Here is a 288358-nt window from a genome sequence, read left to right on the forward strand (position 1 = left end):
AGGTCTGGTTAGCACGTCTCTGTGCACTATCCGAGTAAAAAAAACAGCAGCACCAGTCCAAAAAATGAGAGGGTGAACATGCAAAAGGAGGCCTATCCTTACAGCGTCCCCCTAGGGGGAGGCAGGGAACTACAGCCCTACATGTCAATTCAATGGAGAAAAATATGAAGATGACTTTTGGGTCTACAGTACTAGTAAGCCAATGTTCCATGAAGAGCTCAACAGTTGTGACCTCCGCTTTTTTAGTAGTCACACTTTTATTATGTCATAGCTCCTGGATACATTTTCAGCTTCTTCAGACATGTATATGAGGACATTTATGTCCTTTAGCTGTTTGCCCATCATTGTTACTTACGGTGCAAGTGTTGCAACCAATGCTTGTTTCCCTGTTGTAAAGTTCACACTGCTCTGGCCTCGGAATATTGAACGTCCACAGACACAGCATCTATTTTATTTTCCATTGCCATTTTAGTGTCTTATATGACCTGAAAAGTTTAATGAAACTTGCTGTTATCTACGTCAGAGGGCTGCGATGACAGGTATATAGGTATAATGAGCCTCCCCTTTGGAACACAGTGTGTGGAAACAAGGCAGTTTCAATATTGACAAAGTAGTGTGGGTCTTGACGGTTCTTGGCTAACCCATTTTTATGCAGGAAGCTGTTTGTGTCCCTGCCAGTGAGCAGGGTCACAACAATATTCGGATGTACTGCAGAATTAAGTGAGGATCACTGTTCAATAACGAATCACAGAGGATGAAGTAAAGAAGAGGTGCTCTCTCCAATAGTAACTCACGTCTTACCAGTTTTTTCTGGAAGCCTTTGTTCTCACCCAATCGCTCGCCAGGTACTCATGCACCATCCCACTTTTTGGAAGAGACCAGTGGGAAGCTCTTCTTAGTTCATCTGGGAAGCTCTTCTTAGTTCCTCAGTCTCTCTTTATTCTATTCACCAAGAAACTCATGGCCTCTGTATATGAAGGGAAAGGTTGGGGGGCGAAGTGGAGACGGGCCCTCTGACTCTACACAGTGTTCATTTGAAATATCGCTGAGATTGTTTACGTTAGCGGACTAGTGTCAGTGTAATCCTTTGTGTAATTCAGGATTGCTTGAAAGTGTGTCCTCTTTTACACACGAGATTATTACATCACATCTCAATTCACTTTTATCCCACCCCCGGCAGGGTACATAGAAGCAAAGGACGGTTCAAGTACAGGCTGTAATACAGGGCTTGCTATCAATCGGGCTGCTTCCTGCAGTCACATCTTGTTGTCAGCACTCACTACCAAAGACTCATGGATGGGAGTGATGATGTGATCCCATCCCTGTCTCATTGTAGTACCGCAGGATCCTGCTCAGTAGGGTCTATCCTACTGGTGTGGTCCAGCTCACACAGGAGCCACTGACATCGCTAATGAATCCATGATCAAGTCACTGGTGTCAGCAGGTAGGCCTCCATTCATGCCCTTGATTTATGTCGGCTGAGGAATGCAATTCCAAAGTCCATGGTTTATCTCCAGCCGCTGTTTGCACTGGTCTAGACATGCCCCTTCAAGATAGCCACTGGACATTTCACGCTTTAAACATATTCAGCTCAGGAGTTCTATGGTTAGTTGTGCTTTTTGCTGAGCATATCGCCTAACCCATACCTCACCCTATGGGTTCAGGAGCATGTACCCGACCTTTAGGGTTAGATCTGGATATATCTCTAGGGTAATGCAGGTTCCCCTGGTACCACCAATTGAACTCTTCACTCCAGGCTGGCAAGTTCCATCTTCTCACTTAACTGCTGTTTTACAAGCTTCTGTTGTCATGTTCAGGAAGTGCTACCCATAAACCCATTTGAGGCATACCAGGACCTGCAGCCTGGCAGCTAGATCCATTTGAAATCCCCCCCCCCAAAAAAAGTTGTCACTTCAGCCAGGGTGGTGAGGCCCCTAACATATATTGTTGTACATCAGTACAGTCGTAAAGTGCACAGGACAGACCCCTTGGATCCACGCTTCTCATTGCAAGTGAACTAGAGAACCAGAAGAAAACAGAGCATCTGTCTGCAGAACTCCTATCTTCTCAAGCACGCTGCAGAAAAGCTGTGAAGATGCAGCCTCTCCTTTTTTCCATGACTACAGACTGTGACACTGGTAGAGGAATATATCTCAGCAACTTCACTCTCAACGTGTTTGGCTGATCTTCTTTGCAGTAAGCTTGTTTGGGTGCTCCATTATGTGGTCATGTCATCTGTTTCTCAAGTGACATACATCAGAGCAGATGCATGAGTTTATCTGGCAAGGGAGGCGAGTACAACTGAGCCATAACTAATGTGCTTTGAAGCATCATGAGAATAGAGTGGACATCCTAGACTTTGGAATTTATCATTCTGTGCTACCTGTATGGATGGAAATGCTGAGAGATAGACAACAAATGATGTATGATAGACTGCACACTGAAAGGAAGACTCTACGGGAGGTATGATGGACTGGTGACCTGCAGAACAGTCCTCCAGGCTGGTCTCACCAAAGTTCAGTCCACAACTACCTCATTGCTTCCTAGTCACCATTGGTCATGTGGGATTCCTGCATGTTGTGTGCGCATCTCGACTCCACCCCTACCAGTGCCTTTGCTGACACCTCAAGTCCTAAAATGCCACATCTTCTCGAAGGGACTTCACCATTTTAGGATGATCCCAAATAGTTTTCCCACCTGTATCTAGTTCTTTGCTAAAAGTGTCATTAGAGATAAGTCTTGGAGTATTTGCACATCAAAGCCACTCTTTAAAAAACGAGTTGCTGTGAACAGTTTGCATAATTTATTCTTTGTCTTCAAAACGTTAGAGACACCAAGATGCCAGGTACAGCTGGCTCTTTAGTGCATTTCAAAGACATTTGGTGGACCCTGTCTTTTTGCATCTGGGACCCCCCTGATCTTTCCAGCTGAGCATAAAAGATGTTCTGCACAAACATTTTGATGAGTTTGCCTTCACTTCTTGAGGCACCTCGCGGATTCACAAGCTGTTATGCTGTGAGCGTCTCTCTAGGTCTTCCTGCTTTTATTGCCCTTAGACAATTTGCTCTTCTAATAATAGTAGTCAGGCCCTCCCACTCCTGGTCAAGCGTTCACTCATCAAGTGTGTCTTTTGGAGAATGGACTCTGTTGCACAGGTCAGCAATGTCTTTGTTAACATCGTTCAGGCTTTGTTTCAACTCCTCTTTCATTGCTCCCATTCCTATCTTAATGTCCAAGAGGAGTTTTTTCATGAACCTCTTCGTAACTCACTTATCATCATCAGGTGGCCTATCTTCTTGCTGTATGTTTTCTTCATCTTGTAAGTCTTTCATGCTAGTTTATTTTTTCCTGTAAACCACCACTCGGATTCCAGGAACGATTTCACATTAGTGGTCCTTCCAGGCATGAGATAAACTCACTAGAGCATTGACATCTTATCAGTGCACTCTCTTTGTTCCTTGGAACTTAGCATTTGCTTATTGCTTTACAAGATGTGTATGCCCTGTTCTATATATCACTGTTATTGAATGCAAGAGGGGTAGTCCTGAGAGTCTAGCAGTTCCTAAGTGTGCAAACTTCTTCACGATTATGGTGGAGATCTCCAGTTAAAATATGAGAGGCGGAGGTCACTGCAAGTAGGCTTGGGAGTACCATTTTGTAGTACGAGTAATACTACTTGACGTACTACAAAATACAGTTTGTGAATGGGCCCCATGAAGTACAATTTCATCAGAACAAACAGAGGCTTTACTTTGATTAGCCATATATATATATATTTGAATTACTGATATTATCATTTTCTCTTAAATTTTATTAAGAAAGAGATGTAATTATAAAATATGTCAAAAGGGATGTAAGGGGTATCAGTGGCTTTTGCTCCTATCAACTGTAAAATAAGAGAAGTGGTACTCTTATCAGAAATTTGGAACAAGTATAGAGAAAAAAAATTAATTTAAAAATTTGGGTCCCAAGTCATGCTATTTCAAAGACTTTATAATAATGTACTAATGTAGCCAGATCTCCACATTCTAGATCTGCTCCAGAACCTCAAGTCAATGGTACTTTTCTCAGCATGAGAGCATGGGGGAAAGAGAAATAGTTAGCGAGTCACTCATTCCAATTTCGATATGATAGGACCCTTAAGAATCACAGACTACTAAATGGAGTTAGTTGATTTATTACAAAGCCAACAATAACTGAACGTACAGGCACCTCAAGATGAGGGTGTAGAAATACATTGGGACTAATACAAAGCAAAACCTATGAATGAAATGAAGGCGGTGTAACATGCACAAGATAAATAATTCAAGAATCAGAATACAAAAGAGCAGAGCACAAGAATCCAAGTTCCCCTGTATCGCAGATTTCATGGAAAAAATACAATCTATCCCAACACTAACACTAGCATGGCATCTCTAGTTAAGCTTATTGTGGGGCAGGATCGGTTAAGGTGTCAGCATGTGGAATCTTCCTCAGAAATCTCCCCACATCAGTTTGGTCAAGCAACATGAAGCTACTAAGACAGGGCTCATTCTAAGATGCTCTCGCTCTCTCGAGGCAGAGAAGAAGTGTTGGGGCTCTTTCCCTAGTTACCATACATCAATATTACAGGTGACTTCCCAAAATCCTCTTCGAGTCAAGACATCTAGTCAGGCCACATCCTCATAGGCAATTTTCCACTGGACAGCAATGCTCCAGAGCGGTGGCGAGGTGACCTTGATTCCCAGATTCTCTCCGGTGAGAAAGTACAACAGTTCTCCATATCAGTATCAACGTTCTATGTATCCCCTTCTCTCCTTGCCTAACTCCTTAAACATCGACATTATTCTAGCTAACAAGGATGCTTTTTCCACCTGCAACATAAGTGTGAGAAAGAATAAGCCCAGCGTACACATGATATTCAATTAGTCATTCTAATGCGAGAGCTTCCAGGGAAAATGCAATTCAGGCCTACAAAATTCAGCTAACATAAGAGAAATGGAACATGAACTTTACAAAGTTATATAGAAATTGAGTCATATACAGTTAATAATTTCACCTACATATAAAATGACACGATTAATAAGGATATTCAATAGTGAAATATTTGTCAGTTGTGCAAATCGAGCATTTCAGTTAATGGTTTCAGCTAGTTACATTCATTTTCCGTTATCTCCGCACGTATTCTACATTGTGGCCTAAACACATCTCGTTTATGTTATCACATTACAAGATCCTAACACTTAGGTTAACATGACAAAAGATTATATGTAGATGCAGTCTACAAGTGTGATTATAATGCACCTCTACAATGAAAAATTGATTTTGCATCAGTGCCAACTGAATTTATTTTATATATCTAATGTTATAATGGATAGTGGAAATATTTTTCGGACCTTTGCTTAAAATATTGAAAAGGTTTTTAGTTTTTGTCCATGCTATGTACCTTTTGTAATGCTCGTTCTGGTGTATAATCTAACGGCAGATACCTGATAATGTGAAAAGTCCCAAGGCATCAGACTGCATCCAGAAACTATTAAGAAGTACTCCTGCACACTGGTAGATGGGATCCTGTGTGTCCATGCTAACATCCTTCCATCACAGAAGTGACAAACGGAGCTGCATATAAGAACCACACATGCCTGCTAACGCCAGTGCCTGTTTTAGGCTGTCTGCGCTCACAGACGCACAGCCCAACTGCAGATTGGCAGAACCTGTGTACAGATCTCTAGACTGGGACCTTTTTAGACGGAAAAGAGTGCTACCGGAGGTAAGTAACTTATTCTTATGATGGATACTTCCAAATGTCAATTCCTCACCTTTTAAAAAGATACCATAACAAAACCTCCATAAGTGGTGGGTCTGTAAACTTTCTCAAATCAAAATGATTGCAGGACTAAGCAGGCAAAATACCCCTCTCGAAGGGGCCTGGCTGTGGAAGCAGTAGTGCCCACTTAGCTGCCTGACAAATACCCAATACAGGCACTCCACATCTCAATGTAGTGGAAGTAAGCTTTTGGTCTGGTTGAATGAGACCTGTAGACCTTGTGGAGGTTGCTTTTTAGCTAATGCATAGCAGATTTTGTTGCAGAGAAAAATTAATTTAGACTTGGTAAGTTTTTGCAGTGCCTTGCCCTTCTTTGTGTCAGAAAAACCCACAAAGATCTGATCATCAACCCGATGTTCTTTGGGGCGATCAATATTAAAACTGAGTGCTCTCTTGGTGTGCAGTCGATGGACTAACTCTTCCACCTTGGAGGGGTGAGGCAAGGCAAAGAATGCCGAAAGGGGGATAACACCCCAGACGTGGGAAGGTATGACCATTTTAGGTAGAAAGGCAGCTTGGGTCCTTTAGACCAGGTTATCTGATTTAAGTAAAGAAGGCTGATTGGGCAACCGCAAAAACATAAAAAGAGCTGACAAATATCCTTTAAACTGTCCCAAAATGAAACCTTGCTTGACCAGGGACAAAACAATCAGCAACACTGCAGACAATTTGGGTAGTAGTGGGTCACTGTGGGCGGTGCTGCACCAAGCCACAGACTTGTCCGAATGACTGGCACACACCAATTTTGTAGAGGGCTGCTTAGCCATCAAGATGATATTAATAACCTCAGGAGGACTGTCAAATGCAATCAAATGTTGTCTCTCAATCTCCACACACGGAGATGAAGATTGTGCAGGCCCGGGTGCAGGACCCTGCTCATCTACTGCAATAGAAGATCCTCCTGGAGCAGCAGCTTGATCGGAGGACATATATTAATGTACAGGAGTTCTGGGTACCACAGTCTCCTAGCCTCATCTGCTGCAACTAAAAGGACTTGGGCCCATCAGATAGGAGAGATAGCAGCAGGAAAGTATTCAGAAGCAATAACCTTCACTTTAAAATGGAATGCATCCCCGAGAGAGAGACTTCTTTGTAACTCCAAAGTGCAAAAGAGCTGACATTGTGCATTCTCTGTGGTGGCAAAAGATCAAGTCAGGGTTCTCCCCATTCTTGGAAGATGCCCTTGCCACATCTGGGTGTAAATACCATTTGTGGTCTGCTGGGCATCAGTGCTGAGTTTCTCTGGTCTTCAATTTAGAGACTCCACCAGAGAATCCCCTGACAGTCCTGCCACTTCTAGAGTCCTAGAGCCTTCTGGCACAAACCAAAGACCCCACCCTACCCTGCTTGTTGCAGTACCACATGACGTTGGCATTGTCTGTGAGCCCCATCACCAGCCTTCCTCTGATTATGGGCAGGAAGGCCTTCAGCGCCAAGTGAACCACCTGCAACTCTAACAGATTGATAAGGAGCGGAGTCTCTGCAGGAGACGAAAGTTCTCTCACCACCACCTCTCCCAGATGGCCTTCCCAACCTAGGAATGATGCATCCTTCACCACTGTCAAGTCTGGGTTGAAGAAGAGGGGTCTGACACTGATCCCTTTGCAGTCCAGCGGCCACCACTGAAATCCGTTTGCAGTCTCCTCCAAAGTCTGGACACAATCTGACAGGTTCCCCAGGTGCTGTGCCCAATGGGAGTTTAGATCTCATTGTACGATTAGGTGTGGAAAACAAATGACTAGACTCACCAAACACTTTTTTGACATGCAACATGGAGCTGACTCACTCAATTGGACAGTTCTGGATAAACCGAATCTCAATTCAGCTACCCCAGTTTTGACGACAAAACTTCTCCGACTCGAGCAGAGGTGGGTGTACAGGTCGGGTACTGCCAATGTTGGTCTCAACGACGACATCCCCTGGTTGGCCCTCTCCTAAGCTCCACGTAGCCTGGGCACGCTGCTTGCCATTGCAACTGCAATCCTACCTCTTACCCAGTTTATACACTGGGAGTTAGGATTGTATACTGCCCTAGAGCATATTTACTTACTTGTCTGGGCCATCACAATCTTCCATAGGGCCCCTTTGGCAACCCTATAGGTGGTCCGCTTCGACCACACCCCCGAGTATACTCTGTTTCACGTTATCCTGGATCACCCTTTATCTCCTCCACATGTCTCCATTGGTAACCCTATAGGTGGTCCACTGAGACCACACCGCCGATTACATGGATCCTTGGCGCTGGGCCGCTTTACATTTTTGTCTGAAAGGGCACCCACGTGTGTACCCCCTTCTTTTGTTTAGGCTGTCCCTTCCTGTCTCATAGTTTAAGATTGGCTCCATGCTCACTGATGGTTCGTCTCCGAACCAATCACAGTCCCCCTTCGGCCGCATGGACTACATTTCCCATGCACACACCACTTCTGGTGGACTTCCGGTCGCCGACAACTCCACATCCGCTTTCAATTTATCTGGCATTATTTAACATGGTCCGTTCCAGAGGCAAGTCCTCCAGTCCTACGGATGCGCGCCTTCCCGGACCAGGTGCCGCACACTCGCGGTATGTACCTGGCACATTGCCAGTCACCAGCTCTTCCTGTAGCCAATCTTCAGTGCCAGGCGTGCCTCGCACTCCCCCTGCGCGTCTGACTCCCTTGTGCAGGCCGATTGCCCTGCTGTCTTGTCATCGCTTAGGATCAGCAGCTTTTGCTATCCTACCACATGTGTTAGCGGACCCGCTACTGTGCTCAGTTCACACTTTGACCCCCTGCACATCTTCCTCCCTCGAGGATGCCATCCGTCCCCCAGCTTTACCCGACTTAGGATCAGCAACCCATGCTATCTGCAAACCTTTGCAGCAGGCACTTGCCCAACCATTTTACCAGCGCCGCCTTTGACCCCATGCATATCCCTGTTAATTACACCGGCTCGGGACCGCACACCACGCCCCCCCAGCATCCATTTTAGACTGGAGGCGGTATTCCAGCATTTCCACTCCCACCTCTCACCACTAGTGCGTGACCCTAGCTGTCCACCCTCACTGTTCGGTTGGGAGGCTAGTAGCCACACTGGAATCATTGAGACGGTTTATCCATCAGGCACCCAGACTTACAGCCAGAACACTAACTTCCCTGTATCCCGAGCTTTGCCATTGCATTCTACCTAGTATTTAATTTCTTCCTCTTTCTTGATCCCATTTTAAACGTAATGAACCTTCTCTGATAGGGTTGGCGCACATACCAATTGGCTAGTATGCCAGGACTGATGTAGAGCACTGTAACCAACAGCGGTGAGTCATACATCAATACATTTTAACTAAATGTTTAAATGTTGTCTTTTATTTTTCTGAATGAGAGGATCAACTACACCCCTAGTCCACTAAACCTGTTTGCATGGAATACGTATGCACATATTATATGTTGTTTCTTGTTTCCACCACAGGTTATGCAGTGAACATACTGAACAGCTACACTACTGGTTCAGTATAACACTTTTACATTATTGCAAATTTTTTCTTCACATGTGTGTGCACAACACACTTTATTTAAATCTCAGTAGCTGAACAACCGACCCTGAAGAAGGCTGCGACACTTGAACAGGTCCCTAGGCCGAAACATGTTGGTCTTATACTAACACAGTCGCTCCTAATAGCAGCACGTGTGTTACAAGCTATTTGATTTGTTTTTAATCCTGACAGTGGGTAGCGGAATAAAGTTGCTGCATAGCTAACCCGTAGCCAGTTTTAAATCACACACACATCAGCACTGCACCTTTTTACCACACCAAGCTCACTTAGGGTTTTAGTACACCCGCCATACTACAATTAAATCATCCCTGTGCTCCTCCCTCATAGAGAGGGGGTTATAGCCCACATAGAGACTAGGGGACCCATTAGGATGGCGGGCGGATCGCCCCCGCAAGGCTGGTAGTAGCCACCGCCGGCCTGGCGGTGGCGATCCGCCCGCCATCCTACCCTGAATGACCCCCCGCCATATTAGCATGGCGGGGGGTACCGCGGCGGACGGAAAGACCGTCCAACGCTTTTCAGCCCCGGTCACCTTGCGGCCGGGCGGAAAAGGGTTTATATGGTGGCGGTGTCTATTAGACACCGCCAGCCATATTAGGATAGGCATTTGTGAATGCCTTTCCGTGGCGGCAATGCCACCACCGAAAGGCATGCGGAGTCCCCCTGCGGGGGCCCATTGCGGGCCCCACGGACTCCGGGGGGTGCACATTTCAATGCAAAACATGACATGTCATGTTGTGCATTTTTAACATTTTTAACATTGCGGTGGGCGGTGCTTTTAGCACCGCTCACCGCAATGCTAAAAATGCGGGAAGCGCCCGCCACTGTGGCGGGCGCATCCTAATATGTACAACGGGACCCCCGCCCTTATGGCGGGTGGTCCTATTCACCGGTAGGATGACGGGCGGTCAAAGTCCGCCCGTCATCCTAATGGGGGCCTAGGTCTCTCACACAAGGAGGCATCCCTAGGCACCTTTGGTGTGTGAGGGTACCCGGCCTGAAAAGGGATCCCCCTATGCTTGGTTAAGTGGACGAAGCTATAATTCTGACCTCTCAGAGCATTTACGACCTGTGGCTTTTTTCAGTGATATGATTTAAGAATGGGGAGGTAGCTCACGCTGGTCCTTAAAACTCCCTTAGCCCCCTTGTGTGAATTCAACCTACTTAAGTAGCCTTTTTAAACATGTCTCAGGCCTGTCATTGCAGCCTGTTAGTGCAGTTTTAAATTGCCATTTCGTCCAGGCAAAATTAACCTTTTTTTTTTTTTTTTTTTTATCACCGGAGATCCATGGCAGCAGCAACAAGTTGACGGGAGGGTCATGGACACAATTGCACCAGTACCCCTGCCAGGATACTCATTGGGCTCTAACAACAAATCGTTTGTTATTGTCCTGAGAGGGAAATCCCCTCTTACATATAATGCACCTTAGCGCGTGCAACACATAGTTTATGCTCTGTGTCACTAATTGTAGCATACCTCACCTTACCACCATTCACATAGGTCCTGAGGAAAGCCAGTCACAATTCAAGATTTGGCTGAAACATGTAGACCACACAACGGATGTAGGAGTACTATAAATACAACTCCACCCACATCCAACGCCTTGCTTTTAACGCTGCCAGAGGCCCAAATAATAAAGTAGCCTTTCTTGAGATCACTGGACAGCTTTTAACCTTTCACTTTTCACGTCACTCACACTGCACACTCAGCAATATACCTGCTCCGCTGTAATCAAGCGTAGAAGCACACCCAGGACACACTTGGTGTCATTGGGTGGGCCCGATGATGAAGCATGCCACCAACTAGGTTGATGGGTGAGGGCTTTCAAAAATGGTAAACCCTACCCCTTTACATACATCATACTACATACACCCTTGTGACTTCCCCACATATCTAGATAGACTAGTTCTTGCCGATTAATAAGATTACCCTAGGGGATCTGGACTAGTCCTCCATTCCTCTCGCTCTTCTTGATATATAATAAAAAATAAAAATAAAAAAAGAACCTTTTGCCAGGCCTAAACCTTTCTTTTTAATACATGTCACCCCTATGGTAAGCCCTAAGCAGCCCACTAGGGTAAATTTAGGTTTTACATGTCCTGGTAGCAACAAAATCCAAAATGTGTTTCTCACTACTGCAAAACATACCTCTTCCATAGGATAACATTGGGTTACCTTATCACAGTTAATAATGATAACTTTTGATTGGGAGCATATAGGAAAGTCATGTTTGGTAACTGACGAATAGTACGTTAAAATCCTCTTTACTGGTAAAGTCGGATTTTAAGGGCCTGATTTAGATCATGGTGGATGAATTACTCCGACACAATGGCGATAGATATCCCGTCCGCCGAAATATAAATCCCATTATATCCTATGGGATTTATATTTCGGCGGACGGGATTTCCATCACTATTGTGATGGAGTAATCGGTCCGCCGGGATCTAAATTAGGCCGTAAGTCATAATTCTGAAAAAGCCACTTTTAAACAGTTGGTATTTTCTTACCCCAACTATTTAGTGCCTGCAGCCTGTTACATGACTATGTGTAGTTGGCAGTTGGCCTTTGTGTATTCCTCCCAGACAGCACCACAATAGATGGCCTGGAAGCTGGCAGGATGGGATGGGGCCGAGCTGTCACCTACCACACTTATACTTTAAAGGCAATGGCTCAGGTCACACGCAAAGGACTTCACACTAGCTTATTGTGCCCCCAGACAGAATGGGACCATGACAGGGAGCCAGGAAATACTAGACACATCTGTAGGGAGGAAACTCCAGAAGCTTCTCCCACATCAAAGTGGGTACCAAGTATAAAAGGGGACCTGCAGACCCACGCTTCAGTGCACTGTGAATACTACAGTAGAAAGATACCCTGCTGCACTCCTGCTTTAGGTCTGCCCTGCTTGCTGATAAAGAAGACTGGATCTGCACCCTTCATCTCAGGCTGAAGTGATTCCAAGGTTCAGCTGACTGACCTCCTGTTCTGAGCTACAGGGACATAAACTCCAGAGGCCTCTCTACATCTACTCAATTGACCTCATGCCTGGACCTGCAAATGAATGTACCTTCAGCTAGAACATTCTGAGTCCTGCTTGCTTCAGCTGGAGCGAGCTCCTGATCACCAAAAGGTACCCCTCATGTAATGGACTCTTGGTGTGCATCAATTGAGCTCCTCCTTGAAGAAAGGAAGTAATGCTGAAGTTTCGGGCTTTTTGCAACAGCAAACAGGCCCATTCACAACAAGATCTTGCCACCTACGCCGACCATCAACGTGAAGGACCACATAGGCATGAGTGGCGTTTTATGCTTTTAGACATTGTACTTATCTTAAATCTTTAAAACTGCATATCTCCAGTTATACTGATTTGATTTTTGTTGTCTTGATGTCAAATAATGTATTACATTTAATTATTTTGTTCTAAATTGGTGTGAGAGGTGCTTGTGTTGTGTTTTCACTTTATTACTGTTTGTGTGCAGCATAAACACTTTACATATTGCCTCTAAGTTAAGCGAGAGTGCTTTTGTGCCAAGCTATCAGAGGGCTAAGGTTAATTTAGTGACTTTTTGTGGTTCACCCTGACAAGGATAGTGGCTGCTGGTTGAAAAGGGTTTCACCCCCTCACACAACTCAATTTCTCACTACATTGTTTTGTGAGCAGTGTTCTCAGACGGAAGATATCTTCTGCTGTGTATTTTTTGCTGCCGAACAGATTAGAAAATATTTATTAATTTATAATAGATTCTTTTTTATTGTCAGCAAAAGCATTCCTTTACTCAAATGGTGATGGAGAAAGTTTCAATGAACTGTATTGCTTGATATTCTGTGCATTTTTGGTTAATGACTGGCACTTGTTGAAGGGCAAATATGGTTAAAGCCTTTTAGTCCTTTGTTTGTATGAACCAGATAACATAGTTCACCATATTTGAAAGTGGTAATATTTAAATGCATGCCATCCTTATTGTGTGACTTTTTTTAATTACATTTAGCATGCAATACCCAAACCCACATCTTATTTATCTAGTAATGCATACGGCCTTATTCACAAAGGTTGAGTTGCATGTGTACATTTACTTATGTGCAAAGTGGCCTTTACTACTTTTGGGTGCTTACCATTTCTGAGTGCATAGTTACTAAAACCGGGGTGGAGCCAAATTTATAAGTGTAAAGTTACTAGTAACTTTTTACATGTTAGCAGAAGTCTCCACCACCGGAACAGAGATTTCCCTTTGGTAATGTGTAGGGAAAAGTTAAAAGGTTCTTAAACTTTGAAATCATTTAATAACACTATTTTAATGCTAAATATCAATGTGGATTAATGGTATATATTTTTTAAGGCCTAGAACAAATAAATAAATAGTGACAGCCCTAGTATCTCCAAAGTATTTTTTCAAAAATGTCACCTACAGAAAAATGTTTACTTTTATTTAATATATATTAAGAATTACTACAAGTTTTGTTTAGAGTTCATTTTAAAATGGAATTAAAATTTCTTTTTTTTAAATATTTTTATTGATAAATTGCATGACAGACAAATAGGCAGAAATTACATACAATACTTGCAAGTTACATTTAGCACCGCACTTGGGACAAAGGCCGGAAAAACATATGTATTAAACAGTTGCTGCCCTGTCTCTACTTCTCTGCATTTCCAATTCCACCACAGGTGATACACATATCTCCCCCCTATAGGAATTCCACTTTGACCATTTCCTATCCCACTTCTTCGAGCACCCCCTAGCTATAAACACTTCTTTCTCAGCTACCATACATCTGTCGAATTCTTTCAGCCATATTGCCACTGTCGGCGGTGCCACTCCGCCCCACCCTCTCGCTATCTCCCTCTTGATTAGCGTAAAGCCCAGCATCACCAACTGCTGCTCCGTCTCAGGTAGGTCTGTATCTTCCCATACATTAAGCAGGACATCAGGCTGAGCGTCTTCCCCAATGCAGATTGCACATGAGTTGTGGCCCTGTCCCATCATTTCCGCACTAACGGGCAGTCCCACACCATATGATAAAAGGTAGCCGGCTGTCGGCAACCCTTAAAACACAGGTCATCTTGTTGAGACCCAATTTGTACTAGTGTTATTCCCGACAAATAGGAGCGGTGTAGGATACGAAGCTGGATTAGCCTAAATCTGAGCATGATAGCAGCCTCTCTAGTCGACAATCTTCCTCATCAATCAGCCCAAGGTCTCCCTCCCAGCGCTCCTTAAGCTTTCCAAAGGAATCAGGAAAATTATTACTAAGTTTTTTATAGGTCAAGGAGATTGCCTTGGACTGCAACTGCCCATCCAACAGGGGATCTTCAAGGGGTGATGATTCCGGTATGTCCTGGCAACTGGGGAGGGCCGCCTGCAAAGCATGCCTGATTTGTAGATACCTAAAAACCTCTCCCGGGGCCAATTGGTAGGCCTTTTGTAACACCTCAAATCTGAGAATCACTTCTCTTTTTACCAGGTCCTTAACTGTCAAAATACCAATGACAAACCCCGGGTGATAGCAAATCATGCAGAGTTTCTGTGAAGACCACAATGGTGTTGCCTTGGTGAGCACACCTGCCCAGCCCAGACGTGAGTTAGCTAACCACCAGATCTGTACCGTATGCAGAGTGGGGCCAATATATTGTTGCTTCTTAGTGCGGGAATACAGTGCCCCGAGATAGCCCGAACGATCCATCTGATACCTTTCAAGGGCACATGCCGGGTCATCCGGTGGGGCGTATCGCCATCTATTCACAGCCACCAATTGCGAGGCCCAGTAATACAACCTTACATCGGGCAGCGCAATGCCCCCATCATACCATCCTTTCATCAATTTCTGAAGCGCAATCCTCAGGGCTTTACCATCCCATAGCAATGTGCGTATCTCCCCCTCCACCGCCACAAAAAATGTATCTGGAATCCTGTGCGGGTAGTTCTGGAGAATGTACAAAAATCGTGGGAGGGCCAGCATTTTAAAAAGAGCAGTGCTGCCAACCAGCGACAGAGGCAGCGACCTCCAATGCTTAACATCCGAGCGCAGCCTGGCCAAAGAGAGCCGGATCCGGTGTGATGAAGACTCCAAGGTACTTAAATCCATCCGTTGAGACCACCAGCGCACAGTCTTTAGGGAGATGGGTGGTCTGCCCATGTAGCACATACAACACAGACTTACTCCAGTAAATTGCGTGCCCCGAACACTTCCCGACGTTCGTGAAGATGTTAAGAACAGTATGGATTGATTTGTATGGAGAAGCAAGATAGAGTAATATGTCATCGGCATAGAGAGATATTCTATCTTCACACTCTGGTGACCATCTAAAACCCCGTACCATTACGTCATGACGAATCTAGGCTGCCAAGGGCTCCAGCATGAGGGAAAACAACAACGGTGACAGAGGGCACCCCTGCCTGGTGCCTCTCCTTAGGGTGAACTTTTGGGACGTATAGTTGTTGACTCTAACCTGCGCCTGGATGTCAGTATACAGCAGCCTAACCCACTGTATAAACTTAGGGCCCAACCCAGCTCTCACCAGATCCTCAAAAATTCGATTGAATCGAAGGCCATGGATGCATCAAGTGACAATATGACTGCATCCTCCTCCAGATACTCCCGACGTGCCATCACATTATGGAGCCGCCGGATGTTAAGAGCAGTGTTTCTCCCAGGCATGAAGCCGGACTGGTCCGGGTGCACCAGAGAGGAGATCACCATTCCCAGCCGCGTGGCGAGGTCTTTTGCCAAGACCTTTGCCTCAACGTTGATCAGTGAGATCGGCCTATATGAGCGACAGTCGTCCACCGGCTTTCCGGCCTTATGGATAACAACTATACTGGCTAGACGCTGGTCAGGCGGCAGAACTCCCTTCTCCCAGCTTTCCTGATACATTGCAGGTGCGGGACCACTTGAGAGGCTACAGCCTTAAGGAACTCCACCGGGGTACAGTTTGGCCCCATCGCCTTCCCAGACTTAATTTGGCCAATAGCCTTTAGGATCTCCTAATTTGATAGATCCGCATCTAACATACCCCTATCCATATCCAAAAGAGGCACGTTACTATCCGCCAGCAGCTAACGCGAGTCTTCCACTGTATACGTCGTAGAGGGTGAATACACCTTCTCAAAGTAATCTGCAAACGCCTCCGCTATATCACCGGGGCGTTGCAGAACCTCACCACTGGGCAGCGTTAATCCGGGCACCCACCGCGCACCCTGTTCCTTCCTCTCCAGCCATGCTAACGTCCTTCCTGCCCTGTCTCCAAGCTCATAGAGCCTGTGTTGGGTAGTGCCTGTTTAGCCAACATGTGTTCACGTGCTTTGAGCTTATACTCCTCCTGCTTTAATGTCAAGCAATGCAGTGGCTCCTCTGAAGGATTTAACACGTGAGCCGCCTCAAGCCCTCGAAGGGCTTCCTCCAGCTGTACCAGGATCTCACGCCTTTTAGCAATATATTTCACTTTCAACAACAGGGCATACCCCTTCAGAACCACTTTATATGCCTCCCATAGCTTTTGCACCGATTCCACCGACCCTAAACTTTCTTCCAGGAAGTACCGAGTTTGCACCCCAAGCTCCTCCTTGATATCCGGAATTTTTAACAGCCACGGGTTGCTGACAATGGTGCAACGCTGCTGCCTTTCCTCATGAGTGAACTCCACTCCCACTGGGGAGTGATCTGAAATGCCTCGGGGATACATCCAGGGATGTCTAAAATTACCCACTGAGGCCGTGTACGTTAAAAAGTAGTCTATTCGGGAGAGACTGCCATGCACACTAGAAAAATACGTAAAGTTAGAGTCTACGGTCTGCAGCTCCCGTCCCACATCCGATATGCCCAATGCCGTGGTAAATTCCGCCACAAGCTCATTCGGCCTGGCCCCCTGCCTCTGTGGGTACCTATCAACTGTATCGTCTATTGTCGTGTTATAGTCCCCGCCCATTAGCAAAGTACCATCAGGAAGTTTGGTCAATACCCGGCCTAGTTCTATTAAGGCATCGCTACCCAACGCTGGTGGCAGATAAACAGAAACTACATTCAGTGCCCTCCCCTCCCACTGGGCCTCAGCTACCGCAAACCGCCCCCGGATCTGCCCACGTCTTATGTACAATCAATGGTATGTTTTTCCTAACCAGGCTACACATGCCTCTAGATCCGGTGGTATAGTCAGCATGCACTAGGAGCCTGTACCCCCCTCTATTAAGAGCCCTACTTTTATTGCCAACCAAGTGGGTTTCCTGCAGTAGGACAAGATCTGGGGACTGTCTCTTCAGGTACTGCTGTGGTGTAGTTCCTATATTCCCAATAGGCTCTGCGCATTGGAATAATATATATCCTATAGATTTGACGTAGGACTGAGGTCTACTAGGTTTCTATCGAATATATTAGACTTAATTGTGAGAGCCAGCTAGCTTTGAGGTCACTAGAAACTTTCTCGAATGAACAAGAAGGAATTAGTTTCTGACAACCGCATAAACATGACAACTTTGTTTCCCAAGAATAAGAAATGTATCTCTAGAGTCGCGGAAACAATAGATAGATATTTCACTCAGTTAATCGTGCATGCTTCGTTTCACCAGAGGTGCAGAGAAATAGAGAGACGGGCGTTTTCAGTAAAAAATATTTATTGAACAGTCTTCTTTCTCATGCAGAGGAAATGAACTCCTACAATCGTAATACTGGTTGCAAAGTACAATGTGTACAGTAGGAAGAGTATTATAAAATAATACTGTAAAAGCATGATATGGTTTCTAAGCCATAAAATACATGGAATACATACAATAATAAATAAAGACAAAAAGTACTCAACTGGTGCTTCTAAATTACTCTTACCCCGGTGTACCTAACCTAGGTCTAGTACAAGGGAAGAAGTAAGTGAGGTGTAGCTTAGTTTCAGTATTCTTTTGCCAAGAACCTATCCAATAATTCTATAAGGGTCTAATCAGCTCCGTACCTTGGCTTAGAATGAAGGAGGTCTGGTATCTCTCTCTCAGGACTCGATTTCCCAACAACCCGCAAGGGTAGCTTGGGCACACTGGAGCTGGATTTCTCAGCAAGAGAAAAGACAGCGGCTCTCTCAGTGCGTCTGCTGGAGGGTCGGCTTCCTTCGGCACTTGCTTCGGCGAGCTGTGTCGTGTAGGTAGATAGTCGAACTGCTCCAAACCACCGTGTATTTGCCTGGGCAAGTGTGGGCATATTTATACCTTGAAGGTGCCGAGTTTGACGTAAGGTTGGACATAATAACGTCATTAAAGACTCAGGGCCATATTATCAAGGAAGCTGCGTTAGTTTATCGCCGCTTTACCGGCAGGAAACTGCCGATAAAGCGGCGATAATGGGCTTGATAATATGTGATTCGAAATGTGTGAACATCTAACCTGGGCTTCGATTGAAATTCGAATCGCATATTATCAAGCCCATTATCGCCGCTTTATCAGCAGTTTCCTGCCGGTAAAGCGGCGATAAACTACCGCAGCTTCCTTGATAATATGGCCCTCAGTTCTTTGAAAACTCCATGAGTTCTTGGTTAAATCAATATTCAAGCAAGGGGAAGTCCCTGACTGCTGAAGGTGGGTTTTTCCAAGAAATCGTTGGGGATTTTCGAAACTAGTGGAAGTAGCCATGCCGTATTTGGACTAAGTCTAAATATGGTTGTGATTTCCATGCCTATATAAGGATAGGGTGATTTATACCTATATATGGGCATGAATCTGGAAAATTACACTAGTGTCCTAAATTCATATACAACACCCACTCCACTTTATTATGTTTAACACTACTAAATTATAAGCACTAAAACATATCTAAAGCATGTGTTTACAATCCCACCCACAATACACAAAAATGCATTTCAACATGGTTGCACACGAAAAATGAGCATTTGTACATATGAAAGGAATGACTTCATCCTAAGCATATAGTATGATATTGGCAATGCTAACTGAATGAATCATGAGTTGTTTTTTTTTTAAGGACAAGGTAAAATAGTGTCTCTAGGAAGTGTTCGAAAAGAATTTCCTGTTCTCGAAGAATAGTTCTACTCTAAGCAGATTACTTTGTGCCAAAAATAAAAAATGCAATTTTGGAAAAAGTCAAATCAAAATAGTAGAAAAAATAGAGTTCCAAAGTTAGAAGCTTTGTTTTTGAAAAACGAAGGCCGAATTCAGAGTTCATAAAACGCTGTGTGCAGATTTCAAAAGTTATTCTCGGTGTCAGGAGAAAACATCAAATCGTCTAGGCTGGCAAAGAAATCGTCTACCACAGTAGGTGAAAGTGGAACTACTTCATTAAGTAGATCAATTGTGCACAGATGAGAAGCATCGCCGTCAGCGTCATTCGCATTAGCAATGTTCGCAGCAGATGGTACCTGTGTGCCAGTTGTTCCACGTACCTCACCATTAGCTGTAGTTGCTGGTGAGATCTCCACGGATGCCGTCATCAGGATTGGCAGCCGTTGGAGGCAACACGATGCAAGAACCGTTACCGGACCTAGCAAAGCATCAACATCCGTTGGCAGTGGTGATGGAAGTGTAAGACAAACGTCCAACACGCATTCTTCTCCGCAAAGCAGGCATCGTAGAACAAGTAAGATGCAATCTTGCCAGATTGGTCTGAACGAAAGAAACCATGTGGTATTCAGATCTCTTAAACGAGCCAAGCCAAGAATCTGTGTAATTCTGTCACGGAACCTTATGGCTAGGAGAGCATTCTCCATGGTAGTCTGGGTAACGTTGGCGACTGGACTTGCCATATCGGAGCAGAAGAAACAAAAATAGAATTCCTGCTATGAGTCCCAAAATAAGAGGCAGGCCGCCGAACACAGAGTGCACAACATTTTAGAAAAATCCCTAGGACTGCTTCAAATGGTGCTAACAGTCCCGATAAAACTGCCTTAAATACATGTACAATACCACTGGTATCAGACATGTTTGAGATACGACCTAACATTTCTGCGAAATGTATTGGACAGTTCGTTGATAATAGGGTATGAATCTCCGCAGAAGTCCTTGCGACTTGCAGATCATACGTTTCTCTGGACGAGGTCAGTGGCACAGTTTTTTGCAAAAGAATGGCTTTCATTCTGCTTAAAGTATCTATTCGTATAGAAGAGATATTCAGTGAAGGCCATAACAGCGACTCCCCGTCTGTCTTGCTTTTAGGAAACAATACTTGCATACAACAAGTGACCCTGGCTGACACACTAACTAGATAGGCCATGCCTGGCATCATTCCACAACAGCTGTGATCACTCAACATTATGTAGCTACCATTGGATAGCTGCCTAAAAACTGGGTCTATCACTGCTGCTGGAGAACCGTGCAGGTGGCAAGAAAGGTTATTAGAAGAACCCTCGCAGGCTCCCTGTAAATTAATACCTTGACACAAAAGTGTACTGCTTAGCGAGTTCTTACAATTTTTTCCACTAAGAAATACCTCCTTTCCCCCACTCCAACATTTGTGTGTGTATGGTAAATTCCAGGTCGACTTAATGTATTCTTTACCCAACCTTTCATACAGGCCCGCTGGTATGTGTTTTAAGCAATACTGAAACTGAAAAATTGTTACTGGTATCATGATGGTGCCATGTATTATCCATTCCACAACTGGTTTCTCAGAAACAGTTAATGGTAATCTTTCCAGATTTTCTATGCTCAGCACCGTATAATCTGCTCCTCTTTGTGCCAAAGAGATTTGTTTATCTGTAAGGTTAAATACAGAAAACAACGAAGTGGTGTTGATTAGACGCCATGGCACGTAGCCTGAACGGAGATTTTGTAATGTCCAGCCTAGCAGCATTATAGAACGTAATTGAGACTGGCCATGTTGTAACATTAACAAGTCCTGCTCTATTATGTCGATGGCAGAGGATACAATGCTGTCCAAAGAATATATTCTGGAGGACAGAGTCGTTAACCCATTGTCCACTACAGAGAGAGCTTTCTCTAAATTAATACGATCAATTTCTCGTATTCTTTCTGCAGTTTCCATTTGCGTGACTTTCCATGCTTCATGTTAAGCAGAGTATATACCGGCGTATATGAAACGTTTTTGACGTGGTTTACGAGGTCCAAGTAGGAAGTCTCGTAAATACACGCCTTCTTTAAGTAAAGTTAAGTGTTGTTTAATTTCTGGAAGTGTGGATTTCTGTAGCCACTCAAGGCATAGTTTTCCTACACTGTATGTTGTAACTATCCCTGGATGTTGTCTCTGTGAATATCTTGGATCTGACCTAGTTACTGTGAACCCTTGTGTTATGTTCAGGAATTTATCTTGACAGTTATTCGTGTCTGTGGGCCAGATTAACCATTTTTTCCAATCAGGATTAGGTCTGTTCTGTTGTAAAATCTGTTTTACGTCTACCTCCTCATCTGCATTGCTATTACTGTCAGTTGTGGACTTAGGTATGGACTGTTTGTTTAACTCTTTTATCTTAGCCAAGCCAAGACAAGATGTTTGTTGAAAAGTATCATTTAAAAACATTATTTGTTCTGGGATATTGCAGGCTCTGAATAAGGCTTCTAAACCTTGTACCTGCCAGTCTTTTGTGCCCCAGACAGTTTTTGTCTCAATGTTGTCTTTCCAAAAGTTAAACCCTAATGTAGACAGTTGAGCATAAAAGTTCGCAGAATAAATTTGTTTAGTATTGGTCAACATGTTTTTCATTCCTGTCTTATTCATATTTTTGAAATACAACGTTTCTGGGTTTGTGACATTAAAACCTGAGAAGTATGGAAACTTTTCCTAAAATGTTTTAGAGCTGCCCTTTGGCGGTATTGGACAATGTTCCCATTGATTATAAGTAAAAAAAATTCTAGGGTTTGCAGATTTGTGCAAATAATGGTGACCATAATGATTAAAAAAATACATTTGTTCATAATCTGACGAACCTTCTAAGTATTCATGTTTAGTGAATTTAGCTGACATTTCTAAATCTGTCATATTATTAACAGTGGAATCTTTAACAGTTCCACTGGGCCATATATGTCATAATCAGTTGTGTCCCATGCTATACCACCAGGTATTGGAACGGCTGTGATGTTCACTGATGACAGGCCTCTTCACCCACGATGAGATGACTTGTGAGGTTTCAGGAGCAAGTTGATGTTCTTACTTGCTGTGTCCATTGTACTGTATTTTCCCTCTATCATCTTTCCCAAACTTAAAACAAGAATGAGCCAAAGTAGGAGAAAAGGTACACCTAACACAATCCAAAATTCAACCCATGGTGAAACCATATATGTATTTTCAAGCTGATGAATGAGCTCTGTGATTTTTTCTTTGAAAGTTTTATTTGCTGGCATAGTTTCAGGTTCACTGGGATCCTCAGAAAATGTATCAAAGTTGATGAAATAAATAGCCAGAGTCAGTTCTGTCAATTGTTGGAATTGCTTCAGGATTCTTTGGAATCGTTGGAGCTGCTTCTTCCTTTGTCATATTTGTATAGTCAGAGGCTATATCATTGTAGACGGGATTTTCTTGACGAAATGTTATTTGGGTCTCAAGAGGCACAAGTTCCATGGATTTGTTGCAGAGCCCTTCTTTTCTTACTGCAGGCTTATCAAAGGTGATGAGTCTTTCAGTTTAAACCTCTTGTATTGTAGCAAGATTTGGTCGTCTGCTACATCTCAGGAGTCCACTGGGCCTACTACTTATTATTGGCCACATGATGTGGTTTTCCCAGGTCAATGGATACTGACCTGTTCTCCTTTCTTCCAGCAAGGGGCGGCAGTAACACTGTTCTTGATCCGTGGATTGCTAATACAGGTACTGATTTTCTGTAAGAAGGGCCAAATTCCTTCTTATCCACGATCTTTTCTCTGACTAGATCCCCAAACTTTGGAATCCAGACAGGCCTTGCTGGGACAGGTGGTTTTTCTTCAGTGGTCGTTGGCCTTCGTGCTGTGTTGCTCAGACTTCTTCTTGTTTCATTTAAGTCCTGTAAAACAGTCAAACGGTCTTTGATATCAAAGGGTTCTTGTTCCACCACTGAAGTTTGACGATCAAGATCCTGGATGATCATTCTAGTACCAAATAGTAATTCATATGGAGTGATTCCTCCCAGAGAATTTCTTGGCAGATTATTAAGACTTATTAGATGTTTGACCCACCCGTCACCCGAACCTAATACCCTAGCTGTTATAGGTTGCTTTGTGTCACGGTTTTTTCTTTCCACTACCGCATTTCCCTCAGGATGGAATGGACTTGAGTACCGCAATGCAACGCCCAAACTAGCCATGGCCTCTTTGTAAGCTCTAGAGTTAAACGCAGGACCCTGGTCAGAATGTAGCATGCCGATTGCGTATGTGCCGATAAAGACTCGCAAATCTTTTATACCAGTTCGGGCATCAGCCGAGCGCTGAGCCACATCCAAATGAATCTTGTCCTAATAGTTGTGGGACCGCATTCGTCCATGGTGACGTTTGCGTGTAAATAGTCTAATGCTGTCTAACAATGGTGTCTGAACTGGGCTGGCTACACTGTAGTCAGGTATATGGTGGTTTTCAAAGCTATGAAATCTGTAACAGACATCGCAATTAATTCCGAATTCGTAAACTTGGACGCTCATTCACGGCCACCAGTACATCTCTTCTAACTCTATTAGAGATTTTAAGATTCTTTGATGTGTCAGACCCTCTCCCAAATGTGCTTTGTGAACCAAAGCACCTCTCCGGTTCCTGTTTGGAATTACTCTATCCCCCACTCCAGGGATTTGAGCAAAAGGAATGGAGTTTGCATCAATTATATATGTATATCCGAGTGGATAATTTAGAGGTAACGCTGTATAGCTGCCTGTGAGAAAGTGCCATCTTTCTTGCATTGGTATACCCCCACGTTTTTCTGAATTGCTAATGTGCTTTGACTGAGTGTACCCTGGGCTCCTGCCAACCAGGTACCCAGGCATGGGTTCCTTCCCTAAAACTGTACTGAAACCAAAGACCCAATTGGCATCTCTAGCCACCTGTCAGCCCCTAGTAAATGGTACCCTAGGTACCCAGGGCATGGTGACCAGAGAAGACCCCTGAGGGCTGCAGCACTTATTGTGCCACCCACAGGGCCCCTGTACCCTGGCAGCCTTTGCAGGCTGAGTGCCTAAGTACAGAACTAAAACAAGAGTCGACATGGCACACATCCCTGTGTGCCATGCCCACAGAACCCACTGCCCTGGCATACTTCAGGCACCCCTCTAGCTGGGAGCCCTATGCCAGAGGTGAGGGCACAGGTGCATGAGCCCTATGCCCCTACAGTACCCAGGGCCATTCCTGGGCACTGTAAGTGCAGTGATGCCATTAAGAGTATATGGTGCTGGGAGGTTGTCATTACGAACTCCACAGCACCATAATGGCTACACTGAAGACTGACAAGTTTGGTACCAAACTTCTCAGCACATTAAACCCGCACTGATGCCAGTGTGGGATTTAATATAAAATGCACCAGAGGGCATCTTAGAGATGCCCTCCAAAACCCGAACCTACAATCCACGTCTGGGCTGAGTGGCTGCAGAGGCTGCCATACAGCAGACATGTTGCTGGGCCCCTGGGTGGAGAGCCCCCCACTCTCCTGGGCCTGCAACAATGCACATCCTGGGTGAGGTGCTACATCTCCTCCCCCAGGATGGACAGGGGGAAGCTTCAAAGGCATGTCGCCTCTGAGAGCTTCTCCAGACCATTTGCTGTACCCAGCAACTGGCCCCCACCAGTTCTACCCCCACACTGGCAGGAAGACTGGTGGGAAAAACTACGACAGGAAGGGGGGGTGCCAACCGTTGCCAACTCCACCCCTCAGGTGGAGGAGACGAGGTGAAGCACGACCCTGGGCTCCGGCCATCCTGTTATGGGGAGCCCTGACCAATTCCAGCTAGGCTCCTGCCCCCTTCCCACAGGAGAGGAGCAGGCTAGGGGGTGTACTCACCCTAGGACAGGGACCCATTGGTCCGTGCCCCTGCCCTACCTGTAACGCCCCTAAATTTAGTATTTAGGGCCTCCCTGAACCTTCCTTCCTCAGATCCCGATACCAAAAAGAAGAAAGAAGATCAAGAAGAAGGAGACCCGCCGTGCAGCTGCTAACAACAGGACAACAACAACTGACTTGTCCCCAGCCCTATCGACCTGTTGACCCTGGAACCTGCTCCTGCCTAAACCCGGCGACCCCCGCGGACAGCAACCTTGGGACACCCAGAGGACCTGCCTGCCTTGACCCTCTTGAAGATTGGGACTCCCATCAGCAGAGGCTCTGCTACAACAACCCACCTGGTGCCCACCAGGAAGCTCCGGACCAGCCCACTCTGCACCAGCTGGGCCCGAGCCGGGTCAACCTGCACCAAGACCACGGGGACATACCCCCGGCGACTGGGACCCGAAGTCCAGTGCCCAAAGACCCTCCTCGACGAACCAGCCGACGCCTGCAGACTCAAAACCAGGGGCCACCCCAACCACGATCAGCAGAGGGTAAGCTTTTCCGACACCCAAAGACACCCCTGCACCCGGCGCCCTACAGCCCCCTGTGCCTCCTTTTGGGGTACCTACCTGTGCTCCAAGATCCCAACTTACCTCTCGAAGTGCTGGTCGCCCCTGGAGAGTCTCTGTCCCCGAGCCTGCAGCCTTTGTTCCTTTTTGACCTTTCCCATTGGATAATATTGAGCGCCCGATGGCTCAAAAGCACCCTGCACCCAGCCGCCCGAGTGTCACTGGCTGTGATCCCTGTGTCCTATCCTACTTCCCCCCTTGCCCTGAGCAAGTGACCAGGAGCCCAACTCCCACAGCCGCGTGGCCTGCTAGCCAGCAGCCACCAACCGAAGGCCCCCCTTCCCTCATTGGATATCATTGGGCCTACCTACCTCTGCGCCCGGCCGCCCCTGTGTTGCTGGGATTGAACTATCTGTACTTACCTGACCCTGGGGGACCCCTGAGTCTCTGCCCAGAACCTTAACTTCACCAACCAAGTACTCACCTGGAAACCGGTAATTTACTTACCTGCCATTGGATAACATTGACCCATTTTGACTCGAAAATTTTCTAAGTGTGAAGTTTTGAAAACTGAAAATATTCACATAAAATCAGCCAAAGTCCGAATTCCGAAGTACTCACCTGTGATCAGGGGAGAAGCCAGTACTGTACCTTTCAGCCCAGTACTGAACCGCAAAAGTAATCCCTAGCAGGGTTACTAGTAAATAGTAATCTGTATTTTCTCCATAGGAACCCATTGTCTGCTTTTCTATGAAATTTCTTCTGTCTACTTTTGAAAACGTGAAATATTTTTTAAAAATCACACGAAATACTGAAACGCAATTACCTACCTGTTTTGAGTTAAGACCCCAGTGTTGGCCCTAGGAGACAAGTACTGGATTACAAAAGTAACGCGATCGTACTTTACCTGCAACCTGAATTTTCTCCAATTGAACAACATTGTCAGATTTCCATTGAAAAGTTTCTCAGTGTGAACTTTTAAAACAGCTTTATATTCATGAAAATTCACTACAGTAACTAAAACGTTTTTGCTAATCTGGTTTCAGCTTAGACCCTAGGACTGAATCTAAGATCTAGTCCTGGGACTACTAAAGTAATCTATATAGTAATCAACTGTACTTACATGTGGAAAACCCATTGAGCTCAATGCTATAGTGTGTTTTAGGTTTGTGTTGCTTACTGTCAATATTGTATTCATTGTGTACCCAAACTTTATTGCTCCTTTGCAAAGAAATTACATGAGATAACTCATAACAAGAAGAGTCCATTTTTATAACTGTTGGTTCTAAAAATAAAACACCTATATCTGTGGATATAAAAACAATTGGCCTGGAGTTCAGTCCTTGAGTGTGTGAAACCTTTTGCTGACTGAGTGTGTACAACAAATGCTTTACACTGTCCTCTGGTACTGCCTTACTGCTCGACCAAGCTACCAACTTTGGAGAGTAAGGTCAGTTCTGACTTTAACCTCTGTTATACCTCTGGGGTTGGTGGACTATACACACTGTACTTCATTCTCATCCAGTATATATAGAGCCACTTTCTCACACTGCCTTTCATTGAGGCATTGACCGCTAGCATTGTTTCACCGTCTATTTTTGTTTTTGAACGAGTGATTGCAGCTACGAAGCCGTCTGCACAGCTGCCTTCGCGGCTTCATCAGCCAATGAATTCCGTGCAACGTGAACGCCATCACGCTGATGACTCAGTGTATGGATCACATGAGTCTTTTGTAGTTCTTTCTGTAATAGAACTACCTGTTCCCACAGCATTTTATGCTTGATTGTGCCACCTCTTGCGTCTTTGAAACCGTTTTGAACCCAGTTCTGCAGACATTCATTGTAAGACTGGACGCAGTAATACGAATCGCACACTATATGTGCGTGGAGAATTCGCGATCGGTATTTTCAAGCGCCATCTTAAAAGCCTGTAGTTCAGCTCGCTGAGCTGTACAGTCTCCGAGTGATTGAGTTTTAGTGACCATTGGTCTAAATTTACCTCCGCGCCAGCGAACTTTAACAATCGCACGCAGCACTATAAGCTTGTTTACCCCCAATTGCGGGCTGTGCTGATCCGTCTGTATAAATTATACAACCGTAATGTTCTAGAGGCAGAATCTCGGTTGGCAGAGGACATTCGTGTTCGTATTGTAGAAATTCTTGTGTCTTTAAGTAGGGGTCAAAAACGTATTCAACGTCTTTTGCAGCAAGAGAATTAACCCATTATATCCATCTCGGATGTAGAGCCTTAGCATTTGGAATGCTCGCTTTTGTTACTGCCTCTAAGGCAGGTACAGGTGTAACTATCATTATGCATTTACCCTGCGCAAGAGCTCTCTCTTTTGCTACAGCAGTTTGAACCGCTGTCAGAATCTTTTCTGTTGAAGTGAATTTCATTTCAGCCTGTGTGTACAAGTGTGATTTGTAAGCTATTGGCACCTTTTCACCTTTATTAAAGGTTAGGTATGTGAATCCGCATATCCCTGGGATGATCCGAAACACAAGGTTACGTACGTTGTCGCGTGTCTGTAATTGTGTTTTTGCTAACATGTCTGTTTGCACTGAACACAAAATGTCTGTGTGTTTTTGAGTCCAATTAGTTGATTTGAAATCAGGTTTTATTAGTTTGTAGAGAGGTTTAACCCTTTCTGCGTAATTTAGAACATAAGTTCTTCCAAATTTCAGGAAACCTAGAATGGACTGTAAGTTTTTCAGCGTTTTTGGAGGATGGAGCAGTGCACATTTCTCTAGAAAGTTGGCAGCCAGGCTTTTGCCTTCACTTGATAACTCATAGCCTAAGAATAGGTGGGCAATTCGTGATTTCTTGAAATTGGATTTATACCCTTCAGAAGCAAACCCAAGTATTATGGTGTTCACTCTTTTCAAGTGTATGTCCAAATAATCATCTGTAAGATAGATGTCGTCGACATAAGATATTGCCTCATCATCATACGTTTGTAGTAACTCTGTTACTCTGGCTGAAAATAAACCTGGACTATTCTTGAATCCCTGGGGGAGACGGCAAAATTCTCGCTGTGTCCCCATTATTGAGAAAGCGGTCAAGTACCTACTTTCTGGTGCAATGTTCTGACAGAAGAAACCGTTAGAAATATCTAATGTGGTTTTATATTTTTTCCGCACAATGTTATTCATCAGTGCTGCACTGTGCGCATTTTGTACTGCAAAAGTTTTGCAACAAGTATTTAAATGTCTATAGTCCAAAACTAGATGATATGAATTGTCTGGTTTGGAGACAGGAAACAAAGAATTGCTCATAGATGAGGTGCATGTTTCAATCACCCCTTGGTATTCAAGTTGATCTAAGATCTCCCTGACCTGTTTTTTAGCTTCTTGCTTAACAGGATACTGCCTCTGTGCAGTAGGTTGATTTTTAACTGGATTTTATGGTGAGGAGAGTCCTCATCCAATCCTATGTGATTTTTGTATAATGCTGGAGCCTGGGCTACAGCCCATTTTCTGGCATAAGTGTATTTTTTATGAATTGGAATGTGATTAGAGAAGGCTGGCATAATTATCTCTTCACCATGTGGGCACTCCCTGACAAATTCAGGTGGCCAGTCTTGCTCAGCTAGAAGAATGTCATAACTCTTAGATAGCTTCTCCCAAAAGAGTGCTTTTATTTTACTCGTTATGTCCCCCTCCATCCGGAGTTTTACTTCATATCACTTATGGGGTACACTAACCCTGGTGTCGGCAGTTTCAACTTGAATGCATTCATTCAAGTAAATGTAAATGTCGGAATTTGTAAAGCGCACAGCTACCTCCACCGGAGGTGTCCCGGCGCTGTCCGTATACCGCTTAGGAACCCTTCCTGGCTTTCCTGGGAAATGTCCACTCCTGGGCACCCCCCAGGTGCAGCCAGGCATCCCAGCGCTTTTGGGGCCGTTGTGGAGACTAAGCAAGCTATTGCCCAGAGTTGCAGCGTGGGACCCATGATCAGAACAGGCACTGAGGCGAGAATATCCAGTCAGGGGAATTAATGAGCCGGAGACCCGCCGAGGCGGGAATCGGACCCTGGTCCCTGGCCAGAGCTCTGCATCAAGGTCTGCCTGCTCTAACCATTGAGCCACACTTCTCCACTCCACTTTCTCCAGATGATCCTTCAAGATCTTGTGAGCTATGGTGACTTCTGCTGCGCTGTCTAGCATTGTCTGGGCCCACTCCCCATTCTTGAGTTGTGTCCTCAAGATCCTCGGCATGTCTAATCTTTAGACTTGCTACCTTCTTTTTGGTGAATTGGGTCTTCTTATTTTTCAGAACGTGCTGTTCGTCTTTGGACTTCACACGTTCTTCCTTTTGTTCTGATCGTCCTCTTCTTTCGGATTTCTGCGAGAAAGTCTGAAAGGTACGAGAGGAATGTGTATCAATATCTTCATATCTATCAGGTTTTCTCAAATTATCCCTATTTCTGAGGTTATACCTCTTTTCAGAGGGCTCCTTTTGAGGAGACCTGCCTCTGGACTGGGAGCGCTTCTCTTTAGGAAGCGTCTGTTTACTATTTTCCCACTTCTTTTTAGGAGTAGTGGGATTATTTTTAATAAAAACCTTTTCAGGATTTTCTGTTAGTGTGGGTTTTACTGGTTTCCCCCCCAAAACTATCTCTTCCTAGTTCTTCATAGGATTTTTCAATAATTCTTGCAAGTTCATATGGTTGTTCTGTTATATCAGGTCCTTTTCGTTTTTGGTGGATTGCCACGGATGCTGCTTCACCTTTGATGTTAGCTAATAGTATAGCCGAGACCTGTTTGAAATCTTTTAGTAACTTCACACCAAGATTTAAGGTCGGTTCTGGTCCGTATTCATTTTGAATCTGTCTTAGGACGTCTGGTATTACTGCCATAGACGGAACACCATGTGTTTTTGTGTAGATTGAAGCAAAGACTCTACCCCAAGTGTCGCAGTCCTCTACGTGTGGTGCAATCCTCATTGGTAAACAGATTGTTAGAATCCTGTGTTTCTCATGAGGTGTACTGTCGGGAAATACTTCCTCTATTTGAGTGATTTTTTAGCTAACCAAAACGGAATTTTTTCCCTTTTTGCGGGCAATATACCAATGACTGATTGTATAGTCTGCGGTGCAATTTTGTTTGTGTTCCCCTGATGAGGGGTGTGCTGTGGAATCCTTATAGCAGGTTTGACTGTTAAAGTCCGCATGACATATTGAACCAACTGTCTATGTATTTTAATTAATTGTTTTAGCTGAGCTAATAGTTCTGGACCAATGGCAGGATGTGGTGTATAGCTGGTTAATACCGGCCATGTTGCTCCTGGTCTACCTAGTGGACCGAGCCTGGTAATGTGATTTTGATGTTGTAGGGCGCCTTTAAACCAGAGCTGATGCTCTTGGTAAGTTAGTCGAATTTCAATGTCCTCGAAAGGAACATATTCCACTGGAGGTTCCTCTACTTTGTAGTAGTGGAGCTCGTGTGTTACTGGATTTGCTGCAGGAAACAGAATCCATGAATAGAATACCTCTGTCTGCCGATATTCATGTGCCTCTATAACAAATATTACTTTACCACCTCTCGATGATACTCCATTATTTATAAGCTTTATAGTGATTGTTTTCCTTATATTTACCGGGATGAGTATAGTATCCGGGTCATTTTGTTGGAGTTGAGTATAGCATCCGGGTCATTTTGTTGGAGACTTGTGTCGTCTAAAACTGCCTGAGCTGCTGCTGCAGCTCTCTCCCTTTTGTCGTCACTCTCTGACATTTTGTTGACCGAAAGTTTGCAGAGCAAGTTTCAAGGAAACAAAGATAAGGTGCACAATATTTTTGGAACACTGTATCCTTTAACGTTGAACAAACCAAAAAACTAATACATAGGATTTTCGTCCTACTCAGTTATGGTGGATATTATATCCTTTTACCCACTCCAGACGTCTAGTGGAGTATTTTACGGGGAAAAAGGGGTCTGTGTGAAAAGCATGACTGATTAAATCTATAGTATCTAGCATTAAATTATCGCCTTACCAAACGTTGGGCGCCATGTAGTGTAGTTCCTATTCCCAATAGGCTCTGCGCATTGGAATAATATATACTATAGATTTGATTTAGGACTGAGGTCTACTAGGTCGCTATCGAATATATCAGACTAAATTGTGAGTGCCAGTTAGCTCAGATGCCACTAGAAACTTTCTCGAATGAACAAGAAGGGATTCGTTTCTGACAACCGCATAAACATGACAACTTTGTTTCCCAAGAATAAGAAATGTATCACTAGAGTCGCGGAAACAAAAGATAGATATTTCACTCAGTCAATCGTGCATGCTTCATTTCACCAGAGGTGCAGAGAAATAGAGAGACGGGCGTTTTCAATAAAAATTATTTATTGAACAGTCTTCTTTCTCATGCGGAGGAAATGAACTGCTACAATCGTAATATTGGTTGCAAAGTACAATGCGTACAGTACGAAGAGTATTATAAAATAATACTGTAAAAGCATGATATGTTTTCTAAGCCATTAAATACATGGAATACATACATTAATAAATAAAGACTAAAAGTACTCAACTGGTGCTTCTAAAATATACGCCTACCCCGGTGTACCTAACCTAGGTCTAGTACAAGGAAAGAAGTAAGTGAGGTGTAGCTTAGTTTCAATATTATTTTGCCAAGAACCTATCCAAGAATTCTCTACGGGTCTAATCTGCTCCGTTCCCAGCAACCCGCAAGGGTAGCTTGGAAACACTGGAGCTGGATTTCTCGGCAAGAGAAAAGACAGAGTTTCTCTCAGTGCGTCTGCTTGAGGGTCGGCTTCCTTCGGCACTTGCTTCGGCGAGCTGTGTCGTGTAGATAGTCGAACTGCTCCAAACCACCGTGTGTTTGCCTGGGCAAGTGTGCGCATATTTATACCTTGAAGGTGCCGAGTTTGACGTAAGGTTGGACATAATAACGTCATCAAAGACTCCGTTTTTTGAAATCTCCATGAGTTCTTGGTTTAATCAATATTCATGCAAGGGGAAGTCCCTGACTGCTGAAGGCGCGTTTTTCCAAGAAATTGTTGTGGATTTTCGGAACTAGTGGAAGTAGCCATGCCGTATTTGGACTGCATAGGCTAAGTCTAAATATGGTTATGATTTCTATGCCTATAAGGAAAGGGTGATTTATACCTATATATGGGCATGGATCAGGAAAATTACACGAGTGTCCTAAATTCATATACAACACTGCTGGACGACACCTCTCTTTATTTTATCACCTAAGCCATTGACATTCCAAGAAAAGACAGAGAGCACTGAGTCCCGTTCAGCCCCCATCCCCCAGTACGGTGATATTCATAGCCCAATAGGTCAATAATACAGCAATCACTTCTGTACGCAACTCGCAAATAAAGGCAGCACTATCACATCTAAGTCTGTCGCATTGAATAAGAACAAAAAAAACAGAACATTGCAACACAGTACAGTCACACCTTTGAAAACAGCAAAAAGCTACAAAACAACTCCCTCCACCCCTTACCCTCATTTCCACCCCCCTCCCTTCCTGTGGATTTAGAACTACCCACCCCCAAACACGGCAGAGTGCCTCTCAGCCCCCTGAAATGCTGAAAATGCAGAGGGAACCAAACCCCCCTCCCCCAGATACACATCACAGTTATCGTATTTCGCAGCCATCCTCTAGTAACAGTAACAAAGCAATCTTTTACTCTTACTTACAAAACCCTGCCAGGACTGTGCCCGACCTCATGAAGACTTCTGGAATTTTCTCGGACCATGGTTCCCCCCGCACTATTCTGACATTCCCCTGAGTACACTTGACCCCTACCCGGACAGCGGAGTTTGAGCATTTTGTCCGATGCCCAGTGGAGCTGCTCTGTTCAGCTAATTGAGGAGATCGGCCTGACCGTCACCTGCCCAGCCGGACACTGGACACAGTTTCTCCCCTTCTCCCCCCTGCCGTTCTGCCTTTTGCTTGTCTCCTTTCTTTCCACTTTTCTGACTGATGCCCATGGGAGCTTACCAGATAGCTATAGGTGAGACTGGCTTTGGCTTTCCTCCCTGGCCATCACTTACCCTTCCGGTCTTTGGGCTGACTTTCCCTTTATCTCTTATTCCATCTTCCCCCTCGTCAAACCCCTTCTCACTCCCCTCTCTCTTTACCCTCTCTACTTGTCTTGCCCGGAGTACACATGATCTCTACCCTGACAGCTGTATCTGAGCATTTTGTCGACGTCCGGTGGAGCTGCTCTGTTCAGCTAATGAGATCAGCCTTGGCTCATCTCCTGACAGTCACCTGCCCAGCCAGACCTTGGGACAGTTTCTCCCCTTCTCCCTGTCTCGCCCACCCCCCATCGTATTTCTGGCACTCTGCTTTCTCCTCCTCACCTTTCTTTCCAGCTTTTGGTCCGATGCCCGTTGGAGCTTCCTAGAGAGCTATAGAGAGTGGCTTTGGATTATCTCCTTGGCCGTTACCTACCCACTCGGTCCTTGGGTTGACTTTCCCTTTATCTTTTTTCCGTCCTCCCCCTCATCCTCTCCCTTCTCACTCCACCTCTCCCCTTTCCCTCTCTATTTGTCTCTCTGGACATTGGACACAGTTCCTCCTCGTCTTTCTGCTATGGCTCCTTCCTCCCCTCCTTTCCTATAAATTCTCTCAACCTCGTTGTTTGTTTACTGTACCTTACTACGCTATTGTAACTGATCTAATTTGTAACGCAATGTTCCTCTGTTATAGCGCTCTGATACCTACGGGTCTAGCCAGCGCTCTATAATCCGTTTGATGTACCTTCTAAAACAACGTTCCCCTGGTTATGCGCTCTGATACCTCCTGGCCCAGATAGCGCTATATAACCTTCGCAAATCAAGTAAACTAAAAACTGATTTTTCCTGAACGTTGAGACCTGAACATCATGGCCGATGACCGGCGGAGCTGCTTGACAGCTAATGAGGAGATTGGCCCTGGTTTTCCCCCTTGACCGTCACCTACCCAGCCGGACATTGGGCATTGTTCCTCCTCGTCTCCCTGCTACTTGTCCTTCCTCCCCTCCCTCCTACGAATTATTGAAACATTGTTTATGTGTACTGTACCTCACTATGCTCTTGTATCTGATGTAACTTGTAACGCTCCGATCCTACATGTAAAGCGCTCTGATATCCTCTTGGGTCAGGTTTGCGCTATATAAAACTTTATAAATAAAAAATACAAAAAAAAATCAATATATCCAGCAAATAAGCACCATGTCATAGATCACCGAGTACATAAACAGTCTCGCATCAGTGAGTTTTTCCACCTCCCCACACATGCCCCTCTACTTGCGCATACTGCCAGTTCCCGACTCCTCAGACCCAACGCTAGAGTTATCAGTCCTGCTCCTCCAGCCGACTAGTCTCCGCAGTGGGATCAGTGCTCGCCGTCTCCATCCGGAATCCTCTTTGTGTGCCAGATCTACTAGGGTGGTCCCTCCTGCGGCCCCCCACTATGCTCCAGCCCTCCATCCAGTCTCAGACCGCCTCTGGTGAGTCAAAGTACCACGACTTGCCATCCAACTCTACTCGCAGCCGTGCCAGGAAGAACAGCGCATATTTCACCTCTCGATCTCTCAGCTCCTTCTTCTCCGCTTGAAAGCTTCTGCGTTGCGCCTGAACCATGGCCGTGAAATCCGGGAAGAACGCCACCTCATAGTTATCTATCTTCAAGGGCGGGCTGGACCGTGAAGTCTGTATTATTATGTCCCTATCATGATAGTTGAACACCCAGGCAATCAGGGGTCTCGGACGTGCACCCGGCTTAGGCCTACCACCCGGTACCATGTGGGCTCTTTCTATAGAGAAGTAGCTGGACAACGTCTTGGGCTTTAGGTGTTTCGTAATTAGCTCCTCCACGTACAGATCCGCAGCCGGCCCTTCTGTCCGTTCCGGAACCCCCTAAAATTCTAATGTTATTGTGGCGGGCTCGACCTTCATAGTCATCCAGCTGTTGCGACATTCTTGCCTGCTTTTGCTGCAAGTCGAGCATCTGTCTCTGGAGTTCCGATGTGTCCATCTGCAGGGCGCTCGTCACTATCTTAAGTTCCTTAACCTTCTCATCCATTTTCCTAAAGTCCGCTCTAAGCAGCGAGACCTCAACAGTGACCGAGTCCACTGAGGTACGTACTCCACCAATTGCCGCCATAACATCATGAAGAGTCGGCTGCGGTCCCGGTGCAGGGGCCACTGCCGCCCCATCTCTCTCTGATCGTGGTTAATCACTTTTTCCCCTCGTTTTAGTCCATGCGAACTTCGCCTCCTGTTTCTGGGCGTTAGCCTTTGGACCCTTCCCTCCTGTAGCCATGATTGCAGAGCCCTGAATCTTCAGACAAATGCAGAGGGCAGCCCAGTGGACACAGTCGCAGCCAAGTGAAGGAAACAACCAAGACAGAACTCAGCACTGTGAAGTGCCTCTTTCCGGGGTCCGACACTCCAAGAAGGCCTTCGCTCACAATGGTTGACCCCAGGAGTCAGGGGCTAGCTGCCCCCGCGACCAGGTAAGGACTCCTTCGCCTCCTTGTCACAGTCCACAGGCAAACACTCTCTGCAGTGCTCGTCAGTACCAGTGCTCCCGCTCCTCAGGGCGCATCAGGGAGGCCCGACACCCACTATGGCAGTTCAGGCACGAGGACAGGGGCCCTCAAGAGCAATGTCACAATCTCAGAGCACCGCTCACATCAGAGATCCGCACGCCTGGTCTCCCCTGCATTCACCAACAGGATAGCTAAGCAGGACAGCGCCTGCACATCTGTCTCACCAGGCTCCTGTCCGCAGTGCCCCACTTACTTCCAGTTATCCAGAGGGGACCCAACCAGGCCGAACACAGTTGCCCATCCTGCCTCCGGATTCAATTGTCGTTGCACCACCTCCAGGCACATGTTGTGGAGGGCCGCAGGTCAAAGGCCACAACAGCCGTAGATCAGCCCATCTTCCGGCCGCCGAGTTCCACCATTTCCTGCACTCTCAGGCCCTCTCCGCCCACCTACGGAAGCAATAGGGCCAATGTGCCCGCTGAGGCTCACCGCTGCCACCACTCTTGAACCTCTTCCAACTCCCTGGGATGCCGCAGGGCTCCCCCACCGGTCCGCCGCCTGCCACCCGGCCCTTCTCACCACATAGGCCGCAAAGCCGAGGCCTCTATTTCCAGGGCATCCGCCGGATCTGCACCATCTCTTCTTCCATGCCGAGTAAGGTGCCGTGGACCCACCAGCTCAGGTCTCCCACCTCCGCCATCAATCGCCGCACCCCACTGCAGGCAGCAGAACTCTGGGGGCAGGATCACCGTCACGCTCCAAACGCGTCTCTCCTCACAGGCCGCACCTTGGGTCTGCCAATTCCCCGCCGGAGCACCGCACAGTCCGGACAATTTCCCGGAGGAAGACGCCACGGCGGGGGTCCAAAAGGCAGCACGGGGGTCAGGAGTCAAACTCCCACCATCTCAATGCAGCACACGACCTTGGACGGCTTAGGATAGTTCAAAATTTTGTTGGAGTTGAGTATAGCATCCGGGTCATTTTGTTGGAGACTTGTGTCGTCTAAAACTGCCTGAGCTGCTGCTGCAGCTCTCTCCCTTTTGTCGTCACTCTCTGACATTTTGTCACAGTGCTGGATTCAGGTACGGAGTCAGGACGTAGTCACGTACAGCATACGGACTGTCACCTGCAGGGTGACAAGAATCAGGTTACACACTGTCCTTCCACTTCTGACCTTTACTGATTGTGTGTTTGAAAGCCATGCATTTACCTAGCAGGTAGCCCTCGCCAAACTCCCCAACTGTGAGTCATTGGTTAAGTCCACTGTGGCGAAAAATGAATCAGTTGTGTGTGCTGCCCGGGTATTTAGCAACAATATCAGTGATGACATGTTTGGCATTGCATACTACCTGTATGTTCAGGGAATGATAGGACTTGCGGTTCTGGAACACATACTAATTCTGTGAGGGGGAGAAAACGACATGGGTCCCATCTATGCAGCCAATTACGTGGGGGAATTGGGCTATCTGGTCAAACTCCTGCTTGGTCTGATCTAGTGCCTGTTGTGTGCTGGGGAATAGCATGTGGTGATGCAGCCTCTGCACCCCTGCATCAAGGAAAGCATGGAAGAAGCACAACAGTGAGAGACCCCTCCTGCTGTGGCTATCACCCCCTGATGCCAGTAAGTGCAGGGAGCACAGCACCTGTACATGGGTGGGAATGGTGTGTGTCCTGCGTGTGGGGTGTTCTAGTATGGGTTTGAGCTCCTCTATTATGTCTGGGTCCAGCCTGTAGTTCACATTGATTTCCTCCACAGTCCGCTGAAATAGGGTGATACAAGCTCTGAAGATCCTTTCCTGGCGTCTCCTCTGTGCAACAGCTCTGATTCACAGCCTCCTGGCTATCACAAACAGCCCAGACATTGTGATAAACCCCTGTAGCATTGTGGGCCTGTTGAAATAGGTTGCACCTGGTTACCACCTGCTCAGAGTTGGTGGTAATTGCGATGTGCTAAATTGCAAATTTTGCAAAATCGCAATTTGCGATTTTTTCCTGCATCTTATTTTGTGATTTCGCAATTTGCGAGTATGTTATTAGTGAATATCGCAAATGACGTGTCGCTGATTGCGAGTTAGCAAATTTATTAGAAGATTCCATTCCTTGCAAAATTGGAAATTGCTAAATTTACAATTGCCGTTTTCTACCCTTTCCTGCATAGGAACACTCTGTTTTCCGATCGCAAATACAATTTTTTTGTGATTCGCTGTGCTTGCGATCACAAAACAGCTTCATACATATGACCCTATGTGTTGAAAAGCTAAAGCTAACATAAGGTCAAAAAGAACATGTTTGTGGGTGGGAAGATCTAAGAAATCAAACAGACGCCCAGAGAAAAGAAGAGGAATAGAATAAGGAATGAGAATATTAAACAACGAGAAATGTAGGACCAGATTCTCCTCCAAAAGTGAGAAACCGAAGGGTAAAGGAAGAGAAGGTGCAGGAAATCAGCATTAGAAGAGCCACAGTTCCAGCAATTTGTATCAGTAGAGTGGAAACATTTAGCTATGGAAGTAGGGATGAAATAAAGTCTATGTTAGAGGAAAACCATAGATTGAGTGAGAGAAGCAAATCGAGAGATTTTAGAGAACGGGACCAGAGTTTGTCCCAGAAGTTAATGGTCCATTCGCATCCCAGGTCTCATTCCCATGCACGCTCTATTTTGTTTGGATACGATCTGGATCAGGAGATAAGGAGTGTTTATAAATGAGAGAAGCATTGGGTAGAGAGAGAAGAATCTTGAGAAAAGAGTTTTGATCAGAGAGAAGAAAGGAAGAGGGAAGAGAGTAGAAGGTATCAAGAATAACCACCATTAGAATAGCGAATTTCTGTAGGAAGGAGCGGGGACAATGAAAGGTAGCTTGAAATTGGGGAAAGGAACCTGGAGACAAGCCATCCAATAGGTTCTTAAATTACATTATCTCCTTTAATCTCCAGGATTTCCAAAAGATGGTTCTATTATTAATAGTAAGGGAGTTGTGCCAAATTGGAGAATCTAAAAAGGATTCCCTAGAAACAACTTTTGGTTGGGTCTAAGGCTTCAACAGGGAACAAGTGTATTTAAACAATATGAGAGCGGTTTGAGGGGTTTTGGCAGAAAAGACTAGAACTTCCTTTAAAGAGAAGGGTAATAGCAAGGCTCGTTCAATGGAAAACCATAGGTGGGTAAAAGGGGAAGGTTCAGAAATGAGCCATTTCGAGGCCTGATGGAGGCAGAAGGATTTATGATGAATGCGAAAATCAGGAAAATTCACACCCCCATTGGATTTTGTCTTGTGAAGAAAGGATAAGGAAATCCTGGCTTTTTTATTTTTCCAAAGAAATTTAGAGAGGCGAGAATCAATCCTTTTAAAATAACAGGCAGGAATATGGACAGGAAGCATGGAAAGAGCATAAATCAAAATAGGAGTAATCATCATCTTAATTGAGTCTAACAGACCCCACCGTGAAAGAAAGAGAGGATTCCAGGAGGAGAGTAGTTTGTCAATCCAAGATAGGGCCTCAGTCATATTTATTTTAACAGAAGAGTCGATGAAGTTGGAGAACCACATACCTAAATACTTGATTTTAGAACCATTCCATGCAACGCCAGTGGAAGAGAAGGAATGTGGAAGACATCATTTTGTGAGAGGGAGAATTTCTGTTTTATCTGAATTGTTTTTATAACCAGAGACAAGGGAGAATGAAGTGAATTCATGTAATAAAGGAGGAATAGAAACTTCGGGAGCAGAAATAAAAAGTAGGATGTCATCCGCGTAAGTGGAAAGTTTTAAATGTTGTTCGCCATAAGAGAAACCAGATATAGAATTATAATTGTGGATTGAGGATAAGAAGGGTTCGAGAGCTAAGATACAGAGAAGGGGGGAGAGAGGGCAGCCTTGACAGACCCCACGTTGAAGGGGCAAAAAAGGAAGATACACAGACATTAACTAACACCGAGGCTCTGGGGGCAGAATATAATAAAGAAATAAGTGAAATCAACTTGGAAGCAAACCCATGCCACTTCAAAGATGCAAATAAAAAGGACCAATCAAAACTATCAAAAGCTTTTTCAGCATCGACAGAAATGGCCAATAAGGATGTGGAAAGGGAAGGGATTTTGTTCAAGACGTTAAGAAAGAGGCGAGAGTTGTCCGAAGTTAATCTGCCCTTGACGAAGCCACACTGCTCCTTACCAACCAAATGAGGCATAAGAGAGTCTAGACGTAAAGCAAGTGTTTTGGTAAATAGTTTATAGTCTACATTGACGAGGGAAATTGGGCGATAATTTTTACAAAACATAGGATCCCGGCCTTCTTAATGAATGAGGTGTATGGATGTACGGGTTATACCCAACAATAGTTACTGGAACCTGGGTAGACTAAGCGATAAGAGGAAGAGGTTCCAGCTTAATGAGACAATTTGTAAAAAGAATTTCAATTACTGATTTACACAAACACTGGATGCGTCCACATTGTTTTAATCACAATGGGGAAAAATGATGCACATCATACATTAGACAATCAATCAATATATTGAACAGTGCCCCGGTTAGGGAGGGTGGGGGAGTGAGTGATAGCAAGTGAGGAAAAAGTGATAGGAAGTGAATATCGTGACAGAATAATCAATGAATAGAGAGTAAGCTGTAGAACTGTTACATATTCTGTACATAAAAGACTTAAAAGTTCAAAATCATTGTATTTACACATAACATACTCCACATAGATTCAAATAAATGAAAAGTTAGGACATGGAGTTGTCATAAAGAACAGGCGGGTTGTCGACGTTTCGACCCCTCAGGAAATGCAGGTAATTGTTATTGTCCTTGCCGTGGGGTCTTCATCAGGACGGGTGGTGGGGCAGGTACCTATTTGATATATGCGTTCAGTTAGTTAACTAACAAAGGATGTGTGTAATAACATCATCTGTAAGGAATAGCGACACAATTAATTAGCGTATATGGACCGTGGAAAGCAAGGGAGTATTAAAGTATCCGACCAAATTACAATTGACTCAGGCCAATTCGTGGCAATGACTAGGAATATATTAAGTATCGCAGAGTCGAATATCATAGGTTATTTATGGATATATACATATAATCAAAATTAATATTTAAGGAGTCTGGAAACAGGGAGCGGCGCGAAGAAACTGGCAGCAAGTTGGACTGGGTGGGCAGGGCAACTATAAACAAGAACCCATTACCTGTATCGTGAATAGATACGGTATCTTTGTATGGAACTTCCTTGTTCTGGTATCTAAAAGGAGCATAATATAATAAAATCATCAATGCACCGTGACATGATTCTACACGTATTATCCACATATTCATGTGGCAGCATGTTGTAAAAGTAGCGAGAAACAATCGTTTGGGAGCGAAACTCACCGTGATCAGGCGTTCGAGACGCCTACCTCGGAGGTAATTGGGTTGGTAGAATAACGTACCGCAGTATGCGTCAAGTACTGAAATAATAAAAAGAAAAGATAGCACGTGAGTGCTTAGCTGGACGCATAAACTAAATCTGCATCTACACATCATTTTAACCGGCACTGGAGGTGCCTGTGTTTCAAAAAAGGCGGGGGTGTGTGCCTCGCATCTACACGCCAGTGGTAGTTGCATTGGTACTAAACTCACCGGGTGCCGAATCAATCGTGCATCTTGACGGTCGACTCCGCAATAGCAATGGCGAGTCGGACTTCCTGGTTGATTTAATCTCCAAGGAGATAGGATCACGTGGTGGGGCTAGAGCTAGATGAGGGACTAACTGACCATGCGTTTCAGCGTCGTCAGGGTGACTGAAACGCACGTAGCAGAGCGGTTATTCACGCAATTGTTACCGGAAGAGTAGAGTAACATATGGACTCTGAAAAAACTTTATGTGATGGCTTGATTTTCAATTGGCAATAGAGAATTCTATATATATTTTGTCAATTAGCAAGAGACATATTCACACTCTTCATTATCGATGCATGAAAGGAAAATACGAACTTTCAAGCAAAAATATATTATCAAATTGCCCAGGACATTGTTCCAACCACCTAGTAAAGTACAATCATTTTAGTAACAATATATGAGCCCAGTACATTATTCCACATATTGGCGTCCAAACACCTAGAAAAGTGTGATCATTGGAAAAAGGGCAGAAGCATACACATATTACATGAATAGGTATCATGAGTTTAGAAAGATTACAATCATTTAAAGAAATTGCGGAATCGGGTGGAGGCGTACCTCTCACAAGAGGGTATAGGCCTGTGATATCCAGCATGATTGCAATGATCAAGGCAAAATAAAATACATCGCTAATTTCAACCGCATGGAGATGGAAGTGAGTGGGGGCGTACCTCTCTCATGAGGGTATAGGCCTCTCACGTAGGACCCCTATGTAGTTGGACAGCACTCGGGTCCACACATTGCACAAGTTTTGGAATTATGGCTACCAGAGGGGGATACAGTAAACGAGCATGTATGTACATTGAATTGGAATTGAGCTATTGACATCTGATTAAATGAGACGTACCTCTCACGTAAGTGTATGGGTCATATCAGTCTAAATTACGTGGAAGGCTACTCAATGCAAGGTGGCCAGTTGCGAGAAGGAACTGTCGTACTCATTAAGTCCCCTTTCAATGGAGTTAAAGAAAAACATCCATTTTAACTCGCGGATGTTGAGGATGTTCAAAATGTTCCCTCCACGTGGACCTAGGACTATTCTCTCAATCACAACCCATTTGAAACTGTCTGGCAAGTGAGATGCTGTAATGAAGTGCTCAACCAGGGGAGCCCCTTGTACTTGACACCTGATTCTACTCATATGTTGCAACATTCGTGTTTTGATTTTTTGTTGGGTCTGTCCTATGTAAATGAGTTGACAGGGACAGACTATGGCGTACACAACATTGGTTGAATTACAGTTTGTATGTGTTTTCAGATGTATTTGCTTGTTGTGGAAAGAGAATACTTTAGTTTGGATTGTTGATTCGCAAGCCTTGCAGCTGCCACATCTGAAATGTCCAACTACGGGTGGTAGATTCCATAAAGTCGTTACAGTGGGGTCCTCCGGGGTGGTTAGGAAGGAGCGCACCACCTGATCTTTAACACTTTTCGCTTTTCTGAATGCGTGTAAAGGTTTGGATGGTTGTTCAATGTCATCAGATATTAAGTCCCAATGATGATTAATTATCTTTCTGATTTTGTTGCTTTTTGTGTTAAACGTGGTAACACATACGATCCTGTTGTCGGATGGATCCTTGTTGCTTTTTGGAGTCAAAAGTTCCTCACGTGGGTAAAACCAAGCTCTTTTTCGTGATCGCTTGATTAGGCGTCTGGGGTAGCCTCTTTGTGTCAGGCGGTTGGAAAGTTCTTCAGATTCAGTGAAGTAATCATCCTTGTTAGAGCAGTTCCTGCGGATCCGCAGGAACTGCCCGAACGGCAGATTGTCCCGGAGGGCTCTGGGATGGTGGCTCTGATAGTGAAGGAGCGAATTCCTCTCGGCCGGTTTTCGATAAAGTTTAGTGGATAGTTTCCCCCTCTAGCCCCACCACGTGATCCTATCTCCTTGGAGATTAAATCAACCAGGAAGTCCGACTCGCCATTGCTATTGCGGAGTCGACCGTCAAGATGCACGATTGATTCGGCACCCGGTGAATTTAGTACCAATGCAACTACCACTGGCGTGTAGATGCGAGGCACACACCCCCGCCTTTTTTGAAACACAGGCACCTCCAGTGCCGGTCAAAATGATGTGTAGATGCAGATTTAGTTTATGCGTCCAGCTAAGCACTCACGTGCTATCTTTTCTTTTTATTATTTCAGTACTTGACGCATACTGCGGTACGTTATTCTACCAACCCAATTACCTCCGAGGTAGGCGTCTCGAACGCCTGATCACGGTGAGTTTCGCTCCCAAACGATTGTTTCTCGCTACTTTTACAACATGCTGCCACATGAATATGTGGATAATACGTGTAGAATCATGTCACGGTGCATTGATGATTTTATTATAGTATGCTCCTTTTAGATACCAGAACAAGGAAGTTCCATACAAAGATACCGTATCTATTCACGATACAGGTAATGGGTTCTTGTTTATAGTTGCCCTGCCCACCCAGTCCAACTTGCTGCCAGTTTCTTCGCGCCACTCCCTGTTTCCAGACTCCTTAAATATTAATTTTGATTATATGTATATATCCATAAATAACCTATGATATTCGACTCTGCGATACTTAATATATTCCTAGTCATTGCCACGAATTGGCCTGAGTCAATTGTAATTTGGTCGGATACTTTAATACTCCCTTGCTTTCCACGGTCCATATACGCTAATTAATTGTGTCGCTATTCCTTACAGATGATGTTATTACACACATCCTTTGTTAGTTAACTAACTGAACGCATATATCAAATAGGTACCTGCCCCACCACCCGTCCTGATGAAGACCCCACGGCAAGGACAATAACAATTACCTGCATTTCCTGAGGGGTCGAAACGTCGACAACCCGCCTGTTCTTTATGACAACTCCATGTCCTAACTTTTCATTTATTTGAATCTATGTGGAGTATGTTATGTGTAAATACAATGATTTTGAACTTTTAAGTCTTTTATGTACAGAATATGTAACAGTTCTACAGCTTACTCTCTATTCATTGATTATTCTGTCACGATATTCACTTCCTATCACTTTTTCCTCACTTGCTATCACTCACTCCCCCACCCTCCCTAACCGGGGCACTGTTCAATATATTGATTGATTGTCTAATGTATGATGTGCATCATTTGTCCCCATTGTGATTAAAACAATGTGGACGCATCCAGTGTTTGTGTAAATCAGTAATTGAAATTCTTTTTACAAATTGTCTCATTAAGCTGGAACCCCTTCCTCTTATTTCTTAATGAATGAGGCACATTTTGGCCTTCTGAAAAGTGCTGTCTGTCTTACCGGAGAGAAAGAATGAATAAAAAAGATCTAAGAGTTTAAGGAGTAGTAAGTTAGAAAAATGAAAATAAAATTCAACTGAAAAACCATCCAGGCTGGGAGTTTTTCCTTTCTTTAAAACACCATGATTATTTCTGATACTCATTCCGATACTAAAATACAATGTAAGGTTTTAGCGACCAGACTGAGCCAGGAGTAGGGGGGCTGGTACAGGAAGATCAAAGTGGTTTTGTACCACAATAGAATACAGCCATGAACATACGGCGACTATCGCATATATTCGACCCGGTACAAGACAGAGATGAGGAAATGACCCTAGTAGGAATAGATGTGAAAAGGCCTCCTATACTCTCAGTACGGATTACATGTGGGAGGTGGTATGACATATGGGAATAGGCCCGGGGTTCAGTAAATCGGTAAAATTACTTTATGAACAACCCACACTCCGACTGAGAACTGGCAGAATAGTTTCAAATGCATGGAGTACACAGAGGGGAACACACCAGAGATGCCCATTGTACCCATTGATATTTGTGGTGCCTATGAAGCCATTGGTGCTTCGGATTTTATTAGAGCTGTCAGAGTGGGACTCAAGATAATGGAGGTCACTCACTCGTGTTCCTGTATGCCAATGGCGTGTTATTTACTTGCAGCTCCTGCAATTGTTGGTTCCTTTATTACTGAGCTGCTTAGAATGGTTCAAGGAGGTGTCGGGCCTCCAAACACATAACCAGAAAACCCTCCTCTTCCCCAAGGAGACTGAAAAATGTCGATACTTGGGGATAGTAATAGCCCACACATCAGAAAAACAATGTGAATACATTATGGAGAGAGTGATCCCAGGACTCCAGGCATTGATTGCCTTTTGGTCATCGCTGCAACTCTCGGTAATGGGAAGGGTGGCGGTGATGAAAATGATGGTTCTGCTGCAATGCCTCTATAAGCTGAAGAATTATATCCGCTCCCTGGACTGTCCATGTTTAAAACATTGGAAAGCCTACTGATTAGACTGATCTGGGCAGGAACGAGAAGCAGGGTATCCATGGCCTTACTCAGTCAGGATATGGAGGAGGGGACCTGGGTCTCCCAAACTTAGAAGCCTACTACTACACATCCCACATTCAGTACGCAGCCAGATGGGCAACAGTAGAGGACATTTGAAACAGACTACTAAGGGGTTCACATGGGGATGACTCCTTATGGAGCTACTACTGAAGGGTGCCCACATCCTGGCAAAATACCATTACATTGTCACGCTTATGGTGCCATCTTGTAGAAAATCATACAGTGAGTTCTCCAGAGACCGCCAGTTGCTAGAGACTTATCTCTATGGCTACTGCAACCATTTAAACTCATAACAGAGATAGGGCAAGGAACCGGTGAGGGAGAGGGACTGTGAGAAGCTGGGTGGCATATCGCCAGAAGACACCTTCCTCTCATTCCAGGAAGCCCAGAATATGTTCAGGGTGGGCCCAGCCAATTTCTCCACTACGCAAAACTGGCAAGAACTGTCAGGAAGATCTGGGCCAGTTTCCTGCTTGCACTCCCCAACCCCACGTGGACACTAGAGGCCGTCCTACAATAAGGCACTTCTTGACACACCATAACACACGTTTAGAGCACTAAAAAGCGACAATTCATTTATATAGCCAAAAGGAAAATCTGACTGGGCTGTTGGTATAGGGGAGATTCACAGAGGAGACATTGGGCAAGGTGTATGCACAGATGAGGGCAGTGTCTGGTAATGATTGATTTAAATTGATACAATTTAATCTCTTACACCAGACATACCTTACACTGGTAGTCCTAAATTAACTGCCTGCCCCAAATGCCAGAAAAAAGAGACCCATTTCATCAGCTGCCCCCATGTGGTATTTCACTAGAACATGGTCCACTATAGAACATATTTGGAGGGAGTCCCCCCGAAAAAAGGAAATAAGATGTACCATAAATTCCTAAATCTTGCACTAGTGCTAGCATGTAGAAGAATTGCGATATGTGGGATAATTAATAGGAGCCCCCGGCTACATCTGTGGCATAGAGACTTAATGGAATGGGCCACTGCAGAAGAAAAATATGTTAAACTGTCCAGGTATGATTAGAAGTCAAACAAGGATCTGCAAATATGGCCGGACCTCCTGTCAGATTCATGGGCAAAGAAAGAGTGATGTGAGTACCAAGGTCAACAGGGGAACTATTGTAAAAGGTTTTTTCCCCTGCACTTCTTGTAAAGTGTGCAAATATAGCACCACTGTCACTGAACACACATCCCTCCTACCCCCTTTAGTAACAGGCTGGGCCCCTGGGGATGGGGTCACCAGGGATGATATTGGCCCAGAGAGTGGGTCTGCGTGACCCTCCCCTGTTGGTGGGCCCTTAGGGGATGGGGTTCCAGGGGCTGAAATCAACCCGGGAGAAGGGGCTGCATCTCCCCCTCCCATGTTTTAATAAGGCCGGGCCTTGGGGGATGGAGTCCCCAGGGCCAAAATTGACCTGGAGAGGGGCTGCATGCCCCTCCATAAATGTAATGGTGGGCCTCAGGGGATGGGGTCCCTAGAGCTAAAAACGGACTGAGGAGGGAGGCCACGTACCCCCTCCCCTGCACTGGCCCCTCAAGACCAAAATTGCCCCCCACAAAATGTGCCTGGCCCCGTGGGATGGGGTTCCTGGAGCCTAAAGCGACCCGGGGTGGGGACCCAAGGCTTGGATACCTTTGGGATTTGGCCACAGGGACGGGCTGGAGGCCTGTGGCCAACCCCCTGCTGATCATGGCTAAAGGCTGTGCACAGCGTGGGATTGCCTGCATGCGGGAGGTTGGCCGTAGGGATTGGCTGCATGCAGAGGATTGACTGTAGGGATTGGATGCATGCGGGGGTTGGCCACTGTGCCTGGCCGAGAATTGCGGACAGTCAGGGAGGGGAAAGAAAGTTAAAGGGAAGGTGAAGGAAAAGATTATGGGTAAAGGGAATAAAAAGGAAGGGAAAGGAAAAGGAGGCGGAGGAAGGGGAAGTGGGTGTAGTAGAGTCGGATCTGCTTCCTATGGTTACCCCCACTTTTTACTGTGTTTCACTGGTTTTTCGAATTTAGTGTGGTTGGGCCCTGCTAATCAAGCCCACATCCTGGCTGTTCTCTCTCTAAATTGATACCATGTACTTTAGGTACATACCAGATTGGTTACTGTGTCACCCTAGGCCTTCCAGGGGCTGCAGCATGTATTGTGCAACCCCTGGTTAGCCTTCCAAACTGACACCACAGGTCTGTACTTACAGCCTGGGTAAGGTGGTGTAATCACCCCTTACTTAGATGTAGTATATCTATATCTACCTTATATATAGACACACAGTAACCTATAAGTCACTCCTATGGCAGGCCTTGACAATCCTGGAGGCAGAGTGCTTGGTTTTGTGTGAGAGGGTGCCCTAGCATGAGCTCAGCCCCTCTGCAGCTTTAGGAATCATCTCCTTATAGCTGTTCTATGATATAGCCATACCATATACTCTTAAGTGCATTATAATCCTCGCGGTTAATGGTTTCGCTTTATCAAAACATGTTGTGTAAGGTGTCAAACACTTTGGAATACTACCCCCCTGCCAATTCTGGCAGTGGGGGTAGCATTCCACCCTTCTAGACGGAAAAGACATGTAGTTACTGGTAAACCCGATTATAGTTAAACAGAGCCCCAGCATCACAAAATGGATGCTGCTGCCACAGATACGAGTCTGCCCTCCTGCTGCTGGACGCAAATCCGGCAGGGGAGGCCTGGACAATAGGTTTCCTGTCCAGAGAGGGGCTAGCACCTCCCCAGACAGGCTTTAATGTATTGGGGCAGGGAGGGTTGCATTCAGTGAATGCTTTTCAGACACTGCCTGGGGCACACAATGTGCTCCATGCATTTCCCAGTTCAAACGGTTGATGGGGTGCTCAGCCTCAGCTTTGGCACGAAACTGGAAAAAGGGGAAGGGGTGTAACCACCCCCTCCCCAGGTCCACCCATAGGAGGGACCTTAGAGTTAGTCGAACCCCTAAACTTGCTATAAGTATAGAACCCCAGTCCCTAGAACTTTAGATTACCCTGGATGAAACTCTGCAACATATATCCTGGACCTTCGACATTCCATTTCGACTGGAAGACGGAAGAAATCTCCCTTGTGGTCAAGGAGTGACCACCCTGTCCAAACAGGCACCAACAGCATCTTTGCCGTCTGCATTTTCGAGGCTCCCGCCAGATCCCGAAGTATCTGCGACACAGGACATGGACTTCCAGACATCTCTGCCGCTGACCTGTGCTCCCAGCAAAGCTGAGACCTGTGGCGGACATGAGAGACGTGGGATCGAAACTCCTGGACATCCTGCATCCTTGCTACTGCACCTACTTCGAGGTATCCGGAAGTTGTGCATTGGGGTATTTGAAGCCCCAGCCCGAGCAACTTTTGCACCAAAGCTCAGAGGCCCACACTCCATGAGTATCCCGTGGACCCGCTTTGTGCATTTCAGCTTGATGCATCTTCGCGGTTCCTAGTCCGTTGGCTAGTGAGCCCCCACGAAGACCAATCCTTGATTTACTTTGCTTTCCTGGTTGCTCCAGGCTTGCTCCTACTTCTCTCCGAAGGAGGAGTTCCTCAGACCTTGCTGGTCTGCACCGAAGCCAATCTCGACGTCTTGCATGGAGTGCGTTTGCCAAGGCTTGTTGGGTCCAATCCGGATACCAACACCGCAGTCAACTAGATCCTTTGTGGGACAGCTCGAATCCAGCTCCTGGTCATCGTTAACACCTCCTGGTCATTCGTGGCTGAAGAGACAAGCTTCACCTTCTCACCTGAAATCGCCTAACATCGGCTGGCATCTTCCTATCGCCATCCTGGTCACTGGCTAGTGACCCAGACTCTGTCTCCTCTGCTTTCAGGTTCTTCACATCTCCGATCCACCCTTGGATCCCCCGGACACTTTTCCTCTGGTCGCCAGTAGCACTTCTTCGCAGCTCTCCATTGGAATCGACGACGAAACCCGACACCAAAAGACACCTATGCACCCGGCTTCCCTGGGTGAGGTAGCACGAGTACTCAGGTGCTCCTGTGGGTCTTGACTCTTGAAGTATCCTAGTCTAAAAGGGTTCCATCGTAGTTCACCTAGAAGTGCCCTTAAACTGTAAATTTGTAACTTGTTTGTTCTCCATAAAAAGTCAATGGCAACCCGCTGCTGTGTTTAGACACTGCATGCGTCTCCCGTGGCCCTCCTACATCCTAACCTCTGGTGGTTCTAGGCAGCCCCAGCAATTCCACAGGCCCTAGGCCTGCTTTCTAACTCTCACGTGGTGCTTATACGACTATTTTAGCATATGGTTTGTGAGGCCCCTAGGGCATAACGTATACTGTGCAACTTATCGTATGCTAATTAAGGGGCCCATTAGGATGGTGGGCGGAGTGCCCCCGCCGGGTCGGCGGTAGCTACCGCCGGCCCGGTGGGGGCAATCCGCCCGCCATCCTCAACAAAATGACCCCCCACCACATTAAGATGGCTGGGGGGTCCGCGGCGGACGGAAAGTGCTTTCCTATGGTGGCGGTGTCTGCGAGACACCGCCAACCATATTACAATGCCTGCGGTCCTATGCCTTTCCACGGCGCATACAGTCTTTGCTTTGGGGGCCCGTTGCGGGCCCCCAGGGTGAAGGGGGAGTGCTTCAAAGTACAACATGGCAGGCACCGCGCGGTGCATGTCATGTTGTGCTTTGAAACGCACAACATGTGTTTTTAGCATTGCGGCGGGCGCTGCTGTCAGCACCGCCCGCCGGAATGTTAATAATGCGGGATGCACCCGCCACTGTGGCGGGTGCATCCTAATTCCACGCACGGGACACCGCCCTTATGGCGGACTGTCCCTTCCCACGACAGGATGGCGGGCGGACTTTCCTAATGGGCCCCTAAGTTTCTTATATTGTACTTTTACCTCTGTTATCATAAAGAGTCCAAAGGGGTTGTGTTTAGAATAAACACATATATATTTGATATATAACTTGTGTGGTGTGCTTTCATTTGATCGTTCAAGAGATTATAATTGGTAAAACAACTAGCTTAACTCGCCTCTAAGTCTTAGCCTGAAGGCCGCTCTCCACAGCTACCACTAGGATAGCTTTCTCTAAGGTTAACTTTACAACCTACCATCAATAAAGGTCTTTTGGACTGGTACAAGGTGCCCACTAAAATAGTGGACATCATATACCAGGCCAACATCTCACAGTGGGAGGAGAAGAAAAGGAGGAAGAGGATGAACAGAATGAAGAAGAGGAGAGGAGAGTTCAGGGGAGAGGCATAAGGAAGAAACAGGCCTAAAATGAGGAGAGAAGAGGAGTAAGAAGGGAACCACATGGAAGGTGAAGAAGAGAGTGGGAGGGGGGATGAGTGGAGAGGAGATATATATTAGAGAGGAGAGGGTTGGGGAAAGGAAGGGAAGGTGAAGCAAATAATGAAGAGAAAGGAAATGGAAGGAAAAAGAAAGGGAAGGAAAGGAAGAATGGAAAGGGAAGGGGAAAGAGAAAAGAAAAGAAAAAGAGGAAGAAGAGGGAAGAGAAATAGGAAGAGGAGGAAAATGAGGAAGAGGAGGAGGCTAGAAAGGAAGGTGAGAGGAGAGAAGACGAGAATGGATGGAAAGGTTGAAGATTAGGAATGGAAAGGATTGAAACATAAATGGAAATGAGGGGGAAGGTGAAGAGAGAAGAAAGCTGGGAACGGGAGTTGAAGGGAGTGAAGTAGAAGGCAGAGGGGAGGGGGAAGAGAGGAGAGGAGAGAAGGAGGTAAGGGGAAAGGAGAGGTGAGAAGAGGGAAAGAAGGGAATGGCAGGGAGGGTGAAGGAGACGAAAGGGAAAAGAAGGGAGGGGAAAGAAAGGGAGTGGAGAGGATGTTGAGAATTGGGGAAAAGAATGGAAAGGATAGGAGAGAGGAGAGGAGAGGAAAGAAGAGAGGAGAGGATGGAGAGAAATGGGGAAAAGAATGGAAAGAAAAGGAGAGAGAAGAGGATGGAGACAATTGGGGAAAAGAATGGAAAGCAAAGGAGATAGGTGGGGAAAGGAGAGAGGAGAGGTAAAGAGAGTGGAGAGGAAAAGAATGGAGAAGAGAGAAGAAAAGAATGGAAAGGAAAGGAGAGAGGAGAGGAGAAGAAAGAAGAGAGGAAAGGAGAGAGGAGAGGAAAGGAAAGAAAAGAGGAGCATGGAGAGAATTGGGGAAAAGAATGGAACGGAAAGGTGAGAGGGGAGGGGTGGATGGAGAGAATTGAGGAAACAAATGGAAAGAAGAGAGGATAGGATGGAGAGAATCGGGGAAAAGAATGGAAAGGAGAGAGGAGAGGAGAGAAGGGGAGAGGAGGGGATGGAGAGAATTGGGGTAAATAATGGATTGGAAAGAGGAGAGGAGAGGATGGAGAGAATTGGGGAAAAGAATGGAAAGGAAAGGAGGAGAGGAGAGGATGGAGAGAATTGAGGAAAATAATGGAAAGAAAAGGAGAGAGGAGATGAGAGAAAAGGATGGAGCAGAGGAGGGATGGAAGGGGAGCAGAGGAGGGAAGGAAGAGGGAGCAGAGGAGGGATGGAAGAGATGAGATGAGGAAGGAAAGGCCAGGGAAGGAGAGTGGAAAGGAGAGGGTGATAAAGGAAGGGGAGATGAGAGGTTTAGGGAAAGAGAGGGAAGAGTATGGAAGGGAACGGAATGGGAGTGGAGGGAAGAAGAGGATTGGGGCAAGGAAGGGGAGGCAAGAGAAGAGGGGAAGGGAAGGGAAGGGAACAGGATTGGGGCAAGGAAGGGAAGAGAATGCAATGAGAAGAGCAGAGAACGGAAAGTGAAGAGTAGGCCAGAGGTAGAGAAAGGGGCGAGGGGATGAGAGGCCGGGAGAGGAGAGGAGGGGAGATGAGAGGAGAGGGGTGGAGAGGATTGGGGAAGGGAAGAGAAGGGAAAGGTGAGGAGAGGACAGGTGAGGAGAGGAGAGGAGAAGAGAGGAGAGGTGAGTAGAAGCTAGGATAGGTTAGGGAAGGTGAAGGAACTGTAAGATAAAGTAAATGTGAAGGGAAGAGAAAGAGAAAAGGATGGAAGGAAAGTAGGGAATGGAAGAGAAGAAATGAAAGGGTAATGAGGCTAAGGGGAGGAGAGCAGAAGAGTGGAGTGGAAAGGAGATGAGAGGAGAGAGGCAAAGAAAGGAAATGACGGGAAGGTAAGGTGAGCAGAAGGGGAAGGGGAGGGAAGTTCAAGGAAGGGAAAGGACTGGAGGGGAAGGGTAGGTAAGGTGAAGGTAAAGGAGTGGGAGGGCAGGGAGAGGGGATTTTGGAAAGTAAAGAATGAGCAGGGAAGGTTAAAGGAGAAAAGGGGCAAGGAAGTGAATTAATGGGAGAGAAGAGGAAAGAAGAGGAGAGAAGGGAAGAGGAACATAAGGGAAGGTAAAGCAAATGGGAGGCGTGTAGAGGGAAGTGGTAGTGAGGAGGTTGGAGCCAAATAGTGAATTGGTAGATCTGGGGGGCAGTAGAAACAAGGTGAATGATGGAAAGTAAAGAGAAGTGGAAGATTAGGAAATGTGAATTTCACGTCAGTTTCAAGTTCGTTTTTCAGTTTGGTGTAAAGTTCAGTTTTCATAATGGTTTTCAGTTGTTTTGTTTTCAGTTCAGTTTTCGTTTGGATTAATAACTCACCTTGGTTCCCTTGCCCCCGGCCCAACCCTGTCCCCGTCGTCTGCTCAGCCCCTGCAGCTTCGGCCTCCTCGGGTCCACCGCGCCAGCAGCAGTCCTCATCCGCCGTCCTTGTGTGTAATGCTGCAGCTGCCTGGTTACCAGCCTTTTATACCAAGGGAACGTCACAATGGAGACCTTTCCAGGTGTCATCATACGTCACCACTTTGTAGTAGCACGTACCAAGTGTTTCAAGTTAACAGGGGGAGCAGGGAAGGCACATATTATTATCCCATTTCATGAGGCTAATCCCTCTAAATCACTCAAAATGATTCTGCGTTGAACCCGAAAGAAGACCCCATCCTGCCTGACGTTCATCCTTAACGGTGAGCTCTCATTTTATCTCTGCTGCAGCGCAGATCTCTCCACCTGCATGACATCTGGGCCTCGTGACATCACATGGCAGGGCCTGTGACGTGACAGATGTTCCATCCACATGGTTCTGCTCCAAGTGCTGCTGGGAAAGGACAGACGCGTTTAGGTGAATTTTAGAGGGTGTTTTTTTCATTCGTCGTTTTAAATAAATGATATTTTCAACATAAGGCTCCTTTTCACAACCTGTCACAATCTACTTAGAAGGCCTCCGATGTATACATTAGGGGATTCTCTTAAGGCCACATCTATATGTCTGCCCTGCCCCTCACCTCTAGTAAAATCCAGCAACACTCCTTTGGAAACGTCCAGATATCAGTGGAGTCATCTTTGGAAGGATAAATATGGAAGATGATTTTTTGTAGTTAATTGAACACAAGGAGCGATTCTCAGAGTTTCCGGCTTAGAGAACTGCAGTGTGAACCCTGGGCCATATTGCGAGCTGACTCAAGTCGCCCCTTGCACGCCAGGAGCTATGGCTTCTGAGTTTGAACGTAGTGCTCATGGTGAAGTCTCACGTGCGACAAATGGACTTCGGTTTGGTGGCGCCTTCCTGTGACCTCTCGGCTCCCGCATTGGCTGATGCTTCTGCTTATCCAAGGTTCATCTTTTGGGCGCCCTCCCATCAAGGCCTGCTGCAAATTACGGGTTTATTTACCTAGTCGCGCCCACGTTTAAATACGAATGCCATAATGGAATTTTTTAATTTTCAAATGAGAAGTGGCAAGCAGAGCCACGACATAAATTCATTTACAGGAACAATACAAATTTCTAATTTTGCAAATTTATATTCTCGAGTACGGATCCGACCCCGTAGAAAATATGAAGAAGCTTTAAATGCCTTTTTTTGGTAAACTTTAGCTTTCTTTCCCATACTTTTTATACAATTTTTCATTATAGCGCTTTCGCCATCGCACTTCAAAGTAGCCTCTCTGCGCTATAGAGCAATACCGCCGTAGAATCCTAGCACGTTCTGCTCTCCACTGCCTGTGGGGTAGATTATCGGAGCTCTTTAGTTTTGCAGCATTCTCTGGTTATTTGTATGCTGAAATGTGGAAAGCGTGCCCCTGTTTTTGGAGTTATTGGAGTATTTCACACACTAACCTTGCTGCTCTACTTTCTCTGCATTGATTGGCTGGTGGGCCAGTGCTGCTACCTAAAACACAACCTGTTCACACCAAAATATTGAGAACACATGCCTACTTTAAAACATTAAAGATACCAGGAATTTGTTTATATATTTACGTAACCTGAAAGTCAAAGGTTATCTCCATGTGTGGATTTAGGAAAGTGTATCTTCATAATTAATACATTTTTAATATATGTGTTACATTTTTAGTAGTTATAAAAAAATATATATTTTAACTTTGCACTGTTAGTTCCGTAGCAGGTTGTGGGTTTATAGGGGAATAGGGGGAAGTAATTTAATAATATTAAATGTATTTTTTTATTGTATTGTATTGTAATTGCTTTTATATAGTGCGTACTACCCCACATGAGGCGTCAAAGTGCTTTTTCGGCGAGTAGCACCCTACTCCGGAACCCATAAAGGATTAGTGTTGAATTAGTGTAGTGAAATATGAAAGTAATTTGAGTGGTGGTTAGGTTAGTCATTTATTTGGATTCAGAAGGATAGCGGATTGATAGAAGAGGGGAAAAGGAGTGCATTTATATAGTGCTTGCAACCCCTAATGAGGTATTGAAGCACGCTACTCTGGAACCCATAAAAGATTAGTGGTGAATTAGTATAGTGAGATATGAAATTTGAGAAGTGGATATGTTAGTCTGTTATTTTGATTGAAAAGGATAGTGGAGGGATAGAAGAGTGAAGGATTTAGACTTTTTTTGTTGGGAGGTCATAGCAGTAGTGTGAAGCTTGGGATAGTAAAAAGGGATGTGGAGGGGAAGAGTCAGAGGGAAGAGTCTAGAAAGGCTTGTTTTTGGGTTTCAGTATAGTAAAAGAGGTGTCAGATGGTGCAAGGAGGGGTAGAGTAGGGGAGATTCTAGAAAGGGTTATTTTGGGGATCATAGTAGTGGTAAGGGGTTTGAGATGAATGAGAGAGTGGATGTATTTGATATATTGATAGGGGTATGGGGTGAGAAATAGGGTAGTGCATTGGAAAGAGTAGTAGTAGGAGGTTTGAGATGAGTCAGTGAGTTGAGGTAGAAGATATATTGAGAGAGGTATAGGGTGAGAAATAGGGTAGTGCATTGGATATGCTGAATTATAAGAAAGTAATACATATATAGATCCATAAGTACATGGAAAGTTTATAGATGCATAAAGGAAGTAACTATATGTAGATTAAAGAAATTGATAGAGATATAGGGTGAGAAATATGGTAGTGCATTGAATATGTTTTGGTGTTTTTGGAAGAAAGTTATAATAGCAGGGCCCACCCACGCCTAGGGATGGGGGGCCCTTAGTGGCACCCCGGGCAGGAGACGACATCCGGGTCGTAGGTAGCAGTAGAAGTGGAAGAGGGGCGTTAATAGAATTCAGGAATGCTGGAGGGGCGTCTCTAAGGGGCTAGCGACCCTCCTTGAACGAAGGAGATAAAGGGCTCTGGCCTCGAGGGGGAAGCCCTCTTTGTCTCTTCACCGCGGGATCCGGTGGATCGGAGACGTGAAAATTGCGGTGTCGGATTCCGGTCTAGCGGATCACCCAGGTGAGGTGGCCTAGTAACTGTGTAGTAATGCGTGTGTGTTAGGAGAGTGTGTTTTGGTGAGTGTGTGTTTGGTGACCGGGGGCGCGCGTGGTGTTTTTCGCACGGTGTGGAGTGAAGTGTACGGATGGGGGGGATTGCTCTAATGGTAGCGGTAGCTCGCAATGGGCGCGCTGATTGTGGTGCTTTGCGGGAGGAAGCGTGATGAGGCGTATGTGCAAAAGCCTAGTGGCAGTGGTGGAATATGTGGGCGGCGCGCGAGTCCGGGTGAAGTGGTGTTCGAAGCGCGGCATATGGTGGAACTGCCGGGAAATGAGAGCCCCTTTTTAAAAAGTTTATGAGCAAAGATACGAGCCCAGTGGCAGTGGCGGAATGTGTGAGTGGCGCGAGAGCACGAGTCGGGGAAGTACGGCATAGGGTACAGCGGGTGGGAAATGAGATCCCCGTTTTTAAAGGTTGAGCCATTTGGCTTGAAAACAGGTGGCTGATCACTTTTAAACATTGGCAGTTAGGTAGAGCAATAATGGGGCCCGTGCTTGGCCGGGTTAGTTGCGCATTCGCGCTCGTATGATGGCCAGATTGCGGAGGTGGAGGAGCAGCGGTACCGGAGGCCCGGCAAATAATAAAGCAAGCATGGCGAGGAGCGGTGAAGAGGCTTCGGGGCTGAGATGGATGGCAGTGAAGGCAGCCCGACATGTTGCGTGGGAGGAAGTGTGATGACCGAGGGCAAGGTATCACTGGCTGCGGGGAAATGCACTGTAGGCGAGCAAGCTAATTGGAGGAAAGCCGGGTCGCTCCCTTTCAGAACATGTCAGCTGCGCTCTGCGCCGAGGGTGCTTTGTATTCTCACCAGCAGACAAGGCTGTTGGGCATGTTAATTGCTAAACTTTGTTCTGCTTCACTAGTGGGTTCGGCCAGTGCTTTCCCCAGATGCAGGACCCTGCTATTTGGCACGATCCACAGTCTGCAGGATTAAGGGGGGCATAGTTGTAATGCTGGCCTAGGGTTGTCGGACCCCTGCTGCTTGTGGAGTGAGGGCCAAGAGGCGCCTGCGCAGTAAACAAGGAAGGTGGTAGGTGCAATGGGGAGTTGCGCAAGCGTGGAGGGAGTGTCAGCGGACAGAGCGGAGTAAGGCAGGTGTGGCAAGCGAGGCCCATCAAGAGGGCAAAGGGGAAGAATGCTGTGGGCACGCTGACGCAAGGGGTCCAGGGGATCCTGCAGCAGGAGGTCCCACCACCCAAACGCATAAGGCGGGCGCCTGAACGTTTCCGGGAGGCGCAAGAGGAGAAGGTGGAGAATGTTGCTGAAACACCGGCCAGCACTGCAGGTGAGGTGGTGGCAGCTGGCCAGCCTCTGGCAAACGTGGACAAAAATAACGCTTCTGGCGCTGCTGCGCAGAAGGATCAGGGGTCTGCGGAACCTGCGCTGGTAGAAGGGCAACAACACAGCTCTGTACTCCCCAAAGCAACGCCATCAGTGTTGGTGATGCCAGCCCCTGGCACACCCAATCACCGTTCCGGTGGCAGCACACCAAGGCAGTGGGGTGGCACAAGTCTGGGTTCAGTCAGGCGGGGTGGCACAATCTCCCATGGTGGTGGCCGCAGCATCACAGAGTCCAGTTAACAATACAGGAGTGCCAGGGCCAATCCCAACGTTAGCACCGGTCTTCCAAGGAGCGGTGGTAACAGTACAACATCCCTTAACGCAAAGCCCAGTGATATATGGTTCATCGTCTTTGGCTCTGTCACCGTCAGTGGGGATTACGTGGCATGTGCCGGCCAAAACCAGAGAGAAGATTTTTAGGGGAGAATTCATAGATGTGTTCGAATTGATCAATGCGGGTGTGGTACCCGGGAGGTACAGGGTAGGCAAGGAGGGGGAGGTTAAGCAGAAAAAAGTTTGGGTGGAATGGTCAATTAAGAATTGGATTACAGGTTTCGCGATATATGCAGCAATCATGGTCGAGCGCTTCCCAGGTTTAGCGGCGCAGTTGATATGCTACATGTCAATGATTCATGGGCGGCGTCAGAATTTCAGTGCTTGGCTTGGCTGCAATACGACAACACATTTAGGCAAATGAAGGCGGGAAGACCAGAGGTGGCATGGGACCAGAGGGAGATCAATATATGGTACGCTGAGTTTCACTAATCAACGCCGGTTACCAAACCCTCGCAGTCCTTTCGGGGGACAAAGGGGCGGGCGATAAGAGACAAGCTTGCTGGCAGTTCAACAAGAATGAGTGCAATAGGGGATTGGCGTGCAAGTTCAAGCACATATGCCCCTTCTGCGGAACGCAAGGTCACCCCGAGATCAGGTGTTTCAAAAAATTGGGGAAACCCAAAGAGCAGCGCGCTCCAGTCCAGGTGCAGGCCAAAGGACGCCCTGCCCAATCATCATAATGCTTTGCCCACACCCATACGCTTGCATGTTCTGGCGCACTTGCTGAGTCATTGAAAAAAGGGAAGAGGCACAGATGCTATATCACAGGTTTAAATTTGGTTTCCACATTGCTTCCACTGCCCCACCTTCGTCAGTCATCCTACCTAACCAGCGCTAAGTTTTGAGGAATCCAGAGGTGACGAGGGAAAAGATCCTGAAGGAACTAACTTTGGGGAGAGTGGCAGGACCTTTCCAGCACCCACCAAGGTAGGATTTGGTGTGCTCTCCTTTGGGCTTAGTGCTAAAGAAAGAAGTGGGGAAATATAGACTAATTCATAACCTGTCTAGTCCTCCTGGTTTGTCAGTTAATGACAAGTTGGATCCAGAACTTTGTGCAGTGCGTTACACCACATTCGACACGGCTATTCAGAAGATGCAGAATTTTGGGGTGGGTGCGCTAATGGCCAAAGCGGATGTGGAGGCAGCCTTTCACCTCCTGCTGGTGCACCCATGGGATACTAGGCTATTAGGTTTCAGGTTTGAAGGGCAGTTCTACATGGACCTATGTATGCCAATGGGGTGTTCCATCGCATGCGCAGTGTTTGAAACCTTCAGTTGCTTCCTGGAGTGGGTGGTGCAAGACATGGCGGCCCATTAGGATGGCGATCCGCCCGCCATCCTTGCTGCAATGACCCCCCCCCGCCATATTAACATGGCTGGGGGGTCCGCGGCGGACGGAAAGGCCGTCCGCCGCTTTTCCACCCCGGAAAAGGGTTTATATGGTGGCAGTGTCTATCAGACACCGCCAGCCATATCAGGACGGGCATTTAGCAATGCCTTTCCGTGGCAGCAATGCCGCCACGGAAAGGCATGCGGTCTTTACTTTGGGGGACTGTTGCAGGCCCCCGTGGTGAAGGCGAGGTGGCGGATGCACATGGGGGTACCTGTGGTACCCCCCTGCATTTGTATACACAATGCGGCAGGCACCTGCCGCTTTGTGTATGCAAATGCAAATCATGTATTTCTAACATTGCGGCGGGTGCTAGTGTAAACACCGCCCGCCGCAATGTTAAACATGCATGATGCGCCCACCACTGTGGTGGGCGCATCCTAATACCCCCCATTGGCAGGGGACAAAACGGAAGGTCCGGCCACCTGCTTAACCTTCCTTGGTATACAAAATTGACACTGTGGAGGGAGTGTGTCGCCTCCCGCAGGGGAAGGTGAGAGCTTTTGAGGCATCCATTGATGAGTGTTTAGCAGCACGCAAGCTCACCCTGCATCAGCTGCAAATCTTGGTGGGGCAATTGAATTTTGTGCTCCAAGTGATCCCCATGGGTAGGGCCTTCTCATGTAGCATCGCCAGGGCAATGTCGGGATTTTGGGCAAAACATCACCATACTAGGTTTTCACCGGATGTAAAAAGCGACTTGGGCACATGGAAACCATTTCTGGCAGGTTTTAATTGCACGGTGATCTGGCAGCAACCAACTCAGTCCAGCGTAGAGTTGGAACTTTACACAGATGCGGCTGGCAGCGTGGGTTTTGAGGCAGTCCTAGGGTCAAAGTGGTGCATGAAGCATTCGCCAGCAGATTGGGTAAAAACAGAGTTGACTCGCAATATCACATTTTTGGAGCTGTTCCCTATCGTGGTGGCGCTGCATCTTTAAGGCCCCTGCTTGGCCAATAAGCGCATTACATTCTGGTCGGACAGCATGTCAGCAGTTATGGGCATTAATAACCAGAGGGCTAGATGTCCGTGGGTGCTACGTTTACTGAAGGAATTGGTGCGTGGTTGCTTGCTGCATAATGTTTACTTAACTGCAAAACATGTGCCAGGGGTCGATAACACAGTAGCTGACGCCCTGTCTCGCTTTAAGTTGACTGAATTCAGAGCCCGTTGGCCCCAAGAGGACAGACAGAAGGCGTTCTTCCCGGAACAGCTGTGGAAACTTGGTGCCTCAGTGCCCATGAGCTGATAGTGACATCCATCGCCCCCAAGACCCAGAGTATGTATGCCAGGGCATGGCAGGCGTATTTATTAATCCTGAGGGGAGCCGGGATAGCAGAGCAGTTTACCCCGCGGGAGGTGCTCCGGTTTATGGTTCAGACAGAGGAAGAATGGAAAAGCATTGTCTTTGGTCAGGAGGCAGTTGTCTGCATTTTGCCTTCTATGCCAGTTTGGAAGGGGTTGGGGATCCCACGAAAGACATTAGAGTGAGACGGGCTGTGAAAGGATGGGAGCGGTTGGCCTCGGTGGCGGCGAATGACAGGAGGTTTATGGACGCCAATAGATTGATGAGGACTTTGGAAGTATTGCAGCAAGTATGCAGCTCCGCCTATGAGATGTGGCTGCTGCGACTGGCGTACACCTTGGCCTTCAGTGGGGCTTTACGTATATCGGAGCTGGTTCCGGCCTCCAAAGTTGATCAAAAGGGAGGGATCAGATGGACGGATGTGCTAATCATGGGAGGAGTTCTGCAGGTGAGAGTGAGGAGATCAAAGACAGATCCCTTGGGAAAAGGGGTCTGGGTCCGAATGCGAGCAGCACCAGGGACGGTCTATTGTCCCATAACACTGTGGCAGGAGTTCATGCAGGTACATCCGAGTGAGGGTGACGGTAGACTGCTGGTTCACAAGGATGGTTCTCCCCTCACAAGATTTCAGTTTACTACCCTATGCAAGTGATCGTTCAGTGAGGATACGGCACATTTCATGTCGCATTCCTTCCGTATTGGGGCTGCGACAACTGCGGTCGCATTAGGCCTCCCCACGGATACCATCAAGCGGTTAGGCAGATGGAAGTTGTCCTGTTTTGAGAGATACGTGAGACCGCAGCTAACTTATGTTAGGGGTGGGGGACAGCGCCTGATATGGGGCAGTCGGCTAATGAAGACATCTTTTCTTTTCTCTCAATTTATTTTATTTAACTGCAGAGGTCTCAGGGCGGCGGACGCAGGTATGCTGGTGCGGCCATTCTCATATATGAAGAGCAGGTTATTTTTGGGTGAACGCCAGAGAGAAATGGGCAAAGCGGGGGAAAGGTATGGATAACCACTGGGTAGGGACAGAGGGGCAGCGTTTGAAGGAGGTCATAGGGCAGCTGGGAAGTGCCCTGGATAAGGGCATACCCATTCCAGATGTGCTGGTGATACACTCAGCAGGGAATGACATGATCCCAGCTGGCCGGAGAGGGGTGAAGGATGAGCTTTTTTACACGCTGTCGAAGGTTCAGAAGGCTTTTCCAAGGGCCACAATATTTTGGTCAGAAATGATCCCACGTAGGGTCTGGCCCAATAATGCACCAGCAGGGGCAGTGAACAGGCCAGTGAAGAAATTAAACCAGGAGGTGGCAAAACTTTTGAGAGTCTCACCCAGAGGAGCCATCAGGTATAACCTGATACAGGTAGCACATAGGGATTTATAATTGGCGGATGGTGTGAATCTGTCAGAAGCAGGTTTGGAATTGTTCATACAAACCATCTTAGGTGCCATAGCTTTGAAGGAAGAAGGGTTAGTGGCTGGTGGGGGGAGGGCGAGAGCACCAGGGAGCTTTTCACCCTGTGGTGGGGTCCCTGGCAAGGAAAATGGTGGGGAATCAGGTTTAGCGGGAACGATCTAATCTTGGAACAACAGGGCGGACGTTCGATGGGGCACCGGGCTGGCGGGAGAGGGTGCTGACCTACTGGTGGTCCTGGGCTCTCCAGCTCTTCCCGAGATGCCAGTGGCGCTTGTGGTGAGAAATTGGTGGCCATGTCTAAGAGATAGACAGCGGGTAGTTATTCCACTGGAAAGCTGAGAAGAATTGGTTGTGGCCTGCTGGCGCAACCCCACAAAGAATTGGTTGTGACCTGCTGGCGCAACCCGCATCAAGTGTGCCTTTCTGGAGAGTTCTACTGTAAATACAAAATGTATCAAGTGTTGGCTGTATGGTATATATATTGTAGAAGCCTATGACCTTATAACCATGTGTGTTGAATTTAAAAAAATAAGCTTATAAAGGTCAAGGGTTGATAGAGCATCAACCAAGTAAGGATTGCGTTTACTTGAAATTAATAAAGACTACGCAGTGAAGACGATATACTTGTCTGGTGTTACTTTGTAAAGGGGGATGGTAATGGAAGGTAGGGGGAGATGCTATGGAGGGGTGAATCGCACACGATGTGCCCACTAATATATAGATCCAAGTACATGGAAGGTATATAGATGCAAAAAGGAAGTATAAGTAGATTAAAGATGCATTCGATAAACTCTGGTTTTCAAGTGTTTTGCTGAAAAAACAATTCTATATGTTTATACAAAGCAATACACATATAGTACAAATAAATGCTTATATACAGAGGGATATGCTGTATATATCTGTTTGCGTATGGTGCTTATTCAGGGAAGAGCCAGTTCTTCAGTAGTTTTCTGAAGATAAGGTGGATATATTTAATATTGTTATATTGTTATATATATATATATGTGTATATTTATATATATATAAATATATATATATATATATATATAGTAGAGCAAATTGCGCAAGCGCTTCGGGAGGGCTCACCGCTTCATCCGACCCTCCGGTCTGTATTTGTTTCGGGGCCACAAACGCCCCTTCATCCTGCGCTTAGTCCATGAGGAAGGGGCGTTTGTGGCCCCGAAACGCGTCGGACCCAATTTTAATTCAAGGTAACCTGTGAACATTACAGAGGAGCCAAATACAGACCGGAGGGTCGGATGAAGCGGTGAGCCCTCCCGAAGCGCTTGCGCAATTTGCTCTACTATATTCAGGCGGCCAGCCTTGGTCGCGGAAGGAGCTCCACTCTGATGGCGGAACATGTATCCTGTCCTAAGAGACTGAGGCGAGACCGAGCACACTCGCCTGTCAGCACAACATCCATTTGAATAAAACGTGATGCCCGCAGCTTCCCTCCCATCCTACTTAAGGATCTTAAATGACAGTAATAAAAGTGCAGACACGCCAGCCTACTTAAGGTTACTATTTTATTTCACTTCACAGGACTACGTTGACCAAGAGTCCCGGTGTTGCCAGACTCCACCCACTCAGGGAGGACGACGCCAGCTGTTCAAACTAAAACGTGTTTGACCAGCGTGAAGAGAACTTGATGTTGAACTGCGCATAGTCCATGAGGAAGGGGCGTTTGTGGCCCCGAAACGCGTCGGAGCCAATTTTAATTCAAGGGAACCAGTGAACATTACAGAGGAGCCAAATACAGACCGGAGGGTCGGATGAAGCGGTGAGCCCTCCCGAAGCGCTTGCGCAATTTGCTCTACTATATTCAGGCGGCCAGCCTTGGTCGCGGAAGGAGCTCCACTCTGATGGCGGAACATGTATCCTGTCCTAAGAGACTGAGGTGAGACCGAGCACACTCGCCTGTCAGCGCAACATCCATTTGAATAAAACGTGATGCCCGCAGCTTCCCTCCCATCCTACTTAAGAATCTTAAATGACAGTAATAAAATTGCAGACACGCCAGCCTACTTAAGGTTACTATTTTATTTCACTTCACAGGACTACGTTGACCAAGAGTCCCGGTGTTGCCAGACTCCACCCACTCAGGGAGGACGACGCCAGCTGTTCAAACTAAAACGCGTTTGACCAGCGTGAAGAGAACTTGATGTTGAACTGCGCATAGTCCATGAGGAAGGGGCGTTTGTGGCCCCGAAACGCGTCGGACCCAATTTTAATTCAAGGGAACCTGTGAACATTACAGAGGAGCCAAATACAGACCGGAGGGTCGGATGAAGCGGTGAACCCTCCCAAAGCGCTTGCGCAATTTGCTCTACTATATTCAGGCAGCCAGCCTTGGTCGCGGAAGGAGCTCCACTCTGATGGCGGAACATGTATCCTGTCCTAAGAGACTGAGGCGAGACCGAGCACACTCGCCTGTCAGCGCAACATCCATTTGAATAAAACGTGATGCCCGCAGCTTCCCTCCCATCCTACTTAAGGATCTTAAATGACAGTAATAAAAGTGCAGACACGCCAGCCTACTTAAGGTTACTATTTTATTTCACTTCACAAGACTACGTTGACCAAGAGTCCCGGTGTTGCCAGACTCCACCCACTCAGGGAGGACGACGCCAGCTGTTCAAACTAAAACGCGTTTGACCAGCGTGAAGAGAACTTGATGTTGAACTGCGTATAGTCCATGAGGAAGGGGCGTTTGTGGCCCCGAAACGCGTCGGACCCAATTTTAATTCAAGGGAACCAGTGAACATTACAGAGGAGCCAAATACAGACCGGAGGGTCGGATGAAGCGGTGAGCCCTCCCGAAGCGCTTGCGCAGTTTGCTCTACTATATTCAGGCGGCCAGCCTTGGTCGCGGAAGGAGCTCCACTCTGATGGCGGAACTTGTATCCTGTCCTAAGAGACTGAGGCGAGACCGAGCACACTCGCCTGTCAGCGCAACATCCATTTGAATAAAACATGATGCCCGCAGCTTCCCTCCCATCCTACTTAAGGATCTTAAATGACAGTAATAAAAGTGCAGACACGCCAGCCTACTTAAGGTTACTATTTTATTTCACTTCACAGGACTACGTTGACCAAGAGTCCCGGTGTTGCCAGACTCCACCCACTCAGGGAGGACGACGCCAGCTGTTCAAACTAAAACGCGTTTGACCAGCGTGAAGAGAACTTGATGTTGAACTGCGCATAGTCCATGAGGAAGGGGCGTTTGTGGCCCCGAAACGCGTCGGACCCAATTTTAATTCAAAGGAACCTGTGAACATTACAGAGGAGCCAAATACAGACGGATGAAGCGGTGAGCCCTCCCGAAGCGCTTGCACAATTTGCTCTACTATATATCTATATCTATATATCTATATATATATATATATATATCTATATATATATATATATATATATATATATATATATATATATATATATATATTAGTATTAAAATTGATATTTTGTATGGAGATATCTTGGGGGTCGATATTTTGTCAGTGAACCTCCCCAGACATATTGGGGGAAAATAACAACTACACTGTTAGCAACCTGTCAAAAAGAAATGGAGGTCGCCCCGATGGTGCCTTCTCAATAAATGGGATGCAACTGACCTGTCAGTAGCTGAGAGAATGTGGGTCTCCCTCAGATGTGTTGTAGCGAAGGGTAATATAGCAAGAACTTGGAAGGGAGTTACCGGGCTTAAATTCAGGGATTGGGAGACAGGCATGGACTGGTGCGTGCAGGCGGAGAAGGTGATATATGAAGGGAGAGGATGCCTGCAAAAGTGATCCAAGATCTGGGGAGCTTGGAACAAAAGTAGAGGGAAGATATGTACACCGTTTAATGATACTATCCCAAACGAAAGAGAACACTTGGGAGACTGAAGCCCAAAACGCGGTGGAGACTATGAGTCACGATGTAAAGAAACTGGTCTCAGGTAACAAAATGCTCACTACGGTACAAATGCACTGTGCTCAATTGACATCATTGTTATTGCACTGTATTTTTCTTTTTTGTTTGTTTATTCAATAACAAAGATTTTTTTATTAAAGGATATTGAATTGATTGATTTGATGACCTTTCTTGATTTTATACAACAAAATCATTAACCTACGCAAAAAAACAGAAACATCCTAGATTTATCTTGGGCTTTTAACACCGAAGTAACACAGCAGATAGTTCATCCCAATACTTCATCCGACCACTCGCTCATCCATTTTTCCTTACTGTTCTCAGTCATTGAATCCAAGTAATGCTCAGCCCAAAATTACAAACCAATGATGTAAAATTGAAAAGGAATTGATTGTAAAAATGTTACAGGATTCAGCATTTCAAATGCCTAAGTCTGCTGAAACTACTAACTCAGCCTTAACTAACTGGTTGAAAGAGGCCTACAGGGAATATGTAGCCTATTTTTTGTCATTTTAGTATCATTTTAGTATCAGAGAGAAGCCTGTGCTATGGTTCACTCCAGAATTACCCAAAATGGCACCGATAAAGTTCTGCTTGGGCTTCCTCGTCTTGCCTCAGCCTCTAAGGATCTCGCAGAACTACACTGGCTGCCTATTGACAAGCGCATTCAGTTTAAAGCCTTGCTGATCACATTCAAGGCAATACACGGCAAAGGCCCACTACAGCTATCACAACCCCTTAAACCCTACATCCCAGGAAGACCATTAAGATCGGCCAAGAGTGGCAATCTCGCCATCTCAAGAGTAAAATGGGGAGGCAAAAGTTTTACCTATACTACCACTAAGCTCTGGAACTCCTTGCCCACTTCCCTGAAAAACTAACATAACTTGCAACACTACAGGAAGCGTCTAAAAACATGGCTCTACCAGTAACCCCTTTTCTGGGAAAAACTCTTTTCTAGTGTTTTAGCGCCTAGATACCTTCGGGTCAAGTCGCGCTTTGGAAATTCGTCATTTCATTTCATTTAATTTCATTTCAATTAGTGGCTGTGAAAACCAAACTATCGTTAGAGCACCAACAGTGCAAGAACTATAGGAGCAATGCAAGAGCAAAATTTAAATCAGGAATGACAGAATATTGGGCTAGATGTACAAAGCCTTTTTGAGGTCGCACATGGCTCGATTCGCAGAATCAGACTGTTTGCAAACGCAAAAACGCATTTCCAAATGAACAAACCCCAAATTGCGATTGTGTAAGCTGTTACTGAATGGCAATTTGGGTTTACGAATCAGTATTTGGAAGGGGTGTGTTTAGGGCGTCCCTTCTAAATACCGATCAACATTGGTATGTATGAATGTTTTGCGACCGAAATGCAGGCACAAAACATTTGCACTTTGGTGGTAACCCAGTCTCCTTTGGGAATGGATGAAAACATATTTCTAAGAGCAAGCAGTGGCTCAAGGGAATACTGCCTCCTTTTAAAAAATGAAACTTAAATGTGTCATTTTTTTCTTTTTAAATGCATCCTATTTTCCTTTAAGGAAAAGGGGCTGTGTTTAAAAAAAAAAGATTGCTTTATCCAAAAGCAATCACAGACACCGTGGTCTTTTGACCCCAGTAGGCCACCATCAATGTGATGGCAGGGAATGGTAGTGGGTCACAAATTGTGACCTACCTCATTATTATTCATGAGTTAGGTCTATTAGTGACCTACTGTGAATCCCTAAACCAAACTAAATGAGTTTCATACATTAGGAATTGCGATTTCCTAATTGTGATTCACAAAAAAATCACAATTAGGAAATCGCTATTCCTAATCTTCGTACATCCAGGCCATAGACATCTAATGTATGTTACAAAATGGCATTTTATATAAATAGGATCTTGAATGCTTCTAATATACACAAGGACTGCATAGGAATTATCCACTGTAGCCAAACTCGCACCTGGAATTATTCTCACCCAAGCATTTTGCAAACAATTGAACTCTTTCTTTCTGGATAAGAAAGGAGATAGTTAACGAAGCCTTCCACCCAGCTCAGATGCAGGCCAAAACAAATGAGACAGGCCTATTTGAAATACCCCAAGGGGTCTCTGTAACTTTACACAAACTGCCCAGAAAGATAAAATTAGGATCTCCTCTAGATGCTTGTTCTCTGCCCAGTTTGAAACCATTAGGGCTGGTGCTGTGTGACCCCTTACACGCATTGCTTATTACCTCATCGGCAGTCGGGCGCTGTTCCTCAAGCGCTTAAACGTGCTGTGATATTACCTCTTTTGAAAAGGCCACATGACAAACCAGCTCTCCTGAAAAACAACAGACCAGTACCTTTATTACCGTATTGTGCTACAAGTCTAGAAGTCCATGTCGCCAATACTTTGTGTACTCACCTCCAAGCAACTGACTTTTTGGATCCTTTACAGACAAGCTTCCGACCTAGACACAATACACAGTCTGTTTTGTTGACTATGGGATGATCTCAGACAGGAGTGTGACTTTAAGTCTGGTACTTCTGGCCTTATCACCCACCTTTAACATGGTTGACCATAATATCCCGCTGAACCGTGTCACGGGGCAGGCTCTATCTTGATTGCAATCTTTCCTGACAGACCGCTCAAAGGCAGTACAATTCTCCTCACTAATGGCCAATTGGCAGCATTCACCCCAGAGTGTTCCAAAAGGATGTTCCCTGTCTCCACATCTTCCTAACATATATGTGTGACAGCTAGTTACGGGATTCACAGCTAAAGTTTGTAAAATATACATACATACCCATTACTCACGGATCTTATTGTGACTGGACAATAACCCCTTTTCTCAGCGGGCATCCCAAAATGTAATGTATTGTACTACGAACTGGAAGGGTGTGAAGCTCAATGCAGAGCAAAATGTGGTGCTTGTCATTAACAATAAAGATTATATATGTAAAAATATGTATGGGTAAGCCAAGATGGAAGTTCTGCCTATTCCTAAAGATGCCTCTAAGAGCTTAAGAAGGATTGTCGATTGTAAGCTCTCCATGATAGCTCAAATTTCAATATCAAAATGATTCTTCTAGCTAAGACAGATCAAGATGCTAGTTCCCTAGTTATCAGCAGATGCCCTCAAATCTGTAGTTGCGCACTAATTTGCTCAACGCTCTACTATGCCCATTCTTTTCAGTTAGGCCTTCTGACCAAGGCTCTTAATCAGAGGCAAATTGTTCAAAATATGGCAGCCCTATAAGCTTTCACGGCAGTCCATTGTTAAAACAACTTACTGGCTACTTGATAAATTCGGAATTCAATTTGAGATCTTAGCATTGTTTTTAGAGTCCTTCATTACCTAGCTCCCACCTGTATCACAAGGTAGATTACTAGATATGCACTGACTGATGTTCAGATTGTGCTCTGTCACGCTCACCTTCTTGCTGCACCAAGATATGTGAAATCTACAATGAGAGGCCGCTGCTTTTTGGTACAAGCGACTGTGTTGTGGAATTCACTTCCATTGCCACTGAGGTTGGAATCTGAACTTTTGTCTTTTAGAAGCTCCTTTAAGACCTGGCAAATCAGGTGAGCATACTTGTGCTTAGAGCCACAGATATGTTGAACAGTGTCAAGAAACCATCAGTGTACGAGCGCTATATCAAATATCAGTAACATAGCATAACATAACAAACATTGACAAACTATGAGTGAAAGGTGTGTGTGTAATGAGGCTATTAAGAGAACTCATTTATATGGCACATTTAGTGCTAATATAAGTATAGGCTAGAAGCTTGATAGGGAGGGAATACGATTTCACTCAATGTTCACCGTCTAATATGTTGCCATTTTTACTTGTATTTAGACGACTAGTACACTCCGTGTAAGAACAGCTGAATGTCCCTGACACCCACAGCTAAATCCTCTCCGAGCGCACAGCACTAAGTGCAGGTCAAGCAACAGGGTCATTGACATTAATTGGGAACTGCTGAACCTTGAAAGCCAATGCAACCAATTGTAATCAAGACTGATCTCATATTATTTACACACAGTAGGTCGAAGGACCTTTACCGTTGTTGGTTGCCAGAGCCATGCAAATAAATGTACAATTTAACGGTAGATGTGGCTTGGCGCCAAATCAAGATGGTGCCCTAACCGCCTTCCCATCGAGGAAAAGGGAGAACATGGCACCAATCCGTCATCAGTCACAATAATGTCCCTGTGTGTGTGTGTGTGTGTGTGTGTGTGGGGGGGGGGGTTGACTTGGGGGCCTGCCTCTGCTCGTGTTAGGACCCTGTAGGGAGTTTGTGGCACAAATTGCAGGCCGAGCAGCAGAGGTTGGCGACGAGCGGGTGGACAAGTTGGCGGCAGAGACGGAGTGAATACCTGCCCCAGGCACCGAGGGGTGTTTGCTGGAGTGTGGGCCCTGTCAATTAGGTCAGGCCCCCACCCAGGAGAGACTGGTGGCCATTTACTGGCTGTGTACTGATGGCCCATGAGACCTGCACAAATTGTACGGCATACACCTGCATTCAGGTCTTTGAAGACACGTCAGAGACGGCGTGCTGCGCTGCCACCAGTCACCTAAGTGCATTAGGTGTTGGTAGCCCTTGGTGTGAAGATAGGGGCCTGCCCAAGGGAAAGCAGCGGGCCCTCTTGCGTGAGTACCGGTGGACTGCAGGGCCCAGCTACCTTCTGTTGAAGGGAGAGCCCGTCCCCTATTGGTGAGAGGTGTGTGGGTCCCCACTGACCAAAGAGTACAGGTCCCCTGCATGTGGTGTGGTGACACAAATCTCCTTACTGCCTGTGGAGCGAAGGACTATGCAAGTGGTGTCTCATGCCTGGAAACCTGTTAGGTGCATACTGACATTGCCCAGTGGGCCCTAGACCAGGACCAGTAACTCACTGTGTGGGAATGTTGGGTCTCTATTGGTCACAAGCGTCATACCCTATTGCAGGAGAGACTACTGGATCCTGAAGCGGAATAAATATGTGGCAAGAGAAGGGACACAAATCCATACAGTCCAACAAGCTGGAGAAATTAGTTCTCATGTATGAGGCATCTGGCGTGACCGCAGATTCAAAAGATGGGCAGGAAGCAAGTGGAGGCCCAGATCTGTCACTTAAAAGGACCTAGTCCGAGCATTCTAAGACACCAGTTTCACACTAGAAAACAAAATAGACACAGTGGCAATTGATATTGCCCTCGCACTGCAAAAATCTCGACCAGGGTCTCCATGGTGGAGCAGGCACTGAGAGAACACTTGAATTCCATAGCAACACTGTAGCGGGAGGTCCCACATATCTGGGAGACTACTCAGCAACTGCATGTCTGAGCAGAGGATGCAGAGGGGAGGTCCAGGCGTAATACTATGCGAGTGGTGGGCCTCTCCAAACAATGCAAAGGAAAAGAACATAAGCGCTTTTTAAAGTAATTTGTCAGAACGGTGGTCCATTCACCACCCACTCTAGTCAATTCTTGATTGAGGAGGTGCCCAGGATGCCAGGGCCCCTCAACCACATACTCTGGAGCCAGGGTCCAGCTCAGTAGGGGCTGGCAGGGAAGAGGGATGGCGGGGCGGAAACAAAAAAAACCACTTACCTTGACATGGCCACTGTCGCTCCTCAGTCTCTCCTCAGCTACGGTCCCGGAAGCACATAGGCTACCCTACGCCAATCACAATGCTGCAATGCAGCCTTGTAATTGGTCTGAGCGCTGTGGTTTGGCGCTCAGATGAGGACTCGAAGCCTATGCATCTTCCCCATTGAGTATTACAGCCTGGTGGGGGAACATGCAAAGTGCACATGACTGTTTCGCTGGCCCAAGACAGCCGGCCAAACAGTCATGCACACTTAGGGGCCTATTAGGATGGCGGACAGACCTGCGTCCGTCCCCCACCCCGAGGTGGAGGGACCGTCCGCAGGGGCAGCGGCGGTCCCTCCGGTACAATTTGGATGTGACCGCCACCCTGGCGGTCACATCCTGTATCTTTAACCTTGCGGCGGGTGCTGCTTGAAGCAGCACCCGCCGCAAGGTTAAAAACGCATGTTTTGCATTTACATGCACAAAGCGGCAGGCACCGCGCGGTGCCTGCCACTTTGTGCATTTAAATGCTGGGGGTACCATAGGTACCCCCCATGTGCACCGCCCAACCCCCGACACCCTGGGGGCCCGCAACGGGCCCCCAAACACCAAAGACCACATGCTTTTCCACGGCGGAAAAGCCGCCGTGGAAAAGCATGTTACACCACACATCCTAATTTGGCTGACGGTGTCTTGCAGACACCGTCACCAAATAGCCCTACACACATCGCGGATCAGCGGCGGACGGACCTGCAGTCCGCCGCTGGTCCCACCGCAATCCCACCACCATCCTAATCTGCCGGTGGGTGTTTTCTGTGGCCACGGCGGTGATAGAGCGCGCAGGTCACCTGACTATAATTTTACCATATGCACATTGGGCCCATATATTCCAATTTACCATATTTATTAATCGGGTAACCTTACACTCTACTATCAGTAACCCTGTTCCTTCCTAATGTATTTCCAATGTACCCGACTTACCAATCCACCGTTACGGGTACCTATGACCACAATGGATCAGGGAGCTAGCTGTAAAAGAAAGGCAGACACCAAAATACAAAATACCTTTTCTATGTTTGCACTCATATAATAACCACAGACTCGGAAAGTTTTAAAACCTTTATCTAAAATTCATCCGATTCAGAAAGCATAAGGTTTCAGCAAGTAGACTGTCAATAACTAAAATTATAAAGAGCACATATCCATATAGGAAGTAAATAAGACCAACCATTAGGACTCTAAAGGAAGGTAAGAACAGGGAACATGCTAGTAAGAATTTTCAGGAATTTAGACTAGACGTGGAGTGACTAAAGGACGGGGAAAAATAAGGAACATGCTAGTATAACACAGTTTATATATCCTGGCAAAAGTGGGCAAAGCACAAGAATTTAATCAGTCTACGGAAACTTGAAAGGTAACATGTAACTATGGGAAGGTAAAAGTGGAACACACTAATATTTCAGAGCAATCATTTCATTTAGCTAAAGGAGGGTAAAGAAAAGGAACATCTATAATTCATGAACTGTACGTAGGATAGTGCTTATAGGATGGAGAAAAATTGGAACATGCTAGTATAACAACGATAATGTATGATTTTATCATTTATCAGTGCAAAAAGGAAAAGCATGGAAAATCAATATGCAAGAGTACGTCTTTATTAAAGCAAGGAAAAAGAATGAAGGATGCAGAATAGGTTCCCCAATACTATATTTACCTAGATCGGTGTGAAGACCAACCCTGGCCACGGGTCAGTTTAAGGACAGGAGAAACCCCAAGGAAGGATAGTCGCCAGTAGGCCAACAGTTGCAGAATGGACACCCCAGGACAGGACAGGAAGACCAGATTAGGATCAGGACAGGACCATCAAGGAAAGACCAGCACCCACAGTTCGGTAGCAACGCCTGCGCTACACCCTCTCTGCAGCTATCAGTCAGAAGCCCGATTGGGTTATCGAATTTCCCAGCAAAGTGCTCCGCCAGCACTTAAGGTTCTAAAAACCCCGCTTGGGTCTATGGAAATCACGGACAGAGTGCTCCGCAGCTCTCTGTATCAGTCACCTATTGAGTGCGTTGGGTCAGTGACAGGTCAGCTATTCGGACAAGTCGGACAATTTCTCTAGCTAAACCTAGGCTAGTTATACTGTTTTCAGGTCAGTGTACCACTCCCCAAATGTTGCAAGTGTAAGAATCCCCAATTTCGATTGGTCCTCAAGTAGGACAGGTCAACACACCAACCAGGATTAGACTTTTACAAGCCCCAATTTACATCTTTTGGGACCGCCTATTGCATTTGAGGTTCCCAGGATATGTGCTCTACCTAACGATGGTGCATACAATTTAATATACAATTGTTACAAATGCAGTGCAGTTCAGCTTCGTCCTGCTGGGTCACAGGTCGGTTCTCATGAGCATCTTGACTGTGGCTGCCAGCTGGCTGGGTTCCACAGGTACAAGCTTTTCTTCCCTCTGCCAGGGTGACATGCGCAGTAGGGACTTCTAAGATGGGGTTTTGTACACCTCCCCGGCCCATAAGACTCGCCACATGAAAAGTAAAGGAAAACAATTTAGAACATAAAAATAAATGAATACACTGTATACCAGGAATCCCTATATGACTCCCCTTACTTTATATTAATTATACCATTAATGTTAGTGCAAGACGAACAGCAGTGCAGAAAGCTGCAGGGCAAGCGTCGGCATGTGAGAACACAAAGCGGCCATTTTTGTAGCTGGTGCACGAGTGCAAAGATTCCCACCAGAACTGTGAGTACGTCACGTCACGTGAGTGTGACCAACGCATGCGCAGAAGAAATTTCCCGCTAAGCAGCGGACATTTTAGTGGCAAGCGTATTACGGTTAATAAACACATATGCAAGCTTCTCTGGGACACCCCATATGTCAGAATAAAGAGGAAATTAGTGAGACAAACAGATTGATTTAGTTCATTAACGTTATTTGAGGTTCTTGAATACAAGCAAGTCGCTTTACGTGCGAATCCTTGCTCCATCAGCGGTGAATCCGCATCCTCCATGCCGGCGGTGGCTTCCGCCGGCCCTGAGGATGCGGATTCACCGCCATCCTAATCGGCCCCTTGGTGTGCCCACCACTCCTCCCCCTGTGAACCCAGCCCAGCCCCGCCCTGCCCATGCCTAGTCCCATAGCAAAGAATAATAAAATGATAATAACTATGCTATTATCATTTTATTTTTCCTGCTCTGAGAGCAGTGGGGCGAAGCTCTGCCGCCTTAGCGAAGAAACCGCGCCTGGTCCAGCTGATCGTTTCTAGGATCCTTAACCCTGGGGATCAGGATGCAATCCTTAGAGTAGCATGTCTCAATGGACTTCTACAGTACAAATATAGCACAATCGTGCTAGTCCCAGACAGCACACTAACAGTTCAGGTGAAACACGGATCCTTTGATAGAGCAAAACAGGAACTGTGAAACAATAAACATCCAATACATGATACCATTCCTAGAAAAATTAAAGATCCTTTCAAAGGGCAAGTTCTGGGTCTTTACAGCTCCGGAGGAGGTCTGGGATTGGTTGGAGGGCTAGCAACCGGTGAAAAACAAGAGGCAACGAGGAGGACCCTACCTGAGGCAACATATTGAGACAAGAATCCCCAGAAAAATTACGTATGAGAGATGAACAGATGAAACACGGACACCAGGAGGAGGATGCACTGATAGTCACAGAGTATCCTTGATACACGAACAGCAGAACATTTTGTGGCAGAGCCTACATAGCCAGGACACTCCAGAGGTGGTGGACAGCAGGTATAGTGGAGCCACAAACCAGATGTATCCCCCCCAGCCAGTGTTTACTCTTGTTTTTTTTCTCTATCTCTCTCTTCTGGATCCTGGGAGGACTCACGGGACTGAAGCTGTACTATTTTCTTAAAACTATTTTGGTTTGACAGGTTAACATGTTATACTGGGGAGAGCAACAGGTGTCTTGTGAATTGGGGAGTCAGGCAGTTCTGAACCTACGCATGAGGCAGTAGGGTAACGGTTGGGGGGATTGGGACTTATTGTTGGCACCTCCATAAAAGCATGTAAACAAGCACAGCATAAGGCGGCAGGCGGACCAGGGGGCATTTGTATATGCAAAGCGGCACTGAGATGGCTGCACAGTACTTCCAGTGTCTTAAGATTCTAATATGGAATGCTAACGGGGTAGGCCATAAATTAAAGAGGGTAAGGGTGGGCAGATTCCTTACCTAATGCTATTATAAGAGAACCATCTAGTGAGTAGCAATTGTGGATTTATAGGTAGGGATAGGTATAAAGTCGAGGCCCATTCTGGGTTCACCTCTGGCTCACAAGGCGTAGGTGTCCTAATACGTACAATGCTCTCACTCTCAATAGATAGAGTTTGGACAGGCAGAGAGGATTGCTATGCAGCAATTCTAGAGGAATGGAATGGAGAGAGGATGGTGGTTGTGTCCAAATATTTGCCACCAAGTTTACAATCGGTATTGCATATTAGACTGAATAGGAAAGTGGATGATGCCAGCCCAAAATGCATCTCCTGATTATGGGGGTGACGTGCAACTCACATTGAATCAGAACATGGATCGATTCACAATAAGTGGCCCCCCAGGATGAGATGATAAAAGCTTGCAACACTTTTTCATTGCTTTTGGTCTCCTGGATCTCTGTAGAGACACCCACCCCACACAAGAATACTAGTATGAAGCCACCAACAGGTTCTCCCCCTCTAGACTTGACTACTTTTTAACTCCAGTCGCATAGGGTGGAGGATATGGGAATGCACACTTTCTACCTCATGGAATATCCGATCATTCCCTGATCCTGGCCATAATGCACATTGTGAACCACTGGGGAAGTCCGAATGGCGGCAAGACCCTTGGATACCATGGGACTGGACTGCTAGAACTCTTTCCACCTTTACTGCCTTGACCACTGAACAGACAACCAAAATAATTGTTGCACTAAAATCTGGCTCCCACTCAGATCCCTGTCCCCCTAAAATTCTGCATTTGTCGCTCGAAACTGTAGCCTTTCCCCTCACAGCCATTTTTAACGCTATGTTTTCAGCTGGGCGCTTTTCGGTAGAGTGGAAGAAAGCTTCTATACTCCCTCTACTAAAAAAACCAAGTCTGGACGCTAAGGACACCCTGAATTACAGACCCATATCTAGACTTTCCTTCCCTCCGAAAGTGATTGAAAAGGCCATTAACACTGAATTGCCCTCCTATGTTAATCTGAATGTAATCTTGGACCCCACCCAATTTGGCTTTCGGGGCCACTATAGTACAGAACTGGCGCTTATCTCGGACACTGAGGATCTCAGGCGGACGCTAGATGGAGGTATCAGTCCTGCCCTGATCCTCCTGGACTTATCAGCAGCTTTTGATACGGTCAATCATGAGCTACTGCTGGACCGTCTGGCCTCCATTGGAATTAGGGATAAAGCACTCTCCCTGCTGCACTCCTTTCTGTCTGAGCGGTCTCAGCAGGTTGAGTTGGGCAGCTATCAGTCTTCCCCACTCACATTGCAATGTGGTGTCCCTCAGGGATCTTCCCTGAGCCCAAAACGTTTTGATCTTTATTCCTAGAAAACCGAGGTCCTCATATTTGGCAATAACCCCTCAATCTGGACTGACAGCTGGTGCTGGTGGCCTGCCCAACTTGGCTCCTTACATATGCCAGTACCTAAAGCAAAAAATCTCAGAGTCATCGTAGATATCAAGCTCTCTTTTGAAGCACAGATCAATTCCACCACTTTGGTCTGTTTCTTCATTCTTAAAACTATCAGGAAAATACTCCCCATGATTCCTTGGAAGTTAAGAAAAAACGTGGTATCTGTACTGATATCATCAAGGCTGGACTATTGCAATGCTCTGTTTACCAGCACTTCTAAATGCAGTATGCAGAAGTTAAAGACTGTTCAAAATGCTACACCAAGAGTACTTTTAGGAATCTCTAAATTTAGCTCTGTGACCAATGCCCTACCTCATCTCCACTGGCTGCCAGTAGCAAAGCGGATCCAGTACAAATCCCTCTTCATTGCATTCAAATCATTGAACAATTTAGGACCAATGAAAATGACTAACCACTTTAAACCCTACATCCCAGCAAGATCCCTCAGATCAGCTGAGCATGGGAATCTTGATGTCCCAAGAATAAAAAGGGCCAGGTGGGTTGGTAAGAGCTTCACCAATACAACAATCAAACTGTTGAATTCCTTACCAACATCACTCAAAAAAGAAACAGAGCTGCTAAAATTTAGAAAGGGTAAACAAACCTGGCTGTTTGGGTACAACACTTAATCCATCTGAGCCGAATCCATCTGCTTTCATGGACAGCGCCTAGACACCCTAGGGTATTGTGCGCTTTATAAATACTTCATCATCATTATCATCACAAATTAAACAAACCACTGAATGCTACATAAAAGAGAACTTGGGGTCAGTGACGTTGGGAGTGACCCTGTGGGAAACCTATGAAGTGGTATCATGGGTGCAACTTATTGCCATTTGATCTGGTAGATGGCAGAAAAAGGGGAGGATGAGGGACCCGGAACACTGCCTGGGTGTTGATGTGGATTATATCTAAAACCAGCAAGAGGATAAGTCACACCGCACAGAACTCCTGAGAGAGTACAGGCAGGCAGTAGAGGAGTAAGCAAAAGTGCTCTTTCGCGCAAAACAACAGAACCTATATGAAGTGGGTAACAAGGTGTGCAAGTTGCTGGTCTGTCATGCCCAAAGGGAAGAGGGGCAATGGTGAGTCAGAAATATACAGACGACAGAGGGCTGCCTCCTTGAGTCAGGACCAGACATTGCCGAAGCTTTCACCTCTCATTTAGAGTGCCTCTATTGGTGCAAAGAGAGTGATGCCCAGACAGAAAAAGAGGCTTTCATGAAACACCTTTCAACCCCAATCCTCTACCCAGAAGTTAAAGCCCTGTTAGATAAAAAAGGCGGTAGTAGAAATCCAGGAGGCCATCAAACAAATGCACTCAGGGAAAATTCCGGGACCTAACCGGTACACCGCAAATCCTTCAAGTGCATGGGGAACATGAGATGGGAACCGGTCCTACAGATGTTCCTTGAGGCTAGGAATGAGGGCTCCCTGCCCAAATATCAGAGTGACCACCATCACCCTTATTCATAAAAGAGGAAAGCCTCCAAGGGACTGTTCCTCCTTTGGTTCTATATCCCGTATGAATATGGAGACTAAAATATTGGCCAAAGGACTGACCAACCGCCCGTATCAACTTATAGACAAGCTTATTCATGCAGAGAAATCGGGAATTATGCCCAACAGATCAGCAAGACAGAATCTCAGGTATCTGTACGGGTGTCCTGGCAAGGGCAGAGGCCATTTGAGATCCAGCAGTAGTTCTGGCCCTTAATGCGGAAAAGGTCTTCAACTTGTTGAAATGGCCATACCTTTTGGCTGTCCTGCGTAAAATGGGGATTGGTGCAGAATTCCGGGCCTGGATCAAATTACCCTACTCAGCCCAAATGGCATAGGTGAGAGTGAATGGAATGGTTTTGCGAGAGTTCTGTTTGAAGCAAGGGACTAGACAGGGATGTCCTCATTCCCTCTTGCTATATGCCCTAGTTTCTGAAACCCTGGCCAGCTGGGTGGGATGATATGCCCAAATGCAAGGTATCAAATGGGAAGGGGACTGGAGGAACATCATCTCCCTGTTTACTGATGATATTCTTCTCTATGTGACAGATCCAATTCACTCCATCCCTTGGCGGTTGTAAATGCTCAACATCTTCCGAGAATATGCGGGGTCCACACAAACGGGCACAAATTGTTGGCACTTCTGTTCACTCCCTGCCTCTGGGGGAAGCACCTATAATGGAAACAGAAGGGTTTACATATCGTGGGGTATAAGTTGAGAAAAGCCAAGCAGTCTATCAGCCTGATTCATGAACCGAAATTGCGCTCGCAATAGCTGCGAAAAAGCTATTGCGAGCGCAATAGTCAAAATCGCTATTCATGAAGGAAATAGCGAATTCGCTAAGCCAGAATAACGAATACGCAAATATTTTCGGAGATTCCCAGCAGTTGCCCAATTGCGATTCGGAAATAGCGAGGAACCACGGAAATTGCGAAAAAAATTGCGAAACCGCAATATAATCGCAATATCTATTCAAGAAAAATCGCTAATACCGAAAATCCCGTAAATCGCAATTAGCGAGGCGCATTTTAAGGACAACCCAAAGCAGGTGGTAACCATAAAAGCCCCTTAAATTTTTTTTTGAAAAAACGCTACCCAATCAGGAACAGGTGATGGCCTGACCAAACACACTTAAGGAGATGCTGCAGCAGCATTAGGAGTCTCACAATGCCAGGACTCTACATGGTGGTCAGGCGGCGAAGGCTACAGCGAGCAGCACGGAGGAGACGCAGAATCCAGGAGAGGATATTCTGCCAGCTGGTCACCCTGCTGGGCCAAACCAGAGAGCAAATATATGCAAAGTACCTCCTGAATGGGGCAATGAATATCAAGCTAATACAGGACCTTGACCCCCTGATGCAGCACCCAACAAGGCGGACCAATGCCGTGCCTACACATGTCCAGGTATTGTGTAGCCTGCACCTCCTGGCCTCCGGGAGCTTCCAGGGGATAGTTGCGGCTGCTGGGGGGATATCCCAGCCCACCATGTCCCGCTGCCTACGGAGTTTCCTTGACGCAATGCTGACCCAGCTACACCAGCACATCAAATTTCCCACCAGCCAACAGGATTTGGATGTGACCAAGCAGCAATTCTACAATGTTGCGCAGTTCCCACATGTGATAGGATGCATTGACTGTACTCACATCCACATCTGCCCACCAGCTGCAACGGAGTACATGTACCGCAATCGCAAGTCCTACCACTGCCTCAACATCCAGATGGTCTGCAATGCTAAGACATACATCACGGACATTGTGGCATAGTACCCGGGGAGTACACATGACTCCTTCATATTCCGGCACAGCGGCCTCCACACACGACTGGCCAGGGGAGACTTTGGTGAAGGACACCTACTTGGTAAGTACACTTGCCCCACAATGTCACACTGTGATGTAGTATCTGCGCTGCACAGGCACTCACCCTCTCCTCCTCTCATGCAGGTGACAGTGGCTACGTCCTCCGTGAATACCTCCTCACCCCATACCTCAACCCTGCGACACCACAGCAACGGCGTTACAATGTAGCACACATACGCACAAGGAATTGCATTGAGCGGACATTTGGGCTACTGAAAAGCAGATTCCGCATACTGCACAAGACTGGTGGGGCCATGTACTACAGTCCTGATGTGTGCTGCCGCATTGTGGCTGTGTGTGCAATACTACACAACATTGCTACCAAGCACCGGATACCTGTATAGATCTCTGGCAGTGAGTCGGAAGGGGACAACCGGCCACCTGCACATGTGCGTCATGCACGCGGGGAGAACCCAGCTGAAGGACACAGACGCCGCAACCACATCACAATGAACAGTTTCTAGTGCACCCACTCCCCTCACCCAACAAATCACAATTGCATGCCAATGGAAATAATGACAGGAGGCCGATGTATGATGCAGGAATAAATATTATTGTTAAATGCACAATAATAATGTTATGTCTCCATTCATCAAATGCTAGCAGTATTGCACCATACTGCTCCTAACAAAACACTGGACATGCTTGTATCAGCAGCATGTCCCAGCCAATGTACATGAAACTCAATTGCGCCTCCGGCGCGCAGCACCCAAACGCCTCTCGGGCTCTTCCTCTCGTGGATGGCACGTGTCCCTGCAGTGGGCCTGGTGCTGCGGCGTAACACGCCAACCAGTGAGGCAGACAGGCTGCTGACACTGGAGGTGCCCTCACTGGTGTCGTCCCCCCCCATTGCCTGGCCCAGTAGGATGGAGTGCCAGCACGGCAGTGGTGACCTGCTCCAACACTCGTCCAACATCCTCAACGCATTGGATCAACTGCTGCTGCTGCGCCAGGGACCGTCGTGAGAGCTGGGAGGTGGCATTCCCGATTATATAGTTAGAGCGGGTGTAGGCTGACAGCCGCGTAAGAAGCTGCCGGTGGCGGCGGCGGGCGGAGTTGCGCTGCGATATGAGCGCAGCAGTGTTGGCCTCCATGGCTGTCGTCATGCGCTCAATCCTCTCGCCCACATTGGCCACATTGCGGCCAATGTTGTTTAGCTGCAGTTGAATAGCCCCTTGCCGTCGTGCCTGCAGTTGGTGTATGCGTAGCATCTGGCGCTGAATGCTCAGGCCTGGCACGCGCACAGCCATCCCCCTCCTGCCGCTGCGTGCTGTGTTCTGCTGGCGATCCCTGCCATGCCTGCTCTGCTGGCTGCCCACAGTGGGTGTGCGCACTGTCACCACAGTAGCTGCACCAGATGTAGATGGTCCAGCTGGTGGTGGAGTTGTGGTTGTCAAAGGTGCAGCGCCGGATGGTGCTGGCGCAGTTGGTCTTGCCCTGGCTGCGGGGATAGGTGCTGCGCCTGATGGTGCTGGTGCAGTTGGTCTTGCCCTGGCTGCGGGGATAGGTGCTGCGCCTGATGGTGCTGGCGCAGTTGTTGTTGCCCTGGCTGCGGGGATAGGTGCTGCGCCTGATGGTGCTGGCGCAGTTGGTGTTGCCCTGGCTGCCGGGATAGGTGCTGCGCCTGATGGTGCTGGCGCAGTTGGTGTTGCCCTGGCCGCAGGGAGAGGTGCTGCGCCTGATGGTGCAGGAAGTGTCGGTGTTGGCACCTCCTCGGCATCCTCTCGTGCATCGTCAATGAACAGCCTGTCGCTGCTGTTGTCAGCGCCACCTGTGGGGGGAATTGGACGTACATTAATTGCATGTATCTGTCACACGTGCAGTTGCTACATGCATGCTGGATGACATTCCCTGCCTGGCTTTGGCATTGCGTACTTTGGGACATGTGAGGCTGCATTGGGGTTCTTGTACATTGTGGGCAGACTACATGTCCCACAATGCTTTTGGGCATGACCTAATGTGCATGGTTTGCATGACTTGGGATGATTATGGGAGGCTATAGGGCCATGGCCATTGTTAGGGGACAGGGTCGCAGTCGCATGCCACTTACCTTGGCTGTCTTGGCTGGGTCGGGATGAGTCCAGATTGATGACCCCTATGCACGCCTCTGGCTTCAGAGTGTCCTCCACGCGGTCCTCCATGGGGGTGTTGAGAGGGACTGTTGGATCTCCGCCCCCAGTAGCCTGGGTCTCGCCCAGCCTCTCTGCCACCCTCTCCTTGGCACGACCTCGGAGGTCGTACCACCGCTTTTTCAGCTCATCCAGTGACCTGTGTGTCACGCCCACAGCGTTCACTTTAGCTCTCCACCTCCGGCACCCTCCTGGAGTCCTTCCCAAATAGTTTGGAGTGGTTATCAACCACTCCCTCAATGAGGTGCTCCAACTCCTGCTCAGAGAACTTGAGCTTCCTCTTGCGCCCGGTGTCACTGGGCCCTGGTGCTGGCTCCTCTGCCATTGCTGCAGTCACAAATGGGTTGGATTTGCAAGTTTGGAGGTGTCCTGGAAGGAGCTCTGTTCAGCTGCAGCCTCGAGATCAGCCTCACAGTTCTGAATGGGGGTGGGAACTGCCTGCTTCCTGGTTGTGACATCATCACTGTGCTCGAAATGCGACTTCCCGTTTTTGCGATCTCGCTACTTGCGAGATCGTATTTTTCGATCTCGCAATTAGCGATCTCGCTAATAGCGATATCGCTAAATCGACACGGATTTTGAGGGTAAATGCGATTTTTCTGCGATTTTAGTAATTCGCTAACGCTTTTTGCGGCCGTGTGCGAATCGCTTTTTTTTCTCGCTAACTATGATGAATGCCGATCTGCGCTTTTCAAAATGCGATTCGCTGTAAATCGCTATTTGAGAATCGCAGATTTCCTTTTTCTTGAATCAGGCTGTTAATGCGTTAGAATTTAGGAATATAAAATAGAGGTACATCACTGGAGGAAACTCCGACTGTCTGTAATGGGTCAAGCCACCATATATAAAATGTTCTTTCTACTCAAATTCTTCTATATGTTGCAGGATATGCCCTATGAGGTCCCAAGCTAATTTTTCCAAAAGGTCAATAGTGTCACAAGGTCACTGTGCCCATACAAGATTCCCATTCAATGGAGCCATTGCATTACCGGATTTTAAACTATATTACTGGTCCTCTCATCTCCTGATTATTAAAGATTGGGCATTCACAGACTTGTAGGAACATGCTGTTCAAGCTGATAGGACAGCCATGACACCCAGGCGCTATCCTAGGGAACAATACAGTGGGTCGGTGCTGGGTTGCAGACCAACTCCAACTGCCGCAGTCATCAAGATCTGGAGGGAGGCTACTCGGACAGTATGGTGGCAGGATAACATCACAATGAAAATGTCCCCTGGGACTCGGCCCTGATGGCAGACCTAATGACACTGGCGGGCTTTCAAAATTGGATCCTTTGGGCACTTCCAAACAAGGGGATGCGTGGGGCCCAGAGCGGCAATTAACATTTGATGAGCTCCAACAATACGAGTTGGCAGAGACCCAGCACTCCCATTACTTACTACTTAAACATGCTGTGACTAAGTACAGGTCCCTACTGGACCGAGTTGTAGATTAATTCCCTTTGGAGGGCAGGCTCTTGGCGACACCACTGCACCAATGTGCTATATGTCAAATATGCATGAGGTTGATCACAAATATCAATGACTCCTTAATGACTCTTAAAAGCAAGTGGGAAGTATATCTCGGAACGCTAGATGATGGGGACTGGGAAGAGGCCTGTAGGTACCCCAGGGATGTAGAAATTAGAGCGGGTTTCTGACTCATACAACTAAAAATACTTCACAGAGCCTATTTTACCAGAATGAGACTGTACATAAATGGAGAGGTGGCCACTAAAACCTCACCTAGGTGCGAGGCTATCATTTGCCCGGGTCTCTGGTCCACACCCTCTGGGAATATCCAAAGTTCTGGGGTTTTTGGTCTGGAGTCCAACAACAGGGATCCAGAACCCTAGGAGAGTCATTGAGACTCAATCCACGCTAGTAATCCTGGGGATATGGAAAAATTGAGCACTTACCAAATATGCTCGAATATTCGGCAATATTGCACTGATGGTGGCTAAAAGAGACTTTGTCCATCTCTGGGGTAGTGGGACGCCCCCGGGGTGAACTGCTGGGCACACAATATGGACTGATGTATGCACGCGGAAGAAAAAATCTAACAGGCACTAGCTGCCCCCAAAAATGCTCTAAGATCTCAGGGTAATGGGAAAATTTAGAGACTCTGCATGAGACTATTCGAATTGACCAGCCACTGGATCAACACCCGGAGACACTGGCTCGAGGAGTCCCTACCATGACGTTAGACCTGAGCCCTCTGCTCACCTTACTTTGGATAGGACGTTTCCACTACTTGGTCATGCCTTGGCTCATGCAACTATACTATCATTACTTGCTTGTGCTATATTGTGCGCTGGCTGGAGAATGCCATGTTTTTGTTTTATTGTTTACCTTCACAGATCGAAAATAATAAACTTAAAATAAATGTACATATACATTACGGCACTCCTGGTAAGCCATCCTGTGTTACAGAATCAACTCATGTAACCATACATCAACCCACCTGGGCCAACTACACAATGCCAAAATACATAGCCAGTCAATGGCTGAAGAAGAAGACTGTGAAACAGACAAAATAGGCAGTCCTTGATTTATCCTGTACACTGATGCTCAGCCTGCTAGTCATGCTGACACATAATAGGTCAGAGGGGTTGCCCAATCTACTGTTATCTGCTCAGAAAGAAGATTTATAATGTAAAGAAACCCATATTCATAAAAAAGGGATCTGAACAGCTATCCCTAGCTGCCAGCTAAATACAATTGTGACTTGTGAATCAATCGCTAACGCTTCCTCCTTGATCACGTCTTAGGGCCTCATCTACAAACAATGCATTTGACTGAAGTGGTAGCAAGTTGCGTTGTAACATTCAACGAATGCATTGGTATTTTGCAAACCGACATAATAGGTCTGTTCTCAAAATACTGAATCGAAATAAGTCGGAATTCAACCTACCTCATTAAACCTTTATGTGTTAGTACGCAAACTTTGACCCACTAGGATTTGCTGCCCTTACATGGATAGTGGCCTACTGGGGTCAGCAGACCACCATGTCTGTGATTGCTGTTAAATAAAGGAACCTTTTTTTTTTTTTTAAATGCAGCTCATTCCCGTTCGTAAATGGGTTGTCAGCTCTTTTGAGGTTGATAGCATATTAATATTTTGCGACCAGATTTAGATTGCGTAACATCAATACATACCATAAGGAAACCGTATGTGGAAGGGATACCCTTAGCCCGCCCCTTCCAAATACTGATTTGGTATGGTTTCCTAAACCCATTTAACGATTTCGAAATTGTTAAGTGGGCATAGCACATTTGAAAGAGGGTTTAAGAATTCGCAAACACTGTGATTTGCTGATCCAGAGGATTAGCGAACGCTGAAACCGTCAGTTCATGAGGCCCTTAGCGCTGTGTTCCAAGAGGAGATAAGAGCACCTTTTTAGTAACTCATGCACAACATCAAAATGCTTTGCAGATAGGTGCACAACAAAGGCAGCATTCAACCAACCAAATACTCCTCTTTGTGTACTGTGCTACCTGTCCGAAAATGCATTTTGGAGCCCTGCTCTGGGATATGAAACTCTATATAAATGTTACAATAAAATGTAATACAATTTAGCCCTCTATTTTATTTGCTTCTCTATTGAAGCAGTTTTTAAAGACTAAAATGCTAGGCATTATATAAATTTAAAAAAATAATAGTTTTCTTGCTGCTACGAAAATTATCCCTATGAGTTAGTCAGCTAATTTATTATTATCATTATTAATGTTATGTTTATTGTAGTTTTGATGTTACCAATACTACTACCACTACGAATAGTAATAATAATAACAACCACTATTATTAGTAACATAGGGAGAGGTTGTGGCCTAACGGCTAGGGCGGTGGAACTCAAATCTGAGGAACAGGGTTCAAGTCTCAGCACTGATGCTCAACATCATATGATTCAGGGCAAATCCCTTAATCTCACCGTGCCTAACAAAAATGAATGTGACCTTGTGTAATGCAACTGGCCCTCATATAGGGGCATATTTACAAGCTCATATTACCAGAGTTATGTCACTTTTAGTGATGTTCCTGTGGCGATATGAGCTCGCCTTATTTACAAGGCAGAGTTAAGCCACTTAACGTGGCTTATGCTGCCTTGTAAATAAGACCCACTTTCACACTATGCTTAGCGTGAAAGAGGTCAGCAATTGGTGTTGTGGTGGTCGTTTCACCACAACACCCATTGATTTTGACACTGCCCGCTATGTACAAGGGTGGCGTAAATATGGGGCAGAACCGAAATTAAGTGCGGGGAAAACCTGGTCTTAAACAGGCGCAACAAGAAGAAATGTTTAATTTCTCCACGTTTTTGCTGTTTCTATGTGTGCTGCATTGTGCAGCACACATAGAATCTGCAAAACTCCATTGATTGTGTATGTGCAGGAAGGTGTCCCTTCCTGCACATAAACAATCAATTAAAAAAATTAGCTTTTGCAACTTCTATGTGTGCTACATTAAGCAGCACACATAGACGTTTCAAAATGCCATTTCAGATTGTTTATGTGCAGGAAGGGACATCTTCCCGCACATAAACAATCTTCCCCTACAATGCAGGCAAACTTGCACTATGGTGCAAGCGTGTCTACGTTGGCGCTAGGCAGCTAAAATTAGCACCAGTGCAGGGCTAAATGCAGGGCTGCACCGTATCCTTGTAATTATGGTGCAGCAATGTGTTTTGCATGTGGCGGAGAGCAGCGTTAAGCAAAGGTGGCTAATTCCGCGCTCCGCAACTTCCTAGTAAATATGCCCCGTAAAGCGTTCTGATACCTGATACCTTTGGGTCAAGTTCACCCTGTATAAAACGCAAGAGAAAAAGGAAAAAAACAATAATAATAACATTTACAATAATAGTTATGTTATTAATATTATCTTAATCATTGTCATTATTACCATTCTAGTAGCTGCTATTATTACACAAGGTGTAGTTGTTTACTTTGTGAACCTCAAATGGAGGGCATGTGAAAGGGTGCTCGGGGATTCGAACCTGTGGCCATCAGTCCACGCACATCCTTCTGCAGCCGAGGCCTCGGGAGAGTGAACTTTCTTAGAAACTCGGAGGCGATATTAATAGTCTCTCCAGGGTGTATCTCACGCCCCGCTCCCGCTGCTGCTGGCGCTGCGGTGCTTGTCTGGGGCTCGGAGAGATTAGCAGACCGCGCATGCTCTGTTTGCTACTTCCGCTCACTGCTTAACCAGGATCCTGCAGAAACAACAGATGTCCGTGACTTAGAAAGCCAAGGATTTGCAGATGGAAAAAAAACACATTTGCTTTATTATCACAAATACCTTTCAGAACAAACTGCTCAACGTTACCAGACACTTCTAATCAAAGCGTACTTGCCTAGATGTGCATCATATCACATAAACTCTTCCTAGTAGAAAAACCCCACCAACATAATTATCACGGTTATTTTTTGATAAACATATTTGTATTGTTTTTATTACAGAAGAACAAGTCACATTCAGGGTGATGGCACTCGGGGGCATATTATCAAGAACCGGTGTTAAAATGATCGCCGTTTTATCGGCAGGAAACTGCCGATAAAACGGCGATAATGGGCTTGATAATACGCCTTTGTTAATTCCCATAGAAGCCCATGTTAACACCAAAATATGGGCTTCTACGGGAATTAACAAGGGCGTATAATCAAGCCCATTATCGCCATTTTATCGGCAATTTCCTGCCGATAAAACCACGATAATTTTAACACCGGTCCTTGATAATATGCCCCATGGTTCTCAATGCTTAGTACAATGCATACATATAGAATATACCTGCTCCACTCAAATTTGTAATCATGAGTATCCTATGATTCTTATTGTATACTTCTGAGAATGTCCATGCAGTTTTTGTCATGTTTGTTTCAAATGCTAATAAAGATATATTTCTTTTTCAAATGCTAATAAAGATATATTTCTTTTTTTCTTAAGTCACATTTACGGTCCTGGAAAAGCACCAGCCCACATCACTTACAGTCAAGAGTAGAGCCAGTGCAATATGTAGAGCATCACGTAATTGCATAACATTCAAGTTACAGCAACCCAGTGTCCACACCGGAGTCCCCAAGCCATTTACGTCAAACGTTGGCGTGTATAGCAGGACAACCCCAGGCCTCATAAACTGGCTTTTCCTGTTGAGCGCACCAAACTACTATTCGTCTCCACATTGACAGCTTTGGTGCTTTGGTTGCCTTCCAGTGAGTTGCAATGTCTCTTTTAGCTACCACCAGGGTGGTGTCACGTGGAGTTCTGTCAGCCTGGGAGCCTTCCACCCATGATCCACCCCCAACCGACAAAGAGGGGAGAGAGTTCCAATGTCAGGTCTAAAACACATGAAAGCTTGGCCAGCACCGACTCCCAGTAGCACGTTATTATGGGGAAAGACCATACCATGTGAAAGAAATCTGCTGGGGTGTGAGAGCAGCGTCCACACCCAGGACTTGCCCCATGGCTCATTCGAAACAGCCTGTCAGCTGTGAGGTAAGCACACTGCAGGTAGTATGGGCCTCCTTTACAATGAGGCTGCGCCACCGGAGATTCACTTTTTGCGATGCTCCGGTGGCGCAGTGGTCTGCTCCAGAATTACCAGGCAGCACTAAGCCACTTTGCATGGCTTAATGTAGCCTTGTAAATATTGTTCCCTTTAAGACAGTTTTCTGCGGTAAAGGGGAGTGCAATGGGTGTTGCTGTGGGCATTTCCAGTAATACCCATGGCTTTTTGACACTGCTCCAGATTTACGAGAAATTGTCATTCTTGAGTCAGAGAGAAAAATGTACGCCTCATGAGGCGTAAGGGAGGCACAACGAGGAGAAATACCTTAATTCTCCTAGTTTTTAGGTTTTGCCTCGCCAAAAAGATGCGCTCTGCGCATCTTTTTCGCGCAGGCGAAAACCTGATGAGAATTGTAGTGTGCTTTGGGTCGGCCCTCCTCATTCATTGGCTGGCTCCGTAAATGGAGCCTTGCCATTGGACGAGGGGCCTGTCCGTCAATGCCGGACCAGACACGGGGGCGTTCCCGACATTCTTTGGCTTTTGCCGACGTCACGCGACGCCGGGAACGCCCCCGAGTCTGGTCCGGCATTGCCGGCACCTCCCTTGCTCCCCCTCCCGCTTGTTTCCTGGTGCCCGCCTTCGTGCTCCGGCCGGCCGTCGTCAGCTCTCTCCTCCCCCTTTCCCGCCCCCTCCCGCTTCTCTCTGATGCCCGCCTTCCGGTGAGACACTGTGATGATTCAGAGTGGAGCTGCAGATTCAGAGTGGAGCTGCAGAGTGGAGCTTCAGAGTGGAGCTTCAGAGTGGCGCTTCAGAGTGGAGCTTCAGAGTGGAGCTTCAGAGTGGAGCTTCAGAGTGCAGAGTGGAGCTTCAGAGTGGAGCTTCAGAGTGCAGAGTGGAGCTTCAGAGTGGAGCTTCAGAGTGCAGAGTGGAGCTTCAGAGTGGAGCTTCAGAGTGCAGAGTGGAGCTTCAGAGTGGAGCTTCAGAGTGCAGAGTGGAGCTTCAGAGTGCAGAGTGGAGCTTCAGAGTGCAGAGTGGAGCTTCAGAGTGCAGAGTGGAGCTTCAGAGTGCAGCTTCAGAGTGCAGAGTGGAGCTTCAGAGTGCAGCTTCAGAGTGCAGAGTGGAGCTTCAGAGTGGAGCTTCAGAGTGCAGAGTGGAGCTTCAGAGTGGAGCTTCAGAGTGCAGAGTGGAGCTTCAGAGTGGAGCTTCAGAGTGCAGAGTGGAGCTTCAGAGTGGAGCTTCAGAGTGCAGAGTGGAGCTTCAGAGTGGAGCTTCAGAGTGCAGAGTGGAGCTTCAGAGTGGAGCTTCAGAGTGCAGAGTGGAGCTTCAGAGTGCAGAGTGGAGCTTCAGAGTGCAGAGTGGAGCTTCAGAGTGGAGCTTCAGAGTGGAGCTTCAGAGTGGAGCTTCAGAGTGGAGCTTCAGAGTGCAGAGTGGAGCTTCAGAGTGGAGCTTCAGAGTGCAGAGTGGAGCTTCAGAGTGGAGCTTCAGAGTGCAGAGTGGAGCTTCAGAGTGGAGCTTCAGAGTGCAGAGTGGAGCTTCAGAGTGGAGCTTCAGAGTGCAGAGTGGAGCTTCAGAGTGCAGAGTGGAGCTTCAGAGTGCAGAGTGGAGCTTCAGAGTGCAGAGTGGAACTTCAGAGTGGAGCTTCAGAGTGGAGCTTCAGAGTGGAGCTTCAGAGTGGAGCTTCAGAGTGGAGCTTCAGAGTGCAGAGTGGAGCTGCAGATTCAGAGTGGAGCTTCAGAGTGGAGCTTCAGAGTGGAGCTTCAGAGTGGAGCTTCAGAGTGGAGCTTCAGAGTGGAGCTTCAGAGTGCAGAGTGGAGCTTCAGAGTGGAGCTTCAGAGTGCAGAGTGGAGCTTCAGAGTGGAGCTTCAGAGTGCAGAGTGGAGCTTCAGAGTGGAGCTTCAGAGTGCAGAGTGGAGCTTCAGAGTGGAGCTTCAGAGTGCAGAGTGGAGCTTCAGAGTGGAGCTTCAGAGTGCAGAGTGGAGCTTCAGAGTGCAGAGTGGAGCTTCAGAGTGCAGCTTCAGAGTGCAGAGTGGAGCTTCAGAGTGGAGCTTCAGAGTGCAGAGTGGAGCTTCAGAGTGGAGCTTCAGAGTGCAGAGTGGAGTTTCAGAGTGGAGCTTCAGAGTGCAGAGTGGAGCTTCAGAGTGGAGCTTCAGAGTGCAGAGTGGAGCTTCAGAGTGGAGCTTCAGAGTGCAGAGTGGAGCTTCAGAGTGCAGAGTGGAGCTTCAGAGTGGAGCTTCAGAGTGCAGAGTGGAGCTTCAGAGTGGAGCTTCAGAGTGCAGAGTGGAGCTTCAGAGTGGAGCTTCAGAGTGCAGAGTGGAGCTTCAGAGTGGAGCTTCAGAGTGCAGAGTGGAGCTTCAGAGTGCAGAGTGGAGCTTCAGAGTGGAGCTTCAGAGTGCAGAGTGGAGCTGCAGATTCAGAGTGGAGCTGCAGATTCAGAGTGGAGCTGCAGATTCAGAGTGGAGCTGCAGATTCAGAGTGGAGCTGCAGATTCAGAGTGGAGCTGCAGAGTGGAGCTGCAGAGTGGAGCTGCAGAGTGGAGCTGCAGAGTGGAGCTTCAGAGTGGAGCTTCAGAGTGCAGAGTGGAGCTTCAGAGTGGAGCTTCAGAGTGCAGAGTGGAGCTTCAGAGTGGAGCTTCAGAGTGCAGAGTGGAGCTTCAGAGTGGAGCTTCAGAGTGCAGAGTGGAGCTTCAGAGTGGAGCTTCAGAGTGCAGAGTGGAGGTTCAGAGTGGAGCTTCAGAGTGCAGAGTGGAGCTTCAGAGTGGAGCTTCAGAGTGCAGAGTGGAGCTTCAGAGTGGAGCTTCAGAGTGCAGAGTGGAGCTTCAGAGTGCAGAGTGGAGCTTCAGAGTGCAGAGTGGAGCTTCAGAGTGCAGAGTGGAGCTTCAGAGTGCAGCTTCAGAGTGCAGAGTGGAGCTTCAGAGTGCAGCTTCAGAGTGCAGAGTGGAGCTTCAGAGTGGAGCTTCAGAGTGCAGAGTGGAGCTTCAGAGTGGAGCTTCAGAGTGCAGAGTGGAGCTTCAGAGTGGAGCTTCAGAGTGCAGAGTGGAGCTTCAGAGTGGAGCTTCAGAGTGCAGAGTGGAGCTTCAGAGTGCAGAGTGGAGCTTCAGAGTGGAGCTTCAGAGTGCAGAGTGGAGCTTCAGAGTGCAGAGTGGAGCTTCAGAGTGCAGAGTGGAGCTTCAGAGTGCAGAGTGGAGCTTCAGAGTGGAGCTTCAGAGTGGAGCTTCAGAGTGGAGCTTCAGAGTGGAGCTTCAGAGTGGAGCTTCAGAGTGCAGAGTGGAGCTTCAGAGTGGAGCTTCAGAGTGCAGAGTGGAGCTTCAGAGTGGAGCTTCAGAGTGCAGAGTGGAGCTTCAGAGTGGAGCTTCAGAGTGCAGAGTGGAGCTTCAGAGTGGAGCTTCAGAGTGCAGAGTGGAGCTTCAGAGTGGAGCTTCAGAGTGCAGAGTGGAGCTTCAGAGTGCAGAGTGGAGCTTCAGAGTGCAGAGTGGAGCTTCAGAGTGCAGAGTGGAGCTTCAGAGTGCAGAGTGGAGCTTCAGAGTGGAGCTTCAGAGTGGAGCTTCAGAGTGGAGCTTCAGAGTGGAGCTGCAGAGTGGAGCTGCAGAGTGGAGCTGCAGAGTGGAGCTGCAGATTCAGAGTGGAGCTGCAGATTCAGAGTGGAGCTGCAGAGTGGAGCTGCAGAGTGGAGCTGCAGAGTGGAGCTTCAGAGTGGAGCTTCAGAGTGGCGCTTCAGAGTGGAGCTTCAGAGTGGAGCTTCAGAGTGGAGCTTCAGAGTGGAGCTTCAGAGTGGAGCTTCAGAGTGCAGAGTGGAGCTTCAGAGTGGAGCTTCAGAGTGCAGAGTGGAGCTTCAGAGTGCAGAGTGGAGCTTCAGAGTGGAGCTTCAGAGTGCAGAGTGGAGCTTCAGAGTGGAGCTTCAGAGTGCAGAGTGGAGCTTCAGAGTGGAGCTTCAGAGTGCAGAGTGGAGCTTCAGAGTGCAGAGTGGAGCTTCAGAGTGCAGAGTGGAGCTTCAGAGTGCAGAGTGGAGCTTCAGAGTGCAGCTTCAGAGTGCAGAGTGGAGCTTCAGAGTGGAGCTTCAGAGTGCAGAGTGGAGCTTCAGAGTGCAGAGTGGAGCTTCAGAGTGCAGCTTCAGAGTGCAGAGTGGAGCTTCAGAGTGGAGCTTCAGAGTGCAGAGTGGAGCTTCAGAGTGGAGCTTCAGAGTGCAGAGTGGAGCTTCAGAGTGGAGCTTCAGAGTGGAGCTTCAGAGTGGAGCTTCAGAGTGCAGAGTGGAGCTTCAGAGTGGAGCTTCAGAGTGCAGAGTGGAGCTTCAGAGTGGAGCTTCAGAGTGCAGAGTGGAGCTTCAGAGTGGAGCTTCAGAGTGCAGAGTGGAGCTTCAGAGTGGAGCTTCAGAGTGCAGAGTGGAGCTTCAGAGTGCAGAGTGGAGCTTCAGAGTGCAGAGTGGAGCTTCAGAGTGCAGAGTGGAGCTTCAGAGTGCAGAGTGGAGCTTCAGAGTGGAGCTTCAGAGTGGAGCTTCAGAGTGGAGCTTCAGAGTGGAGCTTCAGAGTGGAGCTTCAGAGTGGAGCTTCAGAGTGGAGCTTCAGAGTGGAGCTTCAGATTCAGAGTGGAGCTGCAGAGTGGAGCTGCAGAGTGGAGCTGCAGAGTGGAGCTGCAGAGTGGAGCTTCAGAGTGGAGCTTCAGAGTGGAGCTTCAGAGTGGCGCTTCAGAGTGGAGCTTCAGAGTGGAGCTTCAGAGTGGAGCTTCAGAGTGGAGCTTCAGAGTGGAGCTTCAGAGTGGAGCTTCAGAGTGGAGCTTCAGAGTGGAGCTTCAGAGTGCAGAGTGGAGCTTCAGAGTGGAGCTTCAGAGTGCAGAGTGGAGCTTCAGAGTGGAGCTTCAGAGTGCAGAGTGGAGCTTCAGAGTGGAGCTTCAGAGTGCAGAGTGGAGCTTCAGAGTGGAGCTTCAGAGTGCAGAGTGGAGCTTCAGAGTGGAGCTTCAGAGTGCAGAGTGGAGCTTCAGAGTGGAGCTTCAGAGTGCAGAGTGGAGCTTCAGAGTGCAGAGTGGAGCTTCAGAGTGCAGAGTGGAGCTTCAGAGTGCAGAGTGGAGCTTCAGAGTGCAGAGTGGAGCTTCAGAGTGCAGAGTGGAGCTTCAGAGTGGAGCTTCAGAGTGGAGCTTCAGAGTGGAGCTTCAGAGTGGAGCTTCAGAGTGCAGAGTGGAGCTTCAGAGTGGAGCTTCAGAGTGCAGAGTGGAGCTTCAGAGTGCAGCTTCAGAGTGCAGAGTGGAGCTTCAGAGTGGAGCTTCAGAGTGGAGCTTCAGAGTGGAGCTTCAGAGTGGAGCTTCAGAGTGGAGCTTCAGAGTGGAGCTGCAGAGTGTCAAGAGCAATGCCAATAGCTCTAACTTTAACAAAGGCAAAACCATTGCATTGTAAATGCTTGTTCCTTTATCTATGTGTGTTGCATTCTGCAGTACACCTAGAAAGAGAAAAAAGCCTCTTGTGATTGTTTTGTGCATGAAGGTTTCCATTCCTGCACAAAAATAATCAATCCATGGCGCAAAGGTGCCTGCGTTGGAGCAGGGCAGCCCATTGTGCGACAGCGCAGGGGAAAAGGACAGGAATGTGCTGTATTCAATAGATAAGCCGCATTCCTGCCCTTTTCTTTTGCCATAGGCCAGCGCAGCAGGAAGGCCTGAGTCACTGCTCTACAGCAACATCTTGAAAATAAGGCCGTATGTCTGTACCAATCGGAGCGTGGAAGAGATTGTAAGGACTCTGGGGGCCATTAAGGCATCTTGCCAATTCTCATCCTCCAAATGCCCCAGCCACGTCTCCCAGCAGGGTCTGAGGGTGTGAAGTGTCTCAGGGGCATTTGTAATCAAGATATGATAAATCTGGGAGACTCCTCCCTTACTCACGGCCCGCATCATTAACTTGGCGCTGATGGAGCAGAATTCAGGTACATTTGTATCTGAACGGATGTGAACTCATAATGCATGGCTGCAACAATTTGTGGAATTGTGTTTGGATAATGTATTAATATTATTACTATTATTAGTGCGTGTAGTAGTAGTAGTAGTACAAGTAGTAGTAGTAGCATTTATGATCGAGTTATCATTGCCATTGGCAGTATAATATTTTACTATTTTATATATTATCAGGCACAAGAATGAAATTGCATATTATAGTTATTATTATAAAAAAATCATAATGTTAGAAAATTCTCAAAAACAATAATACTAATAAATACTGTAGCATAAATAACCATAAATATTACTATAACATTAATAATAACAACAATATTATTATTTATGATAATGATATAGTTCTGTGGTCTGCATGGAGTTACAATGTCCTGTTTTGATGAAAAGATGCATGCGGGGACCTTGCACATTAAGCAGAGTCAGTCACATCTGTAAACCACATCTGTGCGCCGTCGCCTCGTTGTTCTCGCTCAGATCTGCTTTGGGTAAAGCAATTTGCAAAGCAACGGATCCCATTTCCTGTAATATCATCTCATAACATCATATCACATCACACCTACGATGCGAACCAGGCTGTACAGCAAATGTGCGAACTCGCTCTGACAAGTGACATATCCAGCATCGTTTGCCTTGTCCAGCTCTGTTCATGTTCATTTAGATTCATTACAGTCATTTAGGCTGACAGTGGCACTTTTAAAATGACAAAGCCTTTGGGAACTAAAAGTATTCTTATCGCGTTTCTCCTAAAAGCACAAGGGATACGAATTTCATTTCAGCGAACAATTACCACCAGCTTTAGGAGTAGCAGAATGCATCACAACACCCTCTACCCTAAAAATAGCAGGCAACACCCATGGCTTGTCTATTAAAGAATGGCGGCATGTGACCAGCGATACAATTCATCATATTTTTCTAGTAAACAAAGTAACAAAAATTGTTTAATTTAGAAGCACACACAGTGGCCACTGACCCCAAGTGATCTGAAGCTGCTGAATTGGAGCAGAGCTTAAAATAGGGGTTTGGGGGGCAGTTGACCTGGGATGGTATGCCCCCCAGGTGATTTAGGTGGGTGGTGCAGTCCAGGAGACTGCAGGCCGGGATTGGCTCTTTTGTTGGTGGGGCGGGCGACATCTTGGTCCCTTGGTCGTCTGAGATACACGAATTTTTTTTTTGAAAGGTGACATGGCGGTTGTTAGTATAGGCAAGCCGTAGTGGCGGCTCCTTCGCTATGGCAGAGGAGCATCACCTCACAGTGTAAGACGCAAACACATAAAATGGTAATAACTTTTAGTTATTACCATTTATGTTTCTTTTGCGGGAGGGAGGCAGTCGTGCGGGCAGGGCTTCTCTGCTCTGCATATGGAGCAGGGCAGGGGAGGAGTGGTTTACTCACTCCTGAATGCGCAATGACTGTTTGGTCGTCCCGCTCAGGCCACCCATACCAGTCATGCACACTTCCTTCTTCTCCATGCAGGCTGCATTGCAGGCTGCATGGAGAACATGCCCAACCCTCCAGCCCCTGACTGAGCGCCACACAACGCTGCACTGCAGCATTGTGATTAGCTTAGGGGAGGGAGCCTGGCTGCCTGCTTCCTGTTCCTGTCGGAGGCAGGAGAGCAGGAGCAGAGAAGACGCGGGACCCAAATAAAGGTAATTTAAAAAATATATATTCTTATGACCCCCGCTACCCCCCTCCCTTGCAGTCTCCCCTCCTCCTGTGACCCCCCGCTCCCGGTCCTCCCCACCAGCGAGGCATGCCGGCCGCCACTGAGGCAGGGTCAGTGTGAAGTTCAACCCACCCTCCCCTTTACTAACAGCTGTGGGGGTGTTGCGTGGAGGATAGTTTTGATGGGTCAGGTGCACAGGGAATGGGTTGTATGTAAGGGCTTCTTGTCGCTGATGATGCTGTTGGTTGGATAGTGGCTTGCTGGGATATTTTCATGGTTTGAAACTAACTTTATTGCATGTTCGGTTGGGCGAAGCAGTTTGAATGGAGGCGGGACTGAGTAAGCTGACACTAGCACAAGGAAGGAAGTTGAAGATTCACAGTGATATGAAGCACATACATTTTCGATGTAAGGAATAGGTGCAGTGACAGCCTGTGAGTTGGGAGAGTTTGCGGGTGGGTCTTAGGGGTGGGAGCTAGGCAAGGGGGTAGGTGAACATCAATGTTTAGTGAGGTGCTTATGATTTTTACGGCGATGTTGGCTAGAGTTGCTTCACTATATCATCCTTTTTCACACTGCAATCTTCAATGGTCTGTTTTGAGCCCACTCCCTCAATGTAGCACTTCTTGTCCTGCTCAAGTGAAACACGGCCACAGCTACAAGTCTGGATTGCGAGATGGGGCTGGAAGATCCCTATATCGCCTGTAATATATGGCATGACAAAAATTTTGGGCCCCTTTTATCAAATACCACAACATTGTGATGGCCGGTAGATGTAGAGTTAAGAGCGGTAGATATACACTTACCTTGATAATGGAGCTGTAGGCCACGTTGTGGATGCAAAACGTTTGTAGGTGGGTTATGTTTACCTCTGTGTAGTGGCTGAGATGAGAGCTAGTTTGTCCTAACTCTCTACTCTGAGCTGAGTAAAGTAATATATCATTGTAAAAGGTCCCAGTGAGGGAAAGACATTAGTGCATCACATCCAGTATACCTAGGTGCCTACCACCAGCTCTGGAGCTGTGGCTGATACGGAGTGGGTGTAACAGAAGGAACTTTCAACTTTGATTAAATGAACTGCATAGTCAGCGACCACACAAGATGGCCATGGCCTAGTGGAGTTCCACGCTTTGCCCAAGAGATCCCGCTGATATGAGACACACATATCTGTGGTAGTCTGGAGAGCCTCCTGTGCCCCTCCACTGTTGGCAAGGAACGACACTGAAATGCCAGTGGCTCAATCCCTTCTAGCTGAACTTGGGACCTGGGTGGCCTCTTCCTCCTTGGCCCACTGAGGCTAGATTGGAGGGCAATCGGAGTGCTCTGGAGGATGGAGTAAAAATGGCAGAGGAGTGGTGATCTGAAAACAGGGTGGGATGGTGGTAGCAGAGACAGCTGTTATCCAATCCTTCTGGGGGTTAAGTGGGAAGCGGAAAAAAGAGATGGGCCTTGGTGGACGATTTGTGAAGAAGACGCAGTGATGTCTCACAGAAGACCTGAATGACAGACAGGGCAGGCCTGTACCTCGGCCTCGCTGACTTGATGGTTGACCCATAATGAGGCAAGCCCTGGTTGTCAAGGGACAGGGTGCACCCTCCGGAACATTATCAGCCATATGGACAATTACTGACAAAGAGAGGCGGAAGCCCAACTAGGCACTGTGGGGGCTTAGGAGAGGTACCACCGTAGGTGGGGAGGCTCCCCTTGGGCAAGTTTCATCGAGTACCACACACTCTCCATTCATGAAAACGTATTACCCTAAGAACTGGGCCTCACTGGGACACTGATACTGTGGCAGAGGATATGGTGCATTGGGAGCCACCTGACGGCCACAAGCCCAATGCTTCTTGAAAGTCCTACTAGATCCCTAGGTTCCTAGATACAGAAGGTGATGCATGTAAGAACATCGGTCAGCGCAAAAATGGTAGGATTCCCCAGCAACATAGATTTGATAAATACGCCTTCCTACAAAGCAAAACAAAAGCCGAAGGACCAAAACGGTGATAAGAGTCCCCAGCAGATAGCACTATAAAGCGCAGTGCCCAAAATTAACAGAGGTTCTATTGGCAGTGAAAGATAGTAAAACCACTTTGAAGAACAAAATTGACTCAATGGTTATGGATGTGAACCGACTTCCTTAAACTATGCGACAAGGTGGAACACATGGAAAACTACTGCTGGGAACCTCCTCAGAGGTAAAATCTCTGTGAAAGGCAGTTGAGAAACTGCAGATGACAGTACTCTTAGCATGCATGCCTGGATGATGCTGAAGAAAGGTCTGAACAATATTCGGTTGGGCCGAAACGGCGGGCGGTCCAAATGTCAAACTTGGTAGAGCACTGGTAAACTACAGTTAATCAACCTAAAACCCTCAGAAATGTATTTTCCCTGACTGGGTGCACAGAGGGCCAAGCCTACAATCGAACCCTGGTGCACCTCCCAGAGCAATTATAGCCGGATCATTCAACTGACAAGGCGGGGACATTATATTTAGGATATGTCACAAACGCAGTCTGATCAACGATCAAATCCCTGCTGGTTCATTTGAAAAGTTTGTGATCTGGGTGGAGAACTTCCCATGCTGTGGAAGACAAGCTGCTGCTGTAGGTTTCTACCATTGTATTGACTCCTGCTGTTTTGCGAAAAAGCAGCAAATTTGTGAAAAAGCAGTAAATAAGGCCCAGTTTGTCACTATAATAATCACAGAAAACATCAGAGACGTGAAGGTCAAATAACTAAGAAGCACTCGAGGGTCAACATTGAACATGATATAAGAACGAGATAATAGTTTAGGAAATGAGAGAAGCGATGGTGGATGGAGAAGGGACTCGGGCAAGTGCAAGCATGGCTGATAGTGGGGTGGAGCTAAGAGTGATCAGCAGGTGGGATGGAAGGGCGGAGGCAGAGAGGCTCTTTGTCTGTAACGGGGAGGGGGGTGAGGAGCATGAGGAGAGCGAGAAAGGCCTGAGAGGGGGGAACATAGGGCCTCATTTATGAGCGCTTGCGTCACTTTTACGCCGCGGTGCGCCACTTTTTGTGACGCACCAGTGGCGTAAAAAATGCACCTTGTTGCGCCATATTTACAAAGTGATGCATCTAGGTAGACGCGTCACTTTGTAAACCCCTGCGCCACATTATACCTGCGCCAGATATAATGTATGCAAGGGGGGCGTAGTGACGCAAGAAAGGGTCGTAGAAGTGACGCAGTGAAATCTATGAGATTTCACTGCGTCACTTCTAGGACGCCGTTGCGTCAAAATCTTGCGCCTTCCCTTACAGCAGGCGTAAGACTGACACAGGCCTTTTCACATGGGGCTTGCCCCATGTGAAAGGACGCATTGCTGGAGTTGCGTCACTTTTGTGACACACTCCAGCAATGGGTCACTTTTGCGCTTACAGATACGTCAGAAATACTGACGTATCTGTAACTCCTTGCGACATGATGCTTCATACTGTAAATATGACGCATCATTGGTGTCGCAAGGAGGGCGCAATGAAAAGTGACGCATCGCTGTTTTCACGCAGCGATGCGTCACTTTTCATAAATGAGGCCCATAGAGCTGCTTTAAGGTTAAAGAGGGGATAGTTGGTGAGAGAATGGCAAAGAAGGAAGTTGACAGGGGATGAGACAGAAAGTAGAGCAAAGCCCTGAGGAGTTGGAGAGCGAGGGGGAGAGATAGATGGGAATTGAGGAGAGCGAAGAAGGGCAAGCCAAATATTTTATAAACCTACACTTTAAATATGGATTGATACCATATCAATCAATGTAAAGAGTGGCACAACTGCAACTCTGATAAAAAACAAATATTAAGCAAATTACTCAATAAACACATCACTTGCAGCACAGGCTTGGCCACGGGGGCCACAAACGCCAAACATTCGGTAGCAAAGGAATCCTTGAAGCAGCGGCCCACTATGCTAAAATAATGATGGTAGGTGAGCTGTCGCAGCAGCTGAAAAACAGTGCTTTATGACACCCAGTCAAGAGACTTTTTGATTTACAGGGGTAATGCATTGCGGATTATGTGTGTTATGTTTTGATATGCAATAAAAATAAGATTATACTGTGGACCAATTGTGAACTGTAGGCTGTACAGAGCTGACATATTAAAGACCAATGAAATCATGAGAATGTATGTACCATCTGACAATGTGATAAACTGCAGCCATTCTAACACCATAAAGGTCTTGGTGTCCATAATTGATTTGAGAATTGAATGGCGAGAGGGCCCGTGGGATGCTCGCACAGATGGGGGTTTTGTTTTTTTGGGGGGAGGGGTTTACAGATTGATGCCGTATTACACAATGTTAAGGAGTAGCACAACTGCAGCTCTGATGAAAAAATAATCTTAGGAAAATTACTCAATATGCACCTTTACAGACCTAAGTGTCCCTGTACATTTAACCAACAAAACTGTGCAATATTTAACAGTGTACAGTAAAACTTCAACGCTGCAGACATTCTATTCAGCACGGGATTGCTTCAGAATTATTGTAATGTAACACTGCACTAGTACACTAGTCACAATTGGTTGTGGGGAAATAGAGGCACAACAGTAGAACAAATAATTATACCAGCTCGTTATGCCCAGTTTCTAGGAGTGTTTCTTCTCAAGGATGTTACAAAAAAATGTACCCAGCAAGACTACAATAACTCCAACACACTGCAAACGGATTTGAACTGTTAACACATGTAAGCCCTGGTTAGTCTGTCTGCTACCCTCAAATTCTGAAATGTATTTTGTAATGAAAAAAGGATAAAAGTGTCTTATATTGTAATTTGCAATTAAAATCACCAGTTTTTGTCATTATTCAATTTGGGAAAATAGATGTAACAAAGAGCAACAGCTTTAAATGGCACTTTCGATAATAATTTGAATGCATTGTAGTTAAGAGACGCATTAAAGTGCCTACCCAACTGAAACACATGTAAACATAGTAAATATTCTGAAGCTCATGGAGATTTTGAGAAATGTGGCGCTCTGAGGTCATGGTTTGTCTTTTATGAGACTAGGTAGTTGGCAACATTCTTTAATGACCGACTAACAAAACAACTGTATGAAAATGTCAACATGCCTTTGGCTATTCATAAAAATATATTTACTCGACATTTAGAAACATCAAATGTTGAATACAAATTTACATACAAAAGGTTACAACTTCTGCTCCAGCACGCATAGTTGTATAGTCTTTAAGCAAATCAGAAAATTAGAACCAATGCTGATTTTAGAAAAAAATATAAACTACATGAAAGCTGAGCTTTAGTCACTACGTGAAATTGTGAATTTAGTCTAGAAAGTGAAATGTGAGCAAACTGAATTGCGTCCACCTTAATACAATGCAGGGATACCAGAAATTACACAGTATGGGATATTTAATAGGGCTCCTTTGGAGCAGGAAGGAAGTAATTTAGTGGCTGAGCCGGTGACAATCACCCTTCATTATTTATTTAATTTGTATGTATCTATTTGAGTTTTATATAGAGCTGGCTAGACCTGAAGGTATCAGAGCGCTTTACATATTATGTAAGTTTAATCGAAGTGCATTTGGGGATTCACATGGGACAATGATATGTCACTGCAGTGATATGTAAGCACCATGAAAGCATCCCGGAGCGGTAGGAATATTCTCTCTGAAAATGGCCTAAAACACCTGTTAGGAGATTTTCAGTATGTCTGAACAAAGGATTTGACTGTAAAAAAACTAAAATGTGTGTCAACTGAACTTATTTTGCCATGATACACTGAATGATGACTGCTGCAACCTGGGGGACTGTGAAAGACAACCTGTAAGATGTTTGAAAGGGCTCCTTCTGAATAGAAATGAATCCCTTTATTGGTTCTCTGACCAGTGGCATTCACTATTAAATAAGCAGCACAAAAGCACCACTGCATGAAAGGAGAATTCTCCACTGAAGAGTGGCAAACCGTAAAGAACGTGTCAGCAGGTTTTCAGCATAATACAGCAAGTATTTGACTGAAAATAACTGACTTGTGAGTACAATGAAATACATCTACCATAATGCATTGTAGGAATACTGATGCAGAATGTTAGAATGTGAATCATACTTTGTGAGAGGGTCTTCTTTTAATGCAGGGGTGGGGCACATGTGTGGCTTGGTGTAATATGGTGGGCACTCTGTGGCCAAATGTGAACAGTGCTTTGCGGGTCCATGTGCTGGCAGGCAGTCAAGTCAAGTCAAATAAGCTTTATTCGATTTCTTTAGAGGAAACCATAAAAGCTGGAAGTCTGTGGATGCTCTGGGGTGTTCTTGTGGCTCATAGGTTTGCTCCATTGAGTGTCCAATTATGCTGGCAGCTTCCCTTAACAAGACACTAATAGAGGTTTTTCTTTTCTTCCACGCTGCACTGCGGGAGCAGGGGTACTTTTCACTGCATACAATGCCAACAGAAGAGTTTTTTCATTCCCCATGCCTGGTAAGGGTACTTTGGTTATGTTATATGTTATGTTATGTCTTGTTATGTTATGTTATGCCATGTTATGTTACATTATGTGTATTTGTAGAGCATGTTATCACCCAGAGGGCTACTGGCACTGATACAGGAGCATTTTGGGTTGCGCCGAGAGCTGGCCTGTGTTGTGTAGTGCTTTGGAGGTGTGCATCAGCCACGCTCGGCAGTGGGAGTACCTGCAGGGCGGTGACGTGGGGAGGGGGAGGGGCAGGGTGGGGGGTAGTAATGTATGGATTTTGGAGTTTTACAGGTAAGTAAACATTCAAATAAATAAATGAATTTTGTTGCGCGCACTGCATCGCATTTGGGGATGCAGTCCACTCAACGAAATTCGTTTTATTTATTTAAATGTTTACTTACCTGGGAAGCTACGTAATCCATACATTACTACCCCCTGCCCTGCCCCTCCCCCTCCCACGTCACTGCCCTACAGGTACTCCCACTGCCGGCCGCGGCTGGTGTGCATGACGAGTTTGAAAAAGACTCTTTTGTGGATGGGAAGCCAGTGGAGCTCCCTGAGATGGAGGAGATGTGTGTGTAGCATGGTAGGCTAAGTGTGCGCCTGACTTTTGCGTTCTGTACGATTTGGGGCTGTCTGGTCAGTTGTGTGTTGATTCTAATGTAGAGGGCTTTACCGTAGTCCAGTTTGCTGCTGATGAGGGCTTGGTTGACCGTTTCTGTGGAAGCTGATCGGGAGCAATTTGAAGAAGGACGTGGGGATGCCGTTTACTTGAGCTGTCATGGGAGTTGATTGTTGAGGATTATCCCTAGATTCTTGGCATGGGTGGTGGAGGTGGGTATGGGTCCGAGTTAATTTGTCCCCCTGGTGGAGTCCCTAGGCAAAGAGTGTCTACAGAAGATCTTGACTTCTCTCTTGTTGGTGTTCAGTTTGAGGCAGTTGGTTTTCATGCACTTAGTGACTTTTGTCATGCAGGTGGAGAACTTGTTCCAGGTGTTGCTTGTTTTGTGCAGATGGAAAGTATCAGCTGTGTGCCTTTGCCATACAATAAGATGTTGATTACTTGGGCATGAATAATGCTGGAGAGCAGGGTTGTGTAGGTGTTGAAGAGGGTCTGGTTGAGGGATGAACCTTGAGGTATTCCATAGAAGTAGTTGAAGGCCTCCAAGGATTTGAGGACCAGGCTGACTGACTGAGATTCGCCTAACACGTGGGGCATATCCAGCAGAGGGTGTGTCCTTGGATACCAGCTTTGTGCAGTTGTTGGATGAGGATGGGATGGGAGACAGTGTTGGAAGCTGCACAGAGGTCGAGGAGGAAGAGGCCTGCAGTCTCGTCTAGGTCCATGATCATACGAATATTGCCTGTTGCACCGATGAGAGCTGTTTTCCATGCTGTGGTTCAGCCTGAATCCAGTTTAAGTGCCATGAAGGAACTGCTTGTTGATCACTTTTTTGGGACTTTGAGCGGGTAGGGTAGCAGTGAGATGGGTCAGTAGTTGTCTAGTGCTATCAGGTCTGCAAAGGGCTTCTTGAGAAGGAGCAGATCAATTACTTGCTTTCAGGTGTTTGGTTAGGTGGCACTGGTGATGGGAGCATTTAATAGCAGGGTGATCGCTGATCTTATGGGGTCCAGTCTTTTTATGAAGACGTGGTAGGGGCACAGCCAGGGGGGGGCTCCAGAATGGATCGATTGCATGGTGGCTGCAGATTCTTCTGCGGTGATGGCAACCAGTATGCTTCCTCATGTGTGGTTTGAGGTGGGTAGAAGAGCTGCAATGGTGGAGGGGTCAGATTAGGGTTCGAAGTTGTGATAGGTGTTGGTAAACTTGTTGCAGACGAAGAGGGACAGCTTGGTGCAGTGGTCCTGTGAGGGGGTAATGCTAGTGTAACTGGTTGCTGGGAGGTGAAATCGTTCATGATAATGAAGATCTCTGACAATATTAGTGCTGTTCTCAATGTGGTCTGCGAGCGTGGAGTGTTTGGTGGTTCTGATCTGCTGGTGGTAGCGTATGAGGGTCGATTTGTAGGTTTGGTTCAGTCTCTATCTATTCTCCAATATTTTGCAGTGATGGTTGGTCATCCTGAGTTCTGCCAGTACCAGGTGCCAAGGTTTCCGTCAGGAAGAGCAGGTCCGGTGAGTGGTTGTAAAGCAGGTCCCATATTTTGGTAGACTGGTGAGAGAGCAGGTGCTGAGGAGCATGCAGGGTAGGGAAGAGTGCTGTGTAGTGGGTGTCTGCTGTGTGTGGTTGAGTGTGAGACTAGAGTTGGTTGCATTGGGTGCCGGTATGGTGAGGGGTGGGTGCAGGAGGGTTTACAATGGCAATAAACTGCAACAGCTGTTTGGTTGGCCAGGAGTGCTCTAGGGAAAATAACTTCATAATATTTAACATTATTACAGCTGCCTATATTCAAGATCAAACATAAAAGGTGTTTTTTCCAATACAAGCACCAACTCATGAATTGACACAATGGCTGAAGACAGCACAGAATAGGAATAAAGGGCAGTAATTCACCCACCACTCTATTTCTGTTTTGGTAAGCAGTGGCCCTTGATGTGGGCTCTAAAAGGGCCAAAGTACAGAATGCCATTGAGTAAATGCTGAAAAGGTGGCCTAGCTACAACGGCAGTGTCTGTGTAGGACACCTCAAGGTCCCTTAGTGAGGAGTTCAAGTTCAAAAGTTGGGAGGCTGTGCTGTGTTGTGTGGCCCCTCCTTATTTGTGCATGTAGAACATCCATCCAGGGCATTTTTTACTCATGGGCAAGGCCGGACTGACTACCGGGCAGTTTGGAATCCTGCCGAGTTGGGGGCTGATTTCACTGCAGTGGGGGCTGATTTCGTTCATGGAGAACTGCGTGTGCTGCAAAATAATTAAAGTGAAACGAATTTCGTTTAGCACACACAGGTTTCCATGAACGAAATCAGCCCCAGTGGCGTAACGATAATTGAGGGGGCCCCCCTGCCAGGTACGTGGAGGGGCCCCCTCCGGACTCTATTAGGAGCTCTCAGGCCGAAGTGCAGTGCCGAGGGGGCCCCCTTGAGCTTGAGGGCCCCCCTGCACTGCGGGGGATGCGTGGGCCTGTGTTACGCCCCTGATCAGCCCCCAGCTCAGCAGCTTTCCAAACTGCCCGGTAGCCGGTCCGGCCCTGCTCATGGGCCTGTATCTACGTTAAAGCGCAGGGTCAAAGGCCTTCCTCATTTGCATGGGGCTTTGCCCGCTTACAAATTTGGAAATACACTCTGTCTATTTATTGCCCAGACCCAACTTTGCACTAATGCAATGGGCAATGCAGAAGAGTAATACCAAACATCTGCAGCACATTCTAGTATACCAGAAAGCAACAGAAGGATCACAAATGCAGCCGCGTCCAGCAGTGGGAGTACCTGCAGGGCGGTGATGTGGGGAGGGGGAGGGGCAGGGTGGGTGGTAGTAATGTATGGATTACGGAGCTTCCCAGGTAAGTAAACATTTAAACAAATAAAACGAATTTCGTTGAGTGCACTGCATCCCCAAATACGATGCAGTGCGCGCAACGAAATTCGTTTTATTTATTTGAATGTTCCCACGTCACCGCCCTGCAGGTACTCCCACTGCCGGCCGTGGCTGCACAAATGTGCAAATGTCAATTGTCCTAATAGTGCAATTACTGCAGCACATTTATTGCAGCGACTTCCAAGTCATGAGTTTGAATTCCAGGGACGCAAACGTGGCTTTTCATCATTCCCAAGTTGATATACTGAGAACCAAAACACTGAATAATAATGGCAACAGTTCCTGATAGCGTTCAGTGCCAAATGTACAAAGAAAGAGCTCACAAACAGTGGGTGCAATTTGTGCGGAGGCTATTTGCAGCCTGTCTGATTTTGTGATGCCAATTATGCACCAAAATGCCCTGTCGCAAAATCTCCAGTTGCCGAATGAATATTAATTAGACAGGTCGCTATGTGAAACCCCTGTGATTGGCTACCAATACTTTGACGGTGGCCTGCAAGGAACAGGAGACCACCATACTTTCGATTGTATTCCTAAACATGACTGTTTTTTTTCAACAGCTGGTGTTCATTAAGGGAACAGGTGATGCCAAAAATGTTTCTCGTTTGGGAAGACATTGGAGGGGGTGGCAGGCAGTGGTTATTCTCACGAATAACTAAACTTAGGTATAGAAAGTGAAACGTCAGTATTTTAAATAGCACTCCCTCGGCAGATGTTTTTGCATTAAGAAGGTACAATCAGCTGGTAATGTGAGGCAAGGTAGTAGCTTCCATTTTCGTGGCAGGTGCAGCGCACCAGGGCCCAGAGGCCTGAGGGGACCACTAAACCCTGGTTATTGTTGTATTTCACTGGTCAGACAGCGTTCAGGGGGCATTTACTGCCTTCCATTAAGGTCCATAACACGCTGGCTACTTCACTGGGCAAGAGACATCTGCCACAATAGACTGTGCAATAAAAAGCTCTCACCCGTCACGAGTGACGTCATAATTATCGATCCTACCAATAATACGGCCTTTGAGGAGGAAGGAAGAATACATGACTGCACTGAGAGGTGCCACGGGGATGCGCTCAAAAGCCCGCTTGTCATTCTAAGACTGTTAGCGAGACGGAAAAAAACACTATTTCCCACGTATAAATCACGGCCCACCCTATGCAAAGTTTGTTGAGTCAATATGGCGACGCCCGATAAGCAGCTGGTGCAATGTCTGTATTGCTGAGTGGTATGTGACCTCGTGATGATGGGCCTGAAAGTGACTGGGGAACTGTCTCCATAGAAACCACTGTAGGCACGCGGGTCGTTTTAAGGCTTGTGTCTTTTGTATAATCCGTACTTTCCAGACCTTGCTTGTAAATGGGTATATCGGGTTTTGGGAAAGACTCCCAGTAGGCTGGAGGACAGGTGTTCAATATGAGGCTGGGCGACTCTTAGCTCAGCTAGCCTAGAAAGAAGCCTAAGCGATCTGCACTCAATATTATCCCAGTTGCATGCGCCATATAAATAATGTCCGTAACCAATGGTTGAAAAGGCTAGAAAGAACCCCACACATCACGGAAACGGGCTACTAAGAAGTTTAGGTGAAATGTATCCCAGGAGAACTTGGGGTCACCTCTACATTAGCGCAAATAAAATAAAAATAAATAAATACATTTAAACACTTACCTCCGCACTAGACCTCTTCTTTCTTCAACTGCAGCCTGGCCAACAGGAAACTCCCTTGACCAATCCAAGCACTGCTCTCATGCAGCAAGAGAGCAGTGCCCTGATTGGAGGGAGCGGCCTCACTCGGCGCTCCACAGCGCTCTGAAAGCCTGTACTTACTCTAAGTCTGTTTTAAGACAGCTGTTGTAGAAATCTTATAAAGTGCGCATGTGTGGCTGGCCGTCACAAGACATGTGGCCAAAAAAAGATGTGTACTTTAAACAGTGCACCAACAGCCCACCCTCCTCTCTGCAGCTGTCGCTCAGCAGGCCCGCTCCATCCTGACACTCTGTTCGGGACGGGGGATGAAAAATAAATTGGTAATAAAATACGATGTTATTTTCCATCTCTGCGGCTTTGGGGGTAATTTAAGTGGGGTGACGCTCCTCCACTCCAACGGAGGAGCCGCCCCTGCCCTACAGTGCACATGGCAACAATCAGGTTTGAACAGGGGAAATTAGTATTTCTCCATAAGAAAAGCTCTAGGTGCTTGACACTTCGCCAGAGTCTCTCAGCCCCCTATGCATGGGAAAAGAGCTCATGCCGGCTTTCAGAGGGGTCAACGCTGCTGCAGAGGGAGCTTACTCGCTCTGTAGCATTGCGTATTTGCAATAATTTGATCACCTTGTCACAGTGGCTGCAACCACAAATCACCAGGATGCTGCCAGGACAGTCATTGTATAAATGAACACCGGCTCACCTTGCAGGTAAGGAGTTATTGCAGGCACAGGGGTCTAGGGTCTTCAAAATGCTTGCAAATCTGAATGTTGATACCAACAATATCCTGTTACAAGTACATCAAGGATAGAACATCGAGGGACAAAATATCAAAAAGAAAGTGCCATATTGGGAAGAATAGATTTACTATTTCTAACTCAGCATCTATGCACCTTAAAGATATATGTACTCCTTAGGTACATACCTGTGGAGTTCGGTTAGAAAATCTAGACTTACTTACCAGTCGATATTTTCCATATTCTGTCCTCGATATTGTGCCCCATCGATATTGTTGTTTCGATATTCAGCAGGGACAGCTTCAAAATTATTGAAAGTTCTGCTCTTGGTTGATGTGTCAGGGCCTGAAGTATTGGGATATTTCAGTTCAGAAGTTCTCTAAAGCCTATTGCTTATTAGAAACTATTTAAATGGACATTTATTGGAGAAATTGTGATTTACTAGTGAACTTTCAGGTCACGTCTGGGTGCTGTCCCTTAAACATTGTGACTTTCTTTGTCAGACCTGCAGTCTCCGGGGTTATAGTTTACTGGTAGTGTCTTGTTCTACCATTTCTGCAAACATTTCTATAATTAGGTTAAGGAGGTTTCTTGAAACATGGGCCATAAAATATCTCCTCTTTGGACATTCTCTGAAAGCCTGTGTGGCTGGATGACATGAAAATAATGCATCTAAGGACTAGGGGCCAGATGTAGGAAAAGCGTATTTACCGATTTGAATTTAAAGTATTTATATAGCGCAGCGTACCCCATGCGGTTTCTTGGCGCTTATAAGTACAGGCATAGTTGGAGACAAAAAGGACTGCTAAGCTGAAATGGGAAGGGAATTACAAATGAAAAGCTTGGGAAAAAAGAAAAGTTTTAAGTAACTTACGAAAAGAAAGATACTGGGTAGAAGATCTAAGGTGAGTGGGGAGGGAGTTCCAAAACACCGGGGCCAAGTAAGAGAATTTAGCTCCACCCCATTTCTTAAGCTTAAAACGTGGCACAGTGAGTAAGCAAAGAGAGGATGATCGCAATTCTCTACAGGGCACGTAGGGCTGTACCGCCGAGGAGATGAAGGCGGGAGCAAGGCCCAAACGGGCCAAGAAAGTCATGCATCGCAATTTGAAGAGTGCACGCTCACGAACCGGGAGCCAATGGAGTTCCTTTAGGAGGGGAGTGACATGGTGAAATCTAGGGAGAGAGTAAACTAAGCGGGCCGCCTGGTTTTGTACCAATTGCAATCTCCGTAGACTATAAGCCGGGATGCCATTGTATAAGGCATTCCCGTAGTCTAAACGAGAGATAACCAGGGCGGACAGGATAAGTTTACGTGCAGAAAAGGAAAAGAAACGAGAAACAGTGCGAATAGTACGAAGAGTTAAAAAAGAGGCGGAAACGACAGACCCGATCTGAGAATGGAGGGTGAGCTGGTCATTAAGTTTAATGCCCAGAGTTTTAACTGAGGAAGAAGGAGAAGGAGGGGAACCTAAAGAAGGGGGCCAAAACAAAGAATTCCAGGGACTGGATGAACCCCCCGTCAAGACTAACTCGGTCTTGTCCGGGTTCAGTTTGAGATGATTATGATTCATCCAGTCCCTGATGAAAGACATTCGGTATTTATGAATCGGTAAATATGAAGGTAGGAGATTTAGGAAGATTCGGTAATTGAATTACCGAATCTGTAAAAATCGGTATTTACCGAATCGGTAAATACCGATTCGGTATTGCCCATTAATTCCTATGGGCCTTGAAGCCCATAGGAATCAATGGGCAATACCGAATCGGTATTTACCGATTCGGTAAATACCAATTTTTGCAAGGGTGCAGGGGGTGTCACTTTGACACCCTCTAGCACCCCGAATACAGGCATGTGTGCCATGTGGCACACAGACATGCCCTAAGGGCATGTCTGTCTGTCACATGGCATAGGTGTGCATGCACACATGTGCATGCACACCTGGATTCGTTATTTTACCACCCAATTGGATTGGGTGGTAAAATACCGAATCTGTAAGGCCTGTGGGACTCAGAAGAGTCCCACCTACATCTTGCAGTTACCGAATCGGTAAAAATACCAATTCGGTATTTTACTGATTCGGTAAATCTACCGATTCGGTAAATTTACCGAATCGGTAAAATAGGGCCCCTACATGCCAATTCTTAAATACCGGTCGGTAACGGCCGATATCGGCCGTTACCGACCGGTATTTTGGCTCCTACATCTGGCCCTAGATGTACAAAGAATAGTAATAGCAATGACCAAAGAGCGATTTTGTGCGAATTTGCTAATTGGTTATTGCTATTACCAATGTACAAAAGTAATATCTGGTTCATTAGTGATTCATAGTGGGTCGCTGTAGGGAAGTGGAGTATTATGTAGTGAGGGTGGTTAGGCCTCAACAGGCAATACTCTCACAATACACCTAAAAAGGTCCTTTGGATTTAGACTAATAAGTCCCAAGCTGGGTCCTGGCAGTGTAGCACAGAGCAGTCAGGCTTTACTAGAGGAACATGTGGTAAGCATTTCAGAGTACCAACATGGATGATAAGTAATTGACACAACAAAAAAAAAAAAAAAAACTATTTATAAAAGTAAAGCATATTTATATATAAATGTAGACACCAGAATGAAGACAATTAAATGAGTATAACTGGAGTTATGGATTTTTAAAGCAAAGATAAATCAGTGCATTTCAGTATTAAAAAACATTAACGTTGCAGTCAATGGGAAATTTTTTTTAGTGACAAACAGTCACTTGCAGGTCGAGTTCAGTGGAAACCACTGGGGGACGGGGGTGATGTGGGGCCCCAGGACCAGGCCACAACCATCAGTTGAATTTTACCTGGCTTGTAGGGCCCGGTTGCAGACTGTAGAGTCATCTTGGGCTGTCCTTGGTGCTGAAGCAGGACCCGGGGGTTTGCTGGTTTTATCTTTTACATGTGCTGGTGAGGAAACTAAAAAATGGAGCCTCTAAGGTGGCGGGTTGAAGATGCTGCAGGATTTCTTTGCGGCACATCGACATACAAAGGCAGTGGTAGCCAGGCTGACCACCAAAAAGCCTTGGTAGCAGCATGTTCAGCCTTGTGTTTATTCAATGTCCTGAAGTCCTGGAACTTGCTGGAGGTCCGGACTGCATTTTCCACAATGCATTAGAGCCATGGTACTCAAAACAGCCCTCTTGACCTTCATGTGTGGCCCCCAGCTGAATAACTGCACTGGGCTGCAAATCCAAGGTCCCGACAAGGGGGGACCATTTTATCGCTCGTAATTTTGTTATGCCTTCTTTTCTCTTGCAGAAATTACCAAATCTGACGGTGAAACCCGTAAGTTATACACCTATGCACACCTTAGCATGTGTGCATAGTTCAAGGGCTTTCTGGGTGATCCTACTCTGAACCACAGGTCCTGAAGAAAGCCAATCAATTGGAAACTCATTAGCTGAAACATGTAGAGCAATTCACTTGGATTATTATTTCTACACACCCTGTTAGAGACATGCAAGATCAACTCTCTCATTCATGTCCAATAACCTGTTTTTAACCCTACCCCAGGGACCACATAATAAAGAATTTGGCACCCTGGAGGTAGTTTTAACTTCAAATTTTTTGACTCTTACAGTATTCACTATGCATTAAAAACGAAACACAACAAAAAAAACAGCACAGCTATAATTGGGCGATGAAGCACACCTTATGAAGCATGCCACCAACTAGGTTGGTGGGTGAGAGTTCTTCTACAAAGCAAATGGGTTCCTTGCAAGGGAGGCTTTTCTGATGACTCTGGTGTCTGGGTCAACTAATGCTTAGCTTTGAGCTTGTTCTCTTTGTTTGTTGCAGGTTGGTTGCCACCGGTGCAGGTTATCACACCTTTGCTTTGTGCAGGTCCTGAAGTTGCAGACTCAGGTCTCTTCTTTATCCTTGGTTGCAAGTCAATTCAGATCTAAGGCTCTGGTGCTGAGGTAGCCCCTTAAATCCTAGATTTAGGGGCATTAGAGGTGTGGGTGCTGGTAGCCAATGGGCTACTAGCCCTAGCAGCTAATCTGCCCCTGAGATGACCACTTCCTGGAGAGTGGGGCACCTTTTCTATCCAGAAGCCTCTATTCTGCCACTTTTGAAAATGGCAGAAACCTTCCTTGGCTGTACAGACCAGGTAGCCCACCCTAGGGGTGCAGATAGCCTTTTGGGGGTGTATACCTCCTGACTATCTAATTTTCTCAAATACCCAGGAGAACATGTGCCTGGGGGCAGGGGATTGGCTGTTTCCTCCTTTGGGAGGCAGCCTGGTTGCATATCAGAGGCAGTGGAAGCTATGAAGCTCACCGCCTTGATGTGCCACTTCACTAGCCATCCTGTCAGGGAGAGAGGTGACACTTCTTTTCCAGGTAGGCCTTTGTTTCTGACTCCTGGGAGTGTTTACATCACCTGGCAGGGGGTCAGATTCCTGTCTTGGGGGCAGCAGCTACAGCGTGTCAGCCAGAGCACGGGAAAGGCTGGGGCAACCAGGTGGGCAATATAAGGTAGCCACCTGGGTGAATGTCACATTAAATCCAACTTTTGGACGCAGTCAGATTTGATGAGACATGTTGTTTGATACCAAACATGACACTTTTCAGTGGGACCATATTGGAGCTGGCAATATCGGAAGTGCCCCCGGTGCCAGCCAATGTTATCCTGTGGCCCCTGGTCACTGATTTTATCCACTAATGGAAGGGGGCTACTTTAGGGACATATAAGCATGCACTTAGATGTCTACACCTTTATATAATGCACTCTGCCTCCTGGGCACAGGAGGCCTACCTGAGAGGTGACTGACATATTAAAAATAGTGCTGCAACCTTGCCACTTATGGGGAGTTTGAGCAGTTGCTCTGCTCATGCAGTCTGGAATGGCAGGGCTGCTGTCACCTATTTACTTGGGTCACTTAGGGTGACACATGCCCTGGTGACCCCTTTAAAACCATTGTCTTGGGTACCACTTGTACCCCTTACGAGGGAATTATAAGTGGGTTAACGTCCTTGCCAACTGGGGTTACCACTTCACATACATCATACTTAGGGAGAGAGCAATGGCACTTGAGCCTGATTAGCAGATTCCAGTGAACTTTCAGAGTCATAACCATCAGCATTGGAGAAACAAGTATGGGAGGTGATCATACAAAAAGGGCACTTTGCTACAGTCACAAATAGACCTACTTCATGATGTTAATGAGGTAATTCTCTATTTGTGATTCACTAGGATTCAGCTGAACACCATGTCTGTGATTGCTTTCTAATAAAGCAATATTTTTTGTTAAATGCATCCCGTTTTCCTTAAATAAAAAGGGGATACGTTTAAAAATAAAAACAATTAATTCTTTCTATTTTTGAGAGTAGGCAGTGGTCCGTGGGAACACTGTTTGCTATTAAAATGCTTTTTAAACATTCTCAAATGGGAAGGGGTCCCGAACGGATCCTTTCCCATTTGTGAATGGGTTACCAACAACTTTGAGTTGGCGGTAAAATGCGAATCTTTTGCCACAACATTTCGGTTGTAAAACATTCATACATCCCATTCTGATTCAGTATTTGAAGAGACACCCTGAACATGCCCCTTCCAAATACTGAACTGGTGGGTATTCACAATTGCAAATTGTGACTCTATAACATGTTACAGAATCACAATTTGGGAATAATACATACCAAAATGCATTTTTTCTGTTGGAAACGGCCCGATTCTGCAAATCGGGCCAGTTGCAACTGCACAAATAATATGTACATCAATCCCTAAATTCCATACAGATTTCAATAAACTGATAGCTCATGAAAAATCAAGACCAGCTGAGAAATTGTGAGAAAATGCCTGAATTCATGATCTAATTTGATTCACTTTAATAACTGGGATTCTCATGACATATTAGTCTGTGGTGCGCATAGGCCCAGCATGAGATCATTTTAATCATTTGATTGAAAGGGACCCTGCTGAACAGGGACATATCTGAACCAAATCAATACCAATGAATGTCCCCCTTATTTGCTTGTGATCTCCAGTATGCTGTGTCCTACTTGCTCTCAGCACTGTATTTAAGAAAAGGAAGTGTGTACTTCCTTGCGATTCCTAAAATTCCCTTTTCCAAAACACTCCATTAAAAGAAATATTGGAAATAGGACAATTCCCACATTTCAATTCTACTTTGTTGACCACTCACTCAAACATTAGATAAAGGTCAGAAATAGAAGTAGGAAAACAAGCAGTTCCAAACCCTTTCACCCAAGTCGTCGGAAATAGGATTCATTCATCCAGACCCCTTAAAGAACCACTTGGATGTCACGGTCACACTGCTGAATAAGCATTTGTACTGGAAGATCAGGACTTCACAAATACAATGTTCAAAACCAAGATGCATCAGCTAACCTAGAATGATTTTCCATCCCTTTTTCTTGCTGAGATGTTCCTCAAACATCTCTCCAGTGTCATGATAACCACAAATTCTCCCGGTGACCGGAACTTCTCTACAAAGGTGGGTCTAGGTCAATTCCAACATGAGGCAAGCAGGACCAAGAAAAAGCCAGGAATACTAACAAACACTTGTCTGAGCACGGGCAGGGATCCATATAGGTAAGAATAGTCCCCTGTTACTCGCATGAAGCTCAAGTCACTGGCCAAGCTCAGGAGACATGTCAAACAGTAGGCTTGATGGGTTGGATAGGACATAGTGGAAGAGGAGGAGGTTTGTGAAATCAGTTTCAAGGATGCTGGCTGTTTACATGCTGGGAACACACCTCATTCATTGGCTGAAACACATAGACCACTTTACTTGGATTCTTATTTCTTCACACCCTGTTAGCGACAAGCAAGATCGACTCTGTCATTCACGTCCAAATTAACGCGGTGACAATGAAAAGCGAAGTGGATTGGCCTTCGTAGCCCTTAGTACGTTACTATAAGTCCCAACAACCTTTGCATAACCCTATCCAAAGAAAGAATTTACAGGGTTGTGGAACTTACCCCCATGGAGGAAGAGCAAGCCCTTGTTCCAGATCTGACTTTTCGCCATCTGTTGCTTGGGGTGGAGGAAAACCTTCATGATATAGCTACGTTGGAATGGTAAAGTAAAAAAAAAAGCCAAAATAGGTACTGCTGACTCGTGATGCATGTTCACGTACGTGTGCACACGACGTCCATCACAGAATGGTGTCACTTAGGTGACGTGATGCAGCAGCAGCCATTTTGGCAGTTTTTACTCTTCCATACCAGCACGGCCAATAACCTTGTCAGAGCGGTAAATATAAAAATAAATACATAAATAAAGTGTGCAGGAGTGCAAAAAGGAGAGGGAGAGACTCAGAAGCACTTTGCAGCTGCTCGGCCAAACAAAATAAAATAAAAATGGTAAACATGGGGTGTAGATTCAGGATGGGAGAGGAAGTACTAGGAAGAAACTGACAAGCTGGCTGTGGAGATCGAAAGTGGGAGTTTCCGGTTTAAGCATGTTCCAAGATGTTAAGATGTTCCAAGATGGCCGCAGGGGTAGTAAGCTCTGAAACCGAGCTCCCGGCTCCGCAAAAAAACATCTTAAACAGAGCCCCCCACTAGCGCTGCCCAACACCAGAATTCGATGACCGAAGCACATTAAGGGATAAGTGAAGCCTGTCCCGCCTAAGGAAAGCAGAGTCCAGCCGCCCGATCTCGCTCTGCAGTGATCGGCGCCCCTCTGCCTTCCTTTGCGACCCCAGGACACTCACCCTCTTGTTGCAGAGCAGCGCTGAACCCAGCTTCCCAGCACCAGCGCCACCGGATTGAAGAACTCCGCAAACCCGCCCATCAATCCAGGACTTTAATTCACGATCGGAGCCCTGTGACTCCTGCCTCCGGCAATTTCCCGGCGCCTGTCCCCAAAATGGCGGCCAACAAAGACATCGCCTGACCGGAGCCTCCTACGGAGCCGCTGTGTTTTAGCCTGTAAGCGCATGGATGGCCAAACGAGCTCCAAGCCATAGCCTCGACCCTTAGACCAAATTACCAGCGCCATCAACGCAGCAGCAAGCTCATCCTCGCCTCAGACGCCACGCCTGTCTCCAAGATGGCGGCCATAGTAGACGCCGCCTGACTTGAACATACCCCGGAGCCACCCGAGACATACAAAAAGGTAACGACCATGGCGGGGGCGCCATGCTACAGCCCTATCCACCCCTAGTGCAACAAATAGTCTTCCATAGACTCCCTTTGCTGCCCATCGCCACCGACCCTGTGCCTGACCCTAAAATGGCGGCCAAAGAAGACATCGCCTGACTTCACAGTGAGTTATGACTGTGAAACTCATGAGGGGCATTTAACAGGGGGTCAACGGAACGCCCTCTCCCTCTACCCTCAACCACTCCTTCAAAAATGACCAAGGAGGTCCTGCAGACCTAAAATCCTTACCTCACGCCAGACAGGGTACAATTCTATCAGAATGATCATGGCTGTTAGAGCTTATTAACAAGCAACCTAGAACTGCGTTAGATCAGATCCCTCACGGAGCTGGCTGTTGGTGTGTACGTCTGGGAGGCTTTCTGCATGTCCTCTCCTGATCAGAGCCCCCATCTCACACCATTCTCAAGACGCTAGCCTACAAAAGTCTAACTACCAACTGGAACCGATCACCGCAAACTCCTTAGCAGTACCACACGGGCTTTAAGACCCTCTCCATCGGCCTGGAACGTCAACCTCAACACTCTACGGGAACACCTCGGCTCGTCACTCTGGGCCTCCTAAGCTCCTAGCTGCACATCTCAATTCACCAGACTCTCCCCCCTCTTCTATCCTCACCATGGCCCGGGACCAACCTCCCCCTCCTCCGCCAGTAACACTTGCCCACCTCAAACCTCACAGTCGGAACTCCTACACCATCATCTTCCCCCCCCTCCTCTCTACAAAGCTTCGACGCACTTTCAAGCAAAAACTCCTCCGCAAACACGAAGAAACCCTAATCACTGACATCTACCACTCGACCTCCGTAGGACCGATGAAGATGGACCTAATATTCCACACAGAAAGACCCGAATATTGGGTCTCCACAATTAGAACGCGGATGTTCATCGCCAAAACCACCTCCACTGCTCACAGCTGCAAACTAACTACGATTCTTCCATTCAGATCAGTTGGCAAGGGCTATACAACCGTGACTATCTTCACCAATGGCACAGTCCTCATACAAGCCAACAATGATAACCTGGAAGCTTTTGACTCCTTATTCCCCTCTCTCAAGTCAGCCCTCCCTTCCCCGCCGCACCTCGCATCTACACCCTCACCGTCCACTCCCTCTACAGACAGAGAAGACCGCGACATGACCCCCCTCGATCCACATACAGCCCGTCAGGCTCCCTCCCCACCCGCCACATCCCACCCCCCACGCCCACCCATCCACAACCTACAGGAAAGCCAACTCTCACCCTCTTCCACCCTCCCTTACCACCTCTCCCCCATAGCTACCTCCCACCTCTGAGGACAATCACCCCCCGGTCAACTGGCAGCTCACAGCCAACGAGCCTCCCCTCGAATATCCCCCCCACTCTCCCACCTCCGAGGACAATCACCCCCCGGTCAACTGGCAGCTCACAGCCAACGAGCCTCCCCTCGAATATCCCCCCTACTCTCAAACGTCCCCCGTCTTATCCTCCTCCTGACCCTCCCCCCTTCCCGCCCATGTCCAATATCTTACCCAGCCCTCTTCCCACACAACCCCCGCCCTCCACCCCGATCCCTATCTCCCAACCCACTCCCCCGCACTACAACACGCTCGGCCCCACTGCAGTTGCCCACAACCCCCCCATTGATTCCACTACTAAGCGGCTCACAGCCTTGGAAAAACAGGTCGACTCCATCACCCAAGGCCTAATTGAAATACTCCTCAACCTCGGTATAGCCTGTATTCCCCCAAAATTCCCTCCCCGAACGCCTCTCCTCGCCAACGACAACAACACCCAGGGACCCACAGTACCCCACAATGCACAATATAATCCCTCCAAACATCCCAATACCCCTCCCCAATCGCCCCTCCTCGCCAACGACAGCATCACCCAGGGGCCCACAGGAGCCCTCAACGCTCACCCGATCGATCCCTATCCCAAGAGCCTGGCTTCCAGTCCCAAAAAACCTGAACTCTCCAGAGCCCCATGGACTAGGCCCCCGACCACTACCTCATCTCACATCCCACCTTGCTCTAAACACCTGACCACTAGACCACTCAGATCAGAAGCGCCTATGTCAGACAGAGAAGCAACATTACTAGCCACGTCCTACGACTCTCCCATCTCAGTCTCACCTAAATCTAAAATCCAAGTAATCACTGGTTATCGGAAAGATCAACTCACCCTCAAACGACAAAGATTACCAGTCCTCACCGCCATACCCAGAGAAGCTAAAGACAAACCATCCAGCATGCAGGAGAGAATCACCAACTGCCTCCTAATCAACTGCAGATCGGCCTCACTACATGCAACGGACATAGCTGAAGCCATCCTTACACACGACATAGATGTTGCGTTCCTCACTGAGACCTGGCTAAATAAGTCATCTCCCCCCTGCCTAGACATGCTGGTTCCTCCGGGATTCTCCCTCATCTCCAAAGACAGGATAGAACAATGAGGAGGTGGAGTTGCTATCATCCACAAGGACAGCTGGATCATCACAGAAACCTCCCCCTTTGAATACAACTCATTTGAATGTCTATCCGTTTCCATCAAAACCAAAGACAATGATTCTCTATTTTGCCATCTACTCTATCACCCCCCGGGCAGAAACAATGAGTTTGGAGACCAACTATCCAACCTGATCGCTCAAGACGCTCTCGGCGATTCCAAAAACCTAATTCTTGGTGACCTAAATCTCCGATGGAATGAAACCCGCAACCCTCTAATTAGATCGCTATCCAACCTCCTCGCAGATAACAACCTCACTCAACATTGCACCGAGGAGACACACTACAAAGGAGCCACACTGGACGCCATCATTGCACAAAAGAATTCAATCACGATCAACCACATACTCCCCGTTGACTGGTCAGATCATCATATGATCCTATTTCACATTAATCACCCTATCATCCCGTTCAAACCTCCCCAAGACCCACCCAAATGGTCAAGAAACCTCTCTCAAGTCCCCCTAGACATTCTAGAAGGGCAGCTAAGCTCACTTCTCCCAGACAACTCTCCACACCTTTCGACCAACGATCTCATTGACCAGTACAACTCTGAGCTAGTCTCCATTCTCGATAATCTAGCTCCTCCTAAGCTCAAAAGAAGCCGTACCACCCCGTCCAGAACCTGGTTCAATTCGGACCTCAACGCAGAAAGAAGAACATTGAGAGCCAAAGAAAGAAAGTGGAGAAACAACCCAACAACCTTCCTTCGCCTACAACTAAAAACAGCCCGAAAGAAGTATAACAACCATATCAAAAACAAGAAATCCAACTTCTTCCGAGAGGCACTTGCCAACTCCAAAAACAGACCTAAGGAACTCTACAACATAATCAGACACCAAACATCCAAGCCTCTGCCCTCACCCCTGCAGGCGTCCAAAGAACTATGCGACAACTTCGCCAGCTTCTTCAACGACAAGGTCCTAAAAATCGAACTATCTCTAGACATCAGCAACACGACCATCCCTCAGGCCCTCCCTTCCGACCCCCCTCCCCTACCTTGGCTAAGCTTTCGCCACGTGCAGGAAACGGAGATAATCTCGCTAATCTCGACCTCCAAACCATCAGCTCACATCTCAGACCCCATTCCCCCCTCACTTGTCAAAAAAATGAAGCTCACCTTAGCACCAATATGGGGCAAAATCATAAACAGCTCCCTACAAAGCGGAGTGGTCCCCGACTGTCTAAAAATGGGACAAGTCACTCCTTTGCTGAAAAAACCCGGCCTTGACTCTGCAGACTTGAACAATTTCAGACCGATATCCAACCTCCCTCTACTCGCCAAAACACTGGAACGCTGCGTGCTCCTGCAACTAACTCATCACCTGGATAACATCAATCTCCTGGACCCCCTCCAATCTGGCTTCAGACAAGGTCGTAGCACAGAAACCGCAATGCTGAACATCATAGACGACATTCACGGTTCTCTTGACGCTGACAAGTGCTGCCTTCTCATACTCCTCGATCTATCCGCAGCGTTCGACACGGTAGACCATAAGCTCCTCATCAAAACTCTGCAAGTAAGAGCCGGCCTCGGCGAGGTAGTTCTTGACTGGTTTTCTTCCTTTCTCCACAACCGCTCGCAAATAATAAAACTGAAGAACTTCACCTCCGAAACACAGCAAGTCAATAAGGGTGTCCCCCAAGGATCAGTACTTTCTCCTCAGCTCTTCAACATCTATATGGAACCGCTCGCCAAACTACTCAGGAATGCCAACATCCTCTTCCACCTCTACGCGGATGACACGCAGATCTACCTGGAAACCTCTTCACCCAACGACATCCATAGACTAAATGCTGTCTTAAAAGATGTTCAAGATTGGCTGACAAAAAACCACCTGAAACTCAATCCCGACAAGACCGAAACCCTTCTCATATCAAACAAAGAAGACAACCCCCAAGTCATGGAGTGGCTGAAGTCGATCGATGCTCTTAAAGGTTCTCTCACGCCAACGGACTCCGTCAAATCTCTGGGCTTCACCCTAGACCCCAAACTCACCTTGACAAACCACATCAAGAACTCGGCAAAAAGTGCTTTCTTCAACCTCAGACTGCTGAACAAAATCAAACCTTTCATTCCTAACAAGGATCTTAAACTAGCTACACAATCTCTAGTCCTATCTAGACTGGACTATGGGAATTCAATCCTTACAGGTATCCCCAAATCACACTTGGCGCCGCTAAAAACAACACTACATGCGGCAGCAAGAATGATCACAGGATGCAAAAAATTCGACCACATCTCCCCAGCACTCAAAGAACTTGAATGGCTTCCGGTGGAAATGCGTAGCTCCTTCAGAACGGCCTGCCTAACCCACAAAGCCCTCCACACCGGTAAACCTGAATACCTGGCAACCAAGCTCAAAAAAGCAGGCCAAAGCAGATATTTGAGAAGCTCCAACTCCCTGCTGCTCATCCTTCAAAAAACCAGAAAGAAGAAAACTGCGGACTGCTCCTTCACTGGAAATGCCCCCAAAATATGGAACTCTATCCCTCCACATATCAGAACTCTACCGTCCTATGCGGAATTCAAGAACCAACTCAAATCCTTGTTCCTCTTCCGCTCCCTAGGTCCCAGATAACCAGGATCTCCCACTGAACTATGTGTTAGCTATGTATCCTTACACCAAAAGTCCCACTGTTACGCACTTTCCCTCCCCCAATATTGGACTGCCTCTACTTGTTACATGTCTTGTTGTTCACCCTGTCACGCCTGTTACTGTAAAGCGCTCTGCTACCTTCGGGTCTTGTTAGCGCTATAGAAAACTTCTAAATAAAAATAAATAAATAAATAAGCACATCGAGCACAGGGGCAAAACAAACATTAATGTCAATGTCTAATTCCAGCTGAACCACAGTAGCTGAAAGGAGACATCCAACCTTATTTCAACTCTGTTCATGTGTATTTGTAAGCGGTGTGTTGTTTGTTGTGTGGTGACATAAGCTCAATCAGCCAGCTAAACCGATCTGTAGACGTGAACTAAAAATCAATTAGCTGTTAGAATATTTTTTTTTTTTTATCCTAATGTACCCAAACAGATAATAGTGTCCTTGATGTAGAGATAGAGAATAAAACACTTAGGTAAGGGGGTTTCTGGGGGTGGGGGGGTTGGGGATGGGTGGGGAGGGGAGAATTAAACATGTGAGACTGAGGAGAGCAACAGAAGAGGAAAAATTATATCCACAGGAAAGACAAAGGGTGACAGAGAAATAGAAACAAAAGAGAGAGAAAGAGCAAGAAATTGCGTATGTGTATGTGTATGTGCTTGGGAGAGAGATAGAGGCAGCGACAGAGAGAATGTGTGAAACAGAGAGAGGGACAGATAGTGCGTGTCAGAAATTAGAGTGACCAAAAGAGAGATTAAAAGAAATAGAGGATGAGTGCCTGGGTGATGGTCAGACAGAGAAAGAGGGAAGGCAGAAGACTATAAACAGAGAGAAAAAAGAACTGCACAGAGGAAAAGAAAAAGAGGAGAGGGGAAAGGGTGAGAGGAAGCGTGGCAAGAGATAAACAAAGGAGAGAAAGAGGAAGAAGAGAAAGGGCAACAGAGGAAGTGCAGAAGGGAGAGAAATGAATATACAGGAAAGGGAAAATGAGAAGAAAATACCTGGGAACCAGGGAGAAAAAGCAAAGGTGTGAAGGGGAGAAAGTGAAAACTGACTGAGAAACAAGTCACCCGAGCGCAGTGTCCAATATTTTGCACGCCCACAGCACATCCCGGGGGAAGCAAGTGTCTGTGGGGTTCGGGAGGGCTCCCGTTCACCAGAAAGTGGAATTGGTATGTGCTGCAATTAACATGAATACTATCTCAAAGACCCTCAATCAGCCCGTAGCTTCGCACTATTAAGCAAAGGAATGATGCAATTCTAAAGCAAGGCGTGTGCTTTCAGACTCTGAAATCACATGTCGTGTTGGAGGCTGCATTTCTTTTATTAATAGTGCACAGATGCGGGGCTGATGTGGGCCTTTGAAATAGTATTCATGTAAACTGCAGCACATGACAGTGCTGCGATTAACACGAATACTTTCACAAAGGCCCTCAATCAGCCCCCCAGCTGTGCACTTTTAGCAAAAGGAATGACACAAATCTAAAGCAGGATATATGCTTTCAGACTCTGAAAGCACACATTGTTTGGAGACTGTGTTTCTTTTCTTTATAGTGCATAGCTGCGGGGAATAATTATTCCAACCCCAGTGAAAACTGGTTGCAAGTCCTGCGTATGCTTTAACTTTCACAAGACTAGGTTGCCACGATGATGCAGAGCATTTTATTTATGAAAGTTGGACCAAACTATCCTTGTTCAGCAAAAGATTGCCCTGGACCGAAAAAATAGGTGCATTCACCACGCTAAGCAGCGCTTCTCAGTAATAGCTTCTGGTCGGTTTCTACTCATTTAGGTAAAACACAGCCCTATTAAAAAAATGTGATTAATTCTTTACAATAATCTAATATAAAAGAGGGATCAGAAGTAAGACAATTACACTAAGAAGACAAGAGCACCTGATATTTTGAAGACAGTAGTAACACTCACAGGAGAATATTCGGACAGCCGGCAATGATGTCAATGATTGCACAGTGCGGACAAGCATCCTGCACTGTGCAATCATTGAAAACGGCATCTTGCATAGTGTGAACTGTAGTCACAGAGACAGAAACACGGGTGGCGGAAGGGAAAAAAGAAACAGGCATGGGAGGCGAGAAAAAACAAGGGATTATGGGCATTAGTTAAATATTTTTTTTAAAAAGAACTATGGAGAAGGCCGCAAAGAAGAGCAACAACGATGCCAGCGAATGGTAATCAATGGGAAGCAGAAACTGTACCTGCACATTACAAAAGAGAGGGGGTGGTGTGAAAAGTGCCAACACACTGCAAATTGTACTGCATGCCACAGAAAGTAGCGGGAGGTGTGTGTTGGCAGAATCTGTACCAGTACACTACAACAAGTGGCACATGCAGTGGAGTTCAAGAGCTCTACTGGTGACACACCGTAAATGGTCTAATACATCAATAGGGCAACCCAATATTCCCCAAGGAACTGGGTATCATCAATAACAAAACACAATTGATCCTTGAGGAATCATTTAACTTTGAATTAATGCTTATAATGTCACAGTAGGGAATACAATTTGACAGAACTCAAAAGATTTTTATCAAAAAACAACTTCTTTATGTGATCGAATCAATCAATTATCACAATCAAATCATTTTCTACAACGAATATAAAACAATGTTCATAAATCATTATCATGCATGGCAACAAAATGACCACTGTTTAATTTCTTCTCATATTTACAGTGGTCTCAGATACCTTTTGTTCAAATATGGACCATATACAACATCAGCCATATGTAATATTCAATTCTTCACTTTTCATTCAATTAAATAAACATCCATTGATGAGCATGTATACAGAAGAAGTGTCGTAGCGTCGACGTTTCGGTCTCACATCCAGTTAATCAAATCCACAAGACCATCCTCCGAACAAATGTTGCACAGTGAATCTAATAATGAAATATATACAATATTAAAAAAACACCCAATTCTATAAAAACTCTTGAGTTCCTAATATGTATCGTCTGCTTATACCTCCATCAACAAATCATGTGCCATCCTTAATGTATAAAACAACAAAAGGAGAGGCAGTGAGATTAAGGAACACTCTCTTAGTCCCCGGTTATCGTATATAAACAAAAGAAGAGAGGTTGAGTGTGTCTCAGAAGCCACAGAGACGGAGCGATGTAAGGAAGAAGTAACACACCCAATTTGGGTAGATAAGAAAGCCCTCACACACCGACCTAGTCAGTGTCATGCTTCATCATAGGGCCCCACCGAAGAGGCCGAGTGCCTCTTCGGTGTGCTACGACGCCAGAAGACTGCGGAGCTGGTTGTGTGAGTGGGCGTGCAATGAGGTATAAAGATAAAAGTGCCTAAAGAGTATCTCAAAACAAAATTTTTTATTAGTAGATCCCCAAGACACGGTTAAAAGGTTCCTATGTGTCTGAATTTACAGCCAAATGTAATGGTTTGGTTTAATTCAGAGATTTAAGTCAGTCAACATGTTTCAGCCTTTTAAAGTGGTGTTAATTTACCTAGGCATTCATCAGGACTAGTGTAAACCCCGGCGGTATGGACTCTCTAATCGTCCACCCTAACCTGGGGACCTGAAAATGAAAAAGTAAAAAGTGTGGTAAAGTGCAAAAGAAAAAGGGGGGAAGAGCTGGTAGCCCGTTCCTAAAAAACTCCTGATTTAGGAGTGTTTCTGCACCTGTAAAAGAGAAAACACAGACAAACATAAAAGACATACACACAATTACTAGTAGGTATAGGTCAAGTCGTTTGTCCAGGGTGCTCCAAAACTGTGGCAAAAATAGTGTCAGCAAATAAACACTAAAGTTATCACCATCCGTATAACCCTATAGGGATGATACCACTAACTCTAGGGAGTGAAGTGGCAAATAAGTGCTTAGAACACGCTAAATAGCTAGGGGGGGTTAAAAAACACGAATTTAAAGTACTCCATAGGAAGGATCAATGGACCAAAGGTCAGTGACCCCACCGGACAGTTCGTGACCTCAAACCGTTATCTCACTTTAAGTTATGGCGCTAGCTGCACCATGGGTCTCGGGAGGGGGGTAGGAGCGTACCTGGCACACCCTGTAGGAAAAAAGGCAGAGGTTTGAATACATAAGAACAGGTTAACTTAGCTCGATCGTGTAGGTCGCGTTGGATGGAATCGTGTCAGGAACTCACGCCCTCAACGCTCGCCACCCGCTAAGCACCTAGCTTAACCTCTGAACCGGACCCCGACGATGGAGAGCGGGGCCGGTTATCGTGTTTAAAAAGCATTCCTCGTTGCCCCGTGCACTTCCGGGTGGGCGTGGTTAGGCCGAAGCGAGGCTTGGAACGCACCGGTCTATTGCCAGTGGGAGCGATCGCACTGAAAGTGAGGCTTGGTTGGCGGCCACTGGGAGCAAGGAGACAAACGTTTCTATGGTAACCGATCCGCTGGTTACTGACGATGAAAGTGATTCAAGCTTTATTTAATCAAGACGCCAGGTAGACAATGCCGTGCAGCAGCCTGGATGCCCCATGATGAAGAAAGGGGAATGCGCTGCATCGTAAGAGAACTAGGGGGCGGATTACCCTGTACTTGCTTGGTCTGATTATTGGATGACACATAGTCCAAAAACTGGTACAAAGAAAATGGGGGCGGGGGGCTGATCAAAGTAATCATAGTCCTACCCTGTCTAATATCCACACAGCCATGCAGGGGTGAGGGGAAAGCCTCTAGGATTGCATAAGTTCTCAAGAAGAGCAATAATTTAGGATCAGCCTGCAGTATAGAGTGGAGATGCAGGAGTAGTGCGGTCCACTCTTTACCTTAGTACAGTGTTCCATGGGATATCATCGTTCAGCCCAACTAGATTGGTGCCCAAGCGATATATCCAACGCTGTTCTTTCTCAAACAGTCTGCTTGTGATGTTGGTGGTACCAGTGATTACTTCTATAATAGTCCATCTCATGTCATTGGTCGTGTGATTGCTTGACAGGAAATGACGGCTCAACTTTGTTGTTGTTTTCTTGCATCTAATGTTACTCCGATGTTCACAAATGCGCTGTTTTATTTTGCGAGTGGTCATGCCTACATAACGCAAGGCGCAAGGACAAGTGATTAGATACACAACATTGGTTGAGTTGCAGTTCGTGTGTGCAACCTGTGTCCAGGTCTTCCCTTGCTCTAGATTGAGTGTTTTAGATGTGTCCGTCAGATGGCACACACTGCAATCTGTGCAGGGATAATGCCCTGTGACTTGAGGTAAACCCCATGCCTCCGTGACTGAAGGGATTCGTGGGGGGATCCTTTCTTTGGGGCGAGTGTGGACCAGTGCGTCTTTAAGACTACGGCCCTTCTTGAAGGAGAAAAGAGGCTTCTCCCAGTCTTTTTTGGTAGATTTAATGATGTTCCAATGCTTGTTTATGGTCTTTTTCATGACGATGGACAGGCTGTTAAAGGTGGTCACACATGTGAGTGGGATTTCATCTTGAGTGTTAGTTTTCTCTTCCAACAGTGCATCTCTAGGCTGGTTCTGAGCTCTCTTGAAACCCTTATTCAGAGTTGAAGCTGGGTAACCTCTATCTTTCAATTTTTCAGTTAGTCCAGAGGACTGTTCTTTGAAATCTTTTAGAGTACTACAGTTCCTTCTCAGTCTCAAGTATTGCCCTTATGGTAAATTCTCCTTCAAAGGGCGGGGGTGGAAACTGGTAAACTCTAGTAGGTTGTTCTTAGCTGTGGGTTTGTGATGGGTTTTCGTGGTTAGACTCGTACCGGAAACAGAGATCACTACATCGAGAAAGACAATTTCAGTTTTACTGGTGGTATATGTGAACCTGAGGTTGTGGTCAAGGGTATTAATCCATGTCAGGAATGACTGAAGGTCACTGCCATTGCCTGTCCACAGTAGCAAAATATAATCAATATAACGCTTCCATAAAAGTATGGAAGCAGAGAATTCTGCGGATGGAGGTAAGACGTGTTTTGCCTCACAATCTGCCACATAGAGTCCAGCTACACTCGGGGCAAATGTACTGCCCATAGATGTACCTGAGCATTGAAGGAACAGCTGGTTCTTGAAGGAAAAATAATTCTCTTTCAGGGCTATTGTGGCGCACTGGATTATGAACGATTTTGGTGTTTGGTATTTCCAGTCAATTGAGTTTAGTGACTCCTCCAGGACTCTGATGGTATCGTCCTGGGGGATGCTTGTGTAGAGACTCTCAACATCCAACGTCACCAGTGTGATTGAGTTTTCTACAAAGGTGATGTCTAGAAGGAGCTGTAATAAGCTTTTGGTGTCTCTCAGGTAGGTTGGGGTTGACTGCACAAGAGGTTTGAGAAATTGATCACAAAATCGGGATAACGGCTCCAGGAGAGAACCTATTCCTGATACTATAGGTCATCCAGGGGGAGGCAGCCTATTCTTACGCATCTTGGGCAGTGTGTAAAAATATGGAATCACATCACTGCTACTGTCCAGAAAGTCTGCTTCATTTTTGGACAAGTGACCTCTTTCCTCCGCTTGTCTCACTAGAGCGGTGATCTTCTTGGTTAAATCCACGGTGGGATCTATAGTCAGAGGGGTGTAGTTCCTGTTATCTCGTAGCAGATCCTCACAGACTTTGTCATAGTCTTTGGTATTCTGTATCACAATGCCACCACCTTTGTCCGCCGGTTTTATAGTTATTGCAGTGTCATTCTGTAATTGTTGTAAGGCCTGGTATTCTGCGCTGGTAAAATTGCCAAATGTTCTTGGATTCTGGCAGGACTCCAGGTCTTTAAACACCGCCTCTTCAAAGGCGGTGATGGCCGCCAGCACAGTGTGTGGAGGGGGGGGTGAAAGTGGAGTTCAGTCTTAGGCCGGTGTCACCTTTCCGAATGGGCTCATTAGGATCTGTTTTGCCTTCGAAAAAAGCTTTCAGCTTCAGCTTGCGGAAGAAAGCAGCAAGTTCACAATGCAGCTTAAATTTGTCCGGTCTGGCTGTAGGGACAAACCCCAAGCCTTTTTCTAGAACCTGTGCCTCAATAGGTGTTAGTATCCTTTCTGAAAGATTGGTCACTAAGCTTACACTCCGCTCTTTCCTGGTTGTGGATTGTTGCTGCGGGTGTGATTTGCTACAGAGTCTTCCTCCTCCCAGGACACCCGGTTGTTGCCCCTCCTTCTCCCTCTCCCTCTGCGGCCGCTCTCTAAAAAAGGCGGTACTGGTTTTGGAAGTTCATGGGAGGCATAAATCCCGGGTTCCAACCCATGAATGGGTACAGTGGTTGTTGGTATGGGTAGGAGTGGGGGTCCATCCCCATCTGAGGTGGTGCCTGCCATTGTTGATGTTGGTTCTGATGGCCTGACCTGCTTCTATTGTTCCTATTACCACTATTGGCTCTTCTTTTAGTTTGTTTGAAGGAGCCGTTGCTCGACCAGCTGCTGTTTGAAGAATCATCATCCGAATAATCGGATTTGCTCGCATTCTTAGTTGGAGGGGCATAAGATACTGCAGAGTAAGGGTAATCCTTCTCAAAATCAAATTTGGAACACGGGATTTATGCCTCCCATTAACTTCCAGAACCAGTACCGACTGCCTTTTTTAGAGAGCGGCCGGAGAGGGAGAGGGAGAAGGAGGGGCAACAACTGAGTGTCCTGGGAGGAGGAAGACTCTGTAGCAAATCACACCCGCAGCAACAATCCACAACCAGGAACGAGCGGAGTGTAAGCTTAGTGACCAATCTTTCAGAAAGGATACTAACACCTATTGAGGCACAGGTTCTAGAAAAAGGCTTGAGGTTTGTCCCTACAGCCAGACCGGACAAATTTAAGCTGCATTGTGAACTTGCTGCTTTCTTCCGCAAGCTGAAGCTGAAAGCTTTTTTCGAAGGCAAAACAGATCCTAATGAGTCCATTTGGAAAGGTGACACCGGCCCGAGACTGAACTCCACTTTCACCCCCCCTCCACACACTGTGCTGGTGGCCATCACCGCCTTTGAAGAGGCGGTGTTTAAAGATCTGGAGTCCTGCCAGAATCCAAGAACATTTGGCAATTTTACCAGCGCAGAATACCAGGCCTTACAACAATTACAGAATGACACTGCAATAACTATAAAACCGGCGGACAAAGGTGGTGGCATTGTGATACAGAATACCAAAGACTATGACAAAGTCTGTGAGGATCTGCTACGAGATAACAGGAACTACACCCCTCTGACTATAGATCCCACCGTGGATTTAACCAAGAAGATCACCGCTCTAGTGAGACAAGTGGAGGAAAGAGGTCACTTGTCCAAAAATGAAGCAGACTTTCTGGACAGTAGGAGTGATGTGATTCCATATTTTTACACACTGCCCAAGATGCGTAAGAATAGGCTGCCTCCCCCTGGACGACCTATAGTATCAGGAATAGGTTCTCTCCTGGAGCCGTTATCCCGATTTTGTGATCAATTTCTCAAACCTCTTGTGCAGTCAACCCCAACCTACCTGAGAGACACCAAAAGCTTATTACAGCTCCTTCTAGACATCACCTTTGTAGAAAACTCAATCACACTGGTGACGTTGGATGTTGAGAGTCTCTACACGAGCATCCCCCAGGACGATACCATCAGAGTCCTGGAGGAGTCACTAAACTCAATTGACTGGAAATACCAAACACCAAAATCGTTCATAATCCAGTGCGCCACAATAGCCCTTAAAGAGAATTATTTTTCCTTCAAGAACCAGCTGTTCCTTCAATGCTCAGGTACATCTATGGGCAGTACATTTGCCCCGAGTGTAGCTGGACTCTATGTGGCAGATTTTGAGGCAAAACACGTCTTACCTCCATCCGCAGAATTCTCGGCTTCCATACTTTTATGGAAGCGTTATATTGATGATATTTTGCTACTGTGGACAGGCAATGACAGTGACCTTCAGTCATTCCTGACATGGATTAATACCCTTGACCACAACCTCAGGTTCACATATACCACCAGTAAAACTGAAATTGTCTTTCTCGATGTAGTGATCTCTGTTTCCGGTACGAGTCTAACCACGAAAACCCATCACAAACCCACAGCTAAGAACAACCTACTAGAGTTTACCAGTTTCCACCCCCGCCCTTTGAAGGAGAATTTACCATACGGGCAATACTTAGACTGAGAAGGAACTGTAGTACTCTAAAAGATTTCAAAGAACAGTCCTCTGGACTAACTGAAAAATTGAAAGATAGAGGTTACCCAGCTTCAACTCTGAATAAGGGTTACAAGAGAGCTCGGAACCAGCCTAGAGATGCACTGTTGGAAGAGAAAACTAACACTCAAGATGAAATCCCACTCACATGTGTGACCACCTTTAACAGCCTGTCCAACGTCATGAAAAAGACCATAAACAAGCATTGGAAGATCATTAAATCTACAAAAAAAAGACTGGGAGAAGCCTCTTTTCTCCTTCAAGAAGAAGGGCCGTAGTCTTAAAGACGCACTGGTCCACACTCGCCCCAAAGAAAGAATCCCCCCACGAATCCCTTCAGTCACGGAGGCATGGGGTTTACCTCAAGTCACAGGGAATTACCCCTGCACAGATTGCAGTGTGTGCCATCTGAGGGACGCATCTAAAACACTCAATCTAGAGCAAGGGAAGACCTGGACACAGGTTGCACACACAAACTGCAACTCAACCAATGTTGTGTATCTAATCACTTGTCCTTGCGCCTTGCGTTATGTAGGCATGACCACTTGCAAAATAAAACAGCGCATTTGTGAACATCACAGTAACATTAGATGCAAGAAAACAACAACAAAGTTGAGCCGTCATTTCCTGTCAAGCAATCACACGACCAATGACATGAGATGGACTATTATAGAAGTAATCACTGGTACCACCAACATCACAAGCAGACTGTTTGAGAAAGAACAGCGTTGGATATATCGCTTGGGCACCAATCTAGTTGGGCTGAACGATGATATCCCATGGAACACTGTACTAAGGTAAAGAGTGGACCGCACTACTCCTGCATCTCCACTCTATACTGCAGGCTGATCCTAAATTATTGCTCTTCTTGGGAACTTATGCAATCCTAGAGGCTTTCCCCTTACCCCTGCATGGCTGTGTGGATATTAGACAGGGTAGGACTATGATTACTTTGATCAGCCCCCCCTTTTTCTTTGCACCGGTTTTTGGACAATGTGTCATCCAATAATCAGACCAAGCAAGTACAGGGTAATCCGCCCCCTAGTTCTCTTACAATGCAGCGCATTCCCCTTTCTCGATCATGGGGCATCCAGGCTGCTGCACGGCATTGTCTACCTGGCGTCTTGATTAAATAAAGCTTTAATCACTTTCATCGTCAGTAACCAGCGGATCGGTTACCATAGAAACGTTTGTCTCCTTGCTCCCAGTGGCCGCCAACCAAGCCTCACTTTCAGTGCGATCGCTCCCACCGGCAATAGACCGGTGCGTTCCAAGCCTCGCTTCGGCCTAACCACGCCCACCCGGAAGTGCACGGGGCTACGAGGAATGCTTCTTAAACACGATAACCGGCCCCGCTCTCCATCGTCAGGGTCCGGTTCAGAGGTTAAGCTAGGTGCTTAGCGGGTGGCGAGCGTTGAGGGCGTGAGTTCCTGACACGATTCCATCCAACGCGACCTACACGATCGAGCTAAGTTAACCTGTTCCTATGTATTCAAACCTCTGCCTTTTTTCCTACAGGGTGTGCCAGGTACGCTCCTACCCCCCTCCCGAGACCCATGGTGCAGCTAGCGCCATAACTTAAAGTGAGATAACGGTTTGAGGTCACGAACTGTCTGGTGGGGTCACTGACCTTTGGTCCATTGATCCTTCCTATGGAGTACTTTTAATTTGTGTTTTTTAACCCCCCCTAGCTATTTGGCGTGTTCTAAGCACTTATTTGCCACTTCACTCCCTAGAGTTAGTGGTATCATCCCTATAGGGTTATACGGATGGTGATAACTTTAGTGTTTATTTGCTGACACTATTTTTGCCACAGTTTTGGACACCCTGGACAAACGACTTGACCTATACCTACTAGTAATTGTGTGTATGTCTTTTATGTTTGTCTGTGTTTTCTCCTTTACAGGTGCAGAAACACTCCTAAATCAGGAGTTTTTTTAGGAATGGGCTACCAGCTCTTCCCCCCTTTTTCTTTTGCACTTTACCACACTTTTTACTTTTTCACTTTCACGTCCCCAGGTTAGGGTGGACGATTAGAGAGTCCATACCGCCGGGGTTTACACTAGTCCTGATGAATGCCTAGGTAAATTAACACCACTTTAAAAGGCTGAAACATGTTGACTGACTTAAATCTCTGAATTAAACCAAACCATTACCTTTGGCTGTAAATTCAGACACATAGGAACCTTTTAACCGTGTCTTAGGGATCTATTAATAAAAACTTTTGTTTTGAGATACTCTTTAGGCACTTTTATCTTTATACCTCACTGCATGCCCACTCACACAACCAGCTCCGCAGTCTTCTGGCGTCGTAGCACACCGAAGAGGCACTCGGCCTCTTTGGTGGGGCCCTATGATGAAGCATGACACTGACTAGGTCGGTGTGTGAGGACTTTCTTATCTACCCAAATTGGGTGTGTAACTTCTTCCTTACATCGCTCCGTCTCTGTGGCTTCTGAGACACACTCAACCTTTCTTCTTTTGTTTATATCCTTAATGTATAGTCACCAAATACCCAGACTTGTGAGATCCACACCAAGTATGTATGAATGTGACGAAAATGGTTAGGGGACAAGGAACTTATGACACTTAAATAGGGCTCACAAGATTTTTTGACATATATTACCACATTTAACCGACTTGTTATAGAAACTGATTGGCCTATCGAATAAAGAATCTCCTTGTATTACCAGGGGCTGAGAGGGGAACTGAAGGACGTATTGGCCCAAGTGGTTCATATGCCTACCTCTTGTGATGAACTTATAGATCTTACTGTACAATTGAATCATCGCCTACAGGAAAGAAAAGGGGATAAACAGCGTTCCAAAGTAAAGTTTCTAATTCCCCGATCAAGGGCACTCACAGAAGAAAACCCTTCGTCAAATGATGGAACAGAACCTATGCAGATAAGTGGCGTGCGTGGACCCCTGAGTCCTGATGAAAGGAACCGAAGACGCAGCCAAAGACTGTGCATGTATTGTGGGAAGCCTGGCCATTTTATCACGGATTGTAAATCAAAGACCAAAGCCATATACAAAGGCAATAAAGGAGCCCGAACTGTACCTGTGGTGGAATACCCTCCAGCTACTTCGGGAAACGGCTATGGTCAAACAAGCAAGAGACCCCTTGTTTGAGACCTGATCATGAAGAGGTCTTTCACGCTGTGGCTAATACAGTGCAAACGTCGGTGCCCCATATGAACGTGTGTGTTACTGTAGAGTGGCCAGGTGTGGAGCCCGTGATTGTGCATGCATTATTGGATTCTGGGGTTACGGGTAATTTCATCGACCAGCAATACGCACAGGAATTGGGAGTACCGTGCATAAGGAAGAAGATTCCAGAACCTGTAAAGGCAGTGGATGGAACTGCGTTAACATCAGGGCCGGTGTGCTTTCATACCTGCCAAATCATAATGCAGGTCGGTATGAACCACTATGAACATATACAATTCGATCTCATAGACGCCCCACAATTTAAACTTATTTTGGGAATGCCGTGGCTTACGCAGCATGATCCCGTAGTTCAATGGGCAGCTCGCACGGTTACTTTAAATTCCGCGTTTTGTCTAGAACACTGTACTCAGGACCATGTACACACACACTACCAGACGGAAAATCCTGCTACCTTGCTGGCCAGTGGATGTTGTGAGTCAAGTATTTGCCTTGTTTCAACGCTTCTGGAGGCCTACATACAATATAAAGAAGTGTTCAGCGAACAAGAAGCCAACAAGTTACCCCCACATAGGGATTATGATTGTGTGATAGAATTGGAACCTGGTGCCAGCATTCCCTATAGTCGGATATATGCCCTCACTGAGGCAGAGACCACCTATCTGCAACAATATCTGAAGAAACTGCTGTCTTCCGGTTTCATTCGTCCATCATCCTCACCTGCTTCCTCGCCCCTGTTTTTTATTCCAAAACGGGAAGGAGGCTTGAGGGCTTGCATCGCTTATAGGGCGATAAACAGGGTGACTGAAAAGAACAGGTACTCCCTTTCTTTTATACCAGTTCTACTTGACCAGTTAAAAGGAGCCAAAGTCTTCACCAAACTGGAACTTAGGGGTGCGTATCATCCGGTGAGAGTGCGGCGGGAGAAGAGTGGAAAACGGCTTTTCGCACAAAATTTGGCTATTTGAATATCAGGTTATACCCTTTGGCCTCTGCAATGCCCCCGCCGCATTCCAGTATTTCATGGATGAAGTGCTCAAAGGATTGTTGGATGTGTCATGCATCGTTTACATAGACAACATCCTTATATACTCCGCATCACAGAAGGAACATGTCCACCATGTATCGGCCGTGTTAGAGCGCCTGCAGAGGTACGCTCTGTATGCCAAGCTTGAGAAATGCCTGTCCACACCACAGAAGTAGAGTTCCTGGGGTATGTCATTGGACCAAATGGTCTTCATATGGATCAAAAGTAAATACACGCTGTCATCCATTGGGAGTCTCCTTCTTGCGTAAAAGCCTTGCAGAGCTTCCTGGGCTTTGCGAACTACTATAGGAGATTTATCAAGGAGGTCTCCAAAATCATTCAACCATTGACACACCTACTTTGAAAAGGAGCCGCCTTTTTATGGACTGTCTCGGCAGAACAGGCATTCGAGCATTAAAGACCTGCTTCACCACTGCTCCCATCCTATGTCACCCTGATGTCAGTCAACCATTTGTGGTGGAAACAGAGGCCTCACATTAAGCCATCGGAGGCGTTCTGTCCCAAAATTCATCCCGAAACTGGACAGTTACATTCTGTTGCCTACTTCTCTCGGAAACAGTTGACTTGTGAGGTAAACTACAGCATCACAGACATTGGCAATAAAGAGGGCGTGTGAAGAATGGAGACATCATTTAATGGGAGCCAGACACACAGTGGAAATATACACTGATCACCAGAATCTGCTCTTTCTAAAGAGCGCTAGAGCGCTGACGCCTCAGCAGCTTCGCTGGTAGTTATTTTTCTCTGGCTTTGATTTTGTGATCAGATATACACCAGGACCACAGAATGGCAAAGCCGACGCGCTGTCAAGACCCCTGCCCGTCCCGGAAACCAGCCTAGCACGAGCTGTTATTCCCCAAAAGGCTTCATTTCCAACAGAAATTATGGCGGAATTCCTGGAAGAGGTACAAAAGCAAGTTGGTTCACTGGACGAAAAGGCCTGGGTGGCCAAAGAACCACTGCACAGATCAATGAAGAACCATTTGCTGTTTTATAACAAACTTTTTTTGTACCCAATGCGCCTCTGCAAAGGCAAGTCCTACTATGGACGCACGATTCTACCTTGGTTGGCCATTTGGGAAAACAGAAGACCGTACAAAACGTCTCTAGATACTTCTGGTGGGAAACACTGCGGAAAGACACAGAAGACTATGTCTCAAAATGTTCTATCTGTACGCAGACCAAGGCCCAGTATCAACAACCCAGTGGATTACTGAGACCGATACCGATACCCCCAGCCCCATGGCATACTGTGTCTATGGACTTTCTACTGGAAATGCCTCTCAGTTTCGGTAACAACACCATTCTTGTGGTCATTGACCATTTAACCAAAATGGGTCATTTTGTAGCGCTAAACAAGTTGCCCACATCAGGGGAATTGGCTACTGTCTTTTTGCAACACGTAGCCCACTTGCATGGAATCCCCGCTGTTATCATCACTGACAGAGGGACCCAATTTATGTCAAGGTTTTGGAAAGCTCTGTGTGTCATAATGAAAATCGATGCCCGATTGTCTACTAGTTACCATCCTCAGACAGACGGCAAAACAGAAAGGCTCAATCAAACACTGGAGCAATACCTGAGGTGTTTTACGTTACAACATGGTCAGGAATGGAGAACGCTTCTATGGACTTTGGAATTCGCATATAACAATGCGCACCATTCCTCGTTGGGTTGTTCGCCCTTCTTTTGGCTTAATGGGTATCATCCTAACATACTGCCATTCGAACAACCAGGGATGTCCGACCATCCCACAATCCAAGAACATCATGCACATCTCAAAACAGTTTTACAGAATGCCAAAACACACTTAGAAGCAGCCAGAACCTGACCTGAGACACGTTACACACAGACAGAAAGAGAACCCCTGAACCATCATATAAGGTAGGAGATAAGGTGTGGCTTAACACAAAACATTTGAAGTTCAAGGGAAACACATGGTTACAACCTCAGTTTGTGGGTCCTTATTCGATCTTTACGGTAATCAATCCTGTGGCCATGAAGCTAATGCTCCCTTCTAAATGGCACATCCACCCGATGTTTCATGTTTCACTATTGAAACCCTTTCTTCCTGGAACTAGACTACCTGTGAGACCTAAGCCAGTGGAAATAGAAGGAGAGGAGGAGTATGAAGTCTAGACCATTCTTGATTCCAAACGTATAAAGGGACGGGTACATTACCTTGTAGAAAGGAACGGGTATGGCCCGAGGAGCGTTCCTGGGAACGAAGTACCCACCTTCATTGCCCTGGGCTCCTACGGCATTTCCATACATTGTTCCCCACTAAGCCCGGTGGACCGCCGAGACGTCGATCGTTGAGAGGGGGTTCTGCCATGTTTAGGCCAGAATGAAGGGGGAAGATAGGCAGCCAAGTATGTATAAATGTGATGAAAATGGTTAGGGGGCTACATATCCCAGAAAGCCTCAAGGACAGCTCTGTCTTCTCTGTCTACTATCCTTTATTCCATTTACTTCCGTTATAAGCACACCCTTCCTGTTGCCTGGTGCTTGTCACCTGTATGCTTAGGTGAAGTCTACATCGGAAGAGATGCTGCCCCTGGTTTGATTGCACTCAAGAGTCCAGAGTGTTAACAGATATCTGCCTTTGTTTGTCCGTTCACCCGCCGGTAGAGACCGGAATCCTGCAAGCCTCATTGTGTGTATTTCACGCGTTCGCGCAGGAGCACAAAAACGTCCGTTTTCCCCCGCCGGCAGAGACCGGTAATCTGTAAGTGTTCCAGCACGCATTCGCGCTGATGCAAGACCGCGATATACGTGCCTTGGACTTCCTGGCAGGATCTGGGCATTTCTACAATCGTCATATGCGCTAAGTGCTCGCAAGAAGACAAGCTCTTTTATTTGGATTTCCTTGGTTGTGCTATACGCAGCAAGGGGTACAGTTGCATGCCACCCTTTGGATTACCTTTTGTTTTTGTGGCACAGTAGAGCAGTTGCGAGGCTCAGATGTGTTTTTGAGTATCTTGGAGGTTACCAGTGTGATTTTCAACATTGTGTAACTTGAACCACAACGGCGATCTCAACTTTGAAGGAGATACATGAGGTTCAAGACTACGATATCAGATAAGTACATTTCTACATTGACTTCTTTTATTTGGAAGCTTAATCCTGCTGAGTGTTGCAAACCCTGGATTATTAGAGGCAAAAGACACTTTGATTTCTTTTCTTTATTTTTACCTTTTGTGCTTTTTGTTCTTCGGATGATTGTGGCAGACATTACGTAAGTTTAGACACACAGTATCTATACATATTTAGTCATACAGAGTGGGTGAGGTTAGGAAACTCATGTATGTTGTATTGTGTCTTTCATACAGGGAACACTGGGCTCTCATAGGAGTGAAGCCTCCAACTCCTGCATCCACGCCATTGAGTGTTCTTTCTGTTGCAACTTTAATGTTTCGTTTATCCCTTTTTTCCCCTTCCCCGGCTGGGGTAATATCTGTAGAGCGAGTTTATACCAGCTCACAGGTATTGCCGCTTAAAGGGAAGGAGTTAACTAGCATCCTCATCACTCCTGCTGTACCCGGCTTTTCAAGGTTAGTTAACCTTGAATCATAGCAATCCTACATTGGAGGTAGTATCCATTTTTAATCTATCATCGTATTAACTAAGCACAAAAGAGATTGAGTTATTGAGCCATGGACTATCATTCGTTCCTACGAATAGAAATGATACGTTCACAACTCAGATGGAGTTGTATACATTTTTTAGAACTAAACGCCTGAAATATTTCTTTAACAAGACCCCAATAGTGACACAGAATAATGTCACAGGGTTACGCTGTGCATCTACATTCTATCCAGAGAGCAACCTTATGCCAAAGAAATTAATTACAATTGTGAATGTGGTACTAACTGAAGTGGAACAAATGTTCCAAGATACAAAATAGGTCAAATACAATTGTTCCAAAGAAGAACACATGACTCTTAAAGCCCTTGCCAGTCAGGATGATATTATTATCAAACCGGCTGACAAGGGGGCAGTATCATTGTACAGGATAAGGCTGATTACAACACAGAAGCCTTAAGACAATTGAATAATGCATCACATTATGTTAAATTACCCATTGACCCGATGCAGAAAATCAGGAGAGAAATTCAAACACTCACCAGTGTAGGCCGTGATGGTCTATGGTTAAGCCAAAAAGAATTTGACTATCTGAATAAAAAGGATTTTTCCATTTCGGTGTTTTCATGAGCTTCCTAAGATTCGTAAAGACAATAAAAACCCTCCGGGAAGACCTATTGTGGCGGGTTGTCAGTCTATTTTACAACCGCTTGCTGAATATGTTGATTTTTTAATCAAACCTTATGTGCCTCTCACAAAATCATACACAAAAGATAGCACAAGTGTTATTACACAACTTGAAGGTGAACCTTTTAATACACTAACCAATGTTCTAATGACGAGGGACAAAGAAAGCTTGTATACAAGAATACCTCAATCTTAAGCCCTCAATGTCATCAGAAAGACGTTAGAAGAAAGATCACGTCCACATCAGGTTCCTACTGGTTTTATTGTCAAATGTGCCAAAATTGCATTAGAAGACAACTATTTCATTTTCAATGGAGGTTTTTTGGGTCAAATAAAAGGTGTCCAGATGTAGCAAATCTTTTTGTAGCATCATTTGAGGGGGAAGGTAATTTACAATAATAATCCTTTCCTATGCAATATAAAAAAGTACTTACGATACATTGATGATGTATGTATGGTGTGGGAAGGTTCTATCTCAAAAGTACAGGAATTCCATTCATGGCTTATGAGCAGAATAGTAACCTTCAGTTTTTTGGATTTATGTATTTGGAATGATGTCTACGTCTCTTCACGAAACCTACAGCGAGAAATACGCTTTTAAAGTAAACAAGTCATAATCCTTGCAGTTTGCGTGATAACCTCCCTTTTGGACAATTTTTACGTATTAAACGGAATTGTACCAAAAGGGAAGATTATTTTAAAGAGGCAAAAATTCTGCAGACTAAACTAGTGATGAGAAATTACCCTTATAGAATGGTGAAACGCTCATTAAAACAAGCCTGGTATTATGATCGACAGGTTCTATTAGAATCTAAAAGTCACAATGAGAATGAACAAGATTCTGTCACATGCGTAACTACCTTGGAAACAGAATTGAATGCCATTAGAAAGATAGTGTCAAAGAATTGGCACTTGATACAGAAAGTGGAACCACAACTTAACCCACCCCATTTTGCTTTCAAAAGAGTGAAGAATTTGATAGATCACTTGGTGAAAGCATACAGAGAACCAATTCCTACAACAATTAAAAGTATATGGGGGTTAATGCCTATTGTAGGTCATTATCCTTGTGGGCATTGTGCTGCCTGTGCAACAACAGCAATGGTGAAATCATGTAATGTAAATGGTAAACAATGGATATTGTGCCAACATTCTAACTGCCTAACTAGGAATGTCATCTACTCTATCCAATGCCCTTGTTTGTTGTATTATATAGACAAAACGACACAGGAGGTAAAGAACGAATAATCCAACACCAGTCTCGCATTCAATGCAAAATTGTAACTGCACCTCTGGTGGAGCATTATTTAGAGAAACAACATACTCTGCTGGACATGAAATGGTTTGTGTTAGAGGTTGTAAAAAGCTCTAAAAGAAGACAGAATGTGGATCGTCTGCTTATACTTAAAGAGAATAGGTGGATTTGGTCAACTAAGACAGTGGAGAAACGGCTGAATTCTTTTGTTGAGTGGCAAACGCTGGCTACTCTATAGACACTTTGTTTGAACTGGTGCTAGTGAGAAGGTGCAAGGTTGTATTAAGAATAGGTTACAGAGTATAACTTGTCAGCTTGAGGCGCTTGGTGGTTTGAATTGAGCCAGGGTTGGAATTTATGTGGTGAGCAATTTTGTGCATTAATTTATTAATTAGTTGAACCTTGCACCACTGTGGTGCGTATAATTTGCACAAGGGTACCAGGCCACTATGATGTGTGTGAGTATGTATATATAATTCATTTGAAAAGGATCACAGAGTAGAAATTATGATGGTTAGACGATCCTAGAGGGCTGATATGTCCTGTTATAGGCAAATGAGTTAGAGTATGCTAAATAACCCAGACACTCATGTTGACACACTCAGATATACTCACAGCTGCAGCTTAGTAGTTGGCGAGCATAAGCAGGCTAAAACCATTATGCGCACATTAATTGTTGTTCTTAAATACTAAATACTTTTTAAATGCTTTTTAGGTATGATGGAACTTCGATGCCTGTGGACTTAATGCAAACCGTAAGGGGTGTTTTGGCAGAATGCAGGGTCTATGGACAATCCAAGATGGCCGAAATGCTTTTGCGCGTGGAGTACAATCATTATTATTATTATTATTATTATTATTATTATTTTAAGGGTTTTGTAACGCGCTCTGTTACTCGGAAGTATCCTGGCGCGGTAGGCAGAGGATAAGGCGTGCAGAGGGGGAGAGAGGAAGCTAAAAGGCTACTTTAAATAGATGAGTTTTAAGGTTTTTCTTAAAGATGGCAACATTCTGGGAAGAGCGGAGCGAAAGAGGAAGGGTGTTCCAAGCTCTAGCCGCCAGAACAGATATAGACTGACCTCCCAGCCTGGCATATCTAAATCTGGGGATGACCATCCTGCATTGGTTAGCAGATCGCAAGGCACGGTTAGGGATGTACAGGGAAAAGCGTTCTCTTAAATATTGAGGCCCAAGCTCATGGGTAGCCCTAAAGGAGAGAACAAGAGCCTTAAACAGAATACGTTGCGTCACTGGGAGCCAATGCAGGCTATGCAGGTGGGGGCGGACGCTCGACCTCCTAGGGATGTTAAACAGGAGTCTAGCGACCGCGTTCTGCACCACCTGCAGCCTTTTGATCAAATAGGCAGGTATGCCAATGAACAACGCATTCGCATAATCTAACCTGAAGAGAATGAGCGCCCGCGATACTGTCTCTCTAGCATCTCTCGGGAGCAAAGGGAAGACTCTTTTCAGGGTTCCAAAACAGACACCAGTAAGTCTTCTGATATGGTCTTCAAATTTGAGATTATCCCCAAACCAGACTCCCAAATTCCTAGCTGGGCCATCCATGGATTTTGGACAGGGGATGTCACGAGGCCAGAGAAGGGTTCTAAAATTATCTGGAAAGGCTCCATAGAAGAGGACCTCCGATTTTTCCTCATTACATTTAAGCTGTGCCAGGGCCAGCCAACGAAAGACTGAGGTAAGACAGTCCTGCACAACCGAGGTATCCAAATTATCATCTGGCCAGGTGAACAAAAGTTGGGTGTCGTTGGCGTAGACCATAATTTTCGCCCCAAAAAACTCTGCTAGATAGATCAGGGGAGTCAGATACAAATTAAAAAGCAGGGGGCTCAATATAGACCCCTGGGGGACTCCTGTGGAAAGTGACTTTGGCTGAGAAGCATATGGTGGCATCCAGAATTGCTGCGTCCTGTCGTTTAAAAACGACGTTAGCCAGTCCAGAGCCAACCGCGAAATGCCGATAGAAGACAGCCTGGAGAGTAGAAGCCCGTGGGGCACCGTATCGAAGGCGGCAGAGAGATCCAGTAAAACCAGAACTGCTCTGCCGCCTCCGTCCAAGCACCCCTTAATTGCCTCTGAAACCTCGACCAAGGCCGTCTCAGTACTATAGGCAGCCCGGAAGCCCGATTGGGCAGGATGTAAAGCTTGAGAAGACTCTACAAAATTATTCAATTGGCGGAAGGCCATTTTCTCCCAAATTTTAGCCAGGGCCGGTAGCAAGGATATAGGCCGATAGCTCGACGGAGCAGCTAAATTCGACCCGGCTTTTTTGAGGAGCGGCAGAAGTTTCGCCTGCTTCCACACAATAGGAACATTAGCCGTAGAGAAAGAAAGATTAACAATCTGAGTAACTTCCCTACAGACCGTCGCAGCCACCGCCCCAAGCACCAGAGCAGGGCACGGGTCTGTGGGAGAGCCCTACTTCAAAGATTTAAGAACTGTCAGGATATGAGGCGGCGTTTTCACTGGCAGGGCCGTTTTCCTAAAGAAATCGTTACACTAGTGGTGTTAGATTTGTCCTAGAACTAGATAAAGAGTAATCTTACGAGATAGGAGTCTTTAGAGGTCTGACTTTGTTTTCCTGTTTAAAGATGGCCGACACGACTGATGTGTTGACGTCGCGTCAGCGAGGTTAAAGGCTGCAGAGGAAACGGCGCCCACACTCGGTCTTTATGTCGGGTGGAGGATGGATTAAGTCGAACCTTGAAACGAGTAAGTTGAAACTTGTTTTGCTGAAATTTAATGTAGGAATCATTGTAGCGGTCTTCCAGGAGTGGAAGCAATTAATGGTAATAGACTGTTTTCGTCTTTTTAGATAGATGGCTGATTAAAGCGCTGATTCATACGTGAGTACTGCAACATTGCTTGTGGTTTTAAGTAGCTGTTCGGGAGCACTAGGGTTGTAATACTGACATACCTTATGTACTTTGTCCTTAGATTTAAAGTGAAGGTGACAGCCGTTAAGAGTCAATTTATTGCAGATTCACTTTCGGTGGAGAGTGGTGTTTGTTTGAAGTAGTCTAGGTGTGATTCACTGACGACTATGACTGTTTTTAGGTGCTGCTGAAACAATTAGCCTAAAGACTTCGCGTTTTGTGAGTAAAATTTGGTGAACTTTTAACTGCATGGTGATATGAACATGGTGGAGGTTTTTTGATTTTTTGATTCTTTGATGTTGTGGCAGTGCTGCACACATGATACGGATAAGACGGATAAGATGTCACTTGAGGTGTGGAGCTCACAAGTCTGTGTATTTGGTGACTATACATTAAGGTGGCACTTGATTTGTTGATGGAGGTATAAGTAGACGATACATATTTAGAACTCAAGAGTTTTTATAGAATTGGGTGTTTTTTTAATATTGTATATATTTCATTATTAGATTCACTGTGCAACATTTGTCCGGAGGATGGTCTTGTGGATTTGATTAACCGGATGTGAGACCGAAACGTCGACGCTACGACACTTCTTTTGTATACATGCTTATCAATGGATGTTTATTTAATTGAATGAAAAGTGAAGAATTGAATATTACGGATCACTGACAGAATATCGACAGTCAAAATATCGACTTCCCAAAATATCGAGGTAAAAATATAGAATGCCAGAATATCGACTTCCTATCTACAAACAGGTAAGTACAAAAATATCGATTCCAAAATATCGATAGGAAAAAATATATAGTCAAAATATCGAATTTTTTAAATATCTTAAAATTAATTTTAACATACTTAAAATACTTAAATAAAGTTAAAATTAATAAATAATTAATGTAACTTAAAAAATATATATATATATTTTTAAAACATATACATATATATATATATATATATATATATATATATATATATATATATATACATACATATTATTAACAAAACATATACAATATTTTTTCCGTAGGATAGCGAGAGGGTTAAATTTACTATTCACACTCCAGAGAGTGCAACAGTAGGGAAAGTGTTGGATAGAATAGGGATAAAAATTACTATTCCCACTCCAGAGAGCGCAACAGTAGGGAAAGCGTTGGATAGCGTAGGGGTAAAAATTACTATTCCCACTCCAGTGAGTGCAACAGTAGGAAAAGCGTTGGATAGCGTAGGGGTAAAAATTACTATTCCAACTCCAGAGAGTGCAACAGTAGGGCAAGCGTTGGATAGTGAGAGGGTAAAAATTACTATTCCCACTCCAGAGAGAGCAACAGTAGGGAAAGCATTGGATAGTGTAGGGGTAAAAATAACTATTCCCACTCCAGAGAGTGCAACAGTAGGGAAAGCGTTGGATAGCGTAGGAGTAAAAATTACTAATCCCACTTCAGTGAGTGCAACAGTAGAGAAAGCGTTGGATAGCGTAAGGATAAAAATTACTATTCCCACTCCAGTGAGTGCAACAGTAGGGAAAAGGGTTGGATAGCGTAGGGGTAAAAATTACTATTCCAACTCCAGAGAGTGCATCAGTAGGGAAAGCGTTGGATAGCGTAGGGGTAAAAATTACTATTCCCACTCCAGTGAGTGCAACAGTAGGGAAAGTGTTGGATAGCGTAGGAGTAAAAATTACTATTCCCACTCCAGTGAGTGCAACAGTAGGGAAAGCGTTGGATAGCGTAGGGATAAAAATTACTATTCCTACTCCAAAGAGTGCAACAGTAGGGAAAGCGTTGGATAGCGTAGAGATAAAAATTACTATTCCCACTCCAGTGAGTGCAACAGTAGGGAAAGCGTTGGATAGCGTAGGGGTAAAAATTACTATTCCAACTCCACGGAGTGCAACAGTAGGGAAAGCGTTGGATAGCGTAGGGGTAAAAATTACTATTCCCACTCCAGTGAGTGCAACAGTAGGGAAAGTGTTGGATAGCGTAGGGTTAAAAATTACTATTCCTACTACATACAGTGCAACAGTAGGGAAAGCGTTGGATAGCGTAGGGGTAAAAATTACTATTCCTACTCCAGAGAGTGCAACAGTAGGGAAAGCGTTGGATAGCGTAGGGGTAAAAATTACTATTCCAACTCCAGAGAGTGCTTCAGTAGGGAAAGCGTTGGATAGCGTAGGGGTAAAAATTACTATTCACACTCGAGTGAGTGCAATAGTAGGGAAAGTAAATACTTCATATATAAATATAAATAACACAAATATTAATACAAAATAATTAAAATATTTTAACATTTTATAAAATATATTAATTAATCAAATAAAATTACAATTAAAAATTAACTAATAATAAAAATTATCTACTAATACTAATTATTTACCAATTACCAATAAATTAATTTACAATATAAATTAATTAAAATTAGACACAAAAATATATTTAAAAAATATAATTACTTACAATTAAATTACTTCCCAAGCTATATCCCTATAAACCCACAACCCGCTACAGAAAATAAATTACTAACATTAACATATTTATCAATTAATCAATTAAAATTATTTACCAATTATATTTTAATTAATTACCAATTAATAATTATTTAACAATTAATTCTAAATAAATACCAATAAATAAAATAACATATTTAATTAATTATAATTAAATTACTTCCCACCCTATTCCCCTATAAACCCACAACCCACTACAGAAAATAAATTACTAAAATTAACATATCTATCAATTAATCAATTAAAATTATTTACCAATTATATTTTAATTAATTACCAATTAATAATTATTTAACAATTCATTCTAAATAAATACCAATAAATAAAATAACATATTTAATTAATTATAATTAAATTACTTCCCACCCTATTCCCCTATAAACCCACAACCCACTACAGAAAATAAATTACTAAAATTAACATATTTATCAATTAATCAATTAAAATTAATTACCAATTAATAATTAATTAACAATTAATTCAAAATAAATAACAATAAATAAAATAACATATTTAATTAATTAAAATTAAATTACTTCCCACCCTATTCCCCTATAAACCCACAATCCGCTACAGAATTATATTACACAAAAAATAAAAAATAATTTTAACTTACCTTAAATTCGATATTTTTGTTGTCTATATTATGTCTAGTGGATATTATGTCCATTCTATATTTTTGATTCGATATTATGTCCATTCTATTCGATATTAAAATGTTCTAGTCGATATTTTGGTAGTCTATATTATGTCTAGTCGATATTATGTCCATTCTATATTTTTTACTCGATATTATGTCTAGTCGATATTAAAAACTCGATATTTTGACTCTATACCGAATATTACATATGGCTGATGCTGTATATGGTCCATATTTGAATAAAAGGTGTCTGAGACCACTGTACATATGAAAAGAAATTAAACAGTGGTCATTTTGTTGACATGCGTGATAATGATTTATGAACATTATTCTATATTTGTTGGAGAAAATTATTTGATTGTGATAATTGATTGATTCTATCACATAAAGAAGTTGTTTTTTGATAAAAAATCTTTTGAGTTCTGTCAAATTGTGTTCACTACTGTGACACTATAAGCATTAATTCAAAGTTAAATGATTCCTCAAGGATCAATTGTGTTTTGTTACACCGTAAATGGTGACACACCTTGGGGAGAAGAAGCTAGGACGTCACACTAAAAAGGTGGCCAAAGTGCAGCAGCAGGTTAAGTAATACACTGAAAGCAGCTGAGGAACCCGAGCCTTTATAAAATCTTTCTACACATCGAGCATCAGCAGGATGCATCGGGAAACACCCATTACAATGCAGGCATTACAACGCAATGCCTTTACAATGCTGTCAATACAACACAGGATCCATTACAACACATGCCATTACAACACATGCCATTGCTACGCATATCCCTCACTGACCACCACCTTCCCTGAGATAAGCACCCGGCGGTGTTAGAATAGTAATTTTCGTTGTAATGGCTTGCGTTGTAATGACATGCGTTGTAATGGAAGCTGCGTTGTATTGACTGCGTTGTAAAGGTATGCGTTGTAATAGTTTGCATTTTAATGTCATACATTCGGATGCGTCGCACAGTGAGGAAGTTCGGCCAGAGCGTGTAAACCCTATATGAAACCCACAGTAGTAGAGCTTTGGCGGTGATTAATATGTCGACCAAGAACAGACATGGAACAGGGATGGGCCTATTGACAGAATTGAGTTAGAGAGTTACAAATGGTCTGAAGTTGATAAGAAGTGAATCTCTCCATGTCTGGAGCAGAGACCCGAGCAAATAGATGAGACAGACAAGGAACAGCAGGGGCTGATGACGGGAGAGAACGCTGAATGGTGACATGCCATCGGAGCTCTCACACAGCAGTGTGTCACATCACCATTCCATTTATTGCAGACATGCTGTCTGAGCTCTCTTACACTGCTGTGTGAGATAGGGATTCACCATAAGAGACATACTACACTGCGGTCTGTGAGACCATGACATCTCATGCATGGAGACACCGTGACAGCTCTCCCACACTCCAATGAGCAAGACAGAGATATGTCAAAGGCTGGAAGATACACTATCAGAGTTCTCCCATCCCAGCTTGCGCCAGTGTAATCGGAAAGCCCTCCTTGTCACATGCAACAAAACAATCTGCACAGAATAGGTAGTGCATTTAATAATGCTTTGAGCAATTGGATGAAGCACACACCGTGACTACCTCGTTTTTGCTTTCAGCAGGACAGATGGCAGCACCTCCCATCTTCTATTTACTCCTCACAAACTATTGTTCCCTTTCCACACTGGCTAGTTGTGCGCAAGACTTTGGGGTTTATTTACAAGCCCCTTGCGCCGCTGGTGCGTCACTTTTAATATGGTAAAAAGTGACGTACCGGCGGCGCAAGGTGCTTGTAAACAAGCCCCTTTAAGTCGTTGGCTGGTCTTATAGAAGTAGGAGCTCTCGGAATCGTGCAGTGCGCTGCAAGATAAGCTGCAGAAATCCCTCCTTAAGCTTCATTTGATCTGACCTTTGTGCAGAGAAAAGAAGGAAAGGGCAGGGAGAAAGCTGTTAAAAATATAGCATAGTCCACTCACAACGTACAATTCGCTGTACCCCTACTGCAACAACTCCCAAGGAGAGAGACCCATGCAATTAATGTGGTTTAACCAAGGGCCTAGCCGTTATTCACATAGTCTCATTGTGAAATGATAACCATAGTTAAGCAGACATTTGTTATGAGTATACATGACGTAAGCAGATGTGTGAATGCAGTAGGATGACTTCTGGTGCCAAGTAGAGGGAAAAGAGGGCAATCATTAGCCCTGCGATGCCTTATATGCTGCGTCGTAGGCGGCACCCCCGATGACATCACATGGAACCCTCCTTCGTGGCTAAATTTTTGAGGGACTCCCACTTGCCTCATGCCCATGGAGTGACTAATGGTGCCCCTCTGCTATTTGCAGGGGGCCCCTGGCCAGGAGCCTCGATGTCTGACTGCTTCATCCAGTCACTGGGGAAAAGGTTAGACAGTTAATAATGGCTGCACATATAATGGTGTACGGAGTCAGGGCTTTACCAGGTGGGTCGGGAAGGGGCTGGTCCACTTTCCTGGCTGGTGTTTTTGTAGAGGTATTTTTGGGTGTACTTTGAATAGGTGTTTAGTTTACGTCGCCTGTGGTTCCAGGTTGGGGAGTAGAGACCGGGTGGGGGTGGGGAGCTAAGCGGCTGAGAAATGAGGTGCTGGAGCAACTTTGGCTGGAGGAGGCAGAGGGCAGAACAGGAGGCCATTGCTAGTGGATGAGGGAGGAGAGCCGCAGCTAGTCTCTTGTCTCCACCTCCTTCACGTCTGTAACAGTTAGCAGTCTAGTTGTTACCCCTCACGCATCCACCAAATCCGCAGCCCAGGCGTGGCCTGCGGGAAGTTAATAAATGAAGGGCGGCCGCTCGGGGCGCGACACTTCCGACTACATGACTGGCATAGTCTATGTGTGGTCTCTGCGCGGTCCGACACCCGCGCTAGCCCCATATACCCCCAGGAGGCCTTAATGTCATTCAGGGCCCAGAACCTTACACTGGCGACGAGCGGAAGGGGCCCAACCCTTGCTCGCACCTTGCGTTGCCCTGTGGTGCGACCGTCTCCCATGCGCGGCAGCACAGCTGTGTACCGCTGAAGACCGAAGCTGCCTCGTATGTGCGCTGTGTGCACGCGCGCCGCCCTTACCTCCGTGGCGGCCGCGCTGGAAGGAGCACACCCCCGCGGCACGAAGATTCACCGGCTCCCAGCGTCGGTTAGGCCCAGACTGGGCTGCCTGCATAAGCCACACCCCCGCTGGTCTGCAGCACATCTGAACTGCCCGAGGCCTCTCTGGTTCTGCCGAGTAGAGCAGCTCCAACCCCATTTGGCCTCTGGACCCATCAAGCATTGGCAGCTACAAAAAAAAAGCATTAGAAATGCAATCGGGCTCGGATTTATTTGAGTTTGAGCTAATGGCATTGTAAATGCCAATGTATTGTTGCTATGTGTTATGGAGTGTGTTCATGTGGTGTGTACTGCCAGTGATCTCCTTGTGAGTGTGAGAATATTGCACCGTTACTGCCTGTGATGTCCTTCTTGTGAGTGTGAGAAGCTTGCACCTCTGCTGCCTGTGGTCTCCTTGTGAGTGTAAGAAGCTTGCACTGCTGCTGCCTGTGATGTCGTTCTTGTGAGTGGGAGAAGATTGCACCTCAGCTGCCTGTGGTCTCCTTGTGAGTGTAAGAAGCTTGCACAGCTGCTGCCTGTGATGTCCTACTCACTACTCTACTCACTACTCTACTCACTACTCTGCACTCACTACTCACTACTCTACTCACTACTCTACTCACTACTCTACTCACTACTCACTACTCTACTCACTACTCTGCACTCACTACTCACTACTCTACTCACTACTCTACTCACTACTCTGCACTCACTACTCACTACTCTACTCACTACTCTGCACTCACTACTCTACTCACTACTCTACTCACTACTCACTACTCTGCACTCACTACTCACTACTCTAATCACTACTCACTACTCTACTCACTACTCTACTCACTACTCTGCACCCACTACTCACTACTCTGCTCACTACTCACTACTCTACTCACTACTCTACTCACTACTCTGCTCACTACTCACTACTCTGCTCACTACTCACTACTCTCCACTCTACTCACTACTCACTACTCTACTCACTACTCACTACTCTACTCACTACTCACTACTCACTTCTCTACTCACTACTCTGCACTCACTACTTTACTCACTACTCTACTCACCTCACTACTCTACTCACCTCACTACTCTACTCACTACTCGACTCACTACTCACTACTCTACTCACTACTCACTACTCTACTCACTACTCACTACTCTGCACTCACTACTCACTACTCTACTCACTACTCTACTCACTACTCACTACTCACTTCTCTACTCACTACTCTGCACTCACTACTTTACTCACTACTCTACTCACCTCACTACTCTACTCACTACTCTACTCACTACTCACTACTCTACTCACTACTCACTACTCTGCACTCACTACTCACTACTCTACTCACTACTCTACTCACTACTCGCCACTCACTACTCACTACTCTACTCCTCACTACTCACTACTCACTACTCACTACTCACTTCTCTACTCACTACTCACTTCTCTACTCACTACTTTACTCACTACTCTACTCACCTCACTACTCTACTCACTACTCTACTCACTACTGACTACTCTACTCACTACTCTGCACTCACTACTCACTACTCACCTCACTACTCTACTCACTACTCACTACTCTACTCACTACTCTGCACTCACTACTCACTACTCTGCACTCACTACTCACTACTCTGCACTCACTACTCACTACTCTACTCACTACTCTACTCACTACTCTACTCACTACTCTACTCACTACTCTACTCTACTTACTACTCACTACTCTACTCACTACTCACTACTCTGCACTCACTACTCACTACTCTACGCACTTCTCTACTCACTACTCACTTCTCTACTCACTACTCTGCACTCACTACTTTACTCACTACTCTACTCACCTCACTACTCTACTCACTACTCTACTCACTACTCACTACTCTACTCACTACTCACTACTCTACTCACTACTCACTACTCACTACTCTACTCACTACTCTACTCACTACTCTACTCACTACTCTACTCACTACTCACTACTCGCCACTCACTACTCACTACTCTACTCCTCACTACTCACTACTCACTACTCTCTACTCTCTACTCACTACTCACTACTCTGCACTCACTACTCACTACTCTACTCACTACTCTCCACTCACTACTCTACTCACTACTCTACTCACTACTTTCTACTCACTACTTTCTACTCACTACTCTGCACTCACTACTTTACTCACTACTCTACTCACTACTCACTACTCTACTCACTACTCTACTCACTACTCTACTCTACTCTACTCACTACTCTACTCACTACTCACTACTCACTACTCTACTCACTACTCTGCACTCACTACTTTACTCACTACTCTACTCACTACTCTGTACTCACTACTTTACTCACTACTCTACTCACTACTCTACTCACTACTCACTACTCTACTCACTACTCACTACTCTGCACTCACCACTTTACTCACTACTCTACTCACTACTCACTACTCTACTCACTACTCACTACTCACTACTCTGCACTCACTACTCACTACTCACTACTCACTACTCACTACTCTACTCACTACTCTCTACTCACTACTCACTACTCGCCACTCACTACTCACTACTCTACTCCTCAGTACTCACTACTCACTACTCACTTCCCTACTCACTACTCTGCACTCACTACTCTACTCACTACTCACTACTCGCCACTCACTACTCACTACTCTACTCCTCACTACTCACTACTCACTACTCACTACTCTCTACTCACTACTCACTACTCTGCACTCACTACTCACTACTCTACTCACTACTCTCCACTCACTACTCTACTCACTACTCTACTCACTACTTTCTACTCACTACTCTACTCACTACTCTGCACTCACTACTTTACTCACTACTCTACTCACTACTCACTACTCTACTCACTACTCTGCACTCACTACTCTACTCACTACTCTACTCACTACTCACTACTCGCCACTCACTACTCACTACTCTACTCCTCACTACTCACTACTCACTACTCTCTACTCACTACTCACTACTCTCTACTCACTACTCACTACTCACTACTCTGCACTCACTACTCACTACTCTACTCACTACTCTCCACTCACTACTCTACTCACTACTCTACTCACTACTTTCTACTCACTACTCTACTCACTACTCTGCACTCACTACTTTACTCACTACTCTACTCACTACTCACTACTCTACTCACTACTCTGCACTCACTACTTTACTCACTACTCTACTCACAACTCACTACTCTACTCACTACTCTACTCACTACTCACTACTCTGCACTCACTACTCACTACTCTACTCACTACTCTCCACTCACTACTCTACTCACTACTCTACTCATTACTCTGTACTCACTACTCTACTCACTACTCACTACTCTACTCACTACTCACTACTCTACTCACTACTCACTACTATGCACTCACTACTCACTACTCTGCACTCACTACTCACTACTCACTACTCACTACTCACTACTCACTACTCTACTCACTACTCTACTCACTACTCACTACTCTACTCACTACTCACTACTCTGCACTCACTACTCACTACTCTACTCACTACTCTACTCACTACTCACTACTCTACTCCTCACTACTCTACTCCTCACTACTCACTACTCACTACTCTGCACTCACTACTCACTACTCTGCACTCACTACTCACTACTCTACTCACTACTCTGCCCTCACTACTCTGCCCTCACTACTCTGCACTCTGCCCTCACTACTCTGCACTCCCTACTCTGCACTCCCTACTCTGCACTCCCTAGTATGCACTCCCTAGTATGCACTCCCTAGTATGCACTCCCTAGTATGCCCTCCCTACTCTGCCCTCCCTACTCTGCCCTCCCTACTCTGCCCTCACTACTCTGCCCTCACTACTCTGCCCTCACAACTCTGCCCTCACTACTCTGCCCTCACTACTCTGCACTCACACGGACAAACAGTTGTACGGCAACACTCTCCGTAGAAACCTTCTTTTAAACATAAATATATTTTATTTCATGTTAAGAAGTATATATAAATAAAACAAATATTGTTATTACAAAATATGTGAATAACTTTTAGTCAATGTAAGTATTTCTTTAAAAAACATTACATTATTTTAAATAAATTCTATACGTAAACTTTAAGATGCATGCAGAGGGGTGGGGGCAAACCTGAATTTGTCAATATTTGTGAAGCACAGCTTCGGCGTTTCCTCTGCACTGGGAGGGGTCAGAATTAAGGGTATGGAAAAAGTTTTGGTTTTTTTTTTACACAGGCTACTTTTGCCAAGTGTCTGGATTCCGACATTCAAGTTGGAGAAGTTCCTCAGTTTAATTGCATCTTTGCCCGTGTAAATATGAGCCACAGGTCAAGATCATTTCCAACCTGATCGAAACAGCCAAGATGGAAATTGTACACAGAGCTTTTCTTTGCAGTTGTTTTTTAATGCACAAAAGCACATTAAGCAACTGCCTCTCCAAGTTTAGCTTCTGAGACACATTGTCCCATATTTATAAGGGAAAAGCATAAAAAATTCACAACATCGTAAAACTGCCAAGGTTTCCAAAGACGTTGGCTTCATGCAATGCCTGTTTCTGCAGCGAGTTCCTGATGTCTGCTAGCAACGTGTAGCATTTCCAGTGTTCTCTCCACTCTCAATGTCCTTAAATTCTATTTTTTACTGAATGTCTTCGGTGAATGAAGTACCAAGTCGCCATTTTGAGAATGAAAGCTTCGACACTCCTTAACACTATTCCATTGCCAGGAAGCCCATTAAGGAATTTCCATATGGTTCATGGCATCATCTCTCGTTGCTGACATACCATCGAAGCCCAGCATGCAGGGGCTGAAACATTTTGCACTAACAGTGTTAAGGCACTAGGATTGCGAAGGGTGCCGCGGGCAGAGAGCCGGAGCGTTAATGCACCACACTGCGCTGCAGAGTCGATAGGAACCCACTCTACATTCTGACCATTTCTCTACAGAGAACATGCCCATCCTCAAAGAAAACACGTGCACTTGTCAGTGGCCAGACGAGAACAAGACATGACCATCCAACTTGAGCACTGACATTCCAACAAGGTGCCGTGCCCCCCTGAGTGAGGATGGCTGCAGAGCTAACTTTGCCTATCGTGTTTCGACGCAATCACAAACTTTTTAATTCCATGGTGACCAATAACTGGAACTATACATGCCTGGCTATTGTAGGCTCACAAAGCTGAGACGGGTCGCCACTTATATAACTTGCCTTGAAATTCCAAGGGTCAGGGTGCCAGAACAGGAACAGTGATGGGCAAGTTCCTGGCATAGGAATTCTAGCAGACGAATTAGCTGACATTGTAACTTTGATGCTTAGATTTACTTACATACAAATTGTGACTATTATAGTCCCCGGCACAAGAATGTCGAGCACAATATGTAGTTGTCAACAGCGCTGTTGCGATGCAAAGCTCGAGTGATGACCACCCAGACAGGTAGGTTCAGAGGATCTCGGATGTTCCCTCCTTAGTTAGTGGCTATTCCATGATCGCTCCTGTGTTAGGAAGTATTTCTACTGAGCTTCGTCAATGGGACAGGTATTCTGAGGAGCTGATTGGTTGGCATCTGAATTCTATAGGACCATCAATGGAACAGGTATTCAGACGGCATATTGAAAAAGCGCCGGGATTGTGATGGGCGGGGGTAGAAGTACAGAAGCTCTCAAGATGTCCTGACAAAGCAGTTCAGATGGGAATGTTCTAATAGCACGGAAACCCACCAGAAGGGAATGTTTACCGGCTCAAATTTTGCCTGCGTGGCTTTTAATGGACTCATTCAGCACTATTGAGCTGTGTTCAGCCTCTTCCCTACTGAATTAATTAAAACATTTCACCGGCTTATCAGACCGCAAAAGTGGTCGATGTTCCCCAATCATTACGAGTGACCCTGCCTCGCGTGTGATTTTGCTTTTGAAAACCAAGGACAACGACTGTTGCAGGTTTATTTCCAAAGGTCAGAGCCATGACGAACAGGCGAGCTAATTATCTGAAATTCACCTCTTGGGAATTTAAGAATCACTGTATTGATTACCTCTTATATTGTTATCAATACAGTATTTGCACCCGTGACGAGAAGCCAGCTGGGGTGAGACCAAGTAGGATGCACTATTAACAGCGTTTAAACAAGACAAAAATAGTGCAGTGCAGCCAGCGTGCGAGGAAAAGAAGGAAATGGCGCCCTTTGGAAATGAGACTCTTCAGGAAACACAAGAACTACAGTGTGGACGAGCATGTATGAGTCATCTTCTGTGAGCCTCGCCTGCTGCCTCTCGTCATTTAACATTGAACGCGCTCACCGCTGTGAACGCGTTCGCATCATCTGGATTGCATTACACGGGCACTCTGACAGCTCCTAATTAAGATGAATCACTCTCCCGTGCTCGTTCGCGAACAGAAAATGCCAACTCGGGCACGCGTACATTGCATACAGCCTATCACGTCAACGCTACTGAATACACAGCACAGCGAAGACGAATCACTAGGCAGATGCCATAAAAATCTAAGGAATGTCCCAGCCGGAGTCCTTTCTGAAACTTTTTTTTTCTCAATACTAAAGAGCTCGCAAGCTCCTCCTACACTGCGTGTAGGGGAGGCCCGAGCCCTAAAAAGCAAAGAAGGAAAGAGAGCACACAGAAGGGCCAAGGAAGCAGCCTGAACACCAAGTAAGGAGAAAGCGGGGAAACCAAGTGCTAAAGTGCCCAGGGAGTGGGAGAACAGCGCGAATAAATGCCACTTGGGACACCCGACGCCATCTTTGTTCTGAACCGCCCAAAACGTTCGAGAACACCCGCCGCTAAGCGCCATGGCGAACGACAACAACGCTGCTGCACCAGCCCTCATCCCATTCCAGCACACAGCATCAGGGGTTCTGCCCCCTTTCAGCGAGCTAGAAGATCACGCGTTAGCCACTCCTCGGTGGAGAACATGGATCGAGCGCCTCAACAACTACTTTGTCGCAACCAGGGAAACGGGCGAAGCAGTACAAAGATCGTTGCTACTACACTATGCTGGAGACGAGATCTTTAAGCTTTTCAACATCTGCCCAACACAGGAGCAGCAGATGACTATGATGCGGCAGTGACAGCACTAAAGGGTCATTTTGATCCACAACTAAATCCAGATTTCAAAGTCTTCAAACTTGGACAAGCCCGCCAGAGGGAAGGAGAGTCCATGGACATGTTCAGCGCACAGCTCAGAGAACTTGCCAGCAAGTGCACCGACGAAGATCAGCCAAAAGAAATCAGGGGACAACTGATCCAAGGGTGCCGTGATAAGACATTACGAGGGCTCATACTGCGCAAACCAAGAATTACACTGGAAGACATACTGATACTAGCCAGATCACATGACCTATCCGCAGCTAGGGCGAATGAGATGGATCAAGCCTTAACCAAGCCCCATGCGAAGCCAGACTCCATCAAGACAGAGCGAGCCAATGCGATAAGGACCAGGCCCAGAGGAAACACGTTCAAAGGAACAAAAGGAGACACTTCCAGATCAAGATGCGGATACTGTGGCCATGAGCCACACGCGGCTAAAGACTGTCCTGCCCAAGGGAAGACCTGCACCAATTGCGGAATACCCATTCACTTTGAATCTGTCTGCAGGAGGCGCAACAGAAACCAAGAAATCAGAGGGCAAAAGCCACCTACACGAGCCGTTCGACAGCTGTCGGTAACAGACACCCCACCAGTATACATTGTGTCTTTTGCAAGGGAACTCAAGCAACGCTGCCGACCACAGCCCATGTGCATAGCGCAGGTCGCGAAGTGAAAGCGGTTATTGACACAGGAGCGACGGTGAACGTCATGGGCCTACAACAATACCAAAGCCTACGCCCTCGTCCTCTAGTGGAACCATCCAAATTAGAATCTACACCCATGGGGCAGACACGCCCCTGCCTCTGAAGGGAAAGATCTTGGTACCTATCAAGGCAGACGATCTTGAGGTGGTGGCCACAATTCACGTAATCGACAGAGAAGCGGATACCCTCCTGAGCAGTCACAATGCCGAAGATCTGAAGTTAATCGCCTTCGTGAGTCGAATCCGGGCGTACCAGGTGGAAGAGCTCCTTGGGCAATTTCCCGAGCTGTTCAAAGGCCACGGGTGCATCAAATACGACCCCATCAAGCTGCACATTGACAAGTCGGTCACCCCAGTCACCTTGCGACACAGGAGAGTTCATTTTTACCTGCGACCGCTCGTCGAGAAGGAACTGGAAGCCTTGCAAGGGGTCATTGAAAAGTTATCGGGGCCAACACAATGGGTATCCCCGATGGTCATCGCGGAAAAACCCAAATAGCCAGAAGCCATACACCTGTGCATTGATATGCGGCTACCAAATAAAGCAATCAAAAGAGAACTGGTTTTCAAAAATCGACTTGAATGCCGGGTATCACCAAGTACCCCTGTCAGAGGAGAGCAGATTCATCACCACTTTCAGCACCCACCTAGGAGGTACAAAAGTTGGAACTTTGGAATATCCTCGGCAGCCGAGGGTTTCCAAAATACAATACGGGAGCTACTATCAGGTTTACAAGGAGTGTTGAACGTGAGCGATGATATCCTCATTCACTCCACAACAGCCGCGGGTCACCACAAACATCTCCACAACACCCTAAAAGCCTCAGTGACCACGGAGCCACCCTACATAAGGACAAGTGCCAATTCTTCCAGCCCTCCCTCGAGTTTTTCGGTTACATATTCAACCAAGAAGGCATACAGACAGACTCGAGAAAGTCGCAAGCCATCAAGGACGCCCACGCACCGACGACACCGACGGAAGTGCGGAGCTTTCTGGGAATGGCCACATACTGTGGGGGGTTTATACCTGGGTTGGCCGCTCGGAGCAAGCCACTGCGAGCACTCACAAAAGCCGATGCCACCTGGCACTGGGGCCCAAAGGAGGAGGAAGCATTCCAAGGGATAAAAGATGCCCTCCTAGGGGAAGCCACACTAGCATATTTCGATCCTGCAAAGCGAACAGAAGTATTGGTCGATGCAAGCCCCGTAGGACTCAGAGCAGTGTTGGCTCAGGAGCGTGAGCCAGGCCAGTGGGCCGCCCTGACATTCTCCAGCAAGTCGCTCACCTCCACGGAAGCAAGGTACGCCCAGATCGAGCGCGAAGTGCTCGCCATCAAGTGGGCCTTTAGCCATTTCCATCTGTACCTCCACGGGCAGCCATTCACCATGGTCACGGACTATCAACCTCTGGTGCCCCTATGGCGTGGCAGTTCGGGCTGGACTGTTCCCATGAGGCACAGGGTCAGACTGATTTGCATTTGGCCATGTCTGAACTGGGGTGGCTGAGTGAGCTAAAGAATGGTGATGGATTAAACCCAGATCAGTTGACTGGGGGTGAGTGTTTGATTTGCTCAAACGCTCCGTCCATCATCCCCTTTTGTATTGCCCCTCTTCAAAGGCACAGCACCGCATCCACCGCCGCATATTGAACGCTGGGCCGTCCAGCTACAACCGTATGAGATGGAGGTGGTGTACCGCCCAGGGTCCAAGAACCCGGCTGATTTCCTTTCAAGACACCCAGTCCAGTCCGAGAGACAAGAAGAGGATGAAGACGTCGAAGAATACGTCCACCTGGTAGCTCTGGCATCATGCCCCCAGAGCATGTCTTCAGGTACGAGAGGTGGCTGCCACCGATTCCGTCTATACCAGGACACTGGCCGCAGTGCAACAATGTGCATGGACAAACTACCTCCACCAGTCAAACTTGTGGACCCCGGAAGATCGAGAGACCCTAACAAAAATGTGGAGGGTCCGTCCTGAACTGAGGGCCACCAGCAGTGGCATCCTGCTGTGAGGACCACGGCTAGTGATCCCGCAGAGCCTCAGGCACCGGGCCGTCCAACTAGCCCATGGAGGACACCAGGGGATAACCAAGCTGAAAGCACGGATGCGAGAGAAAGTCTGGTTCCCAGAACTTGAAGACATGGTAGAGGAGTATGTGCGACGGTGCTCGTTGTGCCAACTGACAAGCGGCCCAGAGAAACCTCTCCCGGTTATCACTGAAGAGGCCTGCACCATCCCATGGTCCAAAGTAAGTGTGGATTTTGGAAGCTTCCCAGGAGGAAAACACACCCTTTGTCATCGTAGATGCATACTTTAAATATCCCGTAGTAGAACCTGTCACGTCGACGGTTTTTAACCACGTTGGACTAGTCCTAGAAAAGGTCTTCGCCATGTTTGGTTTTCCTCAAGAAGTACGCAGTGACAACGGTCCCCCATTCCAAGGGGCCGAGTTTGCCACCTTCCTCCAACAACGAGGCATTTCACATCGCCGCATCACCCCACAATGGCCCCAGGCTAACGGGGACGTTGAACGCTTCATGCGGACTCTGAATAAGTTGTTCCGCATAGCGGTGGTGGAACAAGTAGACCCCGAGCAGAGGTTCCATGAATTCCTGAGAGAATACCGGAGCACCCCTCACTGTACCACTCAGTGAAGCCCGTGGGCCCTCATGCTCCATGGTCCCTGCTGGGACCTACGCCCCACCTGTCCTGGATCGTCACCGCCTCAACTGGACGTCGAGGAAGCGCAAGAGAGAAGAGTGCGACAGAACCAAGATGCAAGTGTCCAACGCCGCACCACCCATAGGAGGCTTAGCCATGGGGGGACTGTCATCCTGCGGAGCCGGCGTCAGGGAGGGAAGTTCCAAACAGCCTATGAGCTGGGCACCTGGACAGTTACCGCCAACCATGGCTCCATGGTAACGGCGTGTAGAGGAGCGGAGGAGGTGTCCCGCAACATTTTGTGGTTCAAGGAAGTTCCTCCAGCACCACGCCAAGAGACTGTCAGCAACCCCCCTAGTCCTCCGGCCACTGGCGAGCCTGAGGAACAGGTGGACAACTCGGCGAGTGGCAAAAGTCGGTGAAGCCCCAGGACTCAGCCCCTCACCGCAATATCGAGTCTGTTCCGATGACTCCGGCCGCAGCGGAACGGGAGGGCGTACCGCCACCCAAAGATACAGCCTGAGGCCGAACCCCCACCCGAGCCAACGGCTGAGAGACTATGCCTGCTGAAGAACAGAAGCTCACAAGCTGGGACTCACGCAAGTACCACAGTCATGTGTGGGACTGAATATGTGTATTTGAATTGGTATGACCATGTTGAGAAAATGTTTTGACAAAAGAACTGAGTTGGATAGGGATGTAACAGTTATCAGTCTAGTAGTTACCCCTCACACATCCACCACGTCCGCAGGCCAGGCGTGGCCTGCGGGGAGTTAATTAATGAAGGGAGGCCGCTCGGGCGCGTCACTTCCTACTACATGACTGGCGTAGTCTATGTGTGGTCTCTGCGTGCTACGACCCCCATGCTAGCCCATATACCCCCCGGAGGCCTTAATGTCATTCGGGCCCAGCATCTTACAACGTCCATTTCAGAGGGGCGACCCAGGCCATTCATGCATAGAGGACTGGATAAGACCAGCGAGGGGGTCTGCAGAGGGACCTCGCAAGCAACGTACTACCCGCACTGCACACAAGACATTCATCCATCGCCAGGCTGCTAGTGGCATCCTTAGCAAGTTTGAGGGTGGAGGAAGGGCACTGCAACTGGAGGGGGTGGCAATGAGTGGTGGCCTGGCAGGCCATAGAAGGACTCGCACTCTTCTTCTGGCCTCTTTTTGCTTTTTTCCCCTTCACCACTGGCTGAAGGCAGAGCAGATTTCCCATGTTCCCTCTCAAACACAACAACCTTGTTTTTTTTGTCTACAATTTCCCTTCTTTCCTGGTGCCTTTAAAACAGAGGCTGTTGTGAGAGGAAGAAAATATATAAAAGAAAAACAAATAACCCATCTGTAAATGAGAGAAGGCAAAGAGAGAGAGACAGGGAAAAACAAGTTTGCTTTTCAAGTTAGGGGGTGTGAGGGGATGTGGCTTAACATATAGAGCTGCCGACTTTTGGACTGAGGAACTGAGGTTCGAGACTCAGCACCAGCTCTCCCCGTGCCTATAAAAAGCATGCGATCTGAACAAATAAAATTAAACAATGGCAAATCAAAACAAAATACAGAACAGAAGCAAAAGTACAAATGCCTTACAAATGCCGATCTGTACTACGGCAATGGTTGAACTGCCGTAGATGCGTACAGGAACAAAAGCCCACAAACAGAATAAAACAAGCAATAATCTGCAGCGGGACAAGTGCACCAAACAAACCATAAGTAAACAAAAGAGTACGGGGACATGTAGCAGAGGCAGTAGCCATGAAAGTGATAAACACACCCACAGGCAGGACAAATACCAACGTTTCACCAATGAAAAGAAAGGAATTTAGAGAGGCACATGAAGGAATGAGCGGAAATCGTCGGGTGTGATGAAAGCCCATAGAATAGATACAGCATGTCTCGAAGAGACAGCGCATGCACAGCCGAGGCGAGACATAAAAAGGACAGAAGGGAAAAGAAAGGCAAGGAAAATAAAATTTTGCTCAATTCAGTAAATTACCCTATCATGAAATTATTTGTTAAAAATGCACGTAGTGTTAATGAACATAATGTGTGTGAATCTAATGCAATTAATAATGTAAAACAGAGTGCGATCCCTTTGCAGTCTGCATTATATGGGTTGAAGGCCAAAGCAGCAAGCAGTATAACTGACCCAATAACTTACCCACCAAGCCTAGGGGTGCCTAAGGAGGCTTATTAATAAAGGGAGGTTTGTGACAAGAGTGAGGATATCTTGAAAGTTAAATGTCTTGAAAGGATAGTAGAATTTGTATTAAGTTAGGTGATCTGGCTAGATGTGTATATTTGCACCAATTTTCAATAGCGATTTTTGAATATCTGATTTTCCATCAAATCTCTCCTAAACATTAAAGTACTCTGTATGGCCCTGCAAGTAAGAGTCATTACAACGTCATCTGATGCTTTATGGGCTGACAACAGCTTGAGAGAGTAATGTCCAGCAAAGAAGGAATGCCGAAGCAACACCAAACCTCATGCTTTCTGTGAGTGTTCTAGAGCACAGACATGGCTGCAGTGGTATCCAATGTATGCTCAGCCATCTTTGAGCATTATGGGAATGATAATATGTAGATTCCAAAAGATGACAATTTGGCTGTATGTTTGCATATGAAGCACTTTAGAGGCATCTTCAAGAAATACAAATATTCGGCTTTTTGTGTTGTGGAACACTGTTGGCCCAAAGAGCCATATGGCGAGGTTGGATGGACCTATACAAGCATAAAGGAATGCTGCTCCAAGAACCCTGCAAGAGAGATTGTTATTGATTGTCTAAATGTAAAACTTTCACCCTTTGTAAAGAGCCCCCGGGGTGGAGGGGCTTATTACTAGCCATTGATTTGAATACATTTTGTGTAACTGCTGAGGAACTATTGAAGTCATCGGCAACTCTTGAGTTACAATTGGTATTGACCACTGTCAAATTTTTGGGAGCAAATGTTGCCCTTATTGTAAACAATTGGGTTATTAGTCGCAAAGGATATGATTCCTTCACAATTAATAAGTCCACAATTGTCTTTTTTACTGGGAACTAAGTACATTATTGTAGCACTCTCAGGGTAGTGAATCAGAGCAGTCCAAGGACTATTCAGGGGAGGTGGTGTGGGTTAGTAACCCCTGCTAACTGATACACAACCTCACTCAGTCAATTACTTCCCGGTCAGTGCCTTTTCTTTTAAAAAGGAAAAGTATTTTTATTATACACAAACGCTATTTCATGCTATGCATTACCCTAACATGCTGGGGTGGGACTATGCCCCACAGCAGGCCTTGCTGCAACCTAGGAGGAGGGGGCTGGTAATTCACGCTATTAAAGCGCTGCATGGGATCCGCGACGTGGGACGCGCTTCCAGAGACTTTGCCGCCAGTCTGCCCAGCTAATTACCCAGACCTGCTGGCATGGGACTAAGTTCCCCCAGCAATCCTTGCTGCAACCTGGGAGGAGGAGCCCTCTATTGAAGTGCTGCCCAGGACCCGTAGCATGAGATGCACCCTGGTGTTGGCACGAGCTAAGAACGGGCTCTTCTATGCCCTTTATTGACCGGAGGAGACTGGGCTTGGGTCTCCCCCTCTTTTAGCTTCAGCATTTCCATCTACAAGCTGTGAGCTACGTTCTGAAAGTTAGCGTCTTTTTGCTTGGGTGTTTTATCCTTGTCATAATTCTGCAATCTTAACTTTGTTGCTCCTGGATTGTCAAGCGACTAGCATGGATAAGCGCAAACTGCCTGGGGATAAAGACCCTGTTAATAAGCCATCTCAGGGTACTACCTTGACCCCTCTCTAGCTCGTGGAATGGGGGTGATTGTGAATTGACCTTGCGGAGCGGTGATTATCCTTGGATGGAGGGGAGGGCCCTAGTCCTGCATTGCCATTCCAAGCCAGTCCTCCTTGCCTGCCCTGATCTCGTGGATTTGACTGCTCCCCTTAGGACGGTGCCTGTTGACCATAAATCCTCTATAGGGAATGAGGCATGTGGAAACCTGAATAGCGAAGGTGCCCCTTCTGCAAAAAGAAAGCCCCAACCGAAACAAACAGTCAACAGCAGACTTCCGCCTCAAGTCACTAGCAACCGAGATTTGCTTGCGGACCCTCAAGATGCTCAGGTAGCCCCTGGGACCTTATTCTAGACAAGTTTAAGTCTGTCATTGAACAGTGTGTCACCCTCTGGTGTAGAGACTGCATAACCTTAAAGCTGTTGTCCTTGCTTTGCCCAAAATGTTACCAACACTAATGTTCTTTCTTCTACAGGACCTGTGTGGTCCAACTTATACTCCCTGCTACATCTGGGGCACTGACCAATCCACTTATTCAAATACCTCCTGTTTGGTCCAAAGGTTTACCTCAAGATGATACTGTTATTCTTTAGCCACCCCCTACATATTAGTGACAGTGAGCCCTCCTCGACTAGTGGAGGGCCATTTCAGGGGGCCTTGGTTAACCCTTCTGGTAAAGGGCCTGTATAGGGCCTAGGAGGGCACCTTCAGCCTAAACATGTAAGAGATTTGCCACGTCTTAACCTGCCGCAGGAGGGCTGTCTATATGTCGCAATCATGACAGGGGTTCCAAATTCCAGCTCCAATATAGAGGAATCCACCACCAATCTCAGAAACAAAAAACAAACTGACGGTGCCGTAATTCTCATATTAGTGAGTATAGGGACATATTATTTGGAAGTAGAGTTGGGTGGGCTGCCAAAATTCTGGAAGGGGATTGCGTAGGTATTAACTGTACGTCAGGTTCCTGGCTAGGTGATTGATCCATAGCAATAAACACCAGCATCCCTTGGATGTGGGTATTAGATATTCCCGCTAGGGTTCCTTTATAGGCACCTACAGCCCTGACATACAGTAGGGAATCCCCATGTGACTCAGGATGCAGTGAAGCTTTGAATCTCCACCTTGAAGAGATTTTTTCCCTTTTCAGACCTCAACCACAAGGATTAACTCCCAGACACTCTAAGCACTAGCCCCAAAATAAGCAGACCAATGAGGATTAGCCTTCTCACTGAAGCACTAACTTACTCACAGAACTTATCTATTGGCTTCCTTTGTTGGAATTTAGCTGGTATTAGGGCAAAGCTGTTGGGCCCTGAGTGGCTAAAAGGTATTACCCAGTTTGATGTAATTATGCTTCAAGAGAACTGGGCCCAGGAGCTGTTCTTTTGGGGCGGCTTTGAAGGTTTTATTGTCTCAGCTATTGCCGCCTCTGGTCAAAGACCATGAGGTTGCCTAACCACCTTATTCTGCGTTTCCAAACACCTAAGGGTTATACCTGTCCCTTTGGAGCATAGTGGGATTCAGAGTTTATGGGTTGTTCATTCCAAGGAGTTCCACCTCTTTTTAGTCAACTTTTATAAACTAGTTTGTGACTCAAGGTGCCAGATTGAGACCTTGTTTTTAGTATTATCACTCCTTGAGTCGAGGTCTTTTTCCAATTTCAACTGATTTAATGTGTTGTTGGGAGGTGATTTTAATGTCAAATTGGGCTTAAACCCTATCGCCTCTGATCATTTTCTGTTCGGAGAAATTCTATTTTGCTCAATGACATCTGACATCAGAGGGAGGGAGCTGAACAATGCTCTTGGGCAGGCAGTCTTTGCAACATGATGGATGTATAAAGGAATCTTTTTAACCACGACCCACATTTGTAGGATGCGGCACAGGGTCAACCATAGATTATGTGTTCATTTTGAGGAGGCTCGATCTGTAACTTTGTGAAGGTATACGAAACTTGTTACAGTGACCCTACCCCATTGAGGTAGGGATGACAATAACAGTTAGCAGCTGTCCAGACTCCATCCTAGGACTAACCGGCTTGACCCTAAAAGATCAGGGCCAGAGGGTTAGGTGGCGTAACATATCAATCCCCACTTTGCTTAAAGTTTTAGTTGATTCAAAAATGTGTCTGATTATGTGTCCCCTGCTATCCCTTGAGGCTCCACCTGCCCTTATACTAGAGCCTTTCAGTCCTTAAATCATTGTATTAGAACCATTATGCTTGATCAATCTGGACCCTGTAGAACTCTGAAGACTGCCTGGTTCTATAAAAAATGCAGGGAGGCCTTCAAGCATTTCCGGGAAGGTCTCAATGCCAGGCTAAGAAACCAGCAGCCCGTTACGGCCGCAAGAGCAGCTTACAAGAGAGCTATTATGAATAGAAAAGTCGCCCTTAAAGAGGAAATGTGGGAGCAGTTAGTTAATACTTGTAACTGCGGGGATGCTGGGGGCTTCTGGCAGTTAGACAATGGAAAACAGTCTTATTCTGCGTGGGCCAATGACATAGGCATGAACATCACCCCTTAACAATGGGTGGCACACTTTAAAAATAATCAACGCCTTAAATGCTGCCACTTCAAGCCAAATTCCTAAATCCTGGAAAACTGCAGGTAAGGCAGTAGGCAGGACGCGGGTTGCTACAGTCTAATCTCTTGATTAGATTCAGCTTTTAAAACAGTGGGTCGCATTATTTTACAACGCATTGAGGACTGGGTACAATCAAACAATATTTTTTGTTCAGCCCAATATGGGTTTAGAGAAGGCAGGGGGACCATGGAATAGTGTAAATCTAATAATTGGGTAATATGTGGCTGCTAAGAAGGGTGCTATATATATCTAGCATTCATGGAGCTGAGTAGCTCCTTTGACCAGGTCAATCGATTAAAGCTATGGAACATCCTAGCTGGTCTTGGGATACCTCAGCCATTGATTGACTTTTTACATGTCCTTCATACAGATGTTAACGCATTAGTCAGATATGGCATGGGAGGGGAATTCACAGATTAATTTCAGGCAGGGCTGTGTCCTGGCACCTATTCTATTCCTACTATATATTAACGGTTTGAACTCTTTTCTGGTAGTCAATGGGAAGGACATGCCCAGAGTGAAATCCATCCTTGTACCTTCCCTCTTGTATGCAGATGATGCAGTGCTACTCTCCCGCACCTCAAATGGTTGAAAGGGTCTGGTTGATCTGTTTGTTAATTTCATGGATGATTTAGACCTTGATGTTTACACCACAAAATCACACTATGTGGCTTGCGGGAAACAGACCTTCAAAACCAGACCTATTTCCATCAAACGGAAGGTCATCTCAAGGGTGGCCACGTTTCCGTATCTAGGGGTTACTTTTGACCCACTGAACAGCTGGGTACCCAGCCTCGCTAACAGTTGTTTGTGCGTCAATGGTGGGCAGTAAACTTATCCTTCCATTGCTACAAATTTATAGAATGAAATGTTTACAAGTGTTGCCATATGACGCTGCCATTTAGGGGTATTGTAGGACAGTGTTGGGCCTGGGTCCTAATAGTTAGGGCTTTTTTATGCACAATGAAATTTACCTTGACTAAGCTGAAGACTTAGCCAAATTTTCCCTGTTGCTTTAGTGGGTAGCAGTGCGGAGCGGTGAACATACTGCGTTCAATAGGGATATGTTCAAAGACTGTCTTTGGTGTGAGCATGGGCACAAAATCCCATATTAAACAACATCAGAAGTGGTGCCATATCTTTGGGCCAACCAGACCTGTTCTCTTGCCCTCAGCTGCTAAATAAAGGAGATAGGAAGTTAGTCAAGGAGCTGTTTTTAAATGTTAAAGTGTGTCAGAGAGATCGGAGAGACCATGACCCTGGAGAAACCAAATCTGAGAGCCCTTATATTTAAAAAAAAAAAACATTGTTGGTCCTGAACCCTACCTCTCCTCCATTAGAAACCCCTGGACGAGATTGCTTCTTAAAAAGTTCTATCTAGGTACAATCCAATCCAACCTCTGCTTTCCCCCAGAGCAATATGAGCTGAGTTCCAACAAAATTTGTCTTTGTGCTGGCAGTTTGCCCTAGACTTAGAGCACTTGGTATTATTCTGCGGGTATCCCTTTAAAGGCGATACCTACTGCCCATTCTCAAGTCAAGGTTTTTTTCAATTTAGGCCGGCCTTTTTTTTTTTATAATTATTAAGTGATCATGCTGTATCTATTGCGGTTTGGTCTTTTGTTCTTTTTTGAAAAGCGCCTTGTACTGGAACTCAGTGATGTATTCTTACAATATAACTTGGTCTCTCATCCTAAGGGTTAAAGTGATTCCCAGTGTTATGCGATGAAATCTTACCTTTATTTATTTTGCTGATCTTAACTAGATGTTTTTATATTTTTATGATTCACATTGTTTTAACTTGAACATTGCACTTTCACAATGTTTATTCTTTTATGAGTATATATTTATAAATGAACAAAGATTTTCAATCAAACCATGCTATGCAATAATTTATAAATACACACCTTTAGGTAGGTCAAAGTACCTTTGGTGACACCCTCTAATCACGTTATACCCAAAGCGGCTTCTGAACCCTTAGAGTACAGAGTACAATAATACCCCCGCCTATGCTAAATGCAAAATCACAATGTAAAGGGGTGTTTTTAGAAACAAGGCAAGCCTGTTGGCTTTGTCAAGTTGCCACCACATTTGTAAAAGTAACCAAATGCCATATTCAACCTTGTTACACCATCAAAATCAATAGGAGCACTATCCATATTCAAGAGGATTAACTAAAGTAAAAAAAACATTGCATTACCACCATCAACATTTGCATTAAAGCATTGTAATTTAAAATATGTGCCTCAGAGTCTGTCTTTCAATTTTAGCCAAAAAACAAAAGCTCCAGCCCCAGGAGTGTCAAAATCAAAGCAAACCTCTCCTGTGGTCAGGGAGTAATTCTTCTGGGAGAAGCAGGATTAGTTTCTTTAAGCACCGTTCTGAGGAAGGCTACTGTATTCCATGCAATTCCCCACAGCACATTGCAAATGTGCTGTTAGTGCCCCTGCTCAGCCTGGGGCCACCATGAAAATATGCATATTTTAATTCTCTTGCAGGGGATTATGGGACACTCCTCGCCACCTGAGGCAGGAATAACTGATGAGCAGCTTCAGGAGCTGGTAAGGCAGCTTCCTGTCGCGTTGTCTCAATTTGTTTTACAAGTGCCCTGGGCCTACCCAGGGCAACCACAAACATGTATCCTTTGTTAAGTGCTGGGGGAGCCCAAATCCCCAATAGGCCCAGCCTGCATCCTGAGTGCACGTGCTGGTACATTTTCTCTTCTGCTCTCACCCTACAGACATGAGATGAGATGAGAGACTGGTGTGCCCTGCGCCCACAGATGGAGGCTTGAGGACGGGCAATGAACTCAGCCATACTCTCACTTGGGTCTCAGGGGATGGAGTCCTTGGGACCCTTTACTTCTGCACCAGCCTCTGGGGAGATGGAGGGCCTGGGGGTAAAACTGTGCATGGGGGAGTGGTACCACATATGCTCCCTAACCACAAGGGGAAAAAGGAACATTACACCCAGCCCCTGGTCCTTCTCTCTTCCTGGGGGAATTGTAAGGGAGGATGGCAAAGGACCATGCGCTTCATTCCCTGCTTGGTCCCGCCCACTGCCTCTCCCTTGTGAAGGGGTTTTAGGTGGGGTGGAAATTTGTAGAAACCAGGCATCCCTGGTAAATCCTAGGGTGCTACAATCATCACTCCACCACTGCCCCAGCATTTCTGCACAGCATTCTGGGACAATCCAAATGGTGACTTCAACTTTTCTGTGGAAAGAGCTTCCCTGAGAGCCTAAGGTCCACCCCTTGCACAACTACCTGGCCCTTCCCCTCAAAACATCAAAGGTGTGCCCCTCTTTTGTTGTCTCCAGAGGTCTGGCTTACTTTCTGTGGGCTGTGCCCCAGCCCAGGTGCAGTGTGACAAGCTAAATAACAGATGCAAATTTCCTCCCCACCCTTTTCTTTCTCAGGAACTGGGTCAGCACTGTTGATTCCCCTACTGTGTGGGGAGGCCTCTGTTCCTCCTCCTAGAGAGCAGAGTAAATGATGTGGCCTAGTAGGGGTGATGAAGGTCTAGATTCTGAATCTCAGCTGAGCCAGGGAAATAGACAAAGCTTAACATGTCATACGGAGTGTAGATATGATGTGAGGAACTATTAATCTACACTCTGGGTCCAGGATTACCTCTAGATTGGTACCTTGAAGGTTCCGTAGGTCTAAGAGGGGTGAAACTGTACTTTAAGGTAGATTCACATATGACGTGTAAAACAGTGTAAGCACCACAGACCTTCAGTAAGCCTTACAGATCTACACTATGAATGCGCACTTACATTATAATGCCTACCTAAGGTCAATACCTATTCCTGAACAGTCCTCTTTGCGATGGGCTACTTGTGCACAGATGCCAGGTTGCCCACGATGGTAGTCTTAACCTGCACAGCCCACACACATGTGTGCACACATGTGCTCACAAACTAATGTATTACCAGTCCAGAGACTCTTACTCTAGCTGCGCAGTAGTGACCTTATCTGAAGAGAGGGCACTGGTGATTACCACTGTCAGCCCATTTACTGTAAATTCACTGTGAGGGAGACTCGTATGGTGAGACTCGCTCCCAGTAGGTCCAAAAAATGGGTTATCAAATGCAAAATAACTTGAGGGAGCAAATGGGTGGAACACATTTGCTATACTTGTTATTTTATGATATATCAAAAGTGTTATATAGTGCAGGCATGTATAAGCTGAATTCATCTTCTGGGTCTTCTTCAGAGATCAATTGAGGAAAATAACCCAAATTCATTAATATTTGTTTTTCTTTTTTTGATTTATACTGTGTACTCTCTTTTGCATGTTACGGGGCCTTTCTTTTGTTTTGGTACTAATTTGTGCTCGCTGATTTTCCGTATTGAATATGTTTTTTTAATTTTTGAGTGTTTTATTTCTGTACCAATAAAATCAAACTAATATTACTAGTATTTTAAAGATATATTGTTATTTTAAATAGGGCAAACTTAATAATATTCAAGTAAGGATATATGTGGGCTGCAAAGTGACTTTATGAGTAACAAATTACATACAATGTATGAAACTCTCCGGGCAACTTTCATGTAAATAGTCCAAATTAGTCTTTTTATAAGGTTGATGCATTAGTACATTCGTATCTGTATAGAAGTGTAAACGAGCACATGATGCTCACCCAGTGCATGACAAAAGGGACCTAGGATCAGATTCACAAAGAGCCTCTGCACTCGTGGGCAGCGAGTGGCGGGACAGGCACGGGCGGGGGATTTGTGGGGGTGGGTGTGACGTGGCGGGGGAATCAGAAATAAAAAGCCATTTAAAAAACATACCTCAGAGCCGGGTGCTGTGTCTTCTCTGCTCCTGCTCTGCTGCCTCCGACAGGAACAGGAACCAGGCACCAGGCTCCTTCCCCTAAGCAGCAAGGTTCCCTCCCCTAAGCCAATCACAATGCTGCAATGCAGCGTTGTGACTGGTCGTAGCACCGCTCATCCAGGGGCTGGTCCTGTTCTCCATGCAGGCTGTAATGCAGCCTGCTTGGAGAACAAGGAAGTGTCAATGACTGTTTTGGGCGGCCGAGAGGGCCGATCAAACAGTCATTGAGCACTTTAGGAGTGGGCAAACCATTCTTTCCCTGTCCTGCTCAGAGAGCCTACCCGCCCGCCCGCCTCAAAGCAGCAGGACACCATACATAAAATGACAATACCTTTAAGTTATTTTCATTTTATGTTTCTCACTGCTTGACGCTCGACGCTCCTCTGCCATAGCGGAGGAGCCGCCCCTGCTCGTGGCGGAGGCCCCAGAGTCGCAGCAGGACCTCAGCACTGCAGTTACTCATTGTGCCATGAGTGCGGACCTCCACACCATGACTGCGGGGCCTCCACCACTAGAGCGGAGGCCTTTGTGGATCGGGCCCTGAGTGTCCACTTAACATGAATGGCATCAGTGCACTGATCATCCGACGCAATTCACTTGGTACACAGGTAGCTCCAGCTCCCTCTTGGACTACACCTTGTTGCTTACAAAATCCATGGGAATTGTTTACCTTTCGGCACAAAGAAAAGCTGTTAAGTGATCACTCCTGCCAGAGCTTTAATTTGGTTTTCATTATCTTACCCCACTCCTGCTTAGATCTACTGAATGTTTGCACCACTGGCAACATGAAACACAAGAGGGTAACACTGTTTTTGTTGTACAGATCCACGGGTTTTAAAAGCACTAACTGTAACACCGACAAAGTTGGCAGATACTTTATGGTGTCAGGGTAACTACACAGTAAATGAGAAAGCGAAAAAAACATGGGATGATGATAACTGGTCTGATTTGCTTACTGCAGCTAAAAATAAGGACCAACTGGGCTTTTGGAGGCTTTTAGCCAAAGGGAACAAAACGGGGAAGGAAGCCAAAGACATTTACCTTGATGCAGCCACCTGGGTTGACCATTTCTCAAGGCTGTATGCAGCACCAGGTAAGGGTATGGCCCTATTTAATGATGGCTTGATACTGAGTCCAAATGATGACAAACTAGTTTTTGACCTAGAAGAAACAATATTGGCGATTAGTGCAGTTAAACCAGGGAAAGACCTGATAAAATCCCAGGAGATTTATTTAAGCATGACATCAGTGTCCGGGGCCCCTATATTAACTATTTATGCAACGCCATAGTATCGGGCGCAGCAATTCCAGAAACTTGGAAAGGGGCAGAAATTTCTACAATTTTTAAAAAGGGAAATCGCTACGACCAAGTAAATTATCGCCCAATCAGTTTAATAGATATTTTACAGAAAGTTTTTGCAAGGCATATTTTAAATCACATAAATATATGGATGGAGGATAACTCTGTACTCTCTAAATTTCAGGCAGGTGTTAGACTTAAAATCAGCACAATAGACCAGGTCTTTAGATTTTCTTGTTTGTGCTGGAAATATGTAAATCTATGAAAGGGACATCTCTACGTTACCTTTGTAGATTTAAAGGCTGCGTTTGATCCTGTCCCTCGGGCTTTGTTATGGGATACACTGAGATCTCAAGGGGTGCCAGCTAACCTATTTGAACAGATAATTAGGTTAAAGGAAAATAACTATGCAAAGGTTAGAGGGGGTCCAAGGGGCGAACTAACAGCACCAATCCCCATAAAACGGGGCGTTCCCCAAGGATGTGTACTGGCACCCACATTATTCTCATCGTACCTCAACGATATCCCAAACTTTTCGAATGGCTGTAAAAATGATGCACCAAAACTAAGGGGCGAACTGGTGCCAGCACTTTTATTCGCGGACGACACCATACTAATATCAAAAACACCCAAGGGACTACAATGCTTAATAGATTCGTTCTATACATATTGTAATACTAAAGGCCTTGATATATTAGTAAAACCAAATACATGGCCATAAAACCTCACAAAACATTTCAGGAAAATATAGTTTTGAATGGTCAAAAGTTGGAGGTGTTCAAATGCAAAGCCCAATCTGCAGCATTATATGGGACTGAAATATGGGGACCCGTCTGCAAAAAAGAATTTTGAGGTGGGGGAACCAAATTTTACAGAGCACTTTTAAGTCTTCCTGTACGCAGACCACTAACACCAATCACTTTGGACCTGAATGTAAAACGGACTGATCACTATGCAATGTTAAGACCTCTTACATTATGGGTAAGACTATGGTCAACACCGGAATTATTAGATTATAAGGCTGGCATAGAGGAAATTATGGAACTGGATCAGAACAAAAGTATTACATGGCTTAGGGACGTTTGTTTATGGTTGAGAAAGATCGGCTTATCACCGTTTTGGGACGATCCATCTTCATTGTCTCAAGCCTCTAAGAAACTGTTAAAATCCACCTTTTGGGCCTATATCCAAAGTAGTGTGCTACATGATTCAGCAAGTGGGGCGTTAACGACAAGGTTCCTTTTGTTCAAGAATATGGCACATTTTAAGCCTTTCCTGGACGAAGTACGCCCTCAACTTGCTAAAACGGTATACATGAAATCCAGATATGGCGTAATGAATAGTAACACAATTGTAGCAAATTGGGCCAGTAAACATACTGAAAATGTTGCTGATTTGTGTACTTTATGTTCAGATACAGTCGAAGAAAATGACTTGCACATTCTTTTCTTTTGTCCTGCATATGCTAAGGCCATAAAAAAAATGGATTAAACCGGTTTAAATCTAGGAATAAGATCATGCAAAGAGGCAGAAAGAATCCTAAAGACCGAAACTGCACAAGTTATTGTTTTTGGTGTTAGTAGATTCTTGTCAGCTGTTAGCTTTTTAAGAGCTAAAGCAGGACTAAAGCTATAGTGTATTGTCCATGTTTTCCTGAAACTTTCCAAATATTACAGATGTCTATAATGAAAAGACACAGGGAATTGCATTGCACCGTGTATTAGGTAGTATAAAGCTATTAATTGTCTTATATTTTAATAATATTGGAGCCCATCCTAATGGTTGCAGAATCTAGGCCCAAAACCATGAGTGTTCCTCTTTTTAACTGTCGATGCCTTTTTAACATATTTATATTTGTATTTATGTTTTAACAAAAGGGCGCAAGAGATATACAGGCCCCTTTCCATTATATTTCTTATGTAGAATTGCTCGCATAGGTTTTTACTGGGCTATTCGTATCTGTATTCAAAATTGTTTGTGTTTTATGCATCTTTTATGGTTTAAAGGAACCGAAATAAAGATTTTGAAATGAGTCACATTGGCAACAGTATGGACCCTGAACAAAGGCTAAACTTTCTCAACTCCTTTTTAATGCACAAGGGGATATTTCAGTGGGATATATAATTGTAACATGGAATTTAAAAACTGTCTCATAGGAAAATAGAAGCAGATCACATAACTGTTAGCAGCAAGAATTCCCAAAAATTAAAAGCAATGGTATGAGACTTGGGCTTGGAGGTTCCCTGGAGAGAACAACATTCTAATCAAGATGAGTATACATTTTTCTCACACACACACAGAACATACTCGTGAATCAACTATATCCTAGTAAGCAATATTCTCATGGCAGCCATCACAGACAGATAAATACATCCACTAACCTTCTCAAAAGATGCTCCCATAGAAATAGTGTTGAAGTGGAACCACAGTCCCCTCAGGGACTTCATTCTGCGGAAAAACATGGCGATGAAACAGGAAAATAAGAAGAAACATTGTTGAAAGATTTTCAAATGAATCTGCCAGAAGATACAAGCCATTTAAAGCAACAAGGGGACCCACTAGGTAATCAAGGACCAGGGGTAACAGTTATACTAGGCAACAAAGGTCCTTAACTAAAGCAAAATACATGCAGGGCAATTAATGAATTATAGACAACAATGTGCTATAATAAAAACTTGTCCAGCCGGACAATGATTTAATAAATATAATTGATTTGGCAAAATAAGGTGAAAAATTATACAGTGGGATACAATCCTGTATCAAGTACATATAGCACAAGAAGGAAAACCAAAAGAAAAAAAATATATACACATATACATAAAGGGGGAATTGGCAGGCAATTCTAGGGTTGGGTGGGCGCTGGTATTAAATTAAAGTTTGATCAAGCTGACCACATGTAGTGAACACAATTGGGTAACACAGTGGAAAACTAGTGTGAAACTACATAAAATGTCTTGTATAGCGCATGGCTACCCCAGCACCGGGGCGTCCCAGCGCTTGCAGACATGCCAGATGGCAAAACATCAGAGTCAGTGCGAATGTCTTAGATGGAGGAGAATAACCAAGTTTTGATTTGTTTTCGAAAGAGCATGTGGTTGGTGGTGGCCCGTGCTCTTAAGGGGATCGAGTTCCAGAGTTTCGGGGCCAGATACATAAATCAGCGTCCTCCGACTCTGCTCCTCCGGATCTTGATGGTACGGGCAAGGAAAAGGTCCGCCGAGCGGAGGGCGCGCGTATGAGCATAAAAGGTGCAGAGTCCTTGCAGGGTTTGGGGGCCAACGCGATACAAAATTTTGTGTGTTAAGCAGAGGATTTTGAATTGAATGCGCTGTTTCACAGGCAGCGTGTGCAGACAAAGGAGAAGCAGGGATGTATGACAGTGTTTAGGGAGTGCGAACAGGATGCGGGCAGCGGCGTTCTGGGCTCTTTGTAGCCTATTTATCACTGCCAAGTTAGAGCCAAGCATAAGAGCGTTGCAGTAGTCTAGATGAATTAAGACCAGGGCCTGGACTACAATATGACGGGTGGTAGGCTCAAAGAAGCCAAGGATGGGCTTAAGGGTACGTAGGCGGCCATAGCAAGTGCCTGCCACTCTTTTTGCATGGGACTCTAGGGCAAGTGAGTTGTCTAAAATCACACCCAGGTTTTTAACTTCCTTCTTAGGAATAGGAGACGGTCCCAGTGTGGGAGGCCACCAATGCTCGTCCCATTTCTGTGTGTCGCTGATTAAAAGAATCTCGGTTTTAGATGAATTCAATTGGAGAGAGTTCTTAGACAGCCAGCTTGAGATGGCCAGGATGTCTGCTTGAAATTTGGCTCGGTCCACCACAGTGTCGTTGGAAAAGGTGAAAATGAATTGCGTGTCATCCGCGTACGATATTAATTTGATCTTACGTTCTCGAGCTAGCGTGGCCAGGGGCGGACATACACGTTAAAGAGTGTGGGGCTGAGAGCAGACCCCTGCGGGACCCCGCATCCAAGAGGGAACTCCAATCTCCAAAGAAGATATTAAGCTAGCGATCAGATTTCTCAAAATACATAAAGCCCCAGATCCTAGAGGCTACCCTGTAAACTTTTATAAAACTTTCACAAGCGAGATGAGCTATTTAATACACTAGTATAAGAAGGGAAAGTAACTCACAATGTGAGAGAATCATGTGTAACCGTAATATCCTAACTGCAGGTGAATCATTTATATTCACAAACACACGTAGCTGCAGAGTGCTATTCAACTCTAAAATGTATATCATACACAGTATGGTACATAGTGCAGTTCAGGCGAATACAAGTAATGTTGTTTGTTTCCACTCTGCAGAAATTGAATGCATAAAGTAAATCTGTACAAATTTGAAGGGGGAGTGCTACACAGTGACTCGCATTTTCCCGACCCCCCTTTCCTGATCTGTTCTTTGCAGTGTTTTTTGCCTTCCTCGGATTTCAATGTGGGTGAGACAGAGGAGCATCAATGGCAGATAGGGGGAGTTCCCTGGAAAAGTCGGTTTTATTTTGTGGTTGACTCAATTGGAATAAAGTAATTCTGTGGCGGGACAATCTCTCATTCCTTCTAAAGCATTTGAAACACATATTTGATCTGGCTTTCTGAACTTATTGTGAATTGTATTAGATGGTAGTAGAAGGATTAGATTCTACATGCATGTATCAATATACTCAGAGCAGTTAGACCATAGAGTAATACTTTACATTATATGTTACAGGTGAACCATTTGTGTTCACAAGTAGCTGCAGAGTACTAACCAACTTTAAAATGCATATCATACACAGTATACTAGATGGTTCTGGCCAGGAGATTACATTTTAATGCTGTTTGTTTACACTCTTTAGGACTTGAACACATGAGACAAATCCATACCAGGTCCAAAAGAGGGTACTATGCATTGATGTGCATTTTGCCAAATTCCCATTCCCATGTGTTCTTAGGAGGACCTGCTATCCTCCTTGAATTACAAGGTGGGCAAGAAGGAGCGGCACCGAAGTTCAGACATACCCAGAGTGGACCCATGAAACCGACAAAGGGGCAGGAGTGCCCCCTCTCTTTGCCCTTAGCATTGAACCATATGCCCCACGAATAAGGCCGTACAAGAGGATAGGGCAGCTGAAACACAAGATCACATTATTGACAGATGGCATCCTGCTCACAGTGACCTCATGGGCTGTCCGGGTACCAAAATGCAACAAACTCTTAGTGAATTCGAAAGGGTAGATGGATTCAAAGCGAACTCAGCAGAATCTGACAGCCTAAACCTTAATCCTCCCCCAAGCTAAGGTGCCTGTGTTGTCAACAAAGACACAATTTAAATGAACATACAGATTATTAAAATTCCTGGGGGTGCAGGTAAAAAGATTTTTTCAAATGTAACTATCATCAACTCACATACTCTGTCATAGCTAGTCAATTTCTTGGCTGGGTAGAATTAATGCTACCAAATAAATATATTGCCATGGAACTATGCCTATATCTAGCACTCCAGATTCCAGTGAGAAAATAATTATTTTATGGTAATTAAAATGTATATGACATGTAGGAGAGCAAGACTATCTCACAAGCATATAAGGTCTTCCAGATCAACAGGAGACCTGGCCTTCCCAGACTTTGCAATGCCCGATAGAGACTCATAGCTCAAAATGAGCCAGCACCAACTGGCCCCTCAGAGCAATCAGAAAAAACGCGGAGAAGATCAAGGGAAAACACTATGAAATATACTCAAATATTATTTCACTGCATAGCAGGTAGGGAGGCACAGTTCAAGGGAATACTCGATTAGCAGTTATAGCCCTCTAAACTGTATGAATTCTACCGACACACTTGTACACAATGTTGGCAGGATGTGGATTGCTTGAAGTTTTCAAACATGTTAGATCAAATTGCCCTCAAATCATACCCTTAACATTTATATTCTAACAGCATGGAAGACAATTCTAGAATACCCCATAACTTCCACTTTAGTTTTTAGTTTTACCACCAAGTCAAAACAACTTTATTCAGTGAGATGATATCACCATAAAAGCATGCTAATCTGAGGGGAGCAAATACAAGCTGCAGTTAATTCTCAAATTTAGACAATAAAAAGCTAAAAACATATTTCATGAGCATCAATATAACACAACATAGTACACTTTTATATAGTGAATAAAACAAAAAGACCAATGGTTACCTAAAATGCTAAAGGCTAATATATCAGATAAATGTTGAAGTGCAAAGTGCGGAATCTTGACAGGATGAAAACAAAATAACCTGTTTCATACAGATAGATAAAGTGCATGGTGCTATGGGACATACATTTTTTTTTAAAAACAGGGTATATAACAGGTTACATTTAATCATCGGGGTTTTCATATTGCAGAGCATCCAGGAGTGCATAGGCCTTTCTTCTCCTTTATTGCCAATTGTATAAACAGGATAACAGCATTAAAAACTTTTCCATTGCCCAAGCCACATATAAAGTTAAAAGCATGTTTGTAGTGGAAAAGCATGATAGATAAAAACTGAGGTTTTAAAATTGATTTTCGTATGTCCGTATAAAAATTACAAAAGAGAATTAAAATGCATTGTGGATTGGGGTGTTTTACCATCACATGGGCAATTCGGGAGTTTATGGCACCACTTTTCCCTTTTGGGGAAGGATGTTAAGTAGTGGAGCGTGCCTAATCTAAGTCGTGTTAGATAGAATCTGTGTTGTATATTTCTGATCTGTATTAAGTACATTTGTGGACCCCTTACAGGTATAGTTTTACAGTAAGAAATAACGCTATGCATTTGACTAACTTCGACCTCCCTTACGCATTCCATAGTATTCATGTATCTTAACTTTAGATCTCTTTTACTAAAATCCTGGATAGCTACACAGTCCTTTCTATCAGTATCTATCTTGCAAAATTTTAAAAGGTTATAAATATGCTCCAACCATGGAATTTGTTTGCTGTAGTCAAGAGCTATACAGTCCATAATTAAATACTTGGTGAATTTGGTCTCGCCTTTGCACCATATTCTTTGCCAAAAGGTGAGAGCTTGCCTATTTATTAGATCGGAAAGGAACAAATAATTCTCTATGAGCTACTATGTAATTCATGGTAGAGCTAGGCACTGCCAACAGCCTTTTCAGGAATTTATTTTCTTGTATTTGAAGGGAGGTGATGTTAGGTCTCCCCCATACTGCGGCCCCATAGCAAACTCCTGTGACACTCTTACTTTGATATAAAGCTAGGATTTCCCGTATAGGTTTATTACCTATTTTCGTAGCAAATCTAAAAATCCCCTCAATAGTTCTTAAAAATTTCAAGTTACACAATTCTATATAAGGGTTCCAGGTACCATTCCTATTAAACAGCAAAACCCAGGTAAGAGAAGGTTGCAACTCTGTTTATAATTACCCCTCCCACATAATGTTGTCTGTTCTTAGACCTAATACTCCCATAAGTCATAACAAAAGTTTTTTTAAAGTTTATCTGTAGGTCTTTTTAGACATATACAGTGCAAAATTATCAATTAGTTTTTGCAGACCATTTGCTGTCCTTGATATCAGGGCAGCATCGTCTGCATATAAAAGTACACGGGTCAGAAGCACCCCGACTTTTGGTGCATCTGCAATTTGATTTTGTAAAAAGGCATCTACATTATTAATGTATAGCGAAAATAAAAAAGGAGCCAATACGCATCCTTGTCGGATACCTCGCGTTACTTTAAAATCTGGGGTGCATTCACCAGGTGGGTCAAATCGAACTCTGGAGGTTAAAAGGGTGTACATCTGGGATAAATAAACAATTATGTCATCGGGAGCCCCTAGCGCCCTCAAGGTCTGCCATAGTTTGGCATTATTAACAAGATTGAAGGCGTTAGTGAGATCGACAAAACAGAGGTGTAAAAGCCCTTCCTTCGCTAAGGTATATTTGCCTATCAATAGCTCCAGGTTCACACATTGTTCCACTGTCCCAATGCCCCTTCTGAATCCATACTGGGCCTCAGTTAAGATGTTATTTTTGTTCGCCCATTTTTCTAACCTCCCCAACATTATTCTCTCCATTAGTTTGGAAGTAGCACCCAGAAGGGATATGGGGCGGTAGCAATTGGCCTTCCCTCCTTCTTAAAAAATTGGTACAATAACGCTTTCTACCCAGGATGCAGGCAATACTTCCCCTAATGTAGCAGTAAAAACTTTTAATAAAATAGGGATGCAAAAATTAATATGTTTAAAAACATCAATTGGGACCCCATCCGGGCCAGCAGCTTTCCCATTGGCACTACTTTGTAAGGCAAATGTGATTTCCTCTGGAGTTATAGACGGCGATTCTACGGGTTCCACTAAAATAATACTGCCATTATTATGCTTATTTACTTTCACAGCATCAGGATTAAAAATGCTCTCAAAATGCGATATCCAGTCCTCCAGAGGGACTATGGTATCGATTTTTAGTGCAGCATTCTCATTAAAAAATGTATAGTTAATTGTTTTCCAGAAGAGGACCGCATCATGTGTTTCAGCGGCCCAAGTTAATTTCTTCCAAGCCTCTTTGCGGATCTCCATTTTCCTTTCTAGTCTTTGTATTATTGGGCTGTGTGCCCAAGAGGTAAAGCACCAAACAAAATCATATTGCTTTATAATGTGTAATTGCCTAGGAGCAGCCAAGACTACCTTGGCAGCTTTACGAAAGCAGACATGAATCCACTAGTCCCATCCCTTTCAGGGTCTTCGACCCTTTTGGCTCTTGGAAGTTCTCAAACTTTTATTCCAACTTATATCATTCTCAGATAGTCGCTTTTTCAAATGCTCAGTCACATTCTTGTATTTGGTAGCTACCAATTCAGAAGGAGCAGCGCTACGAGTAGTCCTTGGTGGTTCTTATGTAGACCATCCAACAACAGCCTTACATTCACCCCACAAGTCACTCTAAACCACAATCTCAAACAGTGTACTCAAATCAGCCCACAACATCTGGGAAATATGTGTTCATTTATATATTTCTTCATACTGTTTTCCTAGATCCCCTCTCAATTTTGGATAGTTATTAGTAAATGCATACAAATCAGCTCGAGTCCATGGCACATGCACAAATTCTCTCCATCCATGTCTCTCAGAGGAAACTTTAAATTTGCTCTAGTCCCAAACTCTGTATCACTTGTGACACTTCTCGCCCTACCTTCAGTTCCTTTCATTCTCTCTTTATTTGCTGTCCCTTTCTCCCATCTTTCTCAATATTTCTTCAAATCACTACCAGTCTCTTGTTTTCTCAATTAAATCATCAACATGGGTTCTCAATGTAATTAAACCTATCTCTTTAATTTAATCATGAGTTAAATCCATTTTGTAATTTCAATTCAAATTCTTCATCTTGCTGATGCCGCCCTCTAATTCATCGGCTAACTCTTCTAATTTATCATGTGCTTCATTTGCACTTCTGGCTGCTTCTTTAATCAAATATCTCATTTCATTGGCATTGTGAGCCAAAAGTCTATTTAAATCAACATTTCGCTGCAGCATTTCACCAAAGTCAATCTTCAAAATGACAATATTAATTTGTTTAGGAACTTATTCAACCACAACTGTTGTTACAGGTGCAGCATCTTGAGTCTGTACACTCAAGTGTGTATCTCCACTAGTTCTAGGCACAGCAGCCATCTCGCCATCTCTATCGCTGTCGGTGCACTCAGTACCCCTGCAGCAGTAGTATAGCTCTGCACAACTGTACCCCCATCTCCTCCAGGACCTGCATAAGGCCCTGAACTGGTCTCAATTGTCGCTGCTGAACTTGAAGTGTAGGGAGGAGGTCTAGAACTCAAAGGCTCATTTATAGATTTATCCTCCTCATTTGTCTTCTCATCATTCTGATTAATTATAGCAGGGAATGTCAATGTTGAAATGAGCTCTTAATTTTTTTCTTCCTCTCCTACTCTATCGCCATGCAATCCCAAGTATTGAAAGCCTCAAACTTTGTAGGTCTAGGTATCGGCTTCTTGTGATACATGGTATGTGTCTTGAAATCTAACTTTTTAAACATTAAAGGTACCCTCCACTGGCAATTGTAAAACTTCATTATGTGTAATATATTTATTCCAATCTAAAATCCAGGTATATGTATAGTAGCAAATCTCTTTCATCATCTCGTAGGCTGGCATTCCTTCTGAAGGTAATTTCTGACCCTCCCTACTTACGACAAAAACCATAGTCTTTACTAACTACGTTCCAAATATTTTTGCTTAAAACAAACTCAAAAGCCAATTCAAAATCACAGCAAACAGGCTAGAGAACAACAAACAATCATAGTGCAGCTCTGGTAAAGGTCAACCTTACACAGCGTACCTTCATCAGCAACCAATGAATCAGAGCACTGCTTTGTGATGACGTGTCATCAAAACCGTGAACAGGAAAACAATTGCAAAACCTCTTTAAATTCATAAACTACACTTACCTGTAACCAATCCAATTACATTCAACTGTATTTAAACTGTATTTACCTGCATTATTCTTGCAAAGTGTCATTATACTTTCCTGTACCAGGCCTGGCCTGGTTCTAGAAAATAAAACATGACTAAATATTATGTTTACACAAACAAAATTGGTCTGAGTTAAGTCTTTGAGTGTGTGACATCATGTCTTGACCAAGTGTGTATCAATAAACGCGTACCCGCCCCTCTGATAAAGCATTACTGCTCGCCCACACTACCACAAATAGAGAGTAAGGTATTGTCTACCTCTGCCTATCTTTGGGGTTCTTCTGGACTCTGTGCACACTATACCTTACTTTGGTATAGTATATACAGAGTCAGCTTCCTACATTGTGGATCAGTGGTGGGGTCTACAACTTTGCATTTCTCGGACTGACGTGGCCAACACCTGATCACACGACAGAACTCTTAAATTGTCTTTAGAATTCTGAATTTTTTGAATTGACAAATTACTAAAAGTCTTGTTAGGGCTTTTTATTAAGTGTCCTTTAGAATCCTAGAAAAATAAAAACTCACTATAGTTAGGGGTAAGAGGGTTAGAAACATTTTGTAGAATGTCTTGTATCAAGAATCCAGCTATTAGTGAAAATATAACTAATGACATAGAGAATATGGTTGCGGAGCTCGACTGCACCCCTTATCTCCACTTAGAATTTAGAGAGTTACGGCCTCTATGTAAACTTAAAAACATAACGATGGGGTACAATCCCTCCAAACAAAAGCTCCAGGAACTTATGGCAGGATATGCTAAGGACCACCCCTCTGAGCAAGGCAAAGACCTTTAAGATGGGGAAGAGGGTGAAGAGGATGAGGATAACTTCCACCCCCTCCGCTTCCTATGGAGAACAGGGTCCCTGTGCCCCTGACTCCAAGAATATAACTCACAGCACCTAGATCCCACACAGGTGGGTCGGGTGCTTCTAAGTCCATTGAGGACAGCCTCAAAGAAGAGAACAACCTTTGTTCTCTGGTAAATGCAGAGGCAGACTTCTGGCCCTTAGTGGGGGAGAAGCAGAGTCCTATGAACTCACCAAGGGCACTCTGATTTAGGGATTTAGAATCACTGCTGAGGAGTATAGAATTCGATCCGGGGGGCTTAGAAAACCCAGAGTCAGCCCTGAGTGGACTTTGTAGACTACTCAATGAAAACACTAGGTGACTGGTTGACGGGATGTAAAGTGCAAGATTATGATGGTCTTTATAATTTGTTTATGAAAGAACACATATTAAGTAATTGCATTGATGAAAAGTTGCATCAGTATCTGGTAGACTGAGGTCCAGTTTCCCCCCAAGAATTGGGCAAGAAGGTGCCCACTGGGTCAAGACAAGTGTGACTAGGACATCAACTGGGGGTGGCCAAAAGACCTCCTTAGAGCAAAGGCAGTGAGCCTCTTAAAGATAAACATAAGGAGTTCCAGGTAGCCTCCCAAAAACCTCTCCAGCAGGGGGGGCTCAAAGACACCTCACAAGCTAAAACTGGGTACCAAGGTAAGAGTTGAGATCCCAACAAGATGTGTTGTCACAACTGTCAAAAGACAGGACACAACACCAAGAACCGTAGTCCTGAAAACCAAGCCACTTGTGTAGCTCCTGGGGTTTGCAGTGTAGCTTTGGAGGGTGGTTCCTCAGATGAGGAAGTCCTCCCAACATTCAACTGAAAATGGGCCCAAAAGGTGGGTTGGAGATTCCAGAGGGGAGTAGACACCTCCACCACCTACTGGTGAATGGAATCCCAGCCACTGCCCTGAGAGATATATGTGCCAGTCACACTGTGGTGCATGACAGGTTGTTACTCTCAAATCAGTATGTCCCAGGGGAAACAAAAAGAGTAAGGGCTATCCCAGGGGAGGTCACTGTTACGCCTGTGGTTGCAGTGCCCCTAGGAATAGCTGGGTCACTTAGTTTGAGAAAGGTGGCAGTCAATATAGACCTCCCCCTTGACTGTATTATTGGGAATGACCACTATGAGCCAAAGAGAGGCACTAGTCCAGTGCCAGCCCGCATCCAAGGAACTGGCGGGGGGGGGCTGAAAAACCTGCAGTTAGTGCAGCTAATCCGATAAAGAAAAGGAAGAGGCAGTGTAGGAAAGGTGGACAACTGTTACAGTGGGTCAGGGAGATTCCATACCAGTAAGGGAGAACTCCAAAGTTGGCACTGGTGAAATCCTCCCTAACAGACAAAAAGGCCTGACTAGTCAGGCAACTGTCCAGCCTGAGTTGGTGGCTCCTCAGCTGGCAGAACAGAGGGTGGAAGAGGGGTGTTTACTACAGAGTGTAGTGGGTGGCCTCCTACCCTAAAACAGCAGACAGGCCAGCAGGTGTGGTTCTGGGCACTGAGAGCTGTCAGTGGCCTCTGCTGGGTGTTAGCCTTCATGACAGCAATGTCCTTGGCATGGTGGCCTAGTCCCAAGCCACATAGAAATTTAGGCCCCCTGATACTATTAGTCATGGTGGGTTTACTAAAGCTGTGGGCAACCTCTGTGGGTAAGCTGGGGTTTGCCCTAGGTACGGTAGAATTTGCAGAAGTAGGCACCTCTGAACCCAAACTAAAAAGATGGGTATAGACATGTAAGAGCTAGGAAAAGAGCATTGGGAATTAGGCCCTGAAACTAATGAGGTAGGCCAGCTCCCCAAAGGAATTGACCTGGACAGAAGGATGTAAGGCAAAGTAGGCCCTGCAACTTTCAAACCACTTATTGTCATCAATAGACTGCACGCAGTATATTTTTCAAGCATTGTTGGTCACTGAGAGGGTCAGCCATATGTCGGTCGATAAGAAATGCATGTTTATCTTCGGAGTGCTGCAATGTTAACACCCCTGGGCTTTGACAGATGCACAGATGCCAGCGATCAGTGGAGGAAGTGCGGTTGATTTGTTGCCATTTCCACATGAGCATTTTACATAAAAAGCAAGATTGGGTTTGAAAGCATGGAGCTCTTACCAGTTGCAATTATAATATATATATTTCGTAATTTTTCATCTTCAGGTTATATAATGTTGACATGTCAATTACTTATTATTCGAATACCAGTAGTTTAATGTATACATTTTCGTGAGGTATGTTATTGAGGCGCACTTTCTCTCTTTTCATACTGCACACTAGTGTAAGTACGCAAAAGGAAGGGCTGTAAATTCCCGAAGAAAGTAGTCGAAACGTATTGGTTTCTAAAATAATGCAGATAATAATTTACGGCAGCTCGTGACAGTGATTTGAGGTCACTTTAGTTGCATGTGCCACTATGCAAATCTCCAAAACTGTGTAAGGAAACAGTAGATGCGCAGGAAATTGAGAGTCGTTTGCACTGAAAATGGGATATGCTGGTAGGTCTTGAGGCTTTCTGGCCTATCTTAAACACTTATGGTTTGCTTCACGATCTGGTGCCTGGTTGTGCACGCGTGAGACGTGCTGTGGAAGCTAGTCTCGAGGCGTGATGTGCAGTATTTATTATCTTTGTACAGTCTTGCTGCACATTGAACAATTATACAGTGTTGTGGATTGCTGGACAATATTGTGATTTATTGTGTAACCTTGGTGCTCGCTGCTTAATCTCATAATTTTGAGGCTTAGTGGGCAATTGTGCAGTTGTCTAGCTTGTCTAGTGGTCATGAGGCTAGATTATTAATCTCCTAATGTTGAGGTTTTCTGTAATCTAGAAGAATGATTGTCAGTCGTGCAATGTTTCTTTCAGTGTTAGGGCTCCTTGCGAGAACTTGCAACTCTCACTTATTAAACTTGTAATATTGAGATTCACTGAGCAATCTTGCAGTCTCGATGTGAGCGGGACAATCATGAGTCACGCAGGCTTTGGACAATATTACAGTTTTGAGGAGATTTGCCCAGCAACCTTGAGACTCCATGGTTGACCTTGAGGTTTATTGGTCACTCATGCAGTCTTGGTCAGTCTTAAGGCTCACTGAGCAATCTCAAGGCTCACTGGTAAATCTTGCAGAATTGAGGCTTATTGAGCAATCTTGCAGTCTTGAGGCTGGCTTGCTACTCTTGGAGCCATATGGCTGGAAAGGAAATGTTGAATTTTTGGTCAGTCTAGCAGTCTGGAGGCTCTCGGGGCAATGTTGGTGCTCACTTGTATATTGAGGCTCGCTGAGCAGTCTTCCGCTCTTGAGGATCATTTCTGCCATCTTGGGGCCCGTTAGACAGACTATAGTCTAGATGAAAATGCGTGCATTGCTGAGGAGCACTGGTCAATCTTCCCATCTCAGGGGCCCATTTGTCAGTCTATAGTCTCACTGGTTACGGGTGCATTGCTGAGGAGCACTGGTCAATCTTGCCATCTCAGGGGCCCATTGGTCAGTCTATAGTCTCACTGGTTACAGGTGCATTGCTGAGGAGCACTGGTCAATCTTGCCATCTCAGGGGCCCATTGGTCAGTCTATAGTCTCACTGGTTACAGGTGCATTGCTGAGGAGCACTGGTCAATCTTGCCATCTCAGGGGCCCATTGGTCAGTCTATAGTCTCACTGGTTACAGGTGCATTGCTGAGGAGCACTGGTCAATCTTGCCATCTCAGGGGCCCATTGGTCAGTCTATAGTCTCACTGGTTACAGGTGCATTGCTGAGGAGCACTGGTCAATCTTGCCATCTCAGGGGCCCATTGGACAGCTTATAGTCTCACTGGGATTTCAATGGTGTTGTGATGAACAGAGGTCGTTTCTCGCAGTTTCTGGGTTTATAGCTCAGGTAGCAGGTTAAATGTATTTCACACTGGTCGCTGCTTCGGTGAGGCCGTCGATAGATCACTGCTTTTTTAACCCGTTCACTTCCATCTAATACATTCGATTTATTCAGCTTCATATCTTATTTCTCTCACAGAAGCAAAGCTATCGCCGTCAACGCTCATTCTCTTTTCTTGTTTATTAGGAGTCACACCTCTCCGTTTTTTTTTGTTTTGTGATTTGTAAGGTGAATATGCTATGCATTTTAGTTATTCGGCGAGAGAGGATTTGCATACAGTCTGATGGTCACGAGTGCCATTTCACTATGTTCGGTGCCACGTGAACTCAGGGACTGTATTTACTCTACCAGGTTCTCTTGTTAAGTACTAGAGTACTTTTTCAGATGTGTTTCAGTCCTGGCTCTGAACACAGCTTCTATTTTAATACTAGCAGAGACACGCAAACATATTGTATTATAACTGCCTTTATATAATGCTTAACACCCCTGACGAGGCGTGGAAGCGCTTTGCGGTGAGTAGCACGCTACTCCAGACCCAATGTTAGTGGTTAATCCACTGGGTAGGGGGATTAGTCTAACGGTCTCGAAGAGACCTTTCATGCTTTTTATCCAGGGACCTTGTAGTGGATTAAACAGTAGTAGACAGCTGTGGGCATTCATGGAGGATATCTATTAATAATGACCTCTGCGAATCAATCACTTGGGTATCAGCAGGGGTGGTGCAGGCCACGGTGCCTCTGCAGTGCCTGCGGCAGAACAGCCATAGGAGGGTGTACAGACTCAGCCTTTGCTGTTCCAGTACTGAGGCCCTGGTATGCCTCCATCACTGCTCCCCCAGTCCTGCCAGCACCACCTTTCACTGCAGTGCTGGGCACCCACGCGGCAGTGTAGTGTTTCAGGGAGGGAGTGCATTGGCAGCACTTTCTTTGTATGGAAACACGTTATTTCCAAAATGAAAAAGTGTAGAGCTTGTGTGGTCTCTGATCTAGAGTAAAGTTTCATCACAACTCCTTGTCTGATCGCTGTTGAGCAGAACATGATGTAGAAACTAAGATCTTATTCTGCGTGCAGCGGCCTGGCCTGTGCTGGAGTAGAGCAGAGAGAACCACTCAAAACCAGTATAAGATTTCAACCCAAATTTTTTTTATCACCTACATTATTTTTATTGAGGTATCGATTGCAAAGCGCACCCAGACAAACACGATATTTTCTATCTAAAGGTTTTCACCTAAAATATTTATCTGTAGCAGTTTTTTTCTTCTGAAGTGAGTTAAGAGGAAATGACAAACTAACAAAAATGTATACTGCAAATGACAACAGCAACTTTCGTCCTCTCTGGAAGAGCCAATAAACAGACCTCCAGGATTTCACGATTTCAGATGAAGAATTGCAATTCAAAGGTGTAACAGCCTTCACCTGTGGGCTGCTTCCTCTATTCCATATTCCAGGTTGCCTATTCAAAGTGGAATACTCAGCTAAAACAGTTTCCATTGATTTAAGGCTGAAAATGAATGATTATGAGTAAAATAAAGTGCCGCAAAAATGCAGCTAAATTTCCATATTTGTGCCGCTAAATTTCCATATTTGTGCCGCTAAATTTCCATATTTGTGCTGCTAAATTTGCGAATCCGTGCCGCTATATCCTGGGGGGTCTATCAGACCCCCCAGGATATAGCGGCTTTTCTAAAAATGCCGCGATTTCTACAAAAGTGGCGATTTTGCAGGCACTTTTGTAAAAATCACGGCATTTTTACAAAAGTGCCGATTTCGCAGCAAACCACGAAATCGCGAAACCTTGGATGGTCTGACTTAAACATAACATAACGTGTATTTGTAAAGCGCACGTTCACCCTGAGGCATCTTGGTGCTGAATAACAGATGTGTGCCATGTATGCAACCCACTGCCTATGGTATAGGTAAGACACCCCTCTAGCTGTGTGCACTATACCACTGGTTAGGGTACAGTTGCATGAGAACTGTACCCCTACAGTGACTACATCCATTCGTACACATTGTAAATGCAGTAAAGCCATAAAGATATTTATGGTCTGGGAGTTTGTCATTAAAAGCTCCTCAGCACCATAATGGCTTTACTGAATTCAGGGAAGTTTGGTATCAAACTTTTCAGCACAATAAACCCACCCTGATGCCAGTGTGGGATTTATTATACAATGCACTCAGAGGGCATATTAGAGAGGGTTACGCCGAAGAAGCCAACCCCTTCTAATTGAGGGGTATGATACAACTGATGTTTGTAATTGTTAGATGTGTCACATTGAGCCGTGTTACCGTTTTTACTTCACTTTGTGCTCTGGCTAAACACTCGAGATAGCATCATTTTTATCTTTTAAAGATAACGGACTGCCACCATCACCATAGCAGAGATGTCTTAACCAGACACACGTTAAAGACATTGCCTCTATGCCATGAGTTCCACAAGGAAGGTATTGCATGCATGATTCCAGTCACCTCCGGCTTTGCCTTGCCAGGTTGAGGTACCACATCACCTGTGATATGTAATTATGCACAGGTAAAAACAATTGCAGCAAATCTTCCACAGGCAAAATCGAGTACAGCGAATCTACCACGCACAGGTGTGGTGAAAGATGATGAAAGGGGCACGTTATCCCCAGCATGCCTTAATATGAATATCCATCTATGAGAATGCTAAAATGTTTACTGCATTCCATCTATTCACAATATCCCTACTTGTCTGTCTCTATTTTTCTCCTCACCAGGTTGGAATCAGGAACGCCATCCGGACAATCTAATAGGCGCTTAGACGCACACACACCTAACTTTAGGTACCATAGGAATATAGACTGTTGTCTTCTCTGATTCCTATTTTTAATTTCTATTTCCACATCACGATCCTGAAGAAAAGCATCGGGATCCATTAGGGATCCACGCCTAGAGCGAAACATGTCGACCCAAATTTCACTTTCACTCACACTCACAGATAAGAGAGCAGCAGGATAATACTCACTCCTCTACTACATTTGTTTAAAGAGGTTCTCCTTATCCTTTGATTTTAATCTTACCACCCAGACCCCTATATAAAATTCTGTTTATGGGTACAGTGAGGGTAATTTTAACTAACTCACACACTTTTTAGACCCACCCACACGCACAACTGCAGCGTTTCTCCGAAAAGATCTCCAACAAAGAGCCCACTCGCGGGGCCCTTGGGGGACAGCAGTGCCACCCCCACCAGGAGCAAACGCCCGATGATAAAGCATGACACCCACAGGGGTGTGTGAGGGCACTTTTTCTAAAAGTCGAATTCCTCCACCTTCATTGATATCCAACCTCAACCGCACTACGAGGCCACACTCTAGAATCTTTAGCACAGCAACCAGAATAAGCTGCCCCCTCTCTATAGGAAACAGTTACCCCCTAGTGATTACTACCTTCAATAAAGACCGGATATCTTGTGAACATCTGTTCTGTTCAAAAGAAACTCCAAAGACAGACTCTGAGCCTGCTGAGGACAAAGAAACACAACGCCTGGAAGCACACTTCACCAGACGCCTATGGCCCGGCTTCGAGTGGCCCAGTGCTCCCAGCAAGGTACCCCAGCACTCCAGAGTCCGAGTCCACTGAGAGATGACCCCCCCAGGACTTCCTGACTTCGCCTGCAACCTCTGCACGGAGACCCCCCAAAATTGTGAGAGACCCAGTAAGGTGACATCCGACCTCAAAAGACAACTCTGCATCCAGCCACCCAACGTGCTGAAGAATAGGATCTGAGGTGCACCAACGTTCCTGAGCCCTCCAACTTACCTGCCCAGCTGTTGGTTCCTCCTGGAACACTTCCTGGACCGAGCATGGAGCCAAAATGGAAAAACAGGCAACTCTCATTGAAAATAACAGGGCACCCGGCGTCAAAACAGCACTCTGCAACCGGACGCTCCTGCGCGGCTGTGGGTGCACCTAGTGCACTAAACTGTATCCCCCTTTGCCAGAGCCTAAGTTTAGGAGCTTTGCTCCCACAACCTTGTGGCCTGCTTGTGAGCTGCCACCAACTGGAGGCCCCCATTTCCCCCATTGGATAACAATGGGCCTCAGCACTCTCTACCCGGCTGCCCTAGTGCTTTGAGAGTGTACCCTTGACCCTGGGGGAACCCTTGTTCTAAACCCAGAAAACCAACTCCCAAACCAAAGTACTTACCATGAAACTAATAACCTCATTTCCTGCCATACGATTGCGTTGACTGCTTTCTTGTGAACATTGTTCTAAGTGTGGCACATGGTTTGTACTTACCTTTTCTCTAGGAAATGTCCCAGTGCGATATCTAGACATATCACACTGAGTAGAAAAAGTAACTTTAAAAGTAAGCTGAAAAGTAACTTGAAAAGTAATCCGTAAAGTAACTGACAAGTAATTTTAACTGCTTTACATACAAATGACTTACCTATAACCAATGCAATTACATTCAACTGCATGCAAACTGTATCTACCTGAACTATTCTTGCAAAGTATCATTAAACTTACATGTGCCAGGCCTGGCTTAGTTCTAGAACATAAAATATAACAAAATAATATTTTTATACAAAAAAAATTGGTCTGAGTTCAGTCTTTGAGTGTCTGGCATAATTTCTTGCCTAAGTGTGTACAATAAAAGCTTAACACTACCCTCCGATAAAGCTTTACGGTTAGCCCACACTACCACAAATAGAGAGTAAGGAATTATCTACTTTTACCCCTGCCTACCTTTGGGGTTCCACTGGACTCTGTGCACACTATACCTTACTTTGGTATAGTATATACAGAGCCAGCTTCCTAAAAGCAGTAACTCGCACATAGAAATTAACTATTAGGTTCCTTTGTTGGAATATAGCTGGTATTAGGACGAAGCTGTGGGACCCTGAGTGGCTAAAAGTTATAACCAGTTGATGTGATTATGCTTCAAGAAACCTGGGCCCAGGAGCTGTTCATTTGGGGCAGCTTTGAATGTTTTGTTGTCCCAGCTATTACCTCCTCTGGCTAAAGAACTTGAAGTGATCTAGCTGCCTTGTTCTGCGTTTCCAAACACCTCAATATTTGTATTTGTATGTGGGTATTTATAAAGCGCAACCTGTCGCTCCGGAAGGGGCATCCTGGCGCTGTGGGATTCAGATTTTATGGGTTGTGCATTCGAAGGAGTTCTACCTCTTTTTAGACAACTTTTATAAATTTGTTTGTGAATCAAAGTGCCAGATTGAGACCTTGTTTTTAGTATTGTCAGTCCTTGAGTCAAGGTCTTTTTCCAATTTCAACTGTTTTAATGTGTTGTTGGGAGGGGATTTTGCGCAGCTGCCTCACCCTTACCCCCAAAACTTCAAAGGCGTGCCTCTCTTTTATTGCCTCCAGAGGTCTGGTGTTCCTCCTTTGTTTCTGTGGGCGGACCCCAGCCCAGGTGCAGCGTGACAAGCTAAATAACAGATGCAGATTTCCCTTTTCTTTCCCAGGAGCTGGGTCAGCACTGTTAATTCCTCTAATGCGTGGGGAGGCCTTTGTTCCTCCTGCTAGAGAACAGAGTAATGATTTTGGCCCAGTAGGGGGACATGAAGGTCTAGATTCTGATTCTCAGCTGAGCCAGGGAAATATGACAAATCTTAACATGTCATATGGAGTGTAGATATAATGTGAGGAACTGTACACTCGGGGTCCATGATTACCGCAGTACCTTGCAGGACCCTGTAGGCCCAAGAGGGGTGAAACTGTACTTTAAGGTAGATTCACATAATGTGTAAATCAGTATAAGCACCACAGACCGTCAGTAAGCACTACAGGTCTACACTATCAATGCCCACTTACATTATAAGGCCTACCCAAGGTCAATACCAATTCCGTAACAGTCCTCTCTGTGAAGGGCTACTTGTGCATAGATGCCAGGTTGCACAAGATGGTAGTCTCAACGTACACAGCCCACACACGTGTGCACACATGTGCTCACATGCTCATGTATAACCAGTTCAGAGAATCTTACTCTAGCTGTGCAAAAGTGTGCTTATCTTAAAAGGTGGGCACTGATGATTAGCACTGTCAGTCCAATTACTGTAAATTTACCATGCGGTAGACTCAGATGATGAGACTCGCTCCCAGTAAGCCTAAAAAAACGGGTTATCAAATGCAAAACATTTTATTTATTTATTTATTAAAATTCATATACCAGCGCACAGCTACCCACAAGGGTTTCCCGGTGCCATCAAGGAAACAGCAAAGGGAGGAGAGACCTATTGACTGAAAAGCCATGTTTTAAGGGATCTGCGGAAAGAGAGAAGGTCTGGTTGCATACGAAGGGGCAATGGCAGAGCGTTCCATAACGTGGGGCCGAGGTAAGAAAATGAGCGCCCTCCCATACGAGAAAGTCTAACTTTTGGAACTTGGAAATTCTCTTGGGTGGAGGATCTCAGAGTGCGAGAGGGAACATAAGGGCAAGCCAGATGCTGCAAATAGCGGGGGGATTTAGCATGCTTAATACGGAACATGTAAGTAAGGGCCTTGAATTTAACCTGTTTCTCCACTGGAAGCCAGTGGAGATCTAGCAGCAGCCCAGACGTTGATGCAGTTTTGGGTGCTCGGCAGAGCAGTCTATCAGCAGAGCTTTGTACTCGCTGCAGTTTACGTGTTACCTCTTTGTTAACACCTAAGTAGAGGATATTCCCGTAATCCAGCCTCGAAGTAACCAGGGCTTGGATTACGGTACGCTGGGCGTGGGATGGGAACATCCACACGATCTTACTCAACCATTTCAGAATGGGGGAACAAATGGATGGAACACATTTACTACATTTATAAATTGTTATTTTGTATGATAAGTCAAAAGTGATGTATAGTTCAGGTATATACCAGCTGAATTCATCTTCTGGGACTTCTTCCGAGATCAATTGAGGAAAATAACCCATAGTCTTTAATGTTTTTTTTTATTTATACTGTGTACTCTCTTTTGCTTATTACCAATGGAAGTTTGGTCTCTTTCTTTGTTTCAGTACTAATTTGTGCTTGCTGATTTGCCATGCTGAATATGTTTTATACATTTTGGTATGTTTAATAAAAATGAAATAAATATTTAAAAAATAAATTGTTATTTTATATAGGGAAAACTTAACAATATTCTAGTAAGGAAATATCTGGACTGCAAAGTGACTTTGGGCCCGATTCACAGAACTAACTTAAGACAAAATCCTAAACGTACTACTTTTGTTATTCACAGAAGGCATTTAGTAGAAGTAAAGTTAGGATTTTGTCTAAGTCTGTCTTAAGTCTGTCCTAAGTTTGTCTTAAGACTGTGTTAAGTCTGTGTTAAGTCTGTACTAAGTTTGTCTTACGTTTGTCTTAAGACTGTCTTAAGACTGTCTTAAGACTGTCTTAAATCTGTCTTAAGTCTGTCTTAAGACAAAATCCTAACTTTACTACTACTAAATGCCTTCTCTGAATACCAAAAGTAGTAGGACAGACTTAAGACAGACTTAGGACAGACTTAAGACAAACTTAAGACAAACTTAAGACAGACTTAAGACAGACTTAAGACAAACTTAAGACAGACTTAAGACAGACTTAAGACAAACTTAAGACAAAATCCTAACTTTACTACTACTAAATGCCTTCTGTGAATACCAAAAGTAGTAAGTTTAGGATTTTGTCTTAAGTTAGTTCTGTGAATCGGGTCCAAAGTGAGTAACAAATAACAAACAATATATGAAAATCTGGGAGGCAACTTTAATGTAAATATTCCAAATTATTTTTTTATATGATTGATGCATTAGTATATTTGTATCTGTTTAGGAGTATAAACAAGCCCTTGATGCTCACCCAGTGCATGACAATAGCGATCTAGGATCTGATTCACAAAGGGCCTTCGCACTGCTGTTACTCATTGTGCCACGAGAGCCGAACTACGGCCATGAATGCGGAGGCCCTTTGTGGATCAGGCCCTGAGTGTCTACATAACGTGAATAGCCTCAGTGCACTGATCATCCGGCCCAATTCACTTGGCACACAGGTAGCTCCAGCTCCCTGCTGGAGCACACCATCTTGCTTATAAAATCTGAGAGAATTGGTTAGCTTTTGGCCACAAAGTAAAGTTGTAACGAGATCACTCCTAAAAGAGTTTTATATCAAAATGTTTTTATTGGTTTTAGATTCAGAACGATACAAAACAAACATTGTTGGGAGCCACCAGTATGGCTTACAGATCAAGAGTTACAGGGGTCTAAAATACAATGTTCAGTTTGTGTACTAGGTCTCGATCTGCGTTGACAACTCCCTCCATGACCCCGCTCGCTGCTGCTGGGGTGATCATGTGCCACAACTCATACATCTCACATTGTGGGCCATGTTATTCTTTGGCACTCGCGTCTCCCACCTCCACCCATTCTTTCAACATAACTCAAAGATAAACATAACCAAACAAACTATGGTATAATGGCAGAAAAAGTTCAAGCTTGGTCGTAAGTGAGGACGATCCAATGAGGTCCGGGACCGCCCTGAATACCCAAAGGCTCCCGACCCAGGTGTAGTGGCCACCCGGGAGTAGAGATATGGAAGAGGTGGCGAGCCCTCAGTCTGGGACCACAGGCAAACAAGGGTAGTCCCTCCGCCAAGTTTTTGACCAGGGGGGCCCAGATATAGTCAAACCCCTTTCTTGAGTCCTCCACTATATCCTCCATTCTTTCCATCGCTAGTGCTCGCCATAACTTGGCGTGCCTTTGTGTAGGGGAGGGGGCCTCCACCTTCTTCCATGCTGCTGCAAATGCCATCTTGGCCACCCCCAAGCACAGCCACATCAAGGAGCTGTCCCCTAGTGTTTGCCATTTCAAGGTGGAGTCCTGAATCCCCAGGAGAGTGTGTTCCATTGTTGCGGGAATTGTGTAGCCCAGGATCAGTTTGATTTGGGCTAAAATTTACTTACAGAAGGGCTTGATGAAGGGGCAGTCCCACCAAATATGCCTGAACTCCCCCAGGAGTCCGCAGCCCCTCCAATATCTGTCTGAGGTATTATGGAATATTGTGTGCAGTTTCTGAGGGTGCAGGTACCAATCGTACATCATTTTATAGTGAGCCTCCCTTAGGAACATGGACCGGTTGTATTTGGGGATATCCCCATAGGGAGTTCCATTGTGTTTCTCCCAACGGAAAGGCTAAAATGGGATCCTACAACTTTTGGTGCCTCGCAGTTGAGTGTGACCGCAGAGCCTGTCTGAGTGAGTAAAGGAAGGAGATGGTCCCTTTTGTGGATGCCCCCGATTGTGCGAACTGTTTGATTGGGAGTAATTCTCTAGTTGCGGCTAGCCGAACCTGCGGTTGTTGAACCCAGTGTTTAAGCTGTATGCAGTGGAATTTTTCAGAGGGCTGGGGCTTGAATGTTTTAGCGCAGTCCTCAAATGTCAGTAACTTCCCCTGTTTATAAAGATCAGATATCATGAGGCAACTGCCCTCCCGCCACCCTTCAAATGGCCCCTCCTGGAGAGCCGGAGGGAACTCGGGGTTGAAGTGTATGGGGGTATAGGGAGAAGGGAAGGAAGTTAGGGGCATGGATCTGGTGAGGTCGTCCCAAACCCTCAAAGTGGTAGCTGTGTGGGTGCTAATATAAGCATTTACTGGTTGATTTTGTTTCTGCTTCAATAGGAGATTCCAAATTGCCCTGCCCACTATTTGTCGGTCCATATGAGCCATAGTTTTTCAGATGCACGGAGTGACAAGTCAGTGATCACCCTGAGTTGAGCCGCTCTGTAGTTCCCCAAGAAATCCGGTAAGGCCAACCCCCCTCCATTTGTGCCTTCGTTAACCAGCAGTGGGATAACCGCGCCCTCTGATCCTGCCAAATGAACTTAATGATAATCTGTTTTAGGTCAATAAAGAGAACCCTGGCTACTGAAATTGGCAGGCCTTGAAAAGATAAAGCAGCCTAGGGAGAATGTTCATTTTGATGGTGTTGATACGCCCTATCCAGGAGGTGTAGACTGTTATCTATCTGGCCAGGTTTGCTTTAAGCTGGCGTAACAAGAGAGGGTAATTAGCCCCATGGAGGTGCAGTATCTTCGGAGTAAATCTGATACCCAAGTATGTGATGTCTTTGTGTGTGCTTTGGAAAGGGTACATTGCTTCTACGATCCGCATAGTCTCCTTGGGCAAAGTTAAGTTAAGGAGATAGGACTTTGAAAGGTTTACCTCAAACCCCGAAGCTTGTTCGTAAGAGGCGAGTTCTGTATGGATGGCTGGAAGAGAGGACACTGGCTTTATGATTGGGAGACATTTTAGATAATGGGGTAACCCAAAAGTCGTCACCGGACCTGGATGCAATTCAGGAATGAAAAGAATGGTCCATGACTATTCAAGGAGAACTTGATTCAGATTTGTAAAATCTGTGTTGTGTATAGACTCCAACACTGCTATTAACTCCCAAGTAGAAACAACTACGCATACGCCATCAAAGTTATAATATGAATGCATACACAGAATTTATCATACCAAAAACAATGAAGCGCCAGGGAAACAAATATATCTGCAATACATTTATTCAATTTGTTGTACTCAATTCACAATTTTTAAACATTTTTTAATTATAGGTTGCATAAAGGAAAAGGAAAAAAGATTTGAGGACGTGCTTGTGTGGGGAAGGTTGAAGTGAGGATCACAGGTATAAAAAATAAACAATTCAAACAATTCTAACAATATACTGGTAATGAAGACCAGTGTCAAGAGCCTGTCCACTATAGAACATGTTTAAACAACAATGCATTCAAATTAATCATGCATCAATGCATCTTCAAAATGTAGGACGGGGTGACAGGTACAGGTCTCGTGTGGGTGGAGAGTGTCGACGTTTCGACTCGGCTAACACAAGAAGGGTGTGTTAGAACCTCTGCTGCGAGTCTTCTTCAGGACGGGGAAGGCAACCTATTACTGGTGCCAGGCCGGCGTCACAGGTGTTTCTAAGATGGGTCAGTTATGTCCGTCACACGACCATACTCTCTTAGTGGGGGCAGTGGCTAGAATAGCCAATTCAACAGGAGCCAGAACATGGCTTCCTTTCACCTAGTCGCGTTGACAATCAATTGCCTCAATGGTATTGGCTCCAAGGTCAACCCTTACTGTTGGGATTAAATCATGATTCCTTCAAAGAAGAATTGTCCGAGCACCTCGCCGTTGTGCTGCTATCAGGATGCTGAGAGCAAAGAGCAGAGGAGACAGCGAGCATCCCTGCCTAGTTCCCGTGAGAGACCAAAGGGTTCCGAAGCCAGCCCATTCACCAGTACCCAGGATCTCGGAGCGGAATAGTTGGCTCGTACCATACCTATAAAGGTCTCGTTGAACCAGTGGTAGAAGGGGGAGGAATCGGCAGGGCACAGCGTGACCCTACTTCTTTAATTTCATAGAGTCCATTCCCCTACTTTCTTATTTTAAACATGCATCCCGGAGGGTAGAAATTGCCAAGGCGGATAGTTAAGGCTCGGCTTTTGGGGACGGGCGGAACGGACAGAGAAGGAAAAGTACTCTGTCTTTTCCTTCGTGCCCAGAGAAGACAAGGAGAGTGTCCAATTCTCCTGCCGCTGGCAGCTGTCCCCTCTCTCTTTGTTCCCCTTCTTCCCTCTCTTTCTGTCTCACTTCTCCTCATTTAGTGAAAACCGACACTTCAAGAAACAGGTATTAACTTGTCTTTCCTTCTTTCATTTATTTGCTCCCCTGTAAAATGGATCCAAAAAAGAAAAACACTTTTGCTGGAAACGTCGTCTTTTTCTGACATTTTAAAAATTTTAAGTGCAGCCTCGGGGTGGACAGAAATAAAAACATTAAAAATATGAAAAATAACAAACTAGAGGAAGACAGAGTGGTTGCAAGGTGGCCTGGTTGATTTATTCACACCTAAACACATTAGCGCCACTTTACTGTATTTGCCAGTTAGGCACTACTTTTGTTTTCTCATCCCTCTTTGAACAACATTGTTTTACCTTGGTGGGAAAGTGCACTATTCCTGAGGCACTGAAATACCTGCTTGATGGGTGACTTGGAAAACAAAATGTGTACAGCGGCTGTGTGTTCACGAATGTGGCCTTTTTAAACCATACTGCTTACGTTTTGTAAGGATATAAGCAATGGCTATTGAAACGGATCACTTTCGGGCCCTGTAGTCATGTCCTTAACTTTTCAGCAAAAGCGCTCACTAATTTCTGAATAATGAGTGTTAGAAGAAAAAGGTAACCATGTTGTTCCTGCTTACATTTCACATGCTTTACTTAATTTTGCATTCCCTCCGAGTGTTTGATTTTTCTAGGATGTTGTTAATGGTTTTTTAGGCAGCATATTGCTTTTGTCTAGTGTGTAATTTGAATTGAGTCGCATCCAGATGTTTATAGCGGGTGAGTGCAGTGCAAGTTTCTCTCAGTGGGGCAGTATGGTGTTCAGTGAGGGAGAGGATGTGGCACTATGGTCAGACCTGCTGAACTTGGAACTGGGGAACCAGGTTCAGACTTGTAATGTAATGGGGTTTTATAAAGCGCACTTCTGACCTGAGGCCTCGTAGCTCTTAGGACGGGTGGGTGAAAACAACTGTCAGAATGTGCATGTTACTGGAAAAGAAGGGTCTTCATGAGCAGTCCACCAGACCACTCCCCCTGAGGGAGCACATTCCCATGCTAGACCTTAGAAGGCTCGCTATCCTTGGTGTCTTAGCACCAGCAGGTGGGCCCTAGTGGTGGCAAGTGGCAATTAACCTTGAAGATCTGTTGACCACAATTCATTCAGAAGTTCACCTCCAGTCTTGTGGGCAGACCTACGAAGCAGCACACCCTACAGTGACAGTGACTCTGTCACTGAGGTCACAGGACCCTGAAAAACATGTGCGATCAGTTCATGCTTGAAAAAAAGAGCAGTAAATACAGCAGATACCTAGTTGAAATCATCCAATTGTACAGTGTATCAGCATCTCTTTCTTGCATATTCACATGTTTATATTTAAAGGGGATTAAGGGTTCTCACAGGTTTATAAGAAGAAGATGAGCAAAGTGTATTTTTATTTGATGATTTTAGTATGGGCAAGTTACTCATCAACTTAGTTCAATCGCCTAATCTTAAAAACCGTTTTTTCTTTCACACCTGCATGCCACTTTTTAGTGCGACTTTTAAGTATTACTGAACCTATACCTTGCTCGTTTACTTAAAGCTTTGTGAAATATGCCATATGCCTGTACCACTTTTGCTCGAGAATGGCCCTAGTAAAGAACCATGGAAATGAAAGTCAGACTCAAATGAGTCCTCCTTTGACCTTTTAATTATTTATAAAAAAAATGTTTTTTCTACTTTCTGTTTCTTTGGCATTTTTTCGGGACTAAGTAATATTACACAACACTTCTTTCAAAACAGTTTTTCACCTTACACTGGCTGGTGTCCCTTACTCTATTTAATTAGGGTTTTCTATCCAATAGGTAAGAATTTTTCCCTAAACTTGCTCTACTTTCTCCTTCTAACAGCTTTGAGAAAGCCCTGGCTTTACTTACCGAACAGGGCGAAACACGTGTTGGCTGTTCTTCTCTGTTCCATTAAAACACTCAACATTGAAAATGACAAAGGCTGTCTTTCTTTATTTCATTAAAAATATTAAATGGAAAAATTATACATGAGTGAAATGGATGCAACAAAGTGCAAAACATAAATAAAAATAACTATCCTCACTCCAAAGAATTTGCACTGTGCTGTTTTCAACATAATAAAACTGAAGATTGATCCATTCATGGGGGAGAATACATATATTTGAAAAGGATGAACATTTGCTCAAAAACCCTCTTCACATTACTTCTTTTGAGGCTGGGCAGGTCCAGAGCCTCGAGCATAACCCCTCCAAAACTCAAGGTATTCATATCCAGACCCAGGATTTCTGGACCACTTTTCCTTCCTGCAACAGGCTAGTGTGGTCTGAGCCACGTCTTGGAACAATGAACAAGACACGTTTTGGAACAACACTTTATCGAGGGCCCTTGCTTTCTGAAGGATCAATTCTTTGATCTTGAAGTAGCTGAATTTAGTCAGCACATCCCTAGGCTTCCTGGAGTCTCCTGGTAGCCGCGGCCCCACTCTGTGAACCCTCTGCAACTCGACTTCTGGGCTGTTTTTTCCCAGTACCGTCGCGAAAAGTCCCACCATAAATGCTTCCAAGTCTGGGCCCTCGCATCCTTCTTCCAGGCCTCACACCTGGTTGTTACCTCGCCGGGAACGGTTCTCGAGGTCTTCGCACATGAGTATCGTGGCCCTAAGTTGGTTACACAGGTCCCCAGACTGAGCCTCTAACAGTTTCATTTGTTTAACCACCTCCTGGCATTTTGCCTTGAGGTCCAGGGTGCAGGCCCCGCTCGAGTCCACATCCACCTGTAGTGCAATCAGCCTTCCTCCCATCTGAGCTTTGAATGCATTGAACGTGGTCCCCATATCTGCCTTGATGTCATCTCGCTGCTCCTTCTCAAACACTCTCAGCAAAGTCATCAGATCTTCCAGAGCAAGTGCCATGCTTCCACAGGGCTGGGCTGTCCCCTCTTTGTCTGCCCCTGTGTTTGCTGGGGTGAAGAAGCTGGAGACTTTGGCGGACTGTGCCTTCTTTGGTGAGATAGGGACCAGGGCGCGACGTCAGCCCGGGGCCCTCCTATGACAAAAATGACTGAGGGCTTCGTGGGACTCCACTGGGAGAGCGCCGCAATTTCTGTCCCGAGATTTTACATCAAGGACCTCGCTATGTGATGCTTGAGATTCACAGTGTCCTTAATGCAGGGGCTTTACTGGCTCTGGGCCCCTCACAGGCTTAAAGATAACACGAGTAGGCTAAATTCTTTGTGGGAGTGTGGGGTCCCCGGCTGGAGGCCCCATCACGGGGCTGCTTTCATATGATTAGGTGCTTGACCCGCTTCATGTTGAGGTCAGAGACCTTGTTCCGGGGGCTCTGCTGTGGGTAGTCTAGGTTTTGGAGGGGCCATCCGGTGCCCTCTCGGTCACTATGTAATAGGCGGCCCCGGTCGGAGCCCGTCACTGCCGAACGCGGAACCCCGCTCCTCACCTTGGTGTCCACTCGTTGGCCTCTTGCCTTTCCACAGAACCGCTGCGGGGGTTGGGCGTGCTCTGCGGGCGTCGTGACCGGTCCACAGGGCTTTTTGTGGAGTGCTGGAAGGTACCTCGCTCGTCCGCAGGAACAGGCCTCGTTTCTGCTCGTTAGCCCCGTCGGGCGCTACTTAAGTTGCCGCTGTGCAGCATCTCGTTGCCCATCTTTTTTCGAGCCTGACGGCTCCTGGCTTCAGCTCTCTATGACGCTGCTCGCATCCTCTGTGGCTCCAAATCTGCCAATCAGGGGCCCCTGTTGCCGGGGTGCCCAGGTGGTCTGGGAGATCAACTTCTGGGGTGCCAAGCGCCTCAAAACAAGCTAATTTGGTCTGGCCTGGAGCAGAGCCGAAGGGAGTTACGTCTGATCGGCCATGATGGTTGGCCACGCCCCTCCTGCCAGAGTTTTAATTTGGTTTTCATTCTTTTATCCCTCTCCTGCTTAGACCTTCTGAATGTTTGCACCGCTGTCAACATGAAACACGAGGGGGCAACACTGTTTTTGTTTTACAGATCACTGGGTTTTAAAAGTGCTAATAGCAAAACCAACAAAGATGGCAGATACTTTATGGTGTCAGGGCAACTACAGGGTAAATGAGTCACATTGGCTACAGTATGTACTCTGAACAACCGCTAAACTTTCTCAACTCCTTTTTAATGCACAAGGGGGTATTTCAGGGGGTGATATAATTGTAACATGGAATTTAAAAGCTGTCTCATAGGCAAAAAAAAATCAGATCACATAACCGTCTGCCACCAGCAGGAAAAAACTGCCAAAAATTTAAAGCAATCATATGAGACTTGGGCTTGCAAGTTCCCTGGAGAGAACAACAGTCCATCAAGTTGAGTATACATTTTTCTCACACAGAACTTACTCATGAATCAACTACATCCTAGCTCATGCCAGCAATCACAGACAGCAAAATACATCCACTAACCTTCTCAAAGCATGCTCCCATTGAAATAGTGTTGAAGTGGGAGCACAGTCGCCTCAGTGGAGATGGACTTTCCACTCCCTTCTGCGGAAAGACATGGTGATGAAATAGGAAATGAGAAGAAGCATTGTTGAAGATTTTTAAACGAAACTGCCAGAAGGTACAAGCCAGGCATGTACATGGGATGATGTTAATGTAACCTTGGGAGTTAAATGCATCAGTATGTTAGCTAATATGAGACATCCGAAACTGAAAGAGCAATTCCTCTTAGAGTCAGAACTTAAACTAGGTGTGAGGGAACATAAAGAAACCCCCTCTAGGATACTTCAACAAAGGTAATAACCAGTAGAAGTAAATTGAATACACAGAAAACGAATTAGGCAGAAATGGCCCACCTACATCTCAAAAAGACAGTATATGACCATGGCAATGATAGAGACACACCAGGCTAGACAATTTAGACAACGAAGAGAGAACTGCATAGGGGGCATTAAATATCCTTCTGGACAGACAGTTGTTACCAGAGTTGAGAAATTAGAAGCCTTCTATTACTTCTACCAAACTCTATACACTCATGAACCCTTGCTAGACATACATCAAGCACATTATGTAGAATCAACTGACCTTCCCCGAATAATGAGCGTCTAACATGAGACTTTGGAGTCTCCAATCTCCAAAGAGACATTAAGCTAGCGATCACATTACTCAATATACATAAAGCCCCAGATCAGTGACTAACCTGCAAACTTTTATAAAACTTTCACAAGCGAGATGAGCTTTTTAACACACTAGTATAAGAAGGGAAAGTAACTCACATTATGAGAGAAACACGTGTAACCATAATTTTCTAACTGCAGGTGAATCATTTGTATTCACAAACACTCATAGCTGCAGAGTGGTGCTACCCATCTCTGAAATGTATATCATACATAGTATGGTAAATAGTGCAGTTCAAGCGAATAAAAGTATTTTTCTTTGCTTCCACTCTGCAGAAATTGAATGCATAAAGTAAATCTGTACAAGTTTGAAGAGCGGGTGCTACACAGTGACTCGCATTTTCCCGACCCCCCTTTCCCGTTGTGTTCTTTGAAGTGTTTTTTAGCCTCGGATTACAATGTGGATGAGACTGAGGAACATCAAAGTCCAGATAGCCTGCCAGTGAGACAGTAAGTCTGACAAAGAGATAAGGGTGCCCCTATCCCTGCTGCTCTTTGCCTTAAGCATTGAACCATTTACTGTGTGAATTAGGGAGGACAAGCAGATAGGGGGAGTTCCCTGGAAAAGTCGGTTTTATTTTGTGGTTGACTCAATTGGAATTAAGTAATTCAGTGGCGGGACAATCTCTCATTCCTTCTAAAGCCTTTGAAACACATATTTGATCTGGCTTTCTGAACTTATTGTGAATTGTATTAGATGCTATTCATGGCAGTAGAAGGATTCGATTCTACATGCATGTATCAGTATACTCAGAGCAGTTAGACCATAGAGTAATACTTTACATTATATGTTACAGGTGAACCATTTGTGTTCACAAGTAGCTGCAGAGTGCTAACCAACTTTAAAATGCATATCATACACAGTATACTAGATGGTTCTGGCCAGGAGATTACATTTTAATGCTGTTTGTTTACACTCTTTAGGACTTTAACACATGAGACAAATCCATACCAGGTTCAAAAGAGGGTACTATGCATTGATGTGTATTTTGCCAAATTCCCATTCCCATGTGTTCTTAGGAGGACCTGCTACCCTCCTTGAATTACAAGGTGGGCAAGGAGCGGCACCGAAGTTCAGACATACCCAGTCTGGACGCATGAAACTGACAAAGGGACAGGAGTGCCCCCTCTCTTTGCCTTTAGCATTGAACCATATGATGCACGAATAAGGCCGGACAAGAGGATAGGGCAGCAGAAACACAAGATCACATTATTTGTAGATGGCATCCTTCTCACCGTGACCTCAAGGGCTGTCTGTGTACCGAAATGCAAAAATACTTAGCATATTTGAAAGGGTAGATGGACTGAAAGTGAACCCAGCAGAATCTGAGATCCCAAACCTTAATACTCCCCCAAGCTAAGGTGACTGTCTTCTCACCAAAGACACAATTTAAATGAACAACAGATTATTAAAATTCCTGGGGGTGCAGGTAAAAAGATTTTTTACAAGGTAACTATCATCAACTTACATACTCTGTCATAGTTAGTCAATTTATTGGCTAGGTAGAATTAATGGTACTAAAATGAATTTATTGCCATGAAAACTATGCCTATTTCTAGCACTCCATTGTCCAGTGAGGAAAGAATTATTTTATGGTAATTAAAATGTTCATGACATGTAGGAGAGCAAGACTATCTCACAAGCAATTAAGGTCTCCTAGATCAACAGGAGACCTGGCCTTCTTAGACTTTACAATGCCCTATAGAGACTCATAGCTCAAAATTAGCACCAACTGATCCCCCAGAAAAATCAGAAAACACTAGGAGAAGATCAAGGGAAAACACTATGAAACATATCAAAAATGATTTTACTGCATAACAGGTGGGAGGCATATTTTAAAGGAATACTTGATTAGCATTTATAGCCCTCTAAACTGTATAAATTCTACCAACATACTTGTGCACAATGCTGGCAGGATGCGGATAGCTTGAAGTTTTCAAACATGTTTGATCGGATTGCCCTCAATTCATACCCTTATGAAATGATATTCAAACAGCATGGAAGACAATTCTGGAATACCCCATTACTTTCACTTTAGTATTTGTATTATTAGGACTGTGTGCACCAGAGGTAAAGCACCAAACAAAATCAAATTGCTTCATAAGGCGTAATTGGCTAGGAGCAGCCAAGACTACATTGGCAGCTTTACGAAAGCAGGCATTAATCCATTAGTCGGGATCCCTTTCAGGATCTTCGACTATGCTAAAAGGCAAATACTCACCCTTTTGGCTCTTGGGAGTTCTTAAACTTTTATTCCAACTAACATCATTCTCATATACTCGCTTTTTCAAATGCTCAGTCACATTCTTGTATTTGGTAGCTGCCTATTCAGAAGGAGCACCACTAGGAGTAGTCCTTGGTGGTTCTTGTGCAGACCATCCAACAACAGCCTTACATTCGCCCCACAAGTCACTCTAAACCACAATCTCAAACAGCATATTCAAATCAGCCCACAACATCTGGGAAATATGTGTTTATTTATATATTTCTTCACACGATTTTCCTGAAACCCCCCTCAATTTCGAAAAGTTATTAGTAAATGCACAGAAATCAGCGCAAGTCCATACAACATGCACACATTCTCTCAATCAATGTCTCTCAAAGGAAACTCAAAATTTGCTCTTGTCCCAAACTCGGTATCTCTTGTGACACCTCTCACCCTACCTTCAGTTCCTTTCATTCTCTTTTCATATGCTGTCCCCTTCTTCCATCTTTCTCGATATTTCTTCAAATCACTATCAGTCTCTTGTTTTCTCAATAAAATCTTTAACATGGGTTCTCAATGTAATTAAACCCAACTCTTTAATTTCTTCACGAGTGAAATCCATTTTGTAATTTCAATTCAGATTCTTTATCTTTCTGATGCCAACCTCTAATTCATCAGCTAACTCTTCTAATTTATCATGTGCTTCATTTGCACATCTGGCTACTTCTTTAATCAAATATCATTGTGAGCCAAAAGTCTATTTAAATCAACATTTCCCTGCATTTTTTCACCAGATTCAATCTTTAAAATGGTCTCTTTTTTATTTGTCTTGTCATCCTGATTAATTATAGCAGGGAATGTCAATGATTAAATGAGCTCTTCACTTGCTTAATTGTTTTCTTTCTCCCCTACTGTATCGCCATGCAATCCAATGTATTGAAAGCCTCAAACTTTGCAGGTCTAGGTATCGGCTTCATGTCATATATGGTTTGTGTCTTGAAATCTAACTTTTTGAAACATTAAAGGTACCCTCCACTGAAAATTGTAAAACTTCATCATGTGCAGTATATCAATTCCAATCTGAAATCCAGGTATATGTATAGTACCCAATGTCTTCCATCATCTTGTAGGCTGGCATTCTTTCTGAAGGTAATTTCGTACCCTCCCTAGTTACAGCAATACCCATAGGCTTTACTAACTACGTTCCCAATATTTCTGCTTAAAACAAACTCAAAATCACAGCAAAAAGGCTAGAGAACAACAAACAATCATAACACAGCTCTGGGAAAGGTCAACCTTACACAGTGTACCTTCATTAGCAACCAATGAGTCAGAGCAATGCTTTGTGATGACGTGTCACCAAAACCGTGAACAGGAAAACAATTGCAAAACCTTTTTAAATCAATAAACCAAATGCATCCTTTTCTGTTTACCCTAGAAAGAAAGGGAAAATCAATAAATCAAGTAAGACAATTTAAAACCATGAACATTCAGAAACAACAACAAGTTGAAAATCAAGAATGGAAAACCAGAAACAATTCACAAAATACTAGAATTCACACTAGGCAGACCACCGTCCAGTGGCAATCCACCCTAGTCAGAGTGCTTGCTGCCGTGCACTCAAGAGCAGGAATCACTAACTCCAATTAAGTAAGCAACCCAGAAAAAAACTCCTCAATTTAGAATCCCTATGAATGTGTAAGCAGTGCCTTACTCTACACACCACAATTACAGACAAGCATAACCAATATATCTTGAGTTCTTGGATTTCGCCAAATCTGATAACCAAACCCACCAATAAAACCAATAGAACTTCAAAAGTGTTTTCATATATGAATAATGCATCAGACGAGCGCTGTGGTAAGGAGAAAAGAGCCGTACTTCAGAACAGGAGCGCCTGGTAAAGGGCTCCTAAGTTGCACTCTTGATTTTAGCCTCACCACTAGTTCAGGAGCGCCTGGCAAAGGGCTCCTCCATTTGCATTTTCGATCGAGTATACTGTTTAAAACAAATATAACGCCTAATTGTGCCTGACTGCATGCCTTTTGTTGACTGCTGAACACTTACCGCTGATAGTGTGCTTTTCCCCGTTCCACCACTGATTCTTCGGATTGAGTGGAAGGAATCCTATGGCACTACACGAAGGGCCCGCCCTTCCGGCACGCCCAGGCTAATCAGCTGACCAGCAGCTGACTTCATACTTAACCCGCATGCCATACACTTTGCGCAGCGGACGCATGCAACGGGCGCGCCAAAGGCAAGCCCATCTGCGCCCGTACGCGACCGGACGGGGCCTGGGGCCACAACCCCTACCCTTTCTTATCCAGTAATTAGGAGGTATAGCACCTCAGCCCTTCACAATCTTAATGTAAAGCCAACAACTACCTGTCAACACTCGTGGAATGTAGCAGATAGGCACAACGCCTGTCCACACTGCGGGTTCCACTTTCAAACAAAAGTGTTTTCATTTGGCCCCTACCTTAAAAACATTCAATGAAGCATTCATCTTCTAAACTGTAGATCACTTCCCAAGCACTCTACAGAAATTGCCCTGCTTCTTGAAGAATTTAAACCTGACGTTCTCTTCTTAACAGAGAACTGGCTTAATATTGACTCTGAACCAGATATCATCCTAGCCCTACCCCAGGGATACCACATCATAGCGATCATTCTTAAGGATTCTCCTAACTGCCACTGTTCCTCCAACCCAGGTCCAGACTGCGAAAGCCTCTCCTTTGCAATCGATTTTTCCCCTACTAATACCTTTTTTGGGATTCTCATTTACTGGCCATCCAGGGCCCTTGGGCAGTTTCTCAACGCCCTTCCAACTATTACAGCTAACCTAGCCTCCATACCAGCAAACTTCTCAGTATTAGGTGACCTTAATATTCATCTGGACAACGCTTCCGACCACAGCGCTAGGGAACTAACCACGAGTTTGGCGGCCCTACAACTTAAACAATTAATATTAGAAGCTACTCATGCTAAAGGTGACCTACTCGACCCGGTCTTCAGTAACTGTTTACAACTCTCAGCAGGAACTCCTCGCCGGCTCCCGTGGACAGATCACTTTCTGACCCCCCTTTCCCCAACCTGCACTCTCTCTCCATCCCAGACACCCGTAAGGAACGCAATTGGTCCAAACTCCCCCTGGAACTCTGGCTTCCTGCCCTTGAAGCCTCCGGACCACCCATCAACCCTGACCCCATCAAAGCAAACGAGGAATATAATAGGTGGATATATAGCTCACTAGACGCTGTGCTCCCTCTGCAATGTTCACATGCCAAACGTAGCAGCCCATCCTCTCCCTGGTACACCCCCAAACTACGGACACTGAAACGCAACTGTAAGAAGTTAGAGAGGAAATGGCGAACCGAGTACTCCCCACTTAGTAAAACCATGTACAGGGAAGCAATACAAATATACAAGGACGAAATCAAAGCATCCCAAGCAACATTCTATGAAGAAAAAGTTAAAGCCGCTGCTTCTGCCCCTAAGGAAATCTATCGTATCGCCAAAATCTTGCTTAAACTTCCTCAGAAACCCCCTAATACAACAGACGCCCAAACATGTTGCAACAATTTGGCAGAATTTTTCTTACATAAAATACAAAGTATCTATACCTCCTTCCCCCCTCTCCCAGTGTGTCCTGGCCCTGGCATCCCCCACAAGTCAAGGATCAGGACTGGCAGTCAACCTGGATTCCTTTCCCCCTCTTGACCCCAGTACGCTAATCTCCCTTATGCCCAAGGTCAAACCGGCTCTCCTCTGGACCCAGCACCACCGCAAGCCTTGCTGCCGGCAATAGATAACATTCTTCCAATTGTCTTGGATCTGCTTAATGCCTCTATTTCATCAGGCACTGTTCCCCCCTCATGGAAGCATGCTATGGTCAGGGCAATCTTAAAGAAGCCCAATCTTGACCAAGATAATCCCAGCAACTATAGGCCAATCTCCCTGTTACATTGGCTGAGTAAGATCTTGGAGAGCACATCAACGCTACACTGGTTGAATTTCTGGAGACCAACCATCTACTCGATCTTTCCCAAACAGGGTTCCGTCCAAAGCATGGAACCGAGACTGCCCTCCTCGCAGTAACGGAGGCCAGACGAATTCTTGACCAGGGAGGTACCGCAGCGATTATTCTCTTAGACCTAAGTGCCGTGTTCGACACTGTAAACCACAATATATTGCTTCACCGACCTACCAACATAGGTGTCTCAGGAAAAGCCATCACCTGGCGTTGGTCCTTTTTAGCAGATCGCTCCTTCCAGGTCTTTGAGGTCAACTCTGTTTCCTCCAGCCTCCGCTTAGCCGTGGCGTTCCCCAGGGCTCCTCCTTGAGCCCTACTCTATTCAATGTATATATGAGCCCCCTAGGTGAGATCGTCCGGCCCTTTGGCATAAAAATTAGCACCTATGGCGACAACACTCAGTTAGTGGTGGCTCTCAACCAACCAAACGCCTTATCACTCAATCTGAGCGGCTGTCTCGAGGAGGTGGCTAATTGGATGACCCGCTCCTGCTTAAAACTGAACGGAGAAAAAACTAGGCTGATGCTCCTGGGACACACTCCTTTGTTCAATACCAACTTATTGTGGCCTGCCTGTCTTGGACCTCCTCAACCCCCAAAAAGTAAAATAAAAAGTTTGGGCATTTGGTTGAACCAATCACTCAGCTTCAACCATCAAGCAGTGATGCTATCAGCCTCCTGTTATGGCCTACTCAGACTACTATGCAAAATCCTTCCCCTGCTCCCTTTTCAGTCGAGACAAATCATGTCCCGCTTAGACTACGGGAATGCTTTATACCTGGGGGCTTCTCAATCCACTGTTCACATCTTCGGATCATTCAAAACTGTGCCGCTCGAACCCTTCTTCAAATTCCCTGTCAACACTCTACCAAACCTGGACTGAAAAACCTCCACTGGCTCCCAGTCAAGGAACGAATTCAGTTCAAGGCCTTATGCATTGCTCACAGAACCCTCTGGAATACCGCCCGGACATCTGCCATTCACTGATCTCTCCCTATCAGCCTCCCAGACAGCTCCGAGCAGCTACAGCCCAGCTCACCCTCGTCCCTAAAGTCAAGAGAGCTAGATGCGGCGGTCGCTCCTTTTCCTATAATTCAGCCAAGTTGTGGAACTCTCTTCCCCTCCCTCTGCGAGCGGAGTCCAACCTGGTGTCTTCCCGCAAACTCTTAAAAACCTTCCTTTTCAATTAAATCTCCACACTCTGCCTTTTTCCTTGCACACGTCTTCTCTACAGCGCTGGGACGCCTCGGGGGTAGCTATTGCACTTTAAAAATACTTTTCCATTTCATTCATTTCATTTCAGTATGACAGTAATCAATCCACCAAATGAACCCACAATCATCATTGCCAATTCAAACAACTCACAACAAAAACAGAAGTTCACAGCCGCGGTCGGCAGTAGGAGTTCCTGCAAGCCGGTGACGTGGGGAGGGGGAGGGGCAGGGTGGGGGGTAGTAATGTATGGATTACGGAGTTTAACAGGTAAGTAAACATATAAATAAATAACATTAATTTTGTTGCAGTGTACACAACGAAATTTGTTTTATTCATTTATATGGTTACTTACCTGCTAAACTCCGTAATCCGTACATTACAACCCCCCACCCTGCCCCTCCCCATCCCCATGTCACCGCCCTGCAGGAACTCCAACAGCCGAACGCGGCTGGAAGTTCACCTTTCAAACAAATACTCCAAAATACATACCCCACATGCAAATCAGTTCATAAGTCTTAAAATACCAATTTTTCGAAAGTTGACATTTCCTTGTCATGACCAATTGGTGCCCACATCCTAGAACCTGGGTCACATGGCTGGGTGTAGCTGGAAGTTGATCTTTGTGTATTGCTCCCAGACTGTGAGACAGAGGGGAATAGGTGTTGACAGTATAGGCCATATCTGACTTGGTAGGGGGTGTAGCTGTCACCTACCACGCTTACTTGAACACCACAAAGGTTCTGCCTCAGCACACTCACAAAGGGTTTCACACTAGTGTTTTGGGCCCCCGGAAAAGCTGCGCCCAAGGAAAGGAAGGCAGGAAATTCCAAGCACCGTTAGGGGTGGAAACCTCCAGAACCTTCAGTACACCCAATTCATAATCATACCTACTCTCCAAATCAATCAGGAACGCTCAAAAAATAATTTCTTGGGACTCTCTGATGCCGGAAATTTGGCAAAGTTCCAAATACTCCTTTCTCCTTATGACTGAAAAATAAAGACTAAAAATCTACATCTTCTGTATCTCTAGACACTGTATCACAGAAAATGTGTGCCTTACAGCCATTTATTGAGGAAACTAACAGTGGTATTCAAACCCTCAATGATAAATGGTCCTCTATGGAGTCAAGAATGACTTTGGTAGAGAAACGTGTCAATTATATACAGGATGCATCCACTAAAATCCCCGCTTTGAGGAAGGATGTTCTATTACTGAAAGAACACTCTGAAGACCTAGAAAGTAAAAAATAGACGCGATACCCTACATCTGTATGGTCTTCCAGAAGGTATCGAGGGTGAGGACTCTCTCCTTCTTAACCTAATTTCTGCTAAAACATCTAGACTTACCTTTCAACCACCAGTTTGAACATCCAATGTGCTCACAGACTAGGCCTTGCTTGTTTTCGTCATCTCCGACAAAACCCTGTGAAATGTAGTTGGTTTATTAGGTCTCGCAACCTATCGATGCGCGCATGCGCATCGAGCGGAGCGAGAATTCAAGTGGCGAAAACTTCATGAAACCACCAGCTTTTTGCTGGCGTTTTCATGAAGTTCATGTGAACCACGTGTTCAAACATGAACGCGCATCAGCCTCCCTCCCTCCTAATTGCATCTTGCCGCAGAGCACATCAAAGGGCTTCGCCCAGCGTGCGCTCTGCGGTTTCTTTGCTTCTCCTCCCCTAATTGGATTTCTCCTCCCCCTCCCCAGCCAGCTTCCCCCAGGCTGTGTTCCCTCATTAGTGCAAGAACTGCAAGTTTTCCAAACTCCTGGTTTTCCCTCAACTGAGTGACCTATCGCGCCAGAGGCTCCGCATAGGGTTAGCTTTACATATGTCTCCATAAACGCACGTAGTATGACAGAAGGAGAGCATAGCGCGCTCCGACGGCCCTCATGACCCACCGAGGCGCTTGCCACATGGATGTTTTTTTTTTCTTTCAAGGCTGTTGCAGTCGTGAGAAAACTCCCTCGTACCCCCTATAGCGGTTGTTCGTTTTTAAATTACCAACATCTTGTCTTCGGGTTAGAAACTTTTACATACTTTGTTGTTTATTAATAATTCATAAGGTGTGTTTTTTTCATGCCTATCACATGTCACAGTCAAATGCTCCCTTCCTGTAACTCTTCCTGTGTTTTACTTCAATTTACAACTCAGCGAGAGAACTCATAAAATAAAAGTGTCTGGTTTACTTCGACAGCCAATTACAGCTAATGAAAGCTTCTCAGCAAAACAACACAGCGTGGCGCTCTGCATGGAAGGTGCGCCGACAACAAAGCACTTTGTCAAATAGCACGTCTCACGATGTAAATACACATGCCTCTGCTAGCGAATGCTATCACTTGCAGATTAGTGGCGACAGACAAAGGGAGCATTCTTGTCAGAGACCAGCTCCGAATGCAGTGGCGTCCCGACCGGAAACGTGAACCCGCGCAGGCTCCAACACGGACACAACAGACTTTCCCTTTTGTTGAACAGGGCTTCCTTTTTCATTGCAGAGACACACAGTGGCCCTAGAAGCTACTCGTCGTTGTCGAAGCAGCGACACACACGGCCCTTCAAGTTCACTGAATTGTGGATATTTTTGAACTGCGTCGTGACACTGACCGTCTCTCTCGGCTGTCCTCTTCCGGAAAGTCTGAGCTAATCTGCAGCTGTGGAGAACAAGCATTGGCCTTGCCAATAGGTCTCGCTTGTGGGACCTTATAAGTATTTAGTTTTGCAGCACAATATCCTTGTTGCATAATCGGATATTGTGCTGCAAAACTAAATACTTATAAGGTCCCACAAGCGAGACCTATTGGCAATGCCAATGCTTGGTTTTTGTCTTGCCTCCATCTACTGAGGAAGATTTAGTTATTTTATGTTAAAAAAGCTAGATTGTAATGTTATTACTCGACAATTTGATTCTGAGGGTAGGTGGCTGATACTTAAAGTGCTTCTTAATGATATTCAACTTAATGTTTATAGTCCAACCCAACCAGATTATTTATTCTGGCCTAACATATCTAAGAATTGTCTTCAATATAGGAATTCATTTTTTATTTTAGGTGGTGATTGCAACCATATTATAGATCCAGTTATAGAACACAATTCTCAAGTGCATTTTACTCCCCACAGAACACAAAAGCAATTTCAATCAACTAATTCGCAAAATTATCTAGTTGATGCATGGTGATTATGCAATCCTACCTCAAAGTAATATTCTTTTTATTCCTCCCCACATGGATCCATCACTTGTTTAGATTATATTTTCTTAAGAAACCACTGGCACAAAATCTAATTTCCTCCACTATTGAACCTATTGTTATATCTCATCGTGCCACAGTTGTTGCAGATTTAGATCTACTATGAATGGTGGTACATGCACTTCTTTTTGTAAAGTTCAAAGTTAGTCAAATTCATGGAGATCTGCGTTCAGATCGGGTATCGCTCACTGATCCGCGAGCGTCTCTGTGAATATGTCCTGAAAGCATCCCCCCAGATATTCAGATATTCAATATCTGTATAAAAGAAGCATGAAAGTAGCTGGGTTACCACCACAATCTAACGTGGTCTCTGGTGATTCTTTACAAGGATTCGTCCATGCTAAACTAGACCTTAATAAAATACCCACTGATAATGCTTCCTCCATATTATTACTTAGCAGTGCCATTAATATGGAGGAAGTTATAAAGTAGGTAAAGTCCTGGCTAGTTATTTAATGATGCGAAAAGAACGCACTTCTGTTGAATCTATTCAATCATCTGACAGGAGAAATTTATTCAAAGATCAAGACATTTTGGAAGAGTTAATGAAATTTAATGAAAACCTGTACACTCCTGAATCCCCCCACTGATTCTTCTCTCATTGAGGTGTGTCTCAATGGCATTCTCTCCCCCATGATACTCTCAATTTCACATCTCTTGAAAGTGATTTATTAATCTCAGAGTTATTTAAACCCGTCAACTTACTTAAAAAGGCAAAACCCTTGGTCCAGATGGTTTTATAGTGGAGTTCTATTTGCACTTTTCAAATATGCTTCTACCTAAACTTTGGCAACTTTTCCAATCCTTTTACTTTACCAGTACAGCAGGGGGTACCTTTCAGGAAGCCACAGTTTGCCTAATTCATAAAAATGGTTGGGATCCTGCTCAGTGTAAAAATTATCGTCCTATTTCCCTTGTAAACGTAGACTATAAAATGTTTGACAAAAAGCTTGCTTTGCAACGTGAATCACTCCTACCCAAATTAATAGGTAAAGAGTAATCTGGATTCGACTGGCCTCAGATAACTCTAGGCTGTTCTTTAATGTATTAAATAAAGCTTTTTCTCCCTGCTATCCCTTAGATGCTGTCTCTATAGACATACATAGACTATATAAATTCTATGGAATAAGAAAAAATCTAGAATCTCCCTTGCGCATCTTAAGAAACCTAAGACAGATGAGGGTGCAAACTTTCCTGACTTTTGGACATATCATACGCTATTTGCTTGAAACAGGGTTCAAATAACTTTTTTCAGTCTCTTTCCCTTTGATGCCTATGTGGCTTAATGTTGAACAATCCTTACTTGCACATTTTTCCACTAAAGAAGTCCTAGCCTTTTCTTCAAAAAAACATCATTGCATCTCCATTATTTAAACATATGTGTTTTTGCTGAAGCCTCATTATCAATCACAGATTGTATCCAGAGATTCTTTATTACAATCTCCTTTGTGGTATAATTGTCTTATTACTATAAATAATAAGCCCATATATTGGAAATCTTGGAAACACGGGGATAACTTGGGGACAGGACTTATTTGATGGCCCAAATCCTCACTCTTTCTCTCAATTCCAAGCAACATTTAAGTACCCTCGTTGAGTTTGGCATACATTTTTGATTCTTAGGAAAATCATTTCCAATATTCTTTATTCGTTTCCCTCCCCTTCCACAACTCTCTTATCCTATGATTCGCTTCTAAATCTACTTATACCTACTCCCTAAGCTTCGCCTATTTATAAATACTTTTTAACCCATAGTTTTAACCCGGACTAAAACCAAGCAAGAACTTAACTAGGAAATATATTTGGGATGTGATTGGACTATTCTATTGTGGAACAAAATTTCGTCTAGAACATTTTACATTTCAAACAGCCTCTACCACCTAATCCCTATCTATTTTATGTCATAGGGTATACCACAGGCCTACATCTATATACAATTTTTTGAATGTAAACAATAAAGCTTGTTGGTCATGTGGATATTCTAATGGTGTTTTGTTATATCTTCTTTTTTTATGCCCACTGCCTGCAGCTTTTCGCAAGAACATTTTGTCCCAATTTATGATCATTTTTAATCAGCATTGTCCTATGTTGGCTGCATTGCTTTTATAAGGCAGTTTATCAGGTGGGGTCACATTAAATTCATACAAAAAAGGTTTATTTGACCTCATGTTGGCGTTATCTTTTCAGCAAATCACAATTAACTGAAAGCGTTCAACTAATATATCATTTGCAGCTTGGTGGAATAATGTTTGTCATCATCATAGATTTTCTTCATCGGGCAGACCACATGTAAATAGAGATTTATATTGTATGTCATTAACAATTTTCTTGAATATTGTTGCTAAATAACATGTTAATTGTATGTGCTCTGAAAACTTTAAACCTTCGTAAATTGTAATTTTCTCTGCTCTTTTCCATAGATATTTTGTATTATCTTATCCATACTAATATTATAAAGAGAGAGCCCAAACCTTTGAGGCGGGTAATCTCAGTAACCACAGCACCAATCACAACACCCAATACAGCGTTGGAAAGGGCAGTTGCAGCAGAAGGACATAGGCTATGCAGATGGCCACCATATTTTTTTGTTGTTGCAGTTTTATATAGCGCAAACTTGACCCGAACTGAATCAGGTATCAGAGCGCTTTACATAGCACCAGTTACGTTACATGAGGACACACATTCATTTTTGTTAGGCACGGGGAGAATAAGTGATTTGTCCAGAATCACAGGATGTTTGGCGTCGTTACCAAGACTCGAACCCAGATCCCCAGGTCCGAGGTCGAGCGCCTTAGCCGTTAGGCCAACTCCTTTATACATTTAAAAGGTAAAAGAACCATGCCAGCAAAGTAGTCCCTTGTGGGCGTGTCTGCGTTGTGCTGTGGGCATGGGCTGGGGTCGTGACTAACGCTGGGGGCGTGTGGTACGGCCATCACATCGTGGGCTGTGGGCGTGTGCTGGGGGTGTGACAAACACTGGGGGCGTGACAAACAATGGGGGCGTGTGTCCGCCCTTCATTCCATGTGAGTCGTACATACAAGCGCCAATTACGTTGCTGCGCAGCATCAAGGGGCACGCTGAGGGCGTGAGAAATGCTGGGGGCATGTGTCGGGCCTTCATGCCATGTGAACGCAATTGCGCCGCATCAAGGGGCACACTGGGGGCGTGAGAAATGCTGGGGGCGTGTGCTATGTTCCGCCCTTCATGCCATGTGGGTCGTACATTAATCAGAAGTTCGTCTGCTGTGGCCGTGTGCTGGGGGCGTGACAAACGCGTTCACCTGGAGGCCTGGGTAGTAACGTTACTGCAGCCTCTCCTGCGCGCTGTTACTGAACTCTCTCATTCAACAAAATTACACGCGCCTGATAACATCAACCAGGGCTGCAGCTGGGCCTCAAGCGGGGGAACACGCGCCTGCTAACATCAAACAGGCCTGCATCTGGGCCTCAAGCGGGGGAACACGCAAATGAGAATGTCTGCGGGGACAATTACTGCAGCCGCTCCTACTCGCTGTCACACAACTCTCTCATTAAATGGATTTACCCGCGGCTGATAACGCTCTCATTCAACGACATTACACGCGCCTGCTAACATCAACCAGGGCTGTAGCCGGGCTCAGGCAGCGGATCACTACACCAATTACACGCGCCTGCTAACATCAACCAGGTCTGCTGCTGGGCCTTCTCCATCCCTATTCTAATGAAACAAAAAATGTTGTCTACCGCGAGATTTTAAAATAAATTGCCCTTGCCAAATACACACATTACACACATTCTATTTCATACCCGGACAACGTCGGGACGGGCTGCTAGTTATTTATATAGTAATTACTAATGCATGCTACTACTCGATCTTCAATTGTGGATTTATACTTACCTCTACCCCTAGTCCTTCCTCCCTTTTGTATTATCCTTCTTTCCCACTAAAATATATAATAATGCACACAGCGTTCCTTTCTTTTGCATTATAAATATTCATTTGTTTTTTCTGTTAACATATGTTATACTGATTACTCATTCCTATGCACATTTACTCTTAATAAGGCTGATTAAACTAAAAAAAGTAATTTTTGGGTGAACCCATGCCAAGAGGAGGTTCTCTTATGCAACCGTCCTTTGCTACCATTTTTGTGGGAGCCTAACACCAATATTTTACTGCCCCCTAATATTTTTGTCACCCAAAATGTACCTTTGGCAGCTAGTTACCTGTACCTTTGATCTTCTGATAATGTCCCCATGCTCCTCAACATCAGGCCCATAAATCAACTTAGCAGAATAATAAAATAATGACTGGAACCACTCAATAACTTTGTTCTAGATCAATCAAAAGTTAAAGGGTTTTATTACAAGAATCTCAAAATATGTAGTACAGAGAAATGTTAAATATATGCCATGAAGCCTCAGATAAAAAGTACATAGAAATCAAAAATATTCTAAGTCCCAATAAGCAACTAAAACAAGCATTTACAATGCAACGGTTTCGCCTTTGGAGAAGTTAGAGCTATTGGCATTGTAAATGACAAAATGTGTATGTATGTGTTGGTTTTGAAAACAGATAAATAAATGGCATTGTCTTTTACATTGCCAATAGCTTAATCTCTCGCAAATGTGAGAACTATTGTACCCTAAGGACGAGCTCAGCAGACAGCAATTACTACCACCCACCCACACACCCAGAGCCAGCCACACACACCCAGAGCCAGCCACACACACCCAGAGCCAGCCACACACACAACCAGAGCAGTCACACACACACACACACACACACACACACACACACACACACTGGAGCAGTCACACACACACACACACACACACACACACACTGGAGCAGTCACACACACACACACACACACACACACACACACACACACACACACACACACACACTGGAGCAGTCACATACACACACACACACTCTGGAGCAGTCACATACACACACACACACCCAGGTGCAGTCACACACACACACTGGAGCAGTCACACACACACTGGAGCAGTCACATACAAACACACCCTGGAGCAGTCACACACACACACACCCAGGAGCAGTCACACACACACACACACACACACACTGGAGCAGTCACATACACACACACACACACACACCCAGGAGCAGTCACACACACACACAAGTGAGCAGTGTGAGCAGCGATATGATGTGCCTGATGCCACTACAGTCTGGCAAAAAACCGGACCGCCTGTGCCAGGGCACAAAACAGAGCCTGATAAGGACCCGTTTCAAGGCCCTCTTAAAAAAAAACTGCCGGTGCTCAGCACCGGTGAGACCCGGCCCACCTAAAGCCATGTGAAAGGACTTTTTCACACGCGACATTCATGCCCCAAATCTGTGGTGTTCATCTGCAGTACGAGCCGAGCACAAATATTATATAATTTCTAGTTTGAAAATCCGGTGGTACTCACCGCGAGGATTGGACGTTGCCTCACAGCTGCCTCTGATGCAGGCGTTGGACGGTGCCCGCGTCTTCCAGGCGCAGAGCAGCCGCCGCGGCTTCGGTTCCTCGAGCTGAGGTGGCTGGAGAGTTCACTCTATTTCTTAAACGGGCTCCGCCTGCTTCCCTTCGGCTCCCACCCTGCCTGCGCGCTGATAACCCGGCCTTGGCGCAAGAGTCAATATGCGTGTCAGATAGGCGGGCCATTAGGGAGAGAAGCGCCTGGTGTGCAGTGGGCGTTGGTGCCAGCTGCTGTTGGGGGAACGGTGTGGCACTTCGTGACATGTAGATAGATACTGGTCCGACTCTGGCCATGGCTCGGAGGCTCCTTTCCTGGTTAGTGCGCGTTAGTGTCCGGACTCTTTCTTGGCGTCGCTTGGGTTTTGCTCAGTGTTCCCCAAGGGACGTCACCCCTCCTACAGATTACTGGGGTACTCTCCGCCCCCTCTGTCTCTCGCAGTCACGGAGGTCAGCATAGGGTGTCCACTGTGCTGCCCTGCCTTAGTGGGACCGACCACGCGCCTTTGGCAGAGGGTGATTCTGACCCAGAGATTGGTGAACTCCAACCGTACACTCGCCCACCCGAGTGACGAACGGTGACCTTTGTGTTCATTCGACAGGCCCTTCTAACTTTGCAGTATTGGTGCCCTACTTTAGATCAAGTCCTTGCTTATTGTTACTGTGAGCAAGTGGCGACCATTAGGCACCCCTTTCAGACAGCCCTCCGCCCCCCTCCCCCGTCCCCACCTCACTCTTTCTCAGCGTTGTGGCGAACTTTGGGAATCAGGGAGCGGAGCGCTTGGCAGCTGGTGGCACAGCGCACGCGCTTCCACCCCTGGCGGAAACGGTTTATAACAGGATTAATTTGTCAGGCAGTGTGTGCAGGGCTGCTTTAAACTTTGCCATGCAAAATCTGGAGCTAGTTTATAGCTATAGTTTTCTTTAAAAAGCAAGCGTATGCCAGGACCTAATAAATACAGGGATTAAAAAGACAGGATAATGCCCCAGTTCTTTGTTGGCAAGGTTGGAAGTCCACTAAAAATACTTCTGGGGCGGTTTCTAGGACTTCAGGCCAGTCTTAGGCCTTCTGGGTGCTTCATAGCGCTTCTGTGCGCTCTAAACGGGAGAAATCGCGGCACCCTACCAAATCTCACGCATCTCGCGTGAGTCGCGTACCTACGGCCTTACCAACTCTCACGCATCACGCGTGAGTACGGGTACGCGACGTACTGAAGGAACGAAGCGTACTGTTCAGAGGGGTACGCAGCGTATCTTGCAAGGCGCACAGTCCACCCAATGTGAAGTGTACAGTTCAGGTGAGTACGCAGCGGACCTTACAATTAATCTGCAGGTGGGAGGAAACAAAACGCCCAGTACGTGGAGTACAATTCTAAAAGCGCTCAGTTGATTTAACGCTTTTTGGGCAATGCGAGGCGTACTCTGGCCACCAGCACTACGGAGCGCCCTCGGCTACTCAAGCAACGCGCAGCTCGATCACTCATCTGAGTTTGAGCCACTCTATTGCCACAGCCTCGAGGCAAGGAATGCACATCTATCATCCTAACTCAGAAACTCGGGATAATTATAAACATGGAGAGTTTTGCTAACCCACCCAGGTGATGAGCCGATTAAACAAGCACTCACCCGAGGCGGCAGTCGAAGAGCTGGGGGGCGTGTTTTTCGTGCTCTCCCCTTCCCATTGGCTGGAAGGTAAAATTCCAGCCAATGGGAAGAGGAGAGGGCGGAACTTAAAAAAAGAGTCAGAAACGCCCACGATTCGCGTTCTGACCGGGAAAGAGTGATGGACAACCGTGTCTTCCAATGGCTAGCCTCCATTTATGGAGCTAGCCAATGGAAGACAAGGCGGGACCAAAGCCCATATGTAGAGACATAAGATTTCGGCTCCGCCCACCCACTGCTCACGCAGTGGGACGGTAGCCGAAACCTAAAAAAGAAAGGAAAGTCTCTCAATGAAAATACACAGAATCTCTGTTAGGAAAGAGAAGTCATCAAAGGGGCAGCATCCCTAGTAGAACACAAAAAGTCTCTGGCTCATCCCAGAAACCAGGGTTTTTAATACACATTTTAGGAATAGGTAATAAGGAAAGACTGGAAATCCAGCATGGCATGACTAGTGATAACACATATTGAAAAAATCAGAATGGAGATCAATACAATACTAATTATAACACAACCCCATTTGTAAGGTAGAGGAAATCTTACATTAGCTTCCCCAGCAGCAGCACAGTCCAGAGGTGTACAACACAGTATATAACATTTTCAAACAAAGACTCATACACCAGTGTGCTAGCAGCCCTGCATCAGAACTTCCAGCAGAACTGTTCTTCAGAATAGTGCATTGGGAACACAAAGAAAGTTCCATTCACAATACATTCTCCCTATGGAAAATCCTGAGCTCCGCAAAAACTGACAGGAGAAAAGACATGCATGGGGCATTTATTGGGAGGGGTAATGAGCAGGAGCGAGATGAACAGAACACCAAAACAGCATCCATTTTAATAAAATGGTGTCTCTGCGAAAATGTGGCATAACTAAATGACATTAATTAACCTGTAAGTAAAATTGTTTCAAGTGCAACATTAATAGTTCGTCAGTTGCGACTATATTCATCATAAAAATCATTAGTATTTAAAAATAATTTGTCTCCCAAATGTGTACATTTATACAACACTCTAATGGTGCTAGTAGCAGGATTAAGGACATTTGTTTTGAGTATTTGGAAATATAGGGCTAGTCAGTATAGGGCATCTGTGTATTAGTCGAGACTATGTTTTCCACTCTTGTCCAGTTGTTCCATGTCAGCAAGAAAAAAAGGTAGCAGCATACTACAAAATAATAGAAGATGCTGAAGATTACCCAGCAGTGTGTAATGACCTAATGCACCTATTTATGTGTCATCTCCTGGAGTCCTGGCCCTTCCTCGCATAAATGTTTTGTATTCTTCTCTGAGAACCGTGGTGACCATTCCTGTGTGTCTGCAAAGAAGGCAGGGATACCCACTGTATGCTCATAATAGTGGTTATAACCCACAGATGGATGTATCCAGTGGGTGTTCATATTGCTTCTGAAACATGAGAGCACAAGCTTCTCTCCCTCACAGAACAGGCACATCCCACCATCAGCGGTGCGACACTCATCAAATAGGCACAGTTAGGCATTGGCAGTGCAAGTTTCTCTCTACCATTAAACAGATACACCTGTCCATCAGTTGAGAAGCTTCCCATCTTCACTGAAGAAGTACACCACAGCATCCCTCATACAAGTACAACTGTGGAACAGGTACAGCATTGCAACAACAGCGGAAGCTTCACTGACACTTGAGCATCAATACACACTTCCTTCTGTCACTGAACAGGTCAAACTCAGGAATTATCAGTGAAGCTTCCTCTCTCGGATAACAGTCACAGCCCAGTCTGCATCAGCACTGCAAACCCCCATGCCAACTTGATCAGTATGTTTCAGTATGATTGTATGGTTGTATGGTTTGGTAAGTGCATGGATAGTTGAACAAGTGGATAGTTTTGCATAAACATCTGTAATTTCAGCACCAAAACGTCTTGAGGGTGAAATGCTTGCTTATGAATGCATGTGTTATGTTAGGTCATGCTATGTGTGGATGAGTGAATGGCTGGATTGATATATTAGTAAATGGATGGAGAAGTTGGTTGGTGCGGTTAGTTGGGGGACAATAGGGTGAGTGGGAGGCTCAATGGCTCATGCATTTGTTTTGATGAATGCTGAATTTGTGTGGTCAGATGGATGAGTACATGAATGGAGAATATGGCTAGAGAAGGCATATGAAAGAAAAAAAAGCTGTGGGTTGGTGGACGTTTGTACAAGGATGTTTAATGACTAGTTTGTGAAAATGGGTGGATTAAATGTCACTTTGCATATGTGGTATATGTGTGCCTTTGTATGTATGGATGGTTCTTGTGTGTGACTGTACACTTGTGCCTAGATAGATGCATAAGTTGATGGATATGTGCAAATGACCATGATGTTGCTGTGCTTGGAGCTGCTCCCCTTGTGCCATGCTGAGATGTAAAAAGGGGCTAGTGATCTTGCAGGTTATGTGCATACACCTGCTGGGCAACACATCTATACATCTCTGTGATGGAAAATCACTGTTACCGAATTCCATGAAGCATCCTGATACTGCTGTGCACTTAGGCGTAATCACCCAGTAATAGTAAATTCTATAAGGACAAACAGGATGACTTTCATATGACACTGTGACTTGGCCACTGCTTGCCCTAATAGAAGCTCATAACAGAAGCCAAGCAGTGAGACATCTCAGAATGATATGTAACATGTTATTGATACGTATGTTCTACTTCTAGGGTCACATGTGCAGCTGTGACTCCAGTAATTGTGTCAGCATATGCCCCAAATTAACAGAACATTCATTATTTACCATGCATCAGAATAACACAACATGAAGTGCTTGAAGAACTCATTGTTGGGATACTAATGAACTGTCAGTAAAGTGTACATCTTTGTACTGTTAACTTGATAGTAGATATGGAACCACCACGCAGGGCCGGCGCTAGGCATGGGCAGTGTGGGCAGCCGCCCAGGGCCTCGCGCTGAGAAAAACACAGGGGGCCTCGCGCCCCTGTGAAAGGTCACACTTTCACAGCTCACTACAGGGCCCCCGCAGCGCCTCGGTTAAGTACCGACCATTCTCGGCTCTGTTTGGGCATTTTGTATCCAAGCAACAGAGGCCCCTTTGTTTCTTTCGAGCACCAGCCGGACACAGGTAAGAGAAGGTGGGTGAGGGGAGGAGGGAGCAGCCAGATCAACTGGCTTTTGTTATACTTCGAATCTTGGTAGGGCAGTGTCTCGTATCTTAATTGAACAGCTCGATAAATTAAACACATTTCATTTATGCAGAAGCAATATTTGACTTGTACTGATCTGACACAGGGGGGGGGAGTATTACATACAAATCGAAAATATATTTACTGTTGCCATCTAAGCTAGGTACAGCTACAATTGAAGCACACCCCTTCAGCTGACTTTTTTTTTTTTTTTTGCTCTCTGATGAGCTCTCTGCAGTGTCTTGGGAAGTGCCTTGTTACGGTTTGAAGGCCCAGGGGAGGGGGCCCCCTCCCGGGCCTCATAGCACTGTGTCGAGCTGGAAGGTCATGGTGTGGGGGCCCCCTTCCCTGGGCCTTGTAGCCTTCGGTGTCTGTTTCAGAAAGCGCAGAAAGAGTGTAGATTTTAAGCAGGACTCATTCATATATTGGTGATACATTCGGCAAGTTAGTGAAGGTGGCAATGTATGCCTCCAATGAGCCTGTCCTGTACTACAAAATTGTTATCATCTTTGTAATGTGGGTATTGTAGCCATTGGTGGCTATTGGGCAGGAAGCAGATACGTGAAAAAGTAAGTGAAGCAAAATCAGTTGCAGTGGAAACCACGTTCATAAATTACTAGTAGAACAGCACCTTGCCGTTTAAGTATAGTGGACCTTTTAAACAAGCATTTGCAATGCAATTGGTCTCGCATTAGGAAAGTTTGAGCTATTGGTCTTGTAAATGACAATTTTATTATTTATGTGTTGGTTTTGAAAATAGCTAAATTAATAGCTTTGTCATTTACAATGCCAATAGTTATAACTTTCGCAAATGTGACAACTATAGCATTTGTAAAGCAACATGTTTTGTATTTACGTGACTTAGATGTATTGATATTACAAATAACAATGGCTTTTAATTTTTTAATTAATTAATACTTAAATAAAAGTGATTGTAATTTATAATGGCAATAGCTTAAACTTTTGTAAATAACTTTTGTGAAGATTATGTTCAGTGTATTTTATTGTGAAGAAAATCCAAGAACAGAAGTGAAATATTAACATAGTTTTGTGACATTTGTAACAAAGCTTGAAACATTGAGAGAATATATTTGAACCAGTTGTTGTTGAATGGTTGCATAGATTGATGCTGTGATGGCGCGGAGTGATGTTGTGGTGGCGACGAGTGATGCTGTGTCTTTCAGTGATGCTATGGTAGCGCATAGTGATGTTGTGGTGCCCCTGAGTGATGCTGTGGTGGCCGTGAGTGATGCTGTGGAGGCCGTGAGTGATGCTGTGGTGGTGCTGAGTGGTGCTGTGGTGGTGCTGAGTGGTGCTGTGGTGGTGCTGAGTGATAATGTGGTGGTGCTGAGTGGTGCTGTGGTGGTGCTGGGTGGTGCTGAGTGGTGCTGTGGTGGTGCTGAGTCATGCTGTGGAGGCTGTGAGTGATGCTGTGGAGGTCGTGAGTGATGCTGTGGAGGTGCTGAGTGATGCTGTGGAGGCCCTGAGTGATGCTGTGGTGGCGCATAATGATGCTGTTGTAGCGCATAGTGATGCTGTGGTGTTCCAGAGTGATGCTGTAGTGTTCCAGAGTGATGCTGTGGTGGTGCTGAGTGATGCTGTGGTGGTGCTGAGTGGTGCTGTGGTGGTGCTGAGTGATGCTGTGGTGGTGCTGAGTGGTGATGTGGTGATGCTGAGTGGTGATGTGGTGGTGCTGAGTGGTGCTGTGGTGGTGCTGAGTGATAATGTGGTGGTGCTGAGTGATAATGTGGTGGTGCGGAGTGATGCTGTGGTGGCGCTGAGTGATGCTGTGGTGGCGCTGAGTGGTGCTGTGGTGGTGCTGAGTGGTGCTGTGGTGGTGCTGAGTGGTGCCGTGGTGGTGCTGAGTGATGCTGTGGTGGTGCTGAGTGGTGCTGTGGTGGTGCTGAGTGATAATGTGGTGGTGCTGAGTGATAATGTGGTGGTGCTGAGTGATGCTGGGGTGGCGCTGAGTGATGCTGGGGTGGCGCTGAGTGATGCTGTGGTGGTGCTGAGTGGCGCTGTGGTGGTGCTGAGTGATAATGTGGTGGTGCTGAGTGGTTCTGGGGTGGTGCTGAGTGGTGCTGTGGTGGTGCTGAGTGGTGATGTGGTGATGTTGAGTGGTGATGTGGTGGTGCTGAGTGGTGCTGTGGTGGTGTTGAGTGGTGCTGCTGAGTGATAATGTGGTGGTGCTGAGTGATAATGTGGTGGTGCTGAGTGATAATGTGGTGGTGCGGAGTGATGCTGGGGTGGCGCTGAGTGATGCTGTGGTGGTGCTGAGTGATGCTGTGGTGGCGCTGAGTGGTGCTGTGGTGGTGCTGAGTGGTGCTGTGGTGGTGCTGAGTGGTGCTGTGGTGGTGCTGAGTGGTGCTGTGGTGGTGCTGAGTGGTGCCGTGGTGGTGCTGAGTGATGCTGTGGTGGTGCTGAGTGGTGCTGTGGTGGTGCTGAGTGATAATGTGGTGGTGCTGAGTGATAATGTGGTGGTGCTGAGTGATGCTGGGGTGGCGCTGAGTGATGCTGGGGTGGCGCTGAGTGATGCTGTGGTGGTGCTGAGTGGTGCTGTTGTGGTGCTGAGTGACTTCTTGCAGTGATCATTTCGATGGCCATGCTATCACATCTCAACCATATTGCTTCAAAACGCATTTTATCCTCTAGTCCTGAAGACGGGCATAGACCAGAAGATGCTCTTTATGCGTTACTGGCAAGATGTGTCAGTAAATCAGATGCTCACTCCTGACCTGAAGTTCCTATACGTAAATCGTGCCTAGGCAAGCTAACACTTTTAACCTTCCAAGGTCGGTATATTACACACCCTTAAAGATTACGTAATAGTAACGCTCGCCACATGACAGATGACTAAGAGATTGCGTGAATGAAAGGCAGCTCTTGCTTCGTCCATTTTTAACACTGTATGAATTTTAAAGAATCTGTATGAATTTGAAAAACTGAAAACTTACAAGCCGCTTTTTTGCACGTGAGCACCTAGCACTTTTGAATTTTAACAAAGAACGAGACTGCCTGATTTTAGAGCCAGCTTGTATCTTGATTTTAACTGTGCAGCGCCGCGTTTAAATAAGGCATTCTTTATTGCATCTTTCACATGTATCGAAATATATTGTGCTGACCCTGAATTGGTGTCCTGATTACCTGTCGGACTTCCGATCTGTCACTGTTTGTGCCGGTAGTACGGTGGAGTCCTTCCTCCCACAACAGCGCTTCCGCTAGGCCACACCGGTTAGCACTCTAGACCCCCCCGGAAGGCGGTCCCGCCCACTCCTGCATAAAGCGGAGTGTACAGAGCGGACTCGCCCAGACAGATGACTAAGAGATTGCGTGAATGAAAGGCAGCTCTTGCTTCGTCCATTTTTAACACTGTATGAATTTTAAAGAATCTGTATGAATTTGAAAAACTGAAAACTTACAAGCCGCTTTTTTGCACGTGAGCACCTAGCACTTTTGAATTTTAACAAAGAACGAGACTGCCTGATTTTAGAGCCAGCTTGTATCTTGATTTTAACTGTGCAGCGCCGCGTTTAAATAAGGCATTCTTTATTGCATCTTTCACATGTATCGAAATATATTGTGCTGACCCTGAATTGGTGTCCTGATTACCTGTCGGACTTCCGATCTGTCACTGTTTGTGCCGGTAGTACGGTGGAGTCCTTCCTCCCACAACAGCGCTTCCGCTAGGCCACACCGGTTAGCACTCTAGACCCCCCCGGAAGGCGGTCCCGCCCACTCCTGCATAAAGCGGAGTGTACAGAGCGGACTCGCCCAGACAGATGACTAAGAGATTGCGTGAATGAAAGGCAGCTCTTGCTTCGTCCATTTTTAACACTGTATGAATTTTAAAGAATCTGTATGAATTTGAAAAACTGAAAACTTACAAGCCGCTTTTTTGCACGTGAGCACCTAGCACTTTTGAATTTTAACAAAGAACGAGACTGCCTGATTTTAGAGCCAGCTTGTATCTTGATTTTAACTGTGCAGCGCCGCGTTTAAATAAGGCATTCTTTATTGCATCTTTCACATGTATCGAAATATATTGTGCTGACCCTGAATTGGTGTCCTGATTACCTGTCGGACTTCCGATCTGTCACTGTTTGTGCCGGTAGTACGGTGGAGTCCTTCCTCCCACAACAGCGCTTCCGCTAGGCCACACCGGTTAGCACTCTAGACCCCCCCGGAAGGCGGTCCCGCCCACTCCTGCATAAAGCGGAGTGTACAGAGCGGACTCGCCCAGACAGATGACTAAGAGATTGCGTGAATGAAAGGCAGCTCTTGCTTCGTCCATTTTTAACACTGTATGAATTTTAAAGAATCTGTATGAATTTGAAAAACTGAAAACTTACAAGCCGCTTTTTTGCACGTGAGCACCTAGCACTTTTGAATTTTAACAAAGAACGAGACTGCCTGATTTTAGAGCCAGCTTGTATCTTGATTTTAACTGTGCAGCGCCGCGTTTAAATAAGGCATTCTTTATTGCATCTTTCACATGTATCGAAATATATTGTGCTGACCCTGAATTGGTGTCCTGATTACCTGTCGGACTTCCGATCTGTCACTGTTTGTGCCGGTAGTACGGTGGAGTCCTTCCTCCCACAACAGCGCTTCCGCTAGGCCACACCGGTTAGCACTCTAGACCCCCCCGGAAGGCGGTCCCGCCCACTCCTGCATAAAGCGGAGTGTACAGAGCGGACTCGCGCAGCGACGCGCAGGCAGCGCGCCTAAGTCGCGCCAAAGTCAAGCCCTGCCTGTCTGCGCCTGTCCGCGCCAGGCCGACGACTGGCCACTTCTTATATTACGCTCTGGCGGCTTACTGTCAGTAATCAGGTAAAAACTATTGTAACTTTTTAAAATGATCACGTATACCCGCACAGAGCTTCAGTCCCTCAACCCGACTAAACTAGCAAACACTGAGTTTTCAACTAAGCCTACCCCTCCACTAGCTCGGAAACAGTTAATTTGCTTATACGGGAATGTGTGGTCGCTTCCTAAACACGCACTAGAAATCTGGGACATACTTGATCAAGAAGCCCCGGATCTTTTCTTCATAACCGAATCATGGCTATTGGAAACATCGGGCCCGGATATAGCGGCAGCTTTGCCCTCTGATTACAAAATAGCCAGGCTAGACAGAACCAAGAAACGAGGGGGAGGGACTGCGATAATTTACAAAAAGGAAATTGAAATCACCATTATCGACACACATTTAGACTCCTGGGGAGAGTATTTAATCTTCTCTCTTGCTCATGATAAAAGGAAGGAGTCATGGAAAGGAGCTTTGATTTACCGACCCCCGGAAACCAAAGCCAACTTTGCTACCCAGTTAGTTAGCATTCTAGCACCCCATATATTAGCTTGTAAAAATTTTCTGTTGTTAGGTGATGTTAACTACCACATGGAAAAACACGAGGACTCTTACACAACAGAACTAATGCAGAGTATTGAGTCCCTCGACCTAAGACTGCTTGAAACCGATTCCACACATAAAGCAGGCCACACGCTAGACATTGTATGTACCAACTCCCAAAAAACGCATATAAATGAACTAATTCCCGTCCTATGGTCTGACCATGTAATAATCAAATTCACAATAATAACCAGTGAGCCTGCTTCTAAGCATCTTAAAGAAAAAAGGATGAGCCGTCCATGGAAAAAGATCAACTTAGAAGCGTTTTCTAAAGCCTTTGTACCCCCTAGAGTAAGCGAGGACATAGAGCTGAACAAATCGGCGCTAGATTTTGACTCCGCAATTACTAAGACCCTGGATCTTATAGCCCCTAAACGCCAAATAAACTGCCCGAAACTGAAATCGCCTTGGTTCACTGATGAACTGAAAGCTATTAAACTAGCTACAAGGAAAATTGAACGAAAATGGCGCAAATCAAGAAGCACCACTGATAAATTGCAATACAAAATAGCTCATAAAAAATACATGAGCAGCATAGCCACGGCAAAAAAAAACTATCTTGGGGAAAAAATCAAAGCAGCAGGAAATTCTCAGAAAGAACTCTACTCTATTGTCAAAGAATTCTCAAACCCCCTTGCCTGCCAAAAGATCGCACAGGAGTCCCAGGAATGGGCTGATAAATTAGCTACTTATTTCAAAGACAAAATAGACATAATTCATGATTCATTCCCCACAGAATCTGACCTAACAATTGAAGTATGCCACGTAGACCCATCTACCATGAACCTCGTAAAACAGAACCTATCTGACTTCGGAACAATCTCGGAGGATGAGGTGGCTGATAAACTAAGAAAAGCTAAATCCGGATCTCCTAAAGACCCTGCGTCTGCCCAGATCTTAGTAAAATTAACTCCCGCCCTGGTTCCCACACTAACATCCATATTTAATGCGTCTCTAACACGTGCCACTTTCCCTAAACTTTGGAAAGAAGCCACTGTGAGGCCAATCTTGAAGAAAAACAACGCAGACCCTAACCAACCCATAAATTACCGCCCCATATCTTTGTTACCACTTTTTGGCAAAGTGATGGAATCTATTATTAACACAAAGTTAGTTAAATATCTGGAAGAACATACGCTCCTGGATCCGTCGCAGTCGGGGTTCAGAGCTTCTCACAGCACTGAGACCACACTCATAGAGGTGGTTGACAACGTCCGGCTAGCATTGGACTCCAAACACTCAGCCATCCTCATTCTGCTAGACCTCTCGGCGGCCTTCGACACCATATCCCACAAGGTCCTACTAAAACGACTAGCGGGGATGGGTGTCGAAGGCCTAGCCCTAGACTGGATCCAAAGCTATCTCGCAGGGCGATGTTGTAGGGTCAAGGCAGGACCTTTTTTGTCAGGGGAAATGGATAACGATAAGGGAGTGCCCCAGGGCTCAATTTTAAGCCCAACCCTATTTAATGCTTATGTATCACCCTTGGCTAAATTAATTAGGGATTTCGGCTTCGACACACTGTCATACGCCGACGACACTCAAATCCTCATAACCCTTGATCGTGAGCCATCTGAGACAAAAGCGAGATTCAGAAACTGCATGTTAGCGATAAAGGCATGGATGACCAATAACTTCTTGATGCTAAATGCGGGCAAGTCCGAAATAATGCTCTTCGGCGCTGCCAAATCCATTTGGTCACATGAGTGGTGGCCACAGGAACTCGGACCCTGCCCATCTCCCAAAAGTACCGTTCGCAATCTGGGCATTACCCTAGACAATAAGTTGACCATGGCTCCCCACATAGACAAAGTAGTTCACACTTGCATAGGCCTCATGAGAAGCCTAAGGAAAATATTCAAATGGCTACCCCTGCTCTACCGTAAACCATTGATACAAGGCCTAATCACCAGTCGCCTTGATTATGGCAATGCACTTCTGGCTGATGTGAATGAAGGTACATTAACTAAGTTACAGACACTCCAGAATGCAGCAGCCAGACTGACCCTGGACCTACCACCTCGCACCCCTTCCGCCCCGTGTTTGAAGAAATTACACTGGCTCCCAGTCAGAAAGCGTATAAGGTTCAAGATCTGCTGCCTAGTGCATAAATCAATAAACGGACTGGGCCCCAAATATCTAAAAAATAAGCTTCAGGGATATTGCCCAGAAAGAACATTGCGCTCCTCAAACAAATATCTCCTAAAAATACCAAGAGTTCGAACGGTTAGAAATGGAGATAGGAGTTTCTCGAAGGTTGGCCCTATGGCATGGAACGCCCTACCTACGGCCTTAAGATCTAACCAGAATCACATAATCTTCCGGAGAGAACTCAAAACTCTACTATTCAAGGCAATGATGTAATACCTCTCTTCATTATCTCCTAAACCTCTGTCAGCGCTATGAGACCGAATGGTGATATGTGCGCTCTATAAAAACAAAATACATACATACATACATACACTGCACAAAAAGTCTGCTCTACATTGCTGTTCACTACCGGTAGGTGAGGTGGCCTCCTCTAGAATTCTCTGCGCTTCAACACTCGCCAGTCCTCTTATAGCTCCTTACTCATCTCAAGCACCTATGACCTAGGATACTAAGATTAAATGTTACTATGTTATGTTACGTCATGATGGTACCTTGACTCTACAACTTCATAGCAAAGCATGCTGTTCCGTCTCACAGTCCTCATACCCCACTATGCGATTGCTCCTCTTTCTTATATACTGTGCCTGTACTTTTTGTTTGAAAAATCTCAATTAAAAAAGATGCAGAAGCCCTTTGAGCCCAATGGGCAACGTGCCTGATCCTGAGTAATCACTGTTGTAGGTGCTGAGCTACCTGGTGCAAGGTCGGCGATCTTTGGACCAATCTATGTAATTTTCACTTTCAAACTAAAACCAGCAGAATCAAAAAGTTTTAACTTGTCAGCTAGAAAAGCCATGGGCCAGATGTTCAACATTTTGTGGTTACAAGCGATCTGGTTTGGAGTTTGTGACCTCACTGCATTTTGCAACAAGCATTGTGTTCATTCTCTCAACCTTGTTTGATTGCAATATTTAATTTTATCTACGTTTTATAATAAATTGATATTTGCTCACCTGTTTTCAATCCCCTCTACTTTTTGTCCATGTTACTGATATCCACATTAGTTAGCTTCAGTGATGCCAAATAAGATCAATAGTACTGCGATGTCGCTTTCTGTGATGTCACTTCTTGTGACGCAATATGCAACTAGGGGGGCCTCGCATCTTCCCTTTCGCCCGGGGCCTCAGAAGGCCTAGGACCGGCCCTGCCACCACGAACATGGGCCCGCGACTCACTGTCACACTGCAGAGACAGATATGTGACGGTCCAAACCGAGCCTTTGGAAAGAGGGTGGTGGAGTGCTGGGGGCTTTGAAGATCTGACTTAAACCTGGGGAAAGGAAGAAAGATAGATTTTGTTAGGAGTTGACTGTGAAAGATAAAATCACTGGCAGGCTGATCCTATGTCTTATATACACAAGGGGATTCTGATAGAGGGAAGCCAATGTTGCAGCGAAGCACATCATTTAAGAGCTGACTTCAGTTGGCTTAGCACCATGTCCCCAGTGTCCAAGGAAGGCACATAAGCCCCAAGAGGGCCCTGAAGCGCCAACAGTGTACATCGATTAGATCACTACTTTCAGCGGCATGAAAAAAAGGGTAGGAGTCTCTAAAAGGGTTATTGGCAAAGAAGCGTAACTAGAAATCCTTTCTAGGTCTATGTAATTAAGAGTCCGGTTTAAAACATGAATACTAAAATCCTTTGCTCTACAAACTATGCCATCCAGCCAGTTTTCTGGTGCCTTTTTGTGAGTTGAATGCTAATGCATCCAGACATATTATACAACACAGACTTACACCTACAAAGCAAGCCGGGCCTATTGGCTTTGCCAATTATTGTTAGCACCATATAATACATGATTAACAATAATGATTTTGTTGTGAATAACTATAGTTGAAAAACTTTCCATTACTAAAACTTGAGACTAAATAAACATTGCAAAGATCTATGGAAGGGGAGGTAGTCTGCAGAGTGTCTCAATCACATATGTTCCCCTTCACTCCACTGTCTTCTGCCGTCTCTCTCTCTCTCTCTCTCTCTCTCTCTCTCTCTCTCTCTTTTAGACACTTATGGCCTGATTTAGATTTCGGCAGACGGGGTACTCTCTCACAACGGTAACAGATATCCTGTCTGCCGAAATATAAATCCAATAGGTTATAATGGGATTTATATTTCGGCGAACGGGTTATCTGTCACCGTTGTGATGTAGTAACCCATCTGCCTAGATCTAAATCAGGTGGCCCTTGCTCCCTTTTTCTCCCCACATCTTTCTGAAATCCTCCATCTGCATATCTCACATATCAATGTTCCTTTCCACACCATCTTGACACTCTGTACTTTTACACGTACTGCTGTTAATCTCTTCACTTCACCATCCCTGGACACTGAAACTGGCCAACTCAGCTTCGAATCAGAGGTGCCAAAAGTAGAGGGGCAGGGTAAGGCAGCGCTCCCATAAATCCTTGATCTAGTTCAGATGTAGGATTAGCAAAGAAAAGACATTTATTTATTGGCCCTGAAGTATTTACTATGCGTTCTAGTACAAAATGTCTCCCATTAATAACAAATTTGTTTGAGAACGTGCTGTTAATTCTTTTAAAACGTTGATCTGTGTTTACTATTCCTTTCTCCTACTGCATGCTTTGGGTATTTTCCTATTTTTACTAATGGCACTCTTAATGGGGTAGAGTTAAAAGGAGACCACAGTACCCCAAAGCTTTTCTAACACATGGGTCACAGGTACATGCAAAGAAATGTGTTTGTTGTATAAAGTAGAGGACAAATATCTCAATATATACAACAACAGCATGGAAAATACAGTCAAGATGATTACGTCAGGGGTTGCTGAGGTCAGCATACCCACTTACATTTTTTTTCCAGTACCACTGCTTTAAACACTGAATTTTATTTTCCTTTGGTGATGTCAATAGGCTGACATATGTGAACCTCTTTCAAACAATTTAACAATTTGTGTTAAAATCACAGTTGCATTTGACATATATGTGTGCATCGAACTGAGCGCTCTGCCGATAGGCCACGAATTTCATGTGTATAATGTCTGAACACCTTTATGACACACTAACGGGAAACTGTGAAAAATTCACACAACCTTCAGACTCCATCCAGAGCTCTCACTTGTGTCACATCATGAACACTCAACTTCACCGAATTCACCCAGATGCCTAGAGGTGACTCATTTCACCTAAAAGAGTCATACATTGCATGAAAAAATACGAGAATACAATGTATCTAAGTAAACAAAAACTCTTAGGGATGACAAGATGAAGTTGAAATGTAAATAGGGACTGCATCGCTGTTATGGATTACCTCAATGGTTTTTGCAACCGTTGGGAATTCAAGAATAGTTTTTGCCTAAAAAGGACATGAAATTAGGACACAATTGGGACATGTTTCTAGGACAGTGTTTAATTAATGTCGCATATGAGATCTGGCAAGACCCACCCCACTTATATTCCTGTAGGTGCTCACTAATGTGGAAAGAGTGGCAGCAAGGGGCCAACCAGATCTGTCCGCGCGGCCCTATTGGCACATCACACATATCTTTGTAGGTCACTCTTCTGTCCCATGCACACTTTTAGAGGTGGGCGAGCCACTGAGCGCAAGCCAGAAATTGGGTTCTGGCTCAACTCTTGGTGCTCTTAGACCTCAAGGCCCTCTTAAACCCTCAAGCCCAAAACATGCTGAACTTTCATGTGGCCTCTGCCAGCCCCCCTTTCTAACCTCATGCTCCAAAAATGAGAAAGCAGTGACCCTTGCAGTAAAATGGGCAAGAGAAAGAGATACCTATCTAGCAACTAAATTGCTGAGTGGGAAACCAGAAAATCTGAGATAAATTCCATCTTTTCTACAAATTGTGTGATCCTAAGCGAATATTTTCTTTGACTGGACCTCCTTTTACTTCATTATCACATATGAGGGTAGCTTCGAATTAGGGTTGTGTGAAATTCACATCATTTGCTTTTGGGTAATTACGTGAAATTTCTCCAAAATATCTGTACAATTAGGCGTAAATATCTGAAATGCAAATCTGTCATTTCATGCTATATTTTAGAGTCAAATATGTTTTCACGTCAATTGCTTCCATGTAGATACATTTAAACAAAGCACCATGAACAACAGCCCCTCACGTTCAGTTGTTTGCATGCATTCGCGGTAAATTATTACTGCAAATCGCAAAGCGCCGGAATGGCATATTTTCAGGAATTTCTCCTAAGAAGCTTAATGCGAAATTACCAAAATTACCGAATTACGCATACATAATTTAAATTTGACCCAAGTCAAATCCATGAGTTCAAGAACTGCGCTGTACAAAAGCCTTTTTTGTTTGATGCAGAAAGTGCCCGTTTGTGTATGCTAAAACCCTCTTCCTACACTTTTTGCTCCAAATGCTGATGGTTATGATTCTGCTGCCCAGACCACAGTGCCTGTGCTCTCTTCAAAAACTGTTATGCTTGACTTGGTAATCCCAAATTGGCAAACACTTTACCCCATTATAAGTCCCTGTTAGATTTGGGGGTCTCTGATTGGCACAGGTAGGTACTTGTGACAAATAGGGAACCTCGCCTCTAGTCAGGATAAGGGGATTACACTTCTAAAATAACCCCTGCTCACCCCCTTTGGTAGCTTGGCACGAGCAGCAAGGCTTTATCTCAGAGGTGTTGTGTGTTAAGCATTTGTGACCACATACAGTAACCCAGTGACAACACTACAAATGGACACCACACAGGTTTTATATCAAAAATAAGTAGGCTTTATATAGAGTTACCATAAGACCATAAACAACAAAAATACACAATACCATTACTTTGAGATGGTAGATTTAAGCTTAGTTCAGTTCAGTTCTTAGATGCGACACTCTGCGTCAATGTACCTTAAGTTGCGTTTCGCTTCCACGACAAGCAATGTCGCAGCGATGGGAAATGCGGCAAAGTTCAGATACAAAGAAATAAAGACGTGAAGATATTCCAGATGCGGCACGCTTCTCGGGGATGCGAGACGTTCTTGGTTCGATGTGTGGGCGGCAGTGGCGGCACCCTGACGATGCAATGGCAGCAGCTCAGCGGCGACACTCTTCTCCCAAGATGCGTGAAGCTTCCTCTTGATGCGATAACTACAGCGGCGACATCCAAGATGCGACGGCAGCAGCTCCGACGGCGGCACGCTTCTCAGGGATGCGAGGTGCTCTCCTTTGATGCAGTGCAGTGCAGTGCGACAGTTCCAGCAGCGAAACCCTCCTTCGGAGTTGCGACGGCAGGCGCAGCGATGGCGACACACTTCCTCTTCATTGCGGCACGCTTCTCTCCAATGCGGTGCAGTGCGACAGTTCCAGCGGCGACACCTTCCTTCGGAGTTGCGACAGCAGACCCAGCTACGGCGACACGCTTCTTCTCGTTGAGTCGAGCTTCCAGCTCCTTGCAACACGCAGTCCCTCAGAAGGCCCAAAACAGCAGCAGGCACCTCCAAAGAACTCTGGGGAGCTGGGGTTTGAAGTCTGTTGTCCTTGAGACTTCAGCAGGAGGCAAGCTCTTTTCCAAGCCCTTGGAGATCCTTCACAAGTTGAAAGCAAAGTACACAAAGTTCCTTTCTCCTTCCTTTGGCCATAAGGCAACCACTGCAGGCCAATCCCCCAAGCAGCACTTCAGCTTGGGAATAGTCTCTCCTCAGTTTCTTCAGGTTCCTCTCCTCAGTAAAGGTTTCTTCTTGTAGTCCAAAAGTGATCTACCTTCATGGGATCAGGGTCCCAATATTTATACCCCAAAATCCTTTGTTCTCTGAGGGTAGAGGGGCCTGTGCCCAGTCCAAACCAGTTCTGAAGCACTCTGTTTACCAGACTTCTCCTTTCCTTTCACAGTGCATGGCAGGCACATCAGACGCCCCACAGGAGGTGGAGCCAGCATTGTGGAAGGCAAGTACAGTCCTGGAGCACTTTGTTTACAGGACTCCTTCTCTTCTTTCAGTGTGAAGGGCAGAGACATCAGCCGCTCCCCAAGGAGGTGGAGCCAGCATTGTGGATGGCAGGAACAGCCCTATTCAAGGTTCAGGTGCAGATCTCTCTATTCACCACTGGGTGACTCAGCCTGTCTCCTGGAATTCCCCAGCCCTGTCACTCACAAAACCAGACAAAGGAATACACAACCTAGCAGAGGCAGGTTTGAATGGTTAGACAAGCAAATACCTACTTTCTAAAAGTGGTATTTGCTAACACAGAATGTTAAAACCAACTTCACTAAAAGACATATTTTATCATTCTAAGTTCAGGCATACTGAACTCGAATTTCTACCATGTTCTCTGAGACAGTTAGGATTATAAAATGTAATAACTCTAACAGCCCATTCTGGCCTATGGAGAACAGGTAGCCTTGCAATAGTGAAAAACAAAAATGGCCGTAATTCACTATTAGGACATGCCACACACACCAGGGCTTGTCCTACCTTATACTTACAATGCTCCCTGCCCTTGGGCCTGCCATAGGGGTAACTGATATGAAGAAAAGGGAAGGTTTAGGGACTGGCAAGTGGGTGCACTTGCCCAGTTAGCATGACAGTGCCAGACTACATGCAGGCTCTGCAATGGCAGACCGTAGACACATTTTACAAGGCTGCTTCTGCGGGTGGCACAACCAGTGCTACAGGCCCACCAGCAGTATTTAGATTTACATGGCCTGGGCACACTCAGTGCACTAGACTATGGTCTGACAAGTAAACCAAATTGTCCAGATCTGCTCCACGGAATCCGGTTGTTGCTTACAAGGGTCCACCTCCAAACGTCACAAGACCTCTCGTATAAACACACAGAGGCCTTGAGCCATTAGGCGAGGGATAATTAGATCAGGGAAGGGAAAGGGAAGGGTCTGCTGGGAAAGGGATATACCTGAAACGACAAGAACATATACTTATTATTACTCAAGCAGCAACAGTCTTCTCTCATTAGGTCTCACTAACATGAACCATAAATACCTTATGGTATGGAAGAAACCAGCCTTGGCAAAACACCGCAATCACCTCTTGACACTCAATGAAACCTACAGGAACACAAACATAGGTCAAAGAGCAGGTACACCTACAGGACACAGACACCTAATTCGTCCCACTTGCACCTAACATACCATGACAAAATGCCAGAGGGGTGTAAACTGGAATCTGGTAAGTAAAGCAGCACAGTGAATGAGTAGAACTAGAAACAATGATCCTCTGGTATTTTCGGCAATCCACCAGTTCCTTATTCGTAGAAACGGTAGTGCGTGGGAAGCAAGAACCACATCACTCCGCTCTACACGTCATAAGGGTATTAACAAATAGCACTGTCCACAGCATTAGTCATCACAACTCAGCGTCACCGCTGTGTAAAGAAGCGAGTAATCCTCCTCGCTTATGAAGTCTGAAAACAAAGAAAAAAGGCAGGATCCTTTCAGCGCACGGTAGTGTGTGGTTTGAGATCACCACTGCGCTCCGCGAACCGTTAGCCCCCTAAAACAAAGAAACAGTATATCTGTAGAGCGAAATCCCTTTTGAAGATTTCCCCAAAGTTAAACAGCACTCCGACCTAGGAGTGAAACGGCAACGCGTGGCTGTTAACCACCGCGCTCCGCTCTTCCGAGAAATGAGCAAACACGGCAAGGCGGAACGGCCCACCCGTGTCTACTGAGGTGCAAACAGAGTTCCGATCCTACCTGGATCGCATGGCACTTTGAAATCCAGCACGGCGAAGACACAGGCAGCCAAACGATCTGCAGCACGGTGTCTCAGACCGACGCCAGGAAAACCGGAACCACACAAGAATTACACGCAACAGGAAGCGTGTTGGGATCGTACTAGTACCCCCCTTTCACCGGGGATTCTGGGAGTTGTAGTTCTGACTCCTGTTTCCTGCTATAAAGATCGTGATCAAAGCGCTGGCACCACGAGTGTCCAGCAATGCAGGCGCAACCTGTATAGTCCTGACACAAATAGCCAAACATGAAACCACTGATTAATACATCAATTTACAATAGGGAGCACTTGCACTGTGGCACTGGATAACAGTGGCACAGTGCCCAAAGCATCTAACACCAGCAAAAACACATGAGGCAACAGCACAAAAATCAAAGGGAGACCCACGCCAATGGTGCCAGGTCGAACAGTCCCTAGTATATGATGCTAGGGGTACTCAGGGCATTGTTGGCAAAGGGGTCCCCTGGCTGCAGCACAATTTTGTGCCACTCTGGGTGACCCAAGCAAACTACAATCAGCAGGAGCAGTGCAAACTTCTCAAACTCGACTGTGTCCTCACCATGTGTGGTACAGTCACCTATGCCGCCTTTAAGGTATGCAAGACACCCCTAAGGTAGGCCTCCTCAGTCAGGAGGCAGGGTGCATTATATTATAGGTGTGGACATATAAGTGCAAGCCTACATGTCCCTATAGTAGCATTCCCCATTGAAACTACTATTAGAGTTAGCAGTCCATAAGATAAAATGGGCTGCCAACTGGGTATTCTTGAGATTGGCAGCTCCATTATGGTACCACTAAAATACCTCATTCATGGTATTCAAACAACATGCCTTCCCAACTAAGACACAAATATTTTGCCCTGGGTGACAAGGCATGCACCCAGATGGTGACCTTAGAAGTTGCCCACCTGGTTGCCCCAGCTTCACTGTGTTCTGGCTGACCAGTCAGCGCCTTCCAGTGTATTCAGCTGCCAAGAAAAGATTGTGACCTGCAGCCAAGCAGTGTGATCACTCCCAGGACTCAGGAACAAAGGCTTGGACAGGAAGTAGGTCACATCTCACTCCTCCCAAGCAGGCTAGTGAATTGGCACATCAATGTGGTAAGCTTCAAAGGCTGCACCAACTCTGACATGCATCTGCGCTGTCCCCCTGAGGAGGACAGGGCCCTTGCCTTGCACCAGGAGTGCTTGCACCTGAGCAAGGCAGGAAATTAGGTATGCAGGGGGTGTACACCTCCAGGAAGGCTAGCCACATCCCCAGGGTAGGCAGCCTGACCTGTACACCTAAAATAGAATTCTGCCATCCTTAGGAGGTCAGACATAGTGGGTTCTGGGTAGAAAAGGTGACCTACACCCTCGGATGTGGTCACCTCAGGGGCGGATCAGCTGCAAGGGCTAGCTGTCCATTGGCTACTAGCACCCACATCCTTTAATCGCCCTATATTTAGGATTTAAGGGACCCCCCTGATACCAAAACCTTAGATTTGAACAACTTGCATCAAGGAAGGACCACTAGGAGACCCGTAATGCCGAAAACAGGACTTTGCGGCCAGCACCAAAGCAAAAGAGGGATATTCTGTCCCTGTGGCAACAGACCTGGAACTGCATCAACACCCCTCGTCCTTGGCTCAAACTTGTCTCTCCCTAAGAGAGGGACCTCTGTGGAAGCCAGAAGCACTCCCAGTCTCCCCTGGACGAGAGGCACAAGTCCCCTGCAAATTGTAGGTAAAAATACTCACTGCACGCAAAGAACCTCTGGCCACCTCAGTGGGATCTCCAAGATCCAGGTGGTCTAGTGCATTGTGGGATATTTAGTCTCACTAGCCCTGAACTTTCAGGTTGCTACCTCACTCCCCCAGACCCAGTGAAGTTCCAGTTTCTTTTCTCTGTTCTTACCCCTACCAAGGCTTGTTGGTCACCAATCCGTTTACTGAACCCTACTCTCGATGCTGCATCTACCGGGAACACCATGCAACCATTATCCGACATCAGCAGCTGTGTGTCTGTGGTGTTTTTGCATTCTGTTTCGTGCAGCACCGTGTAAGCGGTAACATCAGCACCAGGTGGCTTCCATTTAGCACCAAGGACAGCCAGGACAACTTTGCACCCGGACTCCACGGGCTAGGTAAAATTGATCTGATTGTCGTGGCCTGGTCCTGGGGCCCAAATGACCTTAACCCTGTAAGGGTTCCACATAGCACAACCTGCATGTGACGGATTGCCAGTAGTGATTTTTGCTATTGACTGCAATGTTCCTTTATTTTGTCCATGTATTTTAATGCAATGGTTGAATAATGCTTCAACAATATATAACTCTGGTTATGTGTATGCTATTCCATTACATTTGTATCTACATTAAGATAAAAATACGCTCTATCTTTATAAATTGGTGTTAGATTTTTCTCAAGTCGTGTCAATTACTTATCGTCCATGTTGGCACTCTGAAATGCTTAACACATGTTCCTCTAGTAAAGCCTGACTTCTCTTTGCCACTTTACCAGGACTGAGCTAAGTATTTATTAGTGTGAATCTGAGGACAATCTTTGTGGTATTGTGATAATAGTACATGGTAAGGCTAACCTGACATAACACATAATATTCCACTTTTCTATATTTGATTTAACAGACTATAATAACACCCATCCTAGACATACTAGTACCACCAAACTATCACATCACTAGACTAGATAGAACGGATAGGCCAGGTGTTGGTATTGCCTGCATACATCGGAACAATCTCTCTGTGAACCACTCCAACTCCCCGGTTCTCTCCTCATGTGAATACTTATGTTTAGACATCACTAACAATAGCAAGCCAATATGCTCACTATATTAATTTACCACCCTCGAGGAAGCAACCTCACCTTCATCTAACACGTCATGGATATCCTAGCAACAAATGTCAGGCAACTAAACATTCAAATATTCTTGGGGGATTTTATTCTCCACTGGAATGACCCTGACGACCCAGAGGTTAATAGCCTCAAAGCTTTCCTATCCGACCTTAACTTGTCCTAAATATGTGACAGCCCCACCCATGAAAAAGGCTCAACCATCGATCTAGCAATCTCCAAAGCGGATGCCACCCAGCTTGAACAGATCCTCCCCTGTGACTGGTCTGACCATCACATCATATCTTTCCATAACAATGAAAAAGTTAAATGTCTCTCTGTTCAACCCAAGAGAACAAAAATCTGGAAGAGGAACCTAAGAAACGTCAGTCCCATTGCACTCGCAACCACTAGTCCTATCTTCATGCTCCCACAGGAAGGTTTAGACAAGGTACAGGATCTAACTTATCATTACTTCCACTCTAGGAACGTGGTTGACAGCGCAGTGGAGTTCTGGACTTTTCGGTTCCGTCCAGAGGTGTCAGGGAAAACACCCGAAGACCCCGGAGTTCAACCTGTCTCGCTGCACAAACAAATAGAAACACGGGCTTCTCGATGGTGGCGTCAAAGACCAAAGGTTTATTACTGCAGGGACACAGAAGTCACAGAAACTGCACACGGGCAGTGTCTAGGAGCCTGTTCAATTTGTACAATGAGGGTTGTTCCTTATATACTAAATATTCTGCTCGGGGCAAATTCTTTACATGTTACCACAGTTCTAAACATTCGTGTCTTAAACAATAAATATTTGGCGTTGCACAGGAATCGTCAACAGTATCTGATGTCAAAACATTACGAATGAGGGGTTCCCACTAGTCCATCATAATCCCATGTCAATTTCTTCATTCAAGACCCGGACCGCCTCATCGTAAATTTCGTTACCTCCCCCTAATAAAGGCCCAGAAGGAAAGGAGCAGAGCCAGGTGTGGAAGATAGAAAGACAGGATAAGAGATGTTTGTGGGTCGTAAATGGGCACGGTTACCAGCTTCGGCCGCCTAATCATGATCAGGCCGACGAACACAAGAACCAGTATAGCAGGACTGGCCTCAGGCTGGGGAGGCAGATCTTGCCGAGTCATGCTGCTACAGTGTTGCTGGCCTAAGGTGCACGTGTCACTCGCAAGGTGAATCGCCGGCTAAAGCCTACGTGTCCTTAAATGAAAAGAGGTCATTGTGTGTCCATTGACTATGTGAGGGCAAGGAATACAAAATGGCTTCCGTGTTCTAAGATGGATGCCATGGGTAGAACAGAAATGTGTTTGTAACTGGAGTGCTCTTGCTCGTAGCATAGCGAAAACACCAGGATATACTAAATGGATCATTTGCGGTTCACTGATACCAAAATTATGTATTTACGACAATGTTACAAACACGAGTAAAATCGTCACGGAACCTCAGACCCTCCTTTTGCCCTTACATAGGCAATTACTCAGTCTATATCAGAGTCAGAGTCTAATTCTATGCTCATTAGGTCAGTGACATGTTGTTGTATCATCATCCTGTCTCGTGCCTTTTCTCCTAATGCAGGTGGTTTTCTGAAACAGGTTGCAGCACAGAGACTACACAGAGCGGGACCACATTGGATAATAAGACAGCACGAGAACAGAAATACTAGGATGACACCAATGACCATCAGAACCTTCCATCCCCACGCTGATACCAGAGTCCAAAACCACTCCATGAAGGACCAGTTTCCCTTATCTACGTGTATAGAGTCGGAAATCTTGTGTAGCTTAGAGATTGCTTCATAGACTGTTGGAGCATTATTTGGAATAAAGACACAGCAGCTCGATTGGATCATTCTGCATACCCCACCTCGATCTGCAAGTATTACGTCTAGAACCATACGGTTCTGCAACGTCATGAGACGATCCGCCTGAAGCTCAGCTGTTAAGTTACTAAGGGCACCAGCAGTTTCTGTAATAGTAGATTCAACTACCCGTGTTAGTTGACGTAGATTTCTACTATTGGCCATAGGCCCCCAAAACGGAAGGAAACCTTTGAAAAAGTCTCCAGCTTCTTGACCAGCGGTATCTTCCTTGCTGAAGACACCTCTTGCTACTCTGGTCTTGTGATAATCTGAAGAAGCAGTGTATGTCGGAGGTAACAATCGAGCAATATAACATGAACCTGAGAAGTCAGCAGGCAGCCATGTATAAGCTCTGTCCTGACAGATGAAGTAGGTACCCCTAGCAGTCAGAAAGGCAGGGGAGGAGTTAGACGGAAATACGTAAGTCTCAACGCACTCACTCCTCCCTAGCTGAGCTCTCGGATTTCTCCCATTTCCTTGCAAACAGACTTGACCTCGGTGAGGCACGACCCAAACTGAAGTGGAGCTTTTACGCTTGCTTTCTCCCAAACTAAGGCGATACTCTGTAGAGTTCCAACTCAAATACACCCGTAATTCATCTCTAGGGTAAGATGGAGTATTATTGACGTCTTTAATCATATCAATAATTCCCTGGACTAAAGCTTTGTTGGCTGAGTTGTATTTAGTGGACCGTGGTGGACGCGGAGGATAGGTCTCAAGGGCATATGAAAAAATGGTCTGAAAGGCCTGAAATGATCCATTGTAGCTAAAAGGCAAGACTAAATAGGGAATGCCTTTATCCATAGTGTGAGGTATCAAGCCGCACACCCAGCAGTCTGTAGTATTGACTACCAGTTGGTGTTGATGCAAGAGCTGTACAAATGTATTGTTAATAAATTCTGAGCGTCGAGCTTGTTCGTGTTCAGGAAATGAGTGAAAAGAATGCATAGAAGAAACCGTAGAAGTAGTAGGATCAAGGGGAGGTACTGTAGTTACTGGCATAAAAATCAAATGTACACCAAAGATGATTCCACCCACCAACGTTATCAAAACGATTAAAAACGTAACTGCACATTGCATTAGAAAGCATTTGCTGTGAAGTATTCGGTACAGTCTATTTCTGCGAACATAAATTACATTTTCTCGTTGCAGCTCAGGAAGCTCCATCTTCTACGACCGTTCGCGACCACTGATGATGTGTACGTAGATGAAAATGCCTCTATCAGCCCTGGGAGTTCCCAGAACTAACAGAAAGATCGACCTTGTGTCTGACCCCCGCAGATTCAACTAGGCACACAGCCACGACCCTACGGCTACCCAGACGGCAAGGCAATTTTAAAACAAAAAGAAACAATACAAAGTATTAGCAAACTTCCTGGCTGGAGGCAATGTATAGCAAATTCAAATCTGAAAATAGGCAGTTTCCTGCTTTATTTGTCCATATTGCGAGAACGTAAGTTGTATCTCAGTTTTGCAGGAGCTGTCTGATCTGGAAACAATGTATTTTCAGCTGACGTTGCAATGTTCACGTTCGCAGATGGCAAATGTCCTTTTGGTGCAGATGGCAAATGTTCAGGGTTCAAAAGAGCAGTTTCAGGAGGAGAGTCAGAATTTGGTGAATCCGTGATCAGTTCTGCATCGCTGAAAGGTATGAACCTGGGGATTTGTTCCGTTTCAGAGGCACCGATTCCTTTCTTTACCCAGTTGTCGTAAGGAAGTGGCAGAGGCACACGTTTGACGTGTGTCGTATGGATCCAGTTTTTCCTTCCGGCCACACGAATAGCAGTTCTCGTTGCTAGTAGGACTTGGAAAGGGCCAATGAATCTGGGCTGAAGATTTTTCGTTCTTGCAAAATTTCTGATGACCACCTGATCACCCGGTTTCAGCTGATGGCCTGGACTCTCCGGTGGCTTTGGCAATGCATCGAAAACCTGTTGGTGAATAAGACTCAATTTAGCAGTCAAGTCGAAAAGGTAATCAATTAACATTGGGTATTCCAGCTGCTTGAATTCTTTTGGTCTAGGTACCCCCCAAACATTTGCAGGACGACCAAAAACTATTTCATAAGGACTAAGCCCTACTCTAGAATGTACGGTTGCTCTTGTTGATAGCAAAGCCAACGGCAATGCGTCTGGCCAGGACAAACCCGTGGATGCTTGTATCTTAGCAAGTTTCAGTTTAAGGGTGCCATTGTAACCCTCGACTAAACCCGCGGACTGGGGATGATTCGCACTATGAAACTTCTGTCTAATCCCTAGGCCGGCACACACACTCTGCATAACTTTCCCTACGAACTCACTTCCGTTATCTGACCATACAATCCGTGGCATTCCGTATCTGGGGAAGTATTCTTTAAGAAGAATTTTGGCAGTGGATAAGGCAGTATTGTCCTTTAGCGGGTATGCTTCGATCCATCTGGAGAAAGCACAAACTACCACTAGGACGTATTTCAGGTTATTACAACGATCCATGTGAATGAAGTCTAGCTGGATCACTTCAAAGGGGCAGGAAGGAGGAGCGAAGTGACCTGCAGGTGTGGGGATTCCCTTGCCAGGATTATGCATCAAGCATACCATACAATTTCTCACCACTCTCTCTGCACACTTACTAATCCCATCATTCTTCCAGACCGGAGCCAACATCTTACAAATCCCTTTTGAACTGATGTGCGCTGTTCCATGTGCCATCATCACTACTGCAAGCACATACGCATCAGGCAGCATCCAACACTGTTGTTCTGACAAGTCAATCCAACACCCACTCGAGTCCAATTTACCCGTGCTCTCTCTCCATGCAAGTTTTTCCTCCTCAGTCGCCTCTTTCTGAATTTCCTTCACGCTTTCCACTGTGTCTTCACACATTCCAGACTCAGAAATCCATCTTGCAGACGTTGCAACATACATTCTACTCATCATATTTCTAGCTGTCTGTTTTGCAGTCTCATCGGCAAAAGCATTCCCACGACCAACATCATCCGTGATTGCTTTATGAGCACTGCATTTCACAATCGCAACTTCAGTCGGCAAGGTTAGAGATTCCAACAAGTCATTAACTAGCTGACCATGTTGAATCTTAGTCCCATGGGACGTAATGAAACCTCTCTCTTTCCACAAACGGCCAAAACTATGGGCCACGCCGAACGCGTACTGACTATCTGTGAACACATTCACTCTCTTTCCCTTAGCTAAAACGCACGCTCTTGTTAGCGCGATCAATTCTGCAGCCTGGGCAGAATTCTGACTCACTCTTGCAGTCTCCACAATCGTACTCAAGGTCGTTACTGCATAAGCAGCAGTCACATCACCATTCTCCAATTTGAAGCAAGACCCATCAACATACAGCGTGCCATCTGGATCTGACAACGGAGTGTTTTTTAGATCAATTCGTCCTTTTGTTTCTTCCTCAGTTTTGAAATAACAGTCGTGTGGTTCGGAATCACTCGACTCTTGGCTAGTCGGCAACAATGTTGCTGGATTCAATACATTGCATCTTTTGATCTGAATATGACTAGCTAACAGTGTCAGTTCATAACCTGATAATCTAGCACTGGTAAGGTGTTGCGTCTTGGTTCGGTTCATGAGTGTATCCACCGCATGAGGAACCATAACCACTAGCATATTGTTCATTACTAAACCAGCAGATTGTCGAATGGAAGCTGCAGCTGCGGCTGTAGCTCTCAAGCAACTAGGCAACGCTCTAGCTACCGGATCTAATGTTGATGAAAAATACGCACAAGGGCGTTGTTTATCACCAAATTTCTGCGTCAAAACACTCAATGCACAACCTTCTCTCTCGTGGACATAGAGCGTGAATGGCTTACTGTAGTCGGGTGTACCCAATACAGGTGCCGAACACAGTGCATTTCGTAATTCAGAAAAACTCTGCTGACATTCTGCAGACCATGGTACCGGACTTGGAACACCTTTCCCAGTCAAGGCTACCAATGGTTTTGCTAAAAGAGAAAAATTTGGGATCCATTGCCTACAATATGAGGTAATACCTAAAAAGGCACGTACTTCTCTCTGCGTGCTAGGAACATTCATCTGTGTAATTGCTTTTATTCTCTCTGGGGTCAACTTCCTTCCCTCCTTTGACAAGAGATGACCTAGGTAGGTCACTTCTTGGCAGCAGTATTGCATTTTTGAAGGTGACACCTTGTGATTCAAATCTGACAAGTGATGCAATAAAGAAATCGTAGCTGTTTTGCAAGTTTCCTTGTCATCAGCAGCCACTAGAAGATCATCGACATATTGTACTAAAGCAGAACCAAGAGGAAGTACGAAAGAATCTAACTGGCTTTTTAATGCTTGACTGTAAATAGATGGGCTTTCACAATAGCCTTGTGGAGCGCGTTTAAACCTGAAGCTTCGTCCTCCTAGAGAGAAACCGAAGATATCTCTGCTTTCTTCGGCTATCGGAATGCTGAAAAAGGCATTCTTCAAGTCGACAACCGAAAACCATGCTGCTGTAGCAGGAATCAACGTTAACAATGCAGTAATGTCTGGAACCACAGGAAACTGTGGGATCACAATTTTATTAACCTCTCTGAGATCAATTACAAACCTATATACTGGAGGTTTTGTAGGGTCAGTTCGTTTCAAAATAGGCAGTACAGGACTATTACAGACATTACCTCTAGTTTCTTCTATAACGTCTTTCTCAATCAGATCATGCACTATCAGTAGAAGCGCACGCTCACCTTCACTAGAGATTCTGTATTGTGGAATTCGTGGAAGTTTGACATTTGCTTTCAAAGTTACTACATAGGGTGGAATTTCCAATAGACCTACATCATTAGGACCAGTCGCCCAAAGAGTATCAGGGAGTGAACGCAGCTCTGGTGGGAGCGCACCCATCGACAAGTACATCGGAGAGATTAATTTTTTACCCAACGTAAGCTGTACTCCTGCTGGAGAACAGTACAATGTCGCGTACAGGCGTTTTAACAAGTCTAAACCAAGCAGATTTTCGTTACAACCTGTCGTCAAAATCAGGGGTGCTTTCAATTGACAGGGTCCAACAGAAATAGACAAAGGACCAGAAACAGGATTGTGAACAGGGGCGCCCGAAAAACCTACTGAAACGTTTGTTGAGCCAGACAAAGGTGCGCCAGGGAGTTTCGCATGTATGATAGAACTTTTTGCTGCACCAGTATCCAACAGAAACGGTTCGACTATACCTGATGTTGCTACTGCGACATAAGGCCCACTCTGATCTACTGGAACTGATACTACTCCCTCTCTTTGTCCATGGCTGTCCTAGTACTCACTTTGCTGACCTTCCTCACTAGCTTCATAATAGTCTTCAACATGATACTGTGGAGACTTATTCTGTTGGGCAGATTGTCCATTTCGCTGGTCGAAATAATTAGAAGGGCGATCACTCGTCTGCGGAGGCATAGCACCTCGTCCTCGACCTCTAGAATTTTGCATAGAACTACCACGACCTCTCTGAGCTGCCGCAGCATTATTTTGTGCCCGAACTGGACACTCATTTTTGTAATGACCTTCCACTTTGCAATAAGCACATTGATTCCATTGGTATTGTGGTCTTTGAAAATTATATTCCGTTCTTTGATATGACCCTTGCTGCATATTCGTCTGATTCGTGCGAGGCGGATAAGCTTGCTGTAAAAGTACTTTAGTTTTTAAATCTTTCGTCTTTTTATCTGATTTTTCTTTCTCTTCTTTATCCCTATTTTCATAGTACTGGGCAGTCGCAAGTATTTGCGCAGTCGTAGAGACAGCCCACGCACTTTCAGAATTCTTTAATTTACCACTAAGTTCTGGTAACAGATTGTGCACAAATTTATCAACAAATAATCTCTGGCCTCCTTCTGTGCTCATATCCTGACCACTATGATCCACGAAAGTCTCCTCGAATCTTGTGAAAAAGTCTGAGACGCTTTCGTCTTTCTTCTGTTTGCACGCGGACAATTTGTCCCAGTTAACGCGCAATGCTGGCATCAAGGTTTTCATTAAATCGATTATTCTACCAGGCAAATTAGCAATTAGGGGTTCTGGTTTGGAACCACCTATTTGTTGACCATCCGCTGTAATTATAGCTGCCCAGTCACCACCTAGGGCAACTGGATGATTCTCTTTACGAATTTTAGCCCAAATTGTTTGCGGTACTACATTACCAAATAGCAGATCTATGTCAGCAAGATTCAATACACAAGCGTCAACCGTTTGAGCCAACTCTTTGTAGTACCCTGCAGGATTTTTACGCGGATCTGGCAAGGCCTGTTTCACTGCTAATACTTCAGCTCGCTTCCATGGAATATGTATCCATACTCTCTGGAATTGTGCCGGAGCGGCTGCAATACCAAGGTTTACATTAGCTTGCACGGCTTCACGCCAAATTGGTGGAACCTCTCTCATTGGGTATTGACGATTTTGTTTCGTACTGCGTTTCCCTAACTCTCTTGGTGAACTAAGGGATGAGTCGGTTCTATAACTTAGAACCAGTTCCATCGCTTCTTTTATATTTTGTCCAATTATCATACCTGCAGCAAACTCTTTCTGAACATTAATTAATTCTTCTAGATTTGATTCAGGGTCATCCTCTTCCAATTCCTCACGTAGAAGGAAACACATTTCATCGAACACATATCGTTGTGTCGGTTCATTCCATTGCATAAATGTATCTAATACATCTTGTACATTATATCTTCCAACTTTCGAAACCCATCTAAGAGCAGTGGAATCTAATATTCCTCTTTCTTCAGTACTGGGAAGCTGACTACGCCTCTGTACAGAGTCAGAGGTAGGAGTCTTAATCAGAGTTTTATAGAAGGGAGATAGAATATTGGAGACAGAATCAGTGATTCTCCGACGAACAGAAAGCGGAGTCATAATATTAGCAGAAGCAGTAAATAGAGTAGCAGTTGGAACAGATAGATTAGGAACAGTAGGAGTAGCAGGAAAAATAGCTTGTGAACTAGCAGGTGTGAGCGACACAGGCATAGGTAAAGAAGCCGGCAACCCTAGAAGAGGGGTTGTCGAAGGAACATTAATATTGACCACAGGAGGTACAGGAACTTGATTCAGGGGAGCGGGAACACCAGGTTGTCCAGCAACCGGTAATTGAACATTCGGTATAGGTGGAGCCGTAGCACCCTGTGCATACGGTGGGGGTGATCGTAACAAGTAAGACAACAGGGGATCCTTTTCAGGGTCCTCTACTATCTTAGCCGTACTCGATGGTAAAGCAGGATAGCACTTGTCTATCGCTAAATTACGCTCTCTATCGGCCACCTCCATCGCTTTTTCAGACTCGTTGAGTTGCAGCTGTCTAGCAGACTGTTCTAAAGTCAACTCTTGCTCTTTCTGTTCTTTCTTCAACTTTTTAATTTCTCTCTGTTTAGATTCTTTTCGCCAATAACGGAAAGAATCAAACATTGCCGGCCGGGCTTTCTTCTTAAACAACCTTCTTTCTAGATTATCGAGAACTTCAGGTTCAAAACTACCATGTAGTGGCCAACTAAGGACACCATCTTTCTCTGTGAAGCGGATCCATACCTCGTTATAAGAGATAGGGCCCACACCAAATTTGCAATATAGATCATAAAGGGGAGTTCCAATCGGAGGAACCAAACACGAGTCCTCCAACTGGGAATCACTGTTGCAACTAAAACAAGACAACATACAATTTTTCCGACTTACCATTTTATAATCCGGAACACAAAACAAACAAGACACAAACAGAAAAGATGCGCACTCGAACCAAGAACTTAGGCCTACCAGAACTGACAAATGTATCGATACCTGAACTGAACAGAATGATTATCGTAACCAGAATAACCAGTGATAATCTTACAGAACTGAACTGAACTGAGAACTAAAAGGATTATTCAAACACGAGCAACCCTCACAAAATACTTAACTGAGGTACTGAAGACGTCACCAAGGAGAAACCCGTCACGTCTCGCCGTACTAAGGACTGCACCTCGGGTCCAAGACAGGGCGACGGTCAAGGCAACGGACCACTGCAGCCGTCTGAACGGGAACCCTCGTGGAAGAGAACGTCGGGGCCACTTTTGCGATATGCCGGGATCGATGAAGTGGGGCGCCTCCCTCTGAAATCTTCACACGAAGCTCCTCGAACTCTTCAGGCTTTTGGACCGGTACCGAATGACGTCGCCCCACGTTGGGCGCCAATTGGAGTTCTGGACTTTTCGGTTCCGTCCAGAGGTGTCAGGGAAAACACCCGAAGACCCCGGAGTTCAACCTGTCTCGGTGCACAAACAAACAGAAACACGGGCTTCTCGATGGTGGCGTCAAAGACCAAAGGTTTATTACTGCAGGGACACAGAAGTCACAGAAACTGCACACGGGCAGTGTCTAGGAGCCTGTTCAATTTGTACAATGAGGGTTGTTCCTTATATACTAAATATTCTGCTCGGGGCAAATTCTTTACATGTTACCACAGTTCTAAACATTCGTGTCTTAAACAATAAATATTTGGCGTTGCACAGGAATCGTCAACAGTATCTGATGTCAAAACATTACGAATGAGGGGTTCCCACTAGTCCATCATAATCCCATGTCAATTTCTTCATTCAAGACCCGGACCGCCTCATCGTAAATTTCGTTACCTCCCCCTAATAAAGGCCCAGAAGGAAAGGAGCAGAGCCAGGTGTGGAAGATAGAAAGACAGGATAAGAGATGTTTGTGGGTCGTAAATGGGCACGGTTACCAGCTTCGGCCGCCTAATCATGATCAGGCCGACGAACACAAGAACCAGTATAGCAGGACTGGCCTCAGGCTGGGGAGGCAGCTCTTGCCGAGTCATGCTGCTACAGTGTTGCTGGCCTAAGGTGCACGTGTCACTCGCAAGGTGAATCGCCGGCTAAAGCCTACGTGTCCTTAAATGAAAAGAGGTCATTGTGTGTCCATTGACTATGTGAGGGCAAGGAATACAAAATGGCTTCCGTGTTCTAAGATGGATGCCATGGGTAGAACAGAAATGTGTTTGTAACTGGAGTGCTCTTGCTCGTAGCATAGCGAAAACACCAGGATATACTAAATGGATCATTTGCGGTTCACTGATACCAAAATTATGTATTTACGACAATGTTACAAACACGAGTAAAATCGTCACGGAACCTCAGCAGGCACATATCCGATGAGTCTGGGAGCATGCTTTTCAACCTGCACAGCGTCAAATAAGCTCTATGCAGGAGCATGAGTTGTCTGAACTTAAACTTCGGATTTCTCAACACCTTCCTGGGGTATTCCACCAGCACCCTCCATTCTTTGTCACTAAATGCTCGTCCTATATCTGTCTCCCACTTGTCACGCAGAGTCCAGAGGGACACCGCTGCCACCGTGCGAATGTCGGCCATTGCCCATCAGATGCTGCATTGTGATCAGTGCATGTGTAGCTAGTTCCACCCCCCCCAGCTGCCCATGTAGTGCGGATGTAGTGAGATAGACTTGCGTGCAGAAGAAACAGTGTGTCCGGTGCTCCGTGTTCCCGCATAAACCCATCATGTGGCATCACAGTACCCTTCCTAAAGAAATAACCCAATGTGGTTACGCCAAATTCTTCCCATGCTCCTATCCTTCTCATAGTGATTCTACTCATCTGTGTGGGAATCCCCAACAGTGGTATAGTAGGGACATACGGGTCGCCGACTTGGTGTATCGAAGGGAATGCCTCCAGTAGAGTAACGCAATTTTCAAAAGGTGTGGTGCCGCTGTTGGGATTTTGCTATAAGGTAGCAGGAGTGTATGTATTGCACCACTTTGCCAGTCTGAATGTGTCATGTCTATTTCTTGCAGGTTTCGCCCTGCTAGCCAGTACACCAGCCATTGCAATTGACTCTCGTAGCAGTAGGCTTTCAGGTCAGGGACCCCCATTCCTCCCTGTTTAGTATCTAGGTACATTTTTGTAATCCCTATACATCGCCTGCCCCTATCCCATATCAGTTCAATAAGCATGGAGGAGAGTATTTTAAACGTCTTGAATGGTACCATTACGGGTAGATTGGTGAAAAATACAACAATCTAGGGAGCACCAACATTGTCGCAATTCTACTTTGCCTGCCACAGATAAAGGCAGAGTGACCCAGAACTTTATTTGAGATCGTAGCGAGGTAATAGCCCTTCCCAGATTGCCCTCTAGGAGATCCTCCGTATCTCTGGATATATTGATTCCCAGGTACTTGAAAGTGCCAGGCGTGATCTGGAACGACCAGTTCCCAAAAACCAGCGTACCAGCATGCGTTGTATCGATAAAATAATAGACATAGGATTTGTTTTCGTTAATCAACAGTCCAGACAACTGTTGGAATGCAGCAAAAATCAAAGGCACAGGTTCGCAATCAGTATCCAAGTCCCTGAAATATAGTATTAGATTGTCTGCGTATGCAGATACAGTATGTGTGGTGGGGCCCAATACTATTCCCTTATGACCCGCATTAGTGCACAGCTTCAATAGTAGGGGCTCCAGCGCCAAAATAAACAGCAGAGGCAACAGCGGGCATGCCTGCCTGATGCCCCTTGCAATCACATATTGTCTCGAAATATGCCTACCTGTTCGTGCCCTGGCAGTAGGGTTTGTGTACAGCAGTATCACCCACTTTATGTATTCTTCAGGGATACTGTATCTGGCTAGAGCATAAAACATATATTCCCACTGTATGGAATCAAAGGCCTGGCGCAAATCTAATTAAATAAAACCTACTGCATCAGCTCGTTGTAGAGTGTGAGCCATCACCTGATGTAACCGTCTTATATTAAATGCTGTACTTCTACCTGGGACAAACCGACATTGGTCGTTGTGTATTAATTGTGGTACGTATTGACAAATCCGAACCGCCAGTATTTTACTCAGTATCTTGTAATCTACATTTAGTAATGAGAGGGGCCTATACCCTGCCATGTCCGTGCTGTCCCTCCCCGGTTTTAACAGTGAAACTACAGTGGCTTGTAGTGTAGTAAGTGGAAGGGTGCCTATCTCTAAGAATGAGTGATATAGCCTTTGTAGGTGGGGTACTAACAGATCGGCAAACGCTGCAAAAAATTCCACAGGAGTCCCATCCCCGCCAGGTGATTTATTCCAGGGCAAGCTATGTATCGCTTTTTTAATTTCCATCGCAGTCACTGGGAGTCGGTGCTCCTCCTTGTGTGCTTGTAGTAATTGAGGGCGGTGCAGCCCGTCGAAGAAGACATCCAAGCCTATCTCACCCACATCCTCCGGCCTAGCATATAAAATTTCATAATACTCCCTAAAGGCTTCATTTATGTCGTGTTGTGTACATACCATGTCACCTTTCACGTTTTTAACCTCCAGTATGGGGATAACCGGTGGGGCATCTTTGATGATCTTAGCCAATAACGGTCCCGCTCTGTCTGCCACCGTGTGTTGCTTCTGTGCATAAAGCCTATTATCCACTATTTGCAGATCTTCCAGTAGCTGAGCGTAATGTAGATGCGCTTTTTGTAGCTGTGTTTCATCCAATGTAGCCCTCTGTTCCAGTCCTCCCAGAGTATTTTCTATGTCGGTAAGCTGAGTGTCTAGTGTGTGTCTCAATCCCACCCTTGTACTGATCGCCACTCCTCGCAACACAGTCTTAAATGCATCCCATTCAATCTGCCTAGAGGAGGCCGTATTTGCATTTTCGGAGAAATAAGTATCTATAGCAGTAGTCAGTGTTGTTTTGAAGTTGTGGTTGTAGCCTCCATGTCGGCACTAGGGTCAGAACTTTTCCCCATTGCAGTGTGATTTCCACCGGGCTATGATCTGATAATGTTTTCCCTAAGTGAGTGGAGTCCCGGACTGCTCTTATCAGCACGGACGAGCAGAATATCCTGTCAATGCGAGTTTGTAATTTGTGCATTTTGGAGTAAAATGAGTATTCCCTGAACCCGCAATGTTTTTCCCTCCATGCGTCCAGGATCCCCCACCCGTTTGCCCAGTTTCTCAGTACCACCGCAATTTTCTTACTGGGTGCGTTATGCAGGGGTGGGTGAGTAGTCCGATGTCTAACGCTGCATTAAAATCACCCCCTACCACCCATGGCTATCCCTCCCAGCAAACCAGCAGCGTATTTAAAACCTCCCAAAACTTGTCCTGCCCCGTATTTGAAGTGTAAACACTACCCAGTACAATGTGCTCCCCATCCAGTAACCCATGTATCAACACATATCTTCCATCCTTATCAATCTGTTATTCTATCAGCTTAAAGGGCGTGCCATTTCTCAGCCATACTGTAGCCCCCCTGGCAAAGGCTGAATATGACGTAAAGAATAACTGACCCTTCCACTTCTTATTTAACTTTACTGCCTCGCCATGATTTAAGTGAATCTCCTGTAGAAACGCCACATTCACCTTCCGCCTATTCAGTTGGGCAAGCAGTCTATGTCTTTTCTGGATGGAGCCAAGGCCCCGAACATTACAGGAGTGACAGATATAGGTGTCAGGGTGTGCCATTAGACCTTGCATAAAGTGGCCACAGGAATCGCTGTCTGGACATTGTCATATTAACCAACGCTGAGCTAACAAACATAATAAAACACCCCAATACTCGGGTCCCCTTATGAAGAACAGAGGACCAAACCATAGTTAAACATACCATCAGAAATCTACTGAAATCACACCACAGTGCAGTCGCCATGGGGGGGAGACAACTGTGAGAAGTTAGCCTGGCATATGATGACCACTAGTTCTAGTGGGCACCTTGCACCAGTCTAATCGACCCTTATTGATGGTGGTTGTAAAGTCAACCTTATAGAATGCTATCCTAGGATTAGCAATGGCTAGCAGTCATCAAGCTAAGACTTCAGTAGGCGAGATAAGCAAGTTGTTTTACCAATTATAATCCCTTGAGTACCAAATGAAAGGACACCACACAAGGTATATATCAAATATATATGTATTTAATCTAAGCACAACCCCTCTGCACTCTTTTATGAGATCAGAGGTAAAAATACAATACAAGTCAGACAGTTAATATACGATAAGTTGCACAGTATACGTTATGCCCTAGGGGCCTCATAAACCATATACTAAGAAAGTGGTATAAGAACCACGAGAGAATTAGAAAGCAGGCCTGTGGCCTGTGGAATCGCTGGGGCTACACTAATCGACCAAAGGTTAGGAAATAGGAGGCCCACGGGAGACGCGTGCAGTGTCTAAACACAGGCGCAGGTTACCATTGACTTTCTATGGAGATCGTAAAAGTTACAAATATACAATTTAAGGACACTTCCGGATGGACTAGGATTGAACCCTTTTAAACTAGGACACTTTGAGAGTCAAGACCCACGGGAGCACCGAAGTACTTGTGTTACCTCACCCAGGGAAGCCGGCTGCATAGGTCTCTATTTGTGTCGGGTTTCGCCGTCGTTTTCTATGGAGAGCTGCAAAGAAGTGCTGCAGGCGACCAAAGGAAAAGTGTCCGGGTGGATCCAAGAGTGGATCCAAGATCTGAAGAACCTAAAAGCAGAAGGGACAGAGTCTGGGTCACTAGCCAGTGACCAGGAAGGACCCAGGAAGGAACCAGGCGATGTCGGGTGTTTTCAGGTGAAGTAGTCAAACTTGTCTCTTCAGCCACGAGGTCCAGGAGGCATCCACGATGAACAGGTGGTGGATTTGAGCTGTCCCATAATGGATCTAGTTGACTGTGGTGTCGGTATCCAGATTGGACCCAACAATCCTTGGCAACCACAACCCATGCAGGATGTCGAGATTGGCTCTGTTGCAGACCAGCAAGGTGTGTGGTGCTTCTCCTTTGCAGGGAAGCTGGAGCAAGCCTGGAGCAATCAGGAAAGCGAGTTAGTTTCAAGATGGAGTTTTCAGGGGGCTCACTAGCCAATTGGCTAGGAACCGAGAAGATGCATCAAGCTCAAATGCAAAAGTGGGACCCACGGAACATTTGTGGAGTGTGGGGGCCTGGGCTTCGGTACACATGTTGCTTGGGGCTGGGGCTTCAAGCACCCCAAAGCACAACTTCGAGATACCTCGTTGAAGGAGTGCAGCTTGCAAAATGCAGGATGTCTAGGAGTTCTGGTCCCACGTGTCTCAGCTTTGCTGTGGATGTGGGTCGGAAGTCTAGGTCCTGTGTCGCAGATTCTTCGGGATCCAGCGGGAGCCTCAAAAATGCAGACCAGCAAAGTTGCTGTTGGTGCCTGTTTGAACAGGGTGGCCACTCCTTGACCACAAGGGAGATATCTTCCATCTTCAAGTCAGAATGGAACGTCGAAGGTCCAGGATATGTCATTCAAAGTTTTGTCCAGGGTAATCTAAAGTCCTAGGGACACAGCTCCTATACTTATACTAAGGATGGGGGCTGGACTACCTGGCTAGGTCCGTCCTATGGGTGGACCTGAGAAGGGGGTGGTTACACCCCTTTCCCTTTGTCCAGTTTCACGCCAGAGCTGGGGCTGAGTGCCCCAGCAACTGGTTTGAACCAGGCTATGCATGGAGCACCTTGTATGCCCCAGGCAGTGTCTTTAAAGCATTCACTGAATGCAGCCCTCCCTGCCCCAATACACAAAACCCTGCCTGGGGAGGTGTCAGCACCTCCCTGGACAGGAAACCTATTGTCCAGGCCTCCCCTGCCGGATTTTCATCCAGCAACAGGAGGTCAGACTCGTGTCTGTGGCAGCAGCATCCATTTTGTGATGCTGAGGCTCTATTTAACTTTAACCGTGTAAAGCAGTAACTACATGTCTTCTGCCTCTAGAAGGGTGGAATGCTACCCCTGGCGCCAGGAATGGCGTTTGTAGTATTCCAAAGTGTTTGACACCTTACAGGACATGTTTTGATAAAGCCAAACCAAAGTTAGCATTAACCGCGAGGATTATAATGCACTTAAGAGTATATGGTATGGCTATATCATAGAACAGCTATAAGGAGATGGTTCCGAAAGCTGCAGAGGGGCTCAGCTCATGCTAGGGCACCCTCTCACATAAAACCAAGCACTCTGCGTCCAGGATTGTTGAGGCCTACCATAGGAGTGACTGATAGGTGTATATGTGTGTATATGTAAAGGTAGCTATAGGGATGCTATATCTAAGTAAGGGGTGATTACACCACCTCACCCAGGCTGTGTGAACAGACCTGTGGTGTCAGTTTGGAAGGCAAACCAGGGGTGGCACAATACATGCTGCAGCCCCTGGTAGGCCTAAGGTGCACCTATGCCCTGGGTACCTATGGTACACTATACAATTTGAGAAGAAAGCATACAACTGAACCTTCTCAGGAATGGCTCCCAGGATCTGGAATGCCTTGCTCCCAGAAATGAGATTGAACACATCTACGTCATGTTTCAAAAAAGAAGTGAAATCAATTCTACTGGCCAAATTCACTTGTATATATTTGCTAGTCTGTAATAGCTACTATTTCTGTATTATTCGAAACTATTCTATTTTTATGGATATTTCTGTCACATATACTTGCCCTGTAAAGCGCTCTGATATCCGCAAGGGTCTTGTCCGCGCTATACAAAACTCTCAAAATAAAAAAAATACAAATAAAAAAAAATAATGTTCCTTGATGTATAATTAAAATCATGGCCACACATGACAACTTTCTTGTCTCTGATTTCACTGGCGTCATTGTCATCAGGACTGAGAAGCATGAATATTTCTAGTTGATGTTTTTCAACTATCACTTTTAATAAATGCCTCCCAATATATGAAGATCTAAGATTAAACACTACCACAGGTTAAAAAAAGACACTTTTAAAAAAAAATTAACAAACTTTATCATATTTTTACATGACGTTTATTGCATTATTTACATTCCAAATATTTTTGTGCATGTGCTCTTAAAGCCAAGCCAGAATCTTGGCATGGTTCTCTCTCTTAGCATGTTTGATCTCCCACCTCTACCCGGTCTGCAGGTAGTGTGACTTAATATCACTTTTGCTGCAGTTAGCGGCAGTGACATCATTTAGGGGTTGCCAAGGGTTGCAGCTACAACCCGGCTTTACCCTTGCAAGGCCTAGCACTGCCTTTCCGACCCCTGAACTCAGAGGAAGCGAAGTTAGTGCCAAGATCACAGGGGCTCCACATTACTTATTTTCTGCCCGTTTTTTATTATACTAATAGTAAATAATATTCTATTATTCACTGTTATTGTAATAACAAATGGAGCACACTCAGCTTGAATAAGACCATAGGTGGGAACTGTTATAAGTTAAAATGGTTTTAAATGTATGTTATCTGAATGCTTGCGGTGATAGTGTAGTCATATGAGAGATAGCACATGTATGTTAACCCTGGGCACAGCACTACACTACGCTCGCGTAGTTTGCGAAGTTTGCGCAACTTCACACTACGCGAACTGCACGTAGCACAGTGCGAACACGCGTAGTGTAGCGTAGCGTAGTGCAGCGGTCATTTTTTGCTTGCTCGCGGTCCTCAACGTCAAGTTGGCGACCGCGAGCAAGCAAATTGACATCCTGGCGAGACTTTTTCCTCATTCGTGATCAGCAACATCAAGTTGCCGATCGCGAGCGTGGAAAATAAACCTCCCGGCGAGATTCTCAACGCGGGGAGGTCTGGTTTCTCATTGCGAGTGGTCGCGTATGCATGCGACCGCTCACGATGAGAAAACACCAGTCCGCGTTGAGAAAGCTGCCGCTCGAGTAAAAATCTCCTTGAGAGGCAGAAAACTACAGCTCGCACTGTGCAAGATGCCGTTTTCAATGATTGCACAGTGCCCGATGCATGTCCGCACTGTGCAATCATTGAAAACGGCATCTTGCACCGTGCCAACAGGGTACTACGCAGTTCGCGTAGTGCTACGCGTAGTTCGCGTAGTGCAAAGTGCACTTTGCGTAGTGCAAAGTGCACTTTGCGTAGCTACGCGTAGTGCTACTTCGCGAACTACGCCCAGCCCTAATGTACGTGTGAGCATGTCTGTATGTGTTAACATGTGTGAGTGAATTTGAGTAACAGTCAGTGACAGACAGCGAGTGCCATTGTGTGAGTTTGAGGGCCAGATTTACTATTCTTTGACGTAAGGCAATTCTGCACCAAAGTTGCTGTGCTGCGCTGGATTGCGTCAAAGACAGAGAGAAAAAAATCACTATCAAGCTACGGTGCATTTTTTCTCTCCTCGTACGCACACACCCTTGCTCCATAGTGGAAGTGGGTGCAAGCCCACTTCGGGCAAAATAATGCAACGCAGCACATAGCTCAATTTTGCACTACTTGGGATACTATCCAAAACAAATCAGGATTTGCTTTGAGTAGTAAATCCCACCATAACATTTTGCGCCAGGTTGTGTCACAAAGGTGACTCAGGTATGGTGCAAAGAGTTAGTAAACCTGGTACTGAGGGTCAGTGAGTATGAGTAAGATTAAGAGTAAATGTAAGTGAGTGAGTGAGAATGAGTGTGAAGGGGGTGTAAGAAAGCGTGATTATGATGTTAGGTGCATACGAAATGCCTTCCTGGAAAAATCAGGGTCAAGAGTCATATGATGTCACTTACAGTGATTTCATTAAATGATATGTGATGTCACTACCCCAGGCATTTTGGTGAATCGATGCCCATGGTCGGCAGTGTTATGTTATGTTATCCATACTAATATAATAAAGAGAGGGCCCAAACATTTGAGGCGGGTAATCTCAGGAACCACAGCACCAATCACAACACCCAATACAGCGTTGGAAAGGGCAGTTGCAGCAGAAGGACATAGGCTATGCAGACGCCCACCATATACATTTAAAAGGTAAAAGAACCGTCCCAGCAAAGTAGTCCCTTGTGGGCGTGTCTGCGTTGTGCTGTGAGCGTGTGCTGGGGGAGTGACAAACGCTGGGCGTGTGTGGTACGTTCTGCCCTTAATGCCATGTCTCATATCGTGTGCTAATCCCACCCTGCTCCCTTTAAATACCCCTGCACCCCATAATCATAACCCACCCTTACTCCTTAAAATACCCCAACACCCTTAAACACTAACCCATCTTAACCCTATAAATATACCCTGTACCCCAAAACCCAAACCTATCCCTAAACCCTAAAAATACCCCTGTACCCCAAAACCCAAACCTAGCCCTGAACCCTATAAATACCCCTGTACCTCAAAACCAAAACCTACCCCTGAACCCTAAAAATACCCCTTAACTCCAAAACCCAAACCTAGCCCTGAACCCTAAAACTACCACTGTACCCCAAACCCCAAACCTACCCCTGAACCCTAAAATACCCCTGTACCCCAAAACCCAAACCTAGCCCTGAACCCTTAAAATACCCCTGTACCCCAAAACCCAAACCTACCCCTGAACCCTAAAAATACCCCTGTACCCCAAAACCCAACCGAGCCCTGAACCCTAAAAATAACCCTGTACCCCAAATCCCAAACCTACCTCTGAACCCTAAAATACCCCTGTACCCCAAAACCCAAACCTAGCCCTGAACCCTAAAAATAACCCTGTACCCCAAAACCCAAACCTAGCCCTAAACCCTTAAAATACCCCTGTACCCCAAACCTACCCCTGAACCCTAAAAATACCCCTATACCCCAAAACCCAAACCTAGCCCTGAACCCTAAAAATACCCCTGTACCCAAAAACCCATACCTATCCCTAAACCCTAAAACTACCCTGTACCCCATAACTATATCTGAACCCTTAAAATACCCAAACACCCCAAAACATATACCTCAGTACCCCAAAACATATACCCCTATACCCATACTTTCCTTCACCAAACATAAAAATAAAACCATGCTTTTACCATTCATGCATTTACAACGCATTTCGTTGTAAATGTATGCGTGGTAAAAGCATATAAAATGTAATGCAATGCGTTATAATGGCATTGCGGAGTCATGGTACTTTCGTAATGAAAGTATGCGAAGTGATGGTATGCGGAAAGAAAGTTGCGGAATAATGGGTGTTTACCCTCCCCCGGTAAGTACATCGGTGGCACGGCGGCCCACATCTCCAGCAACATACTCATATTTTTTCACCACCCATTTGAAAAATGCAGAGGTCTCTCTCATTGATGGCCAGTACCGACATACACTCTTAGACACACCTCCTGCCACAAGTTCTAGAATTGCGAACTTTAGATCTGGGGAGCTACATTCGAATCTCGGCATCAGCTCAACATCCTGTGATTCCAGGCAAATCGCTTTGTCTCCCCGTGCCTACCACAAATGAATGTGTTCTTCTGTAATGTAAATTGTGCTCATGCCATGTTGTCGAGTTCGCGCTATATAACATTGCAAGGAAAAATAAAGTAGGGAAACTCGAGTTCACACACTACTGAACGCGCACTATTTAGTGCATCAACAGTGCACTGCGAATCGGCGTTTCACAGGCCTGTCACAGATAAGAAATGCTATCTAAACGAAATCCTACAAAACAATATACTACTGGCCGGCAGCAATTCATACCCGGACAACGTCGGGACGGGCTGCTAGTGCTCATTATATTTCTTTTCAATCCTCTCCTTAATGTCATTAGCTCATTGGCATTCCTAATATGGAAAGAAAGCTTGTTCCAAGGCCTTGCAGCACAGGTGACAGAACTTCTTCCACTCCAGTTGACTGTTTTAAAGGAGGGTATTAATACACCTTTAGCTCTTGACGAGCTAAGAACCCTTCCAGGGAAATACCATTAGAAACGCTGTTTTAGGTAGTCTGGCCCAATTCCCTGAAGGGCTTTAAAACAGTACACAGGGATTTAAATAATATCCGTTGTTTAACTGGAAGCCAGTGCAGCCTTTTTATTTCCTTCGCAGCAGATGCAAATTTTGGTGTCCCTGTCAGCAGTCTGGCAGCTGCATTTTGCAGGATTTGGAGTTTGTTTAAATGTTGCTTTTGATTATTAAGTGTTGAACTGTATTTAAAATGACCCACAATGCCATGATGATGATCGAGAGAGAGGTCCAGGAAATGATGGACATTGACGTAGACGACAATTGATTGTTGCCTCTGCATGGCAAAAGGAGGGACTGTTGAACTGTATTTTAAAATGACCCACATGACTCCATTTTGTGTTGCCATGCTCTCGGCAACCTGGTGAAGAATTGCTTTTCACGTCCCTGTTGAAACTTGCACGACCCTCCCCGCTCCTTGTGGTCGAGCCGATTCCGAGAAGCTGCCTGTGTGCCTTACCCCCCAGTTGTGCCAGAGACTCAGCCACATCCTGTCCATTGTTGGTAACTCAGCCTGTCACGACCAACTGCCCCGTGACCACACCATGTGGATAAGGAAGCACGAGGCTATGTACATTGTGCAATCAGAGACAGATGTCCCCTGGCCACGATTGCACCACACAAGACTGACAAAGAACTTGTCAGATGAGGAACTTATCGAAATAAGGAACTTGTATTGTGCAAATGGGCGTGGCTAGTACTATAATAATGTGTGCATTACGGATTGAAGCCTCAGTCTCCGTGGAATTATCTTTGTACCATTCTGGGACCCTGTCCTTAGCTCGAGCTAATAAATAACTTACTTCCCTCCACGGCTGGTTGTCCTGGTCTCTTTGGTAATGTATGATTCAAGCAAGAAGAACCCGTAGATTATAGGTGTCCCCTGCATCGCTGGCTTTGACTCTCCTAGTGGGGAGGAGTCTCCAAAAAGCCAGTTCTACAATTTGGCGCCCAACGTTGGGCGTCTTCGGTGGTCGTCATCGAGCCTGGTGGTCGTGAGGAGTCCGTGATCGAATTCTAAGGGAGGCGCGCCACTACATTTGCTGAAAATTGTCTTTGTGGGCCCGAGGTCTCAGATTACATGATTCCTCCCTCCAGTGGGCTACCCGACTGCGGCTCCGACTGACGCCCCAGTTCTGGTTCCTAGTTTTGGGAGATTGGGACCTTTGTGACACCTGCCTTGTGATGGAAGATTAATAGTCAGGTAAGAGTGGGAGTGGCCCACTTCTTAGGTGAATTGCATTTTGGTTTTGGGTATTGTTCGACTTTTGCAAAAGCCGAAGCCAAAGGGTAAGTACAGTTGTATGCTGTAAACATTAGATTTTACCCTTTGATGTTTGGAACCAGGATACACGTCTAGAGATGCCTGGATTTAGTAAGTTTCGGAAATGGTGTTGTTGTTATTGTACACAGGACTCTGCATTGGAGGAATCTTGTCCGATTCCTCCTTTGGGGACCCCTAATCATGAAGTGTATGGTAATCATGGTGTTGGCCCGATTATGTTTTGCTCACTTTGGCATAAGTATACAAAGGGTAATGCTGAGTTACAATGGCCAATATATGGTAGTTTTGAACCTCTTGTACTAGATAATTTAGAGGAGAAGTTGTTTCAAAGAAAAGCTAGACCTGCGATATTTGATTCCTTTCGGGTTTGGCGCAAGGAATCCAAACAGAAAGAAATCAAACTCAAAAAGAGTGAAGCTAAAGTAATGCATGTGAGGGTGATTCAGAAAGCCCAGGATCATGATAATCTGAGAATAGAAGAGGGTATAATAATACATGATAGATTACATCGAATGCAGGTAGGTGGATGTTACATTACAAAGAAGGTTCCCGAAAAGGCCCAGGACAAGGAGGATGACCCTCTCATGTCCTCCATGTTGAGCACCCCTCCACCTTATACCCCCGCCATGTATCCGGCCCTTGATCCCGCACAATTAACTCCCGCTACTGCTCCAGTTGTTGCTCCTGCCCATGCCCTGGTTTGTCCGATTCCTCAGCCACTTGTTCCCAACGCCCCGACTGTTCAGGCCACTGTACCAATGCAAGTCCACCCTAACCTTCCCCTTGTTGCACCTTCCACTGGTCCCGTACCTGTCCAACCTAATATGCCTTCAACTCCCGTTGCAACCAACCCATTTCTTGTTGACAGTCATCCGGCACCTTCCCCAGTGCAGGACTATTAGCGAATGCTTGGTCAGTGGTCCGAGATTATATCCCTTATGTAACTTCGCATAGACCACCCACTCCCAGACGGCGCACTTTGCGCAGACTAATAGGTAATACACAGGAACAACTCGCCATGGGTCAACAAGCTCGTAGGTGGATGGAAAGCAGCACTATGTACACCGCTCAGGATATATGGATGACAATGGATCAGTGGACGCACATCCAACAGATTGATATTTTTTGTGAAATGTGTGACATACTGATCCAAATGTGGGAAGATTTTGTAGAATCAGGTCCACCCCCAGGTCTGTCTGACCTTCGCCATAAGTTTGAAAAAGGGGACATACAGGGCCCAGCACTATTAAGCGATCTAATCATGCTGGTAGCCTACAGAGACTCCTTATCTGGTGTTACGTTAAATAAGGGTTTTCCAATGAGGGAGGTACAGCCTGTCTGGAGAGACCACGTTGTTGGCATAGATGGCAACCATGACACATCGGCAGGTTTTAGACAAATATGGGTCCATGTCCCTTGGAAAAGGTCTGACGTCCTCCAACTTAAAAGCCAATTGCCTGACCCGCGTAAAAATCCAGCAGGTTATTACAAGGAATTAACTCAGACACTCCAATCTTGCGTGATGACTTTAGCAGATATAGATATGTTAATGGGACACGTAGTACCGACTGAAGTATGGTCTAAAATACGCCATAATAATCAGGCAGAATTTGGCCATACGTGGAAAGAATTTGAGGAAGCTGACAGGGCTCGAACTGGTGGTGAGAAACCTGATCCCATGATCTTAGGCCTTCCGGTCCAGATACTTACCGCCATGAAAAAGATGTTGACACCTCACCGTATTAATTGGGACAGATTAGCTGCTTGCAGGCAAAAGAAAGATGAAAGTGTCTCTGACTTTTTCACACGATTCGAAAGCACATTCACCGACTATAGTGGACAGGACATGACTTCAGAAGGGGGACAGCGACTGTTTGTGGATAAATTTGTGTCCAATCTGTTACCAGAGCTTGGGACTAAGCTCAAAATGTCAGAAAGTGCATGGCCCATCTCCACCTCGTCTGGTATTTTGACAATGACCCAGTACTATGAGAATAGGGAGAATGAAGAGCGAGATAGAACAGATAAAAAGACTAAAGACTTAAAGACAAAGGTCTTACTCCAACAAGCATACCCGACCCCGACCCAAAACAGAGGTGCCCCTAAGTTTCAACGAATAGGTCAGAGACCTGCCCCTGTGACTCCTCGCCCGCCGCTGGGACCCAACCAGTGCGCCTTTTGTCACCAGGAGGGTCATTGGCGCGATGAGTGTCCCTTGTTGGCTCAAAACAACTCTGCCCCTGCTGACCGCTTCACAGGCCAACGTCCCCAGAGAGGACGAGGGCAAGGCGGGCCTAGAACATAGTTACAGGACAGGCGCCCCCTTATGCAAGAGAATAGATTTGATACCGCTAATTATGAAGACCGCAATTATTTTACTGAGGATTATGAGCCTGAAGAAGGGACGGGGTTCCTGTCCCACTAGGATTGCCAAAGACAAGAGAAGGGACCCATGCCTATTCCTGTTGACCATAAGGGACCGTATGTCTATGTTACAACACTGGGCTCTACGGAGAAATTTTTGGTCGACACTGGTGCAACCAAAAGTTCTATTGCTAGGTCTAAAGTCCCTGGGGCCCCCTTGTCTGGCGCAAATACCATTTCTGTGGGATTTTCTGGTACCCCAGTATTTAGCCCCGTTTCACAACCACTGGAACTAACGATAGGACCCTACACAGTTGATTCCCCTTTGGTTTTGACTTCCACATGTGGCGAAAATCTGTTGGGTTTAGATCTGTTAAAAAGATTATATGCCACCATATACCGTTCTCCTGATGGTGTTTACATCACTTTGGGTCCCCCTACCACACATCCAGTATATTTAGCCTCCTCGGTTCCAATTCCCCAGGAACTTCAGAATGTCCCTCCTGCTCTTTGGGCCCAAGGTGATATTGATGTCGGCCTTTTGTCCATACCCCCTTTTCTGTTACCCTGAAGGAAAATGCTCGCCCTCCCCGACTTCCCCAATACAAAATACTCAAAGAATCCAGATCATTTCTGAACTTGTCGACAAGGGTGTGGTTGAAGAGACAAGAGGAAATGTGTGCAATAGCCCAATTTTGCCTGTCCTAAAACGCACCGATCCTTCCAAGCCCCCTGTTTATCGTTTTGTCATTGATTTGCGCGAGATAAACAAAATCGTAGTTCCCCAGTTTCCTGTGGTCCCAGATATCACCACCCTACTTACTAAGGTTCACCCGTTTGCATGTTTTTTCTCTGTCATCGACTTAAAAAATGCCTTTTTTAGTATACCAGTCGATGAACAGAGTAGGGATCTTTTTGGATTCTCATTAGCAGGACGAAGTTTCCAGTTCTGTAGAGCTCCACAAGGATATACAGAGAGCCCTTCCATTTATAGTCAGGCCCTCAAGGGCCAACTTCATTCCCTGTCCCTACCCCAAGGTACCGCATTACTCCAGTACATTGATTATTTGCTTATAGCGGCAGACACTGAGGAATTATGTAAAGAAGCTACAATGAAATTGCTCCTGCATCTAGCACAGTTCAATCACAAAGTTTCCCTCTCCAAACTCCAATACTGTCGACATGAGGTGACCTACTTAGGTCATCTCCTGTCGAAGGAGGGACGCCGCCTCACCCCTGAATGAATACAATCAGTAAAATGCCCCCACCAAAAACGCAGAAAGAGGTCCGTGCTTTTATTGGTATCACCTCCTACTGTCGCCAGTGGATACCCAATTTTTCTTTACTCATTAAACCTTTATTGACCCTCACACTTAAAGATGTTCCCCACCCACTCCCTTAGACAAATGAGTGCCAGCATGCATTTGAAGAACTGAAAACAGCCTTGTGTTCGGCCCCGGTGCTAGGCACCCCTAGTTATCAGAAGCCCTTCACTCTTTCTGTACACAAGCATAATGGTTGCGCATTATCAGTGCTAACACCGTGTTTTGGTGACAGACAACGCCCCGTGCATATTTTTCTGCAGTGCTAGACCCCGAGGCCCGCACACTACCCAGTTGCTTGAGAGCAGAAGCTGCAGCTGCCATATCCATTCGCCAATCTGCTGGCCTGGTCCTTGGTACTGCACTTACAGTTATGGTTCCTCACGCAGTTGACACTTTATTAAATAGGACAAAAACTCAAAATCTTACTAGTGCACGTTTGTCCGGGCTATGAATTGACTCTCTTAGCCAGTCATATCACCATCCGCAGCTGCACTACACTAAATCCAGCCAAATTGTTACCCTTTGTTGATGGTGACACTAATTCTGATCCGCATGATTGTGTCCTCCAGACGGAGGAAGAGACTAAAGGCCGTCTGGATTTGACTGACACATCCCTCACTGACCCTGATGGTACCCTGTATGTGGATGGTTCTTGCTTCAAACTTCCTAATGGTAGCACAACTGCTGCCTATGCTATCACCACGTTACAGACAGTAGTGGAAAGTGAGAGAATACCTTACCAATCAGCACAGGCCGCCGAGTTGGTAGCACTGATGAGAACGTGTGAACTGAGTACGGGGATGGCCGTCAACATCTACACTGACAGCCAGTACGCCTTTGGCGTGGCCCATAATTTTGGGTGACTTTGGGCTGAGAGGGGATTTTTTACTTCTCACGGTACTAAAATACAGCATGGTCATCTGGTCAGCAGGCTGTTAGAAGCATTGACTCTTCCGTCAAAGATAGCTGTGGTCAAATGTAGCACCCACAAGAAAGTGACTGATGACATAGGAAGGGGTAATGCATTTGCTGACCAGACTGCAAAGGAAACAGCTAAAGATGTCCCTACCCGTATGTATGTAGCTGGTCCCTCAAACTGGGTACCTTAGAAGGGGATGCATGAGGATACTATTGAGAATGTGAAGGAAATACAGGCAGAGGCGACTAGAGAGGAAAAGGCTCTCGGGGAAGAGCAAACAGGCCTATTAAATGAGAATGGCTATTGGACGGATCTGTCTGAACAACAGCGATGGTTGTTACCCGATGCCTATGTTTTGCCAGTGGGCTCATGGCCCAGCTCACATTAGTGCAAAGGGTATTTGCAAATTGCTAGCTCCGGTATGGCAAAACAAACACTTCCCAAAATATGCTGAGAGGTTAGTCAAGAATTGTATGATTTGTTTGATGCATAACCCGGGAAAAGGTACACCAATACCTGCTGGGAATTTTGCACCCCCATCTTACCCCTTCGAAGTGCTCCAAATAGATTACATACAGATGGAAAGATGCAACAATCTCCGCTATGTCCGGGTAGTTGTGTGTGCCTTTAGTAAGTGGATTGAGGCCTACCCCCACTGCCAAAATACTGTTGACGGAATTTTTCCCCAGATTTGGGATGCCCAGAATTATCTGGAGCGACAACGGAAGCCACAGGAGAAATAATGAAGAAAGTGTGTGTAGGGATGGGGATCAGACAAAAATGTCATGCCGCCAATCATCCCCAGTCAGCGGGTTTGGTTGAGCGCCACAATGGAACACTGAAATTGAAGTTTTCAAAAATCCAGGCTGACACAGGACTATCTTGGCCGAACGCCCTGCTCCATGCCCTCCTATCAACTAGAGCCACGGCACATTCTCGTACCGGACTATCTCCGTACGAAATAGTGTTTATCAGCCAGCAAATGTTTGGGGAGTACCTGCCCAAAGAAATATTCTGATATTGAGCATTTGGAGAGGGGGGAAGGCCGGGGGCACTACTAGCTCGTAAAATTTGTGAAGGACGGGGACAGGCAGCGATACTTAGAGTTAAGACAAGGGACGGGGCGTTGCGAACACACTCTGAGGACATACTGAAATGCTTTGTAGACTCATTTGGCTCCCTATATAGATCACAACCCACAGCACCTGCGGAAGACACTTGTGACTATTTGAATAATGTAGCGATTGGGTGGTTATCAGATGCACAAAGGGAATATTTAGCTAGGCCAATAACGGTGGAAGAGGTTACTGAGGTGATTGGCTCCTTGAAAAATGGCAAAGCACCGGGCCCCGACGGATTCACCACCGAATTCTATAAACAGTTTGCGGACAGTCTAGCTCCTCATCTGGTGCGAATGTATGGCGCTTCCTTTGATAGGGCATTGCTTCCTCAATCATTACGCGAAGCGATGATCATAGCTCTGCTAAAACCATCCAAAGACCCAGAGGAATGCGACTCCTATAGACCCCTGTCCCTGATCAACGTGGATTCGAAAATCCTCGCTAAACTCATAGCGGGTCGACTGTCCCCCTTGATGACCAGGCTGGTCCTTCCGGATCAAACTGGGTTTGTACCCACCAGATCTACCGCACATAATACCAGGTCCTTATTTGCACTCTCACATTATCTACAACCCTCGGTAAAGGCAGTGGCAGTCATGCTAGACGCAGCCAAAGCATTCGATTCCATTGAATGGCGCTACATGATTACAGTCCTAAATAGAATGGGGTTCCCCAAACGATTTGTGCAATGGGTCTCCTTGCTTTACACACAACCGCGTGCGAGAGTAAGGATAAATGGCTATGTCTCTGATCAATTTACTATTGAGCGTGGTACTCGGCAGGGCTGTCCGCTGTCGCCGCTGCTATTTGCGCTAGCGCTGGAGCCACTTGCTTGCATAGTGCGACAGAACTATAAAGAATCGGCGCTGAAATTTATGGCCAGACCTCTGCACATATCACTCTACGCGGACGATATGTTACTATACGTCCGGGACCCAGAAACGAACTTGAACCCGCTGCTTAGGGAATACATCAGATTCGGCGGACATTCAGGGCTGGCGATTAACTGGGCTAAATCCTCTATAATACCTCTCACTGACACTACATCGACCTTTGACGTGGATTTCCCATTAGAATGGCAACAAGAACCGATTCGGTACCTAGGGGTCATGTATCATAGAGATCCGGATGAGGTGCTAAAGGCGAATTATGGTGTGGTAATCTCTAAACTGGAGGACAAAATCCACCGTTGGATCCACCTGCCGTTATCATTGGCGGATAGAATAGCTATCGTGAAAATGAACGTGTTACCCAAGCTGTTATACTTGTTTAACAACATACCGATCACACCACCACAAGCAATATTCCGCCGTATTAATTCCCTGGTGCGGACGTTGATATGGGCGGGCAAGCAGGCACGAATTGACTTACAGACACTTACGTTACCGTTCGCACTAGGAGGGTTCGGTGTGCCGGATTTCCTTCTATATTATCTTTGTGCACAGGCGCAATTTGCTGCGTATTGGTACCACGCGGTTCCATATCTTACGCACACGGCCATTGAAGAGGGTGATGCCTATCCTGTCCCCCTCTCCGCAATCATCACACACACACGGCCACCACTACATGCACAAGATATCAACACAGTGGACGCCACGGTCACAGCATGGCAGAGGCTTGGACAATTGGCCCACAAGACCCCGCTATATGCACCGGCCTTGCCATTGCTGCACCATCAGGCCTTATCCGTAACTAGGGAAAAGGTTGGAATGTCTTTGCTGAGCAGGGTGGGTATTGATAGAATGGGTGATGTGTTTAAAGAGGGCACATTCGTAGGACTGGACCAATTAACCTATATTCAAAATCAAACTCCCATGTTTAGATTCACATACTACAGATTGACCAGGGCATTGAGGGAACACTACCCGTCTTTCCCAGCAGAGCCAGAATGCTTTGCACCGCTGCAACTGCTGATTACCACAACTGATATTTCACACCTGGTGTCCAGATTGTATACAGTTGCGCAATCTGAGTTGGCGGGACACACACAGAAAGCTAGGGGGAGGTGGGATGCGTTAATGGACACCCCATTGACAGATGAGGAATGGAGTAGCACGTGCGCCTTGACGCTGATGCTGACACCCAACGGCAATTTAAGAATTATTCATTTTAAATTCCTTCACCAAATCTACTATACACCGGCGAAAATGTTTAGGTTTGGATTACAGGACGATGACAGGTGTAAGAGATGTGGTAAGGAGGGTGCGGATTTTGCACATCTGGCCTGGAACTGCGCTAGGGTGGCGGGGTATTGGGAGGAGGTAACGGGCACATTAGCGGTAATGCTGGAGGAGGAGGTGCAATGTACTCCCAAAATCTGTTTATTGGGTATAATGCCGCAGATCAGGGCATTAAAGCGCAGGTTCTGTGCAATTGCTTTGCTGTTAGCGAAGAGGCAGGTGGCACAATGTTGGCACAGCCGTAAGGTACCGACGCAGAAACAGTGGCTTCATGACATGAGCGTCTGCCGAGACAAATTGCAAACATATGAGGAGCAACTGCCAGCGAAATCCAGACCAAAGGACATTTGGTGTTTCTTAACAGGCTACCTTACTTCGCTGCAGGAAAGTGAGGAGGAGTGAGTTCCTTCTATACAAAACTACCGGGGGTGTTATATGGTGCGTAGGCCCGGGGCTGAAGGTGGAGGCACTTGGTGGATAAGGGTACTGTTGTCATAGTTGATGTCTAGGCTATGTGGGGTGGAGCTATGAGGTCTTAGTTGGGGTATGTTCCATTTCTGTTTTTCCTTTCTATAAAATGTGAAAATGTAAGACTCACACTATTTTACGGCTAGGAGGCCTACAGATGTTATACGCGGTAGCTCAAATCTAAAAGACTGTGCTGTTCATAATGACACGTGTGACAACTGCCAGAAGATGATGTCAACGTAGCGAGCCGGCCCCAGGGTTGTAGGCTCATGCTGTGTACTTTGCTTTGTGTTAATAAAGGTCTTACAAAAAAAAAAAAAAAAAAAAAAAAAAAAAAAATATTCTGATATTGAATACCCGTTGTTGATTGATTATTTACATGAATTGACCACTAACCTACGTCTCATTCATCGTCAGGTACAAGATATGCTCCCACAAATCCGAGGGCCCTGGTCACACCATCCAGCCAGGCGACTGGGTCTGCATCCGCAATTTCCAGAGAACAAAGAACTTGGAGCCGAGGTGGAAGCCGCCCTAGCAAGTGTTGCTGGCTACCAGGTCTGCAGTGAAGGTGGCAGGAAGAAAAAACTGGATTCACGGAGTGCACTGCAAGAAGGTGCCTCTACCATACGACTGATGGGTCAAGGAAGGCCTGGAAGACGATGAATGTGAGAAAGTCCCGCGCTTTGTACCCTTCAGTGATGCCAACCTTGCCTGGGCTTCATCTGAACGAGAGGACGACGACATCCTGCAATCTGCCATTCCTCCGCATCTGCTGTTGCGGGACACTCAACAGCCAGAGCCTTTGTTTCCTGATCAAACAACGCCCAGGTCCACCCGGTACAACCTCCGATCCAGAAAAAAGGACTAAAGAGACAAAGGTCTCTGCCCTCTGCTTGACATGGTCCGACAAATGGCTGCAGGGCTGTGATACACCGGCGCATTTGACCAGAGCCGGTACAGCGGACCGGAGCGTGCCAATAGGACTGCTGGAATCACTGACCGGTGAAGCAACCATCAATCACAGGCAGCAACTAGGGAAGACCAAGTGAAGCAGACAGTGACCAAAATGAATGCTGAAAGCTTGAAGAGCAAAGAAATGAAAAAACAAGAGTACATAAAGACAATACGTGGCCGGTACTCGATCTGTCTACTCGTACTCATGACTATTTCACTGGTACTGGCCTGCCTCGGGTGGGTAATACATGCTGCCCTTGCAGCACCTGAGTCTCCTACCTCTACAGAATCACCTCATCAACATGTGTCATTACCCACCCATGAGAAAAACAGGACAGGTTTCTTCAACAACACTTTCATTCAAATGTTACACCAGCATCAGCTTGTGGTGAACACAACACACTGTTGGGTATGTGGGTTGCTGCCCCATACTGCAAGCACTGGGATGTCCCTGATTCCTGCTCCTTTTTCTCGAGCTGGTTCAGCCTACGGCTGGTACACTGTGTTCTTTGACGCATTCTATTCAGGTGACACATCGACACGATCCCTGGGGAAGATCAGTAGCAGACAAGCATTCCGCCACATCATGGCTGCGGAGTGGCCAAGCATGGATAAAGATTATGGTCAATAGTCGCAGTCTGCAACATCTCACAAGGGTGGTAGAGGCCACCTTCAACGCAACTTCCGGTGCCCTCAGTAACATCACGGCGGAACTTCAAGCAGACCGCCTCATGACTTTACAGAACAGAATGGCGCTTGACATAATACTGGCGGACCGTGGGGGAGTCTGCACATTGATCAGAACAAGCTGCTGTATCTACATACCTGATAATGCGCCAACAGTCTATCAAGCAATAAAGAGACTGCATAAAATTGCTTCCGACATCCATCAGAATGAGGGTTCATAGTCCCTAACCGACTGGTTTTGGAGCATGGTATCTCAGTGGGGATGGAAGCCGCACTGTTCTCTTGCTGCCTCTGTGTTCAGTGCATGCCCGCGCTATGTGGGCTCTGTGCCACCTCTTTGACTCACAAACAAATGAAATTACACCATCACAATGCCATGATGATGATTGAGAGAGAGGTCCAGGAAATGATGGACATTGACCTAGACGACAATTGATTGTTGGCTCTGCATGGCAAAAGGAGGGGCTGTTGAACTGTATTTTAAATTGACCCACATGACTCCATTTTGTGTTGCCATGCTCTCGGCAACCTGGTGAAGAATTGCTTTTCACGTCCCTGTTGAAACTTGCACGACCCTCCCCGCTCCTTGTGGTCGAGCCGATTCCGAGAAGCTGCCTGTGTGCCTCACCCCCCAGTTGTGCCAGAGACTCAGCCACATCCTGTCCATTGTTGGTAACTCAGCCTGTCACGACCAACTGCCCCGTGACCACACCATGTGGATAAGGAAGCACGAGGCTATGTACATTGTGCAATCAGAGACAGATGTCCCCTGGCCACGATTGCACCACACAAGACTGACAAAGAACTTGTCAGATGAGGAACTTATCGAAATAAGGAACTTGTATTGTGCAAATGGGCGTGGCTAGTACTATAATAATGTGTGCGTTACGGATTGAAGCCTCAGTCTCCGTGGAATTGTCTTTGTACCATTCTGGGACCCTGTCCTTAGCTCGAGCTAATAAATAACTTACTTCCCTCCACGGCTGGTTGTCCTGGTCTCTTTGGTAATGTATGATTCAAGCAAGAAGAACCCGTAGATTATAGGTGTCCCCTGCACTGCTGGCTTTGACTCTCCTAGTGGGGAGGAGTCTCCAAAAAGCCAGTTCTACAATTTGGCGCCCAACGTTGGGCGTCTTCGGTGGTCGTCATCGAGCCTGGTGGTCGTGAGGAGTCCGTGTTCGAATTCTAAGGGAGGCGCGCCAACAGTCTATCAAGCAATAAAGAGACTGCATAAAATTGCTTCCGACATCCATCAGGATGAGGGTTCATAGTCCCTAACCGACTGGTTTTAGAGCATGGTATCTCAGTGGGGATGGAAGCCGCACTGTTCTCTTGCTGCCTCTGTGTTCAATGCATGCCCGCGCTATGTGGGCTCTGTGCCACCTCTTTGACTCACAAACAAATGAAATTACACCATCACAATGCCATGATGATGATTGAGAGAGAGGTCCAGGAAATGATGGACATTGACCTAGACGACGATTGATTGTTGGCTCTGCATGGCAAAAGGAGGGGCTGTTGAACTGTATTTTAAAATGACCCCATGACTCCATTTTGTGTTGCCATGCTCTCGGCAACCTTGTGAAGACTGCTTTCCATGTCCCTGTTTAAACTTGCACGACCCTCCCCGCTCCTTGTGGTCGAGCCGATTCCGAGAAGCTGCCTGTGTGCCTCACCCCCCCAGTTGTGCCAGAGACTCAGCCACTTCCTGTCCATTGTTGGAAACTCAGCCTGTCACGACCAACAGCCCCGTGACCACACCATGTGGATAAGGAAGCACCAGGCTATGTACACTGTGCAATCAGAGACAGATGTCCCCTGGCCACGATTGCACCACACAAGACTGACGAAGAACTTGTCAGATGAGGAACTTATCGAAATAAGGAACTTGTATTGTATTGTGCAAATGGGCGCGGCTAGTACTATAATAATGTGTGCGCTGCGGATTGAAGCCTGTCTGCGTAGAATTGTCTTTGTACCATTCTGGGACCCTGTCCTTAGCTCGAGCTAATAAATAACTTACTTCCCTCCATGGATGGTTGTCCTGGTCTCTTTGGTAATGTATGATTCAAGCAAGAAGAACCCGTAGATTCTAGGTGTCCCCTGCACTGCTGGCTTTTACTCTCCTAGTGGGGAGGGGTCTCCAAAAAGTCGGTTCTACATAAGGTAAAGGCTGTTGCAATAATCCACACGTGAGAGGATGATAGATGTTATCACTACACGTTGGCTGTCTTCCGGTAGAAATGGCATTATATTCTTGATCATTCTGTGGAGGTGGAATCTAGCGGAGGCAACCGCATTTATCTGGTCCCCAAAGGTGAGTTTATTAATGTCTATGACCCCCAGATTTTTAGCTTTCCTAGTTGGTTTAGGGAGAGTGCCTAGTTCTTCCGGCCACCAATAAGGGGTCCAGAAATTGGCATTATGTCACAAAATTAGGACCTCAGTTTTGCCGGAGTTTAACTTCAGGCAGTTCCTGGTCATCCACAACTTGACTGCTTTCATGCAGTCATGGAACCTTTTCCCTTTCTTTGACTTCTGGCTCCAGGTTGCACAGACACCACGATTTGCATGTCATCCACATAGGATGTTAACTGGAATCCGAAGGATCTAATCAGAACCGCCAAGGGTGGCATATACACATTAAAGAGTGTGGGACTAAGTGAGGAGCCCTGTGGTACCGCACACGGTAGTGAAAAAGGTTTGGAGTGGGCTTTGTGTAAATTCACCGTTTGAATTATTTCCATTAGGAAAGATTTAAAAAGCTTCCAAGCATTGCCTTGGATCCCACAGGCTGACAAACGGTCCATCAGAACTTAATGGTAGACCGTATCAAAGGCCGCGGAGAGTCCAACATGATTAATGCTGCTTTTCCTCCAAGATCCAGGGCTTCTCTTAATTCTTCTGTGGATTTTATGAGGGCGGACTCTGTACTGTGTCCTTCCCTGAATCTATATTGAGTGGGATCTAAAATATTCTTTGCTTGGAGGAACGCACTGAGTTGGGTGTTCATAGTTTTTTCAACCTATTTTCCCAGCAGGGTGAGGCGAGAAATTGGCTGGTAATTATTACGATCCTTGGGATCAAGGTTTGGTTTCTTTAGCAAAGGAAGAATGGATGCTGTCTTCCATATTTTGGGAAAGTGCCAAGACTCAAACATGGCATTAAATAAAAAGGTAAGTGCAGTGCTAATGGGTTCTGGAACTTGTTTAATTACGGACACTGGGCAGGGGTCGTAGGGGGATCCAGACCTGGTGGATGCCAAGAAATTTATAGTATCTCGCTTCTCCAGCAGGGAGAAATTGTCCAGAGTAGGCCGTGGGCCAGTTATAGTTTTGGCCATCGCGAATGGCTCATCCCTTCCTTTTGTTGGGGAGAGTCTAAAGGACGAGCAGATAGCTTTTACCTTCTGTAGGAAGAAAGCAGCGCTTTCCTCACATAGTTCTGAACTGGGAAACAACCTTAACAACGCGGTCATTACATTGCGTTACCTTTATAACGTGGTTGTTACAACGACCGCGTTGTTACATCGCAGTTCATTACAACACACGTCGTTACAACGACTTGCTCTAGATGGCACTCTAAACTAAGGAATAGTGTAATTTACTATTCCAATACCTTCCCTACTGTTGCACACACTGGAGTTGGAATATTAAATGATACTATTCCTAAGTCCAGCGCGCCATCTAGAGCAAAGTCGTTGTAACGACTTGCATTGTAATGTACTGTGATGTAACAATGGGGTCGTTGTAACGACCATGTTGTAATCGCATGCATTGTAAACGCATGCGATTTTATGGTATATATTCTTCTAGACTGCTCTGAATTTTAGGAGGGCCTGGCACCGCCAATTTGGTTACCTTCCTAAAAAGTTATTTGGTTGAGGAGTTAGCCACTGTGATTTGATCTGTGAAGAAGGCCCGTTTTGTGTTGAATAATAGCCTTTTGTAATGAATGAGACTCTGTTTTTAGGTCACGCCTAGGCAGCGCATATGCGCTAGTCTAGGAGATGACCTTTAGAAATTGGTCAGCTCTTTTTCAAGCACTCATGCTTTTACTGGCATCCACCTTGCGGGAGTGAGCAGCGACGCGTGCTAATTGAAAACAGATGGCCCACGCGCCGCTGCTCACTTTTGCAAGGTGTGGGGGACGCGGGGATATATCCCCCCCAGATTTTGGAGTGGGGGGACACGGGGGACAAGGGTGGGGGGGGGCGAGGGGACAAAAGAATTTCCCCTCTCCCTTCTGTTATTCAGCAGGGCCATTAGCGCGCGAAGCGCTACCTAATGGCCCTGCACTTGACCTGCCTGGAGTCAAAAAGGCCACCCGCCCTCGGCCCTTTGTTATGCTGCAGGAAGGCTCAGCGGCGGTCTGGGAAGGGCAGAGAAGGGGAAATAAACGGTCTCTTTTCCTTCATACCCATTTCGGTCTTTGTCTCGCTCCTCCTTAAGTTCTGATTTCAAGAGCTCGTATGTACTCTCTCTTGCATCTAGATTTCTTCATTTGTTTCTCTGTGAAATGGATCCAAAATAGCGGACACTGGCTGGATATTTCCTCATTTACTGACCATTTAATAATTCCGAAGAAAAACCACGGGACGGAGAGAACAAAAAAATGAAATACCTAAATTAAGCAATACAGAGTGGTCAGCAGACAGGCCAGATTGTTATTTACACCCAGTGGTCGAAGTGGGGAATAAAAAGTAGGGGAACTGTGGGTGGAGAATCAGGGGGCGGGAATAACCGAAGATTGGATCAGTGGGCGGAGTCAGGGGTGTGGCTAGAAATCGCAAAACATACCAATTTTTTGTACGTTTAGCCTTTTTTACTGACCAGTTACAGCTTATAACGTTATTTAATTCAAACAATGGATAAACATGTTTATTTGAGGTTTAATTCAGGAAAAAGCAAATACTCATAGGGACTACAGGTTTATATAAAGCGTGCGAAATATAAGCAGGAACAATGGCATGGGCGCAAATTCAGGATGGTGAGTGTAAAAATTCAGGACAAGGGGTCAAAATTCAGCACACAAATTCAGGACAACAGGTATGCTTTGCAGACACATCAGTGAATGTCATGCAATAGTATCTAAATAAATAGGCAAGGAACATAAGTACAAGTCACTTCTACCCCGTCACCGCTCCTTCCCTGTCATTTCCCCTTGCCCGGTCTCTGCTCCTGCCCGGTCACCGCTCCTGTCCAGTCAGCACTCCTGCCCCATCACCAATCCTGCCCCATCGCTTCTCCTGTCCCATCACTTCTCCTGACCCTATCCGTTCACTGCCCCTATGCGTTCACTGCCCCGATCCGTTCACTGCCCCTATCCGTTCACTGCCCCTATCCGTTCACTGCCCCTATCCGTTCACTGCCCCTATCCGTTCACTGTCACTATCCCGTTCACTGTCCCTATCCCGTTCACTGTCCCTATCCCGTTCACTGTCCCTATCCCGTTCACTGTCCCTATCCTGTTCACTGTCCCTATCCCGTTCACTGTCCCTATCCATTCACTGCCCCTATCCATCCACTGCCCCTATCCATTCACTGCCCCTATCCATTCACTGCCCCTATCCGTTCACTGCCCCTATCCGTTCACTGCCCCTATCCGTTCACTGCCCCTATCCGTTCACTGCCCCTATCCGTTCACTGCCCCTATCCATTCACTGCCCTATCCATTCACTGCCCCTATCCGTTCACTGCCCCTATCCGTTCACTGCCCCTATCCATTCACTGCCCTATCCATTCACTGCTCCTGTCTGTTCACCGCTCCTGCCTGGTTACCGCTCCTGCACATGCCTAATCACCGCTCCTGCCCCGTCACTTCTCCTGCCCCATCACTTTTCCTGCCCCGTCACCGCTCCTGCTCCGTCACCTCTCCTGCCCCGTCACCTCTCCATCCCTGTTGCCTCTCCTGCCCGGTCACCTCTCCCGCCCCATCACCTCTACTAACAGGACAGCAAGTAAGCAACCTTCATGTATGTAAGTAACTTGGTCAGCGCGCAAATGATTCCCTTAGCACGGGTCTTTACAGGCAGGGGTTTCCACGAAAATTCATGCCTTTAGAGCACATTCACTCAAGAGAACATTCACGCAAAATCACAATCGCTTCAAACCACCACAACTTGCTGTAGAAAACTGGGAACCTCCGAGATACTCGGTCAAAACGAACTCTTGGTCGCCTTTTCTGGTTCAGAGCAATACATGTCCAGTTCATTGCAGACTAGAACATTCCCCAACACCCTAAACAATTTTGTCCTGCAAAATACGGGTATATCCACAAATGCCGTGTTCAGAGCTGTCTGTTAAAAATGACAGGCCCTGAATAAGCAAAAGTACACAAAGCATCCAAGTCGATAAGCAAGTATCACGACAAAACACCAAGAGACTAACATCACATTACAGAAGAGGCCTGGAATGTTAAATTAGCCGCTGTGCAGGAAAACCCCGAATTATTGTCCGGAAAAAACTGTAGAGTATGCTGAAGCCACGGTGTGGCTGTGGATGTACAGTTTTTGGCCCTGATTGCTTCATGACATTCGCAGAAATGGACATCTTCAAGGAGCTGGACAAAGGAGTATCAAGTTTAAACTAGATCAGTTGGCACAGACATTAAGGCCTAAAAACACAAGTCACAATTTTTCATGCGTTTGTTTTCCTCACAAACTTCTTACAAAGACATCTTACCACCTTAACCAATAAATAATCATTCAGGTTTCGCTGAGTTGGTGGCAAGTTCCCGACAGTCCTCTGTCTAGGGAAAGCTCCTCTGTAATCACCAACTCAGCATAATATGCTAAAGGCAGAGGGCGACGCATTGTCATTCGAAAGGGTTAATCAGCCTTAATCGGAATGACAATGGGCCGCCCTCGGTCTGTGTGAGCTCAGGGAGGGGCTGCTGCAGCCTCTCGAGTTCAACAGAGAAGTGCGAGCAGCCCCTGGAAGATAAAAGAATAATCGTTTTGTAAGTTGGACTATTCTTCATTCTTGCCGTCCCGGGACGATTTTTTGAATGACAGAAGTAGGGGAACGGACTGAAAGAATTTTTAAAAGTAGGGGCACGCCGTGCCCTCCCGATCCCGCCCACTTCTACCACTGTTTACACCCACACACATTAGAACCACTTTACAGAGTTTGCCAGTCAAAGCGCTACTTTCTTTTTTTCTTCTTTCTTTGAACATTGTTTTCCCACGGGAAGAGCACCATTTCTAAAGGGACTGCAATACCTGGTTGATGAGTGGAGTGGAAATGTTTAATATGATCGTTTTCAACAGTTTTACTTATTTTAGCTTCTAAAATGTGTACTGCGGGTCTGTGTTCAGGGATGTGATTTTTTTTTAAACCAAACTGCTTACATTTTGAAAGGATATAAGCAATGGATATTGAAATGGGTCCCTTCCTGGTACTGTAGCCATGTCCTCAATTTCGGAACTGGAGCACCATTTTCAGCCTTCATGACTAGTCCACCAGATCGCACTCCTGACAGCACTCATTCCGATGCTACACCTTAGAAGGCCTGATAGACCATAGAAGCCCTGGTGTCTTAGCACCCGCAGGTGGACCCCAACGGTGGCAAGTGTGAGATAACCTGGAAGGCTGTCCACCACAATCCATACTGCAGTTCACCTCCAGTATTGCAAGCAGGCATACGAAGAAGCACACCCTAGATCGGCAGTGACTGTCACTGAGGTCAAAAGATCCTTGAGGCCAGTCCACCGCACCCATTGGTACCTCCATTGGCCTTTTTCAGCAGTAGTGGTGCAACTTACCAGGGGTTGGCAATGTAGGATTTGCATGCACACTAAACTTAGGGGGTGATTATAATGGAGATGGAACCGCCACGTCACCCCGTCAGTGGCGGTCCCACTGCCATGGTGACTGCATCTACGCCAACCATATTACAATGGCGGGTGCTTCCCTGGCGGTCAGAAAGACCAGCCGCCACGCACCCGACTGGCTCTTTGAGCCCGCCAGTGCGGCGGAGGGGCTTTTGGTTCCTACAATGCTGGTGGTGCCTACTAGGCACCACAGTAGGGATTACGATACCCCTTACCCGCCAGCCTATCCATGGCAGTTCACCCGCCATGGAAAAGTTGGCGAAAAGGGACATTGGAGGCCCATAGCGGGCCCCTTTGCCCCCAGCCCCCAGACATGGGACAGACAGAGCATCTGCCTCCCCCCTTCCGCTCCAAAACCACAGAGATAATCTGCGGTGTACCCCAAGGCTCATCCCTCAGCCTAACGCTGTTCAACGTCTACATGGCACCACTCGCCCACGTCGCCCGACAGCACGACCTAAACATCATCTCCTACGCCGACACTCAGCTGATCCTCTCGCTCACCAAGGACCCCCACACTGCCAAAACCAGCCTCCACGAAGGAATGAAGGCTGTCGCCGACTGGATGAGGGACAGCCGACTGAAGCTGAACTCGGACAAGACAGAGATCCTCATCTTCGGCTCAATCCCATCGGCCTGGGACGACTCCTGGTGGCCAACGGCACTAGGAGCACCCACCAACCATGCACGAAACCTAGGGATCATCCTCGACCCCACACTCTCCATGACAAAGCAGGTCAACGCCGTCTCCTCCACCTGCTTCAACATCCTCTGCATGCTTCGCAGGATCTACAAGTGGAACCCCACCGAAACTAGAAGGACGGTCACCCAAGCCCTCATCAGCAGTAGACTGGACCACGGCAACGCACTACGCAGGAGCCCCTGCCAAACTCCTGTCACGACTGCAACGCATTCAGAACGCCTCCTGATCCTCAACATCCCCAGCCACATCACACCTCACCTGAAAGACCTGCACTGACTCCCCATCAACAAGAGGATAACCTTCAAGCTCCTCACCCATGCACACAAAGCACTCCACGACACCCGACCGGTGTACCTCAACAGACGACTCGGCTTCTACACCCCCGCCCGCCAGCTCCGCTCCGCAGACCACACCCTCGCCATCGTCCCCCGCATCTGAAGAGTGACCACCGGTGGCAGATCATTCTCCCACTGTGCCACAAAGACATGGAACACCCTCCCCATCCGCCTACGACAAACCGAAGAGACTTCTCAAGACCTGGCTCTTCGGACAGTAGCAGTTTCTCCCCCCCTAGCGCCCCTGCTGTTATGAACAGTTTTACCCGGGCTGAGAGTGCATGTGTTTTCCATCAGTTTTCCCACTATACTTCTACCCCCACCTGCGCTTCTGTCTCTCACTACAGTCATTCTCTCCCCCATGATGCTGTTTTGCCCTTGTGCTTCTTCCCATCAACTGGACCTTGTGCTTCTCTTCCCCTCCAACCCATGTCCTATGTTGCTTTTCCCACCGACACCCTCCTTTTTGCATCCATACATCTGCTTAAAAAAATTGTTATTTCACACTACTGTCTTTTAGATCCAAAACGGTGCAGTAAATAAAAAGAAAAAAAATGCTGACACCTACAAAATGACATAGCCACATCATAGCACCCTTTCCCCTCCTCTTTGGCCATGCTTCATAGCATTGCTAAAACTATTGACAATACCAATAGGCCCAGTTAGATCTCAAAGGCGATACCTATTGGCTTTGCCAATGCTTGTTTGATAGCGGCAACGATCACTGCCAGGCCAAGACTGAGAATGTATTGAAGGGATGTTCCACCCCGTAGATACAGCCCTGTGAACGGAGATGTCCTTAAGATAACAGGAAGTAAGATGGCATGGTGAACGCTGATAAGTACCCAATGGTGGCAAGAGTGAACGGGGTTCAGTTAAGGAGTTGGGATTGGAACCCACATGGAGTTCGCGTTTACAGGTGGTTGGGGGATAGTTTGTCCCTGCATTAGGCGAGGTGTTGTTAGGTTGTAAGGCTAAGTGCCAGGTATATATAATTAAGATTGCAGGCATGTCACATTAAAATAACACTCTACACAGCAAGGTATCTATTACAAGTTGCAAGGGGCGGTGTAATCGGAGATACCCTCTGGGCAACAGCAAGTGGCCCGGTGTTTCCAGACCTGAAATTTCACCGGACTGGTTTCGCTCTGAATGGAAAAACTGGGGCAGGGGCTGCAGGGCAGACGTATCCTTTCAGAAATAATGGGGAATCTGTAAAAAAGGCCTAAGAGGCGAGTCGGTTGTGATTATACCGTCTCGTCTACGGAATCCTCCCCCTCCTGCTGCTGTTCCATGGTCTGCCCCCCTCCTGTTACATAATACATTAAAGCGCTCTCTTCTCAATACCCAGCGCTGTGCTCTGATTGGGCTCTCGGTTCCATTCCAGTAATTTCCCTTCATTGATTCCCGCTGGTGAAGGAAGGCGCGCGCGCTGCTGCTCCCAGGCTTTCCAAGACAGCTGACAGAAGCTTCGCTTTGGGCTGTAAATCGTACAGTCCTGTGACGCGCCTCGAATTGATTAAGGCATCTCGAGCACAGAAGGAAGCCTCGCATAAAAGGAATGACTATCGGATAATCTCCCAGATTTTCAGTGCTGCTCTGGCAATGCCTCGCAAGGGGTGCTGGTTACAAAGAACA

General features: G+C 45.7%; 1 long non-coding RNA gene across 1 annotated transcript; it reads right to left on the minus strand.

The window, feature by feature from the left end:
* Positions 1 to 4161: 4161 nt before the first annotated feature.
* On the minus strand, positions 4162 to 210282 carry LOC144791683 (uncharacterized). Its single transcript, XR_013602447.1, has 4 exons — positions 210268 to 210282; positions 176508 to 176574; positions 151102 to 151309; positions 4162 to 4853 (listed from the first exon to the last, which is right to left on the minus strand). It is a non-coding gene; the product is annotated as an uncharacterized LOC144791683 (long non-coding RNA).
* Between the last annotated feature and the right edge of the window lie 78076 nt (positions 210283 to 288358).

The sequence above is a fragment of the Lissotriton helveticus genome, chromosome 11 (assembly GCF_964261635.1).
Source record: "Lissotriton helveticus chromosome 11, aLisHel1.1, whole genome shotgun sequence".
Lineage (NCBI taxonomy): Eukaryota > Metazoa > Chordata > Amphibia > Caudata > Salamandridae > Lissotriton > Lissotriton helveticus.